Source organism: Leopardus geoffroyi, chromosome A1 (assembly GCF_018350155.1).
Source record: "Leopardus geoffroyi isolate Oge1 chromosome A1, O.geoffroyi_Oge1_pat1.0, whole genome shotgun sequence".
Taxonomy (NCBI): domain Eukaryota; kingdom Metazoa; phylum Chordata; class Mammalia; order Carnivora; family Felidae; genus Leopardus; species Leopardus geoffroyi.
In genome coordinates, this window is record NC_059326.1 from 195,359,888 (window position 1) to 195,594,868 (window position 234,981).

At 47.3% G+C, this 234,981-nt stretch overlaps 2 protein-coding genes across 3 annotated transcripts; one reads left to right on the forward strand and one right to left on the reverse strand.

Annotated features, from left to right (window-relative positions):
• Window positions 1-41,102: 41,102 nt before the first annotated feature.
• Window positions 41,103-123,972, forward strand: FAT2 (FAT atypical cadherin 2). The gene is made up of 24 exons (XM_045436789.1): window positions 41,103-41,273; window positions 63,238-66,520; window positions 68,767-69,081; window positions 72,385-72,443; window positions 73,816-74,127; window positions 75,131-75,341; window positions 77,159-77,298; window positions 77,895-78,176; window positions 79,734-79,944; window positions 83,990-88,048; window positions 89,269-89,465; window positions 92,077-92,230; window positions 94,270-94,503; window positions 96,979-97,362; window positions 99,191-99,405; window positions 100,400-100,537; window positions 101,142-101,285; window positions 103,437-103,634; window positions 107,111-107,921; window positions 112,258-112,403; window positions 116,377-116,818; window positions 118,706-118,859; window positions 120,505-120,962; window positions 122,053-123,972. The coding sequence occupies exons 2-24, from the start codon at window positions 63,259-63,261 to the stop codon at window positions 122,583-122,585; spliced, it is 13,059 nt and encodes a 4,352-aa protein (XP_045292745.1). The 5' UTR covers window positions 41,103-41,273; window positions 63,238-63,258; the 3' UTR covers window positions 122,586-123,972.
• On the reverse strand, window positions 116,595-178,939 carry SLC36A1 (solute carrier family 36 member 1). Of its 2 annotated transcripts, XM_045436813.1 has the most exons (11): window positions 178,835-178,939; window positions 168,885-169,032; window positions 161,430-161,520; window positions 160,465-160,553; window positions 159,919-160,014; window positions 157,820-157,904; window positions 157,181-157,399; window positions 152,110-152,208; window positions 149,729-149,895; window positions 146,232-146,401; window positions 132,350-136,768 (listed from the first exon to the last, which is right to left on the reverse strand). In XM_045436813.1, the coding sequence occupies exons 2-11, from the start codon at window positions 169,025-169,027 to the stop codon at window positions 136,497-136,499; spliced, it is 1,431 nt and encodes a 476-aa protein (XP_045292769.1). In that variant the 5' UTR covers window positions 169,028-169,032; window positions 178,835-178,939; the 3' UTR covers window positions 132,350-136,496. The 2 variants fall into 2 exon arrangements, with proteins under 2 accessions (XP_045292758.1, XP_045292769.1); XM_045436802.1 differs by lacking the exons at window positions 132,350-136,768; window positions 178,835-178,939 and adding an exon at window positions 116,595-118,351.
• Window positions 178,940-234,981: the final 56,042 nt, after the last annotated feature.

A 234,981-nucleotide genomic window follows, 5' to 3' on the forward strand; every position in this document is an offset into this window, starting at 1 on the left:
ATTAAAAAATATACAAACATAAGTATTCCCCTAAATGGGACCATTCTCACACACTATTCCAAACCTGTTTATTCCATTTAACAAAGTATCACAAACACCTTCCCATGTTAGGAAATATGGTCACAGTATCAAATTCATTCCTATACGCAACAGTTTATTTGGTGTCTACGCAGTGGTGGTTTGCACCTACTCCAGGGGGGTTGACACGACTAGAAGCTATCCCTTCCTCTAGGAGCTTTCTCCATTTCTCCACAGTGCTGTGTTTCACCTTGTTGATTTTTGATCACACACACACACACACACACACACGCACGCGTGTGCACAAGATTTATTTAAAACAATTTTTTTTTAAGTTTATTTTGAGAGAGACGGAGACAGCGCAAGTTGGAGAGGGGCAGAGAGAGAGGGAGAGAGAGAATCCCAAGCAGGCTCCGTGCTACCAGCACAGAGCCCGACGCGGGGCTCGAACCCATGAAACTGTGAGATCATGACCTGGGCAGAGATCAAGAGTCGGATGCTTCACTGATTGAGCCTCCCAGGCGCCCTGAGATGTGACTATTTATTGAAACAGACACAGAGTGGGGAGTCAACACGACATGAGCACAGCATGGCAAACTTCTCCATACGTGTGCATCCCTGTAACCACCACTCACACACAGAACATTTCCGGGGCCCAGAAAGTTCCTTCTTGCTCTTTGCCCAGTCACAGACCTCTCTTACCTGAAACACACTTTGGAGTGAGCGGACTTTTCGTGGGAGTGGGGTGTGTTTCTAGAACTGGATAGAAGTTGAGCTGCTCAGCACAGCCCGTGTGCCGTGCCTACCTTGGCCCTCGGGACAGGGTGGACCGGTGAGCATTACGGAGCAAGACTGAGGACTGGGGTGTGCTCCATGGGACCCTGCACCCAACTCTCCCAGCTGGGCAGGCTGGAGGCCGAGGCACAAGTGTCTGTGCTCCCAGGTCAGAGGAGGAGAGCTTAAGGGCTCAGGGCAGCACCTCCCGTCCTGTCTGGCCTGGGCAAGCCCGAGCCGAGAGGGCAATGGAAGGGGCATTAAGCGGGAGCTGGGTGGGGGGGTGGGTGGGAGAGAAAGGATAAAAGGTCTTATTCATGTGGCCTGGGGCGGTAGGGAGGGGTGCCTGGGCACGGGGTAATGAGTAAAAATAATAACCAGTTCTGAGCGGGGGGGGGGGGGGGGGGGGGGGGATGGGGTTGAGGGGGGAACAAGTAGGAAAATCTAAATATGGACTGTGGATTAAATAAATAATGGTATTGTATCAAAGTTAAATTTCCTGATTCTGATCCTTACGCTGCGGTTCTGTAAGGGGATGTTCTCCGTGCACAGGGCAGTGCTGAGGTGTGCTGTCTTTGACTTACTCTGAAGCGGTTCAGATAAAAATAGACGTGTGTGTAGATATATGCAGAGAAGACAATGGTAGAGAAAAGGGGGCAAGATGTAAACATACGACGAATCTGGGTAAAGGGCTCATTCGAGTGTCTTGTATTATTCTTTCAACTGTTTGGGGCAAGTTGGAAAGTATAACAAGATGCAAAGTGACAGAACAGAATGGTGTCTGCGACCTGCCTGGGTTCTGGATGTGTTCACTCTGACACTGGTGAGCAGTGTAACCGTGGGCGGCTGCCTGTCTCTCTCTGGTCCTAAGGCTCCGCCGTGCAGGTGAGGAGACTGGACACCAGATGACCTTTTCCATTGTAATTGCATTCTAGTTATCATAGGAATAGGTAATCCATACCAAAGCCATGTGAACAATCCCCTCCTAGACCTGTTCCCTATCACCTCCAGGGCATATCTATGTTGTCAAGTCTTTACTCCCAGAGACTCATGTTTGTGTGTGTGTGTGTGTGTGTGTGTGTGTGTGTGTGTGTATAAACAAATTGGTTTACAAATTCTGTCCTTTACACAAATGGTAGTGCTCTCTCGCTCTCTCTCTCTCTCTCTCTCTCTCTCTATATATATATATATAGCTGTGCATTTACCTTTTTACTACTTAATACTGTAATATGGAGGTCATCCCATAGTGTATATAAAATCCTTTCCCATTCAATTTCTATAAAAAGCTGTACAGCGTTCCATCACGTGGATGCCCAGTAGCTGATTTAATCAGCCAGGCACGGGTGGACATTTAGGCTGTTCCCAATCTTTCCCAGTTAGAAACAGAGCCCCAGGGAATACATTGTCCTTTTGAAATTCCTTTCAGCCTCTCTCAGCCATGATGTCCCACACGGAAAGGACATGGGCAAGGCAGGACACAGGCAGCGAGCCTCAGAGCAGCCGGGAGAGGGTCTGACTCCTGGTTGGACCACTTGTCCTGTCCCACCTTGGACCCCTTGCTCATTCCATGTGAAGCAGAGGGGCCTGGGAATTTGCGTTTCTAACATGCTTCCTGGTGAGACTGGTGTGGGGACTGTACTTTGATAACCACTGTGCTAAGCGACTAAAATATGGACTCTGGTAATTCCCATCTCTTCAGGTGGGGATTAAGGTATGTAGCCCCGTAGCACCGTGCTGGTACCAGACTAAGAACTTAATACATCTTAGTGATTATTACTAGATCAGCCCTCTCACCACAGAGCGAAAAGTTAACCAGACGTAGGGATGATGCATAGCGATCCTCGGAGCCCTGATCTGTTCTCCAGGGGGTTTAGGGGTATGCTGGAGCTTCTCTCCAAAATCTCCTCTAAGACCTAAGTCTGGAATGGCTGGGGAACTCTGCCAAGCTGCCTGGCATCAGAAATTGTCATTTAGATGGTAGCTGGGGTGGAGAACTGGGGGGGTAGAAAGAAGCCCAACTTGGAGCCCCAGCGCTGACTGGGTGATGGATGCTTCTGTGGGCACCGTCCTGTGCCAGCTTGCTCCCTGGTGAAAGGGTGTGCAAGAGAAGACAGAGAAGGGGCTCGTCACATGCCAGCTCCTACCCCAGCCATCAAAGGGCCCCCTCTATCTTTAGAGCCCTTGTAATCTGCTCTCATTAACAGTGCTTTGGTGGGGGGGACATCAGTGGTGGAGAACCCCAGGCAGCCACTGCAGGCCTGGTCATGCCCCCACTGCTCTCTCCTTGGGCCCTGGGAGGGGAAGCCTGGAGTGAAGGCCATGCTTTGCTCCTTCCCACGCCACCTCTCTGCAGGGAGGCAGGGACTCAGGAGAGCTGGCGGAAGCGTGTGAGTTTCAGTCAGAAGAGGGGCACTTAGCACAGCGCCAAAATCCCGGGGGTGGAAGAAGTGACTGGGCTAGGCTCTACCCTGCTTTGTGACCTTGGGTAAGGCCTTTTCCCTCTCTGAGCCTCCGTGTTCCCTCTTGTAAAATGAGATGTGCGCAGGATCTGCACCTGGTGCCCTGAGTCAGTGTCGAGTCCCAGAATTAAGAAGTCAGTAGCATTTGGGGCACCTGGGTGGCTCGGTCGGTTGAGCGTCCAACTTCAGCTCAGGTCATGATCTCGCGGCTCACAAGTTCGAGCCCTATCTCGGGCTCTGTGCTGACCGCTCAGAGCCTGGAGCCTGTTTCAGATTCTGTGTCTCCCTCTCTCTCTGCCCCTCCCCCGCTCATGCTCACTCTGTCTCTCAAAAATAAATAAAAACACTTAGAAAAAAAAGAAAAGAAGTCAGCAGCCTTTTCCTTTGGCTCACCTGTGTGCAGCCCCAGGGACATTGAACTTCTAGCACCTGCATTTGGCCCTCCTCTGCTGCCCAGTGCCCCAAACTGCTGCCCTCTCTCCCCAGCCTCCTTCTCCCCGCTCCAGTCGGCATTCTACTCCCTAGGCCTTGAGAGCCACACCACTGTGATGCTCTGCCACTCACTGGCTGTGGGATGTCAGAGAGCCATTCAAGCACTCAGCTTCCCCGTGTGTAAAGTGGAAATAACATCATTATCTGCAGACAGAGCTGCTGTGAGCGGGACCATACGTGCAGAGGGCTTAGCATGGTTCAGGCACACAGCAGGCTCTCCATACCTGCGAGCCATTCTTGCAATTATTGTCGTTGTTTCTTTTTTTTTTTTTTTTTTTAATTTTTTTTTTTCAACGTTTATTTATTTTTGGGACAGAGAGAGACAGAGCATGAACGGGGGAGGGGCAGAGAGAGAGGGAGACACAGAATCGGAAACAGGCTCCAGGCTCTGAGCCATCAATTCAGAGCCTGACGCGGGGCTCGAACTCACGGACCGTGAGATCGTGACCTGGCTGAAGTCGGACGCTTAACCGACTGCGCCACCCAGGCGCCCCTGTCGTTGTTTCTTTAAAAGCTAAGAAGAGCCAGACTCTGGGCAGAAAACACCTAACTCTTGAGACTCTATGTCTTTAATTTTGTGTTTTTTTTTAAATGTTTATTTATTTTTTAAAGCTTTTAAAAAAAATTTTTATTTATTTTTATTTTTTTAAATTTACATCCAGATTAGTTAGCATATAGTGCGACAATGATTTTTGGAGTAGATTCCTTCGTGCCCCTTATCCATTTAGCCCATCCCTCCTCCCACGCCCCCTCCAGTAACCCTCTGTTGGTTCTCCATACTTATGAGTCTCTTCTGTTTTGTAGCCCTCCTTGTTTTTATATTATTTTTGCTTCCCTTCCCTTATGTTCATCTGTTTTGTTTCTTAAAGTCCTCATATGAGTGAAGTCATATGATTTTTGTCTTTCTCTGACTAATTTCACTTGGCATAATACCCTCCAGTTCCATCCACGTAGTTGCAAATGACAAGGTTTCGTCCTTTTTGATTGCCGAGTAATACTCCATTGTATACATGTATATACCACATCTTCCTTATCCATTCATCCATCAGTGGACATTTGGGCTCTTTCCATACTTTGGCTATTGTTGGTCGTGCTGCTATAAACACGGGGGTGCATGTGTCCCTTTGAAACAGCACACCTGTATCCCGTGGATAAATGCCTCGTAGTGCAATTGCTGGGTCGTAGGGTAGTTCTCTTTTTAGTTTTTTGAGGAACCTCCATACTGTTTTCCAGAGTGCCTGCACCAGTTTGCATTCCCAAAAAATGTTTATTTATTTATTTTTGAGAGAGAGAGAAGAGTGGGGGAGGCAGAAAGAGAGGGAGAGTGAATCTCAAGCAGATTCCGCACTGTCAGCACAGAGCCCGATGCAGGGCTCGAACTCATGAAGTGTGAGATCACGACCTGAGTGCAAGATCAAGAGTTGGACGCTTAACTGACTGAGCCACCCAGGTGCCCCTAATGTTTATTTATTTTGAGAGAGACACAGAAAGAGAGGAGAGAATCCCAAGCAGGCTCCACACTGTCAGCACAGAGCCCGACATGGGGCTGGAACTCACTAACTGAGAGATCATGACCCGAGCCGAAATCAAGTTGGATGCTTACCCGACTGAGCCCCCTCAGGTGCCCTGAGGCACGGGGAGGTTAAATGCCTCCCCCAAAGTCCCACCAGTCTGGCTCCAACCACTACACCAGAGGCTCTCATGGAGTGGTCTAAGGACCCCTGGGATCCCAGAGACACTTGGACATGACCCACAAGGTCGAAATAAATTTCATTATTACTAAGAACTTGCTTGCCTTTTTTCCTCTCATTTTCTCATGAGTACACAGTTGAAATTTCCAGAAGCTACATGACTTGTGATATCATAGCAAGTAGAGAGGAGAATCCAGGTGTCTCTTGCAGCCATTCAAAAAAAATGTACAGCAATGCCACTCTTCTCTCTATTTTTTAATTTTGGAAATATTTTCTGAAGGATACTTCTATGATAATGTGATGAGTTTATTGTGACTTTTTTTTTTTTTTTTTAATTTTTTTTTTCAACGTTTATTTATTTTTGGGACAGAGAGAGACAGAGCATGAACGGGGGAGGGGCAGAGAGAGAGGGAGACACAGAATCGGAAACAGGCTCCAGGCTCTGAGCCATCAGCCCAGAGCCCGACGCGGGGCTCGAACTCACGGACCGCGAGATCGTGACCTGGCTGAAGTCGGACGCTTAACCGACTGCGCCACCCAGGCGCCCCTATTGTGACTTTTTTTAAATAAATAGCCCTGTAGGGGCGCCTGGGGGGCTCAGTCGGTTAGGCGTCTGACTTTGGTTCAGGGTCATGGTCTCACGGTCCATGAGTTCGAGCCCCGCGTCAGGTTCTGGGCTGACAGCTCAGAGCCTGGAGCCTGCTTTGAATCCTGTGTCTGCCCCTACCCCACTGCACTCTGTCTCTGTCCCTCTGTCTCAAAAATAAATGAACATTAAAATAAATAAATAAATAAATAAATCGCCAGGTAAATGCTTAGAATGTTCTTCTCGGTTTTAACAAGGTAAGCGTGTAAAGCAGTCAGACACCACAAAGCTTGAAAGTCACTGTTCAACACTAAACAGCAATGCTCCCCAGTCATTGTAACGTGTCTTGATCAGCAACCCTGGTAGTGTCTAAGATGACTCCCCTGCTCTTTGAGATGCATCCCATCTGAGCCCTGCAAAAAAAAATTTGTTTCCTACACAGCCTTTATTTTATACAAGATGCTTATAAACACTCCTGCCAAATTTTGTGACAGCCCATCTAGTTATTTTCACTTGATATGGTGACAAATAGAAACTGAATAATGAAAATGACAGTAACAGTCATATTAGAAATTCAGTAAACATCGATGGCACAGAGGCAAATGACAAATAATGGCAAATCTAGAGAAAATTTTGTGGAAATGTTCATGAAATCTGTGTGTCTGTCTCTTGCAGGGGAATCTGGTCTTCTGGGTGGCAATCTTAATTTAATCTTTCATATCACTTTTTAGATTGCTCTCTTTATCTGGAACTCTGCAAGAAGCTTCTTGGAGAGATTCCAAAGGACAAATATGCTTGAGAAGAATTTCATTCCAGAAATATTGTTAAGATCTGACATGAGCATGATTCTAACTTTCAGTGTTTCTTTTTTCTTTCTTTTTAATTTTAATGCTTCTTTTTTTCAACTGTATTTATTTATTTTGAGAGAGAGAGAGTGTGTGTGTGTGCACAGGCGGGGAAGGGGCAGAGAGGGAGAGGGGGAGACAGAGAGAATCCCAAGCAGGCTCCACACTGTCAGTGCAGAGCCCGATGCAGGGCTCGAACTCACAAACTACGAGATCATGACCTGAGCCGAAGTCCGACACTTAATCCTTTACCAACTGAGCCACCCGGGGGGGCCCCTAACTTTCAGTGTTTCTATAAAGGTTCCTTCAAAAGACAAGAGCTACGTTTTTCAGCCGTGTTGGGTAGATGACTACGGCCTTATGGGATGTGTTAATACTCTATATAGAAGCCCCACGGAGCCTTCTGTATCTTGCTTGGCAGCCTGGTTCACCTCACTCTGCTTTGAACTTTGTAACCCAATCAGAGGCTTGCCTGAGAGCCAGCTCACAATGGCACCGTGTCAAAAGGAACGAGCTGCAGATCTGACCCGAAAGGTAGGGATCCTGGCTGAACGGGTAGACATTCTAGAGCTTCAGGTCTTCAGCTGTGAAATGGAAAATGAAATCTACCCCTCTTAGCCCTACGGTTGTGTTCTAGGGATCAAACAAGGTAAGTCCTTTGAAAAACAGAAGGCATTTGTCTCCCGAGCGATTCCCACGTGCAGTTCTGCCTACCTGGAACCCACTCTGCCCGCACCCTCCCCCCCCATAGCTGTGTAACCCCAAATGGTCCTACAACGTGGCTTCTCTTGCTGCAGCCATGCTGGCCTCCGGGTGCAGGCGTGTCTCAGCGTCTTTGTTACTGTCACACCCTTCACGCGGAATGCTCTTCCCTTGGGTGACGACATGGCCGAGCCCTGATTTCCTTCCCATCTCTGTCCACATGTCACCTTATCAGAAGGCCTTCTCTGAGCACACTGTATGAGTTAACATCCAACCCCCAGCAGCTCTCCTATTTCTCTTACACCACATCGGTGTTCTTTGTAGCACGTATGCATTCCCTAGTTATTTGTGTGCCTGTCGATGGTCTGACTACAGTGGCGGTTCCACAAGGGTGGGCGCTTTGCTGTGTTCTGTTGTGATCCCAGTGCTTGGGACCTAGCATGGGACCCTCTTCCACCAGAATAAAAAAAAAATGAAGAGACAAGAAAATCGCAGACTGCCATATCAGAGTGTGAGACGGGGTGGGCTGGGGGCAAGAAATTTCAGTGGGGCGGACCATACAGAACAAAGGAGAGGAGACCCCCTGTTTCCCTCCGGCTCCCCTCCCACCTCTCGGCTTCGATGTATTACGGCAAAGCCTGGGTGTAATTATGGGCATTTAGATTGTTTACTCCTTGTTAACCACCCTCTTTGCTCACTTAATTGGTCCAAAGCCTGTGGTATGAGTAACCAGCCATGCGGCAATTTGGCACATGGGGCATAGTAGTGGTGATGGGGTTGAGCAGGGATCGCTGCCTTCACACTAGCTGAGTTCTGGGTGCAGCCTTGAGCCGAAGTGGAGCTCAGATGGGCGGCGCCCTGCAAACACACCAGGGGGACTTGCCCAGCCCCGGGATCTTCACTCTGGGCTTCTCGGGGGTGCCTGATTGGTCTCCCAAATTCCATGCTTTGTCAGCACCCTACCCAAGTGGGTGGAATAACTCCCCCTCTCCCGCTTCAGGGGGACTAAAACCCAAGCTGCATCTACATGGCCTGGCTTTTGACTGCCTGGCCACCTCACCTTACAGGTCTCTCCTCCTCGCTCATCTCCTACCTGCTTTCCTATACCGGTACTGCCTCAGGACATTGGCACTCACTGTTCCTCTCATATCCTCATGGCTGCCTCCTCTTATGCATGTATTAGTTTATATGAATGACTGAATGGATCGTATGACTTTGGGCAAATCCTGGTCTCTCTCTGTATTGCCATTTCCCCAACTGATAAATAGGTAGATGGGTTTAAGTTCCACGTTCCTTTCCAAAACGTATGTCTGAGAATCACACAAGTCATTTAATGAGGTCACAACATTTTTTGCAGACCCTACTGGGCCCTGGGTTCTAGAGGCTATGTAAATAGTGATGAAAAAAATAAAGGTAGAAATCCTGCCCTGAAGGGGCAGACTTTCTAGTGGGTGGAGATTGACAGACAATAAACATAGAAACAAATAAGATAATTTCAGTGACTTGGTAAGTACGGTAACAATAAAAATAAGGGAACGTGATGGAGAGTGAGCCATGGCAGGGGTTTTGGGTAGAGTAGTCAAGGGGAGCCTCTTTGAGGAGGTGACTTTTCAGTGGAGACCTGAGTGACGGTGAGCTGAGACAAAGATTCCAGGGAGGAACAGCAAGGGTAGGAGCCCAGAGAAAGAAACGAGTGTGTTATCTTCAAAGAGGAGAAAGAAGGCCTGTGCAGAGGGGGAGGGGGTCTGGTGGGCAGGATGTAGGGGATGAAGGTCTTGTCCGGGGCCATGCTACAGAGTGTGGATTTCATGTTTGGGGCGATGGGCTGTTCATGGAGGGTTTGGGGAGGAGAGTGACTTAACATCTTAGAAAAAAGTCATTCTGGCTGCTTCTTAGACTGAAGGGAGACAAGAGAGGAGGCAGGAAACAGCCGTCCACGGGAGAGAAGATGGCATCTGGGTCAAGGGCAGAGGGGCTGGTGGAATTCCGGGTGTACGTTTTGGAGGTAGAGCCGAGAGCGCTCACTGCTGGATTGGATGTGCTCGTGAGACAGGGATGCAGCTAATATGTGTCTGGTGAATAAGAGACATGGCTCAGCGATCCCCGTGGGAGGCTGGTTTGCCAAAGAGCTCAGCATTGGGGTTTGGGCACAACTGAAATGACCTTTGTATTTCCTACTTGTCATTGTCCTTGAGGACAGGCACCGTGTGGCTTTTGTTACTTTACCCCTGATGCCTAGCACGATGCCAGGCACAGAGCTTGTATCTCTCCCAAGGACCTCCCAGGGAGGCTGGGCCAGGAAGGCAGCCCAGGGCTCACAAGCCACCTGCTCTCTATGGTCCTATCAGCCCCATGTGTCACCAGTCTGAGCAGGTAAGGCAGCTAGGCTGCATCGCCCCTTGCCGTCTTCAGGTCACCCAGAGCCCCCTCCTGTCTGCACCCCCTCACTGGTGCTAGGAGCCCAGGAGCCCAATTTCGATGCAGTCTGGCTGCTTTCCCAGCTCAAAAATATGCCCCCTGCTTACAATTCACCAATAGTCTGGGCCCCCATCCACTTCTTCCCCTGTGGGTCACACACAGGCTTTGGGGAGACCCAGGAGTCAGCCTCACATTAAGGGTGAAATGTCAGTTGTACGGAGATGTTAGGGGCAGGGGTTTGGGGAGGGGGTGTGATCTGTATTAATCCATACTTTTCTCAGCTGGGGAGCTCCCCACTCGGCCTGTGATTAAAGGCTGATACAGAAAAGATATTCCTTTTTCAGGAAGGTCTTCTCCGGGATGCCTCCAGCGGGGAAGAATGCTCCCCCAGAGGGGAAGAGTGCTCCCCCAGAGAGCTTCTCAGGGAAGGGACTCTTTGCATTCTTGGCTCAGCCTGACTGATTATGCAGGCTTCGCCCTGTTCCAGGGCTAATAAGAAAGCACAGCCCCAAGGCACTGGGGCTTTGTATTAAATTTTTAATAGCCACGGTGGGTTTGATCCCACACTCATGGGTGAATTAGTCACTGCAGGTTCAAGTGAGGAATTTATGGACAGGCCTCAACAATCTGCTTCTAATTTGGGGATGGAAACTTTGATTTAAGAATTCTAAAAGGCAATATGGTATATAGTCAAGGAGGCCTAAGTCCCTGCCATTCAACGAATCTTATTAATCTACATGTTTGGCACTGTGCTGGTCTGGGCTCCTCTCTGTGAGTCGAGCAAGTTACTCCTGTCTTTGGGCCTCAGCCTCTTGACTTGCAAATGAAGGAGTGGGGGCTCCTCCCAGCTCTTTCCAGCTGGGTCTATGAAGGACAAAAGTTATCTCCAGCAGCTGCTGCTCCTTGGAGGCCTCCCTTAGGGAAAGTTGGCTTTGGGGCAGAGCGCTTGCTAGAAGCCCAAGCATGCCCTGCCCTGAAGCCCCGCCCTGAATCTCTGCTCCCCTTCCTGTTGCTGGGGGAGAGTGGAAAGGGTTAACGTTGGCTCAGCGAGGCAGGAATAGACTCACTGGATCCCCTCCCTCTTCAGGTCCTCTCCCCGTTTTGTTCTCAGGGATTTGCTCAGCTTGCTGAGGTTAGGTAAACCTCCTTGCTGGGCTGGGAGCCATGCCTCTCTGCCTCTCTGCTGCTAGAGAGCTGAATTGTAGCAACTTGCCTGGGTTCTTCCCCCAGGCAAGAAATCTGAAGCTGTGGCAAGGGGTGGAGAAATCTTGGAACCTGAGACAATGATTCTGGCTGGAGCCAGAAGTGACTTTGGAGATGACGGAGTCCAATTAGCTCTTTTTGCAGGTGGGGAAACTGAGACTCAGAGAGGGGGCTTTCCTTAGGTTCGCCCAGTGAGTTAGGGATAGACTCAAATGCAGGTTCCGAGGTTCCCAGGCCAAATCCTTTCTCCTGGGTTGATCCCAGGAGTTTGGGGGACAGTCTTTTGGGCTGAAGCTGTCATGAATAGATAATGTGGTGGGGGGTGGACACAGAAGGAAAGTAGAGGGGGCATGATTCTAGGGGTCATGAAGAAGGAAAAAAAGGACTCACTCTTTGTTGATGCTTTTTTGGGGCTGCCTTCCTGACACTCATCCTGCCTTTGCCAGGCTGTCCAGGCACCCCAAATGTCTACCACTTTGCTTTTCAGCTCACAGTAGGCAGGTCTGCTTTTGCTAAGTACCCAGCTTGAATGGAGGCTCATTCATTTAGTTGTAAACAGACTTGCTTCAAGCCCCAGTCTCATTTCTTCCTTCCTTCCTTCCTTCCTTCCTTCCTTCCTTCCTTCCTTCCTTCCTTTTAATGTTTATTTATTTTTGAAAGAGAGAGACAGAGCGCAAGAGGGAAGGGGGCAGAGAGAGAGGGAGACACAGATCCGAAGCAGGCTCTGAGCTGTAAGCACAGAGCCTGACGCGGGTATTGAACCCATGAACCTGAGATCATGACCTGAGCTGAAGCCAGACGCTCAACCGACTGAGCCACCCATGTGCCCCTAGCCTCTCTTCTTATTAGCTGTGTGATCTTGGGCAAGTTGCTTAACTTTTCCGAGCCTGAGCTACCTGTCAATGCCAACAGTAACTTCTTCACAGTGTTGTGAAGAGATGCCTGAGATAATGCAGGGCCAGGCACAACGTAAGTGCTAGAAAAATGATAGAGCTTACCAGCACTCCTCCGTCTTGGTGTCCCCTCCTTGTCTTGTCTTCTCCTTCAGTAGAACGGACCTGTCTCTGGGCCTGCCCTCCTCAAAGGGTAGTGTGAAGCTGATAAGACAATGGAGGTAAAGGAGCTTCAAAAAAGACTATGTGGAACCAGCAATCTCTCTTGGTGGTCTCTCTGACTCGTTTGTCCCACGCCCCGTGGCTCCTGAACAATCCCTGGGTTGACCAGTTGTTGGTCAGCTCAGGATTTGGATTGGGGAAACACCGGGAGCCCAGATGCACCAGGATCCATCCTAACCACCCATGAACTAAATGGCTCTGGGCATGTCATGTTGCCTTTCTAGGACAGTTTTTCCCATTGCAAAAAGGGGCCAGAAACCCTGGTTTTCCTAATTTATAGGTCTGTGTTGGAAACTGCAAAGCTCTCTGGCTGCTCCTGTGTCCACCCCCACCCCCCACCCCCCTTCCTCTGGTTCCATACCTGATTTCCATGAGACATCCAGCCCATTCTGACTTTCAGTTTTGACCAGTGGTCTGGGGCAGCTGGCCCAACCTCTGCTCCAGTGTTGGGTCTGAGACCCGCCTTGCCCATCAGAGCCCTGAATTCCCTATGGTCACTGTGATTGGCTCAGGGACGGGCCTGTGACCCGATCACAGCCAACTAACATTTAGCCTGGAACTTTGGCTTATAGTGACAGGGAGAAGTGACTCACTCTTTTTTCTGCTGGACAAGAGCCTGGGAGAATGAGAATTTGGAGCTCCCAGACACTATCAGGTGTGAGGAGAATCTACCTGATCCTTAAGCAAATACAAAGCAAAACAGACAGAAAGCAGAGAGGGGCAATCTTCTGCCAGAGTTGTTTGCACATTTGGTCCTAGACTTAGCTAAAGTCAAACTATTCCTGGACTTCTCAGAAATATGAGTCAATTTATTTATATGTAATAATATAAAATATATATAATAATATTTAATAATAAAACATGATTTCCTTTCCTTCTTTCTTTCCTTTTTCTATTAATTCCTCTCCTTATCTGATTATTTATCTTTGCTTAAGTCAGTCTTATTTGACTTTCTGTCACTTGCAATCAAAAATTCCTAATCAAGACAATGAAAGAATTATTATTATTTTTAATGGAAAATAATTATGATGGTTACTGGAATAAACAATGTTAGCTGTTGACCCAATTTCCATTTCCCTTTCTTCCTCATTAATAGAACCCTGGATGGGGGATGGTAGCAGGTAAGTCCCAGGAGAGATGAGATGTTTGGCCTAACCTAATCATGACACCCCTGTTTCTTGTTTTTCAGAGCCCTTGCATTAACAGTGGCCATGTGACCCAATTATAGACTATAAGACTAGGAGAAATCTGCTGGGGAAAGTAGGTGTCTGGAAAAGTAGACAGCCAGCATCACCCTGTTTCCTTCTTCCTGCCTTGGAAAAGGATGTGATGACTGGAATTGCAGCAGCAACATTGTGACCATGAAGCAGAGGCCAAAAGAATTGCAAAGGTACCTGTCCTCACAACATTAAGCCAGTACACTAATGCCAACAGCTGTCTGCCTGTATGCTTCTTGTGATAGAATAAAAACAAACACCTATTTGTTTAAGCCAGTGTTAGTTGGATTTTCTATTATTTGCAGCTCAAAGCATTCTTTAGGAATGAATCATTTCACTCATGTAGAACTCAAGTAGCTATCTAGCAATGTCATTGACCCAAAACCTGGACAAAGATACTAGTTAAGAATAAAACAACTCCGCCTGTTTTCTCTCCCTAGGGGCAAAAAAAGAATAAAACAAAATAACATTTTTGGAGTAGTTACTCTTGCCAGGAAGCGTGTTAAGTGCCTTAGCTGCAACAACCTTATGGGCAGTTACTATTATTAGATCAGAAAACTGAGCCACAGAAAGATATTTTTGGGGGCCACTTGGCTAACAAATCCTGGAGACAAAAAGGCTTCTGGGTAGCTACAATGGATTCTACCAGGTACTTCATTCATAAAAAAAGCCCCTTGCCCAGAGATCATATACTCATTTTCTATACAGTGCAGGCATGGAGTTCTCTAACGTATTTACTGTTGTAAAAAAAAAATAGAGACAGAAGCGCCCCCGAAATAAGTGACAGCTGACACTCTGTCAATGAGCAATTATAAAATACGAAAAAAGAAAAGCCTGACTCTTTCAGTGTAGGCGAAAATAGCCTAGCATACCTTCAACGCCCCGAGGACACCACTGTATTAAAACTCAATTCCATCATTAATGTTTTATAATGGCCCTGAGTCATCAAGTAAAGCTGAAATTACGCTTTTTGCCTCTTGTTTGAGAAAGCAGGGAGCAGGTAGTACATCTGGGAAGGTTCCTACTTGAAATACTTCAAACAAAAGAAAATTCTAGCGTCTTAATCCGCAGTACTTCCTGCTTCTCCCCACCCCACCCCAACTTTCTGGAAAAATCAGCTCACAGAATGCTTCCTCCTCTAGAGGCCCAGAGGCCAAGGTGTTAGAGGACTGCATTTTCCATCACCATTTCCCCAAGATGTTCCCTTCTCAAGCCTGTATGTCAATAAGTGTGTTTCTAGCAAAGGTGATCTTAATTTACAATGCCTGGGGGTTGCCCCGGGGCAGTCATGGCAGAGAACCCAGAAACAGCGTGAAGACTTGAAGAGCAGCACTCGTTAGCACCCCCACCTGCTGCCTGAGCTGGGACCCGGAGGCTGTACAATGAGCAGAAGGCTCAGAGGCAATTCAATGGTTCCAGTGTCTAGATGGGCAGGGGCCTCTGGACAAAGGGCCGGAAGGTGAAACCTACACCATGCTGAGAGACTGGAGGTGGCCGTTGACGTCTGTAATCCAACCTGCCCTGTTAATAGATAAGGAAACCGAGGTCCAGAGATGGGAAGGGACTTACTCAAGTTCCCACAACAAGGTTATCGCAGAGCTCAGAGCCCTGTTTCCTGACTTTTGACCAGGGCACAGGGGAACACCAAATCAAAGTCCCAGGGCCGGAGAGGTCCTCTGAGACTTGTGTCCTGAGCGAGGACTGGGAACAGCCTGGCTGAAGCTCCTCTCCCACCCCGGGCCTCCTCCTTGGGACTTCCGGGGCTTCCCAGGCAGCTGAACCAGGTGGGGGCCTCTCTGCTCTCAATTCAACAAATATGTATTTGGTATCCAATAGGTCCTCATAATAGTGAGAGAGATCATACGTGGTGGCTGTCCTAGTGGCTGAGATGATAGGTTCTGGTGTCGTTCGCCAGGCACCAAGTTTGGGGGGCCCCTTGCTTGCTGCACTTAGACACAACCTAAGTTACACCAGCCACACAGACAGAGCCACACAGGCATAGGTAGAGTGGTCCACACGTTCACCCACAGGCACAAACATATAGCTGTATGCATAGCCATGTGCCCACATCAGAGACACACACACACATAACACACACAGACACACACACACACACACACACACATATATATATATATATATATATATATATATATACATATACTCACAAAGGCACACACATGTGCACACACACAGAGCCCCCCTTCACCCCCCCCAACCTTAAACAAATTGCAGTTTTAGCAACATTGGAGATGACAGCTACATACTTCTCTGGTAAAATACTTCCTCAACAGTGCCTGACCCCAAACCAGGTGTGCCCGGGTCCCTCCCCCACACCCCTTGCTGCTACAGGTATTTGCTGAGTTGAGGCCGGAACCCAGATCTGAACCCTGCCTGATTCACTTCTCTCTCTGGGCCTCAGAGCTTCCTCTTCTCTGCTCAGAGCAGCCTCCCAGGGCTCAGCACCTTGAGTTCTGCCCCTGACTCATCCTGCCTTAGCACAGTATGAGGACTGTGGTTGGCACAAGCTGGGGCATGATCCAAGGTGGGGATGGGGTGATTTCGGTGCGGGGCAGGGGTCACTGTTAGGTAAGGGCCCAGGAAGCAGGATGGGTATGGGCTGTGTGTCTTGTAGGGGCACAAGGAATATGTACCATTCAGTCCTGCTGGGAAGTTGCCTTATGGGAGCAAAGGGGGGACCCAGGAGTAACCCCAGGATTGTCTGTAGTTCGGATTCCCCTCACCCCAGAGCTCCTGGGCCCTGCCCTGCCCCTCCCACAGCTGCATTCTCCCCATGGGGACAGAGTATATAGAGCCAGTGGGCTGGTTCACCCCAAGCTTAGGATTTCCACTTTCGGATCACATTCTGGGCACCCAGGATCTGGTTGTCCTGTTCAGAAACCCCCAACTAGTTTCCTAGGCCTGTACAGCGGGCCTCTGCTGGGCACCTGCCACCTAAGGCAGGCTGCGCACCCCTGAAGGGTGGGAGGGGGGCCAAATTGGTGCTGTTTCCTGGCCAGGAGTAAGGGTGGTGAGTGGGTGGAGCTTGGGCTGGCAGGTGTAAGCACCTTCTTTGTGGAAAGGGAAGGAGGAAGGGAAGGCTGAAGCCACGGGGCTCTCCATGTGCACTCTTGCTTAGTACCCTGCAAAATTAGGGGTGGACCCGCCTGAAGTCAGTCAGTCCTGGTGCAGGGATGTGGAGGCCTCCCGTGGCAAAAGCATGAGGCTGAATGTCAGAGAATCTGGGCTCTGGCCAGCTCCCACCAAAGAGTCCCATTGGATAGGAGCACAGGCTCTGGGGTCAGCTACCTGGGTTTCAGGGTTCTGGGAATGTCTAGCTGTGTGATGTCAGACAAGATGTCCTCTCTGAACCTCAGTTTCCTCATTGGTCAAATGACACCACTAATTGTCTCTACCTCGTGTTGAATAGTAAAGGGCTTAGCACAATGGCCGGTACCTAGTTAGTGATTGATTAGCATGATGACCTCTAATCTTGGTAAGACCCCTGCTTTTTCTGAGTCTCAATTCCCTTTCAGGAAAGGGAGGGATGATGCTATATTCAATGATCTTTAAAGTTTCTTTGGACACTCGGTCTAGGATTAGGTCCGAGGGAGATGCCTCTCAGTGCCTGGAAATTCCCAAGGACAGAGTGAAGCACTGGGTATTCTCTGGGTACCGAGAGCAGCCCTCTGCTCTCACTGACAATTTGGACCTGCATATCTTCATCGAAGCGCTTGGAGAGAGAAATGGGGCCCAGAGAATGACACTCCCTCAACCTCAGGGCTGTTGCACATGCCAGGCCCACTGCCGGGAACACTTTCACTGTCTTTCCCTTCTCACCCGTTTAACTGCCATGCATGTCTCACATCTTACGTCAAGTGTCACTTCCTCAGGAAAGCTCAGATCCGCTGTTACCGGGTTTCATTGCTCTTTGTGTCTAATTCCATCTATAATTAGATCTACGTAGGTGATCACTGGATGCCACTTCCTCCAAGGGGGCCTTCCTTTCAGCCCTGCCGAAGCTTTGTGCCCTCCAGATGTACCCCCACGGCACCCTGCGCTTTATATTTCACATACATCTGTGACATCTTTGTTTTTCATCTCTGAGGGGCAGACGAAATGTCGCCTCATCTTGGGGGCGCTGGATCAAGATGGGATCCCCTGCTGCGTGTTCCCATCCTGCTCTTTACGCTCCTTTCATAAAATGCACTGAACTTGTTAAACTTGTCATGGCTTATTCAATATCTGTCTTCTTTCACCAGAACAGGAACTTCCCGAGGCAGGAACATACTTGCCTCATCCACAGTTGTATCCCTCGCATGTAGAACAGTGCTTAACCCATTGAAAGAATTAATAGCTACGTGTTTATCCTTTTCCCTCCGCAAACACACACACCCACCCACGCACACGCACACACGCACAAACCTACTTTTGCTCTCAGTGCCTAGGACAGTGGCTGGCACAAAGCAAACTCTCAGTTAGCACTTGTTAAATGGAGGAATGAATACATGAGACTCCTCTACGGCAGTTGAAGCTCGGGAGGCCAGGGATCACGTCTTCAATGCTGTTGTTTTCCGTTTTTTTGTCAACGTGGGATCAAGTGAGGTCCCCCCGAGAACGTCCCCATCATAGGACCAGATGTCCAGAACTCCACTCTAGGCATTCACAGCAGGGTCCCCAGAGCCCCCCTTCTCCGCTGTTCACAACCTGCCCCACTCTCCCACTCGGCCCCACCCTTTCTTTCCAATTTTAATTTCCACAACTTCCTCTCAACCTTGGGGTCTCAGCCACGGACACCCTCCCGGAACACAGAGGTAAAACCGCCTGGTTTTCTCCATTGTCCAATAGCTGCCGTGGAGAGCCTGATGGAGTAAGGGCAGGAGGTGATACAGTAACTAGTTCAGTGGGACAGAGGAAGCTTCATCAAAGCCATGACATTTGAGCCTGACCTTGAATGTAGGTGCTAGGTAGCCAGGCAGAGACCGCGAGGGCTGGAGTAGTAAAGAGCAAGGCAGGAAAGGCATTTCAGGCAGAGGAAATAATCAGCAAAAGCTCAAAGCAGAACCGGCTAAGATTTCTGGTGTTGTGGCTACTCCCTGAAGAACAGTGGGGTGCAGAAACACGGGGGGAGCAGAAGGACTGCCAGGGGCTGGAAGAGAACCGGGAAATGGTATCATTAGAGAGAAAGGAAGTAATGGTACCATAGCAAGAGCAAAAGTAAGATGTGGCCTTTCCTTTTTTTTTTTTTTAATGTTTATTTATTATTTTGAGAGAGAGAGAGAGAGAGACAGTGTGAGTGGGTGAGGGGTAGGGAGAGAGGGAGACACTGAATCCGAAGCAGGCTCCAGGCTCCGAGCTGTCAGCACCGAGCCCGATGTGGGGCTCGAACCCACGAACTGCGAGATCATGACCTGAGCAGAAGCCGGACGCTCAACCGACTGAGCCACCCAGGCGCTGCTGGCCTTTCTTTTCTTTTCTTTTCTTCTTTTTTTTTTTTTTTTTAACGTTTATTTATTTTTGAGACAGAGAGAGACAGAGCATGAACGGGGGAGGGGCAGAGAGAAGGAGACACAGAATCGGAAGCAGGCTCCAGTCTCTGGGCCATCAGCCCAGAGCCCGACGCGGGGCTCGAACCCACGGACCGTGAGATCGTGACCTGGCTGAAGTCGGACGCTCAACCGACTGAGCCACCCAGGCGCCGCTGGCCTTTCCTTTTAAAGAGACCATTGGGTAACCGTGCATGGGACTCTGCCTTTCCCGGGCCTACAGAATAAATGTTTGCATGAGCTGATGTCTCCAAGTCTTTCCAGCTCTGAAGTCCTGTGACTGAAACTAAAGTCTCCCTGGGCTTCTCATTCCAGTTTTGGCTCAGCACCAGGACTTGTGACCAGCGATGAGGTCAGTCTTGTAGATTTCAGGACAAACGAGGGCTCTGTCTATGCAGCTGGTGCGCATTTCCTGTGCCCAGAGCTCTGCCCTTGTGTGTGGTGCGGCCGGCTGTCACCATGTTCATGGCGTCACCTGCCCCTGCCAGCCTTTCATCCTCTGGGCTCCCGGAGCATCCCTAGAGCTTGGCCGGGACAAAGGAGGCACAGCAGGTTGGGGAGGGTGGGTGGATGACAGGGGGCCTATGGCAGGTTGGCAGGGCACTAAGGACACCCTGATGATCCTTGGCTCAATGGCCTAGGCTTCCGCTTTCCTTTCCTATGTCCGCATATGTTTCTTGCAGCCAATAGATTTTGGAATGAGTCAGACCTGGCTGTGAATTCCCTCCTTGCCACTTACTTGTGGCAGGGCATTTGGCCTAGTTTGCTTGGTTTTTACTCATTATTTCATTTGCTCACTAGCTCAATTTGCTTACTGATCCATCCACTTATGTATTATTTGATAAATGTTTAAGAATGCCTACTGTGTGCCCACACAATGCAAGGGACACGGTGTTCCACAAGCTGACTTTGTCACTGCCTTCATGATCCACAACACTGCTAGCCTGTGGGTTCAATGGCAGAGCCACTAACACTCGGCTATGGAGCATTTGAAATCTGGCTGGTGTGACCAAGGAAAAATTTCAATTTTATTTAATTTTTATTAACTTAAATTTAAAAACAGATACTTGAGAGCACCAGGGTGGCTCAGTGGGTTGAGCGTCCGACTTCGGCTCAGGTCATGATCTTGCAGCTTGTGAGTTCAAGCCCCACGTCGGGTTCTGTGCCGACAGCTCAGAGCCCGGAGCCTGCTTTGGATTCCGTGTCTCCCTCTCTCTCTGCCCCTCCCCTGCTCACACTCTGTCTCTCCTTCAAAAATAAATAAACATTAAAAAAATTAAAAATAAATAAATAAAAGCAGATACCCAGTTCTCTTTTAAGTATGCTTGAAATAACGGGAATGTGAAGCCGCTTTTCAACTGTAAATTTTGTGAAAACTAAATACAGATCAAATATTTTGCATCTAAGTTATGATGCGTTGGACATGTATAAAAACACATTGGATTTCAGAATGTTAGTAAGAAGTAGGAATGAAAAAGATTCCTCTAATAAATGTTTCAATATTGATGACCTGTTGGAAATAACCATTTTGGATATACATAGGGTTCAATAAAAATAATGACCAGGGGCGCCTGGGTGGCGCAGTCGGTTAAGCGTCCGACTTCAGCCAGGTCACGATCTCGCGGTCCGTGAGTTTGAGCCCCGCGTCGGGCTCTGGGCTGATGGCTCAGAGCCTGGAGCCTGTTTCTGATTCTGTGTCTCCCTCTCTCTCTGCCCCTCCCCCGTTCATGCTCTGTCTCTCTATGTCTCAAAAATGAATAAAACATTAAAAAAAAAATTTAAAAATAATGACCAAAATGAATTTCATCTATTTCTTTCTCCTTTCTTTTTTTTTTAAATTATTTTTTTTATTAACGTTCATTTTTGAGACAGAGAGGGACAGAGCATGAACGGGGGAGGGGCAGAGAGAGAGGGAGACACAGAATCCGAAACAGGCTCCAGGCTCTGGGCTGTCAGCACGGAGCCCGATGCGGGGCTCGAACCCACAGACTGTGAGATCATGACCTGAGCCGAAGTCGGACGCTCAACCGACTGAGCCACCCAGGCGCCCCTCTTTCTCCTTTCTAAACGTGGCCCCTGGAAACTTAAAATCACATATGTGCTTCACATGGTCTCTCTGTTCGACAGGGCTGTGTCAGGCAATTAAATGAGCAACTACGATGTAAACTCACAGGATTGTGGCCAGCGTTAAATGAGATGCTGCGTATAAAGTGTGTAGTTCAGAGGCAGCACGCAGTCTGTGTTAGCCATGCCTGAACTTCAGACATCAGGCGGTACGCCATATCACTGCGTTCCCTCACCTGGACAAGCGGTGCCGGTCTTAGGGCCAACTTCAGGTTCCCTTTGCTGACAGTGACTTTTTCCCCAGGAGTCTCGTGGGACTTTTATGCAAACAGGGCCTTCCATGTCCCACCTCTTGTCCTTAGGACACTGCCAGATCTATGTTACAACAGGGGCCCAGGGACCCCTCTGGGCCCCGCTGGATGTCATCTCTGTTTTCCTTCTTCTTCCTCCTCCTCCTCATCAGTACACACTCTGCCCTACTTCAAACTCTGACCCATACTCTAGGACTTTCTAAGTCACTTCTGGATTCCACAGATTGGTAAAATTCCCCCACAATTTTGAGGACCTAACACAGGATTGTTTTCTCTATTTGTTCGCTTGCTTTTGAAAATAATAGGGTCACTAAATTTTTTTAAACATTTTTTTTAAGTTTATTTATTTTATTTTGAGAGAGAGAGCACAAGCAGGGGAGGAGAAGAGTGCGGGGCGGGGTGGGGGTGGGGGGAAGATAATCGCAAGCAGGCTCCACACCACCAGCACAGAGCCCGATGCGGGGCTTGAACTCACAAACCGTTGAGATCATGACCTGAGCCAAAACCAAGATTCAGGTGCCCAACCTACTGAGCCACCCAGGGGTCCCTAAAATTACAAAAAAAAAAAAAATTACTATCTCCTATCACCATATTTCATAAGAGAAAGAACACTTTTAAAGGTGGGGACTTTTTTTTTTTTTTTTTTTTGGCAGGGTTTGATAAGCTAATTCTAAAATTCATATAGAAATGCAAGGATCCCAGAAAACAATCTTAAAAAAGGAGAGCAAAGGTAAAGAACTCACACTTTCCGATTTTAAAACTTACTACAAAGCTATAGTAATCAAGGCAGTGTGGTATTGGCTAAGAACAGGCAGGTGGGTCAATGGAAGAAAATCGAGGGTTGAGAAATAAACCCTTACATCTATCGTCAATTGATTCAGACAAGGATATCAAGACAATTCCATGTGGAAAGAATAGACTTTTCAACACATGGTGCCGGGGCAATTGGATTTGCCAATATAAAAGAATGAATTTGGATGCCTATATCTTATAAACACAAACCGTAGTTCAATATGAACAGTTGACCTAAATTAAGGAGCCATAAGCTCTTAGAAAATATAGTGGTAAATCTTTGTGATTGTAATGAATTCCTAGATATGACCCCTAAAGCATAAGCAATAAAAGGAAAAAAATGGATAAAATGAGCATCATCAAAATGAAAACTTTTGTGTTGTAAACGACACAGTTGAGAAGAGATAAAGACAAGCCACAGGATGGGGAAAATATTTGCAAACTGTATATCTGATGAGGGACTTGTGTCCAAAATAAAGAACTCTTCTAGCTCAACGACATCATGATAAAAAAAACCTAACTAAAAAGTGGGCAAAGGATTTGAATAGACATATCTCCAGAGAAGATACACCAAAGGTCAATAAGCATAAGAAAAGATGCTCAATGTCTTTAGTCACTGGGGAAATGCAGATCCAAACCGCAGTGAGATCCCATTTGACATGTACTAGCATGGCAATGATCAAGAAGGCTGGTATTAACAAGTGTTGACGTGGACGTAGAGGAATTGGACCCTGATATCCTGCTGGCGGGAGTGAAAATGGCTGCTTTGAGAAACAGCGTGGCAGTTCTTAAAAATGCTAAGGATAGCATTACCATATGACCTAGCCATTCTATTCTTACATATCTACCCAAGAGAAATGAAAACACCTGTCCACGAAAAGAAACCATTAACAACCTCCCCCCACCCCCGCAAAAACAAAAAAACACACAAAAAAACCTCATACACAAATGTTCATGGCAGCATGGCTCCTAACAGCTAAAAAGCAGAAAAAGTCCCGCTGTCCATCAACTGATGAGTGGATGAACAAAGTGGGCTATACCCACGCAAAGGAGTTTTATTATGCCATAGAAGGAAACGAAGTAATGATACATGGTACCACGTGGATGAGCCACAGGGGTGCATCAAAAACGTGCTCAGTGAAATAAGCCAGGAACAAAAGAACACCTACAGTATGATTCCATTTATTCGCAACGTCCATCTGTAGGCAAATCTACAGAGACAGAAAGTAGATTCGTGGTTGGCAGGGGCTGGAGATGAGATTTCCTTTTGGGGTGATGAAAATGTGCAAACATTAGATGGTGGTGATTGTTGCATAACTCGATAAATAATTGAGAGCCTTTGACTTGCACCCTCCTAACCAGGTCAATCTGATGGCATATAAATTGTATCTCAGGACAGCTGTTCAACATGAAAGCAGGCCCCAGGGTGGACAGCATATTAGGGAAGAGAACAGAGCTGTGCTGTTCCAAGGGCTTCAGTGTGAGTCTCCACTCTGCTGCTTTTCGGCTGTGGGACCTTGGGCAAATTAGTGACTTTGCTAAACCTCCGTTTCCTCAACGACGTGGAGGATCTTGGGAGTATCAAGCAAGAGCCTCTGTGGAAGGCGACACAGTGAGTCCTCAAAAAGCACCAGACATGGGCACCCAAGTGGCTCAGTGGGTTAAGTGTCCAACTTCAGCTCAGGTCATGGTCTCACGGTTCGTGAGTTCGAGCCCCACATTGGGCTCTGCACTGACAGCATGGAACCTGCTTGGGATTCTCTGTCTCCCTCTTGCCCTGTGCCTCCCCCAGTCTCTCTCTCTCAAAATAAATACATAAACTTAAAAAGAGTTCCTTAAAAAAAAATCACCAGATATTTTTGTTGTTAGATGGGCCTTCACCTCCGATTCAAAGACAGTCCTTTCCATAAAACAAAGTGAACTTTATGAAAATCTCACTGGCTCATCCTTTGTTTTTCTTATTTTGTAAAAACCAGTGAAAGCTTCTTTACTGGCCAGCACCTTCTCCCCCGCCCCCACCCCTCGGGGCAGCGGGGCACTGCCCACCCACGGCATCATCCCCCCCTCTGAGAAGGAGACTGCCAGGACTGGAAGAGCTTTAGGGATCATTTACTCCAGACCTTTCCAAGCACATTTTAGGAATGGGAATCAGTCTCCACATGAAATTAAAATACTAATAATCATAATAACAGCTAATGATTCCTGAGCCTTCCCCATAAGCCAAGTATGATGTTAAGCATCTCACGTGTATCATCTCCTTCAGGAACCTTCCAGGTACTCAAGGCCACAGCGTTAGTAACTGGCAGAACCCTCAAGAGCTTATCAGCCTTATACGAAACGTCTGTACTCTTTTTTTTTTTTTAATTTTTTTTTTTAACGTTTATTTATTTTTGAGACAGAGAGAGACAGAGCATGAATGGGGGATGGTCAGAGAGAGGGAGACACAGAATCCGAAACAGGTTCCAGGCTCCGAGCTGTCAGCACAGAGCCCGACGCGGGGCTCGAACTCACGGACCGCGAGATCATGACCTGAGCCGAAGTTGGCCGCCCAACCAACTGAGCCACCCAGGCGCCCCAAAAAAATGTCTGTACTCTTGATCAAGGGGCAGTTCAAAGGGGCCTGCTTCCAAGTGTTTGCATCCTAGCTGAGCTCCTGGACAGTAGGATATTGAACGGCCTCAGTTTCCTGGAAATGAGCATCCTCATGATACAAATGCTGTGCAGGATTACTGCGCTAAGCACTTTGCACACATTTTTGCACGACATGCAGCCAACAAGGTGTGAGGGCTCAATGTTTGCTTTCTTTTTAAACGTCTTTTAATTTTTTAGTATTTTTTTTTTCAGAGAGAGAGAGCGCGTGATGGTGGGTGGGGGGAGGGAGGGACAGAGGGAGAGAGAAAGGGAGGAAGAGTCTTAAGGAGGCTCCACACTCAGCATGGAGCCTGATGAGGGGCTCGATTCCATGGCCCCGGAATCATGACCTGAGCCAAAATCAAGAGTCAGACACTCACCCAACTGGGCCACCCAGGAACCCCAATGTTTGCTTTCATTACCACTGCATATATCACCTCCTTATGAAGAAACCCACCATGAGAAACAGATTACAGTAGGGTTGTTCCGCTTGAAAGGAGTGGGGTGGGGGGGTCCCACTTCTATGTGTCCTATCTTCTGCTCCTCCCTGCAAGGCGACCCCTAGAACCCTTCTTTGGGACTCTAGGACTTCTTGAAGCATAGTCTGAAGCCACTCTTCTCACCCCAACCTTATTCATTGCGTAGATGAGAGAACTGAGGCCCAGAAAGGGGAGGATACCCGCCCAAGGTCACACCGTCAGTCAGGGGCAGAGCTAGACCCAGGGCTCCCTGATCCCAACCCAGTTGTTTGCTGCCCCCGTTGGGGGCCCCCGGGCCTCAGAGAGGTTGTGCTGCTGCCAGAACTCCCAGGTTGCCCCCCCCACTCCCCCCACCCTGTCTCAGGGATAATCCTTTAATGAACTAAGTGGGGCAATTATGGGAGGGGAGAAGGAGGCTTTGTTACTTTTTGGTAACCAACTGGCACCCTACAGAGCCTCACTTACCATCAGTGGAGGAGCACTCAGACATAAACCCACTGACTTTCCACCTCAACACCCCCCATTGGGCCCTGGGGACAAAGTGGTGATCGAGCAACTCCTTCTGTGCGGCTTCCATCTAGTACGAGCAGTCGGACCCCAAACAAGCAAAAAACTGGAGCCAAACCCCCAAAAGATCAATCACCTCAAGACATCCTCCAGTTTTCGGTTCTTTGTTCAAAGCAGAGTAAGGGGTTGGATCCTGCAGGTTGCACAAGACAAGGCCTGGCTGGTGCTGCTCCTTCTGCCGGCACTGGCACCTGTCTTGTCTGTGCGGCTGGCTCCTGGTGGCCCCGGGGCCCCTCCCAGGTCACCTGGCCAGAGCGGCCTTCCCTGGCCATGGTACCGGAGCAGCCCCGAGCTGCCCTAGCCCTGCCTCTGCTTTATTCTCTTCAGAGCGCACAGCTCGCGACTATCATCCGACTGATCTATTTGCTGATGCGCTTGTTTTCTGTCTCCAGCCCCCTATGGAAGCGCTGGCGGGCAGGAAGTGTGTCTGTCTTGCTCACTACCGCATGCCCAGCACCCAGCGTGGCGCTTGGCATTTGGGAGGGACGGCGCAATATTTGTTGCCTGAGCGAGCGAAAGAAGAAGTGAAGAAGTCAGGTGCCAACAAGCGGACGTGGGGAAAGGACTCTCATTCCAGGTCTGTCACTAACTTGCAGTGAGACATTGGGCAAGCTTCTTGCCTTCTCTGGTTAAGCTCATGTTCTTCAATTGCAGAGGTAAAGAGTTAGAGTTAGCATCTCTTTTGGCTGTGTGCTCACATCTCCCTTGAAGGATTTTCACACAGAAATATGACTGACTTGGCCTTGAGACATCTGTCTCACCCACGAAGCTCTGTGTTCCTTGGAGGCGGAAACCAAGTTTTACCTACAGTCTAAGCCAGCACAATACCGGACATACAGCAGTAACTAATAGTGTTGGGTGAGTGAATGAATGAATGAATGAACAACTGGATGGATGGATGGATGGGTGGATGGATGGATACATGGAAGGCGCTCTGAAGTTCCTTCCAGGGCTAGTGACTTGGAGTTCCAGGGTTCCTGTAAGCAGCGACAATGAAAGAGGAAGTAGGTATTCGAGTGTGTGTCTCCTTTGACATTTTAGGTTGGACATCCTCCTCAGACTCTTTCCAAATCCACTACAGGGGTTCAGGCTGTTCCGGCTCTCCCAAGCCCTAAGGCAGAGAACAATCTGCTCCACCACAGTTAAGACCATGGAGGGAGTGGTACAAAGGAGGCATATGACACAACCTCATTAAAGAATATAAGACAGAAAATTATCTCATTATCCGCACAGCAAAGTGTGTTAAGGTGATAGAGCAACAATCCCGTGGAAGGCTAGAGCCGCAGCAGAGGTCGGCACACTTTTTCTGTAAAAAGCCAGATGGCAAGTGTTTTACGCTTTTTGGGCCACACTGTCTCTGTTGCGACTACTTACCTCTGCCAGTGTGCCATGAAAGCAGTCACAGGCAATACGTAATGAACAATCGTGCTTGGTTTCCAATAAAACTATGTATGGACCCAGAGAGTTCAACTTCACGCGTTACAAAATATTACACTGGATTTGATGTTTTCCATCGTTTAAAAATGTGGCACCATTCTCAGGTGATAGGCGGTGCAAAAGCAGGTGGTGGGGGACTGGCCCCCGGGCTGTAGTTTACGGGCCCCTCAACTAGAAGGGAGAGCACGGTGTTGGGTGGCCTATCTGGGAAGCTTCCTGAAGGAGGGACATGGAAGCCAGGGAAGGACTTGGATGGGGGAGCAGCGGAGGTTTGAGACAGAGGTGAGAGAGTAAGCACACACACGGAAACGCTAGCAGAGGCCAGGGAAGCCACGAGAATGAGCGAGGCAGGCCTGGTGGGGCTGGGGTCAATGCACTCGTGTCCCATCCATAACCCGCAGCATCTGGGCTCCAGCGCTTTGCGGCCAACAAGCCCCCCTTTTTAAATCATCCGGAGTTTCAAGACGAGCCCGCCTTTTTCTGTAAAAATTCCCAATTTTTAGAAGTTGGCAAGGAAGTAAAGCTGGGGTTTTTTGTTTTGTTTTGTTTTGTTTTGTTTTTGAAATTAAGAATTAAGAAAACAAAGCGTGAGTCAAATAGAACGTGAGGAGGGGTGACTGTGGCTCACAGCCGCTACTTTGTGACTCTTGGCTCTGGAGGTTTATGGAGATGATGCAAATTGGAGTGGGGGTGGGGCGGGGGGTGGAGGGGAGCTTCTTAACTTGGGAGTGTGCCTGCAAGGGCAGGTGGGCCCTGGGAAGGGGCCACTGAAATACACCCAAAACACAAGGCCTATGTTCCAGGAGACGTTTCAGGGGAAATCGCTGTTAAAGTAAGTGCAAACATATTTGGGTAGATTGCAAAAATCACATATTTTTCCTTTTTTTTAATTAAAAAAAATTTTTTTAAATGTTTATTTATTTTGAGGGAAAGAGGGACAGAGTGCAAGCAGGGGAGGGGCAGAGAGAGAAGGAGCCACAGAATCCAAAGCAGGCTCCAGGCTCCAAGAGGTCAGCACAGAGACGGACGCGGGGCTCGAACCCAAGGACCGTGAGATCATGACCTGAGCCAAAGTCCGGACGCTCAACCGACTGAGCCACCCAGGTGCCCCTAAATTTAAAAAAAATTTTTTTTTTAGTCGGCATTACATACAACGAAGCTCACTGATTTTTGTAGTATAGCTCAGAGAATTAGTTTTGCCTGTTCCTGAACTCCGCATGTTATAGAGCCTGTGCTGTTTGGGCTCTGGCTTCCTTCCCTCCACATACGGTCTGAGATTCATCTATGTCATTTGCACACACCGGTTCCCTGTTTTCCACGGTCGTGCGTACTGCTCCGTTTACCTATTTTGCGACCAACGGACATTTGGCTTGTGTCCAGTTTTTGGATCTTCTGAGTGACATCGCCATGACCATTCCTGCGTGCATCTCTTTTGTGGACACAGACCCTGGCTTCCTGGGGTACAGGCCCCCAGTGGACCTGCCGGTGGTGTGGCTGATGTGCGTCTCAGAGAAGGTAGTACTTGCTGTGAGTGATTTCAGACTCTATCCCCAGACCACCAGGGACCCAAGACCACTCTCCCTTGCAGTTAGGTGACCTCACTGGAAAATTTGAGAACATTGTTGGTACAGGGGTAAGGACATGAAGAGGCAGAAGATGGAGGTCACCCAATGGTACCATTGCTAGCATCATTTTGCAGATAACCACATCGAAACTCTGAGAGCAAGCCGATTTGACTGATATCGGGTAAATATTAAGGGAAGGCCCTGGATTTAAATCCAGCATCCGCCAACTCCAGAGTCATGTTTTTGACTGCTCTGCTCCAAAGCCTGGGCACGAGCACGGGTATTTTCACCTGCCCAGCATCTATTTCCCTCCTCTCACTAACAGTATCCAGATGTCCTTTGGGGAGGCATCCAGTACGTATTTGATGTGGTCTCAGTGGGCAGTCACTCCGAGGGCCCTCTAAGCACAGGCCTGGCCTAGCGCTAGGGTGACGGGCACCAAAGGTCTAAGGCACCTAGGGGGCAAAATTTAAGGATGTGCTCACTCTCAGGGGCAGACAAGCACAGGGTCAGCCTCCCCTCATCCCAGCCCTGCAAGGGACCCAAGTTCAGCCAACCCCACCCCCGTAAGCAATCTGGATCTTGAGAGGAGGGGCGTCCTTCTGGGGGGAGGGGGAGACAGCCTGAGTGGCCTGTCCCCTCATTCCTGGTTCTTCTCTCTGGGGGCGGTCTGACAGTCACCCCTGCCTTCTTAGTCTCTGGGCTCGTACCCGTGCATTAAATTCCCCTTCTGCACCAGGTAGGCGGGGTTGGTTTCCCCACCTTTTAAGGAGCCCACTATGTGCTCTGGGACATGTTGCCCAAGGTTCCTGAGTCTCCTTTTCCCCATCTGGAAAATGCGGATTCAATGCTTAGCACTCCAGCTGGAAAGCACAGCAAATCCCTGGAGAGGGGATGCCGCTGAGCCCTGCTTCCTAATCCTGGCTCCACACTGGCACCACCTAGGGAGTCTGAAGAGTCCGATGCCCAGGCTTGCACCTCGTCCCAATGAATTCAGAATCTCTGGGGTGGGCCCAGGGAGCAATATTTTGTAAAGCTGCGCCCCCCCACCCCCTCCCCCGGGTGATCGCAATGAACAGCTAGGGCCAAGAACAACTGTGGGAAACAACCTTGGTGTTTCTACAAGTACTTCTCCTGCAAGGCCCCATGGCTCCATGCCTGGGACTTTACTAGAAGCATCAGAGTGGCCTTCATCTGGGTGGCAGCCAGATGGGAGGAGGAACAAGAACCACTTATCTCCCTTAGGCCTCCCTTATCCCTGGGTTTTCAAGGATCCCAGCAGCAGCCTGGAGAAAGCCAGTGGGCTTAGCTTGAAATCCGCAGCCTGGGTCAGACAGTTGTTGAGGGGTCTGAAATCTTAGAGCCGAGGGCCATCGAGAGGCCATTTGGGCCATTTCCTTGCCTCGGGTGGTGGTGGGGGGGGGGGAGGGAGGCACTGGCAGGGGCCCCGGAATAGGCAACGGGAGAGCTGTGTTCAAGCCTCAACCCCACCACACTCGAACCAATGAATCTGGACGAGCAAAGCAGCTGCAAAATGAAGAGGTTATTTATCGACCAGTCGCTGTGTGCAAGGCGCCCAGCCGGCTCTCCTCAACCTGGGCACATCAAAGTCCTCTGATTCAGGGGACAGGGGAGGGGACCCACAAGCCACGCTTGTCAGTAGGCACCCAGGTGATTCTGCTCTTGCTGGGCTCTGGACGCTGAGCCCTGGAGGCTGGATTATCAGGGTGATTCTGAAGAGGGAAGCCGAGCTGAGCATCACAGTAGAGGGGCTGTGTCAGGAAGGATGGCATGCTTTGGATGGCGTGGCAGAAGCGTGTGGCCCAGACACAGGCCTCAGGCTGCCCCGACACACCAGGCCCTCGGTTTACTCAACTGCCACTCGGAGGAGTAGGATCTACAGTGTGTCATATAAATTCCGGGTCCTACATCGATTCCTCTATCAGTCACTCTTTTTTTTTTTTTTTTTAATTTTTAAAATCTGAGTATGGCTGACACACAATCTCACATTAGTTCCAAGGGGTACAACATAGTGATTCAACTTCTCTACGCATCATTCCATGCTTACCACTGGTATAGCTACCATCTGCCACTGTTGGACAATGTTACAGTATCGTTGGCTCTATTCCCTATGCAGAAGGCAGTCCTTGCCTGCACAGGGAGGAACAGAGAGAGAGGGAGACACAGAACCCGAAGCAGGCTCCAGGCTCCGAGCTGGCAGCACAGAGCCCGACGCGGGGCTCGAACTCCCGGACCGCAAGATTATGACCTGAGCCGAAGTCGGACGCTTAACCGGCTGAGCCACCCAGGCGCCCCTGCATGCGGTTTTAGGCAAGGCTTTGTCTCAGCTAGTCTTTCAGGCAGTTCTCATAATTTCCTGGGGAAGGTGGCACACTGGACTGATGATCTCTGTTTTTAGTACAACCCCTTCATTGGTTTCATGGCCAGTAGGAGTCAATAAACAGAGGGGCCCAAATCTAAACATAGACATGTGATCCAAAATCCAATAATCCCGGACCAAGATTATCTACCTCTCTTCTTGCCCATCCATTCATCCATCATCCAACCACTCATCCATCCATCCATCCATCTACCCATCCATCTCTGTGTCCGTCATCCATGCTTTGCTAACTTACTTTCATCTGCTTATTTCCCTCATATTTAATAAACTCATCTATTTCTATGTATCCATTTATCATGAGTTGGTCTCTGTAACAATCTCTCTATTCAGTTTAGCAAACATTTATTCAGTGTCTGTTACACACTCTCCGTATTGTATCTGTTGCTTCCACTCTCCGTAGACTTCATCTTCCCACTGAATGCTTTTCTCCTCTGACCTTTCTGCAGGATCCATACTCTGTGTGACCACAATCTCCACTTGCCTCTCTCCTGACCCCCATGCTTGTGAGTGGACCCCTTGTCCTTTCTTCTTTTTTTTAAGTTTATTTATTTATTTTGAGAGAGAGAGAGAGCACGAGCAGGGGAGAGGCAGAGAGAGAGGGAGAGAGAAGATCCCAAGCAGGCTCTGCGCGGCAAGCACGGAACCTGACACGGGGCTCGAACTCATGAACCATGAGATCATGAGCCGAAACCAAGAGTTGGATGCTTAACCAGCTGAGCCACCCAGGTACCCCCCCTTCTTGACCTTTCTTGACTGCTTTCACCTGGTTCTTCCATTCCTGTCCTATGCTAGACTCTAGGGAAATATTGATTGACTGGATGACTGGACTCCTAGCTAAGATGTTTGCATCAATTCTTTTCCAGGGTTCCATTTCTGTTCCCAGTCTAGAGCTACGCACCCGGTAAGAATTTTATTCATAATGGTGGCCCTAAATTCATAGTCCTTGGGAGTTGGAAAGGACTTTTCAACTTGTATTCATTCAACAAAACTCACATAGCTTTGCTTGAAAGATGTGCTTGTCAGGCATAGAGATTACTGATTATTTTACAGTTGGGGAGGGGGAAGCTCTGAGGACAAGGGCTTGCTCAAGGTCCCACAGCTATGGCAGAGCCTTGAGGACAGTGAAGAGATTGCCACTACTCTAGACCCAGACAGCTCCTGAATTCCCCACAGAGCCAGATGGTGTGTGCTTGAAGTTCCCCAGAGCAGAGGTACTGGGAAAGCACGATCTACCTTACCAGGTCAAACCAGTCTGGCTTCATCACGAGCCACAGGGAGCTGCCTTCTGGGGGGTAGAAGAGCCTGAGTCAGTCCCTGCCTGCACAGATGACATCAGGGTGACCGGGGGCTGGCAAGGGAAGGGGGGCGTGGCCCGAAGGTACAGGCCCTGGAAGGGAAGTGGAGGGGACCTAGAAGGAAGGGAAGGGAAAGTGGGAGGCCCTACCTGAGCAGTGGAGTCCAGCCCCAAGACTCTCCAGTCAGGCTACACTTCCCCTCATCCCTGGGAAATATCCTGCTAACCCTGCCCCTTCTCTACGTTACAATCAGACTCATAAGGTATGATGTCAGTGTTTATCGAGCTCAGTGGTTCTCAAACTCGAGTGAGCCCCAGAATGACCTGGAGAGCTCCAAGCGTGGGTGGATCTGTGTGAACTCCACGAAAAGACCCCACGACAAACTGCTGAGTAAGTCGTGGAATGACACACAAGATGCGATTTTCACAACCACTCTCCTTCCCCAGACAAATAAAAGGCCCCAAATGCTATATATTTCCTTCTGGAATATCTATGTATGGATATAAATATCTACAAAGGTCACACACCTAGATGATTATACTGGTCGCCTTTGCAGTAGGTATTTGTGGTAGTAACAAAGAGGGCTTTAACCTTCCATGTAATGTTTTATTATTTCACAAGGAAAATTACCATGTATTACTTATGTAAATGCAAAATTTAAATAAGATGTCTCCAAATTCGTTTGCCCATTTTATCTGGTTGGAAGTGCGAGGATCTGCATTTCAGCAAAGTTTCTGGGGGCTTCTGCGGAGCTGATCCATGAATTACATTTTGAGGAAAGCTAGTCTAGCCCACCATTGTACAAATGAGTAACTTGGGAGTCAGAGAGGGTAAGGAACTTGCCTAACTCCACACAGCATGGCAGCGACTGAGTTGATATCTGACCCTGGGATGTTTTACTCCAAGGCGGTGCTCTCTCTTATACACAGTGACCAGAAAAGGAAAACCACTGGGGAACTGGATATGGAGGCAGCGTGAATGTATTTCCAGAGCAAAGTGGAGGGGGCTGGGGATCTGTGCACCTCTGAGTTAGGCCAGTTGGCAGCCTCTGTCGGGGAGGGGACACAAAGGACAGTGGTGGGGCCAGAAGGGCAAACATTGCCCATCTTTCTAACTTTTCTTTGAGATTCACTGTTCCAGCCTTTCACCCCTCTGCATTCCCTTGTCCCCGTGTGGTTTGGATTTGCATCTGAGCCCTGCCTATTTCCAGAAGGAGCAGTGGCTCCTGTGAGGACAGCCTTGGTGCTGGTAAGTGTAGGCAATCCCTTCTGTCTCCTGACCTCAGCTTCCTCATCTATCACCTATGTAGTGGACTGAATCAGTGGCTCTTAAACCTGGCTGTGCACCCTCCTGGAGGCTCATTTAAGAAGCAGAATCCTGGGCCCCTCCGTAATGGGGGATGGGGCCTGAGATGTGCTTTTTTTTTTTTTTTTTTTAAGTTTACTTATTTATTTTTGAGAGAGAGAGGCTGAGAGAGAGGGAGAGAGAATACAAGCAGGCTCTGCACCATCAGCACAGAGCCCAATGTGGGGCTTGAACTCACAAACTGTGGGATCATGACCTGAGCTCAAGTTGGCTTAACCGCTTAACTGATTAACCAACTGAGCCACCCAGGTGCCCCCTGGAATGTGCATTTTGAACACCCCACCCCCACTCAGGCCAGATGATTCCAACAAATCTGAAGTTAGAAAACCACTGGGTTACTAGTCTCTTTTCCCTGAGCAAACTTCTCTGCATCTTGAGCCTCAGGCGGGCCTAAGGCCTGGCCTGTAAGAAGGGCCTGGGGTGCTGAGGAACCCAGAGTGGCCAGCAATCCCCACTCCCAGGTGACCCTGGCCTCTCTCCCTGCCGCCTGTCTAGGCCCCTCGGCCTCTGTTCCGGGGTTCCCTCCCTCCGGCCGGCCTTTTCCTTACCTGGCTGGAATGTCTGGAATGTGGCTGGCGGGGGAGGGGGGAGACAGGGCTGGTCGGCTGCCAGCCCTGCCTCTGGAATTCAGGAGGGCCTCTGCCCTGCTGGCCTTGAAGTGACCTGGCAGGACGCATACACTGACAGTGGAGTGAGGGAGGGCTGTGAGGCCCGGAGCCGGCCAGCAAGTCTCATCAGGCCTCAGTTTCTTCATCTGTAAAACCACATCCTACTTCTCTACGTGCAGGGCTTCGCGGCCCTTCCAAAGGAGTTGGCATCTATTCATCCTCCGCACCTATCACGTTTCATTAGCGCCGTGCGAAGAGCTATGGGAAACTCACAGATGAATTAGACACCAAACCGATCCAGAAAACTACCATTTTTTTTGCCTCCGGCACGCTGCATAGTGTTTTACCGATTCATCCCTAACTGAGTCCCGACAACCCTTATAAGATAAGAACCATTACCACCTCCAGATGACCGATGAGGAGATTGCTACCCAGAGAGGTGAAGTAACTTGTCCAGGGCCACACAGCTGCACACATGCGATGGCAGAGCTGGGTTGGAATCTATCTAATTTCAAATCCAAACCTCATCGTGTGCTCCACTCCCCCCCGACAAATACAGCAGAGGTGGGGGCGGGGTGGGGTGAGGACCACACGATATCCTGCCCTGACCTCACGGTGAGACCAGAACAGGACAGCCTGCTCCACAGGGGCCCGGAGTCCCTTTAGCAGTTTGTGGGGAGGCCCGCTGGGGGAGATGAAGAGATGTCCCTGAGCAGGCAGCCTTGTGATGGACCAGTAGATGCGTGATGGATGGCAGTCTGGACAGAGGCCAGGCAAGAGCAAACAGAGGGTGCGGGGCTGGGGCTGGGGAAGAGTGGGCTGGCTGACGCATTCCCTACAGGGCCTAGGGCAAAAGGATGCTGAGCAGAACCTCATTCCAAACTATCGAGGTTTCCAAGGCAGAGACAGCCGGAGCACTGAATCGAGTCCTTCCTAAATGCGGGTGGCAAACCCAGGGATGCAAATCCCGTGATTTGGTTGGAGCATAACCTCAGGGTGGAGGCTAGAAGCACTAGATTAACTTAGTTCAAATCCCCCCTCAGCCCTTTAAGGGCAGGACGACCGTGGACAAGTCACTTTAAACTCTCTGAGTCTCTTGGGGCGCCTGGGTGGCGCAGTCGGTTAGGCGTCCGACTTCAGCCAGGTCACGATCTCGCGGTCCGTGATTTCGAGCCCCGCGTCGGGCTCTGGGCTGATGGCTCAGAGCCTGGAGCCTGTTTCCGATTCTGTGTCTCTCTCTCTCTCTGCCCCTCCCCCGTTCATGCTCTGTCTCTCTCTGTCCCAAAAATAAATAAACGTTAAGAAACAAAACAAAAAAAAAAAACCTCTCTGAGTCTCAGTTCCTTCCTCTGCAAAATGAGAATGGAAATAATAGTATCGCATCAGGAAGATTTATTTGAGGAGCAAAGGAGATGATGCTTGGCCGAGCACTTAATAAATTATAACACACGCCAGTTATTATTATCGCAGTTATGATTATTGCTGTTGTCACTACACAAGAGGGAGAAATGGGGGATGAGGCTGGAAATGTGGTTCATGGTTGTGGAAAGGGGGACATGGGAGCTGTACTGGTTCCCTGGTCGGGGCCACATCCGGGCCCCAAGTCTGGGGGCAGGTGAGGTTGGGGATAACATCAGAGGTTGTGTTTCAAGACCTCAGAGTGACTCCCCCCGCCCCGTCCCAGCTTCCTGTTGGGGTGACCTAAACAAGGCCACGGAACCAGCCAGCCTGGCTCCAGTAGCTCTCAGCGTCAGAGCCCCACCTGCCAGCGCCAGCCTGGGGCGGGCCGACCGCGGGCTGCATGAGCAGCAGGTGAGCTGCTCATGCTCACCGGCCTGGCCAACAAGGCCGGACGCTTCTCCTGGCAGGAGCCTGTCAGAACTGCCAGCTGGGGGTCAGGATGAGCTGGAGAACCCGGTGGTGCCCAGATGCCCGTGGCCAGCAGGTCTGCTGAGTGTTTGATTACATTCCCGAGCACCCCAGGCAACACCAGGGCTGGCTGTTCCAACTCCTGCTGGGTCCCGTCTGTCCACTACAGAGCTGACATCCCAGGCTCAGCCCCCACGGCCCACCTGCCTTCCACCTTCTGCTTCTCCCTCTTGGCTGCAGGCTGCAGCCCTCACAGAGCCAGGTGGCCTGGGCCCCCGATGACTTCATCCTCCTTAAAGGCATCGTGTCCCTTTGATAGCCAGGCCTCCGGAGCCTTTCCTGTCCACAGGTCCATAGGCCAGACTTCACGATCTCCATTCTGTACCTGTCTCCCTGCCTCATTCCCATCCTGCTGTGCGACCTTCTCCAGAGAGAAGGCAGTGTGATGGAAGGGCCCCCAGCCGTGGAAATGCCAGTTTGCATTTCAAGTTCATCGACGTGTTGTCTTAAAGGAGCCAGTCCCCCGTGAGCTGAATCTTCTCTCAAGAAGACTGGTCTTCCAAGGTGGACCCCACTCACTAGGGACCTGCTCTGGGTATGCGACACCTGTGGGTGACATGGTGACTCCACGGTTCCCTCCACTGGGTGACCACTATTCCTGTTTCCCCAGGACTGTCCTGGTCATAGCACCGAAAGTCCTAGTCCCTGGGAACCCCTCGGCCCTGGGCCAACCCACATGTTGGTCAGCTGACCCTGCACACACATCTGTGATGTGCTGTCTGTCTCGGATGATTTGCATCTATGGTTTGTGCTGAAGAAACCTGAGACTTTAGGACACCCCAAAAGGAACCAAAAGGGTTTGTTCCGTCTGTTAAACATGAAGATAATATGATCTGTGCTCTCAGACTTTATAGGTGCCCTGGAGTTTGCCACCTAGTCACAGATTTTATTACTGCTCAGGTACCCCACTTATACTCTCTGCCCCACAGCGAATGTGGACGGATTGCTCCAGAAAGGAAAACCTAGGAGGGAGGAGAAAGAGCTCACCCAGTCCACAAAGGCAATACAGCTTTCCTCGGGCAGGTAAAGGCAGTGGACAGAGACTATTTGCTAGGTGTCTCTTTGGAAGCCTACAGTATCCTCGTAAAGAATATTAGAAATTTAAGGGCGCCTGAGTGGCTCAGTCGGTTAAGCGTCAGACTTCGGCTCAGGTCATGATCTTGCAGTTCGTGAGTTCAAGCCCCGCATCGGGCTCTGTGCCGACAGCTCAGAGCCTGGAGCTTGCTTCGGATTCTGTGTTTCCCTCTCTCTCTGCCCCTCCTCCACTCACACTCTGTTTGTCAAAAACGAACAAAAACGTTTAAAAACATTAAAAAAAAAAAAAAAAGAACATTAGAATTTTAGAACGTCAGAGGTAGAAGTTAAAGATCAGAGTTCAACACCTGCTTTGTTGAGATAGAGAAACTGAGGTCCCTAAAGAGGGTTCAGAATCAGATGTGATTCCTTTTGTTTATTTTTTTAAGGATTTTTTTTAAAGCTTATTTATTTTATTTATTTTGAGAGAGACAAAGACAGCGCAAGTGGGGAAGGGGCAGAGAGAGAGAGAGAGGAAGAGAGAGAATTCCAAGCAGGCTCCCGGTTGCCAGAGGGGAGCTGGATGTGGAACTCAAACTCACGAAACCGTGAGATTATGACCTGAATCGAAACCAAGAGTCGGGTGCATAACCGACTGAGCCACCCAAGTGCCCCAGACATAATTCCTTTTAATTCTACAACATGCCTGGTACTGTGTAGGAAACATGGGTGCCCTGGGTCCAGCCCCAGAGAGTAGAATGTGCTTGATCTGGGATGGGGCCTGGGCATCAGGATCGGCAAAAGCTTCCCAGATGATGCCAATGTGCAGCCTTGGCTGAGAACCGTCGAGTCAGACAGAGATCTGTCCCCGAGGAGATTTAAAATGGAGTGGGCCAGGGGCTGAAGTGAAGAGAGGTACACACGGAGGCAGAACACAAAGCAGAGGGTCACACGGGAGTTTCAGCCAGAGGACTACAGGGAGGAGGGACAGACGCAGGGCAGTGCAGCCCAGTGGTTAAGGAGTTCAGACAGATGGGAGCTTGAAACTTAGCTTAGTCTAGGCCTGTGACCTTGGGCAAGTAATTAAGGCTTTTCTGAGCTTCAGTTTCTTCATCTGAAAAATAGAGTATGATAAAAGGGCCTAATCCATCAGGGTGGTGTACAGAGAAATGAGATAATCCCTGCTGAGCTGAGTGCTGACATAAAGATTAGCCATTGTTGTTATTATTATTACTTCTTGCTCAGGTCAGGGGCATGGTCGGGGAGTTCACGGAGGGAAGGTAGCATATGGGCTGTACCAAGACGGATAGGAACAGTCTTTGATGTCCAGGAAGCTGTAAGCAGGAGCTCAGGAACGAGAAGTTTCCAAGCATGCTTGGGGGGACACTGAGGAGTCCGGTTTCCATGGTGCATGGGGCAGTGGAGGCCAGCAGGTCCCCTGGTTGGGTCCTGGGGCCAGAAGGAAGAAGGACCTGAGCCTGGGTCAGGAGTGGCGGGGGAAGTGCGGAGGGGAAGAATGGCAGCGTCATGATGCGGTTCAGCAGTCCATCCCAATCCCCGTCCCTTCCTCCCTTCCCCCCACCCCGGGGCTGCAGGCTGTCGCTGCACTGGACACGCTGGAGGCCAGCCTTGGCCCAGAGAGGAGCCCGAGGGAAGACAGCCGCCTGCCGCTCCACACATGACTAGTCAAAGGGCTCAGGGGCCACCCCACCACCCTCCTTCTGGTTAATGCCTCATCAGCCCAGACTCCGAGACCTGGGCAGCAATCAGTCAAGTGGATAACCGCCCAGGTTAGTCTGCCCACTGGAGCTCCCCTCACGCTGCACACCCCCCAGGCGTCTCCTCCAGGGCTGAGGCAACTGGTGGGAGAGAGGCCTGGGAGACTCCCCTCCCCGGCCGGGGAGCTCCTCTGGAGGTCTTGGGCAACATACCACAGCAGCCTGCTTGGCACTGTGGTCATCCATAATGCTGGTGACAGGTCCCCAAGGGTGTGGCTCACAGTGGCTGCAGCAGCTCCATGAATGAATACCTTCCGAGAGCTGGGAAGGAGCCAAGAGCCTCATTACTCCCTCATAAGCACCAAGACCAGAACCTTAATGATTCCACTTATCCTTAGGGTCCAGCCAGAACTTCTAAGAAAAGCACGTCCTAGCCACAGAACTAGGCCTCGGTTGTGGTCACATGGCAGAGAAAATAGCTCTGTTCTGAGCAGCCCCAGGAGTTGTCAGCCCAATTAACACATGAGGAAACAGAGACTTGGCGCATTTAAGTCGTCCGCCTTGGGTCACAGAGCTTAGAACAACAGCAATAACAATATGTAGCATTCTTGCTTATTAACCAGGTTCAAGGGTCGAGGCTCAGCGGAGCATCAGGCAGAGACACTAAGAGTCAGAACTGACTGCAGAGGGAGGTAATGAGCTCCCTGTAATTAGAGGTGTGCAAGCAAAGACTCACTTCTTCGCCAGGGAAGCTGCAGAGGGGATGCACGTCCCTGGGTGGGGAGGGTTGGGTCAGAGGGTTGCAGAGCCGTTTTGAGCTCTGGGGGCGGGGGCAGGAACTATTTCATTTACCCCTCTGTCCTCGGCACCAGGTGCAGCCCCCGGAAACGTGTTAAGTATGGGGCCTCACACAAAACAAGCAAATGATTACATTCTGTAACTAAAAAGCACGGTGGCGGCAGCGAGAGAGGGTGGAGGGAGAGGGGATTCCTGTCTGGCTTTTTTCTTCCCTTCCCTTAAAACACTGGTTCTCAACCCAGGGAGCACATTCGAGACACCTGGGGAGCCAGGGCAGAGACATCTGGGGAGCCAGGGCAGAGAGGCGCCCCATAAATCGTACAGAGGCTAAGCTGTCTTGCCTCCCAGCGAGAGGCAGACACTGGGCTTGGCACTTTCCATGCATGATCTGTCCCGTGAATCTGCACGACCTTATGAAGCCCATGTTTATTCTTACCCCCATTTCACAGATGGAGCAACCAGAGCTTGGGGAGGTTAAGTCGCTTCTGGAAAAACTCACAGCTAATCACAGTGAGAAGAAGAATTACCTTTTATGGGAGACTTTCCTGCTAAGTGACATCCATTTAACCTTTATCTTTTTTTTGATCCTCATAACAAGCCCGTGAGGTAGGAGTTATTATTATCCCCATCTTTTCAAAAAAGGAAACTGAGGCTCAGACTCAGTAACTCACCCAAGGTTACTGAGCTCGTGGGTGGCAGTGCTAGCATTTTGAACCAGGCCTGGGAGGCTGGGGGGATCTCAGGGCTGCGTGTCAGGGAGGACAGTGGGGAACACTGGCTGAGAGCTTCCCCAGGCCCCTCATGGTCTCTGTGTGTCCTTGCGTGACTACTACCTGCCTAGGGCCTCAGTTTATCCTTCTGGAAGCCCGAGGAGGGAGGTGGAAATGGGCCTGATTTCTCAGCAACTTTCCAGCCCTCATTTTCCATGACTCGATTCCCCACTGTGCGTTCTGGGCCACAAACCAGTTGGCTTCCTCCCTCCCTCTCCGTGAGACAGGGAGCTGGCAGGAGGGGATGATCCGCCTCAATTCTCCCACCTCCTTTTTCCTCCTCCTCCTCCTGGGCTGGGACACACCTACTCCAACTTTCTCAGCAGCCTCTTTGGGAGTGCGTGCGGGCTTTCCTGCTCGGAGTCTCTGCACCTCCCTCCGAAGCCTGTCAGCTTGGTGCTTGGGGAAAGGGCTCCAGCCCAGCAGCCCAGCCCGGGCACCCTCCCCTGCCTGAAGGGCATAGGTAAGGCCTGCTGGAGGGTGGGAGGCTGGGGGAGGGGGTTGCGAAGCGAATGCATTCTTGTGCCCTGTCCCAGAGCAGGGGGCGGGGGGCACGGTTGGGGGCTCTTTGAAGGTGAGATGGGACCAGGAGATGGCTGGGGCAGGCAGGGTGGGGGTAGGACAGGGGCACCTAGGTACACTGAATGAATCCAAGCCAGAGATGTAGCCAGCCCGAGCCTTGGGGCTGGGGATTGGGGCCGGGGAACGGGCAAGCCTAGGACTTTGATCTCATGGAGGAGCAAGGTCACATTTGCAGGCTTAGAAAGTTGGACTCATGTCCTTGGGAAGAATGGGAAGTCTGTGCTTGGGCTTTCAGGGGATGAGCCTTCAGGGGGCATGTGGGGACATTTTCCTCTGTGGTTTTAGGGGGAAGTGCTGGGGTCAGGGGGCCAAGAGGTGCTGGCTTCTTGTGTGTGTCCAGGGAGGCAAGGGGTCCTATTATGGACAAAGCCACCTGGTGTGGAGGAGGGAGGGGGGATCTAAGGGACAGTCAGATAACCTGGCCAGCCCTGGCCTTTGTGTGACTCTTGAGGCACTCTGACTAGACCTCAGCTCTCCTGGCTGTAAAATGAGGGCGCTCACCATCTCCAGGGGCTGCGAAAGGCTGTGGGTCTAAGAGGCACCAGAGGCAGCACGGGGGTGGGGTGGGGTGAGTGGGGGCAGCTCTGTTCCCCTGTCTTGGGGGAAGCAGGAATCCGATGCCTATCTTTGGAGGCAGGACAGCTGGAGTGGAACGCTGAACAGAGATGCCAGGCCAGGGTTCAGCCCTCCACAGGAGAGAGGGTGTGCTGTATGCCCAGATGCGGGGAACAGCAGAGTATTCTGGGGTTTGCCAAGGGCTCAGGAGGGCTGCCTCTGTCGCCAGCCACGCTCTGGAGCTGGCCGCCTGGGCTCAGGAGACAGGAGGGAGGTCGAGAAGCAGGCACAGGGCTCCTTTTACAGATGGGGAGCTGAGCCTGGGCAGAATAACAGTGCCCTGCACGCGGAACACTACTCTCAGTCATTGTTACTGTTGATGTTTGCTAGGTGCTTCCTGCGTTCAGGGACTGGGCTGAGTGTGCATGGTCATTTGAAAATTGTGGGTTTTTGAAGCAGGGAAGATGGAAAGAGAATTTCACTATTCGAATTTCTGTAACTCAGCAGGCTGTGTGGCCTGAGGCAGTTCCATACCTCTCTGGGCCCATTTCCCTCCATATAAAATAAAGGTGGCTAGATTAGTGTATGACCCATTCTTAACTGATTCACCCCAGGAAGCGTGTTGGTCATGCAGAGCAGGAAGGACTGGCTATTTTGCAGGTGGGGAAGCGGGGGCAAGCTCAGGTTTCCCCCAGGGCTCTCCACGGAGCACGGGTTACACTGTGGCAGGGACATGCTATGTGCATGACGCTGGCTAGCCTGATAGAGTGCAACAGTGACACCCCCCTCTGCCAGGGGCTCCCCAGGCTTCAGTTTCCTCATCTGTAAAATGGAAGAGGAGCTAGAGAGAGTCAAGTTCTCCCTGGAACCCCCCTCTGATTCTATGACGCTTGGTGGTCTCCTTAAGGACTCAGGGGACCAGACCCAGAAGGACACGGACATTCTCCAACCCCTACATGTCAGCTGTGGCTATACTTTCTCTGGGGAGGGGTTGGCGGGCTCCTTCTACACCGGTCCTCTGGGAGTTGGGCCGCTGTACTCTGCTCCCTGCACCTTCTTCTCTGGGTACAAATGAACTCACCCCGGTCTACAAGTTCTCCTTCCAGCTGCCCCATGATAGGCTGTGGTGCTGGCATTGCTGGTGGCCAGGTGGGGCCAGGTAGGTAGGAGAGAATGCGGGGCAAGGGCCGAGTCTTAAAGGAAACCGGGCAGGGGCACCTGGGTGGCTCGGTCGGATGCGCGGCCGACTTCGGCTCAGTTCATGATCTCTCGCGGTCTGTGAGTTCAAGCCCCACATGGGGGTCTGTGCTGACAGCTTAGAGCCTGGAGCCTGCTTCACATTCTGTGTCTCCCTCTCTCTGTCTCTGCTCCTCCCCCACTCATGCTTTGTCTCTGTCTCAGAAATAAATAAACATTAAAAAATTAAAAAAAAAAAAAAGAAAACCAGGCAATGGTGTTGGCACAATTAGGGACCTTTGTACCCCCTGGATGGGCCCTGCCCTTTGGGCTTCTTCCAAATTGGATAGGACAGAGCCTCTGGAAGTTTCCCATGCTTCCTGGGTCCCCAGCACCTGCTGAGCTGGCCCACAATCTCAATGCTACTGTTTCTATGGCTAATGGTCCTAATGCTTGTGTTGATAATGGGGGTCTCTAGACAGGCTTACAAAGAAAAGCCTGGGTCCAAATCCTGGGTATTTTTAGTTGTGTGACCTGGGGCCTCAGCTCCTCTAAACCTCAGTCTCCTTATTTGAAAAATAGGGCAAATGATAGTCCTTTTCTCAGTGATTGAGGTGACATTTGAATGAGGTCACGCATGTAGTGCACAGGGCCTTATTAGTTACGTTCGTGGTCATCAATTAGCTCCCTGTGCTTCCCTTGGGCAGACGCCACCTCACAGGACCCTGAAGTATTCCTTCGTAAGACAAGTCACTGTTGCGGTTATTAGTTATTTGTGTTTCTGTCTCCTGCTCCTGGCTCCTACTAAGGGTTGCTCACTGCTCTGGCATCCGCGTCTAGCACGGTGCCTGGCCAATCCGAGAAGCTCACCACATATCTGCTGAGAGAGCTAATGAATCTTCATTTCTAATTCATAGAGGAGAACGGTCACTTAGAGGGACGGAGGATTAGCCGGACCCAGCCACAGATAACTAAGAGTAAGGAGCGGAAAGATCCCTAGAGAGGATCGAATCAGACAGATGGAGCCCCTGCAGCCTCACCAGAGAAGGCTGAGAACTTGGCTGACGTCACACAGCAAGCGAGCGGGGAAGGCAGGACTACGACACAGGCCTTTTCACTCTCCTCTGCCTCTCTGCCGAGTCCGGTTCAGAAGGTATTGCTTCCCATACGGGTCGTCAGTCTAGGAGGCCGGTGAATCATCCCCACGTCCCCAGAAGGCAATTTGGGATCAACAACCAGGTTGACCGCTAGACTGCGAGTTGCCTTTCAGGGGACAGGGGACATAAACCTCATCAGTCAGACCTCTTTCCCGTCACCCACCAGCACACACACCCCCACACGCACATGCGCACGTTCCTGCCCGCACACCGCTCTGTCACTATCGCCAACGAGCTGGCAGGTGCCTGTGACTGTACAACTAGAAGGGTCCTGAGGACTTCCCTGAAGTCTCCAAGAATCAGTGGTCCCATTTTACAGAGGGAACCATTGATTCTGAATATTCACCTAAAGTCACCAGTCTGTAATGGTGTCCTGGGTCATTGGGCAGCAGAAACGGATCCCTTTCGTTCTTTCTTTCTTTCTTTCTTTCTTTATGTTTTATTTATTTTTTTTTTAACTTTTTTTTTTTTTTTTTTTTTTTTTTGAGACAGAGAGAGACACAGCATGAACGGGGGAGGGGCAGAGAGAGGGAGACACAGAATCGGAAGCAGGCTCCAGGCTCCGAGCCATCAGCCCAGAGCCCGACGCGGGGCTCGAACTCGCGGACCGCGAGATCGTGACCTGAGCTGAAGTCGGACGCTCAACCGACTGAGCCACCCAGGCGCCCCTCCAATGTTTTATTTTTGAGGCGGGGAGGGGCAGAGAGAGAGGGGGAGACAGAGGATACAAAGTGGGCTCCACGCTGACAGCAGAGAACCCGATGAGGGGCTCGAACTCATGACCTGAACCGAAGTCGGAGGCTCAACTGACTGAGCCGCCCAGGCGCCCCAACGGGGAGTCATTTCTGAGCATGGGGTTTAAGCATGGAGAAGAGAGCTCTCGTTGACCGACCCCTCCACGCGCCTGTCGCCAGGTTGTCACGTGCACCCTCTAGTCTGCTGCGCTTCCCTTGTTGCTAGTGTCGTGTTCTGGGTGTGGAGACAAGAGACACTCAGGAAAGCTAAGCCACTTCCTTTCAGTCACACGGCTCCTTTTCCCTCCCCACTTAGTTCAGTACACTTAATGGGCACTTACGATGTGCTAGGTCCCCAGAGATTCACCGTTGGTGGCAGCAGGCCCATAAATGGACGGTTTAATACCTTGAGGTGGGTAGCAAAATAGAGGCAAACTCAGACTGGAATGAGGGCCCAGAGGAGCGATAGTCAGCCTAGTTACAGAGCCAATGAAGGAAGTCTTCTTGGAGGATGTGGCACTGCACATCAGTCTGAATGAGGCTTAAATAAGGAACCAAAAGTAGGAAAGGCAATTCAGAAAGAGAAAGCATGTGTCAAGGTGCGGCCGGGGTGTGCAGGAAACCAGGAAACCGTCAGCTGGGTGGAGAACATTTGGAGACCTGCAGTGAGAGGTAGGATGGGGCCAGGTCATCAAAGGCCTTATGTGACAGGCCAAGGAGTATGGCTTTTTTTTTCAATGTAGTTTATACATGATTTTTAAAACATTTTTTTCAACGTTTATTTTTGAGACAGAGAGTGAGTGGGGGAGGGGCAGAGAGAGAGGGAGACAGAAGCCGAAGCAGGCTCCGGGCTCTGAGCTGTCAGCACAGAGCCCAATGTGGGACTCAAACCCACGGACTGCGAGATCATGACCTGAGCCGAAATCAGCCGCTTAACTGACTGAGCCACCCAGGTGCCCCTATACATGATTTTTTTTTTAAATGAGGAATTAGAAACATACAAAAGAAGATTAAAAAAAAACTGGGGCTCCTGGGTGGCTCAGGAGGTTGGGCGTCTGACTCCGGCTCAGGTCATGATCTCACAGTCCGTGAGTTCGAGCCCCACATCAGGCTCTGCGCTGACAGCTCAAAGCCTGGAGCCTGCTTTGGATTCTGTGTCTCCCTCTGTCTCTGCCCCTCCCCCACTTGTTCTCTCTCTCTCTCTCTCTCTCTCTCTCTCAATCTCTCTCTCTCTCAAAAATAAACATTTTAAAAAATTAAAAAAAAAAAAAAAAACATCGCCCAGCTTCAAGAATTGTGTTTCCTCCACCAACTCTTCCCCCATCAGATTATTTTGAAGCAGATCCCAGATATATAATTGCGTCTGAAAATATTTTCGTATGTTTGTTTAAAACAGAAGGACTTCAGAAAATCATCAGAGCAGCATGGCTTTTATTTTGTAAATATTGGAGGACTGTGTTGAGGGAGGTTAAGTTGAAGGGTGCCTTGGCTGTGGGGAAAAGCAGGAATTTGAGGAAGGGGATTGGAGTATTTTGTTGTCTCCCCCTCGGGCAAGCACATGCCTGATATTCCCGCTGATTAACAAAGCATCTCCTAAAACTCATCTCCTTCTGGAAGAGGTGATGCCTTAAACCTGTTCCAGTTTAGAGCCTGGGGAAGAGAGAAATCCCTCCCCTTCTCCCACTCCTGAGTCCTGTTCCATCCCAGAGACTGGAGTGGCCCCTGTGAGGCACCTGTCCGTCCCCTGGCTGGGAAAATTGGGAGCCCACAATGGAGAACTCTCCATTTGCCAGATCCGGCGCCCACAGCAGTTGGTCTGGGTGCAAGCTGAGCAGGACTGTGCATGCCAGCAGTGGGGCAACGTTCGTGTGCGTGTGCTCACGTGTCCCAGGTCAGAGCTGCTGTCTGTACCTGCGGCACCCTTCTCTCTCTGGGTCCTCTCAGCAAACGCAAGACTACGTGGCACAAAATGCATCGTTTTAGATGCCCAGGAGCTTAGCCTGGGGAAGAGGCAGAGCTTGGTATCAGCACTGCACCATGGTTGGGTGCATGAGCTCTGGAGCCAGGGTGCTCTCGCTCCAGTTCAGCCTGTACCGCTGTCTATGCCTCTGATCTTGGGCACGTAACGTCACCTCTTGGAGGGTGCAGGGGTGTATAATGCCATCTACCTCGTAGGGCTGCTGCCTCTTCTTAGCATAGTAGCCAGGACATATGAAAAGCTCACTAAACATTAGCTACTATTACAGATTTGAGGTCTCCTGAAGTCTGGAGAATCGATTCAGCAGCATCATAGCATTTTGGAAAATTCAAATCCTAGAATCTCAAACTCTTGGAAGCATATAATTAGAAGAACCCTATTAGATCCCTAGCATAAGTCTCTACTCTGTGAAGATTCCCTACACAGTGTCTCTGTACTCTTTTTTTTTTTTTCTTTTTGTAAACATTCAAGAGCAAGGTGCATCAACCATTGTAAGTTACAACTTGACAAATTTTACAAAGTGCTCACAGCAGTGATAACCAGCAACCAGAGCAAAAGCAGACACGACCAGTGCACCCCACCCCCGCCGTCCCCCAGAGCCCTCCTGATGCTCCTCACCAGTCCCTACACCCACCCCCTCACACACACAAACGTAGTGATTATCCAGCCAGCTGGGCTGTTGTCAAATACCTTCTTGTGGAGTGTGTATCATCATTAGGCGAACCCTAATTATTAGAGAGGCTCGGTGAGTTCATTTGGAAGTTGTCGATTAAACTTTACCTTTAAGTTGTTTTGTTTTTACTGTTATACTTCAGTCGCAGCCTAGTTTAGGGCTGAGCTCCCAAAATGCCTAGGCCTGCTTTTAAAAACACAGATTCTGCAGCCCCATCCTGAGTCTACAGCACCAGAATGTGGGATCTGGTGTGGGACCAGGGAATCTGTGTTTTTACAAGCTCTCGGTGAGGTCCAGCTGGCTTTGGGAACCACTAAACTAGTGTTTCAGAGCTCGGACTCAACTTGGAGAGGCTATTTTTCCAATCCATATTCCATCTTACTGGCCATTGACCTTGGACAAGGCTCTCGGACCTTCTGACCCTCAGGTTTTTCACTTATCAGATGGAAACGCAATGATAGGACTTCTACTGTTGGGTTGTTGACGGGCTCTGACAGGCACATGTTCACTAAGTGAAGACATAGGCAGCAGGGCTATTACTGGGAAGAGCCCCTCTGTGGTGTAGCCAAAGGAATATTGGATTTGGTATCTGAAGCCTTGTGTTTGCGTCCTGACTGGGCCACTTGCTGGCAGTATGACCTTGGCCAAATCTTTTGACTCCCCCTCTCTGGGTCTCGACTTCCCTCATAGGGTCTTTGAGGGGATCAAACAAGAGAAGGGACCGGAAAACTGCGCTGAGGACAGAAAAATGCTGAGTGAAGTAAACTCCAATGAATGGGGACTCAGCTGAGCCTGGGAACCCAGTGGAAAGCGGTCTTGCCTTGCCCTTGCGGTTAGCGGAGGGCGGGCCAGGTGGGGGTGGGAGAGGGAGCTGCTGAGACCTTGGTGTTCCACAGTCCTGGTATGCCCTGGCACAGCTCCCGTGCTTCTTGGTTTCTGACAACTGTCTCCTTCCTGGCTTCTGGGGCAGGAAGAACCCAAGATCCCATAGCGATGAAATCCCGTGCAATGTGCCATAGCCAGAATGCTTTTATTATTTCAATGTCTTCCCTTTTATTAAAAGCTCTTTGAAGCCCTTTACTGGCATTTTTAGAACACTGTTTAATGAAGTGTCATAGGCATACGAGAAATGCACAAATCCTAAGCGTACGGCCCAATGAATTTTCCAGAAACTAACCGGTTCCCAGATGAAGAAACAGAACATTACCACCATTCCAGAAACCTCTTTTGTGCCCCTCCCAGTCACTAACCCCCTCACAGGGGAACTTTATCTTACTCTAATCCACAGATAAGTTTGCCTGTTTTTAAACGTTATATAGTTGGAAAAGTACAGTATGGACTCTTTTGCATATGGCTGCTTTCGGTCCACAGTATGTGAGTGGGATTCATCTGTATTGTTGCCCAGAACAATACTTCATTTCCCCTGATACATAGTATTCCCTTATATGACCATTCTATAGTTTACTTATCCATTCTGCTCTTGATGGATATTCAGGTTATTTCTAATGTAGGGCTATTATAATGGTGCTTCTCGGAGCAATCTGCCTGAGTCTTTTGGTGAATATACTTCCGTTGTGTCCCCTAAGAGGATTGCTGGGTCATGAGGTATATGTATGTGGATCGAACCCTGTTATTTATTTTTTAGTTTTTTTAATGTTTATTTATTTTTGAGAGAGAGAGACAGAGCACAAATGGGGGGGGGGCAGAGAGAGAGAGAGAGAGACACAGAATCCGAAGCAGGCTCTAGGCTCTGAGATGTCAGCACAGAGCCCGATACGGGACTCGAACCCACGAACCGTGAGATCATGACCTGAGCCGAAGTCGGTGGCTTAACCGACTGAGCCACCCGGGGGCCCCTCAAACCCTTTTATTTTGAAGCTTAGCTCAATTTACTGCAAGTAGAACATGGTTCATGGGGTTGAGGGATAGAGTCTCTACTCAAGAGATGGATAGACCTGACCACAGGATAATAAATATTTGCCTCCAGGGTCTGAGGTGCTGGGGGCACAGACGGGTTTGCAGATTCAGAGGCTCTCAGGTGAAAGTCAGACGCGGGAATCAGACCTGTTGCTTTCCCTTCCCGGTCTGCTCTTGTATTTGACTCTAGAGATGGCTTTGTGTCTGCTTTGCCTGAGGGCCAGTCTTCCCTCCAGTGTGGTCAGCAGACCACCTACAGGGGAAAGCGTGTACCCCCAGCCCACCTCAGCCCTACTAAATCAGACTCCTTGAGATGTGGCTGTGATTTTTCACACACTGGCATTTGCGAAGCACTTCTTATGAGCTTGTGGTCTTTTCCTCTCTTCCCCACCCCTCTCCACTGGGGCCTAGGAGAGGGCCACCTATGGGCTATATCCACTTTGAAAGGAGGCGTGGTAAAACATAAGATCCTAAAAGAAGAGGTGACCTTGTTCAGCAGATCTCAAACACCAGTCTCACCAAAATCACCCCGGGAACTCGTTAAACATCTATTCCTGGGCCCCACCCCTAATGATTTTGTTTAGTAGATCTGGGGTGGGGCTGGGAATACGTAACCCCCACCTCCACCCCCTTAGGGAATTTCCAATGGTGGGAACCACTGGTTCAATTCAATGGCCAGTCCTGTCCTGTGAGAAGACAGTGGGCCCGGTGACTCTGTTCCGTGTCTGCCATGGCTGAGTGGAGCGCGAGTCACAGGGAAGAGGGGAAAGTGGAATCGGTGTGGACGGAGCCCAGGGGGCTGGAGTGGGGAACTCCAAAGCTTGGCCAGGAGCCTGCCAGCAGAGGCTGCTTAGCATCTCAGCATGCACCTTGATGCTCACACATATCCCTAACCCTTTGGTGCCCCTACCCCCCCCCCCCCCACCACAGTCAGGTTCAGCCAGCTCCACTGTACTGACAGGGGCGGGGGTGGGGGGGGGGCCTCGGACAGCGGAACTGCCTGTCGTGTCCCACTGCTAGAGTGCCGCTCCCTGCCTGCTGAGGCCTGCCCGCCTGCCGGCTTTGTTCTAGGCAGTTCTGCTCAGCGGGATTTGGACTGGGCTGAACAGACAGCATGGCTAGGCGAGGACAGGCCCGAGGGAATGGGATGGAGAGAGAAGGCTGGAGACAGAGCCTTTGCCGAGAATCTGTGTTGGCTAGGCTGAGAGGATCCGTGGTTATATGATCCCTCCCTTCTCGCAAGTGCTATTTCCAATCGCAAGTGGTATTTCCAACCCCCCACCCGGGGAATGGGGAGGCAGGCCAGGAAACTGTTAGACACACAGGTGATCTGAGTTTTAATCCTGCCTCGGCCACAGTCTCGCTGTGTGAATTGAGTAACCTCTCTGAGTCTCATTTACCTCGTGTACAAAATGAGGATAATTCTAGGGCTACTGTGAGCGAGTTTAAAAGTGATAACGCATGCCAAGTGCTTAGGGCAGGGCCTCACCACAGAGTAAATGTTCAGTAAACATCAGCTGGGACCGATGTCTGTGCCTCTGTAAACATTTCCTACGCCCCACACGTCATCACCCAAGGGGGATCGTTTGACAGTGGCTCAGTGGAGGGTTAGCTGCTAAGGCAGGAGAGCAGGGACCAGTCCCCATTCCCAGATGGACGAGTGGAGGTCCCATAAATGAGGGCATTTTCTCAGGGGCTCCACTGGGACCCATGCTTGGCCCTCTGACAGGTTACCAAAGACTCTTGACACCGAGGAGCGGGGACTCATCTTCCCCACAGGGTCTGCAGGTGAGGGCCCATGAGCGGGGTGCCCTGTGGGTTGTCTCAGGCACCAAAGGTCCTTCTTCTTAACTGAGCCTCCTCTACAGCCTGGTGATCACCTTCTCCAATTTCTACGTGAAGACACTGAAACTCAGTCAGGTTCAGTAGTTTACTCTAGGTCACACAGCCAGCAATGGGCCCAGGCAGGACTCAAAAGCGGGCTGCCTTAGGCCAGAGCCTGAGCCCGTGACCGCCAGGTTATGTGGCCCTGACAACAGCCTCCCCACCCCTGGGGTCCTGAGTTAGAGGTAGACCTGGCTGGGAGCGGCCACAGGTGGCTGACAGTAACACGCACAAGGCACCACGAGAAGCTTCTATCCCAGCAGCATCTCAGAACCAGCTAAGGGGAACGGGACTCACGTCGCCGGCGGCTACAGGGCCTGCTATTTCCTGGGAAGGTAGCTCGTTGTGTCCTGGACAGAGAGGGGGGCAATGCCGCATGGCCTCCCTACCCAGATCACATAGGATGGGGCCCAGAGAAGCCACCCCCGCATGTCAGCGGCAGAACAAAAAAGGTCGAAGTTCACGTTGTTGTGGTGTGTCCACCGCATTCTCTACTTCCTGTCTTCACTGCCATCTCACACCCACCCTACTGCCCCCCTCAGCCTCTGAATGACATCGCATCTGTTAGCTCTCTGCACCTGTTACGGGGGAAAAAAGGTGACAGGAATAGAAGTTAATTCTTACTATTTTGACGCTGTTTAAGCTGCTGTTGGAGCTTTGCGACGGACCATTGTGAGGAGAGAAGGGATGTCACAAAAACCCACAAGGGTGTGTGTGTGTGTGTGTGTGTGTTTCCGTGTGAAGTGTGCTTTGGCAAGGAGCTCCTGAGACACAGGCAGGGATCAGTACACATACAGAGAATAACTCCTTCGTTCCGCACGTAGCTTTTTGAACACCTAATGTAATGGTAAAATCATTACTGTACTTTTACAATGGTAATAATTAGTAATAGTAATCACATTAGCTATTTTCTGGGTGCCTGGCACTGTGCTATATGTTTTCCATGGGGAAGCCCATTAAATCCTCCATGAGGTTAGCACTGCTATATCTCCATGTCACAAGTGGGGAAACTGAGGCTCAGACGGACAAAGCCACGCCCCTCGATGCAAGCCGAGGCAGGATTGAGGCCGGGTCTGACCCCAAGGCCTGGCTCCTTCCCCCTGTGGCCTCCTCCTGGCTGGTGAGTAGGAGGACGGTGACTTTGTGGGTTCCCAAGGAGCCTCCAAGCTGGGAGGAAAGCTGGGTTGAGGGGAGCAACTTGGGCAGGGACGCTGGGTTCTAGTTCCAGGTGCAAAACCACCGTCACACGTGATTTAATACAATGCGTTCCCCGTTCTGGTCACAGTTGTCCCATCTTTATAAATAGATGAGACTCCTCATAGGTTTCAGGCGGTGCCCTGAGGCGGCTTGGGAATTTCACAGACATGCCTGAGAAGGTAGAGGCGGCAACAAATGGGAGACGGGGCCCTATACCCCCCACTCACAGATATCACAGCGCCAGCTCTCTTTAATCCATTTCACATAATAATAATGATGGTTTGTTTTGTTTTTTTTTAATTTTTTTTTCAACGTTTATTTATTTTTGGGACAGAGAGAGACAGAGCATGAACGGGGGAGGGGCAGAGAGAGAGGGAGACACAGAATCGGAAACAGGCTCCAGGCTCTGAGCCATCAGCCCAGAGCCTGACGCGGGGCTCGAACTCCCGGACCGCGAGATCGTGACCTGGCTGAAGTCGGACGCTTAACCGACTGCGCCACCCAGGCGCCCCAATAATGATGGTTTTAAAATAACAACAGCTAGGGGTCCCTGGGTGGCCCAGTCGGTTAAGTGTCTGACTTTGGCCCAGGTCATGATCTCACAGTTCGTGGGTTCAAGCCCCGGGTCAGGTTCTGTGCCGACAGCTCAGAGCCCGGAGCCTGCTTCAGATTCTGTGTCTCCCTCTCTCTCTGCCCCTCCCCTGCTCGTGCCCTGTCTCTCAAAAATGAATAAACATTAAAGAAAATGTTTTTTAAATACAAAACATAAAATAACGACAGCTAGCATTTATTTAGTGGTTGCCGGGTGCCATGCACTGTGTTAAACGTTTAATAGGAACGATGTAGTTAGTCAAACCTTCAGAACAACCATCTGAGGTAGGTTCACTTAGTATCTGTCTTTTGAAGATGAGGAAAAACAGAGTCACAGAGGTTAAGTTAGTTCTCCAAAGGTCACCCAATTTGGAACTTGGTGTCTCTATGTCCGAAAACTCACCCTTTTGCAAAGGATCCCTTTGGATCAGAGTGGCAGGAAGCACCCGCTAGACAAGGCTACGTAGCAGGGATATTCTGGTCTCTGCAATTTGTTCTACTCTCTGAAAGAAGTTTTTCAGTCCTCTAGGAGAGTATCTCCTGACTTCAGAATACAACCTTCCTCGCTCCCAGAGAGCCACCCTGAACCCAGACCTTCAGGACAGCCCTTCTCCCCTGCTTCTCCCATACAGGGGCCTCCTAGTACCTTCCCGCCCAGGAGGAAGAATCAAAGGTTCCCAGTGGCCTTCCCACAAGGCTGAGTTCACACTTGTGTCCTGATCTGTCCCAAGGCACAGATGTAGAACCCAGAGGGGATGCTCTGTTCCCCTGCTTGTCTCCCAAGCTTCTAATTGATAAATATCATTCCATGCCCTACTGAACTGGAGCGGGTTTTCACCTTACAAACCACTCTGGCTAGAGGGCCCCGCAAGAAGTGGGGCAGGGCACCTTCCCTCCTTTCTCTACCCCCAAGCCCACTGATCCTGGGGACGCTCGGGCTTAAGGAGATTTCAGCCCCACATGGAAAGCCTACAGATCCTTGTAGGCAACTCCAAGACGAAGAGGCCTCTTGCGCCCTCTGGGCCTCACCGAGTGTCGGGGTCTGCAAGCTAGAATGCCTGCAGCCAGCAGGGAACAGCACCGAGGGGTGAAGCAGGGCCCTCCTGGACTCCCTTGTCCTCACTGTTTAGATGAAGATGTGGGCACGAATGGGTTTCTCTCCCATTAGGAAGCTGACCTTGGTGATGAACTGTGGCTGAAACAGCCTCCGTGTCCGGGAGGCTGGGGGTGGCGGGGGTGGGGTGATAACTCTAGAGAGGGCTTGTGCCCTCTAGTCAGCCTGCATGACCACCTTGCTCCTGCCTTGGGGCCTTTGCACTGCCTGTGTTTTCTGCCTGAAGCTCCTTTTCAAGAAGGCTTTGTGGCCCTCCCCCTGCTCAAATGTCACCTTGTCATGGACGGCTCCCCTGACCACCCGAACCTGTCATCTCTTTCTCTCTGCTACTAGAATAGAACCCCCACAAGACCAAGGACCTCCTCTGTCTTGTCTTGAATGCCCTCATAGGGCAGGACCTCTGTAAATAAGCACTGAATGAGTGGCTTGGGCAGAAGAGACCCAATAACAAAACACTTTCTCATCCTTCCCCACTCTGTCCTTTTTCCTCCTTAAAACCCAGGTGCCTGGAAGCCCTTTGTTTCCTTCAAATATCCATCTCCCCTGGGTCACCTTAACGACTTTCAAGGGTCTTAGGCATTAAATTAGAAATTGTATCTTATGGCAATATTTGTATAAAGATAAATATGTTTTTAGAAATGGTAACATTTTCTTCAGCCTAAAAGTTTGCTTGCTTTCTTCTGGATTTAATAGAGATTAAAACATTTTCATGGGTCCCTAAAAGTACCATGGGCCCTGGGTGTGCCCACTGTGCCTACCAGATAGGGAGGCCCTGCCTCCTCCTCTGAGCCCCACGCACCCTCGGTTCCTGGCTCCCGCACCATGCTCTCTGGAGCTAAGCCGGCCAATACGGGAGCTCCTGGGCACATGTGGCTATTTAAATTTAAACTAAATAAAATTACAAACTCAGTTCCTCAGTTGTACCAGCCACATGTCAAAGGCTTGATAGCCACACGGGCCTAGTGGCTCCCATACTGGACATCTCAGATACAGAACATTCCCATCCTTGTAGAACGTTCCGCTGGAGAGTGTTGCTCTAGAGAATTAGCTGCAGCTACATCAGCCCTCTCCGAGTCTCTCTTTTTAGAATGTGGATTCCAATCCTTGTCTGGCACTAAAGTCCACCACCTGTTAGGTGGATGAACTTGGGCGGAGCTTTCCCATTATCTGGCCCTCAGTTTCTCATTTAGAAAACAAGGGTCATAATAACTGTCAGAAGAGTGGTGATCTCCGTACAATGATTAACTCATACTGAGTGGATTCCAGAGCTGGGCATCTGCCATATGTTGACTCATTCAGCCTTCTCAACAACTCCACAAGATAGGTACTTATCCCATATCCCTTGTACTGGGACCAGAGAGGCGATGTAACTGCCCAAGGCCACACAGCTGGTGAGTAGCAGAGCCGGGATTTGAAACCGGGTCTATCTGACTCCAGAGCCTACTTTCTTAACTGTGAATTCCATCCAGTACCGCACCCCTTCCCTCAAAACCATGTGAGATAACGCATGCAGGTTTTTTTTTTTTAAGCTTATGGATTACACATAGACATGAGTATTGGTCATCAATAATAATATCAGAATAGTAATAAAGAAGGGGCACCCCCGTCCCGGCTCCCTTCCATCCATGTCGTAGGTGAGGACTTCCTTTTTCAGTCCTCTTTGCCTTCTAATTTCAGGCTTGGGCAGGCCTGGCCTTTTACAGCTCTCCTAAAAGCCGCTTGGTCCACTGGTGGTTTGGGCTGCCCTTTACCAAGCCATTATGGGTCCTAATAAGGTGTTACTCTGCGTCCTTCCTCCCTGTGCTTTCACCTCTCATATTATCTGTCTCCCCTGCAGCCCTGGGAAGTAGGTAGGAGTAGCTATTATTACCTGCATTTTACAGACAGATAAATTGAGGCTCAGAAGAGGTTCTGTGGCCTTCCCAAGGTCACACAACCCATCAAGGGCCCAAGACACCGGCTCCTTTCCTGCTGGCGTTCCAGTTCTTTGACTTGTTCTGTTACACGAGAACCCGGCAGTGGCTGACTACAAACTAGCAAATGACTCAAGGGTTCATCCAAGTTTCTGAGAAACAAATCAAGCTTCTCTACCCACAGGGAGTTCCAGTTGGCTCACCCTAACGGAGCCAGTGTTCAAGCCCAGTCCACACCAGAGTGGGAGTCTTGAACGGAAAAATCTCCCTTTTGATCTGATATGAGATTACTCTTCTCAGAATGTAGTTCTCTTCTGGTCCTGCCTCTTCTCAAAAGCCTTCGATGGCTCCCTCCTACTAAGAGAAAAAATAACTTCAGCAGCTAAAGACTTCATGACTAGCAGGCATCTGGAATATCCATATTCTTTCACTTATGATTTTAATTCTGATTCAAAGGCACAATCCCTCTGTCCCTCCCCACATTTAAGCTATTGTCACAAATAGAATGTACTTGGAGAGTTCTTTCTTAAGAGCCACAAGGGCCAGTCCTAACACTGATGCCTGAGGCAGACACAGTGGAGGGGAGGGGAATGGGGTCAGAAAATACTTCCCAAGGGCACCCAAATCCACGGTAATTTTACATTTGGATTCTGGAGGGAGTGTGGACATTCTCCAATCCAGAGGAATGAATCCACTGACTCTTTCTTTCAAGAAAGGCTCTCCGGGGCGCCTGGGTGGCTCAGTTGGTTGAGCGACCGACTTTAGCTCAGGTCATGATCTCACAGTTTGTGAGTTCGAGCCCCACGTCAGGCTCTGTACTGACAAGCTCAGAGCCTGGAGCCTGTTTCAGGTTCTGTGTCTCCCTCTCTCTCTGCCCCTCCCCTGCTCATGCTCTGTCTCTCTCTGTCTCAGAAATAAATAAACATTTAAAAAAATATATATATTTAAAATATATATATATATATATATATATATATATATATATATATATATAAAAGAAAGGCTCTCCAAACTTTAAACAACATCTTATCTCCTTGCTTCTTCCTGGAGCCTAGGAAATTCTGAGTAGTCAGGTTTAGGAAGTCTGGCTGTCTATTTTCAGTTCAGCCACCACCTTTCTGGGTGGCCTTGGGTGTGCTGTGCAAATCTCAGTTTCCTGTATCTGAGAAGCGGGAGTGAAAGGGTAGATGTGTTTCTTAGGAGTGTTATGTGGGCCACTGGTGAACATCTGGGACATGTCTAAGAGAAGAGAAGGTGTTGGGCCATGAGGGAGGATGTCATCACTGGTCCATTGTCAGAAACAAAGCCTGACAGTTTGAAGAAATTTGGTAAAAGCTTCTTTAGTGAGTGGTTTGGCTATGAATTCCTCCGAGTACATCTGCTTCCCCAAAGAGGGGACAGAATTAGTCACAGAGTCATAGGCTTCTAGAACTAAAGACTAGAGTCACTGCACATCGACCATTACAAATATAGATCATAGTGCATCAGAGTCAGCACAACCAGGGGTGCCTGGGTGGCTCAGTCGGTGAAGCATCCGACTTTAGCTCAGGTCATTATCTCACGGTTCGTGGGTTCGAGCCCCGCATCGGGCTCTGTGCTGACAGCTCAGATCCTGGAGCCTGCTTCAGATTCTGTGTCTCCCTCTCTCTCTGCCCCTCCCCCTGTTTGCACTTTTCTTTCTCTCTCAAAAATAAGTGAACATTAAAAAAACTTTTTTAAAAAACAATTAAAAAAAAGAATCATAGCACATCCAGCTATGTGTCTTAGGACATTTTATGACAGGACAATAGCAGAGTCCAGCTTGTCAGATCTGGAGGGGCTCCTAGAGGCCATCTATCCAGTTTTTCAAGCCCGTGCTCCCCAGGGGGGTGAGGGACAAACCTGTGGGCAGGTTCTAGCCCTCCATCCCCACTCTTAACAGTGCAGCTCTGCTTTTCTCTGTTTACAGGTAGGTTTCCAGGTACAATTTCATTAGGAAAAAGGAGATTCCACCCCTGAAAGCCATAGAGGGGGTTGAAATCATGGATCCATTCCAGCCCTTCAGCCAACACACAGCACATCATTTACAGAGGAAGAAAGAGGTCCACAGGGCTCAGGTGACTGACTTGACCAAGGACACACAGGGAAGAAATGACTTTAGATCCAGGTCTCCCAAGAACCAGGTTGACTTGCTACACGGACCACTGAGCAAGCATCGGCGAGGGTGCAAGCCTCAGCCACAGCCAGAGGAAATCCCTTCACTGCCTTTGCGGGCTCATTTAGGGTCTAATAGAGACCACAGGCCTGCCCAGGCCAAAGAATCATACCTGTAAGAGTTGGAAGGGACTTTCGAGCTTTTCTCGTCTCCCCTGAGGGCATACGTCCCTCTAGCATAGCACATCTTTCACACGTGGCCACCCAGGCTCTGCCTGGACTCCCCAGTGACAGGGAGCTCTGTATTCTGAGACGACTCATTCCAGAATTGCACTCGAGGTCACTAACCAAACAATTGAGGAAAGATCTCAGAGCACTGTTCCTCCCATTTGTGCTTAGACTTTCACCAGTGATTTGGATAAAGACGCGGATGTCACAACCACCAAGTTTCTGAATGTTAGAATCCAGATTCTCAGAAGGCGGAGCAGTGAGCTAAAGCACAGGGTGAAATGCATCGTAGTCTCATTACAACCCTACAGCATTTAGTTGGAGAAAGCCAGCCTGTGCAAGAACAGATTGGGGATGGTGTGATAATGCATCTGAGAGTTTTCATTACCTATAAACTCAGCCGTCAATAGTATGAGCTGGCTGCTAAAAGTCATAGTACTGGGTAATATTTGTTGAAACTGCCACATACTGTATTCAGTATTTATGCACATTAACTAAGTCCATTCTCAACGTGATATTACGAAGTAGAGAAATGAAAATCAGAGAAGGTAAGCCACCTGCCCAAGGTCACACAGCCAGAAACTGTGTGTTGGAAACCACTTTCTGCCGCTTTCCCCACCTATGAAATGGGGCTGGGAGTTACAAGGAGGAAGATTTGATTCAGACACATATCCTAAAAGGGTCCATTCGTGAACCCCACACCTGCATTTGTTCACACCTGCGCACACACAAGCCCCTAGCTACCAATTTATTTGCTCCTATCATATTCATTCTGTCAAGCAGGCACATACAATCAATGTACCCATACAGCTATTCAAAAAGTGCCTCCTAAGTATGTATGCGTGTTCTCTTGCAAATGTGCACATTCACCCACATGCAGATTTTTCTCTGAGTCTGGGGAGCCAAGAACGAGAGGCCCCACCCCAGACAAGCGCCTGCTCGCAGCTTACCAGAATAGCCTGTGGCTGGGCCAGCAAGCTTAGACTCGACCAGAGACCCGTGGCTTCCTGCTCCGTTGGGGCACAGGCTGGACCTTCTCCAGAGGATTCAGTGGACCCCACCCTCACCCCAACCTCAGGCTTTGATTCTGCCTTGGCTTTGAAAACTAGTAATAACTAATATTTATTGAGTGCTTTTCTATGGGCCAGGCACTGTGCTAAATACAACAACGTGCATGGTCTTATTTCTTTAGTCTTTATAAAAACCCCAGGAAAGCAGTTCTCTTAACAGCCCCATCTTCTAGATGAGAAAACAGAGGTTTGGGGAGGTTAGCTTACCCAGGGTTATGTAGTTAGCATGCAGTGGAGCTTGAATTTGAACCCAAACTGTCAGATTCACAGGTAGCCATGGTTCCTCTTTCTGGCAAGGTGGTTGAGAGGAAAGAACCTGACTCTGGTCCTTACCCTGTGACTTTGGGCAAGTCCCTTTCTTTTGGGGGGACTTCACTTTACAGCTTCAGAAAGGAAGAGATCATCACTAAAGGTGCTTTCAGCTGTCATTCTGTCATTGCTTTTCCTAAGTCCAGATCCTACCATTTTTCAACTATTGAGTAGGGTTACGTACCTGGCAGTTATGTACCAGGCACTGAGAATTCATGCATGAATAAGATACACAAAGCCCCTGTCTTCATGGAGCCCGGTGGCTAGTGTAGGAGACAGTCATTAAACAAATTAGCAAGAACATATTGCGTAGTGATAAGTGCCATGAAGAAAATGGGGTGGTGTGATAAAGAAGGGTGCTAAGAAGGAGGCTACATCAAACTGGGACTTAGGATGAGGGATGGGTTGGGCTGAGCCAAGAAGGAAGATAACAAGAAGAAGCCAGCCATGTGAGAATCTTCAGTAAAGGGGAATAGCAAGTGCAAAGGCCCTGAGGCAGACTCTAGTTTGGTATGTTTGTGGAGGAGAAAGGAGGCCCATGTGGTTGCAGCTTGGTGAAAAATGAGTGCGGGGAGGTATCACTGGAAAAGCAGGCAGGGTCCACATGGTGTGGGGCCTTGTAGGTCATAGCAAGGAGTTTAGATTTTAATCTGAATGCTATGGGAAGCCACCAGAAAATTTTAAGAAGGGAAGTGATATGAATTGACTTATGTTTTCACAAGATATTTCGAAATAGTGGTCCTAGGTGCTGTGGGCTGGGAGGGCAGCCCAGGGAGCCCAACATGCCTGTGCACCCCGCAAGCCCGTTCACTTGCCCAGGAATAGTGCCAGGAAGCAAATGTCCAGACACATTTGTTGAGGTCCTTCCTCAGCAAACCGCACACCAGGTCTGTGGGTCCTATAACTTGAACACAGCCCTGGGCCCCCCCACCCCCCACCCAAGGGTGCATGTTCTTTGTGCCTTATCTCTTCCAGGAAGACCCTGCCCCTGCTCCCTTCCCTAAGCTCATCTCTGCAAGACGCCTGCAGAGCTGCTGAGCAGCGTGTCTTGTTGGGGCCTGCCCTCCACGGGTGCTGACCTGGTGAACAGGAAGCGTTCCGCAAAACAGGGCAGGCCGAGCCGGGAGGCTGGGTGCACCCTGGGCTCGCTGGGCTGCAGAGGGAGCGGACCTGGGACTGGGGTAAGGACTCCCTTTCCCTTGGGGCTCCAAAGCAACGCCACCCTGGGGGCTTGGGGCCCACATGACTCAGGGGTCCCTCTCCTCTTGCTGTGTCAGGGATGCGTGAGTGGAATGGGGTGAATATGGCTTTTGCCCCGGGCCAGCTCTACTGTGGGTGCAGGGGATGCCAGCGGGAAGAGTAGAGGGGCAGGAAGGATGGGAATAGACACCCCAAGTGTATAAATCTGCCTCCATTCCTGCCCCTCTCCTCTGAGGAGCTGGGCCTGGGGTGCCACCAACAGGATTTCAGGGGAAGGATGGTGGGTGGTAGGGAGGCTGCAAGGACGGGGCATATTCAAATTCTTTTCTGTCACAGGCTTGCGGATCCCAAGTTAGGCAGACTTTTCCACCCTCCCTCCCACGTTGGGATGCTACCTGCCAGGGCTTAAAGAAGCTCCATTCAGCTCCCTCAGGACTCTGGAAAGGCATGGAGGCAAGCCTCTCCTTTCCCCTCTTGCCCCCCCCCCCCCCCCCCCCGAGTTTAACTCTTCCTTGTCTTTGAAGAGCAAGGCAACTGGAAAAACGAGTCTTGCCTGTTTCCTTCAGGAATGCTCTGCACATCTGGCTGGCAGCCAAGAAGCTCCTGGGAGTCAAGACTCTCACGGGCAGGCAGGCCCGGCACCAGCCTGCTGTGTCCAGCCTCGCACTTTGCTTCTGGAAGGCACTTTGGCAACGAACCTCTGCCTTCCCCTACTCCCCTTCCCCCTTCTCCCTCTCCTTAATCCTGATGAGTCTCCACTTTGAACTCAGGCTGGAGTTCAGGGACAAGCCGTGTGGGAAACACGTGTGGGCACAGGACACAATGGGAAACACGGCAGGTCTTAGAGGGGCGAAGCACTCGTTCGTGGCCAGTTCAACAATTATCAGGGACTAGTTCTTTCCAGGCCCCCCACTATGTGAAAGGGGGCAAGACACATTCCCCCTCCGGGGTTCTGCTTCCCCATCTATGCACGAGGAGTGGGGTCAGAACTCTGTGTCTCAAAGCCCCATTATAGCTCTGACATTCCAGGGGTTTGGGAGTTACAAGATGAGTCAGAATCGGGCTCTGTCCAAAGGGACTAGCAGTGGGACAGGGGCAGGTGAGTCTGGGGTGGAAGAAGCAGTCCTGGCCTTTAATGCAAGGAGCCCCAGGTCAAATTCTTGCTTTGCCTCTATCTAGTCATAAGGCCCTGGGTGGCTCCCTTCCCTTGATGAAACTGAGTTGCCTATTACCGATAATAGCCAATATTATGTTATAATTTCTATGTCCCAGGCACCCCCGCTGGGTCATTTACCTTTGTTGTTTCACTTAATTTTCACGCCAATCCAATGAGGTAGATAATATCCTTACCCCCATTCTACGGAAGAGGAAACCGAGGCTCACAGAGGTCAAATAACCTGAGCAGAAAATCACCCAGCTGGTAAGCAGTGGAACCAGGGCTGATGGCCAACCAACCGGAGGCCAGGCTTGTGATCTCGGTCACTTTGTTTTTTTCTGCAGCCCCTGCACATGCAGACGCAACTCACTTTGGCTGGAGCTCCACCTTGATGGATGGGGTCTTGTAGGAAGTACTTAGAGACAGATTGCTAAACTTGGGTACCTGGTTGAAATTATCCCACTATCACTGGGGAGCCGTTGAAGGTTCTTTGGGAAAAGGAGTCAAGTGGTCAGGACTACGTTGTATCTGCTAGTTACCCCTGAGAAAGCATTTAAATTAGTCTGTTAGTGTTTAGATACAGGGTTTCTCAACCTCAGCACTATTGACATTTGCGGCTGGATCATTAGTTGTTGTTGGGGGGCTGTCCTGTGTGTTTCAGGGTGTTTAGAAGCACCCCAGCCTCGATCCACAGATGCCAGTAGCATCCTCCCCAACAAGCTGGGATGGCTGACGGTGTCTTCAGACATTGCCAAGTGTCCCCTGTGGGGCAAAATCATCCCAGCTAAGAACCATCGCAGTAGGAACCATTTCTTTCCTAACTCATACTTGTTGTTTTTTTTTTGTGTGTGTGTGCGTAGGGCTTCAGGAGTTCTTCCATCATGATTATTGCCTTCTTGGGCTTTGTCATTTTCTTGCTCCGCTGTACAACCTGTGAGAAGCCCCGAGAAGGGATCCCCTCCTCCTCCGCCTGGCGCTTTACACACTCTCTTTATAATGCGACCATCTACGAAAACTCTGCCCCCAAGACCTACGTGGAGAGCTCCGTGAAAATGGGCATTTACCTCGCCGAGCCCCAGTGGGCAGTGAGGTACCGGATCATCTCCGGGGACATGGCCAATGTGTTTAAAACAGAGGAGTACGTGGTGGGTGACTTCTGCTTTCTGAGAATAAGAACAAAGAGCAGTAACACGGCCCTTCTGAACAGGGAGGTGCGAGACAGCTACACCCTCATCATCCAAGCCACGGAGAAGACCTTGGAGTTAGAAGCGTTGACCCGGGTGGTGGTCCACATCCTGGACCAGAATGACCTAAAGCCCCTCTTCTCCCCGCCTTCATACCGAGTCACCATCTCTGAGGACATGCCCCTCAAGAGCCCCATCTGCAAGGTGACCGCCACAGATGCGGATCTGGGCCAGAATGCCAAGTTCTACTATGCCTTCAACACAAGGTCGGAGACGTTCGCCATCCATCCCACCAGCGGCGTGGTCACCTTGGCTGGGAAGCTCAACGTCACCTGGCGAGGGAGGTACGAGCTCCAGGTGCTGGCTGTGGACCGCATGCGGAAAATCTCAGAGGGCAACGGGTTTGGCAATCTGGCTGCCCTGGTCATCCACGTGGAGCCTGCCCTCAGGAAGCCCCCGGCCATCACCTCGGTGGTGGTGGCTCCGCCAGACAGCAAGGACGGTGCCACCTACGCCACCGTCATGGTAGACGCAAATAGCTCCGGCGCCGAAGTGGACTCGCTAGAGATAGTTGGGGGTGACCCCGGAAAGTACTTCAAAGCCATCAAGTCTTACGCCCGCAGCAGTGAGTTCAGTTTGGTGTCTGTCAAAGACATCAACTGGCTGGAGCACCTTCATGGATTCAACCTCAGCCTGCAGGCCAGGAGTGGGAGCGGGCCTTCTTCTCATTCCCAGATCAGGGGCTTTCACCTACCCCCTTCCAAACTGGCCTCCCTCAGATTTGAGAGGGCTGTTTACAGAGTGCGGCTCAGTGAGTTTTCCCCGCCTGGCAGCCGCGTGGTGATGGTGAAAGTAACCCGAGCCTTCCCCAACCTGCAGTATGTTCTAAAGCCGTCCTCAGAGAGTGCAGGGTTTAAACTTAATGCTCGCACTGGGCTCATCACCACCACGAAGCTCAGGGACTTCCATGACCGAGCCCACTACCAGCTACACATCAGAACCTCACCGGGGCTGGCCTCCACCACCGTGGTCATTGACATAGTGGACTGTAACAACCATGCCCCCATCTTCAACAGGTCCTCCTATGATGGCACCTTTGATGAGAACATCCCTCCAGGCACCAGCATTCTGACAGTTACTGCCACAGACCGGGATCATGGGGAGAATGGATACGTCACCTATTCCATCACTCGTCCGAAAGCTGTGCCCTTCTCTATTGACCCTTACCTGGGGATTATCTCCACCTCCAAACCCATGGACTATGAGCTCATGAAAAGAATTTATACCTTCCGGGTGCGGGCATCAGACTGGGGCTCCCCATTTCGCCAGGAAAAGGAAGTGTCTATTTCTCTTAGGCTCAAGAACTTGAACGACAACAAGCCTATGTTTGAGCAAGTCAACTGCACTGGGTCTATCCACGAAGACTGGCCGGTAGGAAAATCACTAATGACTGTGTCCGCTATAGATGTGGACGAGCTGCAGAACCTAAAATACGAGTTTGTGTCAGGCAATGAACTAGGGTATTTTGATCTAAACCATTTCTCTGGAGTGATATCCCTCAAGCGCTCTTTTATGAATCATACTACTACTGGTCAACCCATCAACTACTCCCTGAAAATTACAGCCTCAGATGGGAAACACTATGCCTCACCCACAACTTTGAATGTTACTGTAGTGAAAGATCCTCATTTTGAGGTCCCTGTAACATGTGATAAAACAGGAGTATTGACACATTTCACAAAGGCCATCCTCCATTCTGTTGGGTTTCAGAACCAGGACTCCAGTGATGAGGACTTCATTTCCTTAAGTGCATATCAGATCAATCATCACACGCCCCAGTTTGAGGACCACTTCCCACAGTCCATTGACATCCTTGAACGTGTTCCTGTCAACACCTCCCTGGCCCGCCTGGCAGCCACTGACCCTGATACTGGATTTAATGGCAAACTGGTCTATGTGATTGCAGACGGCAACGACGAGGGCTGCTTTGACATTGAGCTGGAGACAGGGCTGCTCACGGTAGCTGCCCCTTTGGACTATGAAGCCACCCGTTTCTACATCCTCAATGTAACAGTGTATGACTTGGGCACTCCCCAGAAGTCATCCTGGAAGCTGCTGACAGTGAATGTGAAAGACTGGAATGACAATGCCCCCAGATTTCCTCCTGGTGGGTACCAGATAACCGTCTCGGAGAACACAGAAGTTGGAACCATAATTGCTGAGTTGAAAGCAAAAGACACCGATTCCGATGACAATGGGAGGGTTCGCTACACTCTGCTAAGCCCCACAGAGAAGTTCTCCCTCCATCCCCTCACTGGGGAGCTGGCTGTCACAGGACACCTGGACCGGGAATCAGAGCCACAATATATACTGAAGGTGGAAGCCAGGGATCAGCCCAGGAAGGGCCACCAGCTCTTCTCCGTCACTGACCTGAAAATCACATTGGAAGATGCCAATGACAACTCTCCTCAGTGTATCACGGAACTCAGCAGCCTGAAAGTCCCAGAGGATCTGCCCCCCGGGACTGTTCTAACGTTTCTGGATGCCTCCGATCCTGACTCGGGCCCTGCGGGAGAAGTGCGTTATGTCCTGTTGGATGATGCCCACGGGACCTTCCAGGTGGACCCGATGACTGGCGCGCTCAGTCTGGAGAGAGAGCTGGACTTTGAGAGGCGGGCTGGATACAATCTGAGCCTGTGGGCCAGTGACAGTGGGCGGCCCCTGGCCCGCAGGACCCTCTGCCACGTGGAAGTGATAGTCTTGGATGTGAATGAGAATCTCCACCCTCCCCGCTTTGCCTCCTTTGTGCACCAGGGCCAGGTGCAGGAGAACAATCCCTCGGGAACGCAGGTGATGGTAGTGGCCGCCCACGATGATGATGGTGGCTTGGATGGGGAGCTCCAGTACTTCCTGAGGGCTGGCACCAGTCTTGCAGCCTTTAGCATCAACAAAGACACAGGTACTGGGAGTGGGGTGGACGGGAGTGCCAGGTGCTTGGAGAGGATGGGCCTAAGGGGATCAGGGGCTGTCCTGAAAGAAGACAGGCTCCAGGCTAAAAAGAAAAGGCAATAAATAGGGACTTTCCTTCTTGTCCTTTTTATTTGATTTTAAATTAATCTTTATCATACTGGAGATATATATATATATGTGTATATATGTGCGAACGCGTGCGTGTGTGTGTGTGTGTGTGTGTATCCATTGAAGTCAAATCAACCATCTCACTAGCATTTGTGTATATACTTATACACACACATAAACATACAGTATATGCATATGCTTATAAAAGTAATGCATCATGGCTATAAATTTTTATATATAATTTAAAAATGAATGTTTAAAAAAAATTTTTTTTAGAGAGAGAGAGAGAGAGTGGGGGAGAGGGGCAAAGGGGGAGGGAGAGAAAATCTCAATCTGTCTCCAGGCTCAGTGCAGAGCCCAATGCAGGGCTCGATTCCACAAGCCTGGGATCATGACCTGAGCTGAAATCAAGAGCTGGGCGTTCAACTGAGTGAACCATCCAGATGCCCCTAAATATGAATGTTTTTGTGTGTGTGTGTCCCATCTCCCTAGATATAATTTTTATTAACAATTTGGTCTATAATCTTGTAAATTTTTCTTCTTTGTGTCTGACATTTTATCACTGTTCATTTTATTATATGAGAAAATCATACAAAAGACACTACTTCTGCAACACTTTTTTTTTCACATAACACCAGGAATGTGTTTTTTTTTTTTTAATGGCTTCTTTTCTTTTTTAATGGCTGCATTTTATTCTATCATCTAGCTGTAACATCCTTGATCATATCCTTTTACTCATATGCATGAGTCTCTATAGGGGAAACTCTTAAAAATGCAGTTGCTGGGTCAAAGGATAATGCATATTTTCAATGTTAATACATAATTTCCATATTACCCTCCAAAAAGTTGGCACCAGCTTATTTACTCCCTTTTTTAAAGTTTATTTATTTATTTAGAAAAAATTTTTTAATGTTTATTTCTTTTTGAGAGACAGAGAGAGAACAAGCAGGGGAGGAGCAAAGAGTGACGGGGACGCAGAATCCGAAATAGACTTCAGGCTCTGAGCTGTCAGCACAGAGCCCGACTCGGGGCTCAAACTCATGAACCATGAGATCATGACCTGAGCTGAAGTCAGACCTTTACCAAATGAGCCAACCAGGCACCCCAAGTTTATTTATTTATTTTGGGAGAGAGAGAGAGAGAGAGAAAATGAATCCCAAGCAGGCTCCACACTGTAAGTACAGAGCCCAACCCAAGGCTCAAACTCATGAACCGAGAGATCATGACCCAAGCTGAAATCAAGAATTGGACGCTTAACTGACCGAACTTCCCTATTTATTCTTTTTAAAGCTTCATAGAAAATAAGTGCAATTCACCAAACACTCACAAGCACCTTCTGCTTGTGAGATTCTGAGAGTGACACCTTGGGGGAGGTCCCAGGTGAATAAAGGTAGGTCACTGTCCTCAAAGAGCTTACAATCTGATGGGTGATTTATTTCCAGGGTGAAGGGCAGGGTGATGTGGTAGAAAGAGCATTAGACTGAGAGTCAGTTAAAAGAGACTCTGCTCTTCAGGCCCACTTGCTACACGATCTTGATCAAATCACGTTCTCTCTCTGGGCCTTTGTCCTTCCAGCTGACAAAACAGTGAGATTCCTTCCGCTCTGCCCCAGGACAGCTGTGAGCCTGGGCGTTGTCCTCTGGCACAAGTCCTTCCGGCTGAGCGTGACCCATGAGAACTTAGGGTGCACCCCTCTTGTGCTCACTGTCGGACTCTCGACTTCTAGAACAGTGCTGGCCCATAGTAAGCAATCTGTGGAGCGAGTAAACTGAGGCATGAAGTGAGGTCTCTAGAATCATAAGGATGCTGGGAAGGGGAGCAGCAATTTAGTCATCAGATCCCTAATCTTTAAATGGGTATCTATACTATTTGAAACTTGAAGGAACCGGTTTAAGGACAACTGTCACGGGCTTATCTTAGCAGAGAACGGTTCTGAGAGGCTCTACAGCAAGGCTACGACTTGCGTGTGTTTAACTCAGCAGCTCCCACACCACATCGACAGCAGGTCCCTTTTCCTGTGGAACACTCCTGTTTCCACAGTATCGCCCGGGGACCGTTAGGTAAAGTGATTCCAAAAGCTACTGTGAGCTCTAAAAGATTTGGGGTTTGGTGCTCGACTGTCCCTAGGTATGATCCAGACTCTGGCACCCCTGGACCGAGAATCTGTGTCCTGCTACTGGCTGACGGTACTGGCAGTGGACAGAGGTTCCATACCTCTCTCTTCCGTAACCGAAGTCTACATTGAGGTTACAGATGTCAACGACAACCCACCCCAGATGTCCAGGCCGGTGTTCTACCCCTCCGTCCGGGAGGATGCCCCCCTGCACACCTCTGTGCTTCAGCTGGATGCCTGGGACCCGGACTCCAGCTCCAAAGGGAAGCTGACCTTCAACATCACCGGTGGGAACAATATGGGATTCTTTGTTCTTCACCCGCTCACAGGTAAGGACCTCAGGAATCTGGCTGAATAGGAGTCTCTACCACAGTGCTTTTCACAGTTTGGTCTTGGACCAGCATCCTCAGCATCACCTGCCCACGTGTTAGCAATTCAAATTCTCAGGCCCCACCTTACCACAGGCCGGGGCCCAGAAACCCATCTTTTATTTAACAAAATATCCGGGGGATTCTCAGGGGTGCTAAGTTTGGGAACCACTGCTGTGTGGAGTCTATCTCTGGGAAAACAAGAATATATTGGCTTTCTTTCCTTGGGGCCTAGGAAAGCTAAGCAGGATGCCTGGGTGGCCATGCTGGGACTATTTCAGATCTCTGAGTGCTCCCAAACTGACCCCTCCCCCGAGTCACAGCCACAGATCCAATCTCTTAACCCTAGTTCTAAACCGATCTCAAGCCTGCCCACAGAGCGGTGGCAGTGGAGATCCACTCCAGTAGAGTCAACCATCTCATAAACATCTATCCTTGGCCCAAGGCCATCTGGGGCAAGACGGTGGGTGGTTCATAGACCACAAAGGCGTTTTGTTTGGCTTGTGCAAGTCTTAAACAATGATTTTTCAAGTTGTTGCCAGCGTTTAAAAATTAGAACATTCCACAAAACACTCCAGATTTCCAGTGGATCGTAAAGAACTAGGAGATCTGGCCACACTGAGCTCACATTTGCACAGGGCCTCAACTACCTGAAGCCAACAGCAGCTCTCCATGCAGACCAGGTGCCTGTCCTCTGGTCCCCATGGGCCCCTCCTCCCTCTTGTGCTACCCTCAGCCTGCTTCTCGAACTGAGGCTACCTGCCTGGGTCCTGTCGCTGTTGGAATTTGAGAGCCAGCTCCCGCTGCTGTGGATATGTCTCCAAAGCCACATCTTTCTCTTAGAGGATGGACAGCGATATGATAGCAGAGAGGGCAGACGCTCTCTCCTCCGAACCCAAGATCCTATTCTCTGGCTCCAATAATTCATTCTTGGAAGGACAGAACCCTGGCGAGATTGGAGGAGGTGGAAAGGGAGAAACTAGCTCCCCATCCTTAAGACAGAAGGAAATGAGGAGGAGCAAGAGGCTGGAAGTCCTGGGACAGACGGTGGGCGGAGGACGCAAGTATCTATTTGCACAGGGACATTTGTTTGGAGCCTTTCCTGTTAACCTTTGATCTCAAGGAATGGATTAGTCCTTTAAGAAGGATCCTTTCACCCTGGAAAACAGGCCTAAGCTGGCTCTCACTGGGCCCATCCTGTCCCCCCCCCCCCCCCCCCCCCCCCCCCCCCCCCCCCCCCGCCACCTTGCAGAAGAGAGAAGAGGTCTCTCACCTAAGGCATTGGCTTCCCAATGTCTTCCAAATCCCCATCCTGTTTACTGTCAACACTTCCCTGACACAGGGTCTGGCAAAATGCCCCAGAGAACAGAGATGTCCTCAGTCTTCCTGCAGTTGAGGAGAAGACATTTTAACCAGCACGAACATTTAAAAATAAAATAATAAGTCAGGAGTGGAGGCCCCAGCCCCCCTTTCTTATCACCACCATTACATCGTCCCATTTCCCTGCCTGGATACTTTGAATGGTTCCCCCACATCCTTAAGATAAAGCCAGATCCTGCCATGTCTCCCACACTGCGTCTGACACGGTCTCTGTGGACCTTTCGGGCTTCATCCTGCCTTTCTTATCCTACCACTCTGGTTCCGACGACATGGCCCGTTTCAGTCCGCGCCCTCTCCTGACACATGGCCTTTGCATACACTGTTCTTTCTTCCAGAAGTTCCTTTTCCTTTCCTTTAGTCTGGCTAACTCCCACTCCTCTTTCAGATCCCAGCCCAGCCATTCTTTCTTTACGGTTTTTCCTGACACTATAATACATCTCCCAGCTCAGTCTACCTTTTAAAAAAAAACATTTTTTTAATGTTTATTTGTATTAGAGAGAGAGAGAGAGTGAGTGAGCAGAGGAGGGGCAGATAAAGACAGAGACAGAATCTGAGGCAGGCTCCAGGCTCTGAGTTGTCAGCACAGGGCCTGACACGGGGCTTGAACTAGGGAAAGCCAGGACTGAGCCAGAAGGAAGGTTTACTAGCTGAGGCCCTTTCGTCCCTGCACTCCTCCTGGGGGGCCCGGGATCCTAGGCCCTTCCCCGTCAGGCCCCTCAGGTTGGGGATGAGCTGAGTGAGGTGACCTGGGACAATATTCACTCTGGCCCAGAGAAGTGTGTCTTTCTTCCCTGACTGGAAGGGCCTTTAGCTGTGGGGCTTTCCAGGAACCTTCTCTGCTCCACCCCCCCACCCCCACCCCTGCCCTCAGTCAGCGAAGAAAAAGTCAGGGTGACTTGGTTCTACCTCACAAGGCAGTAACACTTCTCTAACAGAGGCCACTCCTCACACATGCTCCCATTTCCAGCACCGGGAGTCTCCACCCAGTACCAGATCCCCTCTCCCCTCACTGAGCCCCCTTCCTCACACTCCATTCCATGACTCCATCATTTAATTGCCTAAACAAGATTAAAAAAACTTGCTGAAAGTTTCAGATGACCCACTGACCCCTGCCTGCTCTGCTTTCATTCAAGAGACCTTTCCTACCCAGTGCTGATGCATCACCTCTAGCATCACCTCCATCTTGACTTTCCTGATGGTGGTAGACAGCTGGCACTTTCTCTCCTCTCTGACCTCAGATGCCTGCAGTTTGTAGCCATACTGCCACAGGAAATCAAAACTAGACTCACAGACACCCAAAGTCACCTTCCTCAACTTACAGGCAAGCTGAGAGGAGCCAGGGGACACAAGCTGCCTCCCCGCCCCCAAGCCCCCAATAATACATTGCGCACAGATCCCTCCCCCCCCTTTTTTTTTTTACTATTTCTTTTTTTAAGTTTATTTATTTATTTTGAGAGAGAGACAGAGAGAGCGAGTGGGGCAGGGGCAGAGAGACAGAGAGACAGAATCCCAAGCAGGCTCTGCACTGTCAGCGAAGAGCCCAATGTGGGGTTCGAACTCACAAACCATGAGATCATGACCTGAGCCAAAATCAAGAGTCAGATGCTTAACCAATTGAGCCACCCAGGTGCCCCCACAGCATCCTTTCTAATGGTGAAAGCTGGACGTAGGTGGGAACACCCGCGGATCCCATGGTCTCTGCTGTACTCTCCTTCCTCACTTCCCCTTCTCCTCCTTCAGGGCCCCATTTCCCCTTAATGCCTTTGCTCTCCAAAGACCAGAAAAATTCTGCCCTAGGATTTAAATGTATCCATGAACACACTCTCAATCAAGTGGCCCTGAGAGCCCTTCGCTCAGGTGTCCCTCCTTCCGCCTCTCCCCCAGGTCTCCTATCCACAGCCCGGCAGCTGGACAGAGAGAACAAGGATGAACACATCCTGGAGGTGAGTAATGGTGGTGAACTCATTCACTGGATTCAAAAACCTCCTGAAGGAGGCCAAGCAGAAGCTGAGCCAGGCCTTGGGGCCACATGCGCATCTCCAAGTAATGTGACTGAGGCTCAGTGCGGAGGAGTTTCTTAAGCTGGGTCTTGCTGTGGTTGGTGGTGAAGACTCTCAGGGTCTTTTCTGGCTCTCCAGCACTGGGAAGGGAAGGAATCTGAAACTGTGTCTGGGCTGGGCAGGAAGTGCTGATTGATTAGTAATGTCTGTGGTGAGTGCAGGAATAGGGAGTGGTACACATATGCTGTGTACTTGTTGAGTCTGGTTTCCAGCCCATCCCTATACCCAAGGTCAAGCACTAGGTCAGTACAGACCCAGATGAAAGCCCAGACCTTTGTTCTCTAGATCTGTGGGCTCTAGGATGTTTGTAAAATCACGTAAACATCCCTGGTGCCCGTTCCAACAAGAGGAATCAGTCTTGACCCAGAATGGAGTAAATCAGAAGGAATCTACTTATGCCCCCTCTGGAGCTATCCATAACTGATGAACGGGCATCTCTTCCAGTCTTAAAGACATCAGGTGGGAGGGACACACATTCCTTCAGCAGAATTGAAATAAACTGGCCTTCTGTGCTCTCAGGCTCTGCACCTCCCCTTTGAAAGAGACAGGTATTATTAGTAAGCAGTTGCTAAACGGCCTTCTAGGGACCAAGCATTCTCCCTAGCTCAGCAGAGGTATTTCTCTTCAAACACCAAAATATTTTAAAAATTCAGAACCACTTAGAGTGGAAATGTCCTATCTTGTATGATGCCCTCGGGGCCCTTGATGCATGGGACGATTTGCCCCTACATGAAATAGCCCTTGATTCTGAAGTTGTTTTAGTAGTTAGTGCCTTTTCTCTTGCCCTGGATTTTATTTCATGCATCGGTCGGCATGTCTGACTCAAAAGGTACCACCCACTCCTTCATAAACATCTTCCCATTTGTTTTTTTCTAACCTCCAGTAGCTTAAGGAAACCAGAGAACAAAGCTTATGAGAATTACAAGCAAATAAAAAGTAAATGGTCTCCGAGAAATGGCCCATGGGCCTCCTGAGTAAAGAACATGAGCTTTTCTCTAGAGCCTCTGTGGCTTTGTTTTCTTCCAATTCTTTCCGGCTTCTCTGTTCTTGCTGGCTTTCCCATGAGCGAGGTCACCAGAGAGCTGGGTTCCAAGTAGGTGAAGTTATGATCATGAAAATCACAAGTATATACCAAAACACAGCCTGGCTAATGTTTCCAGGCTGTGCAAAGCAGGGATAGCAGAAGGGTTGCAGTGGGTAGTGATGCATATTCACTGCTTTGCACTTGGCAATTCATACTCCATTCTGTACCCAGGTGACTGTGCTGGACAATGGGGAGCCCACCTTAAAGTCCACCTCCAGGGTGGTGGTCCGCATCTTAGATGTCAACGACAACCCCCCTGTGTTCTCCCACAAACTCTTCAATGTCCGCCTTCCAGAGAGGCTGAGCCCGGCAACCCCTGGGCCTGTGTACAGGCTGGTGGCTTCAGACCCTGATGAGGGTCTCAATGGCAGGGTCACCTACAGTATCGAGGAGAGTGATGAGGGGAGCTTCAGCATCGACCCAGCCACAGGCATGGTGTCATCCAGCAACACCTTCACAGCTGGAGAGTACAACATCCTAACAGTGAGTGGTGTGTGGTGGGGGGGCGGGGGGTGGAGGCCGCAGAGGGGGGAGTGTCATAACCGGTTAGGGATTTTCTTTGAGGATACAAGAGAAGGGAGACAGCCCTCAGGCATGGTGGAGGTGCTATTCCCTTCCCTGGCTTTCTCCCAGAGAAATGGGAGCCCCAGCGTCAGCCAAAGGATCAGAATTCTGGGCCTTTCTTTTTGAAGGCAATAGGGTCCTTGCCTGGGAAACCTGATCTGTTCTTAGAGATAAGGATTTTGGTGAGAGTAGCACAGGCTTTGGAATCAAAGTAAGCCTAGGTTCCAATTCTAGCTCTGCCATTTTACACCTGTCCAAAGCCAAGCCACTTAACCTCTCTGAGCCTTTGTTTTAGCATCTATAAAATGCGGATAAGAACAGTTTCCTTGTAGGGAGCCAATATAGCAAGCGGTTGGGATATGGACTCTCCTGTCCGACAGCCTGACTCCAAACCCCAGCAACCTCATTGCTGGTGAGGCAGACGATCCCAGGCAGCCGAGTTCCCCGTGCTGAGCCCATTTGCTCCTGCAAAGGGAGATATAACGGGACCTCTCTCAGGGCTGTCATGAGAATTAAATCAGATATTGCACTCAGAGCAGGGCCTGATCCTAGTGAGAGCTCCGTAAAGTCTCGTCTAATTTATGGTTTTGGTTGTTAAGAAGGGCCCGTGTGTGCCAAGCCCAGCTCTAGAACCAGCACACAGTAAGCCTTCCGTTAAGAGTGGCTTTGATTAATTTTTCACTTCGCGTGAAGTTCTCGAGCAGGTCACCTGTTTCGTGCACCACTGCACCCGCAGCAACCAGCGTGGTGCCTGTTGACATCAGGGCTTCCTGCTGTGTGTGTGGAATGAATGGACGAGTGGACGGGAGGCCGGCTCCAGCAGTCACAGGATGCTCTGCCTCTCACCTGGCCACCTGGGTCTTCTTAGTTCTTGCCCAGCCCTGCAGACAAAGCCTCAATTTCAGTTTTGGCTTCTTTTCAGATCAAAGCAACAGACAGTGGACAGCCACCACTCTCAGCCAGTGTCCGGCTGCACATCGAGTGGATCCCCCAGCCCCGGCCCTCCTCCATACCACTGGCCTTTGACGAGGCCCACTACAGCTTTACAGTCATGGAGACGGACCCCGTGAACCACATGGTGGGGGTCATCAGTGTGGAGGGCCGACCCGGTCTCTTCTGGTTCAACATCTCCGGTGAGGACCCTAGGAGGGTCAGCCCCTTCCATCCTTATAGCCCAGGCCCGGTCTTCACAGCACGGTCCTTCCGAGCGTGCTCACTCAGGTCACGCTCCCTGGAAGCCCCTCCTTTGGCTGTGAGTGGTGACTGTCTCTGCCCTTGTTCTCTGGGGCAGCTGGTGAGGAGAAGCACCACTCCTGCCAATCTTTCCTTCCGCACCAGCTGTGATCTCAGGTCGAGCCCCCATGCCTCACTGGTACCCCAGCCAGAGTGGGACAGTCCCCCAGTTACTCCAAGTGCCTAGGAGATTCAGAGGAGAAAGCACAAGTTTTGTGTTTCCTCTTCTGCCTCAGTGTGAGATCCCTGCAGAGCTGATATCGTTGACCATGGCTTGAGGACCGCTGTCCCTGGGGCCATGCTTCATGTTCTAATCCCAGGTTCCGTCCCCACGATCAGGGGAAAGGGTCCATTCTCTTTGTAGGAGACACTTGGGTCCAAGCTCTCATGGTCTTCTCTGAAATTTCTTTTGTCTCTAAACCAAGATTTTGTTAAAATATCCAGGGGGAGGGGAGCATAGACCCCTCTGAGAATCTGATGAATCCTGTGGGAATCTAATGAATGCTTAGGCTCTCTTCCCAGAAAGGTGTGCACATGTGCACGTGCGTGCACACACACACACACACACACACACACACACGAGAATACAAATATAGGGATTTATAGATCCCTTCAAACGCAGCCAGGGATTCCAGGTTAAGAATATCTAAGAGTTTCAGTACCACATGAACTTTGGAGTCCAATTAGAGAGATTCTCAGTCTAGTTCAGAGATTGGATGTACACCTGTCCCAAGATTTTTGACTTCCTGGATTGACTTTCAATTCTGACTAACTGTTCCTCTTGTTTGGCTTTTCTTTTTCTTTGGCACAAATTAACACATGTACTCTGTAGAACATTTAGAGGACACAAATAAATGCAGAGAAGATGATAAAATCACCAAAACCCCCACCAATCAGAAGATAATCCACTGTTAAAATGTTGCTGTCTTTCCTTTTAGTGGTTTTTCTTTACACACACACACACACACACACACACACACACAGGGTTATATTAAAATGTTGTTTTATAACCTTTTAAAATATAACATGAACATATTTCCATGCCACTAAACAGATTTCTGTTGAGTAAACAATTAAATAGCTGCATGCTAATTCTACATTTTAGATTTTTACAGTTTATTGCATCAATTTCCTCTTGAACAGAGTTATTTTCTTTTTTTTTAATTTTTTAATGTTTATTTATTTTTGAGAGAGAGAGAGAGAGAGACAGAGTGTGAGCAGGGGAGGGGAAGAGAGCGAGAGGGAGACACAGAATCTGAAGCAGGCTCCAGGCTCTGAGCTGTCAGCACAGAGCCCGACCCAGGGCTCTAACCTATGAACCGTGAGATCATGACCTGAGCCAAAGTCGGGTGCTTAACCGACTGAGCCACCCAGGCACCCCGAACAGAGTTATTTTCATTTTTCTCCTGCACATAGGCACCTGTAGGCTATGCAAACTGTCCTACGGGCCATGGGGTAGAGCTCCATTACTCCTGTGTCTACCACCCGGGTAGCAGAACACGTTCTATGGCAAACGTTGGTCTTCCTCTGCCACTCTTCAGTCCTTATAAGTTTACCTTTTTCTGTATCATCGCTCAGATCTTGATAATAATTTGACAAGAACTTGACAGGATCTACGACCCCTTACTCTAAACGTGCCAGACAGATCCCGTTGCTCTCCTACTGTCTCCATCACTGAGGCTGTGTGTGCTCCTCCCCCTCCCCACCCCCACTCCAGGTGGTGACCAGGACATGGACTTTGACATTGAGAAGACCACAGGAAGCATTGTCATTGCTAAGCCTCTCGACACAAGGAGGAGGTCGAGCTATAACTTGACCGTGGAGGTGACCGATGGGTCCCACACCATTGCCACTCAGGTTAGAGGCTTGACTGGGGGCCCCCTAAGCTGAGAGGGGACGGGAGGCTTCCTTCATTGGGAAGAAGCTACACAAGGCTTTCAGTGGATGTGGTGTACTTCAGAAGATGCCGAATTTGGAATTAAGGTTCTGCCTTCCAGTCTTATCTGATAGATTTTCTACTTCTGTGCTCTTGGGAGAATTCTTGTTCCCACTGTGTAACGAAGGGCTTTGTCTCAATGAACAGTTTTCCATTAAGGATAGAGTTCCATAGAGGCTGCCAGGGGTATGAGGCATGCTGGTCAGTAGGGGCTCTAGATTTCTACGGTGGTTTCAGCCAGAGATTTACCTGCTTCATATATTGGAATTTCATTAAAAAATTCACTTGAAGAAAAGGTCCTTTTAACTGAAATTTTGTTTTTGAAAACCACTGGACTGCACATTATTTCAAAGCCTTGTGATTTTGAAATCGTATCGTTCATTCAACAAATATTTATTGAGTGGCTGCTGTGTGCCAGGCACTGTTCTAGGCACCGATGGTATGGCGAAGAACCAGACAGACAAGGTCACTGACCCCCTAGAGCTTACAGGCTACCTTTCCCTCTCATTCTCCCTAGGTCTACATCTTCATGATTGCCAATGTCAACCACCATCGGCCCCAGTTCCTGGAGGCTCATTATGAGGTCAGAGTTCCCCAGGACACACTGCCTGGGGTGGAGCTCCTCCGAGTTCAGGCCACGGATCCAGACAAGGGCAAAGGCCTCATCTACACCATACATGGCAGCCAAGACCCAGCAAGTGCCAGCCTCTTCCAGCTGGACCCAAGCAGTGGTGTCCTGGTAACCGTGGGGAAGTTGGACCTTGGCTTGGGCCCCTCCCAGCACACGCTGACAGTTATGGTGAGTAAGCCGAAAAAGCAGGGAAAGATGCACTTGCGTGTGGATATGTGGGGGTGGGCGCTCTTGGAGGCACGCTGAAGGTCCCCTCTTCCCTGATTAGACAGGTACGCTGATGCTCATGACGATGCATGACATGAGATGTGACACTTCCCAGCCTGCCAGAGGCACCTTCCGTAAGGGGTGCCTGAGAGTAAAGAAAGAGATTACAGAGCTGCCAAGGAAACTCCTACAACCTGGGCTTTCTCTGGGCTCAGTCCACACACCCCTCAACAGCTCTCTCCCTGCTCCATGACTGCATGGCCACAATGCAGACTGACACGGTGTCAGAGCTGGGGAGGACCCAGAGACCCTCCCGCCTAGAGCAAGCACTAGGGTGAGCAAGAGAGGCGTTGGCAGGACACAAAAAACTAAGAAGGACTCACTTTCAGAGTTCTGTGCCCGCACCTTATGACCCTGAGAGTGAGCCTCCTTAAATCTACACCCTACGTGCCTCAAGTGCCACACTCTAGTCCCAGCCCGGATCCTACCCATTTCTCTCCTCTTACGCCACAGGCCCACAGGGGCTTACTCACCATCATACAGTTCTTTATGATGGAACCAGAATCAAATCCAGCCTTCCTGACTCAAGGAGCAGGATTTTATATGCTAGGTTATCATCCTCTGGGCACATTAATATATATTAAAGGCTCTGCAAAGTCCTGCAGCAAAGAAAACTTTAACATCATTTAACTGATTTTTTTTTTTCAATGTTTATTTATTTTTGGGACAGTGAGAGACAGAGCATGAACGGGGGAGGGGCAGAGAGAGAGGGAGACACAGAATCGGAAACAGGCTCCAGGCTCCGAGCCATCAGCCCAGAGCCCGACGCGGGGCTCGAACTCACGGACCGCGAGATCGTGACCTGGCTGAAGTCGGACGCTTAACCGACTGCGCCACCCAGGCGCCCCAACTTTAACATCATTTAATTCAGCGCCCCCTAAATTTAGTTGACCATAGAATTTTTTCCCCTGCGTAACATGTTGACATCTTGAGGAAATATCCTCTGAGACCTCAGTTGGAAAATACGGTTTCTGTACTTCTTTCTGTCTTTCTCCTAAAATGGGATAGTCCATGAATACAGCTAAGCCTAATAATCACTAATTTATAAGTTAATTTAAAAAGAAAAAAGAGCGGGGGCGCCTGGGTGGCTCAGTCAGTTAAGCGTCCGACTTCAGCTCAGGTCATGATTTCATAGTTGGTGGTTCAAGCCCCGTGTCAGGCTCTGTGCTGACTGCTCCGAGCCTGGAGCCTGCTTCCGATTCTGTCTCCCTCTCTCTCTGCCCCTCCCCCACTCACGTTCTGTCTCTCTGTGTCTGTCTCTCTCTCTCAAAAATAAAAATAAGCATTAAAATAATTTTTTTTGAAGAAAAAAGAGCATAAAAGAGAGCAAAATTTAAAGCAACACAGAGTTACAGTTGGGTGTATCTTTCACTGGCATTGTATTTCATTGACCTTCATGTAACCCTGCCGCCTCCCATTCCGTTTGCTGCTCACGGCATTCTCCCCTTGGGCCCGTAGGTCCGAGACCAGGAGATGCCCATCAAGAGGAACTTTGTGTGGGTGTCTATTCACGTGGAGGCTGGAAACCTCCACCCACCCCACTTCACCCAGCTCTACTATGAGGCGAGTGTTCCTGACACCACGGCCCCTGGCACAGAGCTGCTCCAGGTCCGAGCCATGGATGGTGACCGGGGAGCCAATGCTGAGGTCCGCTACTCCTTCCTGAAAGGTGAGAGGCTGGCCGTGAGTCCAGAGCACGAGGGAAGAGTCTTTGGCAATAAGAAAAACCACCGGAGGCATGAATTTGCAAGTGAATCAGACGCCAGGCTCTCTAAGCTTTGGCAAATACCATTTCTAGAGCATTCTCTGGGATTATAATAACCTAAATGAATCCACTTCCAGAGATGGTAAGAATAATAACAAAGGGCCTACTTAAATTACGGGAGAATTTATAGACATATTATATAAATTCAGCAACACTGTATATATAAAGGATGCTTATGGAGTCTGTGTAACATCTTTGTAATATCTTTGTGCCTTTACAATAGAAGTGACCTATAAATACTTTGTAATATGTATGGCACAGTTTTAGGAGTTACATTTAGGAGTAACATTTTCTGTTAAGGCCGTATCATTGTTTCATATGTATGATATGGTTTTCTTCCTCTCAAAATTGGGAATGATGTCCCCTGTACCAGAAAGTCTTTGTAAAGAGAAAAAGAGAAAATGTGCATTAATACATATTGTAAACTGTCACATATTATACAAATGCCAGGGGTTATTGCTATCATTGATACATGTTAATTATAAATAATTAAAGAAACAAAAATGATAATATCTAGTATCCAAATATAATCATTAATGATAATTTTTAATGTTTGATAATTCTTAATGATCTTTAATAAAAGTAAAACTCAGTGAGCTAGATGTTGCAAAGGGACTCATAGAGCATAATGTTCATTTACTGCCTATATACTTTCCAGAAATCAGAGCTTTTACATTTTTTTTTTTTAAGAAACAGAAACTCTTATACCTTGCCAGGTGGCAGAAGTCTATATATACATCACTGAAGAATGATAATACAAATTCTAACCCATTAATTGCTTACTTTTTGTGATTTATGAAGCATAATCACATCTTTTATCTCATTTTATCTTTTTCACAACCCCATTGATGGAGGTACTAATTTTATTTTATAGATAAATTAAGACTTGTTCTAAAATATCCTTCTGATTATAGAAGTCACACATGCTCATTTTTTAAAACATGGGAGAAGCAGGAATAAAGAACAAAATAGCACTCAGCCATAGTTTTCACCAGACAAAATAATTTTGTGTATTTCCCTCTTATCTTTTCCTATGCATATTTTTGCAGTAATAAGATTGGGTGTGGGGGGGGGTACCTTGGATGGCTCAGTCAGATAAGTGTCTGACTTTTGATTTTGGCTCAGGTCATGATCTCATGGTTTGTGAGTTCGAGCCCCATTTCTGCCTCTGTGCTGACAGTGCGGAGCCTGCTTGAGATTCTCTGTCTTCCTCTCTCTCCCCCTTCCCTGCGTGTGTGCATGCATGTGGACTCTCTCTCTCTCTTTCTCAAAAATAAACATTTAAAAGCAAAGATTGAAGTGAATATACAATTTTGTGCCCCAGTTTTTTCTCTCAGCAGCATAACATAAAAAAGTATAATTATGCCCAGGTAGTTTACTTGGCTACTTTTAATAGAACTACTTTTCAACTGCAGTCTGCTTATCAAAACTGTTTTTGGGGGCGCCTGGGTGGCGCAGTCGGTTAAGCGTCCGACTTCAGCCAGGTCACGATCTCGTGGTCCGTGAGTTCGAGCCCCGCGTCAGGCTCTGGGTTGATGGCTCAGAGCCTGGAGCCTGTTTCCAATTCTGTGTCTCCCTCTCTCTCTGACCCTCCCCTGTTCATGCTCTGTCTCTCTCTGTCCCAAAAATAAATAAACATTGAAAAAAAAAAAAATTAAAAAAAAAAACTGTTTTTGATGAAACAGGGTCTGTATCACAGGGCAAACTGGGAAATCACCTCACTAGTCAGCTGGAGAATAGCTTCCATGAGTGGGAGAATCAGATGGAATGTTTTGTGATGAAGCCTGGCTATTTGGTTACTATTGAAATAATAAAATATGCACCTGTGTGATAAACAGAACAAGAATAGTAAAGTATAGGTCTTCCCTGAGTGAAGACCTATACCCCTGGAGGTGAGCAAAATTATTCAGGTGTTACTCAGTGATGGCATTAAATAGGCAATCTTCTCATCACAAGAAAAAAATTGTGACTGTGTGAGATGATAGATGTTAGCTAAACTTATTCTGGCAATCCTTTTGCAATATAAAGGTACATCAAATCATTATGTTGTATACCTTAAATCAGTACAACATTATATGTCGATTACATCTCAATAAAACTAGGGAGAGGGAAGTATCCATTATGCAAGTTGAAATTCTGGAGATCTGCTATGTGACATTGTGCTTTTAGTTGACAATACTGTGCTATATACCCTTAAACATTTGCTAAGAGGTAGATCTCATGTTATCTGTTCTTACCATAAACGAAAGAAAAAAAGAAAGAAAGAAAGAAAGAAAGAAAGAAAGAAAGAAAGAAAGAGCAAGCAAGCAGGAGGGAGGGAGGAAGGGGTTGTTGTCTAAATAAAGTCAGATTTTAAAAACTGCAATAACTTTGAGACACTATTTTGGGGGGAAATATAATTATATTTTCAACATTATTTTTTGGGAATCATAATGTTGTATAATCAGAACTTTCCTCAAAACTTAAATTTGAAATGTTATTATGCATTTATCAAAATAAATATTAAATTTTATTGTTTTTTACAATTTTTTTAATGTTTATTTTTGAGAGAGAGGAAGAGAGACAGAGCACAAGTGGGGGAGGTGCAGAGAGAGAGGGAGACACAGGATCTGAAGCAGGCTCCAGGCTCTGAGCTGTCAGCACAGAGCCCAAAGTGGGGCTCAAACTCATGAACCGTGAGATCATGACCTGAGCCGAAGTCAGATGCTTAATTGAGCCACCCAGAAGCCCCTACATATTAAATTTTAAAAGGCCTATAAAAGATAGGCAATCAGATATGGAGAAAATACTTCCCCTTGATTTTCACGGGGGCTTCCTGGTTAGTCAAGGACAAAGGCTTCACTGGGTACTCGAATCTCTCATTCTTCTCTAACACTTGCTACTCTTAGTTTTGCAAAAGAAAGAGGATAGAACTCAGGCTCACATCCTTTAGCAAGCAATAGGTTTTATCCAGATTTTACCCAGGTATTTTATCCAAATGTTTTTTTCCACTGACTTGTTTTTGTGGTAGCCTCTGATGTATGGCAAGCAATAAGGATTTTCTTTTTCAAAGTAGTGATATAAAAGTTGCCTATTAAGTTATTTTAAATTTAGGGGCACCTGGGCGGCTTAGTCAGTTAAGCATCTGACTTTGGCTCAGGTCAGGACCTCATGGTTCATGAGTTCGGGCCTCACATCAGGCTCTGTTCTGACAGCTCAGAGCCTGGAGCTTGCTTCAGATTCTGTGTGTGTGTGTCTCTCTCTCTTTCTGCCCTTCCCCTGCTTGTACTCTGTCTCTCTCCGTCTCTCCCCAAAATAATTAAAAAAATTATTTTTCAGATATTTTAAATTAAAAAAACAAATCCGTTTAAAAGAAAATATGCACTCAATAAGGGTATAAAATTGCGAAGGTGGTGGCTGGATATTGAAAAAACTATAAAGGCAATGTGAGAATGTTTGACATTTAGAAAATCCAGGTGTGGTGGAAAGGGTATTTGATCAGGAGCCTCAAGGTCTGGGTTCAGTCTCTCCCCACCCAACCTCCAAGCCCAACAAGGACCTTCCCACCACAGACTATGTGGGGAGCAGATAGGGTGGTTTTTAAAAGTCTCACCTATAAAAGTCGCCACCGAAATACAGAGTGGAGTGTTCTTTTCCTACAAAGCGTAAGCTTGTTTCTTCGCTTTCAAGACCTTCTACAGCTTTGGTTTGTAGCTTAAGTTGTGACCCAAAGACTGAGTGATCATTGAAGCTGCCATTTATGGAGTAGCTACTATGTGCCTTGTGTAAGGTATTTTATAAAATAGGTGTCTTCCCTATATGCCATTTCATAACTAAATCCAGGATAGCACAGGATGTGGATTTTGTCCTGTCCACGTTTTGTGTGATAGCCTCTTTACTGATCTAGAAAGCCTACTTGGTATCTCTTGAACATGGGCTAAATTTCAGTTTGCCTTGTTTTTTGTTTCAGGGAACAGCGAGGGTTTCTTCAACATAAATGCCCTGCTAGGCATCATCACTCTGGCCCAGAAACTCGATCAGGCAAATCATGCCCGGTATAGCCTGACAGTCAAGGCACAAGATCAAGGCTCCCCACAGTGGCATGACCTGGCTACAGCGATCATTAATGTTTACCCATCAGATAGCAGTGCCCCTATCTTTTCCAAAGCCGAGTACTTTGTCGAGATCCCTGAATCAATCCCTGTTGGTTCCCCAGTCCTCCTAGTGTCAGCTACAAGCTCCTCGGAAGTTACCTATGAGTTAAGAGAGGGAAACAAGGATGGTGTGTTCTCCATGAATTCATATTCTGGCCTCATTTCCACCCAGAAGAACCTGGACCATGAGAAAATTTCATCTTACCAGCTGAAAATCCGAGGCATCAATATGGCAGGAGCATTTACTGATGTCATGGCTCTTGTGTACATCATTGACGAAAATGACAATGCTCCCATGTTCTTCAAGTCCGTGTTTGTGGGCCAAATTAGTGAAGCAGCTCCATTGTACAGCATGATCGTGGACGAAAACAACAACCCCCTTGTGATTCGTGCCTCTGACAGTGATGAAGAAGCTAATTCCTTATTGGTCTATGAAATTCTGGAGCCAGAGGCTTTGAAGTTTTTCAAAATTGATCCCAGCATGGGAACCCTGATCATCATATCAGAGATGGATTACGAGAGCATGCCCTCTTTCCAATTCAGCGTCTACGTCCATGACCAAGGAAACCCCATCTTATTTGCTCCCAGGCCTGTCCAGGTCACCATCAATGTCAAAGATGTAAATGACTCCCCTCCCAGGTTCTCAGATCAGGTATATGAAGTAGCAGTAGTGAAGCCTATCCATCGGGGTATGGAGCTCCTAATCGTGCAGGCCAACGACGATGACTCGGAAGTCACTTACGGCATCAAAACTGGCAATGCTGACGAAGCTGTTGCCATCCATCCCATCACAGGCCGTATATCTGTGTTGAACCCTGCTTTCCTGGGAGTCTCTCGGGAGCTCACCGTCAGGGCTTCTGATGGCCTATATCAAGATACTGCGCTGGTAAAAATTTCTTTGGCACAGGCTCTTAACACAAGCTTGCAGTTTGATCAGGTCGTCTATAAGGCAACAGTGAAGGAGAATTTACTGGATAGAAAGGCACTGGTGATTCTTGGTGCCCAGGGCAATCATTTGAATGACACGCTTTCCTACTTCCTACTGAATGGCACAGATATGTTTCGGATGGTCAGGTCAGCAGGTGTGTTGCAGACAAGAGGTGTGGCATTTGACCGAGAACAGCAGGACACTTATGCGGTAGCGGTGGAATTGAGGGACAACAGGACCCCTCAGCGGGTGGCTCAGGCTCTGGTCAGGGTCTCTGTTGAGGATGTCAATGACAATCACCCTGAATTTAAGCATGCACCTTATTACACAGTTATCCAAGATGGCACAGAACCAGGGGACGTTCTCTGTCAGGTATCTGCCACTGATCAGGACTTGGGGGTAAATGGTGCTGTCACATATGCATTTGCAGAAGATTATGCATATTTTCGAATTGACCCCTATCTTGGGGACATATCACTGAAGAAACCCTTTGATTATCAAGCTTTAAATAAGTATCACCTCAAAGTCATTGCTCGGGATGGAGGCACCCCAACCCTCCAGACTGAGGAAGAGGTACTTGTCACCGTGAGAAATAAATCCAACCCGCTGTTTCAGACTCCTTACTACAAAGTGAGAGTGCCTGAAAATATCACACTCTATACCCCAATTCTCCACACCCAGGCCCGAAGTCCAGAGGGACTCCGACTCATCTACAACATCGTGGAGGAAGAGCCCTTGATGCTGTTCACCACTGACTTCAAGACTGGTGTTCTAACAGTAACAGGCCCTTTGGACTATGAGTCTAAGACCAAACACGTGTTCACAGTTAGAGCCACAGACACAGCTCTGGGGTCATTTTCTGAAGCCACAGTGGAAGTCCTGGTGGAGGACGTCAATGATAACCCTCCCACTTTCTCTCAATTGGTCTACACGACTTCAGTATCGGAAGGCTTGCCTGCCCAGACCCCTGTGATCCAACTGTTGGCTTCTGACCAGGATTCAGGGCAGAACCGTGATGTCTCCTATCAGATTGTAGAGGATGGCTCAGATATTTCCAAATTCTTCCAGATCAATGGGAGCACAGGGGAGATGTCCACCGTTCAAGAGTTGGATTATGAAACTCAACAACACTTTCATGTGAAGGTCAGGGCCATGGATAGAGGAGATCCCCCACTCACTGGTGAAACCCTTGTGGTGGTTAATGTATCGGACATCAATGATAACCCCCCAGAGTTCAGGCAACCTCAGTACGAAGCCAATGTCAGTGAGCTGGCAACATGTGGACACCTGGTTCTTAAAGTGCAAGCTCTTGACCCTGACAGCAGGGATACCTCCCGCCTGGAGTACCTGATTCTTTCTGGCAATCAGGACAGGCACTTCTCCATCAACAGCTCATCAGGAATAATTTCTATGTTCAACCTTTGCAAAAAGCACCTGGACTCTTCTTACAATTTGAGGGTAGGTGCTTCTGATGGGGTCTTCCGAGCAACTGTGCCTGTGTATATCAACACTACAAATGCCAACAAGTACAGCCCAGAGTTCCAGCAGCATGTTTATGAGGCAGAATTGGCAGAAAATGCAAAGGTGGGAACCAAGGTGATTGAGTTGCTAGCCATAGACAAAGATAGTGGTCCCTACGGCACTGTAGATTATACCATCATCAATAAACTAGCAGGTGAGAAGTTCTCCATAAACCCCAATGGCCAGATCACCACTCTGCAGAAACTGGATCGGGAAAATTCAACAGAAAGAGTTATTGCTATTAAAGTCATGGCGCAGGATGGAGGAGGAAGAGTGGCCTTCTGCACCGTGAAGATCATCCTCACGGATGAAAATGACAACCCTCCACAATTTAAAGCATCTGAGTACACAGTGTCCATTCAATCCAATGTCAGTAAAGACTCCCCAGTTATCCAGGTGTTGGCCTATGATGCAGATGAGGGTCGGAATGCAGATGTCACCTACTCAGTGGACTCAGTGGAGGACTTGGATGAAGAGGTCATTGAAGTCAACCCAACTACTGGTGTTGTCAAGGTGAAGGAGAGCCTGGTGGGATTGGAAAACCGAGCCTTTGACTTAAAAATCAAAGCCCAGGACGGGGGGCCTCCTCACTGGAACTCTCTGGTGCTGTTACGACTTCAGGTGGTCCCTAATGAAGTATCCTTGCCCAAATTTTCTGAACCTTTGTATACTTTCTCTGCATCTGAAGATCTTCCAGAAGGGTCTGAAATTGGTTCTGTTAAAGCAGTGGCAGCTCAAGATCCAGTCATCTATAGTCTAGTGCAGGGCACCACACCAGAGAGCAACAAGGATGGTGTCTTCTCCTTGGACCGAAACACAGGAGTTCTAAAGGTGAGAAAGGCCATGGACTATGAGTCCACCAAATGGTACCAGATTGATTTGATGGCACATTGTCCCCATAATGACACTCCCTTGGTCTCCTTGGTCTCTGTCAATATCCAAGTGAAGGATGTCAATGACAATAGGCCTATCTTTGAGGCTGATCCCTATAAGGCTGTCCTCACCGAGAATATGCCAGTGGGGACCTCAGTCATTCAGGTGACTGCCAATGACCAGGACACTGGGAATGATGGCCAGGTGAGCTACAGGCTGCCAGTGGATCCCGGTAGCAATATCCATGAGCTCTTTGCCATTGACAGTGAGACTGGCTGGATCACCACACTCCAGGAGCTTGACTGTGAGACACGCCAGACCTACCGCTTTTATGTGGTGGCCCATGACCATGGAAGGACCATCCAGCTCTCCTCTCAGGTCCTGGTTGAAGTCTCCATTACAGATGAGAATGACAATGCTCCCCGATTTGCTTCTGAAGACTATAGAGGATCTGTGGTTGAGAACAGTGAACCTGGTGAACTTGTGGCCACTCTTAAAACCTTGGATGCTGATGTCTCTGAGCAGAACAGACAGGTCACCTGCTACATTACAGGTAAGAATACTTGTCTTGGAATGGCGGCACTGGGGTACATTGAAAAAAGTCTAGTAAGAGGTGCCCTAAGACACGGGTTTAAGTCCTGGCTCTGTGGCTTATTAGATTCCATTTATAGACTTGGCATGCCTATTCTCATTCACTTCACAAGGATGCTGGTAAGATCTAATTTGAGAAAGCTCAGACAGCCCCCTGTAAATTGGAAAGTGTTTTGCAGAGAAGATCTCTTATTACTTTAGGTGAAGTAGAAAGAATAGAAAGGAGATACTTGTAACTCTTCTCAGCTTCTAGAGGATGGAGAAGGCATCAGTAGTCTTATGATCCCTGAACACTCTGTCAGATGACTGTCCTTGTGGAGTGTATTCTGCCTAGAGCAAGTTGTGGATACCAGAAAGACTCCTTAAGTCAATCATAGGACCTAAGTGTTGGAGTGAAAACACTCATAGATATGATTCCAGCTCAGTCCCCTCATTTCACACACAAGAAAACCAAAGCCCAGATAGGGGCAGAAACTCAACCAAGGTTGCACTCCAAGCCTGAGTCAGATCTGGCATTAAAACCACACTCTATGAGCTGCTTTCCCTAGCAATAGATACCTATTGCAGACTTAAATTACCCCAATCCCTGTCCAGTGACTGAACCAGGTAGCCAGTGGCCATAAAGGAGCTTTTGTTTTTAATTTTTTAATGTTCATTTATTTTTTAGAGAAAGAGAGAGACAGAGCTGAGTGGGGAGGGGAAGAGAGAGAGGAGACACAGAACCCGAAGCAGGCTCCAGGCTCTGAGCTGTCAGCACAGAGCTGACACGGGGTTCAAACTCACGGAGTGTGAGATCATGACCTGAGCTGAAGTCAGATGCTTAACCAACTAAGCCACCCAGGTGCCCCAAAATGGAGTTTCTTTATTTCTTGTATAGATTTGAAATTTACTTCCCTTTAACTTCCCCACAATGCCTTCCAAAGCACAAAAAATAGGAAATTTGCCCCTCAGCCACATATTTTAGAGTGGTGCTTCTCACGGTGATAATTCCACTTCATAGGAGGCCTTTGAAGCCAGAACCAAATAACTGACTCAATAGAAATATGGGTCCCTTATCCAGGGAGGAAAATTTTGTCTTTCCTAGAAATCCTGGAAAAAGTGTCACATGGGCAGCCACCTATGGCACAAAGCCTGGTTTATTCCTTTTCCTCAGCTCCTGGAAGCTCTGTTCCATCTTTTTAGAGGGAGACCCCCTGGGCCAGTTTGGCATCAGCCAAGTTGGAGATGAGTGGAGGATTTTCTCGAGGAAGACCCTGGACCGTGAGCACACGGCCAAGTACTTGCTCAGAATCACAGCTTCCGATGGCAAGTTCCAGGCTTCGGTCCTCGTGGAGATCTTTGTTCTGGACATCAATGATAACAGCCCGCAGTGCTCACAGGTAAGGGCCGGGTAAGGGTGAGGTGGCAGTGGAGGCAGAAGAGGAAGGAGAAGGACTCGGGGGACTATCTCTGAGGCTGGCATCACTGACCAGCTCTTACTTCTCCCCAGCTGGCCTCAGACTAGTGCCCTAGGCGGGGTTCATTCTAGGCAATTCCCTCCCTCGACTCCTGCCATAGGGATGTCACCAAGTTCTTTAGAACCCCTGGTCCATACCTTTCCCCCTATACTCCCTACAAAGGTCTACCTCCCTGCAAAATACATCCAGAAGTAAAGTAACTTCTTTATTCTCCAAGCACAATCTGCTGTGCCCAGGGGGGAAACCCCTCTTCCACTCAGCTTGTTAGCTTGGCTCATTACATCCAAAGAGACCTGCCCCCGGGGCGCCTGGGTGGCGCAGTCGGTTAAGCGTCCGACTTCAGCCAGGTCACGATCTCGCGGTCCGTGAGTTCGAGCCCCGCGTCAGGCTCTGGGCTGATGGCTCAGAGCCTGGAGCCTGTTTCCGATTCTGTGTCTCCCTCTCTCTCTGACCCTCCCCCGTTCATGCTCTGTCTCTCTCTGTCCCAAAAATAAATAAACGTTGAAAAAAACAAATTTAAAAAAAACAAAGACACCTGCCCCCAGAGACACCCCGCACTGCTTTCATGCTCATATATACATATCCCCACACCTACATGGATAATACAGACCTTAGATGCCCTCCGCAAGGTTGTAAGTATACACAAACATGCAGGCAGGGCAGTTGCATTTTTGCTGAGGACTTCACTTAATTCAACCCTAAATTACTCTTGAAAACAAACGTTGAATCATGGTGGTGGTGGTGGTGGTGTGTGTGTGTGTGCACGTGTGTGTATGTTGGGAAGAGAACTGTGTTCTTAGAGGACCTAAGCGAATAATCATTGCCACGTAGCTTTGTGTTGAAACATATTTTTTACATTTCTTTATTTTTGGGAGACAGAATGAGACAAAGCACAAGAGGGGGAGGGGCAGAGAGAGAGAGAGGGAGACACAGAATCCGAAGCAGGCTCCAGGCTCCGGGCTGTCAGCACAGAGCCCGACGCGGGGCTCGAACCCACGGACCGGGAGATCATGACCTGAGCCGGAGTTGGACGCTCAACCAACTGAGCCACCCAAGTGCCCCTAAACATATTTTTTAAAATACAGTAAATAATTCTTAACTTTGGTGATTTGCATTGCCTCAAAGTTTTCAGATAGAACATTTTGCTGTTATAACATTTCAAGTTACAGTAATTCAAATTTACATAAAATCCAGCCATTCAGTATATATACATAAATACAAACTTACACATACTCACTCATGTACACACACACAAAGGATTGTCTACAACTCTACATATACATGCAAATACCCATACATATATGCACACAGATACATAAGCATATACCTGCATACACACAACATTCATCCATCCATATACCCATCCAGACGTGGAAATACACATATATAACTCACACAAACATACTTACATGTGCATTGCATATACATATGCACTTCACTTATTTGCACACATTGATGCAACACATACCTTATAACACAAAAAAATACATATATCCCATCACCTTTTCTTCCTCTGTCTTCTACACACCAACTACAGAAAATCGTAGTAGAAAAAGAGAACCTATATTATCAGGTGCATGGAAAATGCCTTCGTGGGATCCAAGATGACCACCTTTTGGGTCTCAGAAGGGCAGCCTTTCTTGGGGAGGATGGTGGCCATACTTTCTTCCTCTTTCCCCTTAACTATCCTTGCAACCAGCCTGCATCCTCCCCATGCTGGGAGAGGCCAGGACCAAGCTCGCCCTGGCCTTCCCAGAGGTGGTCAACTGCATCACTAGAGTCAGAGAAAAGAGGTCTGGGTGGCCATCTCTACACAGCCCACCCAGGCCCAAAGCCTCCACCCACAGCAGGGTCTCACGCTCACCCACACCCTGCAGTGGGGGAAACCAGTTTGCTTGGAACCTGTGCCCAGAGCCAGCAGGTAGAGGAACATTGGGCTCCTGGGGAGCTCCAGCCTCTCCCCTGTGCCATATCCCCTGCTATGAAGGTACCTGCAGTGAAGGGAGGATGGGGGCAGGCCCTGGGGGCTCTCAGGGTCCAGACCTGACTCAAACAGCCAAGGGTCTGTCTTGGGGTGTAGGCAGGTGAGCCTGACAGCATGGCCTCACCACAGAGACCAGGATGCCTGGCCTGGAGGGAGTGGCTTGACCTGACACCTTCCAGAATGCCTCACATCAGGCTCATCTCACCAACCTCCTCCAGAAGCCTCAAAGGACATGTGTGGAGTAGGTGGAAGCAGGTCCTTCTAGCTCTGAGTGTGGGCTTTTGATGGTGGATCTTCTCTCTCGTTCCCCATTCATTCTCTTTCTTTTCTGACTAGTCCTCTTGCCATCGTGCTCCTTGTTTGCAATCTCCGTTTTCCTTGCAGTTTCACCTTATTCTGTTTTAACCACGCCCTGCTTCCCTCTCTTCCCCTCTCCCCATCTTGCTCTCTGACCTCTCTCTCTTTGCTTCTCTCTCCCTCTCTGTCATTCTGCCTCTCTCTCAGTCAGGTGTATCTCCCACAATCTTCCTCTTTGTGTTCCATCTCCAGCTTCTCTATACTGGCAAAGTCAGTGAAGATATATCTCCAGGACACTTCATTTTGAAAGTCTCTGCAACAGACTTGGACTCCGAAACCAACGCTCAGATCACATATTCTCTGCATGGTCCTGGAGCAGATGAATTTAAGCTGGATCCTCATACAGGTGGGTTTCCTGAGCTGCGGGATCCAGCCAAGAACTTGCTTAGTGAATACCAGTGACAAGTGCCATGCTAGGCTCCTTGGAGAAGAAGCGAGAATTCACTTGTCCATCCATCCATTCACTCAGCAAACATATTGGTACTATGTGCCAAGTATTGCACTAGATGGCGGGACATAATCAATAGACGGACAGGCTTTGGGTCTTATGGGAAAAGCAGTCATCAGATCAGTGGTTTGAACGTGCTGAGTTAAGAAAAGACGCAAGATGCTAAGGGAAGGTTTGACAGGAGCAGGGAGAGAGCCCTGGGGGCAGAGTTAAGGGAGTAGTAGGGACGGACACTCAAGGAGAATTTATACAAGGACCTTGTTTTAGGAGAGAGCACATTCATCTGAGGTCCTGATGCAAGGCCAGAAACTAGTGCACAGAGGGGAGGAGATAGGCCAAGGGTAGGGGTGGGGGTGGGGGGCACAAACTCTACCTTTAGAGCCATCAGAGGATTTAGGCAGGTGAGCTTCATGGTCAAGGACATGATCTCAAGACGTGTATGTTGCAGACCTCAAAATATTATTGTAGAAAATCCCAAGAGAGAAAGTCTATAGAAGTCTAGCCCAGGTCAGGCACGTAGTACGAGTTCAGTGGATGCAGTTGGCATTGTCATTATTATTAGAGGACAAAGCCCAGAGCTGGAAGCAGAGAGCCCTGCAGGGTAGACCACCAATGCCTGGGAGAGGATGGGCTGTGAGAGTCTGATGGAGAAGACAGGATGGGGTCTGCTTCCTTTGGAAAAACAGCCGCACAGTGGGATCCCCGTCCAGCTGCGATAGGGGAAGGTGTGGGCATGGGCAGCACAGAAGGCCCAGGCCACAGACGGCCAGCTGCTGACACTTGGCTTGGAACCAAGAGCTCAAAGGATGGCTTGGAGATTCCTGAGCAGGGAGGTGGCAGGTGAGAGTGGTGTCCCAGGAAGCTGTCTGGATAAATAGGAGATAACCTTGTCCTTTCTCATTCCAGCATGGGCGTGCTGAGTCACCCCAGGCAGGTTACCTAATCTCTCTCTGGGGCTGTTTGTTCAGCTGCAGGATGATTGGTGGGGTCTTAAAAAAACGGGGTGGTTTTTTCTAAATATGGAAATAATACATGCTCATTGTACAAAAATCCAAACACCGTGGGCGTGTATTATGCAGAAACTGGAAAGTCTGTATAATAATCAGCCCCTCCCCAAAGAGAAGCACTCTAGAATACTATTTTGTGACTTGCTTTTTTTCACATAGCAACATCTTGGAGGTATTAACAAGGCATTACATAAAACTCTATCATAATTCCTTTTGGGTCACACAGTATTTTACTGTATGGCTAATTCGTAATATATCTAACCATCCCTTTTTGAAAGACATACAGGATATTTTCAGTATGTTGCTATTATAAACAGTGCTACAGAGAATATCTTTATACATACATTTTTATCCTTGGGTTGATTATTCCATAGGATATATTCTTAGATGTGAAATCGTGGGCCAAAGGATACATTTTTTTTTAATGTTTATTTTATTTTTGAGAGACAGAAACAGCACGAGCAGGGAAAGGGGCAGAGAGAGGGGGAGACACAGAATCTGAAGCAGGCTCCAGGCTCTGAGCTGTCAGCACCAAGGGGGCTTGAACTCACCATCTGTGAGATCCGTGAGATCATGACCTGAGCCGAAGTCGGACACTTTACTGGCTGAGCCACCCAGGCGCGCCAAAGGATAAACACATTTTATGTGTTGTTAGAAGTTGTCTAGTCGCCTTTTAAAAATGTTGTGCCTCTTTGTAGCTCATTGGTGAGAATCTGAAATTGGTGATGTGTTTGGGAGAATTAGGGAAGCAGGCAGGTGTGGGGCTGAGCTTCTTTCCTAACTGTATATACTCCCTTTTCTCTGACCCCTTTTTGTCACAGAGTGACAAAATTCTATGTCCCTGTGGTTGCCTTGCGTAGATACCTAGAAGGCATGTGCTGGAGGCACGTCCCCCAGAGAAAGCTCACTGGCTGTCGTTTCTCTGGCCAGGGGAGCTGACCACCCTTACAGCCCTAGACCGAGAGAAGAAGGATACGTACAGCCTTGTTGCCAAGGCGACGGATGGAGGCGGCCAGTCGTGCCAGGCAGATGTGACCCTTTACGTGGAGGATGTGAATGACAATGCCCCCCGTTTCTTCCCCAGCCACTGTGCTGTGGCTGTCTTCGACAACACCACGGTGAAGACCCCCGTGGCTGTGGTATTGGCCCGGGATCCCGACCAAGGTGAGGAGGAGAACGATTGGAGGCCCTTTGCTCATGGGGTCACCTGGGATGGGATGAGGGTTTGGCTCTCTGTGTGTTGCTCTGGGGCTTAGCAAGGACTCTGCCTCCTTGCTGAGTCTGCAAACACTTACAAGAGGAAAATGTCCACAACACCGCAAACCTAAGTGCTATGTGACAAAAGATTTGGGCAATGTTTTGAGGCCAGTACAGGGCATTTCGGCCTCATTGTTTGTCACTGGCACTTAGACCTGAGCCCTTTCAATGCTGCCATTTAACCTCAAGGACACTTTAAATACAAACATCTAATCTGAAATACACGAATCGGAATTATTCAACTCCAATGAATTTGCCACAAGAAAGGAATTTGGGGCATAAACTCTATTAAGCCTATTAAATTCTTTGATCAATTTTCTATATGATAAAGTGAAATCATTTTCAATATTTTACATCTTAACTTTAATGACATTATTTGCATTAAGGTTAATTCTTTTTTTTTTTTTTTAATTTACAAGGCAAGTTTGATTCATGCATGAGTATTTGTTCCATATTGTACCAATTATAACTTCTGCCATCATGAGGTAGTGTGTGTGCATGTGTGTGTATGTATATATGTATATGTACACATACATATATATATGTATATATATATATGTATACACACAGTGCATATGCCCAATTTTCTTAAGTTTTAGACAGGCACTGAAGGAGATGGAAGATTTTAAGGGGATCTAGGAGTTCAAGAGAAGGCAAATAGAGCAAAGTCATCTAATGGCTACCAGGCCCTACATAGTGTTCAATTACCTAGTACTTGGACACTTCCCGGGACAGGAAGCTCCCTACTTCCTAGGCAACTACTCGCCTGCCTTTCAAGGTACCTCCCTACTTCCTAGCAGCTACCTACTGACCTTCCACGGTACCTCAGATAATTATCAAGTGCTACCTATTTTGAGTTGACACCTGTCATTCCTGGTCCTGCCCTCTGTAGCCACACAGATCTCCTAGACCCTCGCCCACGACAGCCTTTCTGAGGCCGGGAGGTGGTGATTACCTGCTCCAGCCCCAAGCTTTCCTTCCTGGGTGAAGGAGACCTAGTTCCTTCAATTACATGCTTCCGATCATGCCTTCTTTCTAGGACACATCCCGTGGCGTTATACCAGTTTACCATTAACCCTTCAAAACTGTTATTATTCTAATCCAAATATTCCACCCAGATATTCCAAATGTGGCCTGACCAGAAGCTCCCTCTCTCTAGAAAAATGTATATGTGGGGGAGTTCCATGGCACGCACATTTAATTTATGTAAATCCAACTCTTCTAATAGGCAGTTTCTGCCGTCATTCAACCGAAAGGGCGTGTGTCCCCATATGTGTGTGAGATGTGAGACCCTCAGGCTCAGGGATGCACTCCTGCCATTGGGTGAGGATCTTGTAGCTGAGCCTTCTCTCTTCTTCCTGCACGTCAGCCCCTACACAAGCCAACTGCTTCAGCTAGTACACAACCAAAGAAAATAACAGAATCTGAGCCAAAGCTGGAGAAACATTGTGTGTTTTGATTTACTAAGACCTTTCCATACCCATGGAGATGCGTGTCTCCTTAGTGTTTTATTTTGACATAATTATAGACACCTAGGAAGCTGCAAAAATAGTACTGGGAGGTCCCTGCACGGTTCCCCCAACTTCCCCCAGTGGTGGCATTTTAGCTGTAGCAGGAAATTGGGGCTGGGACATTACTGGTAGCTGGACTTTACTCCTTATTCAGATTTTACCAGTTTCTATATGCACTCATTTGAATGTGTGCATGTGAGCACACGTTTTTGTGTGTATGGTTCTATTCCATATTATTCCACATATAGTTTCATGTAACCACCACCATAACCAAGATACGGAATTGTTCTATCACAACCGAGCAACTCAACATAGATGGTTTTGACCTTGTACAATTTTCACTTTATGAGCTGATGTTAGACTCTAACCCCACATAAATATTTTCAGATAATTTTATGGGTTTGCAGATGTCCTACCCTCCAGAACCTTTCTATGAGGACTTGAAGCCCCTGGTGAAGAATCCCCTACAGAGAGGTTCTCACTCTTTTTTTTTTTTTTTTTTAATTTTTTAAAATGTTTCTATTTATTTTTGAGAGAGAGACAGAGACAGAGAGACAGAGCATGAGTGGGGGAGGGACATAGAGAATGAGGGAGACACAGAATCCAAAGCAGGCCCCAGGCTCTGAGCTGTCAGCACACAGCCCCGATGCAGGGCTCGAATTCGTGAACCACGAGATCATGACCCGAGCTGAAGTCAGACGTCTGCTTAACCAACTGAGCCACCCAGGTGCCCCAATAGAGAGGTTCTCACTCTTAACACAGCCTGAGCATGTTAGCCCTTATGGGGACCCTCCTCCCCAGGCCCTCCTGTGGCTAGAAATTTCACTGCAAGCAGGGCCAGAAGGAACCATGCCCTTGGTCTCCCCAACAGGTGCCAACGCCCAAGTGGTTTACTCTCTGACGGACTCTGCCGAAGGCCATTTTTCCATCGAGGCCACCACGGGTGTGATTCGGCTGGAGAAGCCGCTACGGGTCAAGCCACAGGAAGCACTGGAGCTCACCGTCCGTGCCTCTGACCTGGGCTCCCCGAGCCCGCTGTCCACACTGGGCACGGTCACCGTGTCAGTGGTAGGCCTCGATGATTACCTGCCTGTGTTCCTGAGCACTGAGCACAGCGTGCAGGTGCCCGAGGACGCCCAGCTTGGCACGGAGGTGCTGCAGCTGGCCACCCTCACTCGCCCCGGCGCCGAGAAGACCGGCTACCGTGTGGTCAGTGGGAACGAGCAGGGGAGGTTCCGCCTGGATGCCCGCACAGGTGAGCCAGCACCTGAGGCAGCCTCATCCCCTACGTGCACTTACACACACAGGGTCTTGGGGAGCACTGGCTTCACATATGGGGGGTGTCCCCTGCAGACCCTCCCAGGGCAGAACTCCTTCGGCTCTGTGCATCTCTCCAGGTCCCATGTTCCTTCCTTTACCCTGGGGCCAGCCTATCTGGGGACCCCCGTTATTCCTCCGCATCCCCACCCAGGACCCTTGGCGACCCAGTCTTCTCTCACAGTTCGTAGCTTCATGCTCCCAGCTCCGGGCCACCTTCTGGAGGCTGAGGCCACTCTCTGTCCTCGGCTGCAGAGGCATGAAGCACTTGCTGGAATCTGGGGCATAAACAGCCCAGGGCAGGGCCACCTGCTTCCCACCTCTAGCCCTCCCCAAATATCCCAGCACTACCCCCTCTCCCCTTATTCTTATGAAGAGAGAACTGGGGAATAGTCTCTTCTTTCCTCCTGTCCACAGAAAAGTCTAAGTCAGACGCACAGAACCTCGTGGAGGGGCCTCAGAGGCTGCCCAGGTCAGATCCCTTTCCACAGCACCCCCGCAATGATACTCTCTACCTCCTAAAGCAGCTGCCTTGTCGTTGAGCAGTATTTTTTTAATGGCTGTACTATATAAAAAAATAGAACAGCGTAATGAACCCCATGTTCCCATCACCTAGCTTCAGTAATTGTCAACATAGGCCAGTCTGATTTCATCTTTACCCTTCACCACCACCCCCATGCACACATATTGCATTTGGTTAGTTATTTTAATCTCTAACATTTTTCTCTCCTTCTTTATTTGCCGTGTGGTCTAACTAATGAAACGTGGGTCAGTGTCAGGCAGAACTTTTCTATTTTGGATTGACTAGTAGCTGTATCTTTATGATGTCATATATCTCTCTAGCCCTCATATTCCTTATAAATCACATTTGAATGAAAGACCTTGATCAGTTTCAAGCTCAGTTTTGTGGCAACAGTGCTTCAGAGATGAGGCTGTGCTATACTTTGCACTATGGTGGGAGGCATATGATGACTGATGGGTTTTTTCTGAGGTTAAGACTGACAATGAGCTTGCATGTTGTGAACCTGACCCATCCATTATAGATGGATCCTTCTAATGGTTTTAGCAAACGTTGATGATTATTTCCTAGATACATGATTTCATTAGGGGCAGAAAAGGGGCAGCCTTCTAATCTTCTCATTCCTCATTCATTTACTAACTAGAATTCTTTACAAAGAAGATTTTTCTACCATTAAATATTTGGTTATCCAGGAACAGCCGGATACATCCTTCTTCTTTTCCAACTGTCAGAGAAATAAATCTACATCCTAGCAGTTCGTTGAGCAACTTGGAGTATTATAAAAGTCTTTGAAAACTAAGTTCTGTCATTTATTAGCCGGGCGAACTTGGGCAGCTCATTTACCTCGAGGGCATCAGTTGGCTCACCTAGAAAATGGGAACCGCAAGTTCTTCCTGCTCTACAGAGTTATTACAGATCTACATGAGAGAGATTCAGTATTACAGATTTAAGTGAAATTTCAGTGAAGTATTACAAAAATAAATGAGGGAAACAGTGCTGTTGAGAATGACAGTAAGGGAAGTGAGAGGAGATGAAAGGGAAGAGGAAAGGAGGGTAATGGGGAAATAGAAAACAAAGATGGTGACGTAAGAGAGGAAGGAAGAGATGATGGAGCACAGGAAGGAGGAGATCTGTTTCTCCCAACCCTGTTGAGCTGCCTCTCGTGGGGCTCAGCTCAAGACCCCTCAGCCCTCTGCCTTTGTGGTCCCAAATGCTTCATTGCTCCCATTATCTCTTGTTTCTTCAGGGATCCTGTATGTCAACAGGAGCCTGGACTTTGAGACAAGCCCCAAGTTCTTCCTATCCGTAGAGTGCAGCCGGAAAGGCTCTTCCTCCCTCAGTGACATGACTACAATCGTGGTCAACATCACTGATGTCAACGAACACCGGCCCAGATTCCCGCAGGATCTGTACACCACAAGGGTCTTGGAGAACGCTGCCGTGGGTGATGTCGTGCTCACAGTAAGGATCTGCAACTTTGCCCTTTGGGAGGCATGGACTTGGGTGGGTTCTTATCTCCTCCTCCCCCAGATGTCTGTGAGCATGGGTTAGTTAATCAGTTTGTATACTATAGACTTGATTCTGACTTGCAGCCACTTGGCCAAACTGTTTCTCATGACAGAGGGTCTCAGGGCCATGTTCGATAAGGTCTAGATCACGTATTGATAGAGCGGGGCACGGGAGAGGCCTTAGAGAGGGTCTCTGTCCAGAGGCGCCAAGGTCTGGGAAGGACCTGGTCACAGTGTGTGATGTGGAGACTCAGTGTGGGGGAAGGGGCACCAAATAACACTTCTTTGCATTCAAACATGTAATTGCTCCCTACTATATAGAGTGAAAACAAACTGTATGTCCATATTCAAAGTTGACCATGACCTCTCCTTATTCTGCCTTCTCGTCTTATCTCCTTCTACTCTCTGACATGTATCCTATGCTCCAACCACCGAGGAAGATGTGCCTTTCCCCAAACAGCCTCTGCACTTTCATACATTCTGGGCTCATGTCTGGAATGCTGGCTCCACTCCCAGAAGCCCTTCTTATCCTTCTGGGACTCATGAATGCTTTGCTAATCTCCCCAGGTAGAATTTACCACTGTGTTCTCTGTGCTCTCATAAAGCTGATCACACTTTTCCTCAAATCAGAATGACCCATAACATTAGACATTAAACTTCCCGGTGGGCATATTCATTTTGGCATGCCCCTCACCTCCTAGTTCCGGACCTAGCATCCTGTCGGTATGAGTGAATGAGTACATGAATGAACCATGGCATGCTGAAATCTATACTACGATATAAAATGAAGAGATTCCTTTGGTAGGGATGACTGTGGCCCATGGGACTGCCACTCCGATGGCAATCATTGGAGGGGACACTCATCTGTTCCCTTTACACTCCCAGGAGCCAATATTCCCTCAGGTCCCTCTTGACCTCCATTCACAACTACCCTCCCACTGCTGCAGGTGTCAGCAACTGATGAAGACGGACCTGTAAATAGTGCCATCACGTACAGCCTGGTAGGAGGGAACCAGCTCGGGCACTTCACCATCCACCCCAAGAAGGGGGAGCTGCAGGTGGCCAAGGCCCTGGACTGGGAACAGGTGAGTCATGTGGGAGGGGCCCGACCCGAGCTCATCAGAGCAGAGGTATGGTCCCGGTGCAGGTCCAGAGAACAGTGGTCAGCACCCCATGCTGACTTCTCCAGACCTGCCCTCACTTGTTTTCTCTGTGTGGTCTCTGTGGCCTATGAGGCCAGAGGCAGGAGAGGGACTAAGTGACCCTTAACCTCCCTTAGAGGAGCTCAGGCTAGCTTCTTACTATTGACAAGGAGCCATTAGATAATAAATCAATAGTAATAAATCAATAATAAATTCTTGTTTACTGAGCACCTGCTCTGTGCCAGGAACTTTGCTAAGTGCTTTACATACATTTGGTCCTTAAAATAATCCCAGGGCGTGGGTCCCAATAATCTCACAGATGTTCAGTCACCTTCTCCATGTCTCACAGCTAGGAAATGGTTCAAGTGGAAATCAAACCTATTTCTTCCTGACTCCAAAACCTGGACCCTAAAATAGTATGTACGGGCAATGGAGGCAGGCATAGCGGAGCATCTCCATCTTATTTTGGGGAAAACATTAGTGATGAGTCATGGGGCAGAACTGAGGGGTCTTGTTGCTAACTCTCTACTGGCATCTTGCTATACAGACTTCTAGCTATTCCCTGAGGCTCCGAGCCACAGACAGCGGGCGGCCCCCACTGCATGGGGACACAGACATCGCTATCCAAGTGGTTGATGTCAATGATAACCCGCCGAGGTTCTTCCAGCTCAACTACAGCACCTCTGTCCAGGTACGCTTGAGCTTCCAAAGACATCTTGAAGCCTTCCTGCCTTCATCTCCCTCCTTCCTAGTGGAGGGTGCTCACCACTGATATCAGTTCACCCAAACATGGGCTGTGACCTTGCCAACTGATATCCCTAATGGCAACACAGCCTGCAAAAGGGGACTATGAATTACAGCATTAACAAATAATCGGGCAATGTGCTAGGCACTTGCACATTCATTATCTCATTTGGGACCTGCATAGCTGCATGAAACAGGTAGTACGGTAACCACTGCCCCCCGCCCCCTTATTCGTGGTTTCGCTCTCTGTGGTTTCAGCCAGGCTGACCCCTAGTCAGTCACGGTCCAGAAGCTGGTGATCCCCTTCTGACATATCATCAGAAGGTCAGTAGTAGCTTAATGTACACCACACAGGCTGTGTGCTTATGTCGTTCATCTTACGTCATTTTATCATGTAGGCATCTTACTATCCTCACATGGTCACAAGAAGAAGGGTGAACACAGATACTTAGAGAGAGAGAGAGACCACACTCACATAACTTTTATTAGAGTATATTGTTATAATTTTCTATTTTATCGTTAGTTATTGTTGTTAATCTCTTATTGTGCCTCATTTATAAATGAAACTTTATCATAGGTATGTATATATAGAAAAAAATCCCAGTATATACAAGGTGTGGTTACTATCCATGGTTTTTGGCATCCACTGGGGATGTTAGAACATATCACCAAGGATAAGGAGGCCTACTCTGTCCACTTTACAGGTTTTTAAAATGGAGGTGCAGAAATGTGCCATTGTTAGAATGTGGCAAATCTGGGATTTAAACGCAGAAGATTTTCCAGATCTCATGCTATTTTCATCATACTGATGGTTTACAAATGGGATTTGAAGAGGGCTTAGGGATTCACTGGGGAATTGTGACCATAAGAGGTGAGGGAGGTGAGGACGAGGATAAGATGGCAGAATCATGGGTCCTGCTATGTATCAGCCAGAGTCATTCACTTGTTTGTGTATTATGAGTATTAGGTAGGATGCTTTGACTGCCAATAACAGATTATCTAAAACCTTGTTAAATAATAAAGATTTATTTCATGTAACAAAAGGTATGATGGTGGGAAGTTCTACTCCAGAATTGGTTATTTCATCAGAAAAACAGTATCACAGCTTTGAGCTAGCTTGTTTGAAATTCCCTCACCTTCTTTCTCATGGTTACAAAATGGCTGCTGCAGCTCCAGCATCACATCCTTGTCTAACCATCTTCAAAGGCAAACAGAAGGGGACTTCCCCCCACTCTGTTTTTAGCAAAGAAGAAAACTTCTTAAAACCTCATCTGGTTGACTTCTCCAATGATCAGAATCAGATTACATGATCAACATTAAACCAAAAACTGGCACTTGAAATCAGATTTTATAACTGACTTAGACCAATCATAGTCCATCTCTTCTTAATAAGGACACAGCTTTTCCGAGATACGGCCACCCCACACCTGAACAAAAGTCAGGTTTTGTAAGAAAGGAAGGAAGGAATGTCTACTGGATAGGCAACCATTAGTTTCTGTCCATCGGATTTCTGTTCATAGATAGGATTTTGTTGCAAAAAGACAGTGAACCACCACTGTGTTTTAGATACTGACTTCCCATGTTATGGAGCAAAGACTGGAACAGTACCCAGGAAATCTGTTTTTTAGTTGAATTCCTACGCGTTTTTAAATGTTCTCATTGAGTGGCTGTTCCATTGGTCTTCTAAACAGGAAACCATTTATAAGTGTTCAGTTGACCCTACGAATCCCAAAATTTCCACGTAGATCCCAGGTGCTTACTAATTTATATACATGAATCGCCAGCTGTGTGAACTTGCACAAGTCACCTTCTGTAGGATAAGGGGACTCTAGGGACCCTTCTGGCCTCCAAGGGCTTTGTTTCTAAGACCCAGAACCGCCCTCAGGAAGCTCTTGGTCAAGATTGGCGGAGCCAACAACTAATTCAGAGGCTGGCAGAATGAATGAATGAATGAATGAATGACAGCTCGAGGTCCAGGCATGGCCTGAGAGCAGCCAGAGTGCTGAGGACTCAGCCCAGAGGAGGGGACCCAGAAAGATGCAAAAGGAAGGACTGGAATTCATTTTGCTCTTTTATTTCCTGTCATTCTCTGTCTCAGGAGAACTCACCCATTGGCAGCAAAGTCCTGCAGTTGATCCTGAGTGACCCAGACTCCCCCGAGAACGGCCCCCCCTACTCATTCCGAATCACCAAGGGGAATGATGGCTCTGCCTTCCGAGTGACCCCTGATGGATGGCTGGTGACCACCATGGGCCTGAGAAAGAGAGTCCAGGAGTGGTATCAGCTTCAGATCAAGGTGAGAGCTGTGTTGGGCCACTGGTGGTGACCATGGGGACAGTAATGTGCTGGCAAAAGCACTGTCAGTGCTCCTATTATTAGGGGGAAGTGTACAGAGCTCTCACTAGGTGCTGGGCCCTGGGTTAAGTTCTCCACGGGTCTCATTGCATTAAATCCTCGCAATGGGCTTTAGGGCAGGTACAATTACCACCCCCGCTTTACAGATGTAGCAACTGAGGCACAGGGAGCTTGAGCGCCTGGCTTAAAGCAATACTGCTAATAAGTGGCAGAGATGGGTTGCTCCAGACCAAACACTCTGACCCTAGAGCCTAAGCTCTTAATTCCTACACTGCCTCCAGGCAGAACTATACCCTCACTCTGGCTCTAACTCCCTGAGCCAGAACAGCTCTCTGAACCTCACAGAAATTGGTGCGGGGTCCAAACTGGAGAACATATATACGTGTGAAGGGGATTACGGTGATGTTGCAAAGGGCAGCCCGAGAACAGCCAAAGTAAAGTTGTCAAGATGGTGGCTAAACGTTTCTTCTTCATTTAATTCCCTCAAAACCCCTTTCTTAAATCTCAAGTCACAGTGGATGCTATTGTGCTGTGAACTTCTTCTCTGGGATCAGGATGATGGATCCATCCATTCATCCAGCCAGCCAGTCAGTCATTCACTGAGTCTTTGAACAACTATTGAGCACCCATCACGTGTCAGCCCCTATGCTTGCTGCTAATAATGTAGCAGGCAGAAAGAAGGGGATGGTCCTCATGGGCTTTTGATTCCAATCACAGAGATAAACAATAAACAGATGAAGAAAGAAAGTGATGAGAGGCTCATAGGGCACAGGGGAGACATGTTCAGAGGATGGCTGCCCTCACGAGGAAGGGACCTTTGAGCTGGGACCTGAGAAGTGAGCAGTGTGAAAATGGGCAGGAAAGCGTCACAGGCAGGAACGACATGAGGCAGTGTCTCAAGCCAAGAGTTCAAGCTCTGGAACAAGCACTTGAAGTGGCCTCAGATGGAGCTAATGTGGTTGGCGTGGTGATCTATAATGGGAATAAGCTGAAGACATGGGGTGGCTGGATCATGGAGGTCTCATAGCTTGGGTGACCATATACGTGAGGTCCAAACTGCGACGCTCTTGAGAGGGAGAGAGGCGCTAAAAACATTCATTGGCGATCATTGAGCCACAACAGGATCAATTAGTGAAAATCAAGACTGACCCGGGCAAACCAGAAAGTACAGCCAATCCTAACTATAAGCCTTGGTATTACTTTTATTACTACTTCCAATCCCAGCTAGAGCCAATGGTGCTGAAACCTTGAGCTGATAATGAAGACGCAGGGAGAGGATAGATTAGGGACAAGCTCTGCATGGAAATAAACAGGAGTTGGTGATAGATTGGAAACGGGGGGGGGGGGGGGGGGGGGAGAGAAGAATCAGGGGTGACTCCCAGGTTCCTGGCTCCATTTCTTGACCCAGTCAATCGCTCGGTAACTATCGGCATCACCATCTCCTGCATTTGTCCTGTATTTCCACTTTCATTCACTGGGAGGTACTAGAGGCCAGCAAAAAAAACGGGCTATGGACCCTAGGAGTTCAGATTCTGCTCGGGACTTAACCTGCTGTGTGACCTTCGGTGAGTTACTTGACCTCTCTGAGCCTCAGTTATACCTGCTGTAAAATGGGAGATTTCGTGGCATCTATCTCGTAAGAAAGGCGAGGGTTTGGGTTAGTGCTGATATGCTATCTCATATATGCATCGGAAGCATTTAAAAGTGACTGGCACAGGGGCGCCTGGGTGGCGCAGTCGGTTAAGCGTCCGACTTCAGCCAGGTCACGATCTCGCGGTCCTTGAGTTCGAGCCCCGCGTCAGGCTCTGGGCTGATGGCTCAGAGCCTGGAACCTGTTTCTGATTCTGTGTCTCCCTCTCTCTCTGCCCCTCCCCCGTTCATGCTCTGTCTCTCTCTGTCCCAAAAATAAATAAACGTTGAAAAAAAAAATTAAAAAATAAATAAATAAATAAATAAATAAATAAAAGTGGCACACGGTTTTGCTCACAGTGATGCCAGCTAGCTGTATGTTATACTTAGCAGTAGTCTTAACTACTCTCATTGCTATTGATGACCTCATCTGTGTTACGCACAAATCCCAGTAGTAGGTGTCATTTCACAACCTTCTCCCCCCGTTCAAAGCACGGGAATAAGATACGACTCTAGAGAAAGTCATGGAGGCCCTGGGCTGACAGCTGTGAAAATGATAACGTCCCTGAGGAGAGGAAGGATACTTCGTTCTTGCTAATCTGGACACAAAGTTGCAGGGATGCTTGGCAAAACGTGAAAGGAAAAAGGCATTTTTTATTTACATTCTCTTCCTTGCTTAACTGAGGTCACGGCATGGCCTTGTTAAAACCTTCGTGGCTTTTCACGACTCTGACATAAAACCTGACCTTGTGCTCCTCAGCCCATAAGTGACTGGGCGGCCTCCCTCGAGCCCTCCTCTGCCCTCAGCCCTGCCCACTCGCTCCAGCAGCCGGGGCCCCTTTCTGCTTGGTCGAGCTCATCATGCTCTTTCCCCCCGAGGGCTTGACGCTTGCGGTTCCCTGTGTCACCTGCTATTCTCACCTCTCCAAACTCCTCAGGACTCAGCTCCTCAGAGATGCCTCCCCTCCCACCTGATCTGGGTTAGGTCCCTTTCACTCCTCACATCTCTGCCCCATGCTCCGGTGATTTCCTTCACGGTACTTCCTCCGAGTCTGACATTCCCTTGTGTATTTAGTGATGTATCTATTGTCTCTGGCCCGGGGAAAGGACTCAGCGAGTATCTGTTAGCTGAGGGACAAAGGCCCACTCCAACCCCAATCACATAGTAAAGGGGTGTCCAAGGAGAACCTCCTTAGGCTGACAGGGACCACGAAGGATGCACATAGGAATCACGAAGAGACATGTGATGCGTCGCTTAAGGAAGGAGACAGCGGCACCTGGGTGGCTCAGGCGGTTGAGCATCCGACTTCGACTCAGGTCATGATCTCGCGGTTCGTGAGTTCGAGCCCCGCATTGGGCTCTGTGCTGACAGCTCGGAGCCTGGAGCCTACTTCCGATTCTGTCTCCCTCTTCCTCTGCCCTTCCCTGCTGGCGCTCTGTCTCTCAATAATAAATAAACGTTAAAAAATTAAAAAAAAAGGAAGGAGACAGAACGAGGGACGTTGGAGGGGAAGGAGGCTCGCGTTCGAGTGGCCAGAGAGATTTAGGAAGAGGCTCGGAGAGATGTCAAATGAGGAAAGGGAGCTCAGCTTTACCACGTGGTAGGGGATGGAACTCCCTCCACAGAACCTCCGGTGCGTTTGGAGTCTTTGTTTTCTTTTTCATCTCTGACAGCGCGTTGAGCCTGCCCCCTGAGCGGAGAGACCAGGCTGCCCAAGGAGGCCCGGCCTGGTCTGGGCCACCGACAGCTGCAGCCCATGGTGACGGCAGTGCCTGTTCTGTCCACAGGTGTCAGACAGCGGCATCCCTCCCCTCTCGTCCTCGACGTCCGTCAGAGTCCACATCACAGAGCAGAGCCACTACCCACCCTCGGCCCTGCCACTGGAGATCTTCATCACCGTCGGGGAGGAGGAGTTCCAGGGGGGCATGGTGGGCAAAATCCACGCCACGGACCGAGACCCTCAGGACACACTGACCTACAGCTTGGCAGGAGAGGAGACCCTGGGCAGGCACTTCTCAGTGGGCGCAACTGATGGCAAGATTATCGCCACCCAGGGCCTGTCTCGCGGCCGCTATGCTTTCAACGTCACCGTCGATGACGGGACCTTCGCCACCACTGCCGGGGTCCACGTCCACGTGTGGCACGTGGGGCGGGAGGCTCTGCAGCAGGCCCTGTGGATGGGCTTCCACCAGCTCACCCCGGAGGAGCTGGTAAGTGACCACTGGAGGAACCTGCAGAGGTTCCTCAGCAACAAACTGGACATCAGACGAGCTAACATCCACCTGGCCAGCCTTCAGCCTGCAGACACCACGGCTGGGGTGGACGTGCTCTTGGTCTTTGAGGGGCATTCCGGAACCTTCTACAAGCTCCAGGAGCTGGCATCCATCATCACTCGCTCGGCCGAGGAGATGGAGCAGTCGGTGGGAATTCAGATGAGGTCAGCCATGCCCGTGGTGCCCTGCCAGGGCCCGCGCTGCCAGGGTCAAAGGTGCCGAGAGATGGTGCACCTGGAGCCCAGGGTGGGACCCACCTACAGCACAGCCAGGCTCAGCATCCTGACCCCGCGGCACCGCCTGGAGAGGAGCTGCTCTTGCAATGGTGAGTGACGGGCTTCTCCAAGACACCCAGCACTGCGGGGCTCATCCAGACTGGCTCTGGGGGTGGAGATCCCAGGGAGGCCCCGGGGGGTAGTGAGAGGGGGGATTTTAACAGGGCTAAAGGCCACAGTCCACAGGCCACCGCGAGACAGGTGGCAGCCTCCCCAAATCTGGTCATGGAACAGCACCCCATTCCCGGCCACTTTTTGGAGTTTTGAAAATAACAGTCAGGAATCAAGAGGCAAGTAAGTAGCATGATGGCTAAGAGCAGACGCTGACATCAGACTGCCTGGGTTTGAATCCCAGCTCTGCCCCTTGCTCGCCAACTAACCTTAGGAAAATGATCTAGCCTCTCCGCGCCTTTGGGCGGTTAGAGGAATTAAATGAGTGTTAAATGTCAAGGACTTGCTAAAAAAAAAAAAAAATAGAAATGAAAAAATAAAATAAAATAAAAATAACAAATAAGGGGCACCTGGGTGGCTTGGTCGGTTAAGCATCCGACTTTGGCTCGGGTCATGATCTCACGGTCTGTGAGTTTGAGCCCCACGTCGGGCTCTGTGCTGACCGCTCAGAGCCTGGAGCCTGTTTCAGATTCTGTGTCTCCCTCTCTCTCTGCCCCTCCCCTGTTCATGCTCTGTCTCTCTCTGTCTCAAAAATAAATAAATGTTAAAAAATAAAATAAAAATAACAAATAAGTATCAAGGGCTTGCTTAGAAAAGTGCCTGATAGGGGCACCTGGGTGGCTCAGTTGGTTAAGCCTCCGACTTTGGCTCAGGTCGTGACCTCACGGTTTGTGGGTTCGAGCCCCACGTCGGGCTCTGTGCTGACAGCTCAGAGCCTGGAGCCTGTTTCAGATTCTGTGTCTCCCTCTCTCTCTGCCCCTCCCCTGCTCATGCTCTGTCTCTCTCTCTCTCAAAAATAAACATTAAAAAAAAAAAGTGCCTGACATACAGACAGTGGTCAGTAAACACGAGTTACTGCTACTTCTTTTCCTGTTATTACTGCTACAGCGTGGTGCTTATAATCTCAAGATTTAGACTAGACAGCTCAGGTTCAAACCCCAGCTCCACCTCTTGCTAGCTGTGTGACCTTAGGTGGGTTGCCAAATCCTCTGAACTGTAGTTTCTCAACTCTAAGGTAACGAAAATATTACCATCTGCCTTCTGGAGTAGGTTTGGGGAGTAAATTATTTAATGGATATAAAAGCACTTAGCCTTTGTTGGGCCCATCATAAGCACCCCGTCAGTGATGGTTGCCACTCACACGGTGGCGGTGGTTGCTAGAAGGACTCTGCTATGCGCCAGGCACTGTGTCTACGTTACCTGAACTGACTGTCACCAACACCCTGAGAAGCAGGGTCACCAGATCCAACTACAGTGGAAACTGAGGGATGGGGATTGTGTTGGTTTGCTCGACACTGCACAGCCTCCAACGAAGGGCTGGTTACTTAAATAGCCCTGTGTCCTCTAAAGCTTGAGCTCTTTACCACAACCCACAGGAAGTTAGTTTTCTGATTAGACTCAACTCCAGCACCCCTGGCGTCAAGAATCAGTGCTCTGGACCCGCTTAGGGATGTTGGCAAAGGGAAAACGGCATCGCCTCCCCTTCACCATCGCCCCCTGCCTGGCCTGGCCTACCTTTATGGGTCTCCCCAGTTTGCATTAGGGAAATTCTTTCTCCAAAGATTTGTGGGCTTTTTCTAGGTCCCACTGTATTCAGGCTGGGTGAGCTACTCTGGGTGGGTGCGGGAGGGAAGGGTTTCCTTTCTATGTCTCTTGCCCCAGGGTTGCCTGCAGGGAATGCTGTGCTGGCCGAAGGTTCTCTTGCGGTCACCTGGCACCAGACAGCGGAGGTTCTAAAATTCATGCTTATTCAGAATCATCTGGGGAGTGTGTTTTTAAAGAGAACTGCTCCTGCGTATCACCTCCACAGTCTGTTATTCAGAAAGTCTTGGGTGAGGCCTAGAATTGGCATTTTTTAAATAAAGTTTTCAGGGGCGCCTGGGTGACTCAGTCGGTTAAGCGTCCGACTTCGGCTCAGGTCACGATCTCGCGGTCCGTGGGTTCAAGCCCCGCGTCGGGCTCTGTGCTGACAGCTCAGAGCCTGGAGCCTGTTTCAGATTCTGTGTCTCCCTCTTTCTCTGACCCTCCCCCGTTCATGCTCTGTCTCTCTCTGTCTCAAAAATAAATAAATGTTAAGCTGAGGGTTGATGGGGGGTGGGAGGGTGGGTTAAGCTGAGGGTTGATGGTGGGTGATGGGTATTGAGGAGGGCACCTTTTGGGATGAGCACTGGGTGTTGTATGGAAACCAATTGGACAATAAGTTTCATATATTAAAAATAAATAAATAAATAAATAAATGTTAAAAATAAATAAATAAATAAATAAATAAAGTTTTTATTTTAATTCCAGTACAGTTGACATACTGTGTTACATTAGTTTCGGGTGTACAATAGACTGATTCAATAATTCTATACATTACTCAGTGCTCGTCATGATAAATGTATTCTTAATGCCATCCCCCTATTTCTCCCATCCCTCCCTCCACCTCCCCCCTGGTAAATTTCAGTTTGTTCGCTACAGTATAAAGTCTGTTTCTTGGTTTGTCTGTCGGCCTCTCTCATCCTCTCTCTCTCTCTCTTTTTCCTTGGAATTGGCAGTTTTAAACAGCACCTCAGGTAGTTCTGAAGCAGGTGGTCCAAGGTCTACACTTGGAGAAATATTAGAGAGGCTGGCTCACCAATCACCAGAAGCAATTAGGGTTGTGTTGTTATTTCTTAAATTATTTTGGTGAAATGCGGCACACAGAAGGATCCATGGACCCCTTGTACAGCCCGACTAGTTTTCACAAACCAAACACATCCGTGTAACTAGCACCTGTATCAAGGATCTCTTCTTGGGAACCTCCCTTGTCTCCCTTCCAGTCGCTACACGCATCGTGGGGAGGTTTTTTTAAATGCAGACTCTCGGGGCGCCTGGGTGGCCCAGTCCGTTAAACGTCCAACTGTTGGTTTCGGCTCAGGTCACGATCTTGCAGTTTTGTGAGATCAAGCCCTGCTTCGGGCTCTGCGCTGACAGTGTGGAGCCTGCTTGGAATTCTCTCTTTCCCTCTCTTTCTGCCCCTTTCCCCCCTCACTCTGCCTCTGTCTCAATCAAAATAAAAAAATAAACTTTATAAATAAATAAACAAAATGCAGATTCTCACGTTCCTCCAGACCTACTGAGTCATACTCTCTGAGGGTAGAGTGTGGCATTCTGTATTTTAAAACTCTCTCCAGCTGGTCCTGATATTCAGCCAGGTCTGAGAATTCCTGATCTCCATCATCTTCAATATCCCATCGAGTAATGACCTACTACAATGGAATTGCCAGCATCAGAGAGTCTTAGACTTAGAGTACAACAGACTCTTAGGATCTTGAAATGCCATGTGCCTCAGGCTTTCTGGTTCTTCCTTCTCCTCTTGGCTTTTATTCTCTCTCTTCAACAATCTGGGAGATCTGGGGCCTATACAGCTGCCCCCCTTGCTGGACAACTGATAAGCTTATCCACACTGAGGTTTTAGGGATTCAACAACTGAACTCACTTCTGGGGAAGGTAGTAATCTGTATAATGTAGCATTTCCCAAGGCAGGCCCACACAACGCTATTTCCAAGGGCTTTGAATAGGTGGTCCACATACGAGGGTCCCCTGGTCAAACAAGCAGGGGTTGTTCACTCAAGTTTAAGTGAAGACTCCTTACTCTATAACTGTGTGTTACCAATTGCTACAGGGCGACGTGCGTGCAGGGCTTTACAGAAGTTTGGGCCCCTTCCTTTATCGAAGGGTCCTCTCCACCTCTCACAGTGCTTCATACGGTTAAGAGCTTACTCAAATGGTTACCTTCCTAATGGTGAAGGAGAGATCCTGAGGCAAATGACCTTTGTGGTATTCCTGAAATCACATATAAATGCAGAATTCTCTCCAATTCTATCTCCTTCTTCCCCCAGTGATGTCAAAAATAACACAGAAACTACGTAGGGTAGAAATTTTCATGTCCACACATTTCAGTGGTTACATTTCCAGCTTGATTCTTGCTTTCTTCCTGGTTTGGGCTCACAGTTCCTCCCTCAAGCTGGGACCCAAGGCAAGAGTTTCTGGGGCCAAAAGAAGGCGTGCAAGGTGATGGCCCGTGTCTAGCTGCATGGCCCTGGACAAGTAACCCCCCACCCCCAAGAAGCCTCATTCTTTCATCTATAAAATGTGAGCAATGTCACCCAAGGGTTGAATGAGACAAAGTCAGCTCGGGGACTCCAAGGGGACCTCTTCATAAGGAGTTGACATCTCTGGTTGCTTCTCCAGGTACTGCCACAAGGTTCAGCGGTCAAAGCTTTGGACGGTACCGTCTTCCAGAGGCTCAGAACTGGCACATCCGGTTCCGTCTGAAAACACTCCAATCACAGGCTGTTCTCCTGTTCAGCAATGAGACAGTGTGTATCTCCCTGAAGGTAAGGCACTACAGCCTGAGGGATTTCACGTGGGTGTGCCAGGCTGTTGGGGGGCAGCAGGGGGAAGAGCCAAGAAGCCCAATATCTGGCAAAGAAAATCCTGCATGGTTTTCAGGGATGATAGTGTGACTACTGAGTTAAGATGCAAGGCCTTCCACTTGTGAAGGCCAAAACCCCCAACCTGGAGATCTACATCCAAGGACAACCAGAGGTCAGACTGCTCTGTGGGAGGAGAGAGAGCCTCTGAAGATAGAGGGAGAAATGGATGAGGCCACCTGGCCAGGGTGGTTTTTTGTTTGTTTGTTTGTTTTTGTCACTTTTGCTGAGTAACAGACAAGTGTTTCCCAAGATGGGTGGGAGGCTGGCTACACCAAGGTGCTCAAGGCTACAAACCCAGCATTAAGTTACATGGACTCACATGGAAGAAAAGTGAATTTTTTCAGTCCCTCTGATTACATCTCATAGGACATCTCAGTTTGCCTGCCTCCAACACTCAAGCCAATCTCCCAGGTCGACAAAGAAAAAGACTTTGGCAGCTAGTTAGACATTATTATGCCATAAACATTTAGTGACCATCTACCTAGTGACAGGCACTGTTCTAGATGCTTGGGTCTCATTGGTGAATAAGACAAAAATCTCTCTCAGAGTTTTCACCCTACAGGGGGAAGACGGACAATAAATATAAATATAATGGCTCAGAAAAGTATAGTTTGTCCAAATGTGATAAGTGCATTGACTTACAAAAAAAAAAAAAAAGGATAAGGGGGATCAGGAGGGTGGGGGGGTTGCAGTTTTAAGTAAGGTGATCAGGGAAGGCTTCACTGAGTTGATAAGGGAACCATAATGTGAAGGGGGTGAGGGTAGACTTCTGGAGGAACAGCATTCTAGGGAGAGGGAATAGCAATGCAAAAACCTTTTGGTAGGAGAATGCTTAGCATGTTTAAGGAACAGCCCAGAGATTAGTAGTAGGAGTCGAAGTCAGATATATAATGGGATGAGGGAATACCTATAAAGTTCTCATAGGCCACTTTAAGGGCTTCGGCTTTTATTCCAAGCAAAATAGAGGGCATAAGAAGGTTTGAGCAGAGAATTGACATGAAGTGACATATTCAAAAGGGTCGCCATGGCTCTGGTTGATAAGCAACTTTAGAGAAACAAGGATAAAAGCAGAGGGAACCAGCCAAGAGCCTATTGCAATAATTCAGGTGAGAGATGGTGGTGGTCTAGATCAGGGTAATGACAGTGCAATGGGAGGAAGGGTTCAGAATCGGGTAGATTTTTGAAGGTAAAGCCAACAGGATTTCCTGACGAATTGAATGAGGCCTGGGAGAGAAAGCAAGGAGTAAGTTTCAAACTGAGTAACTAGAAGCAATGGAGTGGCTGCCAACAGACCCTGGGAAGGCTATGGGTAGAACAGGTTTGGGGAAGATTGATAGCTCAGATTTGGAGGTGTAAGTCTGAGATGCCTATTGAACTTCTAAGTGGAGCTGGATAAACAAGTATAGTGTCTGTGAGAAAGGTCTGGGGTAGAGATGAAGATCTGGGAGCATTCGGCATATACTCAGTATCAAAAGCCATGAAACTGAGTGAGATCACCAAGGAGTGTAGATTGGAAAAAAGATTAGACCAAGGATTCATCCTTGTGACACTTCAACATCGAGAGGCCTGGGGGAAGAGGAGGATCCAACAAAGGAGACTGAAAAGGTGCAGCCAGTGATGTGGGGGGGAAACCAAGAGTATCGTATCCAATAAGCTGAATGAAGAACACGTATCATGAAGGAAGGAGGCACCAGCTGGTAATGTGCTGCTCTGAGAGGTTAAATGAGATGGGAAGTGATATTAATCATTGGATTTGACAACACAGAGGTCACTGAATACCCTGAAACCAGTGGTTTCTGTATCATGGTGGATGGTGGGTGGAATTTTGCTACAAAGAGGGAGCAAAGAAAGTGATATCTGATGGGAGAAGTGGGTTCAAGACATTTTTTTTAAAGATTAGAGCAATAACAGCATTTTTGTGATGACTGGAATGGTACAGTAGAGAATGAACAATTTGTGATGTAGAAAAAAAGAAAGAGTTGATGGAAACTCACCCTTGAGGAGGTAAGGGGGTTGTGATCTAGTGCATGAATGGAGAGACTGGCCTCCACCAAGGTGGGGAGATGTGATGGTAAGAGTGCCAATAAGTCCCGACCTGGTTGCTAAGAGCAAGGATGGGGAGGGGGAATCAGGAGTCTCAGGAGGGAGAAGTTGTGAGAATAGTCATCTGGGAGAGTAAACCGACTATGGAAGATAGCACCATAATTAGGCACCATGAAGGGCTCATTTGAGACTCACGGTCATGAAATTAAAGAGAGGTCAATAAGCAAGCCTGAATGTTTTTCTCCAGCCATGTTTACCTCCATGATGCTCACATACAGTTGGGGGACGGTTGGACTTTACCAGATTTGTGGGTTTGCCAAGTGACTTCTACCAAGAAAGAGAGGACAGGAATTTGACTATGGAATTTAAACTGGATAAGGAGACAAGTGAGGACCTTACAGAGGTCGAGAGACAATGGAAAGATGATGGGACCAGTAGATTTGTGGTCCTAACCAAGTGAAAGGAGTGATTTAAGGACAATGTTTTGAGTCTACATTCTGTAGTAATAGTAAGTTTCCTTTTTAAGTATATAACGGTATAGGTAGTATTCAAGCAGGGCAAAAATTGGGAAAGTGGGGTACAAACAAGCAGCTACTTTCTATAAAACACTGGATTGGATTTTCAAATTTCACCCAGAAAAAGCTCTACACAGCCGAGTAAGCAGAAGTTCTATCTCTTGGCCACAGTAGTCCTATTTCTTGGGCTGAGGTAAACTAAAATGATTTAACCTAGTGTTTTCTCAGATTTCTTAATTTCAGGACTTTTCACACTCTTAAAAATAATTGAAGATCCTAGGGAAGTTTTGTTTATGTGGGTTATAGCTATCACTATTTTCAGTATTAGAAATTAAAACTGAGAAATATTAAAATCTTTATTTATTAATTCATTTAAAAAGAGGGGCACCTGGGTGGCTTAGTCAGTTAAGCGTCTGACTCTCAGTTTCAGCTCAGGTCATGATCTCACTGTTCATGAGTTCAAGCCTCACATCAGGCTCTGTGCTAACACTGTGGAGCCTGCTTGGGATTCTCTGTCTCCCTCTCTCTCTGCCCCTCCCCTGCCCTCTCTCTGAAAAATAAATAAACTTAAAAAAAAATAAAAATAACAAGAAACTTATTACATGTTAACACAAATACCATATTTTTGTGAATAATAATTACATTTCCAAAATTAAGAAAAAAGAAGAGAGTGGCATTGTTTTACATTTTGCATATCTCTCTTACACATGTATGGCTCAACAGTAGGCAGCTGGATTTTTAGATGTACCTCTGTGTTCATCAGTTGTGGTAGCACATGTCTGGAAGTCTCCACCGTATATTCATGAGAGAATGAGAGGAGAAAAGGCAAATAATGTCTTAGGATTATTATAAAAATGGTCTCCCTCTGTGGATCCTCTTGAAAGGTCTTAGAGACCTACTTTGATTACAGTGGAACTGTTGAAGAAGAGAGGGGGGGTGAGGGAGGTTTTTGGTGTCCCTGAAGGCCAATGTTGAGGAATGTGCTACAAAGGCCTGCAAAGAAGAATCCAAAAGACACGGTCTCAGTCAGCAAGGTATCTCTGGGCCTCAGTTTCCTCATCTGTGAAAGGAGATGCCATCCCTACCCAGATCATCCATGGAGTGTGGTAAGGGCCAAATGAGACCATAGACAGAAAAGTACTTTGAGGGCTTTTATACTCCACAAAGACAATGTCTAAAACAGCCTTAAAAGTCACCAAACGCTACCTCCCTGACCCATGAAGACACAACCGACATTCTTTGCCCGGGCAGCTTGTTAGCAGTGCTCTTCCAAGGACTTCTTGGCTTTGCTGATGGCATCTGGGCTTTCTTTGCAGCTGGTCGATGGAGTGCTCCAGCTGGAATACCGTTGCCCAGGTGGTTTCTATGGAAATCTTTCCTCCTGGCTCCATGTGAATGACCAAGAGTGGCACTCCGTTGTGGTGGAGGAGACAGACACTTCCCTTCGCCTCTTGGTTGACAGATCCAGCGACACCTCCCTCATGCTCCCAAAGAACTGCCAGGGTCTCAGGCCTGAAGGGGACCTCTTTCTGGGTGGCCTTGTTCTCTTGAGTTCTTCCCCAAATGTGTCCCAGGGCTTCGAAGGCTGCCTGGATGCAGTTGTGGTCAACGGAGAGGCACTGGAGCTGCTGGGCCATGGCAAGAAGGCATCAGGCCTGCTGGAAAGGCAGGCCCTCACCCAGTGCTGCGTGCACAGTGATGACTGCAGCCAAAACCCATGTCTCAATGGCGGAAGGTGCTCACAGACCCGTGGGGCAGGTAAGGGCTGGAAATGACTCCAAGGCTTATCCCAGGAGGCTCTTCAGAAGACCCTAGCCTGTTGACCTAGCAATCATATATCACTGAAGAGTTTACAAAGTATGTTCCTTCAGCACAGCGCCATGAGGGAGAGAGGGCGTTGGAACAAAGTCACCAATGGCTCCACTTTACAGCACAGGAAACTGCTGGGTTGTGTAAGGGATACCCAGATTGGTGAAAGGCGCATGGCTGTCAGGTGAGAGAGGCATGTTTGGGGTGTAGATCCCAGTGGAGCACTCCTGCCCTCTGATTCCAAATGTCTCTCTCCTCCCCTTACTATCTCTTGAGTAACGGGTTGGGATCTGCTAGGTTTACACCACGGGGAGGCAGGAGTCTTTGTTCTTCCTCAACAAGGACTGACTTGTTTGGATGAGACAGGCACGAACAGGGACCTCTGGTGCCACAGGTTGAGTTCATCATACACCGTAGGGTTAACGTTGGTCGGTGCCAAGTTTCTCTTTTTTATTGCCTTTTAATCTATACTCAGCTGCCTTTCCCCTTCCCCAAGCCCATAGGCAAGGATTTGAAGTTTTTAAATGAGTTCTTGCAAACTGTACATTATTGGTTTTGCACATGCTTGAATTTCTGATTGTGTAAGCGATACGTAACCTTTTACACTGGTCCATCCACGCTGCCACAGTTCGTATCCATTGCCACAGTACCCCAGCGTGCCCACACGCCCTCATTCTCTCCCTCTCCACTCAGCTAGTGGCGAGCACCCTGGTGGCTTCAACATCCCATCTCCATCAACAATGCTGCATGAATATCCTCACACGTATCTTCTTGGGAACCTGCAGGAGAACTTCCTCCAACACGCGCACACACATCACGCCCAGGGATGGGATTCGCATGCCCAGAGAATGCAGATCATCATTTTGACTCAATAGGGCCAAATCGCCCTTCAGCGTGGCCACACAGCCCGCACTTTCGCCAGCAGGGCATGAGGCTCCTATATCTCTGTCAACACTCGGCATCCTCCCGTTTTCTCATGTTTGCCCGGGTGATAGGACTGTCGTTTCCATCTGCGAAATATCGAAGGAGGCCAGCCCTCCTGTCTGGCCGCACTACCAGGCAGCCGTTATCTTTCACCCTTGTGCCAGCTGCTTCCCTGCTCTCTCATTTCTCTGCCCCCACCTGCGTTTTCCAGCAGGGCTCCAGAGGAATCTTTATACAGAGCAGGTCTGAGTGCACCCGTTTCCTGCTTGGAACCTTGCAGTGGCTTCCCCTTGCTGTTAAGATGGAGTCCTAACTCCTAATTCCTGCATCAGGCTCTTGGCGGTGCTCTGGCCCCTCCCACCTCCCTGGCCCTGCAGCTCCCACTGTCCCTTGGCTCCCTAAGCTCTGTTGTTCAATGGTGATGACTAATACACCGATATTCTACACAACTGGTTCAATAGGTCGGAGTCCCAAATTTGCCATTTACCTCCTGTGTGAGCGCAAACAAGCGTCATATGTTCTCTGTGCCTCATTTCCTCACCCGCCATCAACCTGTACCTGTTGAGGATGACATAACCAGCTTCAGAGTTGTTATGAGGCTCAAATGGGCTGACACTTGAAGATTCTTAGAACCGTGACCAGCACTGAATAAGCGTTGTCTGGGACGATGAGAAGGATATCCACCACTATTCTTCAGATGCCGGTCCTCCGGAGACTATAAGTTGTGTGAGGGCAGGGAATCACGTCTTCTTGCCCAGCAGGGCAGCACACGGTGCTCGTCACAGAAGGAGGCATTCAATAACTAAACGTGAACACGTGGGTCTGCAAACATGCCGAGGCCTCCCCTCTGTCCCGGAGGGCCTCTCAGCCTGCAGCTGCCTGACTGTCCCCCCTCTCCTCCCTCCCTCCCAGGGTATGTCTGCAGGTGTCCCCCACAGTTCTCTGGGAGGCACTGTGAACAAAGAAGGGAAAACTGCACTGTGACACCGTGCCTGGAAGGTGGCACTTGTATCCCCTCCCCTGAAGGAGCCTCCTGTAACTGCCCTCACCCTTACATGGGAGACAGGTAAGCATAGGGGAGGCCACCTGCCATTGGCTCCTCACCCTGGGTTTGGCCCCATGAGGGAATGAATGACGTCTGCACTCTGACCTCCGGAGAAGCCAATGGGAGACCAGGAGTGGAGTGTTCCAGCGACCTGGCTTCTTGGTCTTTTCCATGGGTGAGGCTTCTCCCTCCAACCACCTGCATCAGAGCACTCAGAGGAGAGTTCTAATTAAGATTTCTCAAGCCTTATTCTGAACCCACTGCATCAGACTCACTAGGTGGGGGTTCACGAATCTGCACTTCTAATCAGCTCCTCAGGCTTTTCTAATCTTTGCCGAAGTCTGAACATGGCTAAAGTTCTTACTCTCTTGCTCTGGACCACGACTTCTCAGAAAGTGGCCCGGGGACAATGACTCCTCTAGACAAATGACTCCACATTGTCCACTAGGACAATGACGCACTGTTGTGGGTCTCGAACCCCACTGTAAGCTACCTGTGCTTTGTATTATGTTGGCCTGGGGGAGTCCAAGAATCCTCAGATCCCTAGAATCCTAGAGGTAAAGAGGCCTGGCAATTATCTAGGTTTATGGCTCCCCAGCTTGGGAGCCTTTAAAAAATCATCAGGGATACTTGTGGAAAATACAGATTTCTGGACCTACTATATCAGAATATCCAAGGAGTGAGGCCTGGGATTCTAATTAGAACAAACTTCCAAGGGATCCCCTTGCTGTCAGTGTGTGCCTAAGATAGCCACTGATGTAGTTCACCCACTCACTTTACAGATGGGAACCTGAGGCCCAGAGAAGGAAAGGGCCGGTCCAAATCCCTCCACGTGTTTATGACCCCAGTCCTTTCTCTCAGCACCTGGCATTTCTGGCCTCACAGCACACCTCTCTGCAGTACATGTGCCACAGGGTACTTCCTGCCTGAAAGTGGGGTCTGCATTTTACAAGAGGAACTGGGGAGGACAATGTCTAACCCCAAAGGACAAACTGTTGGTGGTGGAGTTTTAGACACTGGGACTCAAGCAGGATGGAGGAAGCCTTTCCCAATATCCCTCAAAAGTGGACAAAACTGGCCACAGAAGCCTCCCTCCTATGAGCCTTGCTCCATGAAATGCCAAGCTGACGGTGATCAGAGACGTCATACAATTCCAAGTACTCTCTCTGAACAAGTTGTCCAATGTAAGGTCTGTGCAGGGTCACGTTGGGTTTCTGTGACCTCCTGAAGAACAGTGGGTAACACTGGCACCCTGTTGCCATGGCTGGGTGACTGCTGACTTGTAGCTGGGACTCTGACATCATTGCTGAGGACAGCTGGGTATGTTGGTTGCCTCGACCACAGTATACGATTAGAAGTCTCACCTTAATGATGGAGAGTATATCCAAAACCTAGATCTCATGAGTGGGAAATAATGGATGGGCCTAGAGCCTAGATTCCAAATCTAGGTCATGAATGAACATGTAACTGACTCCCACACCCTACTGGTGGAGGGTGGAAAGTTCTAAACTTGATACGTGTGATCATTACCAACCCTTTTCTTTTTTTTTGGTTGAAAATCGGAGAAGGTGGGCTTGAGTGTAGGAGTCCATAAATCTCTGTGAGAGGGGACACGGAAAGGGAAGTGTAGTGACTCAACCCCCCGACTACTTCTCTGTCTCTGCAGGTGTGAAATGGAAGCAAGGGGCTGCTCCGAAGGTCACTGCCTAGTCACCCCTGAGATCACAAGGGGGGACTGGGGACAGCAGGAGATTCTAATCGTCATAGCGGCCCTACTGTTCATCGTTTTAAGCACAGTTGGGCTCCTCTTCTACTGCCGCCGTTGCAAGTCCCACAAGCCCGTGGCCATGGAGGACCCAGACCTCCTGGCCAGGAGTGTTGGTGTAGACACCCAAACTATGCCTGCCATCGAGCTCAACCCCCTGAGCGCCAGCTCCTGCAACAACCTGAACCAACTGGAGCCCAGCAAGACCTCAGGTCCAAATGAACTTGTCACTTTTGGACCCAGCTCTAAGCAACGGCCAGTGGTCTGCAGTGTGCCTCCCAGACTCCCACCAGCTGCAGTCCCTTCCCACTCTGACAATGAGTCCATCATAAAGAGGACATGGTCAGGCGAGGAGATGGGTCAGTATAGCCAGAGGCCCTTAGCCTCTGGTATTGATGGAATACGGTTGTAGACTTGAACACTCCATTACGTGAAGCCGCCATCCAGTCTATCCCTTTGGGATGGGATATGAAGGGATGTGTTCAAGGTCACAGTGCACTAGTGGGCTGGACCAGATGCCAGGTCTCTGGCCTCAGACTCTGTGGCTCATTCCATTGCACCATGATCCCCTCATCCACATTTCAACTCATTCCAGAGGACTGATATCTACGGCAGAAGCCTGTAGACCCTGGATAGGGGTGAATGGGATCCCCGGGGTGAAGGGGGGGGTGGGGCTTCTGTACCTTTAGGCTTTTCTTGAAAAAGGAAAGAGCAGTAGTCCCAACTTCTGGCCATCCAGTCTGGAGGTACAGCAGCCTTGGGCCAGACCTGGCTGACTTACAGGAGGGACCTCTCACTTTTGGCTCACTAGGAGGTGAATTCGTAAAGTGCTGTATATTTTCTGGTTTATTCACCATTAGTTGAAACAGGTATTTTCATAAACTTTTTGCTGATAGAGTAATTTGGGGCTCATAAAAACACAGTAACTTGTTCTAACTCACCCAACTATTTAGTAGCAAGGACAGAGCAAGGACCAAGGATGCCTGGTCTCCAATCTTCCAAGCCATATCTTATTTACTCATGCTCTGTGATAGATGCCATCACACCCCCCAAACCGTGTGTCTGTTTCCTTCAGTCAAGGAGACGTAAGTTACCGGTAGGAGCTGGGATGGAGTCGCTGGCCCCAGCAGCGGGGTGTGGGCTGTGTGGAGTTGTCCATATTCTTCCCTTATTCACTGACTCTTGGATCATCGGCACATATTTGCAAGAGGAGCTGGCTTTGGGTTAAACCTTTGGCCGTGAAGTTGGCCATATTGAATTCTAGATATCAACCTAAGCTGCCAGAGACAACACGACGTAGAAAGCCACATTACCCGCCCCGCGCCCCCCCCCCCCCAACTCTTTTGCCCATTTCTACCACATGCTGAATCAGGTGTAGTACCTATAAGGCCTGCGGAAACCTTTACCAGGGAAACTCAGAGCTCACCCTAACTTTCCATTTTCTTTCAGTGTGCCCAGCTGGAGCTACGGTCTGGCCCCCTACTTACTCCAGGAAGGAACGCTGGGAATACCCCCACTCTGAAGTGACCCCTGGCCCTCTGCCACCATCGCCTCACCGCCACCAGACCCCACCCGTGATGCCAGACCCCACTGGCCTCTATGGGGGCTTCCCCTTCCCACTGGAGCTGGAAAACAAGCGGGCGCCTCTCCCACCCCGTTACAGCAACCAGAACCTGGAAGATCTGATGCCCCCGCGGCCCCCCAGTCCCCGGGAACACCTGCTGGCCCCCTGTCTCAATGAGTACACGGCCATCAGCTACTACCACTCACAGTTCCGGCAGGGAGGGGGAGGGCCCTGCCTGGCAGAGGGGGGCTACAAAGGGGTAAGTATGCGCCTCAGCCGGGCTGGGCCCTCTTATGCCGACTGTGAGGTTGGGGGTGGGCATCCCACAGGGCGGGGCCAGCCCCAGGCTCCCCCCCACTATGAGGGCTCTGACATGGTGGAGAGTGATTATGGGAGCTGTGAGGAGGTCATGTTCTAGCTGTCCTCAGAGGGAGGCAGGTGGGAGGCCAAGGACTTGGCATCTTCCTTCCGTCTTGTACGAGTGAGATGAGCGTGGCTGGAAAAGGGGAGGGAAACCCCCAGTCCAGGCCGCCATGCCTTGAAACGTGCTCTCCCAGACCCCCGGCTAGCCCCTGAGGATGGAGGGAAGCTGAGGGAAGAGCTCCAGAAATAGCACCGGGGCCCCCCTGCAGCAAGGGGCTGCGCAGAGCAGTTGACCCGGGAGAACCAGACACACTGATTCCTGGGATGGACAAGAGGCAGTCTGTCTGGCTGCCTGCCACCTCTCAGTCCCCAGGGAGGCAGGGCCTGAACTACTGAGTCCGCTCTGCCAGGGTGCACCCTTACACCTACTCACAGCCCCATTCTGGAGGCAGAGGCAGGTCCGCGCCTGACAGGCCACAGAGACGGGGCCCAGGGTCATCTGACCCTGGAGGGCCACAACGCGTCCTCTAGGGGCTGAGAGGTAAGCAGTACGCAAGCAGGGATGAAGCCGGCTGTGCGCCCTGCCTCATTCGTACATTACTCCAGCATCTGCTCCGTGTCGGGTACTGTGCTAGGCCTGGGGCACGGTGTGAATGAGGGCGACAAGGGTTCCCGAGGAGCGTCGCTTGGCTCAGTCTCCTGGGGTCCCACTCGAATCCAGATTCCAAGGAACTTGCTCTGCCTCTGTCAAGTCCCATGACCTTCCTCCAGCCAGGGCCGGTCAGGATTCGTGCAGCCCTGCGCCTTCTCTGTTAAGGAATTCAGACCTCATGGAACTCTGGGTTCTTCACCCCAAGTTTCTCAAGCACTTTGGGCCAAAGGCAAGAAGGACATAATTCTTCGTTTTTAAAATTCTTAGGCACTTTTCAACCTTGCTGTCTGGATGAGTTGCCAAAGGGATTTTCCTTCCCTAGACACAAGGAACTCAGAACTCCCACTCAGGGCATCAGGGCAGGGGGGAGGCACGGAGCCGGATGCTCTGCCTTTCCCTGCCTCTCCCTGCCATCTCAGATGCCTGCCAATTGAAGTGTTACCTGCAGTGACTCAACCCTATGCATGGAGGGTCAGTGTGGGCACGTGTAGAGTGTATGTAGCCAGGAGCGGCAGTGACCGGGGTGGCCGTGCCACTCTCTCCCCTGCCAATCCCTTTCTCCGGTCCACTGCCTTTTCATGCGTGTTGTTTCTGGAGACAAAAGTCAAAAGGAAGAGCAATAGAGACTCTCACCCACCAAGTTGCTGCTGATAGAGAGAGGGAACTGTGTGGGTAAGGGTGTATTTGCGTGACTGGTTCATAGCTGTGCGTGATGGTGTGTGTGACGGGATGACTGGTTTACATTGGTCATTTGTTGTTTTTTAACAATAAAGTATCTTTTTTACTGTTATTTTTCTGTGTCACTTATCCTGTTTGGGGCTGGGTCAGGGGAAGGGCCAAGGGTCTACGGGCCCTTCTGAGCTGAGGTTCATGGAATTTGGGGGCTAGGAGGGACCCCAGAGGTCAAGACTGTGATTCCCAAACCTAGCGAAATGGCTAAAATGTAGATTTGTGAGCCCCCAACCCAGACAAACAAAATCAAAACCTCTGGCGGCGGGGCCCCGAACACTTGGGAAAAACGCCTCCAATTCCAACACAACTGCCTGCAGTGAGGGAACAAGTCCGCCAGTCAGCAGGTCGGGGAAAGGCCCAGGACGAGACTGGAGGGCTGCTGACCCCGGCCAACACTCTGTGCACCTCACAGCACTGGTCGGTGAGAGGGGACTTTATAGCACAGGCCTGGGGGAGCCAGCCCTCCCGGTGCCCAGAGCCAGTCTATGGCTGGGCTGCTTCTCCACGGCCCGCCCCGAGGCCCAGCTGGTCCCGGGCTACTGTGGTCCACGTAGGCCCTGCAGTGACACTGAGACTGGAAAGCCCAGTCCCTGCCGCCGCGGTCCCAGTGGGGTGGGCAGAGAAGTCACATCGTGGGAGGCACCACCGCACATTGTGGCTCTGCGGCCAGATAGGCTGGGCTCCAAACCCCTCTGCCACAGAGCAACGTGGCCCCGGGCAGGTATGAATTGGCGTTCCGATTTTTAGAAGCATAAACAATAAATGGTAACCTATGCTAGGAAGTAATACTAGATAGTATATAGATCGGATTAATTTATCAGAGCTGTGCAGGAAATCACAAACAGGCTAGTCCGGTGTTGCCCAGACTTCTGTTGTTTTGCTGACCACTTTTATGATTTTTGCCCTAATAGAATACCACCTGTGCCATTGTTTACTTAATAATTTTCTTTCAGTGCGTTCTGATTTGAAAAAGCATTTGTATTCACCCCAAAATGATATATGCATAAACTAAAGGATTTGAAAGTCGGTATTTGTTTTCTAGAATACACGAAAACACATAAACATTCAGATTTTTTAAATGACTGTCCAGGGTCCACTTTGGGAAGTGCAGATCCACTGTATCTTCATTCCTGATGTGCCTTATCCCCAGGCCCACAGAGGAGAAGGGTTTGAGGTCCCGCAGGTAGAACTTCACAGGCATGAGGCCCACAGTCAAGTCTGCACCCAGCCTGGGAATCTCCCTACAACACAACTTGCTCTCCCCCTGGATAGGGGAGCCTCTCTCCAGCCAGCCCCCCTTTCCAGAACAGGCCCCTCTTTCCCAGTCTTCCTGAGCCTGCACCTTCATGTACCAACCAGCAGAGGGCTCTCTGAGATCAAGATCAGCCTACTGAGCTGTGGAAGACCGGAAGGTTTTTAGGGCAATTCTCCCATCTCAAGTCACTGGGGCTCTGGTTCCAACCATCCGAGTCTTACACAGCACAACAGTGGCAGAGAAAGGCAGACAGGCAGGTTTCCTGACTACCAGGCTGGGCGTTTTTACAGTTCACCATAATCATCTTCATTCCCACCTCTTACTGGCACTTGCTATAGGACAGGTGCTGTGAAAGCACTTGGCATATCTTGTCCCATTGAATCCTCACAAAAACCTCATGAGGTAAGTACTGTCACCTCCAGTCACAGACGGAGGAACGGAGACACACATAAATTAAGTGGCTTGTAACTTACATTAGTGACTTAAAGTAAGGTCACCCAGTTCACAAGTGACAGGGCCGGGATTCAATATGGGGCTGCCTGACTCCCGATCTTGGCTTTACATTTGGGTTCATGAAACAAACTGCAGGGGGACATCAGGGGATTGAGGGACAGCAGCAAGGAGGACTGAGAGGCTTCAGTCTAATGAGTTCAAGGCCTAGAGTGTCACATTATTCTAAGTGGTATTAACAGGCGAGTGTCCAGATCCTGGGAGGTGGGGTCTGCTCAACCCTGGGGTTCAACCCCAAGCCACTCCTGTGATCCTGCGTCCAGTTCTGAGGCCGGATCTTAAGAGTGCCACAGCAACCTTGAGTGGGGGCTAGAGGGAAGCCAGGAGGGGTGGGGGTGAGGACTCACAGTCATGTCCACGGTAGAAAGGCAGCTGGAATTCAATTCACCAGACAACAGCAAAGGAGTTGTGAGCCTGCTCATTCAGAGGGCCGTGATGGGAGGCCGGGCTTGCACAACTGTACCATCACATGGGGTTGATGAAGGCCAATGTATCTTCCAGAAATTGCAGCACTGCTGGGGGTGGGGGTGGGGGAACACATGACATCCTGTGGGGAGGACTTATCTGGAGTGGAAGAAGGGTAGAGCCAAAGGCCTTGGGAGGAAAACCATTCTCATTTGGAAGGACGATTACAGATATTTGAAAAGATAGAAGGGGGAGAAAACAGGATATAAAGGTTTGAGATACGGAGTGCTTTGCCCAAGGCCCACAGCTAGTTCAGTGTGGAACATCAGGCCCATCTTCCTGGTACCCCACGGTGAAGTGGTGAATGCCGGCCTGTGGGGGCACCTGGCCCCAAGTGCTGGACAGCCACCCATGCTGCAGTGTCTAAGGACAGACTTTCAAAGACCTCAGGCAGCCTCTGCCAGCTCTGTCTTGAGGAGAGGCGCCAGAGGTCTCACTGAGTAAAAAGCAGGGACTTTCTCAAGGACCCCGTTGGGAAAAGACAGACATTTAGAATTTTCTCAAGATTCCTCAACAAATCTCCAGGGTCGGACCAAGGAAAGGGCTTGCTTAGATTGATGCAAAACTAAAAGTAAATATAGTGACATCAGCTCTTTGGAGGCCAGGCACTATTCCCTACTCAAGGAAACCACACAAACCAATTAGTCACCAGCTAATTCCAGATACATAATTAGCCCCGCACAGACAAGCACGGGGAGATCTAGCCTGATCTGATCCTTGCTCAGGAAGCTCATGATCTAGGGAGTCGCCAAGCAGTCACAACTGTCCAGCATAAGTAGACATGAAGCTACCCAGACAAGGGATGTTACCGCTCTGCTGAGGAGGGAACCATAAATTCTGACTGACGCGGCCAGGGAAACTTCTAAAGAGGAGCAGCCATCCAAACTGGGCCTTAAAATTGAGCTTCAGATTTAGCACAGAGAGAAGGGCCAGCCAGGCCTAGAGGTTTTAAGTATTTGGGCAATGGCGGGTAGTCCTGGTGGGTTGAAGTCGGAATACGGGAGACTAGGGCCTGGAAACGTCCTGTGTCCGCTGAGGGGTGTTGAGAGACAGAGTGAGTGGCAGGGAAGATCTCACGGGAAGTATAAGGTTTGGAGCCACACAGACCCGGCTCCACAACTTAGAAAGTGTGATCTTGGTTAAGTCGTTTAACCTCTCATGCCTCAGTCTGAAAAATGGAGACTTTACCAGCACCTCCCTTCACTGGATGGGAGTACTAGAAGTGATAATAATGATGCTTAGCGTAGTTAGCATAGTAAAGGTTCAAAAGACGTTAGCTATTTTATCACTAATATTAAAAAGTCAGATCTTTTCGTAGTATCCATAACCACACACTTACCTTTGTTCCATGGCCAGATTAAAAAAAAAAAAAAAAATCCATTCCCCCAGCTAGGGGTAAGACGGGGCTAAACGTATTAAGGTAGTAGTTCTCAATAGGTGAGGGGGATGATTTGAACCCCCCAGTCCCCACGCCTGCCCCCCCCCCTCCCAGAGTACCTCTGGCAATGTCCGGAGACACTTTGGATCACCACAACTGGCATTTAGTGGCTAGAGACCAGGGATATTGCTAAACATCCTATAATGAACAGGACATTCTCCACAGCAAAGAATTATTCACCACCAAACATACAGAATAGCGAAGTTGAGAAACTGTCCTAAGGAAACATATGCGGGCTTTATGTAGCATTACAGCAGCGGGAAACCTGGCCTGAGGCAAAAAAAAAAAAAAAAACCTTCTCATGCCAAGAACAGCAGTTATGGCAAAATGGTTTTGTTCATTTACAAAAAGGCACTATTCTTGGGGCGCCTGGGTGGCGCAGTCGGTTAAGCGTCCGACTTCAGCCAGGTCACGATCTCGCAGTCCGTGAGTTCTAGCCCCGCGTCGGGCTCTGGGCTGATGGCTCAGAGCCTGGAGCCTGTTTCCGATTCTGTGTCTCCCTCTCTCTCTGCCCCTCCCCCGTTCATGCTCTGTCTCTCTCTGTCCCAAAAATAAATAAACGTTGAAAAAAAAAAAAAAAAAAAGGCACTATTCTGGAGTCTACATTTGTCAGACTAAATATCAGGGTGAGTCCAAAATAACAGATAATCCGACAGTATCTAGCAAGAATGATGTACCATGACTAAGTAGGATTTACTCTAGGTAACCAAGGCTGGTTCAATATTGAAAAATCAATAAATTTAATCCACCATATCAATAGGTGAGAAAAGAAAAATTGTAAGATCATATCAAGTGATGGAGAAAAAAATTAACAAAATTCACCCATTCATGATTTTTAAAAATATATATATATCTCAGTACAGAAACAGAGGAGAACGTCTATAAATATCTAAAAGTTTAAATCATACTTCACGGTGAAAGACTGAATGAATGTTCTCTCTGTGCAATCAGAGACAAGCCTAGAATGTTTACTCTCACCACTCTTTTCTTTTAACATAGTGCAAGTTCTAGCCATTGCAGTAATAAGGGGGAAAAAAGTACACAGAACAGGAAAAAAGGAAATACACCTATCTCTACATGCAAAGAGCCTGACTGTCTACACAGAAAATCCCAAGAAATCTAGACAAAAACTCAAAGAACTATTAAGTGAGTCAAGACAGGTCGTAGGACACAAAATTAACAAATATCAATTGCATTTCTACAGAGTACCCATGAACACATGGAAATTGAAATTAAAAACATATTACCATTTCCATTGCTCCAAGAAAATTAAATACTTAGGTGTACGTCTAACAAAACATTTATAAGATCTGATGAATGGTTAAAATAAAAAATAATGATAACATCAAATGCTGACAAGGATGCAGAGAAAGTGGGACACTCACACATGGCTGATAGAAATGTAAAATGGTACAGCCACTCTGGAAAGTGGTTTGGAAGTTCCTTTTAAAAAATTTTTTTTTCAACGTTTATTTATTTTTGGGACAGAGAGAGACAGAGCATGAACGGGGGAGGGGCAGAGAGAGAGGGAGACACAGAATCGGAAACAGGCTCCAGGCTCTGAGCCATCAGCCCAGAGCCCGACGCGGGGCTCGAACTCACGGACCGCGAGATCGTGACCTGGCTGAAGTCGGACACTTAACCGACTGCGCCACCCAGGTGCCCCTGGAAGTTCCTTTTAAAACTAAAAATGGGCTTACATACAACTCAGCAATTGTACTCTTGGATTTCTATCCCATGGAAATGAAAACTTGTTTTCATGCAGAAACGTGTACATGAATGAATATTCACAGCAGCATTATCTGTAATAGCCAGACCTGGAAACAATGCAGATTTCCTTCCCTGGGTGAGTGGTTGAACAAAGTGTGGTACGTCCGTACCATGGAGTACAACGTAGCAATAAAAAAAGGCAAACTATTAAAATAGGTAACAACTTGAATGATCGTCAAAGAAATTTTACTGAGTGAAAGAAGCCAGTCTCAGAAGGGTGCATACTGTGTAATTCAATTTATGTAACATTTGTGAAATCACATAGTGATAGAGATGAAGAACAGATTAGCAGTTGCCCAGGGTGAGGGATGTGGGGGAGCGCAGGAGGCGAGTGTGGGTACATAGGGGCAGTGTGTTGGGAGTCTTGTCGTAATGGCATAGACAAGAATCTTCCACCCCCCCCCCCCACACACACACAAATGAGTGTGTATGTGACTGGAGAAATCTGAATGAGCTGTATGTTTTGTGCCAATGTCAATTTCCTGGTTTTGATCATGTACTACAGTGATACAAGATGTCAACACTGGGGGAGACCGGAAGAAGGGATCCCCCTGCACTGGATCCCCCCCATACATTTCTTCGCACCCGTGAATCCATAGTTAATTCAAAACAAAAAAACTTTAAAATTTTTAAGAAGACTAAATCCTTAAATACGTCACTAAAGAAGATAGATCAATGGCAACTAAGCAAGGAAAAGTGCAGGACGTCACTAGTCATTAGGCAAAGGCATACCAAAACCACAAAGAGGGTCTGCTACATCCCCATTAAGATGGCCAAAATTTAAAAGACCACAATATGAAGTATTGGAGCAACTGGAGCTTTTATAAATTGTTGGGAGGAATCCAAAATAGCAGAGTCACTCTGGAAAAACAATTTTCCAATTTCTTATACAGTTAATGTACACTTACCATCCAAACCCACAATTCCACTCCTAGGCATTTACCCAAGAGAAATGAAAACATGTGTCTACACAAAGGTTTGCACACAAATATTTGTAGCAGCTTTATTCATAATGGCCCAAAACTGGAAGCAACCCAAACATCCAACAATTGACAATAAACAAATTATGGTTCGTCCATACAATGAAATATTATTCAGCAATAAAGAGAAACAAACTACTGATACGTGGAATGATGTAGATGAATATAGAAAGCATTTTGCTAAGTGAAGGAAGCCAGACATAAAGGACTACATACTTAATGGTTCCATTTAGACAACATTCTAGAAAAGGCAAAACTAGAGACTGAGAAGTCAGGTCGGTTGTTGCCAAGGAGTCCGGTGGCATGGGGATGGGACTGACTGCAAGGGAACTTCTCAGGGTAAAGCAAACATTCCACATCTTGATTGAAATGGTAGTCAAATGATGGCATGCATTTGTCAAAACTCATCAAACTGTACACTTAAGAAACAGGTGAATTTTATTACACGTATATACTCCAATTTTTTCCCCCAAAATGGAGGGAGACCAATGACCAAGGGTCTAGTAAAGTGCACCAGTTAAGGATAGTTTCTTGCGTATGTCTGCAACAGGCAGAGTCTGAGGAAGCAAGCTTACTTAGCCAAGAGTCCCAAGTTTAGGGTCCAAATTCAGTCCACTGTCACTCAATTTATGCCTCTAGCAGTACAGTGGGCTTCCCTCGAGGGTCCTTATTATCTGGAAGGAGGGATTACAACCATTAAGTGTGAACGTGAGCAGGACCAAAAATGTGAAGAGGTGGAAAACCTAAAAAGTTTTGAATGTTCTCCACAACGTGAGCAAGACAGGACTAAAGAACGGGATGCAAACCCACAAAACAACTAAAACTGCTTCTGAGTCTTGCTTTGCTTCCATTCGACTGATATTTCAGAAAATGCTTCATAAGCTTCCATGCCAGGCAGTTTAGAACATTCTCTCTAATGCTCGCCATAATCCCTAAAGGTGGGCCTCCCTCCTGAGGCTGTAACAAAGAGGGGGAGGTAGCCAATGCCTTGGGGAAGCGCTTGGGTTCTGGAATCTCCGTGCTTGCATATGTGTCCTAATTCTGCCACTGGCTGATGGCTTGGAACAGTCACCGAATCCCTTTGACCTCCCAGTTCCAGAAATAATATTGATAACGGAAAGTAGTCAGAATCCATTCCCTGCCTTCCTCTCTCCGTAAAGTGCTATATACTTCAATACTGTGCCTCGGGGGCTCTGCTTTTGAATGAGTCTAACTCAGTAGCTGCCCAAGATTGGTTTTCTGATCCCCTAAAGAGGCAGCTCAGACGGTCTTGTCTGCCCTCCTAATGGCACAAAAGGGGAAAGGGAGTCCTCTCTTCCACTGTCCTGAAATCTGTCTCCCTGCTTTAAACATATACACCTACACGGAGGGGGTGGGATCTCAAGGAATTGGTTTATGTGACTGTGAGGGCTGGCAAGTCCAAAATTCCCAGGGCAAGCTGGCAGGCTGGCCGTCCTGACAGGAGCTGACGCTGCAGTCTTGCAGTGGAACTTCTTCCTCACTGAAACCTCGACTTTCCTCTTAAGGCCCTTCAACTGAGTGGAGGAGGCCCACCCACACTTTAAGGAAAAACTTGTATTCAAAGGCAACTGATTGTCAACATCAACCACGTCTACAAAATAGCTTCAGAGCAACAGTGAGGTTAGTGTTTGATGGAATAACTGGGTTACTCGACGTCATAGCCCAGCCGCGTTAACACGTGAAACTACCCATCATACCTGTCAAGTATGATCGTCCGATATACACAGAGAGGGTTGAGAGTTTCTACTCAAGTTTTCAATAAAAGCAGGAGCAGGCTAAGGAAGGGCAGGACTGTCTGACAGAAAAATACCTACCTGGCCCCTTTCTCGGGAACGCTCAATTCCACAGGTGGTCCTACTGTTTGCACTGCTCTCCCAGAGGAGCTCTGGGACAGCAACTAAAAACATTTCAACCTAGCAAGATCTAGTAAAGAGATCTGAGTGATACTACAAAAAACAACACAAAAGGCAAAAACAAAGATGCAGACTGCAACCTCTCAAAAATAAAAAATAAAATTCATTTATTGAGGAAGGAAAAGTTTAACACATGATCCAAGTGCAGAACCCAAAACAAATTCTTCTATGAGCTCCTGCATGATCTACCTCTCTTACACATACCCCGTGAGAAATGACACCCATGTAGGCACATACACGGTATAATATACACGGTACCGTCTGGTTACCAACACCTGTTGGATGGCAGTTTTTCATATTCGTCTTATTTGCACATTCATCGACATGGTTTACAAGAGAGTCACATAAATTCGTTGTTCGCTAAAAACAGCTTCCCCAGCATCGCCTTGATTTCAACAAAAGAACACGGCTTACAGCAGGCACCCTTAACCCTCGTTTCCCCGCCCCCCCGTTCTGGTGGCCACATATCAGCACCACTTACATACCCCGGCCAGATAATGACCCGGTGGTACAAAGAACAGGGAAGAAATACCACAAGCCAATGCTGTCGGAGCACACAGCCCTGCAACCAGCAGGACTAATTAAATTGTCTAAAAGTATTGACCATGATTTCAAAGACAAGCCACACCCTCTCCTTTCCCCTAACGGTCTTGGAGATTTGTAATGTACTTTGGAAAATTTAATTCTAAGGCAGACTCGGAGCCGACTCCCTAATCACGAGGTCACGCGACTTGTACCATGTGCCTCCGCTGTCAGGAAGTGGCGTCGGGTTCGGACCGGGGCCGATGCTGGGGGCTCGCCTTAACATCTGATCGGCTTCGAAATACAAGCCACTGATACAGACCCCTTTGCTGTGAGCAGTGAATAGAGAGAGCTGTAAACAGACACAAATTGAGATTTTGCACTTCCAAAAAACATGAGGTGAATATGTAGTGTTATACAGAGTAGATATTCTACAATTCAGGAAGGGAGACGTTTGGGAAGAAAAAAGTAAGCCAGGAGAATGGGGGCGGAGGAAAGATTTCCCCATGTTCCTTTCTGGGATCATCACTTGAAGACAAGTGAATAAACTGCAGCTTGTACCTTTCATGGGGGTAGAGTGAGCAGTGAGCACCAGCCAATGAATCCGGCCAGAGAGGTGAGTGGCAGAGAGGGAGGGCGGAAGCTGCAGGTTCTGAGCTAAGATACGCCACACATTCATACGCATCTGGCCCGGGTTTGTGCAGATGAAGGGCTCCTAGCAGCCAGACAGCAGCACAATATACAAATAATGACACTTGTGAATGGTGACAACTTCCAGAAAACTACACACAAGATGACAGATCATGCTCTTCCCAGCCATTTGAGGGGAGGTACGCTGCTGACAGAGAGTTGGAAACCTCCTAAGAGCAGCGTTTGCAAGCAAAAACAAAAACAAAACAAGGGGCTCTGAGAAGCCACCTCGGGGCTACTGGAAATCTGAGGCTGCACTTGGGGTGGCTGGGGGAGGGGCACAGAGCCTAACAGTATCGGCCCGAGAATCCCACGGTTTGCCTTTGGCCCGGCAGATGCAACCTCACACTCGAGAGCCTCGTTGCCCCTAATCAGACTTCTGTGTATGCTGGGCCTGCTTCACCAGGGGCCAGAGCAGGGCACGGAGAGAGGCTGGGCGGCTGGTTCCTGATGAGCCATGGACAGAAACCAGGGAAGGCCCCCTGACTGCAGAAGCCTCATGGGCAGAAGAGCAAGCTATCCTGAGCTGGCCCAGAGGGCCGCTTCCCCCTACCCTCCATCTTCTGGCTGACCCTTTACTTGACAACCTCACAACCGGAAAGGCCCACGGACAGGGCCCCCCTTGCCTGGCTCTTCTGAAGCAGCAGGAGCACAGGAAAAAGATCAAACGGGGACAAGGCTGTGCCAAATTAGCTTCCAGAAGCCCCAAAGCTAGTGGTGCCGTCTCTCCCACACACGTTTTCTAGGCCAGGGACCCTGAAACAGTAGTCTGCATTTTGCTAAGACCTGGGACCAGAGGACCACTGTTTTGTGCCACCCAGTCCTCAGGTCAGGTCTTGCTACCCACCGGACAGGATGGCCTCTAGCAGCTCCCTGAGTTACAGAGGCCTCCAGCACAGAGGCTGTGGGCAGGACACAGATCTGATTCCCTCCTTCTGGCATGTGCCTTCTCACTGAAAACAACTCTCAGGACTGCCATGGAAAGACGGCTGGAGCCCAGGGCTTGCAAACAGATGAGCGCAACTCTTGAACCCACTTTGGTACCTTCTGCGCCTGAGGTTTCACAGGGCAGGGCCGCTGCCCCCTTCAGCTAGAATCTGAGTCCCATAAGCACCTACTGGTGACCACAGAAAGGGTGGGTGAAAACCGTCATTCTCCTAATGGAGACCAAGTCACAAGTGATCCCATCTCCCTAAGTTCATAAATTATTAGTAGGCTGGGAGTCATTGCAATGAGAATTTGGCTTTGGAACAGAAGAGAGAGAAAAAGCCAGGCTGGGGGCGGGGACGGGGGCGGTCAGAGCCCTTACAAGCTTTGGGGAAACACAAACAAACAGGACCCTGATGAAGCTACACTGCTCTCCAACTTTCAGGGCGAACTGTGTCTCCAGGTCAGAAACGGCCTGGTGACAGGAGAGGAGGACAGCAGGACCCTATTGCACACACATGAACACACACACACACACACACACACACACACACACACACAGCTCAGGGGATGGAGACTTAATGAATGCCTTCTGAAATACTTCTCACACCAACAGGGGGGAGAAAAGGCAGCCAAAAGCAAGGCCACGAACCTTTCTCTGCTTTCTCTACAGTTTGTTCCCAAATCTGAAGGCTGGCCTTGAGGTGAGCCAACACCGAGGCTATTTTTGACACTCAGGGAGGCATGCAGGGGGAGGGACGGGGTCACGATTAGTGTTTAAAACATAGGGGACCGAAGTCCCTACCGAGTGGTTCCCTTTAGAAGAAGTCCAGGTCGTGGAGGCAGCCCGGGGTGGGGAGCTGCTTCCGGCCTGTCCCCCGTTGATTGTAAACAACCAAGCACCACGTGTAGTGTCAGACCAGCTGCTTCTTAATTCTGTGAACTGAACTTCACGCTCTGTGCTCACTGGCCCCGTCTTCTCATCCACGGCGAAGTGTGGGTGTCCTCCCGACGTGCTGGCAACTGAACGCTAGCGTGCCATGTGCCCGTCGGGGGCCTCAGCGCACGACGCGACCATTTTATAAGCCTCCTGTGGAAAGCAGCACATCCCACTCGGCCATCCTTCCTCGGCCCAGTGCACTGGCAAACATATCCTGAGTCCTGCGTGTCTTCTCAATATGAAACCAGGCTGGTCAGTGGGAGGCAAAGTCCATACCTCCCCACAGAGGTACACGTGAAAATGATCCTGATTAAAACCTCTGGGGTACTCAGACAAGGGTGCTGAGGACCTAAGCACACATTTCCTAGAGCAAGTTTCTTTTCAGCAGGAGAAACCTAGTAAAAGCTTACTGAGGAAGAAACAATCCACAATAACCCCAGATCTAGAGACAGAATCTAAAAACAGAAGCTAATTTTAAATAAAATATAAATATTTTCAATTTAGGCAGGACTTGATATCTTTCGGAAGCTAAAGCATCTAAGAATACAACACTGTGACCCACACGAGGAATTTGGAGGAGGTGTTGCCAAGGGTCACAGGCAGAGAGAGTAAAGATTAAAAGCTCCAGCTTTGGAAGGCTGGTTTTTAACTACTAGGTAGGTCCAGGCACCTCCTGGAGACTTGAACAGGTTGGAGGAAACTGAGGTAAAATATCTGGGAGAGGTATGAGAAAGAGAGAGGCCCAGCCCTCCCACTCATTTAATCCAGGCCTGGGCCTGGAAAGGAGAAAACAGGAGGTGGGGGATGCTAAGATTTTTACATAAAGTGAGCTGTGCAACAGGAATAATTGGATGAGGTGGGTCAGAAGGAGGGAGGCAGGTAAGGGAGGAGACAGGATGAGGGAAAAGAGTTGCAAAGGTCTGGGTTAATGTAAGTACAAATGAACAGGGGTGGCCCTGCCACTAAGAGGGGCCTCTGCATATCTGCTACCCACTCTCACCTGTGCCCTCAGCCCTACCTGGCCCAGGGCACCCAGATGCCGGGTAGAGGGGCTCCTGGACAGCAACCTCACCTTTCCCCAGAGCCCGGACCCTAGCTGAGGCTCTGGGGCCAGGGGCTGGGGAACACACAGGGGCGGGGTGGGCAGATCGCTATACAAAGGCACTGGTGGAGTTGATGAAGACAGGAGCACTGCTTGGCTGGATCAGCTCGTAGAGGGCCTCATACGTCCCCACCACAAAGCCCACGAAGCCCAGGATGCTGATCAGGGCGTCCTTGGCGATGGTGATGGGGCTCATGCCCTCCGAGTAGTAGGTGGTGATCTCCAGGAGGGGCGGGATGATGAGGGCCAGGGCACTGCTGCTCACGGACCCCACCAGGGAGATGACCAGGTCCAGGCGGGGGATGAGGATGGCCAAGACGCCTGCAGGAGAGAGAGGACACGCCTGCTCAGGACTGCCCAGAGCCGGGAGAGACCTCCTCACTGCTGAGCAAATTTAGCATGAGTCCTTCTTCCAGAATGGAGAGCTCCGCAGAAACTTAGACATTGTCCCATCCAGTGTCTCTTTGCACAGATAAGAAAACAAATGGCCACAGGGGAGGCACAACCTGGGTCTCACTGCAAGGCTGGGACTGGAACCCAGATCTCCTGGCTTTCAGCTTTTCCCGCTACAGCATACGACCTCCATCTTTCTGAAGCAAAGGAACCAAATTACACTCCTGGGCAGCCTGGTCCCTACCAGAGGAGGGAGGTGGACTGTTTCTGTGCGACTGGTCATTTTCTTCTGCCGAGGGTACCTCCCCCACAAATATCTCACTTAACTGACAAGAAACAAAATGGCGGGGGGGGGGGGGGAGCCATCCTTCTGGAATGCTATCAGAATAAACCCTGTCTCACAGAGCATTTTCCTACAGGGAAAGTAGATGTAGCTCAGCGTGCAGGCTCACCTGAGGGGCAAGGCCCACACGATGGCCTCGCGCCCGTCGCTCCCACACCAGGCGGAAGTGACGAAGAACCAACCGCAGGCCGCCTTAGGAAACCCCGTCAGCTTCCACCCGTGGCAATGACGGTGCTGCTGTCACACCAGGGATAGGAGGCCTCGCCGACCGCACTTACTCCAGCGCCCGCTGAGCCCGCCGTTCTCACCTGACTCAGCTTTCCGCCAGGGGCGAGGCGCGAAGGCCACTGCTCCACAAGTGCCCCGAGGACTGCGGGCTCTGGCATCGGTGACACGGGGGGGGGGGGGGGGGGGATGTTACCGCTCCTTTCTATTCCCCGGTTTTCTTGTTGGCAAATGAGGATACAAATGGCTCCTATGTCACAGAGATACCCTGATGGCCCAACGGGGTTGCACAGGCACCTCACAAAAGGCCTGGGGTACAAGAGGCTCATGCTAGAGTTCAGAGCATCATTCTACTATATATGCTGCTGCCCATGCAACTACATTACTGACTCATTACTGTCTTCCCCACGGCAGGCTCCAACCGGAGATCCCCAGCATGGAGACCGTGCTCCAGAGCACATACCTCACTGGCTCCTACGAGTCACATCTTACATGGGGTGGGGGGGGGGGGTTCAGTTCCCCCTTCATCTCACAAAGCAGTGTAGCCAAGTCGTTCTGAGGAAGGCATCACAGTGGTGAGACTGCCAGACAGACACCTCAGGCCGATGCACCCCATTTTACCCTCAGATCAATTTTACTCCTCAGATGGCACTGTCCGCATCGATTACTGTTTCTTTGGCTAAGCTACAGACAAATGGACTGGGTTGCATGTAGAAGCCAGGTTTTGCGAGACGCACTTGCTTTTAAGCTGGAATAGCACTCCCTGTAGTAAGAGAGGAGGCGACGTGCGATGGGGGCTTACCAGGAGAGGGACAGGTACACGTCTCCCGTCTCACACTTCCTCTGAAGGAATCCAGTTCCTCATTCACAGCGGCCATACTTCAAGGACTTAACAGTTGCCTGTGCCTAATGGCTACCGTCCTGGACAGCACGGACCCAGAATACTCCCTTTGCGGCAGAACATCTAGCGTCTGATAGGCAGCACTGCGAGGCAGCCACTCGTTGGCAGAATCTGCCTCGGGTCCATGGGTATGTAACTTCACAACATGGTTACTGTCCCCAGGCAGATTCAATGATAGGAAGGGACAGAATGCAGGCCCTCAAGCGTCTGGTCACGTCACACACCTGACGATTAAGAACATACAGAACGACACCCGCAGGAGGGAGAACAGGGGCGCTGGTTGATCACACAAAGAGCCTGTCTGTGAAGAACTGGGGGAGTCAGATGTCGGGCTAACTTTCCCAGGGACGCACTGCAATCATTTAGCAGAGAACCGGTATACAGTCAGCCCTGACCTCTCTCTGCTTTGCAAAGGAAGTAAGACAAGTGTTTTGAAGCCTGATAACAAAAGGGGGCACAAGGATACTGAGCCTCAGATCTGTTTCTAGCATCATTTTATAGCCCTGAGGCAATCCCTTCCTCTTTCCTTATTCTAGTGTTCAACCGTAATGGCAATTATCCATCAACACCCTCGCTGTTCTGAAGCCTTCAGGAAGCCCATAAAAAGTGTAGGCTTTTAACTTGCACTGCAAGTTAAAAACAGTATGTTTCAGCCCTTAGCTATTTCTATATAGAGTTGGTGATATCCCTCAAATCTTCAGGGTTGAATTTGGAGGAAGGATAAAACTAAATTGTAAACTAGGGTGCCTGGGTGGCTCAGTCAGTTAAGCGTCCGACTTTGGCTCAGGTCATGATCTCGCGGTTTGTGAGTTCGAGCCCCGCCTTGGGCACTGTGCTGACCGCTCAGAGCCCGGAGCCTGCTTCAGATTCTGTGTTTCCTTCTCTCTCTGCCCCTCCCCTGCTCATGCTCAGTCTCCCTCTGTCTCTTCATAAATAAACGTTAAAAAAAAAAAAAAAAAAGACTAAATTGTAAGCTGATGACAAAATGGCGTTCTCATTACGGACAACTTAGCGCTCAACGAGAATTGATCTGCCGTGTGGTCCGTGCTGTGTGTTCCCTTCCCCTCTCTGGGGTCTGGGTCTACATCTGCCTAATGTCAACCTCACAGTGACGGCTCCCACGGTTCCAATGTGGGTGAGGGGTGCGGTGGCAATAGCACTGGGGCAGCAATCAGATCTGAGCCCCGGGAGAGGCTGGTAAAGGAACGTGGTTGAGAGTGCACGCTCTGGACTCAGAACCTGGACTCCAATCCCAGCTCCACCACTAACCAGCCAGCTACTTAACCTACCACTAAATAGGAATGGTCACATGAGACCGTTCACATCGAGATCTCAGAGCACTCAGAACTTAAGTGCACAATAAATGAAATGTGAGTTAATACAATCACCGGTCCCAGCACCAACGGGTTCACCATTTGGAGCCTCAGCTCGTTCACCCACGAGGTTAGGTGACCATACGAGCCCTGGATGAGGACTGAAGTCTCACCCGCCTCTGACATCTTAAGGAACTGTACAAAGCAGGTGTAGTCACTTAGGAGTGTGTTGTGGGATCCTTCAACTCACCGTCAAGTGGGAAGCACCATGTCCTGCTCGACTGTGGCACAGCAGAGCAATGGGATTCCTCTCCTAGAACAGATGGGTATGCCCTAAACACAGCTTCCAGCTTGCCTGGTTTTGTGCCGTTAAAGGGAGTGTGAGTTATTCTTCCGGTGCCAGCCCCTGATCTCCATGGATGCTCCACCCCACTCAAGAGAAGGGTGTCCCTTATCAGAGACAATAAGCCCAAAGAGGAAAGAAGTCAGATGACCTGACTGCGCCCTCCCAGCTCTGAGTCTGACATCCCCTCTTCCTCTCTCACGTTAACCTGGGGGACATATGGTACGTCGTGATAGGACTTAAGTGAGGTCAGATGTGCTCTACTCTATGATAAGCATTGGGTGGAAACAGTGACACAAGCTCCTGCGATTAGAATCTTTTCTCAGATTAGACAGAGATGTTCCACTTCAGCATGACATTTTAAAAGCAATCTAAAAACTTGCCCTTGTGTTTGCTACAAAGGATATACACAATAAGCGTGCCTAACAAAAACATCTCTAAATAGAGATTTTTTAAAGTGGCAAAACTTTTCTCTTAAGGCCAGGATCACAGGGCTATCCTAGCTGGACCACATACCACAAGCGAACCCCAAATAAAGCCTGACATTGGAGAAAGATAATGAGGGGGGTGGGGAGAAGGCAAGAACAGTAAGCCTCACACCAATAATGCTGGGGGAAGGGGAAGACAAGAGGACCCAACCAAATTAGCACACATAGCCCCAAGGGCTCAACAGCAGGGGTGCCTGTTTTGCCATCATGCAAAATGCGGCCAGCTAGCTTCAGCTAATTCCAGACATGGGAATCACGTACTTAGGAAAGATGTGGGAGTAACCAAAACCTCTTCTAGCACTAAATGTCTTTACTCGGAATTAAAGCCCTCTGGAAAGAGAAACTCCAGAAGGTAGAGATCTCAAAGCAGCCAACCAGGAATATCCTCTCCCTACTCTCTCCCTGCTCCCCCACAAGCACACCCCATACAAAGAGGAACACTCCCACAGCACCCTCCCAAACAGCAAGGCAGCGCCCTCTGCAGCAGCTTGGCTGTGGCTTGTGCAGAAATGGGGGACTGAGGACAACTCAGCTAGTCCACGTGATTAGTCAAGAGGGCTCCAACGGTATTACAAAACATGTTCCCTTTGGGTTAAGAGACACTAAAAATGTGACCTTTTGACTGCTGAAGCACCAGGGGGCAAACGACCATGTTCAGAGATGGAACTGACTGGGATTCTGGAGCCTGTGGTTTTAGACCGGCAACCGAAAGAGCTGATGTGTGCACAAGAGAAGACAAAGCACTTTAGAGAACACACACTTACAGAACTATGCTGGACACCTACAGCCAGCCCTATGTCTGGAAGCTCTTCCTGCTGTTTCGTTGTGATCAATGCTGGTGCAGCCCACCTGTGTTACTCTGAATGTCTAGAAATGTACCTTTAAAATTAATACCAGCCTTGGACACAATATGTCATTTCATTTAGGGGGAGTATAAATTTAAAAAAATACGGAAGCAAGGAAAACAACTTACATGTCCAACGCCAAAGGAGTAGTTTAGTAAATAATGATCCACTAATATAATAGAATATTATATGGTCATGAAAATATTTATGAAGGATACGTATATTCATGACATAATATCAAATAAAAAGCAAAAGACGAAGTTTCCTGTGTATACTACGATTGCAACTATTTTTAAAAGCACCTACGAGGATGAACACAGAAAATAAAATGCAAAAAAAAATTATTTTGTTAAGTCAGTGGGATATTTGGAATTTCTTCTTCAATCTAGACATTCTTGAAATGTTTCTACATTAACTTTTTTTTTTTTTTTTTTTTTTTTTTTTGAGCAGTAGTTTGGTAGAAATTTCAAATCAGGCTCAAAGCACCTGTGCCAAATCACAGGAGTTTAGACTTGAAAGAAATCTTCGCAATCTGGTACCCTGCACATCTATCTTCTGGCTGAGGAAACTGAGGCCTCGGGAGGGTTCCCCAGGGACCCACAGTGCACAGCTAATTAACACCACTGCCCCTTGTCATTGTAGCTGCAAGATGGAGGGATGGGAGGGAGCACAAGCTGCTGAGAAGCCACTCTGTTCGGACCTGGCAGCTTCATGCTTGACAGGGTTTGGCTGCTTGGAATGTTCCACAGCTACGCATTCCAGTCCAAACAGGCCCTTTAATTGATAAGGCTTTATGTTATTACATCTTCAACAATAGGTTTCTGAAATTTTCATATGTAACCGAAGGAAGATGCTTCACGTGGGAAATGCCACAGAGAATTAGTTCAAAGCACTGAAGGACAGATTAATGCCTCATGGAACCCAAAGGAACTACTCTTTCTACACTTCTGAACTCCCTCTGGCACCAGCCTCTTCCAGCCTCTCCTCCTTGCACATAGGTGACCTGCGAAGTCTGCAATTGAAACACAGGGGCTGGAAAGAAATACTGTTTCATATGAAATCGCAACACAATGAACACCATTCTCTGATGCATGTATTTTCCCTTCCCCTCCTGTCCAAGAGTCTGAAATTAAGCACCAAAGAGTAGACACAGAGGTCTTTGCAAAAAGGGGGAGAGTGGCAAGAAAGTCAAATTCCCAATGCAAAAAAAAATTGAGCCTGGACCAAATTCCCCTGCTTCCCTTGGTGGGTGGAGGGTAAGGAGGAGGAGGAAAAAAGACAAGAAAACACTATAAATAGCAATAAAATAAGCTGCTATTAAAATGTATGGGTGTAAGAGAAAACAATCAGTTCCAGCAAAGTTCTAAAATCATACACCAAATAACCTTATGCAGCAAAGATCTGAAAGTACAGGAAAAAAAACAAAAACAAAATAAACTCACATAAATACATTTAAGTTGATGCTGCAGTGAAATGCCTCTCCTGAATCCCACAATCACTTCACAGTCTCCAGGGAAGGGAAAAGAAGCCCGGGTGTTCAGAGATGAAAAGGCTGCATCATTTAATAGGCTGACGATGCAATGCTAAGTCACAATAGATCACAGAAAGGGAAATAACTGAATGCACTTGCAGATCAAAAGCAGCTTGAGTCCTTTGAGCATCATGCTGTAGAAGGGAGACGAGACCCACAGACAGAGTCAGGAAAAGCAAAGCAAAATCCAGGAGACATCTAAGGATAGCATGAGGTCTATGAATCAGAGACTCCTGGCTCCTGCAGGGCGCGGTGGAAAGAAACCTGGCAGGAAGCAAGACATATGCTACCGGAGGCTAAGCCAGGTTTGAGGAGAAAATGGGGCCAGGACAGGAATCAGGCCCAGCATCACCGCCCCAGCTCTCCGGGCAAGGAGAAGCTGGTGTCTAGGCAGTTAGAGCACATTTTGCCTAGACAGACCTACCTTTTGTAGAGAAACCACTTTGAAAAAAGCCAATTATTTGAACCATCCCATCCTTGCTTCCAGCACCCTTTGGATTCCAGAATCAGAACACTGAGAGTTGACATTATACACTGTGCACATGAAGGCTGGACTTCAATCCTTAGAGGTAACCATCCACAGAGGAACACACGTATCTGTGTTGAAGAATGAGAGTTGCAGGCAGAAGATAGGAACAAAATCCAGAGCATCTTAGCGCACATTAAGGCAAATTGCTAGAAAAGCAAAGATACACTACAATGGTTTCCTTTTCAGTTGCTCTAGGGCAGCAGTGGCCTGTAGATCGCTCTGGGCACTGGATTAGCTGCTGAGTGGGCTTTTTCTATAGGCTGGACTACAGAGGGCCAGAAGGTCTGCCAAACAAAGGCTATAGGGACAAGTCAGATTCTTGGCTGCCATCAACTTGCTAGGGTTGGCAAATGCAAGCAGTCCACTCGTTGCCTGGCTCTTCCCCAGCCCCACCCTGCAATAAATCCTCAGACAGAATATGCCCAACATTAAGTCAGAAGGTTTGGTTCCTCAGCTCTAGTGACCTCCTTCCATACAAAGATTCAGGACGCTGAGCTTCACCCACATCCTTGAAATGAAATGAGAAAGAGAACTGCAGGTGGCTTGAAGAAATATGTTCCATGACAGGCATTAGTCTGTTCCCTTGAGACAGTTCACTCTGGGACAGGCACTAGTCTGTTCTTTGAAGAGACATTCTAGGACAGGAGCCAGTCTATTCCTTGAGCAGATGAGTCTGAGATAGGCACTGTTCAGTTCCCTTGAGGAAGTCCTAGCTGGTAGAGCCACCAGTCTATTTCCTTGAAAGGTCCATTCTGGGATGGGCACTAGTCTATTTTTTGGAGAAGGACCATTCTAGGATAGGTACTAGCCTGTTCCCTAGGAAGCCCATTCTGTGGTAAGCAATATCAGTTCTATTGAGAAGACCATTCTGGGGTTGGCACTTTCCTTAAAGAGGTCCTTTCTAGCACAGGCACTAGGCTGTCCCTTGAGGTCCCTTCTAGCACGGGCACCAGGCTGTCCCTTGAAGAAGTCCCTTCTGGGATAGGCACTAAGTCGTTCCCTTGAGGAGGCCCATCTGGGATAGGTACGCATCTGTTCCCTGGAAGAAGCCCATTCTAGAATAGGCATTAGTCCGTTCCTTTGAAGAGGGTTTATTCTGGGATAGGCACTAGGCTGTTACCTTGAAAAAGTTCATTCTGAAATAGGCACTAGTCTGTCTCCTTGAGACTGGTGTCTCAAGTCCTTTCTAGGGTAAGAACTATTAGTCTTGCTGAGGAGACCATTCTGGGATAGGCACTAAGCTGCTCTTTTTTTTTTTTTTTTTTTTTTTCAACGTTTATTTATTTTTGGGACAGAGAGAGACAGAGCATGAACGGGGGAGGGGCAGAGAGAGAGGGAGACACAGAATCGGAAACAGGCTCCAGGCTCTGAGCCATCAGCCCAGAGCCCGACGCGGGGCTCGAACTGACGGACCGCGAGATCATGACCTGGCTGAAGTCGGATGCTTAACCGACTGTGCCACCCAGGCGCCCGGCACTAAGCTGTTCTTATGTGGAGGCTGATCCAGGATGGGCAGTAGTCCGTTCCCTAGAAGAAGTCTGTTCTTGGATAGGCACTAGACTGTTCTTCTGAGGAAGTTTATTCAGAAATACACACCGGAATGTTTCCTCAAGTAAGTCCATTTTGAGATAAGCACTATCAGCTCTATTGAGGAGACCATTCTGGGATGGGAAGTAGTCTGTTCCCTTAAAGAGGTCCATTCTAGGTAGGCACGATACTATTCCCTGAGGAGGTCCATTCTGGAATAGGCACTAGTCTGTCCCCCATGTCTAACCTCTACTGCCCTTCTCTTGTCAACAGTTAACCCATAACATCATTTCTGATCTTCCACACTATGAGTAAATGCTAGATAACTTTCACACCATTTATCCCTAAAACACTCCATTCTGGTTCAATTTAAAAATCATACAGGCCTATTTGTATTCCAAAGATAGAGCCTTGGACTGGATAATTTAAGAAGTTCCCAGGGAAGTCTCAATATAATAAGTCAAGATAATTCTTTTCCCAAAATAACACAATTTTTAAAAATAAAATAAAAAGCCCAACATAGCCAAAAAGTAACATCTAGATTCAAGTACTGTGATCTGGAAAGAAGTTGCAAATCTCCTAGAAATTTACATTAGGTATTATAGACCAATTTATTCAGGGGTTCTCTATTCTATCAACTCACAGAACCTACCAAAAAAGAAAAAAAAAAAGGAAAAATTGATTTTTATTTTAAAATGTACGTCGGTTTCCACCAACAGCAAATAGAGTAATATCTTGTCTCTTAACTCACACTCCGGGGTGTGTGGTCAGGGAGGAGAAATAAAACACAAAGGTAAAAATCAAACACCTAGATTAATCAGTATACATTTTCTAAGAAACACATTTAGTAAACGTCTAGAAGAGTATCATATAGGCCCAACATGAAATCTAAGCAATAGATTGTCACACTGGAAAAGGATTATTTGAAAACATAAATAAACATGTAGTGGCTATCAAAGTAACCTATACTCACATGCATATGGTTTAAATGGCTCTCTTTTACACTGTTACCTTATTTTACCCCAAGGACATGGGAGAGTAATTCTACATCTTTACTATGAATTATGACCACCACTGTAGCATTTTACGCCATATCTACAAATAAACTTGTGTTCTCCTTCCCATGCCCTTTCGAGTACATACACAATCAATTCACTTCACCGTCTGGCCGGGCCTCAACTACACACCTGAGGCATCAGGCCATGTTCCCCGCTCGCACACTACAACTGTTTCAGTACACCAGGGCTCTCCCTCAAGAAAGCCCTGAGGACTGGGTGCCCTTTGGGGAGACAAAAAAAAAAAAAAAAAAAAAAAAAACCAAAGCAATTATCTCGTCTTCTACTCACATGTCAGGCAGACCAGCACCGTGCGCACGAACAGGTCTACCACCAGCTCGCAGTGCTCGGGCACGTGGGACACGAAGAAGGGGATGATGATCTCGGCCGGGACGTAGAACTGGAGGGCGTAGGTGAAGAAGATGCCAATGGAGTAGAGCAGCTTGACCGACTGGTACAGCCTGCAGAGAGAGAGCCGAGACCCATTCCAAAGCCTGCTCTGTGCCATGGCACTAGCAGTGAGGGGGCAAGACGGTCTCGCCGTGGCCATGTCTATCCAAGTCACGGACGCGCGTGTCCTTCAGACCCAGCAATTTCACGTCGAGGCATTTACCCTGCAGATATACTTGCACGTTGCGTAACATTTTTCCCTCCAAGTATGTCACTGTCGCGTTGTTTACGTATGGAAGGCTGAAAACAGTTGAAATGTTAGCCAGTGGGGAACTAGTTACATCATAGGGTCCCATACAGCTGTGAAAAAGTAGGAGGCAGAACTACAGGTGCTGATACGGAACGAGCGCCAGGATACGTAAGTGAAAAACGCGTGAAGCAGGACAGTGCCTACAGTGTGCTACAAATTGTCCAAAAAAAGGAAAAAGAAGGAAAAAACACTCCCTCCCCCCCCCCCCACATGCATATGACATTCTTACATACTCTAACCATCCCCAAAAGGAAACACAAGAAATCGGTAATGTGGTTGCCTCTGAAATGGTAAACTGTAAAACTGGGGACTTGGGGAAGCAAATGGAAACAAACATATTCTGTCTAGACTTTGAACAGCTGGAATCTTTACCATGGACATATAACCTTTCAAAAATTAAAACAATTAAAAATGCAATTAAAGCGTAACAGGCCTTTTTCTATCCTTCCCCTTCAATTCCCTGTTCCCTAGAATCAGAAGGGGACCACATGACCAAGACGCAAGAGCAAAACCCATCTTCCCACACCACTGTGGCTGTCTTCCTACCACTGCTTCGTGTGGCTCCTCAGGGAGACGGTTAACTCACCAACAGATAGCTCTGTCTCATCTCTTGCCTAGAACTGTGCAGAGTAGAAAACAAGCCTGATCCATAAGTACTCATGGATCTGAAATGATCAGTCCAGGGAAGGCTACCCTGCCCCTTAGCAAAAGCTCCCCTTCAAGCAAGACCTTCATGCCTTCAGCAGCAAGAAACACTGGCCTCCCCCACCTTGTTGGAAATCTATTTAAAAGTGGTGATTGCATTGTGTATATTGTGCATGGAGTTTCTCTGTGGTTGAACTTAATGCCTAGAAGATGTTCTGATGCTATAAACAGGAGAACATCCTGGGAGAGACTGAGTTTGACAAAAGGTCTTACTTGCTCCAAGAATAGATAATAAAAACGCTTTGGAAAAATCGGCTGGTGCCTCTATAATTAAACTTGGTACAACACCAAAGCCTTCTGGAGTGCTGGGAAGTCTGGAAGCAGGATCGTCACCTGCAGGGACGGCTAAATAAATCGCGCCTGAATGGAGGCAGAAAGATGAGAGTAGCTGGGTTTGGAGTGTCAAAGGGACGATGACAGGTGCTCATCCACGGCTTTAGATTATGTGGGCTGCTTCTGCTGTTCCTGATCCATTCATCTTCAGTTATGCCAACCTACCACCTGGCTCTTGAAAGGGCAGGAACATTTGGAAACTTAAAAGCAGGCATCAGAGCGAAAGGGAAAGACTTTCTGAAAACAACAGCCCATTGCAGGACTGCCACTTGGCTGGCCACACCACAACCCTTGTCCCCAGACCCCTGCTGATTAAGGGCACCCTGGGCTAAACACTGACGACACAACCGAATAAACACTCTTCTCAATTTTTTCAACCTGCCTTTGTACAATGCCTCGCTGATCAGAGCTCTCACAACATGCACAGGCAGGTCAACCAGGCCAGCCTGAAAGGTTCCCTGGTCCCCAGGGCACTCAACAAGCTTCTCAGTGTCTGCTCAGCTGCCCTCCACAATGAAATTCTCATCTTCAAAACAGAACTGTTGCTTCAGACACACCCTGCGACAGCTACCTTTTCAGGAAGCATTTCAGTATGTCTCAGTGTTTCCCTGCAAGGTAGTAACCAAGAGTTAAGCAAAGTGAGGTACAGAAGGGCTCCCCACAGCCCCAAGTCCACTGTGAGAGGCCTCCACCCACTCATCAAGCCGGTGACTGCCACAGGAGAGGCACAGCAGAAGCTGGGAACCCAGCCTATTCACCCTCTTTTCTCCCTGTCTGGAATGCTTGAGGTGAACCGATAGGATGCTTGGCCCTTCCAGGTTCAGATTTCTAGGGAGAAATGGCATACTACCTGATCAACCAATCCATGTGGCATACGCCTCCAGAGGAATCCCTCCTCTAAACAAAGAAGAAAGCTCAGGGCAGACTTCTCCTTCTGATCGCACCAGGAGAGTATGATGAAGCACTTTCTCACACATAGCATTTGGTCTTCCTGACAATCCTGGAAGAAATGACTACTCCTGGTTCCCCAAAGTGGAAGCTGAGGCAGTGAGCGGCTGTGACCTGTCCAAGGCCACAGAGGTGAACATGGCAGACGGCCCCTACCCTCTATGCCCCAGTTGTTCCCTGAAAACATCTCTTCACAACATGCCTCACAGTTCTAGCGTTTAGTCCTCCTTTTTGTTCAAAAGGCATCTACTGGGTGATGATCGTGTGCCAGGCGTCGTGCCGGGGGCTGGGGCAGAATGCAGAGCTTACGGTGGAGGGAGATCACAGTGCAGGTAAACAGAACATTATAGCACTTTGGAACAGGAAGTAGGCTAGGGTCCGAGTGGGATCCTGCAAGAACAGAGTGAAGGGGCATCTGACCTAGCCTGGAGGTTGTGGCGGGTGGAACAGCAGAGAAAGTTTCTCAGAAAGAGTGGCTCCTTGACTAAGTCTTCCTCACGGACTAGGAAGGAGGTGCAGGCAGGGCTAGAGCTGGAGTGGTCCTGACAGGGACGTTGCGGATTTTTGTCTCTGCTGGAGGAGCAAAGGGAGGCCCCTTGAGGGCTCTCGCCAAGGGAATGCACCCATGACTGGAGTCCTGGCTCATACAGGGAATGGGAGAACAGACCTGGAGAAGGATTAAGACTAGGACAGGCAGATGGGTCAAAGGGCTCAGTGGGGGGCCAAGGAGGGACGGTGCTGGCGGGGGCAGGGGCGGGGGTGAGTAGGGGGTGGCAGTGGTGGTATAAAGTGAAGTAAGCTGATTTAAGGGGTAAGTAGGAAGAAAATCCACGTTCTGACCCACGAATTAAAAAAAAACATCCAGGGGTATCCAGGTGGCTCAGTCAGTTAAGCATCCGACTCTTGATCTCGGCTCAGGTCATGGTCTCACGGTTCGTGAGATCGAGCCTCACATCAGGCTCCGCACTGACAGCGTGAAGCCTGCTTGGGATTCTCTCTCCCCCTCTCTTTCTCTCAAAATAGATAAGTAAACATTTTAAAAACTACAAACTAAATGAAACAAGCATCCAGGGCTCCCACGCTTCCATCCTTCCCCACGTACCAACAATTGGGCAGGTTGAGGGTTATGCTGCCTTGGATGTTAGCTCCAAACTGCAGGTACCCCAGGCACCCCAGACTGATGTACAGGGCGGTGATGATGGCCATTCCCACGTACAGGATGACCGGAAATTTCTGAGGATCCTTCATTTTGTTTTCAAGGGGCAGAACCTATAAGAGTAGTGAGAAAAAAGAGAAAACACAGGAAAAAGGAACATTAATGGTGAAAAACAAAACTGTAATGGGCTCAGAAATAACTGCTTTAGCCCCAGGAGACAGAAACAAATCCAAGCTATTTCCTCAGAGCTGGAGGAGAGGCAGAGCCCACTGTGTGAGCCGGGAAGTGCGGGGAGGCGAGCGTGGGCCGGACTGGGACCAGGACCCTTGCCCAGGCCAGTGCTCTGCCTCCGGCTCCAGGAGCCCCATGGGCAGGGGGGGGGGGGGTGATCTCTGCCCCTCAGCACAGCCGCATGGCCGCCGACAGCCCTCCCACCTCATGCCCACCCGGCACAATGGGGAACAGACCTCGCCTGAGACCACAGTTCTGCTAACCCGTCCGAAGAATGCAAAACACAGGTCAGGGAACACTGCCACTCTAGTTCCCGGAAACTTCACAACCTGCTACCACCTGCACCTGGCCGGGCTCACAAGGAAGAGTGACAGTGTCGAGCTGTCCCACAAACCATCTTTGATCTTGTCATGACACTCATTTTCCTTGAACGCTTGCGGTCACGAGGCAGAGTGGGTCTGTGCCAGACATACCCCGGCGGGCAGGGAGGGCCCGCTGCAGGCCCGGCGCCGTGAGGGAGCCACAGCCCTGCACTTCCAACCGGCCCTCAACACCACCCCCCCTCCCCCACCAGCGCAGGGGGCCTCCAGCTTCAGCTGATCCACATCCGGTTAGAAACAGTTGCTAAGCTTGCTTCTGGTTACCTTTCGTGGACAGTCTAGAGAGCCAGAGGGCAGGCAGCCCGTCTCCTCCATGTCTGCCAGGCCTGGGCCAGTGGCACAAACACAGAGCCTACCATGAACAAAGAGTGAGCAGGGGCCCTGCACCCACACACGCTCAACAGCCCTCAAAGCCAAACTAAGAGTCGAAACACAGAGAAATCTCAAGCAACAGATAATAATGATCACAGGATGACTCCACATCCAGGCCTTGGCTAATGAAAGGAAGCAAAGAACAACGTCTGCACTGTGCTGCCAGGGAAAACTGGTAAGTTCCGCACAATGCTCCCTCAGAACCAGGATCTCCAGGCAGCTTTCCACATTTACTCAATCTCTTCTTTTCAGTCCCAAGCACTTGAGAGCTCGTTTCTCACTGCTACAATACGGGGTTCTGTTTGTGTTTGTGAGTCAAGGTGAGACCATCTTCCTGGGCCGCGAGAAGCTCCAAGAAAGAGCAAAGAAAGGTGTAAAACCTCGGGACAACAACTTACACACTGATCCCTCAGAAAGTCTCCCCCGTGATGTTAGGGCCTTAACACATCGCACCAATCCCACCAGGGCAACTCCTTAGTATTTTGACGAAAGAATCAATCCAGCTTCTAGGTTTTCTTAAAAGTATATCAAGTGACAGGGAAACCAAATGGGGATAAAAAGATATTCCATGAAAGGAAAAGTATCTTCTTCCCTTTTCCTAAGCTGTTGGCCAACAGTACTACTAATTTTCTTCAAGGAAGAATTCTGGAACTTTATTATGAAAAAATATAAATAAAAATCAAATCAGGTGCAAATGAGTGGCAGATTCCTCTCTTTAGGAGAAGAATTTGGTGAAATCATAGCAATGGTGGGGGAAGCTAACTAGCAGTGAGAGCTAAGGCCATTTATCTACACACAAAAAATACAGCACACCAATGTTCCAGGGCAGAGACATTATTTGTGCAGCTACTGATTTAATTCTAAAATCAATAGTATTATTAATAAAAATTATTAAATACTTACTGTGTGTCAGGGGCTACGCAAAGTACTTTACACACATCTCATTGAATCACTGAATGATTAGTGAACTACTAATCATTAAGTTCACTTTTCAGAAGCGAACAACAAAGAAGTTAAGTCCTCACACAAGGTCACACGGCTGTTCTCTGGGAGAGCCAGGACTCACCCCCAGTCAGTCTGACTCTAGACCCTGCACTCCCAATTGCCATGTATTATTGCTTATTGCCCACATAGGTGATAAATATGCAACAGAGAGGGTTTGAAGGCAAACATTCTCAAATCACATACAATTTGTTTCCAAAACCCCAGTGGAATCCCTGCATTGCTGTTCAGGAGCTGGCCGATAAGTTTCAGAAGATAATTTCTAACAGCATTTCCTCAGCCTTCCAAAGAGCAGACCTCAAGGACACCAAGGGCGACACAGAATCACAGCGAAACTCTTACCATCCCAATGCCTTCAAACGCAAAAATGGCCGTGCCAAAGAACAGAGGGTAGGTCTTCCAGGGAGCCACCAAGGGGAGGCGGCTGGGGTCTGGGATATTCTGAAAGAGAAAATAAAACAAAGCAAAGGCTATACAGAGATTCGAGACTTCAACTCCAACATCAGACAGGTCATCACCTTTTCCTAGATTCAAGATCCTCTAAAAGGAGAAAGTCTGACACCTGACATGGTTCGGGGACATTTAGTCTTTGTATTTTTTTTCCCTTCAGGCTTAGAAAACCCCTATTTGCTTTGGGGAAAGACTATATCCCAGTGTACTATAAAAAACTCAAATGCTGGAGTTTGCATAAAAATAGTCACATTCTTTCATTAGGTAATCCCATCCCCAGAAATTGAATCCGAGTAGGGAAAAAAAATCAAAACATACACGCTTATTTATTTTTGAGAGAGAGACAGAGAGAGAGAGAGAGAGAGAGAGAACGTGAGCAGGGGAGGGGCAGAGAGAGAGGGAGACAGAGGATCTGAAGCAGGCTCCAGACTCCAAGCTGTCAGCACAGAGCCCGACGTGGGGCTCAAACCCACGAACCGTGAGACCATGACCTGAGCCGCAGTCGGACGCTTAAACAACTGAGCCACCCAGGCGACCTGATTATGCGCTATTTTTAAAGTAAAAATTGAGATAACTAAGAGCACATGAAAAACCGCTTACGAAATAATAGTGAGAACATTCACTTTTAAAATTTGCATATTCACTATAATGCCACTACGTAAACACTCCACATGGATAAAGCTGCTTTTCTCTTTCTTTTAATTCTTATAAAACAGTTTGAACACCTGAAAAATTTTATGGATACACACATGATAGGAGTATTGGAACATTAGGGATAAAATGGCAAAAAAAATAAAAAGCATTTAAAATTATAGGCAGATGAAAACCATAGCACTTGTTAACTGCAGGTACAATGTACAGGTGTTGAAGCATGGAGGTGCAGACACAGAATCCTACCTGGCTCACCACTGAACAACGGCCCCCAGCGATGGAGCATCAAAGGAACAGGACTCAACACGGACAGGAGCTGTCCTTTCAGAATGTGGCTTTTGAAACCACGTGAATACACGGCTTAAATATAAGAATTGCTTTTTAAGCTGCCTTTATAATGTTTTTCGTGGCGCCTGTGTGGCTCAATCGGTTGAGCATCCGACTTCGGTTCAGGTCATGATCTCGTGGTCTGTGAGTTCAAGCCCCACGTCAGGCTCTGGGCTGACAGCTCAGAGCCTGGAGCCTCCTTCGGATTCTGTGTCTCACTCTCTCTCTGCCCCTCCCCACTCACGCTCTGTCTCCGTGTCAAAAATAAATAAACATTAAAAAAAAATTTTAAGCTGCCTTTATACTGTTTTAAAATTGATTTAACTATAGAGGTATTTAGACAAATATGGGGCATGCTCTAACAGTGTGACAGAATAGTACCAGTGAACAAAAGGAGATCTAACGTTAATCTCTATAATAGGCTTCTCTTTGAAAGTTTTCAAAGCAATTACACTATAGTTTCCCTAAAATATAATTTTAAAAATGCATTTTTTTTCCTTCCTGAACTTCTACTAAGAAATTGCTTAGATCTCTTTATAAGAAGTATTTCAGTACCTGGAATGAAGACAGACTAATAAATATTTTTGCTCTAGGATGAGACAAAGAGTGAAATTACAGTGCCTTGAAATTACTCCTGAGTCACAGTGTAACTTCTGGAAGCTTCCTGGAAACAGGAGCAATCTGTTGGTTAGTGGCTGACTGTTATCCAGGCTCATACATCAGATCTGGCTGAAGTATCAGAGAGGGAATTTCAGAATCCGTGTCTGGGGATACTGGTGTGAATGAGACCAGCAGAAGGAATTTATAATTTTCCATACTTAATAATTGCTACTGACTTAAGAGACCAACCACTTAAGTGGAAAATGTTTAGGGGCACCTGGGTGGCTCAGTCAGTTGTATCTGACTCCTGACTTCAGCTCAGGTCATGATCTCGCGGTTCATGAGTTCAAGCCCCACATCAGGCTCCGCACTGCTAGTGCTTGGAATTTTCTCTCTCTTCCCCTCTGTCTGCCCCTCCCTTGCTTGTGCATGTTCTCTCTCTCTCTCTCTCTCTCTCTCAAAGTAAACAAATAAACTTTTAAAAAAATGGAAAAAGTTTAACGTGCAAAGAAACATACAAATTAAAATCAGCTCATTATCGACATATTACCTCCTCGGTTCTATGATATTATTAATTTCAGTGATAACAGCTTCCTGAGAAAATGCTGTTAAATGTACATAAGGATTGCAAGATCTACTCCAATTTTGGAAATATCCTAACTATGAAAAACACTGCATCTCAGAATTAAGGAAATGCAGCGATAAAAACATTTACTGGGAGCCCCCTCCGGGGGAGGCCCTCTGCTCAGAACCATGCCATCTGTCATTCCAGGTGGTGAAGATATGGGGAAGCCTGCACAGGTGGAGGATCTCGGTCGGCTTCCAAGACAGTGTTTGCACGAGGAGCAAGCGCACTGGTCACACACGTTCGGGACCGCGGAAGGGTTCGGAAACCCTGGACAGCAGAAGACGCCAAGACAAGACAGCAGCAACACAGCCACAAAAACGACCCAAAGGGAGCATCTTGACCTATGCACATCAAAATGATGCTGCTCGACTCACAGCCACAGCACCGTTCTCCCAAGCCGCCCCAGCGCTGAGAGCACTGTGTGACCACACACGCCTCCTGGCTAAGCCCAGAGGCAGGCTCACACTCACGCTCAAGAAATTGGCGGGGCTGCCTCATCTGCAAGGGCAAGTTTGCTCTACGCACAGACAACGCTCTAAACGGACCCTGCCTTCCACTGGGGCGGAGACACTGTTGGAAGCCACGTTCCCATCCCGGCCCTCTGATCACGGCAACCACCGCAGTCCAACGACTAAATGCAGTGTGTGTGCACGTCTATGTGAGGTGGCCTCGCTCGCTTTAATGTCCACTGCGGTGTGTCCTAGGCACTGATTCAGATCTCTAATTACAACGTTAAATCATGCATTTATTTACCCTTCCTTGTTTTAACTTAATTTGCCAGAGGTAGAGAAGAAAACTCTCTGGAAATGGTCAATCATGCGTTCATGGGTCCTCCTTCCATGCTCATCAAAAATGGGACATATCCAGACAGCAGTTTATTTTGTTTTTAAAAAATAGTTCTGTGGAAGAAAAGTCAGTATCGGCCACCTATCTGACTCACTAAGACAGAAAAAAAACAGTAAATGCTCACTGAGTACAATGTTAATCTAAATTCATTATGTCATTTCCTCAGTAGAGGAAAACCTGTTTTACAATGTGCTGCTTTCCTAGAAACCGTATCAGTGAGTGACCTGGTCACTGTTAAGTAGACCGTGTGAAAATGAGTTAATGTTCACCTGTCAGATTGACTAATATTAAAAAGATTGATATGTCTAGTGATGGCTACTTACATACTATGGAAGGGAGCCTATATGAAATTGGTCAAAAGCTTTTGGAAAAAGCGACTTGGCAAAATAAAAATTCAAAAGTGCACACTCTTCAACAGCTACACCTCTAGAAAAATACCTTGGGGGAGTATTTCTACATGGCCACAAAAAGAAAGGCCTCAGAAAACTCACTGCCAGAATACTAAAGTAACACTAAAAAATTATAAACGACCTGACGGTCCACTGACTGGGGACTGGTTAAATAAACTAGGGCACATCTATTCTCTGAGATACTATGCAGCAATTAAAAAGGATGAGGTAAAACTATGTGTAACAACAGGGAAAGCTCCCTGCCACGCTGGTGCTGTCCTGGAAACAAAAAAGCAAAGTAGAGGAACAGCACATCTAATAATTTTTAAAATTAGGTTAAACACAAAACAAAACATTCTTTTTTTTATATATTTCTCTACGTACTAGACACAATTCAAACCAGGATACTGTCTGTGTTATGTGTAGATGCATTCACAGGACCTAGACGGAGACAGACCAATCACACACAGTGAGTCTCTGAAAGAGCCTCGGGGTGGAGACATGGTTTTCGATGCTTGTGTTGTCTGCATCTTAATGAGTATGCACTGATGAGTCCTTTGAGTAATTACATCTAAATACCTTTTTTTAAAGTTACGCTTTTATTCACCTGCTTTCATTCTCCTCTTTTTCTGGAGTGTTGGCAAAACACATTGTCTTGTCCATAGAGGGCCACACTGTTTGAGGGCACATTTTTCTCGCCTCGTCTTCTACCCATTTACATACACCTTCTCTTGCACTGCCCCACAGACCTGCCCCTGTGGGCTAGGCAAGGGGAAGCAATACTGGATTTATAATTTTGACAAATAAATATATAACTGGAGTGGTAAGGAATTACTTTATCTGAATATCACGTTACAGGGGCCCCTGGGTGGCTCAGTCGGTAAAGCGTCCGACTCTTGATTTCGGCTCAGGTCGTGATCTCACAGTTCGTGGGAGGAAGCCCCATGTTAGGCTCTGCGCTGACAGCACGGAGCCTGCTGGGGATTCTCTTTCTCCTTCTCTCTCTCCCCCTCCCCCTGCTTGTGCTCTCTCTCTTCTCTCTCTCAAAACAAACACGTAAAAATAAATAAATAAATAAATAAATATCGAGTTAGAGAAGTTGATTTTTCTTTTCATCTTAATATTTGTCTATTTTCCCATTACACGATGATCCATATATTAACTATCCAGTTGAGGAAAAGTGTAAACCAGTGATCTCAATAGGGGTGACTTGGCACGCGCATACCCACCCTCAGCACACTTTGCAATGTCTGGGGATATTTTTGGCTGGCCTAACTTGGGGAGTGGCTGCTACTAGCACCCGGTGGGTAGAGGCCAGGGATGCTGCTAAAATCCCACGATGCACAGGACAGTCCCCACGACAAAAAGCTTATCTGGCCCAAAATGTCAACAGTGCCAAAGTTGAGAACCTCTAATCGAAATATACCACACGTAAGTAACATATCCCCATTTATGTTCCACTTCCTTGTTTTGTGTGCTGCTTTGATTATATAACAGGCGGAGGGAGAGCCTGGGCTCTTACCTGGACAATGAACTGGTAGAGCATAACCAGGCTAACCAGCATGGTGATGTTGGCCAACAGAGAGAAGATGGACAGGGCTCGGAGGTTCCTGACAAAAACCAGCAGCACCAGGAAGGGCAGGAAGGTGAGCATGTAGAGTCGGGAGTCCATGGTGGGCGTCAGAATCACAGTCTCATTGTTGTGGCAGTTGTTGGTGGTCCCATTGGCCGCTTCGATCACCTAGAATGAGGGGAAGGAAAGCAACAGAAAAGTCTCTCAAATGACAGAGGCCGGTGGACCTCCCACCCAAAAGCGTTCCCAACTGGGGGCTCAGGAGGAAAACAACGCCATACAGGAGTCTGTGGCTGGTGAACCATCTTCAGAGATCTTCATAACTGTCATCAGCAACCCAACTGTCTGAGCTGGGTTTGAGCACATCTTATCTAAAGACAGGAGGATAGATAAGGTACCTGGAAGTTTCTCAGTGTCATAGGTCTTTAGACAGAATTACACAAAAGACACCGTTCTATATAATGTGTTAAACTCTTAATTCTTTTGTTGACCAAAACTGGCTTAGAAGGAATCCTAAACTCAAAATCCACTTATCTCTTGCCATTCTCTCTCTCTCTGTCTTTTTTTTTTTTTAAACCAGGGCCCTACCTGTTTAAAGTTGTCAGCCAGAAAGACAAAGTAGACACAGCAGAACCCCAGCTGCGTGACAATCAGGAAGAAGTCCACCAGGTGCCTGTAGATGGGGAAGGAAAGAATACAAACATCATGAGAATGAAAAGCAAGAGAGTCCCGGAGACAGAGGTGTTCCAACAGTGCTTCCTCCCAGGCCGTCACAGCCCCTTCCCACCAGGTGACAAGGATGAGGGTGCCCTGACAAAAGGAGAAACCGTGTGAGGTGCCACCAGTCTGGAGCTTTGGAGGAGGGTGAAGACGATGCTGAGGTCCCCTTCCTCTGTCTTCTCTAGAATGCTGCGTGGGGTCGGGTGATCCCGAGATCAGAATGGCTAGAGTGGAGCACACACCCCAGGACCAATGACCAGCCCTTGGCCTCCCCCTCCCCGCGGCCTGCCTATCCTGTCTCACACTGTTTGTTCTAAAGCTACAGGGAGCCCTCAGCATAAAAGCCCAGGAGGTGTAGCCCTTTACGCTCGCTTTCTATAATATGGATCTAAGAAACAGCCTACTCTCACATAAGTACACAGAAACAGATGTACCAAAACAGACGACTGATGGAAGCCCTGAACAACAGCTGGCAACAACCTAAAAGATCATCAAAAGGAAAATGAGTAAATGCAAGACCATTCTTAAATGGAGAGGTATACAGCAGGGAAAAAGAGTATGTTAAATCTATATGTGCTGATAGAGATAGGTCCAGGACCTTTAACTGAAACAACAAACAAACAAACAAACAAACAAAGAAAAAAACAGCTTCCAAATAGTACTTATAGTACTGTCAATTTGTGTAAAAAATGTTAAGAACATGTGTATGTTTGTATACATACAGAAAATGCCAAAAGTCTACCCAAGCAAGTGTAACCAATAGATACTTTTATTTTTCACTTTATGAACGTGTATCTTGGTCAAAAAAAAAAAAAAATTTACCACGAACAGACATTAATTTCATTAAAGAAAGGAAGGGAGGAAATAAGGAAGGAGGGAGGAGAAATGGGGAGAGAGAGAGAAAGAGAAACAGAGAGGAGAGGAGAGAGAAGAAAGGAGGGAAAGGGGTGGGGAGAAACAATCAGTCAACTACCAGCCAACCAAATAACCAATGGTGGCCACTTGGCACGATGGCTTCTCCCAGTCACAGAAAATGAGTCTGCTAAAAGAATCGCAAAATAAACCTGTATCACAGGAGGAAGCTATGTGTGAAACTATAAAACCTCCCTATGAACACAAAAAGGGAGTTTTCCTGGAGAACATAGATTTAATGCAGTTCCATTTAAAACGAATTTAAAGGATTCAGCCTTTGATGTCAACTCTCTACTTCTAAATATACCATTTCCTCAAACAGGAAACAAAAATTAGAATATTTCTCTCCAGGCATCTGGAAACTTACCCTAAGGAGAAATTTCCAAACACTCCCCGCCCCCCTCCCCCCTTGAAATGTCTCTTTCCCCAACAAACCCATTTGTTCTAGCTCAGCTCATCTCTTCCTTAAAGCCTTCCTTCTCCTGCCCGGTGCCCTGCCCTTAAAGCACCTATCATGTGCACTTTGCATCTGGCACAGGTAACCGTCCTTAAATCTCCTCCCCGTCTGAGCCCCTAGGGTGCGCTTCTAGCTTCTGACACTTTTTCTACAGGTATAGACTATTCCTGATCTCTTGTCCTTGAGCCTTCCACATATCCTTCTCCTTACAGAGACTACAAGTCTGCAAAGGGCCAGGACCACACTATTCACCCCAGGGGGACCCCCTCCCTGTATCGAGAATTATTCTGCATGACTTATAAGAGAGTGTTTAAATATCTTTACTGAACAAATGAGTGAATAAAAAATAATCACTGGTCATAGACTGCCAAAGCTGGGAACAGCCAGGTTGGCCAATAAGGAAACTGAGGACCAGAGAAGAAAGGGGTCCCACAGCCAAGGTCACCAGATGACTGCAGGCAGAGTTGAGCTAGGAGCCAAATCCACTGACCCAAACAATGCTCTTTCCACTGCTTATACCGTGTGCCGCGTCCCACTCCCTGTCGGAGGGCCTCCACTCTGCGAGGCCACAGCTGCAATGAAGGAGGGAAGTGGTTACCTTCCCCAGTGCGCGTGGTTCCGGAGCCAGGAGCTGGGGCTGGATTCCAGTCCGTACATCACTGTGTCCCCATAGTCCACAAAGGGCTTGTTCAGTCTGGGAGGAGAGGGAGAGAGGAAGGGCAGAGTGTGTGGGTTCAACAAAGTGACAGAACACAGGTAGCTCCCTGAGACCTGGGCCAGTTCCCCACCTGTCACCCTGGAGAAACTACTGAGTCCTGCGTCTAATGCTTTCAAGGATCAGAAGTGTTAAATCAACAGGTCAGTTACTTCCATATAATTACCGACCATCTGGCAGAACCATTTCAGTGGGGTAAATACTACGAAGCACATAAAATGAGAATGCGGTCTCTGTCCACTGGACACAAGCAAATACAACAGATGACAACAAACTGAAGAAGAACACAAAAATAACCAGGGGAAGGGAGCTCTGCAATAATCAGCAGCCACCTGCAGCTAGCGCAGAGAATTTGGAGTGGCCTAAGTCCTCTCTTTCAGTGCGGCTAACAGAATCCCAAAGGACAACTTAGCATATCAGAGCGCTCACCTGCGGCAGAAGTGGTGAGCACATTTCACCAGGATACCCATGCAGTGCACAGCCACGATGCCTATCACCAGCAGGCTGAGGGGACCCATCTGGGGACAGGTGTTGCGGGCAAGAGAGAGAGAGAGACAAGCAGGTAGAATTAGGAGTGAACCCAATGGAGAGTGGATTTGCAAATGATCAAAACACTACTAAGGCACCTTCCAGTGACAGAACATCTGGCACAACGTTTGAGATAGGAATGTGATCGTGGGGGTTAGCTCGGGGAGAAGGGCATGATCTGAACCTTAGCATGCTTTCAAAAGAGTTAACCTCATGGAGAAGAATGACACAGCATAAGGCTGTTCCAAAACAGCTTCAATTCAGCCGAACAGAAGGCTCCTATGTTCTGGGAAGAAGAGACAGGGAAGGGGTGGAGGGAAGGGGAAAGGTCTCGTTAGGGCAACGCCAGATCAGGAAAAGATGCCCTTAGCTAAGGGCAATCCACATCTCTGAGCTAGCTCCAACTCTAAGAGAAACCAAATGGCTTTAGATTGCAGTCTGTAGGGGATGAATCATAACAGAAAAAGTAAAATTCTCAGCGTTGGCCTCCTAGGAGTGGGACGTGGAAGGACGGTGGAAGAAACCAACAGACTTCTGTTACAAATCCATTACTTAATATTATTGACAGAAACTCCCTGAGACATTTTAAGTACATCCTCCTCACCCCAGAGTACTACATGAGGGCAAGAATCTTTCTCTTTTTTATTCACTGATAACGCTCAGAACCCAGAACAATGTCAAGCACACACAAGGCCCTAAATAAATATGTTTAAGTGAACGAACACCTGAATTTTGCTCTTTCTCAGCTGAATTAAAGAGAAAAGCTTTTCATTTTTAAGTGTTTTAAATGAAGCAAATTTAAAAAAACACACACACCATCTCCTAAAATTTGTCATGATACTCCCCCTGCCAATGCAGATCCTTACCAAGATGCCTGCATTCTTCACTGCCAGAGGCAGCCCCAGGAGGCCAGTGCCAATGTTGCCTTTTAGCAAGTGGACCAAAGTCTGGAACCATCTGAAGGGGAAAGAAGGTAGACAAGGGCATGTTAACAATAATGACAGCTAACATTTACTAAACATGTAGCCCTGTGCTAAACACTTTCATGCATTATCTCATTCAATGTCTACAACAACCCTATGAGATAGATGTTAACTTTGTTTTATGGATGAGGAAGACACTTGCTCAAGGTCATATACCTAATAAAGAGTTCAGCCAGGATTCAAACCCAGGCAGTCTGACCCACAAGCCCTCCCCTTGCCTCTGTGCTATGAGCTCCATTCCCTGTGGGATCTCCAAGAACCCCATCTCTATGGCAAATTAGACCAGAGGGACACCACGGCTCTCTGTAGATGCTTTATCTTTTCCTAGTGGGTCTGGTCTGGGTTTCACCATAACTGCCCACTACAGAGACTCGTATCCAAAACCGCAATGGAGGATGACAAGTATTCAGTGTGAAGGACAAGACACTGGTGTAAGAGAAAAACGAGGGATATAAAAAACAGAAGCCCAGAACCCTTAAAAGAAAACTGTATGCAAAGTGAACAGAGCAAAAGGAATATGGTACCACAAACGGCCAGTCCCTGGAATACTTCGTATTTAAAATTAAAAGTCGATGGGAATGCAAGCTCTGGAAAACAGTATGGAGGTTCCTCAAAAAACTAAAAAGAGAACTACCCTACGACCCAGCAATTGCACTACTAGGCATTTATCCACAGGATACAGGTGTGCTGTTTCGAAGGGACACATGCACCCCTATGTTTATAGCAGCACTCTCAACAATAGCCAAAATATGGAAAGAGCCCAAATGCCCATCAATGGATGAATGGATAAAGAAGATGTGGTATATATATATACAATGGAATGTCACTTGGCAATCAAAAAGAATGAAATCTTATCATTTGCAACTACGTGGATGGAACTGGAGAGTATTATGCGAAGTGAAATTAGTCAGAGAAAGACAAATATCATATGACTTCACTCATATGAGGACTTTAAGAGACAAAACAGATGAACATAAGAGAAGGGAAACAGGGGCGCCTGGGTGGCGCAGTCGGTTAAGCGTCCGACTTCAGCCAGGTCACGATCTCGCGGTCCGTGAGTTCGAGCCCCGCGTCAGGCTCTGGGCTGATGGCTCAGAGCCTGGAGCCTGTTTCCGATTCTGTGTCTCCCTCTCTCTCTGCCCCTCCCCCGTTCATGCTCTGTCTCTCTCTGTCCCAAAAAAAAATAAACATTGAAAAAAAAAAATTAAAAAAAAAAAAAAAAAAAAGAGAAGGGAAACAAAAATAATATAAAAACAGGGAGGGGGACAAACATAAGAGACTCACATATATGGAGAACAAACTGAGGGGTACTGGAGGGGCTGTGGGAGGGGGGATGGGCTAAATGGGTTAAGGGGCACTAAGGAATCCACTCCTGCAATCATTGTTGCACTCTATGCTAGCTAATTGGGATGTAAATTATAAAAAAATTAAAATAAAATAAAAGAATTTGCATTTTGAAAAATAAATAAATAAATAAATAAATAAATAATAAAATTAAAAGTCGGATTGGAGAAGCCCTCTTCAAACGTCACCTAGTTCATCATTCTGCCTTGAGGACAGATTTCCCCCTCACCTATTATAGACTGTCCATCTCACGCTGTGATTATAAAGCCTATCCTGCACCCTCATTCATTTTTTCACCCAGCAAATACCTTCTGTTCTGTGTAAAACATTGTGCTCATACTGTGGTAGAAAGAAGTATGAATCAGATACGGACCTGGACCTCGGTCTCTAGAAATTAATAATGTTTCAATGAAAAAATAAGGCAGATACATTAATAACCACCCAGGCAGAGAGACGCCTTCTTTTTTTTTTTTTTTTTTTTTTTTTAAATTTTTTTTTTCAACGTTTATTTATTTTTGGGACAGAGAGAGACAGAGCATGAACGGGGGAGGGGCAGAGAGAGAGGGAGACACAGAATCGGAAACAGGCTCCAGGCTCTGAGCCATCAGCCCAGAGCCCGACGCGGGGCTCGAACTCCCAGACCGCGAGATCGTGACCTGGCTGAAGTCGGACGCTTAACCGACTGCGCCACCCAGGCGCCCCGAGAGACGCCTTCTTAAGATGTGCCCGGGAACAGTGTTCAGGGAGGGGGAGGCAGGTGAGGGTCCCAGAGTGGAGATCTGAGCTGAGTCCGGGAGGACAGGCAGAGCTTGCAAGGGTGCCCCTGGGGAAGAAAGGCCTGGAAATACAAAGCTAGAGAGAGACACGGGGCATCAGCACAGAGGAGTGTGTTTCCTCAAGGACTGACAGCAGAAGAATGTCCTCATCTGCCATATTTTCTATCCCGCTACCTCCACAAGGATACAAAACAGGTCAAATATAGCCATCGCTTTGCCCCCGATACATAGACCCACTCAGGATTTGGCCTCTGGCACCGTCTGGAAATTCTTCCGCACAAATACCCTAAATCCCTCCTAAATGATGTTTCCATATATTTCTTCAAACCAGCAATTCAGAAGAAACCAAAAGCAAATAACATATGTTCACTCGTAAAGACCATAATAAATATGACCTATCTCTACTCTCTGGAATGGAATTTTACTTTTGGTAACCTTTTTCCTTCTACCTCTAGGAAGAAGACCTCTCGACCTGCCTACTGTCCCCAAGTTTTTCAGGAAAGATCAAGAAAATGTCTTTGAATCTAAATGAGAAGAGGCTGAGCACTCTCCCGGACTATCCTGAGGAAACAGCCTAAGGACCACACGAGTACAGGGGTGACTGCTTAATTATCAGCAGCCAGGGACCAGAAGATTATAAGCAGGATGATAAGTGAAGCAAATGTCTACCTTAGCAAATGTTTAATCCACTCAAGGCAAAGGTAAGCATTGTAGCAGACCCACCTGCCTACCAGAGGCCTCCCCAAAATGCCTCTGAGCTGGGTTTTGTGGGAGACCAGGTCCCTATTAGCCCTGGTTCTGCCAGTAACTCTATACAATTCCCTTCCCTTGTCTGGACCTTAGTCTCAGCTGTAGAGTGAGGGGACTGGATAGGACAGCATCCTTTCCAAGGTCTCTTTAGCTCCGAAACACCAAGATTCTAAGCAACTGGCCAACATTACTCTCTTTAATCAATGGCCCCAAGCTGAGATTACCCAAAACCATGAGTATCACAAAATCAACTCCATGGACTGCAAAGTCTTAACTATGGGGAGTACAGGGAGGAAACCTTGCAAATCTCTGTAGTTCAGTTTATGTTCCAGATCAGTAGTTCTTAACACCTTTTGGTCTCAGGAACCCTATATATACTTAAAAAGTATTAAGGATACCAAATAGCTTTTGATTATATGGATTATGTCTGCTGATATATATTACAAATTAAAATTGGGAAATTTAAAAATATGTATTGATTAATTAATTAAAATAACATGTTAATAAAATAAGTAAATTCTATTTTAAATTAATTTACTTAAAATTAAGTTAATTTAAAAATAAAATTATATATTAATATAAATAACAGATTTTTAAATTTATTTTTTCTTTTCTTTTTTTATTTGAGGGAGAGAGAGAGAGTGTGTGCAAGCAGAAGGGCAGAGGTAGAGGGAGGGAGAGAATCAAGCAGGTTCTACGCTTAGCATGGAGCCCAACTGGAGGCTCCGTCCCATGACCATGAGATCATGACCTGAGCTGAAAGCAACTTAACCAACTAAGGCACCCAGGCGTCGCTATACATAACAGATTTTTTTTTAATGAAAAGTAATTCTATTTTCCAAAACGAAGACTGGTACTAATTTATGGGTTTTTTTGCAAACTTCTTTAATGTCTTGCTTGATAGCTTCACTATCTACTTCTGCATTAAATCTGTTGTGATATGTTGTTTTGGTTGAAGTACACGAAGAAAATCTGTCCTCACAAAGACATGCAGTTGGAATGTGTTTTAGTAATCTCTTTAGATGATTATGGTAGTTTTCCTTTGATACTTGACATGTAGTTGTTTCTTAGAAGTTAGTTACAACATGGAGTCTGGCCTTTTCAAGATCCTATCAGATCAAAATCTACTGGTGATCTTGCCCTTTGCATGAATCTTTCACCCACGCGCAGTTTTCTAATATCAGGCTGGCCATTTAGAAGATACTGGTTCCCTGAGTTATGCAGATCTTCCAAGCACTGGCACATTTCACTACACAGTATCAGAAAAACTCATATTTATTAATATCACTGAAGTTTTTTTTTTTTTAAGGGAGAGAGCGAGCACAAGTTGGGGAGAGGTGCAGAGGGGGAGAGAGAATCTTAAGCAGGCTCCATACTCAGGATGGAGCCTCACATGGTGGGGGGGGGGGGGGATCAATCATACGACCCTGGGATCATCAACTGAGCCGAAATCAAGAGTCCGATGCTCAACCAACTGAGCCACCCAGGCACCCTACTAGTCTTTAAGTAGAGGGAAGCTGTCAAGGTCAGTGTTGGATACCAGGTTTTTTTCTAGTTTTGCTTGAAAACTTAAATTTTATTATGGACCACAAATACCATTGTTTTTCATGAGGTTATGGTCTCATTATTTTCATTTTCAAGAAAATGTTTGCCAAGTCCTCAGGCCTGAATAACCTACAGCTTGTTAGTTCTTCCTAGCAAAAATAGTGTTCTACAAAAAAACAAAAAAAACAAAAAAACAAAACCCCAAGCAGCTAGTTCAGAGGTAGCTGAGTTCAGTAACTCAATCACTCAAGGTCTTGTCCTTGAGACAGGTGTCATACTTTGGTATGCAACAGAGGTATTTCACATGTACTTCCCATTTTGTCACGCAGATTATTAAACCTGCACTGAAGGATTAAGTAATAAAATGAGTAATTTGCCTGCTTCATCAAGGACCTGCTTACGTGAAACTGGCTTATTCTTTGTACACGTGTGGCACAGAAAAATACGATGACTGGCATAAGTTGGTAGTATTGCCTTGATTTATGCTAACGCACCAGCAATTTTACCCGCTACTGCTGCTGAACCATCAGTGTAAATGTCAACACAGTGAAAAGGCAAATAACATGTTAGCATTATTATGAAAATAGTTTCAGTCTCACAGACTTCTTGAAATGGTCTTGGGAACCCCAGAGAGTCACACTTTGCAAACAGCTGTTCTAGATAACCTAGAACAGTCAACTGGTTTCTCAGCCTGCCAGCCTGGGGGAAAAGGACCCAAGCTCAACCAACAGCTGGTATAATGTAACTCAACAGAGCAACAAGAAGAAAAATGCCCAACAGAGTAAAATGAGGCTGTTGTCAAAGCAGTCAACGGCTTGGCAACACCAAATGTTAGGAAATAATCTCACTAAACACACCATTATGGAAGTGTCTGGGGTTCCGATCTGCACCCCTGATTAGGGATTTTTCTTGAGCCCTTAACCCTTAGAAGAGCCAGGTATATGCAAGCATGTACTTTATTCCTTGCATTTTGTTCCTTGTACTTTGTTCCATGTTCTTTGCTCCTGGACAAAGCAAATAACAGGGTGGGGCAAGGCACAGTAGACAAGGACTCCAGCTCAAGGGCTTGTCTCTAACACCCTGATATGTGAGAGATCCACCTGAGCTAATGAGGTCTCCTGAATCAGCTTATATCTTAATGACACCTGGCATGCTTTCTACACCTAAATGCTCAGGTGGATCCAGCCTGAGTAACCAGCTGGTTACTCAACCAACCCTCTCAGTCCCAAGGGAGTACTTTTCCCTCTACCATTTGTGATACTGGACATCACTTGCAGATGGGCATTCCTGGTCACCTACCCTATAGCACAGTATCAGGGCAGGATAGGCCCTCACAACAAAGTATACCCAGGAAAACATCCCAGTACAAGCCCAAGGAAGGTATCTCCTGATTTTCTCAATTTCTAAAAAGCAAGGAGAAATAGTTTTGGGTTGATACTAGTTACAACGCAATGTGAAAAAAAAGATATTCAGAATAGCTAACGGGCACACATAACTTTCAATACATACAAAACTTGTGAGCTACCATCCTGAAGTTGCTAGTGGTTGGTTTGGAACTTCAGGGAGGTCCCTTTAAAAATGAAAATCTAGACCCCATATGACAAGCATTACACAGACAAGCTGATGCCTGATAACAAGAGCAAAAACTGGAAGAGAAACTATAGAGAGAGAAGCTTGGAAAAACAATTGCACAACGCGTATGACTTCTGAAGGGAAGCTATCACATGTCAATGGCTGCATTTGGAGCTCCTTCTGCCTGGGGGGAAGCCAGCTGGGAGGATAGGTTAGGGAAAAGAGGGCAAAGATGGTCCTCACTGCTGCCAGTTGTTCTCTGCACAATCTTTCCCATCAGCTAGCAGCACTGCAAGGAAATGGGAGAATCTACAAAAGCATGCCACATGAGACATAAGCTATAGAGACTGAATCTTTAGGAGCAGAAATCACCTAGTGGTAATGTGGACAGACCATATCTTCTGGTTCTATCCCAAGAGAAAATGCCCTGCCCCAGGAGAGCCTGCAGCCAAAGGGAGCTTCACCAGTAATGACCTCCAAGAGAAGCTTCAAGAGCCTCCTTGGGCAGTCACATGGGACAAGTCTAGCACATAAAGGATCCCTCAGTTAAGTCACACCCAACCCACAAAGGAACACAGAAAGGGTAACAGCTAAGCTTGAGGAATAAACAGAAGGGGTCAAAAAAGATGGAGAAAACATCAGGGGCATACTTGAGGTTCAGTACTGAGTATGAAAACTCAGTGGGGTAGAAAACCCTCTTCTGAACCTTCTAATTCAAGTGGGTAAGCACCAAACAGTCAGCATACCTTCACAGTGGGGTCCTCAACCTTCTCTTACATTTGGAGAAACTGAGGCCCAGAGAGGGCACTCAGATGAGCCTTGGGATTCAGTTTCCAGGAATAAAACTCAAGCCCTCCCTAGGCAATGCAAAGCAGACCTCCTTTTCCCAACCTCTTGAATTTTTTAAATGCAGGAGAAATTATTCCTTCCTCCCTCTTACCACTTCTTCAACCAAATGAACTGGTTGTTTCATGATGGGGACAGAAGTCTGGGCAAGACTCTGCAAAGGAAGCTTCCAATTGAGCCTAGAGGTATTTGAGGTTCTAAGACAGATGACCCGTGCTTCTGAATTAAGAGAACGTTCTCTCTAGAAGTTTCTCTTACATTCAGCACCAGCGTTCGGGGACCAACGCAGCTGAAAGGAGCAAAGAATATAAAACAGATGGGAAGGTGGCTGGCAAGGAACTCAAATCTCAGCACTGTTACTCACCCAGTCTCTTTATATCTTCCTTCCATCTGTAAAGTGGGGAACTGATAAAAATGGGGGAGCAAAAATACCTCTAAGGGAGACTACATTATGAATACAGAATGTAGAAACATGAATCCCACCCAGGAGGGTAAAGAAACTTACGTTGTGCTGTTGCTTTCCCCAAACCGCTGGTAAGAGCCAGGGGAAGAGAAGTTGTTTAGGCCTTCCGATGGGCTCTCCTCTGGGCTCACGTCCGTGGAGCTGTAGTCATTGTAATCCTCGTTCCGAAGTCTCTGCGTGGACATGGTAGCTGGAGGGACAGGGTCAGCGCTAAGACCTCCAGAGGCCGGGGCCTTTAGCTCCAAGCCTGTGGTGGGCTCTGGGGCAGGAGCAGCCATGGTCACAACAGCTCAGTGACAGCTGCACTATGAATTAAGTACAGTGACAGTGCCTGATACCAAGGGAAATGGAAAAAGTGCAAAGTACACATGGGCGGGCTGAGCTCACTCAGCTTCTGTCTCCCAACCTTTCCAGTTAGTGCCCCACTCATAAATTTCTAAATTTGCCACCGCATACCTGGACAGAGCAAAGGTGAGGCACTGCCCGGGATGGGTGGGTAAGATGCAGACAGGTGCTTCCAGGAAGCCTTCCCCGTTCCTTAGGTTGGGAGTAACTATCCCCTCCTTTGAGCTAATTTCTTTGAACCTTGAACAACAGTTATATCGTATCTCTGCCCATCTTCCCCAGGAGCAAGCTCTCAGAGGATGGGAAACTGAATATCCCTCACTGCATCTTATTTTTCTTCTGCGTGCATTAGAAAAAGGACTCTGTTGCGTTCAAGGAACCCCCTCCAAATCATCCAAGTCTGCTCAGATTCCCCACCAGGTTCCAGAGCCACAGCTGACTTCCTCTCCCTCTCCACCATGACCTCTGGCCCGGCCTGTACTTTTTGGAGGTCACCAGCGACCCCCATCCCCTTTTCTTGCAACCAGCCTGAGATGCAAGCAGCTCAGAGGAAGAGCAGGAGCATGAGAGGGCTCTCCATTGGCCCTCATCTCAAGACCTCCCCTCCACAACTCCCCTTGTTGTTATTGTTACGGATTTGCCAACGTTTTAAAGATGGTGAAAGAAAAAACCCTTTCTGTTGTGTGTTGGGGAAAGATGGCGAGGGTATCGTCCCCAGGGTGGATTTTCTCAGTAATGCTACTACAGAAAAGAGAAGAACAACGACTCCTCTGAGCTACACCAGAAGGATACATTTGGGCAGTGCCAGAAGCCTCCAGAATCCTAGGCGCTACACTAAAAGAGCCCTCAGAGGTCGCTCCACAAACTGAGCTTTTGACAGATGCAGAATCAATCCCAGAACGATGAAGGAAACTGTCTGCTACAGCCAGGTAGCAGCAAAGCAGGAAACGTATATTGTGCTGCCCTGCCCGAACCTGGAAACATCTACTGAATGCACTGCCACTGGCAATGAGGGAATATTACAATGAAAGGAAGCCAACTTCCTGCCCTCCAAGAATCTGCAATCGAGTGAGGAAAGGAAGGTACACGTACATTAAAGATTACAAATAAAAATCCTTCTGACACTGGCAGACTGGCATACCTGCCTCCCTGTGAGTGGGCTCTTCCCCAGCCTAAGCCCCGGAGCCTGACATGCTGTCTCAGATACCTGGTAAGGAGACAGGAATGACGGGCATCACGATACCATCTTGCCTAGCCCCCAACACTAGCTGCCAGAGGACAGCTCTGTGCTGAGTGTTCCCACAGGTCAAGTCCCAGGGGACTCTTCGGAAACTGGCCCTACTCTGGCACCTAAGAGATCCAGGGTGATCTCATTTTCTCCCAAGTGTAATGGAGAGAGGACCCACATAACCCCACAAGGAAAGCGCCTGGCAGAAAGCCAGTAAGGGCTGTGGAAGTCTCCCAGAGGATCCTGCCCAGCTTCACCACTAGGGCGACTTTGTTAAATACCTAAGAGGGCATCATTTACTCACATGCCAGAGGGATTCAAAGAAGTCTTCTAGTTCTAGGGCAATTAAACTCATAAGAGGATCAGGGGGAGAAAATCTATAAAATATCTTAACACGACAGTTGAAAGCTGCTATTTAGGCAAGAGCTAATAGGTCAGGTTCTATGTATGGCAGAAGGCCTGGGTTCTAAGCCTGCCTCTCTCGCCAGTTTCCTTACTAACTTGGAACAATTCTTTTATCCCAAATGTGCAGAAAGGGGTAGAGGGCAGTGAACTGAAAGATCTGTCAGCTTCTCTCTAGCTCCAGTATTCCAAAAATCAACTAATTATTTATGCAAACAGAAGAGAATTTCTTTTCCAACATACCAAGTGTCTGAGGAATAGAGCCATCCAGGTGACTCATGCATATTACTGAGGGAGAAGGGACAGAATACGGGGACTGACAAATCCCCCTACTCCTCCCCAACAACCAGGAAACTACTCTATTGATTACTTGGCACAGATGCTCAATTTATTTCAAATACTGCAAAGAGGTGTCTTTATGTTGTATATAAAAACTGAAGTTACCCACAGCACAATATTGGTAAGAAACTGCTCAAAAAAAGAAGCTGAAATCTATAGATCTGAAGTCTGAGAAACAACCACAGCTCATGGGAGATGTGGCCTGGCCACTGCATGCATGCTGAAAAGAAAAAATTAACACTATTTACGGGTTTTAGCTGATGATCAGCTCAACAGAAGTCAACGATTTAATAACAGATGCCAAATAAGCTAATTCTACGTTGCACTAGGATGAGAGAGAACCCCTGGTAGTCGACAGCACTGTTTTTGCCACGCACGATATTCTGTTCCAGGCAGTACACTATAAACAATGCTAAACTGTGGTATAGTGAGAGCTCACCACCAACAGGAGGAGGGAGTGGAAAACACCTAAATGAGGAACGACTAGAAGCAATGAGAAAGTTCAACCTGGAGAACTAGCAACTTGGGAGGTATAAAAACTGCTTCCAAAAGCTGTCCTATGGGTAACACTTGTCCTGTGGGACCTCAAAGATGAGTCAGAAAGAGGGTCAGGAGGTGGGAAGTAGAGGGAGGCAGGCCTGTGGCTAGACATAAGGAAGAGCCTTTATCAGAAGGAGTTGTCCAATGGAACAGACTGCTCTGGGAGACAATGTGTTCCCCACCCCTGGGAAAGTCCAAGCAGAAGACCTTTCTCAGAGTGGTGAAGGAGGGGTCCAAGCGCTCTAGAGGGTGCGGGCAATCACTCCTCGGAGTTCCTTCTATCACTCTTTCTGGCCATCAAGGCAGCCTCCTCTTGCTCTCTAGCTGTCCACACTGAGTGCTAGCCTCCAAGGCCACCCTGCCTCTGGGCTCCCTTTGATGAAACCTGGTTTCCAAGTCTATTGTGCAACTGAGATTTCTGCCCTGTGGGAGATTTTAATAGCACCTGTTAACTGTTTAAATGAGGGGCAAAATATGTGAGAATTCAAGACAAGCTTGTCCTTTATTTTAGGCTCTTGAGGACAAAGAAGAGAGTTTATACATTATGTGTGGCCCATCAACACAAACTCAAAATCTTCATCAGATACTTAGACCCAAAACGGTGAACACTACAAACTAAGAAAAGTCTACACGTGCGGTGGGAAAAAATTTTTTTCTTTAAATATACATTCAACCAAAATTGCAGTGAAATATCAACTATCTGTATAATCTTAATAAATTTTACTTTTTTTTCCTTACATAAACTATTTTTTAGTTAGCAATATTCTCATTATTTGAAGGTTTTCCCCCACTTATTTCATATCTACTATTCCCTGAATCCGTAAAGTACACACACTAATGATGTGTAGTTGCAATATAACAGTCCATCATTATATTGATATAATAATTTGCTCCGCTAGCTCCCAACTGTTGGATATGAAGCTTATGCTTTCTTTCTTTTTTAAATCTCTTCCATCACATCTAATAGGAATTCATACACATAGGTTTTTTTAATTTTGGAGATACGCTTTTGGGGTAAAACTAGGTGAATACACTCATTTTTATGGTCCTTGCCACACAAATGATTGAACTAACCTATAGTGTCACTAGGAATATGACTGTCTCTTCATAACTCTGCCAATGTTGGCTTTTATCATTTTTGTTCTTTTAAATGGATGGGTGGTCCCTTGTACTTGTTTTATTTTACATTTCTCTGATTTCCAGAAAAATAAAAACTGAGCATCTTTCATCCACCTATCGGCCTCATAGTAAGTCACTTTTGAAAATATGAAAATGTTCTCAAAATAACCAAATAAGAGTTTACTGGTTGGTTTCTATTCCAAATTCAGTACAATAAACAAGGCCAATTCCAACAAAGGAAGGAGAGTCCACCTATACATATCTATAGCTCTTCTTTGGGGCCTATGGGAAGGTAGGGGAGGGAACAAAAGGGAATGAAGGGATGGAGAGACAGTACTAAAGTGTTATTTATTTAGCTTCATTATCAAAAACTGAATAATACCTTTATGGGTGCCTTGTAAACACATAAAAATTATCCACTAAAAACTAGGACAATTAATAAGTTCAGCAAATTTGCACGATACAAGGTCAATATACAAAAACTAGTTGTATTTCTATGCAACTGTAAGGAACAATCTGAAAATTAAGTTGAGAAAACAGTTCCGTTTACAATAGCATCAAAAAGAATAAAATTCTTAGGAATGAATTTAAACCAAGTAGGTATAAGGGTTGTACATGAGAACTATAAAATATTGTTAAAAGAAGTTAAAGGCCTAAAAAATTGAAAAAACATCCCAATGTTTACGGTTTAGAAGATTCAATGTTGTTAATATGGCAATATTTCCTAAACCGATCTGCAGATTCAGTGAAGTCCCTATCAAAATCCTAGTTGCCTTTTTGCAGAAATTGACAAGCTGATTCTAAAATTCATATGGAAATCCAAAAGGCTCAGATTAGCCAAAACAATTTTGAAAAAGAAGAACAAAGTTGGAGGACTTCCCAATTTCAAAACTCAGTACAAAGCTACAGTAATCAAGACAATATGGTACTGGCATAGGATAGACATACAGATCAATGGAACAGAACTGAGAGTCCAGAAAGGAACCCTCACATCTATGGTCAATTGATTTTTGACAGGGTGCCAAGATAAGTCAATGGAGAAAGAATCATCTTTTCAACAAATCGTGCTGGGACTACTGGATATCCACACTGGAACTCTACCTCACACCATACGTACAAATTAACTCAAAATGGATCAAAGACCTAAACACAGGAGTGAATACTATAAAACTCTTAGAAGAAAACATAAGTGTAAATCTTCATGACCTCAGATGAGGTAGTGGTTTCTACATATGACAGCAAAATCACAAGCAAAAAATAATTGGTAAATTAGACATTATCAAAATTAAAAAACATTTGTGCCTCAAAGGACACCATCAAGAAAGTGAAAAACAAGCCACACGGTGGGAGAAAACTTCTGCAAATCATATTTCTGATCAGAGACTTAAATCCAGAAAATACAAACACTGTTACAACTCAATAATAAAAAGACAATACAATTAAAAAATAGGCGGGGCGCCTGGGTGGCGCAGTCGGTTAAGCGTCCGACTTCAGCCAGGTCACGATCTCGCGGTCCGTGAGTTCGAGCCCTGCGTCAGGCTCTGGGCTGATGGCTCAGAGCCTGGAGCCTGTTTCCGATTCTGTGTCTCCCTCTCTCTCTGACCCTCCCCCGTTCATGCTCTGTCTCTCTCTGTCCCAAAAATAAAATAATAAAAAATAAAAAAATAAAATAAAAAAAAAACGTTGAAAAAAAATAAAAAATAGGCAAAGCATCTGAATAACTATTTTGCCAAAGAGGTGGAAATGGCCAATACCACCTGAAAAGATACTCAATATCACTAGCCACCAGGTAAATGCAAATCAAAAACCACAATGAGATACTACTTCACACCCACCAAGATGGCTAAAATCAAAGACAGATAATAATAAATACTGGTGAAGCTGTGGAGAAACTGGAATCCTCTAACACAGTTGGTGGGAATGTGAGATGGTGTAGCTACTTTGGACAAAAGTCTCACGGTTCCTCAAAAGGCTAAATGACCCAGTAATTCTACTCCTAGGTAGAAATGAAATGAAAATGTACGTCCACAGAAAAACTCGTACACAAATGGTGATCCCAGTATTATTCCTAATAGCCAAATGTGAAAATAAACCGGAAGAATGGATAAATGAAATGTGCTGTATCCATACAATACTACTTAGCAATAAAAATAAATTAAATACTGACATAATACAAAATACGAAAATAAATTAAGTACTGACAAATACATGTGACAACATGGGTGAACCCTAAAAACATTCTAGTTGAAAAAAGTCAGTCACAGAGCACCATATATTATATGATTTTGTTCATATGAAAGTCATAGAACAGAAAATAGATTATTAGTTGCCTACGGTTTAGGGTAGGGAGTTAGAGAAATTAGCAGTGACACCTAAGGGACAGAGTTTCTTTTGGAGTGATGAAAATGCTCTAAAATTGATTTTATGCACATCTCTGTGAATATACTAAAAGCCAGTGAATTGTACACTTTAAATGGCTGAAGTATATCCCATGCCATTTGAATTATATCTCAATAAAACTCCTTTAAAAAACCAAACAGATTTCTGACCCCAGTCCGATTCAACATGAACAGTTTATTTTTAACCAGCTTCCTAGATGATCCTGATTACAGATGGATTCATACTAAGCACTAGAAAAATACATATGATCTTATTATGATAGGTGTACCCCAGGCCTCACCTCCTACCAGAGTTCATGGATTGGTGATATTTGCAGACTAAAATTGCCACCCATTATTCCTAAACAATTACATTGGGTTAGACTTTGGAACCCAGAGAAACAGCGAATTCTCTAGATGCGTTTTCTTTTCTCTGTTGCTGGGATTCCAAAGTCATGAACAAGGACACAGATTGTGTTGCTATCTGTGATCTACAAGGAGGAAAGTGAAAATCTCTAACTTCCACGTGATCTGCTGTTTTTAAAGGGCATCAGATAAAACTCCATCTAACCTACCACAGAAGTGCATTCCATAATTTGACTCCTGCCTAAATGAGCCTGGTGAGAGGGCTGCTGACCTCAGCAGTCTCTGCCCAGGAGGGGCTAAAGACGCAAACACGCTCACTTTTTACCCACAGTCATAAAAACCACTAAACGTCAGAACCAGGCGTGACTTACAGAAGATAAAGCCCCAGCTTCTCATTCAAAGGTGAGAAAACCAAGGCCCCAGCTAGTTAAAGACTTGGGATTAGAATATAACATTCCAGATTCTTAGTCAGTGTTTCTATCACACCATAAATTCTCTCTCCTCCCTGCCATCTTCCCTGGAACAAAACTGGGGCCAGGATTAGGTGTGCATGGGGAATTCTGCACAATAAAAGACACAACAAGTTCAGAGTTAGATGTGATTATCACCGCAGAGAAGTTCAAGAACAAGAAGTCAGAAAGGTCACTATGCACACCTATGGTTCTGCAGTTCTTTTCCATTCCATCACTCTTGGAATGAGTCCCCATTTTGGAAATGGTGATCTATGTGCCATGAGCATCCCAGTAACCCAGATAGATTTCTGACTTCACAGAATAGGGAGGCACAGTGGAGTATTTTCCCCTGGAGAGGGTCATTGAGAACTGGCCCTGGGTGTTAAGGCTTCCGGGAGAAATGTTTGGGAGAGAAGAGATGGCACCAAATGCAATATCATGTAGTTTCTATTCTGGTACATTTAGAATGTCCCATCCACTGGACCCCACACCCATAAAACAGCTAGCTTTGTGTACTTAGACCCAATAAGGCCTGGCTTAAGGAAGGAGCCTCAGGATTCCTCCACGGCCCCGGACGAGGCAAAAAGACTCAGTGTGAGTTTCCTCTACGGGACAAAGAGAAAAGCTATCCTAGGTGTTAGTGGTTGTCAGCCAGTCACACACTTCTGGAAAGGGTTATCAGAGCCAGGCCAGCAAAAGTAGAAACCAAAGTCCATTTACTCAGCCCAGTTCTAGGACCTTGCTTTCAGGTCATGGTAGAAAGAAATGTATCATTAACAGCACAATGACTCTTCAGAATCCGACCTTGGAAGAGATATCAAGCATTTAAAGAATTGAGACACTCCCTGGGGAGGGAGGAGGAGGAATAATAAAAAATAAAATAAAAATTAAAAAACCAGGAGGGGTACTTAACAGGAGATGAGACAAAGGGGAAAGTAACGCGTTCACAAAAGTGGCCATCTATCCTACCCACCCTACTTCACATTCTCCATGCTAACAAGTCCAGTCCTAGAATTTCACAGAACCCCTGAGTTGGAAGAAAACCTAACACTCTATCTAGCCCAAAGCTCTACCCAATACAATAATCTAACCCATGACATTCCCAAAAGTAATTGCCAAGGGACAATTATCTCCAGTGACAGGGCGCTCCGTGCTCTGTGTTGCCACATGAAAGAGCATTTATTCTTAGAAAGTTCTTCTGCTCACCCAAAAACCACTTCCCTTTCGGCACTTGCATCCACTGGTCCTAGTTATAACCTCTGGAATACCGCAGAAGAAATGGAATCTGCCTTTAGAATAGACAAAGACAGCTCCGAGCCCGTCACGCTGCCACAGAGGTGACGCCGAATGAACGGCTACACGGTTTAAAGGGAAAATAAGGACTCAACGGCAGGTGATTATAAATGGCACCATCAGCAAACAAAGGAAAAGAGACTTAATACCATCATCGCAGCAGCCTCTTCTTCATACAGCCTCCACCCCACAGTCTCAAACTCAGAGCAAAAGATCCAGTCTTTTGTGTCCCCTTTACTTCTTGACAACAAAAAAAGCTTTAAAGAAAACATACTCTAAGTGCACATGTGAACGACTATAGACTAGGCCCTTGACAAAGAGTCAAAGAGGGGGCTTGATCGTGTTTAAAGTGATTAAAGACCGTCAAAATGACTTTCAGCGGTCAGCATTTATCTTGGACATAATACAGAGATAAGAAGAAAGAGAAGGATTTCATGACAACCCAGAAATAACTGAAGTAGGGAACTGCGTCCTGGACAACTGGATTAATCTTTGTTGCACAGTGGTTGTACTACACACAGGGGAAAACCCTCTCTGATTAGAAAACAAACAGACCCCTATGCACCGAATGTCAGAGCAGACGAGGTCCTTAGAGATTCAACTTCATCACTGTACAGGCTGGGAAACCTACACCCACTCCAGGATGGGAGTCACCCAAGGTTGCAAAGCAAGTGTCAGAGCTAGAACACAGTCTCTCAATTCCCCAATCTCGGCTCTTTCCGTTACACCATGCCGCTATGTTATTTTAGCAAGCCTCAAACGACTGCATGCAAGTAACCAGTATTCCCCAAATGACACAAGCTACAGAAAACATAAAGCCAAGGCCTTTGCATTCTTCGAGTTAATGGCCAGGGCGTTCCACAGCCCCAGCTGCGAGCCACCTTCTGCAATTCTTATTTCATATCTCAGTATGATTTACACAAAATTGCAGGACGGTTAGAAGCAAAGCCTCCAGAATGATGAGTCTGCAGAAAAACCGTGAACACTGAAACAGGGAACCACACCCAGAGCCAAGCCAATCCGGGAGATGGAGACCGTAGAGCTAAAAAGGCAGAGCTAGAAGAGAAGAGGACAAGAAGAGGGTGCCTTTCCACATGTCAAGTTTTCCGCAGGAGGCAGTGTGAGGAAAGGCGAACAGCCGCCGGAGGTTGGGGCGCAGGTCTGCCACTAACTCACTGGGTGACCTTAGGCAAGCTCCGACCCCTTCCAGATCCTCCATTTCTCCAACTGTCCTAGAATGGGGTTGCACCAAGTGATTTCCCAGGATCCCAGTTCTGGTATTCTATGACCCAAAGACCCACTATTAGCAAGTCCCCGGCAGGGCTCCCACAGAGCCGGCCACTTGTCCCAGGCGACAGGACCCCCTTGGGAAGCGTGGAAGAAGTCCTGGCTGGTAGGTAGGGTGACCTTTCTCATCTGGGTACCTCAGTTTCCCCACTGTCAAACGGCAGGGGGAGGTCAAGGGATAGAGCGCGAGGGAAAAGGGATTCTTCAGTTGGCCTCTTCCTGGGAGGGGTGCCCGCATCTTACCGCGGCTGAGGCGGGGGAGCCGAGGAGATTCGGACTTGCACCCCAAGCCGATCGGTGCCTGACCCGGAGCATCCGCTGAGCCCCAGAGGAAGGCGAGGTGGGTCCTGCAGGAGGCGGTGACACGCCGTCAGTCCCGGCCCGTCAGCGCGCGGACGCACCGCTCGGGCTCCGGCTCAGGCTTGGTTCCGGCTCTGCCTCCCGCTTCAGCTCAGCCCACCCGTCCCCGCCTCAGCTCGGAGCCCCAGCCATCTCCCCCCTCCCACCTTTGCTGCCGGAGCAGCCGCTTCCGGGCCCCGTCACGTGATCCCGGCTCCCCAGCCGGAGACCCGGGTCACGTGTTCCAGCGCGTGGCAGCTCCCTTCCACCGGGGAAGCTCCGGAGCCCGGCTCCGCAGCACCACCTGGCGACCTGTTGCTGACACGGCAGGCAGGGCCCGGGGCCCGGCAGAACTGGGCGGGGCTTTGAGCTCGGAGCGTGGCTGGCGAGTCCCCAGAGCTCTGTCCCCTGAGCCGTGCGCTCATTTCTGCACATGGTGTGCTTTCCTTAACACGTTTCGGGGACCGTATGTTGCTTTTATAATTTAAAAAAATACATCTTTTTAAAAATCATCTTGTCCTATTTTTCGAAGCTTACACAAACTCATTTGTGGTTGCTCCTGGAAATGGGACTGTGAGGTAAGGCAACGTTATCTTTTTAACATATTTAAAATTTTAAGTAATATTCTTAAATGGATGGCAACATCTCAGTATGTTTGAGGTGTATGTGTTACCTAGCCTTCTCTTTCCTCCTTCTCCCTGAATTTTTCCTTTAAAAATTATGTAACTAACAAATTAATTAATTAATTTGAAATTATGTAACCATTCACGCGCGCGCGCGCGCGCACACACACACACACACACACACACACACACACAAAGGAATAAACTCTTGATAGAGCTACAAAATGGATAAATCTTAAAATAATTCTGCTGAGTAAAAGAAGTCAGAAAAAATATTCCATTTACCTAATGTTCTAGAAAATGTTAAATAGTCTCCAGTGACAGAAAACCTGTCAGTGGTTGCCTGGAGTGGGTGGGAAGGTTAGGACAGGAGAGATTATAAAGGGGCATAAGAAAACTTTCAAGGTGACAAATATGGATTTTAAGTTATCAAATTATACACATTCAATACATGCAGTTTAAAAATAAATTTTTAAAAATATGTGCAGTTTATTGTTATGTAAATTATACCTCCATAAAACTGTTAAGATAGTAGAAATTATATATTAATATATTGTTATTATTAGAAATATTAGACAATATATAGATATATAAACAGTGAAAATTTCCCTGCTCCCAAATTCACGCTTTTCCTCCAAAGACTTACAGTTGCCAGCATGTGAGTATTGTTCTCCATACACTATACTATGCGTTTATAGAAATATTTATACAGAGAGACATATACAGATTTGTGGCATTAAAATCTAGAATCATGAATAACAGTACTTACTGTTTTGCTTAAGACTCTTACTCTTAACTATCTATATATACTGTCTCAATTATTTCATAAACATATATTACTTTATATATATATTTAAAGCCTTTGTATGTTCTATGACCCATATATATATTTTTAATGTTTATTTATTTATTTTGAGAGAGAGAAAGAATGCACAAGCTAGGGAGGGGCAGAGAGAGAGGGAGAGAGAAAGAATCCCAAGAAGCCTTTGTGTTGACATGGGACTTGATCTCACAAACCAGGAGATCATGACCTGAGCCAAAAGCAAGAGTCAGTCACTTAACCAACTGAGCCACCCAGGCACCTCACCATATTTTATTTATTTATTTATTTATTTATTTATTTATTTATTTTTACATTTATTTATTTTTGAGAGACAGAAAGAGACAGAGCACAAGTGGGGAAGGGCCAGAGAGAGAGGGAGACACAGAATCTGAAGCAGGCTCCAGGATCTGAGCTGTCAGCACACAGCCAGACATGGGGCTTGAACTCACAAACCATGAGATCATGACCTGAGCTGAAGTTGGATGCTTAACCAACTAAGCCACCCAGGTGCCCCTCACCCCACCATATTTTTTAAAATATCTACCCCAGTTGGTTCATTTCACCAGGGAAAGAGAAAAGAATGCAGGTTCGTGCTCAATTCAAAATAGCAAGGTCAGTGAGTTCATCTCATCCCTGGAAGAACCCAGCAATGTATTGACTGATCAGTGCCAGAAACTGTGCTTGGAATGCTTCTGAGCCCAGGTTACCTCCAGGTCTTGAATTTCATTGATTCTATGGCTCCTTCTGATGTCATGGTCAAGAAAGCCCGATCTTAAGAGAACCAAAGAGCTCCCTGTTGGAATTACTGATGCAAGGGGGACTTTGCCTTCCCCAATTGGCTCCTGGGAGGCACTGACTATAATAAGGATTCTTTCTTATATCTGGCCACCACACTCTTATTAGAAAGACCTTTGCATCATTTTCAGATACTGTTAGGATTCTATCAAGCTTATCATTATGCAGTCATAATTAGAAATTAACACAGTTATGGGGTGCCTGGGTGGCTCAGTCGGTTAAGCGTCTGACTTAGCTCAGGTCATGATCTCATGGCTCATGAGTTCAAGCCCCACGTTGGGTTCTGTGCTGACAGCTCAGAGCCTGGAGCTGCTTTGGATTCTGTGTCTCCCTCTCTCTCTCTGCCCCTCCCCCACTTGCACTCTCTCTCTCTCTCTCTCTCTCTCTCTCTCAAAAATAAACATTAAAAAATTAAAAATTAAAAAGAAAAGAAATTAACACAATTACATCTCCTTGTCATTCCCAGAGAACTTTTCCCAACTATACAAATCCCCACCTCTGCTTCCACAGTTTACTCAGAAGTATAAATGAAGATTCACTGTTCAATATGGATGCATAAATAGGGGCACCTGGGTGGCTCAGTTGCTTAAGCATCCAATTCTGGCTCAGGTCATGATCTCCCAGTTTGTGGGTTTGAGCCCAGTGTCGGGCTCTGTGCTGACAGCTCAGAGACTGGAGCCTGTTTCAAATTCTGTGTCTCCCTCTCTCTGCCCCTCCCCTGCTTGTGCTCTCTCTCGCTCTCTCTCTCGGAAATAAATAAACACTTAAAAAATATTTTTAAAAATTTATTTTTAAAAATATTTTTAAAAAACTTTGACTCTTTTACTCCTCGAAAACTATGCAAAAGCAAAACGTAAAAACTCTGAAAACTCTATTTTCAGCAAAGGGAGAAGATAGAATCCACAGATCCCGAAATATGTGTAAGGGCTAACGAAAGCGCTGAGATCAGACAGAAGCTATAAAGGAAAATGGAAAAGAAATTCAAAGAGAAGCAAAGGGACCCAGTGGGGACAGACAGATCTCAGGAATGCAACAGTGAAAACGCTCTTCCTGAAGAGGAAGAGCTCACTTAGAGCTGCTCGGCTCTATTTGTTTTGTTTGCAACAATGGGTGTGGAAACAGTTCAGCAAGACTCAACAAAAGCTCTCCTGAATCTGGTTTGGATCCGGGAAGCCAGGAAGATAGAGATAACAGCAAGAAGCACAGGGATGAGCCATATTTGCAGGAAGCAATTGGTCTATGGCAATGAAATAGAAACGACTAGAAATAACACTTGTTGTTGAGGATGTAAAGCAACTGGAAGTTTCATCCGCTGCTGGGGGGAGTGGACAGTGATGCAACCGCTTCGGAAAGTTGTTTTGATGGTTTTTTATGAAGTTAAACACATGTCCTGTGATCCAGCAATTCCACTCCTAGGTATTGACCCAGGGAGAATAAAAGTGTTTATCCACACCAGGGCCTCGACTAGGGGGAGGCAAGCAAGGTGTCGCAGATGGGACATTTAAAGAGGCACTCGCTTTTAGGATTGTACAGGCGCAGGGTTGGCACTTACATGAACACAAGAGCGGATGCTTCCTTAAATCTTGTGACCTAGGCTTCCTGTCTTGCCTCACCCGGGTCCAGGCTGTGGTCCCCACAGACTTGTATTCAAATTTTCACAGCAGACACCTTAATAAAGCTAAATCAGTGACAACCCACACATTTATCAATAGGTGAATTGGTAAACAAATTGTGGCATATAGAGCAGAAAGGAGCTATTGATACATGCAAAAATGTTGATGAATCTCATTATGGCTAAGTGGAAGAAGCCATACACACAAAACTGCATACTATATGATTCAGTTTATATAAATGTAAAGAATGGGCAAAACCAAATCTAGTAACAGAAAGCTGAACAATGGTTTCTTGACATGTGTCAAAGAAACATGTGGGGATTGGCTGCAAAGGGACACAGAGAGCTTTCTGGAGTAATGCTAACATTCTATATATTGATTGGGATGCTGGTTATGTGGGTTTATTTTTTTACTTATTAAATTAAATACTTATTAAATGCAGGGCTCGATCTCACGAACTGTGAGATCATGACCTGGGCCAAAGTCAGACATTTAACCAACTGAGCCACATGGGCTGGGGGGGTGGGGGGGGGTGGGGAGGGAACCTAAAATACGTTAACCTAATTGTATATAAATTGTACTCCTAAAGGTTCATTTAAAAATTGTAAAGAGGGGCGCCTGGGTGGCGCAGTCGGTTAAGCGTCCGACTTCAGCCAGGTCACGATCTCGCGGTCCGTGAGTTCGAGCCCTGCGTCGGGCTCTGGGCTGATGGCTCAGAGCCTGGAGCCTGTTTCCGATTCTGTGTCTCCCTCTCTCTCTGCCCCTCCCCCGTTCATGCTCTGTCTCTCTCTGTCCCAAAAATAAATAAACGTTGAAAAAAAAAATTAAAAATTGTAAAGAGATTACGAGACATCTGGGAAAACCTCCAAGACAAAAGAATAACCAAATGCACAAACACATGAAGCCTTTTGGAGGAGACCATGCAAAAAAGAAACACGCAGACAAATATCCTCAGAGAGACAAGATGTCGCCATCATGACATAACAAAGATAGCAACAACAAAAATACTGCTTTTAAAAAATATTGTTAGGGGAAAAAAACAGCTCTTGGAAATTAAGAATGTAATAACAAAAATGAAGAATCAAATAGAAGAGTAAGAAGATGAAAATAAAGAAGAAATTGGTTCTTTTTCATTAATGAATATTTATTATATGTGCCAGGCACTGCGCCTAAAACAGTGAACACAATAGACAAAAATCCCCGCCCTTGTGAAACATTTTAGGGAGGGAAGAGAACAAAAATAAATAAGTAATATCCATGTCATTTCAGCGGGTGTACCTGCTGTGGAGGAAAAGCAGGAAAGTGGGAGAGGGAGTCTAGAGGCAGAGAGGAGGGATTGAAGCCTTTTTAAATAGTCAGGAATATACTATTGAGAGGTGATATCTCAACAAAGTCCTAAAATAGGGGAGGAAACAATCCCTGTGGACTTCTTTGAGAAGAGCATTCTGGGCAGAGGGAATAGCATGTTCTAGGGGCCCAGGAGGGAATGTGCCTAGCCTATTTGAAGAATTAAAAGGCAGTCAGTGTGTGCATGATACTGTATGTAGAAAACCCTAAAAACTCCATCAAAAAGCTGCTAGAACTGACAGGTGAATTCAGTAAGGCCTATTCATTCAGATAGGTGAATTCAGTAAGGATACAAAATCAATATGCAGAAACCTGTTACTAATAATGAAGTAGCAGAAAGAGAAGATAAGAAAGCAATCCCATTTACAATTGTGCCAAAAATAATAAAATAGCTGGGAATAAGCTTGACTGAGGAGGTAAAAGAACTCTGACAATTATAAAGCACTGATGAAAGAAATTGAAGATGGCAATAAACAAATGGAAAGATATTCCATGCTAATGGATTGGGAAAACAGATATTGCTAATATGTTTGTGCTACCCAAAGCAATCTACAGATTTAATGCAGTTCCTACCAAAATGCCAACAGCACTTTTCACAGAACTAGAACAGCATTTTTCACAGAAGTAATCCTAAAATGTGTATGGAATCACAAAAGACCCCTAATGGCCAAACAATCTTGAAAAAGGAGAACAAAACCTGAGGTAACACAATCCCGGATTTCAAGATTCATTACAAAGCTGTAGTCATCAAGACAGTATGGTAGTGACACAAAAACAGACACACAGACAAATGGAACAGAGTAAAGAGCCCAGAAATAAACCCATGATTATATGGTCAAATAGTCTATGACAAAGAGGCAAGAGTATGCAAGGGGAAAGAGGCAATCTCTTCAACAGATGGTGTTGGGAAAACTGGACAGCTACACGAAAAGAATGAAACTGAACCGTTTTCTTATACCATACACAAAAATAAACTCAAACTGGATTAAAGACCTAAATGTGAGACTTGAACCTATAAAAATCCTAAAAGAGAGCAGAGGCAGTAATTTTTCCAACATCAGCTATAGCAACATTTTTCTAGTTAGGTCTCCTGAGGCAAGGGAAACAAAAGCAAAAGTAAACTATTGGAACTACATCAAAATAAAAAGTTTCTGCACAGCAAAGGAAACAATCAACAAAACTAAAAGACAATCTAGTGAATGAGAGAAGCTATTTGCAAATGATATGTTCAATAAGGTATTAGTATTCAAAAATATAAAGAGCTTATCAACACAACACCGTAAAAAAATAATCCAATTTAAAAATGGGCAGAAAACATAAAACAGACATTTCTCCAAAGAAGACATACAGATGGCCCACAGACACATGAAAAGATGCTCAACATCACTCATCATCAGGAAAATGCAAATCAAAACCACAATGAGATATCACCTCACACCTATCAAAATGGCTAAAATCAAAAACACAACAAACAACAACTGTTGGCAAGGATGTGGAGAAAAAGCAACCCTTTCGCACTGTTGTTGGGAACGCAGACTGGTGCAGCCACTGTGAAAGGCTCCTCAAAAAATTAAAAATAGAATTATCATATGATCCAGTAATTCCACAACTGGGTATTTACCCAAAGAATACAAAAACGCTCATTCAAAAAGATATTTGCACCCCTGTGTTTATTGTAACATAATTTACAATAACCAAATTATGGAAGCAGCCTAAGTGTCCATTGACAGATGAATAGATAAAGAAGACGTGGTATGTATATGTAACAGAATATTACTGAGCCATGAAAAAGAATGAAATCTTGCCATTTGCAACAATATGGATGGACCCGGAGGATATAATGTTAAGTGAAATAAGTAAGACAAGTACCATATGATTTCACTCATATGTGCAATTTAAGAAACAAAAGAAATGAACAAAGAAAGAAAGAGACAAACCAAGAAACAGACTCCTAACTATAGCAAACAAACTGATGGTTACCAGAGGGGAGGTGGGGGGGGGGTGTGAAAAGGGGATTAAGAGCACACTTATCATGATGAGCACTGAGTAATGTATGGAAGTGTTGAATCGCTATACGGTACACCTGAGACTAATATACCACTGTACATTAACTATATTAGAATTAAATAAATACAAAGAGGTCAGTGTGGCTGTAGCAGAATGAGCTATGGCAAGAGAAGTAAATTAGGCCAGAGCAAGCACAAGTGGGCGAAAACTGTATAAAGCTCTGTGAGCCATTTTAAGGACTTTGGCTCTTACTCTGAGTGAGATGGGAAGATATTAGAGGAGTCTGAGCAGATGAATGCCATGATCTGACTTGGGTTTAAAAGGATGCTCTGGGGGCGCCTGGGTGGCTTAGTCAGTTGGGCATCCAACTTTGGCTCGGGTCATGATCTCACGGTTTGTGAGTTCAGGCCCTGCATCGGGCTCTGTACTGACAGCTCAGAGCCTGGAGCCTGCTTCGGATTCTGTATCTCCCCTTCTCTCTGCCCCTCCCATGCTTATGCTCTGTCTCTCTCTGTCAATAATAAATAAACGTTAAAAATTTTTTTTTTTTTTTTTTAAAAAAGGATGCTCTGCCTGTTGGGTTGATTTAGGAATGGGCAGAAAGGGGAGACCAGTCAGGAGGCAGTTTCTATAATCTGGAATAAGATTATGATGATTTGACAAGAATAAGCACAGTGAAGATGGTGAGAAGTGGTCAATTTCTGAAAAATAGTTTTACGGTAGATTGGAAATGTTAAGTGTCGATGGAAGGAAATGGAGTATGAGAGAGAGGAGATAAATACTTTGGCCTGAACCACAGGAAGAGTAGAGCTGCCTTCTACAAGACCAGGAAGACAATGGCAGGAGCAGGCCTCTAGGATCAGTGAGTCCAGCCCCCTATCCTTTGGTGGGGAAACCAAGGCCCAGAGAGGAGGAGCGATGCACCCAGAGTCTCACACAGGTCATGTGTTCCTTTGCTCTAGCAAAGAGCCCTTGCTTCGGAGCCCTTGGCCCCCACATCATACAAAGGTAACAAAATAACATATAGAGAATGATTACATTTTGTTAAAAAAAAAAAAAAAACAGGGTGTATATGCACACGACACAGTCTGTATGCACATGAGTTACGTGAATTTAAGGTAGTGTGATATAAAAATATTAGTAAAGATCCACTTTGTATGCAGAATTTACAGCCTTTAGAATCCCACCCAAATTCAAAATTTCACAAAGTATGTCATAATAGCCAGACTGATGCTCAGAAGGGCACAGTGAATTGTGCTACACTATAACTTCCATACGGCGGCCACTTTGGCTGGGACACAGGAGTGCCCACCTGGTCCTTCTGTGAGAATACAGAGAGAAATGCCCTGGTCACATGGCACTTGTGTGAGAGGTCTGAGTAGTTATTAGCTGTAGCGTGAGCATTCATCATTAGTATAATTTAAAACATTCTGTAAGCCATAACGATACAATTCAAGGATTCATTAAGCGGCACAAGTGCTGAAAAATGAATTTTAAAATCCTCAGTTTGGGCATGGGTATTGGAAGACATAATATTCCTATAACGAAGGCTGAACACCATCGTGACATCACATGCTGAGGACTAGGGAGAGTGCATCCTGCAAAATAAATTAGGAACAGAGTGGAAATGAAAAGCAGCAATTTAAAGCAAAGACCCTGCTAAGGAAGCAAATACCGGCTCAAGTACATAGGAAAAGTGCTGGTGCCAGATCGACCCATTATAATGTGCCTCTTGGCCAAGCTGTTGTGATTTTTATAATGATCGGAAAGGCAGTGATAATAAGATGTTTTACCACGAGTATTTCTGCGGTAAATGAAGTACGTTTAAAGAAAGAAGAGTATGTTACAAAGCTAAGACACTTAGGCGCTCTGGAGTCCCAGAGAAAAAAATGTACGAGTGCTTCAAAAGCCCCTCCTGTGAATCCAGGACGAGTGCTGTGCCACCAATATTGGCATTCTGATGCCTGGGGGAGTGTGTGAGGGACAGAAGATTCTGCAGACACAGAACTGGGAGGCGCAGGTGAAAAGATGGCAAGGGGTGCATCAGTCCGACAACCTGCACTAGCCCCCAGGATTACAATGACAGGAGCGTCAATGCACGTGTGTGAGACCCTTGGAACCAAAGGCTGCTCACACAGGAGGGCATCACAAGAGCACGCTTTAAACGTATTATACTGCTTTAATGGAAGGAAGACTTTCCCAGTGCTGTGCGATGGCCAATGGGGTATCACAAATGGGTTATGGGGTGCTGAGGTATTGATACTCTTGCCCCTTGAAGCAGCCAGGCAGGTCCCAAAGTGGCTAGAGCTCTTGAGACAGTTAGCTCTAACCATAAATAGGCTTTGTTCTTTCATCCTGAGGACCTAGAAAATGTTATTTTCTACATGTTATGATATAAAAAAGACTGGGAAACGCTGGATAAGTAGAGTATCAATATGATTTCAAATGGAGACACTTTTGAGAATGAAAGGGACCTTGTTAATATTTGCATCAGGACAATTGGCATAGAGTGGGACTGCTCCAGGTAAACTGGGATGTATGATGGAGTAGGCAGAGTAATGGTCTCCAGAGATGTCCACATCCTTATCCCCGCAACGCTTAGACAGCAAAAGGGACTTTGCAGATGTGATTAAAGTAAGGGTTTTGAGATGAGGAGATTATCCTGGATTATCTGGATGGACCCGGTGGATCGCAAGGGCTCTTACAGGAGGGAGGCTAGAAGGTCAGGGAAGAGGCAAGATGCTATTCTACTGGCTTTGGAGATGGAAGGAGGAGCTGCATGCCAAGGGAATGTGGGAGGCTCTAGAAGCTGGGAGGAAAAGGAAGCCGATACTCCCTAGAGCCTCCTGAAAGAACAATTTTGCTAACATCTTGATTTTAGGACTTCTGACTTCCAGAACTGTACGAGAATGTTTGTGTTCTTTTACTCCACTGTGCTTGTGGTAATTTGTTGCAACAGCAATAGAAAACCAGTACAAATATTTGTAATTGACAATAAATTTATCTCTATGCTTATATAATTTTAAGCTATAAAGGTAAATAACTAAAACAGGTATAAATTTGCATCTAACATTGTATTAATAAGTTGAAAATTCATATTGTATAGAGAGATGGAAAACTAGAGAACTGAAAAAACAGATGTTAAAAAAGCTTAGCCACAGAAAGAGGGACTTTTCATGGAGAAGGTTAGATGAGAAGACTCCAGTTTTTATTATAAATCCTCTGGTTAAAATATTAATAGTCTAAACCTGGGCGTGTATGTTTTATTTTGAGTATTAGTTTTTATTTTTTTTTATTTTTTTTTCAACGTTTATTTTTGGGACAGAGAGAGACAGAGCATGAACGGGGGAGGGGCAGAGAGAGAGGGAGACACAGAATCAGAAACAGGCTCCAGGCTCTGAGCCATCAGCCCAGAGCCCGACGCGGGGCTTGAACTCACGGACCGCGAGATCATGACCTGGCTGAAGTCGGACGCTCAACCGACTGCGCCACCCAGGCGCCCCTGAGTATTAGTTTTTAAAGTAAGGTTGTTTGGGGGGAAGTTTCCAAGAGCTTATTGGGCTCAGGTTCTCCAAAGCTATAGCCCCCTGAAACCTGCTTACAGATTCCCCCTCATCCACAGAACTTCTCCTAACCTTTTACTCAGCCAACAGCTTCCTTGGCACAAGATAAGGCCAACTGGTAGGTCCTCCTGAAATAAGGCAGGAAGAGGCACCATTGGACAAGGAATATTCCCAGGATTGGACCCAGGCAAGGGTCCAAGAGACCTGGAGCAAACCCCCAAAGCCCCATCTGTAGGGTGGGCAGACCTTGACTTTACCTCACAATGCTAACAAAGGGCCTGGGAGAGCTGAGAAGAGAGAAGGGCCTCCTGTTGCCACTGAAAAAGCACTGACATAGGAGCACGAAGGAAAGGGCTGAGGCCAGCTCTACCATTGACTTAGCAAATCCCTTTCAGGCTGGGCTTCCGCCCCTAGCTGCTGAAATGAATAGGGGAAGGAAGCTCACCTCCCAAATCTTCCTCCTTCCAAAGATGACTGGGCGGGCCCAAGGTCAGCCAGAGAATCATTATGTATCACACCTCAGAGTTTCTCTGAGATGGTCTGCTGCAACCCATTCATTTACACATGGGAAACAGCCTCTGTGAGACAAAGGTGTTCATTCAAGGTCATACTTGGTAACTTCCGATGACCTTCACTTAGACCCTAGGGTTCTATGGTTACCATTTGCATATGAAGACACAGAATGGTACCCATTTGATAAGCAAATAAGTTGTATCTGAGTCTTTAAAAAATCCAGTATAAGATGCCATTATGGAAAAAACATAGCAACGACCTCATATAAAAGATAAGCAGTTATATCAGCTTTCTATTGCTGTGTAATAAATTACCACAAGCTTAGTGGTTTAAAACAACACACTTTTATTGTCTCATGGTTTCTGTGGGTCAGGGGTGGCTTAACTGGGTCCTCTGCTTACAGGAACTCACAAGGCTGTAGTCAGGTGTTAGCTGGGTTGTGTTCTCATTTGGAAGCACAACTGCCAAAGAATCTTCCTCCAAGCTCACTTGGGTTGTTGGTACATTTACTTGCTATTGTAGGACTGAAATCCTCAGCTTCTCACTGGCAGTTGGCTTCTTGTTGGCCCTCAGCTCCTAGCCATGTGAGCCTTCCAACATGGCCACTTCTCCAAAGCCAGCTGAGCTCTGAGGACTCTAGAGAGAGTCTGCTGGTTATATAAATTCTTAGATGACATAATGTAATCATGAAAGTGACATCCCATCACCTTTGCCACATTCTGTTAGTCAGAAGCAAGCATGGGCCCCACCCACACTCAAGGGGAGGGGATATACAAGAGCACGAATACCGTGAATATCAACAGAGGTGGCACCTTACAGTCTATCCACCATTGTGGTGAAAACTGTAAGTGTAAAAAGACTGAAATCTCTACTCCAGCTAAGACAAGATGAGAACTCAGGTTTAGCCACTGGATTTTGGAATGCAAGGCATTGTTACCCTTGACAAGAATAGTTTCAATGAAGTAATAAGGATCAAAGTCTACTGGAATAGATTCAAAAGAATGGAAAGTGAGAAATTGGAGAGAGTGAGTAGAGACACCTCTTTCAAGGAGTTGTGCTATGAAAGAGAACAGAGAGATGAGAGAACAGTTACTCTATTATGTTTATATGTTCATTGGAACAATGCAGTAGGAAGGGGAATTTTGATGGTCCAAGAGAGAAGGAAGGATCATTGCAAGAGCAAAGCTCTTGGTTAAATAAAGGGGAGGGGAGGAGATCAGTGTGCAAGATAAAGGAACTTAACGACACGTGAGGACAGTTTACCTATTTTTGTGGGAGAAAAGCCTGGTATATGATTCAGACACAGGTCAGTGGGTAGATTTCATGGGTGGAGGATAAGGAAGTTCTCTTCTGATTGCTTCTATTTCCTCAATGAAATAAAAACAATGTCATCAGCTGAGAGTGAAAAGGGGAGAACACTGGAGATTTGAATCAAGAGAAGAGATAAGAAATAGTCCTCCTGAAGAATGGGAAAGCAAGAGAAACAAGATAGGTCATAGATCTGCCCAACAGTGCTGGGACCCACCTGAGGGTCATGTTCATAAATTTAAGATGCAACCAGTTGGCAAATCTGTGTATATTTCTCAACCCATATTCAACTGCTTGGGTGTAGTCTCAAAGTAGAGGTGAAGTTGCATCTACCCAGTATTATGGTTTTGAAAGTTGGACACAATACAAGGAAAGGGATAAGACGGATAAGAGTGAGTGGCCGGGGTGACTGCAATGACTGTCTGATAGCTGGGTTAAGATGGCAGTGAGGGTATGAGGGGACGAGCAGTAGATAGGGAGCAGAGTAGCACTGGTAGACTGGGGGCCCTGATGTCAAAGATCTGGTGCGGTCTGCAAACTCATGGATAGAAGATGGACCGATAGGAGTTGGTAAGCCATCTAGAGAATAGGATGTTTGCAGTAGAGATTTTGAAGGTGGTGTAGTCTCCGGTGATGACTAGGCTAGGCCTAGGCTATGATGGGGGGAGTGGGTGTCTAAGGTGGGGTGAAGGGCAAACTATCTGGAAGCAGTGACCTGCAGAGAAAATGGTGACCTCAGGGGAGCCACATTTTAATTAGAGCAAGGAGGTGAAAAGAACGTTGCCACGCAGAGGACTTCCCTCTTCCTCGGGAAAACCTTTGCTGACCTCGTTGCAAAAGCCAACTGCTTTTATTACACTCAAGTGTTCAGAGCACTTACTACAGTTGAAACTTTTACTTATTTATGAGAAACCCTGAGTAATATTCATGGTGTCCAACTAAGCTCCTGGAAAACACGCTGCCTGGGACCGGGGGATCCTCAGCACCCAGAAAAGTTCCTGGCACGTGGGCATTCAATCAGTACTGGTAGAAGGAAAAGAACAGACTCTTAGAGCAATGGTGAGAAGTCTCTGTGGGAGTGGAGGAAAAGCGCATTCATCCACTCATTCGTGCTTTTGGTCTTTTGTTCTTCCTGAGGATCAGAGCCTGCATCACTTCAGGCCAATGGGGTGGAGCTGTACTGAAGTTCCTGAGGCTTCTAAGGCTCAAGCAGCTGAGAGCTGGGCCTTGCAGCTCCTACATGCCAAGGCTGTTCTTGCTCAAGCTTTTGCCAAACGATGGAGGCTCTCCACCCCTCATACACAGTGTTTGGAGCTGAAGAGTGAGGCATCCACCTGCCTGGGGCTGGGGGCACCTCTGCCAGCAGCCAGTCCCTGAATGGTGCAGCCCAAGGAATGTCCCAGGGGCTCCCGGGCAGGGCTCAGCAACTCTCCCACCAGGGCTCCTGCTGTCTAAGGAGGCCAGTGGGATCTTGTAAATGTCCTTTCCTCCCCAACAGTAGCTCCTGCGTCTAGGATCTTGTACCTTGAGACTTTTGTGGGAATTCTTTCCTTCTTTTCAATAGCTCAAATAGCTAAATCTGGGCTCTTCTCCATTTTTGACAGGCAAAGAGAGGTGTAGAGATGGGCAACAATAATGTTCCTTGAAGATAATGCTTTTGACATGAGCATAACTTTTTAGGGATCCTTTCAACATTATTGAGGACCCAGTCATAATGGGGCTACAATAATGAACATGAGACACGATCCTCTAAGGCTCTCGCAACTCACAGAGGAAGATATGTACACACATAGCTGAAATCCCAGACAGAATGGCATGAGTGAAATCAAGGATTCAGAAGAGAAAGGTATTTTTTCCAGATGGTCAAAGCAGGGAAGGCTTGCATTAGAGGTAGCGTCTGAGCTACTCTTTGGAGAAATGGTGTTGCCAGTGAGGACACCTATAAAGCATTATCTGCCTCTACTGAAGAAGACAGGCCAAGTCTTTGCCAGCAGAATCAAAGAATCCCAGGTTTGACATTAACCTGGGTCAGTAGAACATTGTGGAAATGAGCACTGGTTTTGGCATCAGATGGAACTGACTTCAAATCCCAGCTCTGCCACTTACTAGCTATATAACCTGCAACAAGTTACTCAACCTGTCTTAGCCTCAATTTTCTCATCTGTCAAATGGGGATAATAATAGTTTCTACTTCAGATGATTGTTGTTAAGGACCAATTAAGTTGAGTCATGCAAAGCACTTAACATGGTGCCTGGCAAATAGCAATTATTTGCTGAAAAGGTTAGCTAATTCTAGCATGGATCAGACTCGCTGTTCAGACCTTGAGCAGTCTGCGGACAATGACCCGGCCTCATTTACCGCTGCGTCCTCCCAAGCCTATCACTGGGCACAAGGAGCCAGTATAGGTTTGCAAAATGAATGATCGGACAGAGGTGACATCCTCTTTATCAATCTCTTAAATTGCAGGTAAGGGAAGATTTTTAGGGGAATGAGTACTGTTGAATCCTAGAAGGAGTTTTAAAGAAGGTTGCGTTATGGACAGAGATTTTTTAGGAAGATAAATTATCATCTGTCCTTGAAGGTTTAAGGGGCCAGTCTGCTTGAGGTTTGCCTATAGAGGGGGACTGTAGTAGGACAATTGAAATATTGTATGTGAGGGAAGAGAATATTGAAACGAATGACTTTCTGAGGTTCCAGGACGTCCTGTGTAAGACCACAGGAAAATGCACTCACCCCCATCCCAGCTCTGCTATTCCCACCGTAGCTGTGTGACCTTGGGCCAACTGTCCCATCTCTGAGCCATAGGTAGCATTGTGAGAATAAATCCTATTGCTTTCTGAGGCGTTGAGAGGGTTGCATGAGGCACTTCTCCCTCAGAGCCTGTGCAGGGCAGGTCTGAGCCTGGTGCTGGCATCCCGTGGGTCTTCTGTCACAACCTGACCCATTTTATGAGAAGCTTTGTCCTCAAGAGATCACGAGAAAGGCAGAGGAAATGCTCTGTATCGCTTGTCCCCAGAACACCCCTAAGCTAAGGTCAGGCTTCCTGTCCTGGAACCCTGAGTACAATTAGATCTAGAGTTAGCAGCTGTGCCAAGGGAACAGGGATGAACGACGGATCCAGGAGGGTCACTGCAGCACACCGAACTCACTTCTGCTTGTGCCAGCCGGGGCCCGGAGACACAGCCTGGAGACTGAGGAGGGCGCTAGCCACCCCCTGTGCCCACTAGCATCACGTCGTCTGCCTCAGGAAACCAGAGGCGATGCCACGATGGAGACCAGGCAACTGAGTTCCCAAGTCAGGGTCTGTTCCATTGCCCCACAAGCCGGGGGACAGGGGGTGGGGGGAGGGGAGGGTTACAAATCACTCTCTCTCTCTCTCACACACACACACACACACGCACACGCTTTTTTTGATTAGCATAATTTTTTTTTAATTTTTTTTTCAACGTTTATTTATTTTTGGGACAGAGAGAGACAGAGCATGAACGGGGGAGGGGCAGAGAGAGAGAGGGAGACACAGAATTGGAAACAGGCTCCAGGCTCTGAGCCATCAGCCCAGAGCCTGACGCGGGGCTCGAACTCCTGGACCGCGAGATCGTGACCTGGCTGAAGTCGGACGCTTAACCGACTGCGCCACCCAGGCGCCCCTGATTAGCATAATTTTATCAGCAGCACAAATACATACCCCACCTAGTACGAGTCTCTAGTGTTCTGATAGAGCCCATGACAGGAGGGGTTAGGGCCACTCCTTTTTCTTGTCCCTCCTTTACTCATGGCCACTTACTTCTCTGGTCTGCTCTCTGTAGGGTCTTATTGTCTGTCCATGTGAGACTGACTAGTTATATACTTATATCAATAATATCAAACTGCAGAGTTCATGATCCCCCTGTCCACGTTTCTTAAATATTCAGGTGTTTTGTTTTGTTTTGTTTTGCTTTAATAGACTTTATTTTTTTCGAGCAGTCTTAGGTTCACAGCGGTATTGGGCAGAAAGTAAAGAGTTCCTGTATACCTCCTACCATAACACACTCACATCTCTCCACTATCAACATCCCCCACCAGAGTGGTACGTGCGTCACAATCAATGAATCCACACTGACACATCATCGTCACCCAAAATCCATAGTTTACGTTAGGGTTCGCTCGTGGTGGTGTGTGTTCTGTGGGCTTGAACAAATGTATGACAGGTATTCACCACTGTGTTATCATACAGAGTAGTATCACTGTCTTAGAAACCCACTGTGCTCTGCCTAACCCTCTCTCACCTCACCCCAGGCAAACACTGATCTTTTTATTGTCCCCATAGCCGTATAGTTGGAATCAGTCAGTAAGTAGCCTTTTCATACCAGCTTGATTTCACTTGGTAATATGCATTTAAGTTTCTCCCATGTCTTTTATGGTTTGATAGCTCATTTCTTACTAGTGCTGAATAATATTCCACTGTCCGCATGTCTCACAGTTTATCTAGTCACCTACTGAAGGACATCATGGTCGCTTCTAAGTTTTGGCCATTATGAGCAAAGCTGCTCTAAGTATTCATGTATAGATCTTTGTGTTGACATAAGTTTGCAACTCATTTGAGTAAATACCAAGGAACATTATTGCTGAATCATACGGTAAGAATGTTTTGTAAGCTTTGTAAGAAACGGCCAACCTGTCTTCCAAAGTGGCTGTGCTGTTTGGTGTTCCCACCAGCAGAGAGTGAGAGTTCCTGTTGCCCCACATCCTTGCCAGCATTTGATGTTGTCAGGGTGGTGGATTTTGACCATTCTAACAGGTGTGTAGTGTTTTAATTTGCAATTCCCTGATGATATATGATGTGGAGCATGTTTTCATATGCTTTTTCGCCCGCTGTGTGTCTTCCTTGGTGAGGTGTCTGTTCAAGTCTTTTGCCTTTTTAATTAGATTGCTTTTTTTATTGTTGAATGTTAATGTAGGTAACAGTCCTTCTTCAGTGATGTCTTTTGCAAATATTTTCTCCCAATCTATGGCTTGTCTTCCCATTCTCTTATCCAATCCATTTTTGTCCTGTATTTTCATCCTAACATACCTACTTAACTCTCTTCCTTCTGACCACATCCCCATCTCTGTCTGGGTCCTCTCAGTCTGCTGGTGATAAGCTCCGTGGCCATGCACTGTGTGGGTGTCCTGGTGAACTGTGCCCACCACTTCTTTTTATCTTATTTTATCTTATTCATTTTAGAGAGAGAGAGTGCATGCAAGCAGGGGGGAGGGGCAGAGGGAGAGGAGAGAGAAAATCTTAAGCAGATTCCATGCTCAGCGAGGAGCCCCAAGCAGGGCTGAAGCCCACAACCCTGGAATCATGACCTGAGACAAAATCAAGAGTCGGACACTCAACCTACTGAGCCCCCCAAGCGCCCCTGTGCCCACTACTTCTGCTACAGGGAGAGCCTTCAAGCCTCCTTGCAAACAAGGCTTGCTTTGCTTTAGTTCCACTGCCATGGTTTGCCCCGTTTCCTGCCACCTTTCTTGACGCACATCCCAGAACAAGGCCTCTCAGTCATGCCCCATCAGCCAAGAGCTTATTCAGTTTTTGTCTCTGCAGTTTCTATCACAAAAGCAGTGTCCACTTTTCACTTTACACACACAATTTAAAAAATACTATTATATATGCTTTGCCCCAGCTCTACCATACCCTTAAGGCAGAATGGCTTTAGCCAGTTTATTTAAGAGCTGTTTGGCAGAGCTGGACGATACTCACAACCCTGGGCTCAACACTGGAAGGAAGAAACCTGCTAAATCCACTGGGACATAGTGTAGGGCACAATGCAGTGGGAATCATTTGGAGGCAAAAGGGCTGGGCTTGAGATCTAGCTTTGTTTCTTGGGTGTTGTGGTTCACTGGGCAATTCCCTCAATTTCTATGAGCACCGGTTTTCTTGTAGAAAAACTATCGTAAGACATTCAGTTGAGTCTACCTCATAGGATAGCTTTGAGGATGAAGGAAAAAATCTGTATGATATTCATTTGTAAATTGTAAAGGACCTTATGGTGTGTTTTATTTATGTTAACTTGTGCCAGAATTTGGTCTGAAGGGTGGTGTGGTAGCCGAAGTTTTCCCAAGAATACCTCCATTTTCAGAAGAAATGAAGGTATATTTGAAATCTAAAAAAAATAAATATATTACACATATATGATTTTAAAACTCACTTTTAAGTGCCTGCTTATATATACAATGTTTATAAATTAGTGTACATAATGTTTACAAATGCATAGAAAAGGTCTGGACGTGAGCGCACCACACTGTGAAAAGTAGCTACTTTTGAGGAAAGAAGGAAGAGAATGAAATTGGAATGAGGCAGGGGAGGATATAAATAAGGATGTTCCTTTTTTCTGTATATACTTCTAGACCCTTTGACCTTTTTATAATAGGCATTCATCACCGCTGTATTTTTTTAATTAAATGGCAACGAAGTCACATTCCTTGTTATATTTCCCTGAAATTCTGATGAGCCCAGAGGAGCATGAGTCCCTATGCTCCTGGTAAAAATCGTTGCAACAAGGGGCAGCATGCATGATTATCTTCATTGCTACCGCAAAGACCAGCAAGTTATGCGGTCTCAGGGAAGCAGCAGCATAAAAGAGGAAAATCACTGTGGTGGGAGCCAGGAGACCAGAGGTCAGCTCGCTGTGTGACTTTGGACAAGTGCCCTGCCCCCTCTGGGCCTGAGTGTCTGTCACCATGCGTTCAGTGAGTACATGCGACTTGTTAATCTGCCTAGCAGACGGCTCCAGGAGGACGGGGCCCTGCCTCTCTTATTCAATAATATGTACCCTAGTGCCTTGCACAGCTGCAAACACTCAGTAGGCACTCACTAAATGTTTAGTGAGTTGTAGATGATTTTGGAGACCCTTCAGGGAAGTGAGGAGGCAGAGTGGGCACCAGTGGGCATTAGCACCTAGCATTTCTGCCATACATCTACCTTTCATCTTTCCATGCAGCCTTGTGCTAACGGCCTGCCTTGCTTTCATCCCACGATATGCTGCTAAACCCAACAAAGACCCATTTCCTGTGCCCTCTCCCTTAGACTTAATGGGCCCTTTATGAACCATGGGGATATGATGACGCAGCCCTGGCGGCCAGCCCCTATACCTGGCTCTGGGACCATGCCCCCTGGAGGGGTACCTTGTCCTCTCCTTGCCTGGAACAGAGTACGATGGTGAGTCCCACTGAGGTCTCAGACAGCCTCTAGTCCAATGTTGATATCTGTCCCTCAGAAACACATACCTAATTAATATCAACACTTTTGAGTGTCCTAAAGTAGTTCTCAAAGTTGGTCTCCAGTCCAGGTGCATCAGTGTCACCTGGGAACTTGTTAGAAATGCAAATTTTGGGGTCCCATCCCAGAGCAAGTGAATCAGAAACTCTGGGGATGGGCCCCAGCAATCTGTCTTTTAACAAGATATCTGGATGATTCTGATGCGTATGAAAGTTTGAGAAACAACCATACACTGTTGACTATAGAAGTGGCCTCTAGGAGCAAACAAATATATGTATAAAAAATTGACATTTCCTGTGCTTAACGGGAGGATTTTCTTTAATCCTGAAAGGAAGACAGCAACGGAACAATAACCAAGACTCAAGCCTTGCATATGGGCCAAGATGGACTCTCACAGGCTCAGAGTCAGGAGTTTCTAGAACCCAGCCCCCTAAAAGTGCAGATGGGGAAAGTGAACCTTCAAAACAGGGAACAACTCGTCCAAAGTCACACAGTGAATCATAACAGGCCAAAAACCACAACTCTGGGCAAACATGTGATCTAAATGCACTTAGCTCCTAGTTCTCCTGGAAAAGAACAACTGTTAGTTACTCTGAGTGTGGATTAGCTGATTCTGGGTGGCTAGAGTCTGGAGTCACCTCTCCCTGCAGTCAGGGGACATTCTGACAGCAGAGCTGTGGGGTGTGTGTGTGTGTGTGTGTGTGTGTGTGTGTGTTTTGGTTTTTGGTTTCTTTGTGTCAGCTCTTCTTCCTCTCTGTCCCCCCACTGCCCACTATTCCGTAGTCATTGGAATTCAAAAGATTAAATAATGAGGCTACTGGATACTGCTTTCACAGTGTGAAATAAATCACTCTTAATTCAATGGGGGTCATGCTGGGGTTGAACCTTTACCGGCAATCATTAATAAATACCTTTTGAGATCACATTTTGCTATAAGTGTGATTTGGGGTACTCTGTGAACATATCTATTTAACCCTATTGGTTCTGCTAATTGTGGACCTGTCTAAACAGAAAGAGCCTAGGTCCACCTTGCCTTGGACCAGGGGGTAGGAAATGGGCAGGAGAGACCCTCCAGTTCCAGTGGTTGAAGTGGCCAGGGCCAAGAAACCAGAAGGTGATATAAGCAAAAAGGGGTCAAGCTGAGGAGGCCCTGGGCCAGTCTGAGATGGCTCATGACCCTGAACATCAGGGAATGCCAGCCAGTATACAATGACTCAAAGTCACATGGACTGTGTGTACTTTCCAGAAGAGGAGTCCATTCTCCGAGAAACCAAGGATCCATTTGCTCACTAATTCACTCACCCACTCACTGAACAACTATCCACTGAGTACTCACTCTAGACCAGCCCCCATGCTAGGTGCTAGGGAGACAGGAGTAAATATAACAGGCATGACTCCTGCCTTGATGGAGTTTTATTACCTAGCAGTAGAGATGGAAAGTACATAAGGAAAATTATGAATTAATAAGAGCTATAGGGGGTTGGGGAAAACCTGTCTAAAGAGGTGAGGTTTAAACCAAGATCTGGAGCACAAGTAAGAGCAACCACTTGAAGAGGCAAAGGAGAACTTCCTTAGGAAATGGTATCGCCAGTGGCCATGAAGTGGGAAGAACTCAGAGCCCTTCAGAAGCTGGCGAAGCATTCTGAGGAGGAAGAGACTGTAGAAGGAAAAAGTGGAAAGGCAGGCAAGAGCCAATCATGCATCAGAATGTTAATTCAAGAGCAAAGTCCCCTCTTGAAGCAGAGGAAGGGCATGATATAATCAATGAGTTTTTAAAAGACCACTAGAGCTGCTGTGTGGAGCATAGCTTGGAAGGACAAGAGTGGAAACAGATTCATTCCACGGGGGAAAGGATGGCCAATTCCGAGCAAGTGTTCAGTGTCCAAGTCAAGCCAGTTGGAATTTGCAGGAGGACAGAGCCTTCCTTCTCCAAGCAGATGAGATTGGGCAGCAGGCAATGGGATAGGGAGGCCAAGGCAGGTCTTGACTCCATAACTACCTGGACACAAAGTTTCTGCCTAAAAACATACCTGGACATGGGGGTAATGAGCCTTCCAGGGTCATTCCTGTGCCTTCTGGAGCTGGAGGAGGTCTGAGGCTGCTGCAGGCCTTCATAGCTGTGGCTGTAGGTGGCAATGGCATCCAAGTAGGAGAGGTGAGGCAGGGGCTGATAACACAACACACGAGGTGGCCCCATATTCTCTCTGCCTTCCTCCTTTTTATAATAATCTCCTCCGAACACCCGGGTACATCGTGTTCTTCTTCCTGGTTGTGGATCACCTGGGCTTCTATGCGTTCCTTATGTTTCTGGCAGATAACTGTAAGCAGGCAGAGCCCTGGAGCAGAAACACAGATGGCCAAGAGATAGCCCAGCTTGAGCTTTGAGAAGCTTTCTCCAAATCAACCAAGTTAGTGAAAACTTAAATGATTCAGCCTTTGCTTTGGGACTTCCAGGTCCCTACCTCACAGCAGCAACAGAAAAAACCAAGCACGCCTTTCCACTTGAAAATAATCAAGGTCTTTCTGTTGGAGAGGATATTATTCTAAACACATTCATCTGGCTCACAAGACTCTGGGTGACCTGGCACCCACCTACCCTCCAGCTTGATCTTCCACTTCTCTTCTGTAAGTGTCCCGTGTCCCAACACAGCTGTGCTATCTACTGTTCCCAAATATATCCTGTCTTTTCCTACCACTGAGCCTCTACTTATGCTATTCTTCCCACGTGCAATGTCCTTCCTCCTCCAGTTATCTCTAAGTACTTAAATCGTGCCCATCCCCCTCTGGGTATCATTCCCTGATCCACACAGAATTGCTATCTTATATTTCCCTTTTTGGTTGATAGATCGATCGATCGATAGATAGATAGATTAGATAGATAGATGTAGCTTCCCTTGAATATAGTTATGTGTCCACATCCCTTCCTTCTAAACAGGCTGTGAGCTCACTGAGATTAGAATATTTCCTCTGGAATTATTAAAGCAACTGCTCATAGATATTTGTTAGTTCTTCAAACCCCAGTGCTGAAACAAACACAAGTGGTATAGGTCATCAAAAGGCTACAAGGTATGACGTACATTTAGGACTCACTGTTGTAAATACAAATGTCTGCATGTGTCTATATACAAAGTAAAAATATATATAGTATCTACTCTAAATTGTAACAACAGTTGGGGGCGCCTGGGTGACTCAGTCAGTTAAGCTTCCAACTCTTGATTCCGGCTCAGGCAGTGATCTCGTGGTTCATGAGATTGAGCCCCACATCCGGCTCTGTGCTGACAGCATGGAGCCTCTTTGGGTTCTCTCTCTCCCTCTCTCTCTTCCTCTGGCCCCCACCCCCCAACACATGAGCTCTTGCACTCTCTCTCTCAAAATAAATAAACATTCAAAATAAAACAGTAACAGTGGCTACCTCTCTGAGATGAACTTACAGGTGTATCTTTTATCTTCATTTTTAAATCATTAGGGTTAATTTTATCCCATCAGAACACGAAACCATCACAGCTCTTTCTTTAACAAAATCAAACAATAATATAAACATTATTGAATTAAAGATCCCTATAAATCTCTCCCCTATGAAAATATACCACTAAAAGTTATATGAATCATTTTTCACATTTTTTTCATGAATATTCAAATATCCTATGTACTAATCATTCTTTTCAAACTATGATATTGATCTGTTATTTACTTTTTTTTCTTGTATAATGATAGATCATAAGTTCATCACAGATGATTTATTTACCAAGTCCTTATTAACAGACATTTGGACTATTTCTCTTTTATTTTATGTTATAGCTGTTATAAGCAAGGTTGAGAGAATCTCCAGAGATAATTCTGCTTTGTTTTCTAAATCTTTAACCATAAATATTTTCCATCATCATAAAATAAAACCTTTATGGGGCACTTGGGTGGCTCAGTTGGTTAAGCGTCTGACTTCAGCTCAGGTCATGATCTCACAGCTCTTGAGTTTGAGCCCCGCATCCAGCTCTGTGCTGACTGCTCGGAGCCTGGAGCTTGCTTCGGATTCTGTGTCTCCCTCTCTCTCTGCCCCTCCCCTGCTCACTCTGTCTCTCTCTCTCTCTTAAAAATAAATAAACATTAAAATAAATAAATAATAAAACGAAACTTTTATTTAAAAAAAAAAAAAGAATTATCTGGGGCCACCTGGGTGCCCTCTGTTCAGAATTTCATTAAAAAGCTCTCTTTCAATTCAGCAAATAGGTGTTGACTATCAACCCGGTGCTGGTCACTTTGCTGGCGGTACAGTAGTGAACAAACTGGATACGTATACTCCGGTGGGGACGGTAAAGATTTAACCATAATCAAGCTAGTGTAAAGTCACAGTCTGTGATGAACCCTGTTGAGGAAATGGGCTAGGTGCTCTGATCTAGTTTAGCGGCGTGATCTGGTTTGCGGGGCATTGTACCTGCAGGCTGACCAGTCACTGAGAGAAGGTCGGGAGCGCGGGAAACTGTTCCACAAAGGAAACTTCCAGGGGCTTGGTGCTTCTGAGGGCTGAAAATCTGCAGCAAAGGTTGGAGGGCATGGAGGCGGGGCCTGGAGGGCATGGAGGCGGGGCCTGGAGGGCATGGGGCGGGGCCTGGAGGTCGTAGCGGAGGCTCCTTGTCTTCCTTCCTTAACCGCAGGTTATCGGACAGTCGACGGGACCACCGGCGATTGTGGGGCAGAGGGCTCGTTCCTGCCACGCCCACCCTGGGCATCCGCATCTGCGCAGTACTCCTCTTCCCGGCACCTCTGGTGTTCATCCAGAACCTTCCAGGCCTGTGGACTTGCTCCGTGCTCACCAACGTTCTCATGCTGGAATCCTGGCCCTCATCTTCCAGCACCTCTTCCAGGCAGGTTCCTCACCCCAGGCCACCCTCTTGATGGATGTGTGTGCGTGTGTGTGTGTGCACGCGTGATCACACACATGCACGTGCACACACACAGGTGCGTGTGAAACAAAAGTAGGGAAACGCACCCTCCAGACTGTTCATCATTTCTCCTGCAGAAGGAAATTTCGGGTTGGGATGTGGTTTTGACATATATACAGGATCCTCACTTAGAACATTTCTTCCACTGCTTTTTTTAATAGAATGTCTATTTTTTTAACGCCCAAACTACACAGAATGAACGCATCTGTGCCACTCCAACTTTTCTGTACTCTGTTTATGTAAGTAACATTTACATTTATGCCCCCAAAACTCAATATAACAGATTTAGCAAAACAAAACAATCTGTGAGAAATGTCTTGAGCCGTTTCTTACATTTTTCTGCTGCAGACACAATCAAATGTTAGAATCCCACACAGCTTGGAAAGCAGAACAACTAAATGTCCACAAAGAGGATGTGGAAGATGTTACTGTAGATAAAGCAACTTCTTGTAAGTGCCACATTAATTTGTGCTGAGTGTCCCATGGTAAGCATCTATAGCAAACATCAGAGTTTATTGCTTACATGTAGACATTTTATTGAGTTTTACTTACGTTTCAAAAATTGGTTGCGCGTTTGGGGTTGATGTGTCATGTGACGTAATGTTTCCCACTTAAAATAATAGGAACTTGATTATCAGCATGCTTACACGGATCATAAAATTTTAGCAGCAGATTACTGATACTAAGAAGGATTCCCCCCCCCCCCCACAACAAGTAGGTATTTTGTTAACAGGGACAAACTAATAAGGACTCTTATTCAACTCAACTAAAAGTAACTGGTGGGGGGGAAAGGAGAGTGTATGAGAAAGATCCAGGGCCCTTTTGTGGAAGAGCCAGGCCCCAAGAAGGATCCCAAGGCAGTCAGACTTTGCGAGCAGCACAAACCCAGAAGTCCCGCCACATCAGTGTTTCTGGTGCCTCTGCTCAGGTTGACTCTGTGTCTTGGCTTTATTTCTCTCAGTGTGAACCAGCTCTGTTCTCCGCTCTTGAGTTTTAGATTTTACCACTTTAGGCACCAGAAGGAAACAAATCTGAGTTCTAGCTGGTCCCAAAAAATCCAGAGAAGGAATTCATCGGTTCAGCTTGGGTCAGGTGCCACCCTTGAACCAATTAACTGTAGTGAGGGGCATGATCCATCCCTGGCCTTCAACTTGGCTCCCTCGCAAGGCACAAAACCTTCCCCCAGACATCACCGTGTGGGGTCAATCAAGGAAAGGGCTGAAATGTGGATTTGAGTCCTAGCTTTGCACAGGCCATATGACCCTGAGTAAGTCCTACGTTAGAATCGAGCTAGCAATTCTTACCTTGTTAGGCTGTTGTGGTGTAAAAGTGCTTGGTGCAAACCCAGGGGTTCTTAGGCAGCAGAGCAAGTGTGGTGGAGGCAAGTAGAGACTCTAGAGCAGCCGTTCTTAACCAGGGGCGATTTGCCCCTGGGGGACTTTTGGCAATTCATGGAGACATTTTTGGTTGTCACAACTAGGAGAGTTCTGTATACCAGCAACTAGTAGGTAGAAGCCAGGGATGCTGTTAACCATCCTGCAGTGCTCAGGACAGCCTGGATGTCAGGAGCACTGAGATCCCTGCTCTAGAGCCAAGTGACCTGAATTCTATTTATAGCCCCCCTTCCATTTCAAACTTTGGCAAGTTACTTCACTTTTTGTGCCTCGTTTTTTCCATCTGGGAAATGGGACTGATACTAGTACCCATCTCCAAAGGCTGTCCTGAAAGTCAGATAGATTAATAGATGCGAAGACCTTGGACCCCTGTCTGGAACTTGGTTAAATACCAGTAAATGGAAGCTCACACCTCCCCCAAACCTGGCTAAGCAGCAGAATCCCTTGAGATCTTGTTTTGTAACAGATTCCCAGGCCCTGCTTTAGTTGTACTGGATCAGAATCTTTGGAATTTGGAATCCAGGAACCTCTCTCTCTCTCTCTCTCTCTCTCTCTCTCTCTGTGTGTGTGTGTGTGTGTGTGTGGTTTAATTCCCCAACTGATTCTGATGATGGGCCAAGCACTGGGGTGATGGCTCTGAAGCATTGCTGTACCGGGCATGGTCTTGGGACCAGAGACATCAGCGGCACCTCAGCAGGACCACTCAAACCCCAATGTGCGTACAAACCACCTGGGGACCTTGTTACAATGCAGGTTCTGATCCAGGAGATCTGAGTGGGGCCTGAGAGTCTGCATCCCTGACAAGCTCTCAGGTGAGGCCAATGCTGCCAGTCCTCTGACCACACTTTGAGTCACCAAGCTTTAAGCGCTTTGTGTACGTACGTGCGTGCGTGTTGTGATGCCCCAGCCCTAGAGTAGGCTCAAAGCCTGTTGAATTCCAATCAGGACTGAGCTGAAATAGCTGTCACTATTGGCTATTTTGAATAGCCGAACGCAAGGTAAGGACAAGATACTGCACGTGAACTCCGGATGGCCTCTGTCTTCTGAGGGCCCCACCCCCACCCCGAGCCTGAGCCACAGTGGAAGCCCCCACTCACCTCTTCAGGTCATTCTGGCTGGAAAGGCTCTCTCTGTTCCCAGAAAGAATAAAGAAGCTTCAGAGACTCCTGGAGACCAGTTTGGTATAAATAACCTAGAGATCACCTTGTTTACAAGTGGATTTTTAAGGTGTTCCTTTATCATGGCTGGTGTCTCGTGAAGGACGTTGTTCTTAAGCTGTCAGGCCTCACCAGACTCCAGGATTCTGTGTTCTTACAGAGTCAGAGATAGGACAGGACCTGGAGTTCATTTAACTCAGTGGCTTTTCAAAGTGTTTTTCCATACCTCTGGTGACGTGTGGAATGAGTTTGGGGGCAGATGTTTAGGGAGTACTTCCTGTTTTCTTAGTTATGTATCCGTATTAATATGTTCTCTCCTACTCCTGGCAATTCAGAATTCCATTGCCATACTTCTTTTTAAATCCGATTTTGCTTTAAAACATTGACTTGAGAAACATAAATAGGTGGAACACACATACGGTAAATGGAGGAAGTTTCAGACATGCTGTTTTAGCTCAACGTCCTTGCTTTCTGGAAGGAGACACTGAAACCAAAGAGGCCCTGAGCCTGGATTTTTCTTATCCTTAAAATGAAGATAACACTCCCTGCCCTGTAGGGTCATAGTGAGGACTAAACCAGGCATTTAAAGAATTTAGCACACAGGGCGCCTGGGTGGCTCAGTCGGTTAAGCGGCTGACTTCGCTCAGGTCATGATCTCGCAGTTTGTGAGTTCGAGCCCCGCGATGGGCTCTGTGCTGACAGCTCAGGGTCTGTGTCTCCCTCTCTCTCTCTCTGCCCCTCCCCACCTCGTGCTCTGTCTCTCCCTCTCTCTCAGAGATAAATAAACATTAAGGCAAAAAAAAAAAAAAAAAAAAAAGAATTTAGCATGGTGGCTGGCCCATGCTGAGGACCTAAGAAATATTAGCTGCTCACATCTGTATCAAACAGGAACCATCTTAGTAGGATCGCTGTTAGGCTTGCAGAGCCTCGAGCTCCCCATCTGTAAAACCAAGGCATCAGATCAGAGGGCTTGGCATCTGTGCTGTTTAGACACCCTCGTTCTCTCACTGACCCCAGGTTATTGGCTCCAGAGAATGGCTGAGGGCAGAAGGCCAACTTCTACCCCCACCCCACCCAATTCCCCAGCGCACTCACTTTACACATGGAGAAACTGAGGTCCAGACACTTGCCCTAGAACTCAGCCCCTGCCACTCTCAGTTCTGTCCTCCTGCCTCTGTCCTCTTAAAGAAACAAAGTCCATCCACCACAGGTGCAGGTCGGCAGAAAGTGGGACATATTGTAGGACTCTGCTGGCTGGCCGGCTCTCTGTATGCTGGATTTCCATTGTGTTTTCTCAAGGTCAGTTTCATCATTACCGTTATCATCACCCTCCCCCACTCCCGCCCCTCCTGAATTTCTCCTTCAGGAAATCCCAGACCCCTAGTGGCAAACGGGAAGACCTACCCTTTGATTCTTCAGGACAGCCATCTTTGCTTTTGAAGGTATTGGGGTGGGAAGGTTTGAGATGGGGCAAGGATCCCCACCCCTGATGAGAGCGAGGAAGCGAGATAATCTAGGTGAAGGGCACTGGCTATGGAGCCGACAAACATCAGTTTGAGACCGGCTTCATGTTTTCAACCTGTGTGATCCTCGACAAGCTATTTAACACTTCTGTGAACCTCAGTTTCCTCATCTGTAAAATGGGTTTATAATGCCTACAAAGCAAGGGTGCTGTAAGGACTCAATGAGATAATGTAGGTAAAATAGCATGTTGCTGGCACAAAGTTAGTAACTGTCATTATTATAGCTTCACCAACCCTTCACCTAGTGTGGGTGAGAATACCAACATGCTAGAGAAAAATAACCGACAGAAAGCTGTGGATGTTGGGCAGATCTTTTCAATGAGCCTTACTTTACCCATCTGTAAAATAGGAGAACTGAAAACCTCTTTATGACAATCCCTGCCAAGCAGACAACCTGCTTAAACACTTAAACATGGCTTCATATTAAAAATTTACCATTTACATTGCTCTGCCCTTAATCAGCACTTTTGGGTGCTAGAGATATTTTAATGCAACAAGAGAAAAATTACTTAAAAAGCCAGCACAAAACGGAATTTAGCAACGCTTTTCAAATATTTTTTTACCCTCTGAACCCTTTGAATGAAATCACAAGAGGAACACAATATTTAATACAAACCAGTTACCTTCACATACCTCAGGAAAAAATACACACACACACACACACACACACACACACACACACATATATCTATGTGTGGGAACGTGTATATCCTGCACTCTTACATAGAGAGGAGATGGTGACATAGCAAATGTGCTAACCTTTGGGGGATCTGGTGAAGGATATATGGGAAGGGTATAAGGGTATATTTTTGCAACTTTTCCATAAGTCTGGAATACTTCCAAATAAATAAAGAGATCAGAATTTGATCCACAGCTTGAAGTGATGCTCACATCCATACACAGATAATGAAACCAGGGACTGGAAGCAATGAGGCTTGTCTAAGTGCATATCGCTGTTAAATTCCAAAGCCAAGGCTTAAGCCCTCACCTTCCAGCTTCCAGATCAATGCACTTATCCTCTCAGATGCTGCTTCCAACCATCCTCTTCTCTTTTCAGTTTCCCTGCTAGTTCTCCTTTTTTTTTTTTTTTTTTTTCAATGTTTATATGAGAGAGAGTCAGAATGTGAGCAGGGGAGGAAGAGAGAGAGAGGGAGACACAGAATCCAAAGCAAGCTCCAGGCTCCAAGCTGTCAGCACAGAGCCCAACACGGGACTCGAACTCACAAACCGTGAGATCATGACCTGAGCCAAAATTGGACACTTAACCGACTGAGCCACCCAGGCACCCCTTGTTTGACAGTGCTGTTACTGAGTCCCCCTGCCACTGACTTCTCCACTGTCCCCTCCCTACACACACACACACACACACACACACACAGGGAATCCTGAGCTGTTATTCAGAGCTGATGCCCCATGTTACCATGAGATATAGAATCACAGATGACAGACAGATGGAGCTGGAATAAAGCATGAATGTGTACAGATTTTTCTAGACACTCACACCATGCATAAGGAAACAGATTTCTCCAGTACAATCTATATTCTTTTCCATCCTTCAGTCAGGATCCATTGCATATTCTGGTGTATAAGATAGTCTCCCCTGTAAACTCGAAGCAAAAGGAATCCAAAATTATACTGTAGGCTACAAACCTGTTAGTGCTGGGAGGGGCCCCTTCCGGACCTGAAATTAGGGATGGTGCTCCCCCTAGTGGGCTGCATGCAGAAGCACAACTCCTACAAAGACACCTGCTTGTACATTCTGAGGTTTTCTGTAAGGGAAATCATCATCATCCATGGGCCACAAAGCTGCTCAGGGGTAGAGCCTTTCCTGAGCATGGAAGAGGATACTCAAGTATAGATTGCTGGGCTAGAATACCTTTAAGGTCTTTTCAGTAATTGGTCCTGTTATAATTCAGTAGTTCCTTGTACCTAGTGGGGCCATGTCTTTGGAGTTTTTCTCTCTCAAGCTTTATGATGGCTGAGATGAAGGAATTTAGAATAATACACAGTGAGTGAATGGGGTCTTTACATAAACGGGGGCCACTATATAATTATGGCTCCTCTGTTTACAGATTCTGCCTCTGGAAAACGAGATGCAGTACCCATGTTCAGTTTCCACTCATTCTACATGGAGGGCTGTTCAAGATCGCCACCCTGGACATAAGCCTAGGGGCCTTGGGCTACCTCAGGTTTGGGACCACCACCCAGGCAAGCATCACCCTCAACTTCTCCAACTTCTGGTGAGTGCGTTCAGGCTTCAGAGCCAGAAGGCTGATGTGCAGGGTGGGGCCAATAAGCGTCCCCTTATCAGAGGGGGTAGCACAAATGAGGATCAGGTCTATCAGGGTGGAGAAGAGATACTAGGAAACCGGACTGTGGGGAGAGGTGGACTAGATAAATCAAGAGATCTGGATTCTTGTCCAACATGGCCATTAATTCTCCTATGTTCTAGATAGGATATTTCCCCCCTCTTCCTATAGACTTCAGTTTCCCCATCTACCCAACAAAGGGATTAGACTAAATGATTTCTAAGTGCCCTCCCAACTTTGACTGATGTATTAACCAGATCCCTTTCATTTGCAAGTGACTAAAAACCAATCCAATCTGGCCTAAATTTAAAAAGAGAGAGGGGCGCCTGGGTGGCTCCGTCGGTTGGGCGGCCAACTACAGCTCAGGTCATGATCTCGCGGTCTGTGAGGAGCCCCGCATCGGGCTCTGTGCTGACAGTTCAGAGCCTGGAGCCTGCTTCTGATTCTGTGTCTCTCTCTCTCTCTCTCTCTGCCCCTTCCCTGCTTGCTCTCTCTCTCCCTCTCTCTCTCTCTCTCTCTCTCTCAAAAATAATAAATATTTTTAAAAATTTTAGCAAAAAAGAAAAAAGAAAAAGAGAGAGAAGTCCATGCATATATCTACCTTCAGGCACAGCTGGATCCAGCTGTTTAAGTGGTATCAGCAGGACTCTGTCTGTCTTCATCTGTCACGTTTGTTTTCCTCTGCATGGACTTTATCAAGCATACTCTTCCCACACAGCATACAGTGGCAGATAACTAACTACTAACAGCCTCTCAGTTACTCTCAGCCCTGTGTAAAGAGCTTTTATCTTTTCCAAAAGGTCCATTAAATCCCCGATTTGATTCTGATTCCCGCAGCTAGGGCCACATGTCCATTCTGAACCAGTCCTATGGCCGGGAAATGAAATAAGCTGATTGGCTGGCCTGGACCCTGTGCCTTGCTGGGGTGGGTCAGGAGTTCCTGGAACCTAGCTGAACTGAGAGCAGGGATGGGGTCATTCCTGCTAACTGATGGGGTGACAGTTGCTAGGTCAGTTAATCCAACCGAGGTCCATTAACACATATCATAATTGCAGTCAAATCTGAGGACCACAGATTATTTGGTAGACGTTCTTACAACTTCTTGGTAAGTCAGACAAGGTGGTAAATGGGATATCGCTATAGGGTGGCTGACAGCTTCTTTTCCGTTTTGCTCACCATCGTGACTTCCCAGAAGTGCTCAGGTTCTCAGGTACATAGACCCCCCCTCTTGTATTCTCCTCCCTGCTTTATGCCCTTACATTAACATCCTCGGAAATAGTCTATGTAAATTTAAATAGAGCTTAGCACGGTGACAGTCACATGGAAGTGACTCAATATTAATTTTCGCTATTATTATCTTCCCCTGAAAATACAATCTCATACATGGGATTCCCTTTCTTTAAAAAAGAAAAAAGAATCTAGACTGAGATACATTGTTTTCCTTGTGTGTGACTTCTAAATTGATTCTTGGCTACTGTAAGTTAATGGCCCTAAAGAACAGAAATTCAGATTCTTAATCTAATGTGTAAATAGTAAATATTTAGAAATATGTGGTAACTTAGATTTCATTTTGAATGACTGATTCAACTCATCGTTAATGTAATGGGGAAGAGGGGCATCTGGGTGGCTCAGTCAGTTAGGTGTCCAATTCTTGGTTTTGGCTTGGGTCATGATCTCGTGGCTCATGGGATCGAGCCCCGCATTGGGCTCTGTACTGATGACATGGAGCCTGCTTGGGATTCTCTCTCTCTCCCTCTCTCACTACCCCTCCCCCCAGTCATGTGTGTGAACGCACGGGCTTTCTCTCTCAAAATAAATAAATAAACATTAAAAAATATACGATAGAGAAGAGAGAATACAGATATTTACTGAGAACTTCCCAAATGGTTTACAGGCGTGGACTCATTAACTCCATCTGCCAAGGGAGACAACAGCACCAGGTCAAGGAGTCCTCACATGATTTGGCCACATTCCCTAGCCTCATGGAAAGGCAGACACACACACACACAACCAATTCCTGTTCTATGTGAGAGTCTCTGTAACCTGGACAAGTGTTACGGAAACTCAAAAGGACAGTTAATTCTGACCAGGGAACAGAGAGGCTCCACAGGGGCCTCTGAGACTTGAACAATGAGCAGGAATGTGACAGATTAGGAATGGAGGGAAAGGCATTCTTGGCAGAGGGAACAGCATGTGCAAAGGCACTGATGCCAAGAGTGTGTCTCAGGCTCAGGGGAGGGCTCTCATTGTCTGGTACTATTGCAGTGTTGAGCATGGGGTTGGGGGCAGAGGCAGGAACTGTTGTGAGATGAATCGGTGAAATTTCACTTGATACACAATGGGCTTTTAATCCCAGGCTCAGGTTTGACACTCTTTCGTGTAGGTGATGAGATACCATTAAAGGCTTTTTGAGCATTATAATAACATAATCTCACTCATCTTTTCTCTGTCTTATGTCCACTAAAAAGTAGTGTGGTTCTTTTTTCTATTCTTGATAAAAATGAGCCCCATGTATTTAACAGTTTATGACCAGAGACCGTCAGATACAGCCCCGCCTTTTGGTAGGCAGAGTATATCCCCATTTTACAGATGAGGCCAGTGAGGTTCAGGGAAGTAAAGTGACCTAGATAGTGTTTTGTTTTGTTTTGTTTTGTTTTGTTTTGTTTTGTTTTTAGAGAGAGTGTGCACAAGCAGGGGAGAGGGGCAGAAGGAGAAGAGAGAGAGAATCTTAAGCAGTCTCCACACGGAGCACAGAGCCCAATGCAGGGCTTGATCCCACGATCCTGGAATTATGACCTGAGCCGAAATCAAGAGTCAGATAGTCAGCTGACTGAGCCACCCTGCGCCCCTCTAGATAGTGAATGGTAGAGGATGAGTTAGGATTTAGACCTCCTGCAACACAATCTAGTTTTTCGAACGTACACATCATACACTTTGGCCTCACGTGAATTTGATTATGAAAGAGGGAGAGTGTGCCATTTTGAAAGGGCTGGCGGTTTCACCCATCACCCCACTGATTGAATGGATGTCCCTGAAGAAGGTGAGCTGGGAAGCATGGATCCGCCTCCTTTTCTGTGGGTCTCAGTCCCTTCAGGCCCTTCAGAGACTGAGGCTCTTGCCACCCTTTCTGGAGTAAGCCTTTGGTGGCTAGAAATCTGTGTATAATTTTTTGCACCGTATGGCCTCTAAACACATTGCTGTATTTTAGGGTGTCGAAGGGATGATTCAGGGCAGTTTGACAGTTCCCCATTTCTGCCCCTCACTGAGGCATCACCGGTCTCCCTGCTGTCCCTCAGCAGGTCCTCTAGAGGCTGCGGGTATCCACAGATGGATCTTTCCTGATCCCCTTTGCCTTCCAAAGGTTGTACCCGTCTGTCAAGCTCCTCTCCTTGGACAGTGTCTGCCTCACCTCCCCTGCAGTTCTGTGTCCCTCTGGAGATCATCCTGCCCGTCACTGAAGCGCTGGGCCTTCGTGGTACACCTGGGCACCCACACCACTGTGGTCCATCTGACACATGAGTAAAAGGCAGGGAGCCTTGCTTCTCCTGTCCCTCCCTCAGGACCCCAAAAGTTTCCAGAAGTCAGGCTACCAGAACCTCCCTAGGGCAGTGCAGAATTTCAGGCAGAGTACAGGTTTGTGGAATTAGGCTGGACCTAAGGGGAGCTTTGGTGCCAGGAAACAGCGTACAACTCTGGCCAACTCAAGCTGAAACAAAGGGATTTGGGGGCAGCTCAGAGTCAAAGGGAGAAGCTAAAGAAGTGAATCTTGAAAAAGACAGAAATCAGGGAGAACCTGAGATTGAAGTCAGAGGAATGAAGAGAAAGCCCCTGGGATAAATTTCCTTCAGTTCTTTTCTGTCTTTGTGCTCTCTGCTGAAGATGCACATTCTATGGAAATAGAGTTCAGTCACCCATGCCCATCCTTAAACAAGGGAAGTTGGGAAATTCCGACTGTGCCACCCAGACCCCCATACAGTGAGGGAGGGATGCTCCGTCACAGCAAAAGTAGGGTTCTAATTATCCTTACAACTTCCTCTTTGATGCATGGGTTATTTACAAGTGTGTCGTTCAACTTCCAAATATTTGGTGGTTTTTCAGATGGTCTTTCAGTTGATTTCTACTTTAATTCCATTTTTGTCAGAAAACATTCTTTCTGTATGATTCCAGTTTGTGGGTTTTGATTTATGGCCGAGAACAGTTTATCGTAGCCTGTGCCCCATGTGCACTTGAAAAGAACATGGTATTCTGCTGGTGTGAAATGGAACGTTCTATAAATGTTAAGTAGGTCAACTTGATTGATGGTGTTGTTTAGGGCTTTTATATCCTTGCTGATTTTCCACCTACTTTTTCTATTAATTACTGGGCGAGGAGTATGGAAGTCTCCAGATACACTTGTGGATTTGTCTGTTCTTTCAAGTCCGTCAGTTTTTGCTTCATCTATTTATTTGGTAGCTTTGTTGTTAGATATAATGCACATTTACATCATTTAGATTTGTCTCAATGACTTGACCCTTTTATCACCTGTAAAATGTCTCCCTTTATCTCTCACAGCATTCCTTGTCCAGAATCTGCTTTCTCTAATATTAATACGCCCATCCAGGATTTTTTTTTTAAATTAGTATTTGCGTGGAATATCTTTTTCCCCTCAATTTTAACACATTTATATCTTTATAGTTTAAGTGGGTTTTTTGCAGACAGCAGTTACTTGGATCTTGCTTGTGCATTCAATTTGGCCACCTCTTACAATTGGTGTGTTCAGAACATTTATGTTTAATTACTGATACGCTTACATTAAAATCCATCCTGCCATCTCTTGCTAATTTTTTTCTATTCCATCTGCTCTTTGTTTTTTCTTCTTTCTGCTTGCTTTTGGATTGAGTATTTTTAAAGGTTCCATCTTAGTATGTTTACCTCTTTCAACTTGTTTAGGAGCTGTCCTCAGTTTTAGACATCTTTAGTTAATCACAGGTTAATTTCTGTTTTCTTTCTTCTTTTTTCTTCTCTTTTCTTTTTTTTTTTTTTTTTTTTTTTACTTGAATCCAAATCAGTTAACATATAGTATAGTAATGATTTCAGGAACAGAATTCAGTGATCCATCACTTACAAATAACACCCAGTGCTCATCCCGACAAGGGCCCTTCATGCCCCTCGCCCCTTTAGCCCATCCCCCCAGCCAACACCCTACCAGCAGCCCTCAGTTTGTTCTCTGTATTTAAGAGTCTCTAATGGTTTGTCTCCCTCTCTGTTTTTATCTTATTTTTGCTTCCCTTCTCCTATGTTCAATCAAGATTATTGTCAAATAACAATTTACCGTTTCATGTGTAGTATAAGAACCTAACAATAGCGTACTACCAAGTCTTTCCTCCCATTTCTGTGCTATTTTTCTCATGTATTTATTTTTAATATATGCTATAAACCCATAATATGTGTTTATATGTTATAATATGTGTAATAGTGGCTGCTGTTTTTGCTCTGAACTGGAGATAGTCAGACTTTTTCTTCAACGGCCTGATGGTCAAATTTTAGGCTTTCAGTCCGTATAACCGGTATTTCACCTATTTAACTGTGTCATTATAGCTCAGGGCTGACCTAGACAATACATCAACTGATGGGCATGTCTGTGTTTCAATAAAACTTTGCTCATGAAAATAGCCCACAGGCCATAGTTTGCTGATCCCTGCTTTAGATATTTAGATAATCCAATCTCTTTAAAAATAAAGGAAAAGTATCTTCTGTATTTACCTTTCCTTTAACTATTTCCAAAGGTCTTCATTTTTTTTTGTAGATCCATAACTGTCATCATATTCCTCCTTCCTGAAGAACGTCCTTTAACCCATCTTATAGCACAGATCTGCTGGTAATGGATTATCTCAGTTTTTGCTGGTTTAAAAAAGTCTTTATTGCTCCTTAAACCTTTGAAAAATATTTTCTCTGAGTTGAAAGTGTTTATGTGTTAGCACTTTCAAGATGCCATTCATTTTCTGCTGGTTCGTATGATTTCCGATGAGGATGCTACATTTCTTATATTCCTTTCTCGGTATATACGTGTCTTTTTTCCCTGACTGCATTTAGACTCCTGGATAGAGTCTAAAAATGGAGGCTAAATAAGGTTTTCTCTTTATTTTTGGTTTTTATTCATTTGAATATGATGTGTCTAGATGAGCGTGTGTGTATGCACACACATTGTATTTATCCTATTCTGTTTTGGTTATTTTCTCTGAATTTCTTGATCTGTAGTTTTATGTGTTTATGAAAACTGTTGGTTGGCCATTATTTCTTCAAATATTTCTTTTGCCACATTCTTCTCCCTCTGGGATTCCAATTACTAATATGTTAGACTGTTTTATATTGTCTCACAGCCCTTTGATGTTCCAGGTTTTTGTTCACTCTTTTTTCCTTTTTTGTATTTCAATTTGAACTTATCCTCAAGTTCACAGACTCTTTCCTTAGTTTCCTCAAAAACCCTTCATAGTATTTTTTTATCACCAGCATTTCCATTGGACTATTTTTATAGTTTCCATCTCCCCACTGAATTCTCCATTTGTTCACACATTTTGTCCAAATCAACTTCAGAAATGCCATGAAGTACTCATAAATAGTCATGTTCTCAATTCTTTTTGCCTTCTGGGGTGGTGGAGAGCAGTGCTGGAGCTGAATCAGTCTGTGAGAACAGCCTCTTTAAGAAGAGGACAACCAGGGTAACAGCCGAGAGATTCCCTGCTAGAGTCACAGAATCTCAGAATTCTAGAAGCTTGTCATCTGGGAATCTTGGAAGCTAGGGTTGAAAACAATTTCGTAGGATTTTAGAGTTGAACTTTAGAGCTTGAACACCTCCAGGGAAGGGAGTTCACCAGCTCACAGGGCAGCAAATTTCAAAGGGAAGATGCTGTCTTCCTTCAGGCAGGAGGATGATGTTAAGGCACCACTAGAGGGAGGCCAGTCCCCGCTCCCTGTCACAGTCACAATAAAAGTAGGATGTACCCTGTCCTGGACCTTCACCTCCATATACACCAGGAATGACATAGCCACTGATCAGAAGAAAATCTAAGGAAGAGCAGTACACAGCTTGTCTTCTCTAAAGTGTTATGTAATGTTATGGGATATGGGGTCTTAGTTCCTCCTCAAAAGGAATGGATAAGAAAACAAGACTATGCCCTAACCTTCTTGAGCATCTTTTTTCTTAAATTTGCTTTTCCAAATCTTTGTTGATTGTTGGATCTGATAATAAGGCAGATTATTATTATTAACTAGAGATTATTTTAACCTCCACTAAACCTCAATTATCTCATCTCTAAAGTGGAATCAGTTTCTGTTCTGTTTCCCTTTCGCCTTTACTTCCCCCCCGTTTATGCTTTAAAATGCCATAATTTTACATTAAAAGGTGCTAATGATATATTAACTGAGAAAGACGTGTAGTAAGATGATGCATATCATCCACTGCCATTTGTAAAAATTGAGTGTGTGTGTGTGTGTGTGTGTGTGTGTGTGTAGATCAGTGAGTGTGTGTTTTGTGTGTGTCCAGAGGGGCGGTGGGGGTGGGGATAACAGTTGATCTCTAGGTGGTGGAATTGTGTATATATTCACTCTCTATGTATATTTTCCAGTTTTTCTACATTGAATATATTTTTTAGAAAACCAGATTATATAAAAACTCTGGGGGCGCCTGGGTGGCGCGGTCGGTTAAGCGTCCGACTTCAGCCAGGTCACGATCTCGCGGTCCGGGAGTTCGAGCCCCGCGTCAGGCTCTGGGCTGATGGCTCAGAGCCTGGAGCCTGTTTCCGATTCTGTGTCTCCCTCTCTCTCTGCCCCTCCCCCGTTCATGCTCTGTCTCTCTCTGTCCCAAAAAATAAATAAACGTTGAAAAAAAAAATTAAAAAAAAAAAAAAAACAACTCTGAAGTTCTATACAAATATAAGGAATGATTGTCGTGGTTCATGCAGAGTTCCTCCCTGAATTTATTTATTTATCTTCCCTCTTTACTTACACCAGTGGTTCTCAACCGGAGGTGACCCCTGCTCCCTTCCCCAGGGGACATGTGGCAATATCTGGAGACATCTTTCGATGTTCACAACTAGGGGTATGGAGCTACTGGTATGTAGTGGGCAGAGAGGCTAGGGATTCTGCCAAACATCCTACACCACACCTCATAGGAGCAATTTAAACCAGATACTGGCCTCACGGAAGTTGATACTGAGTGAGGAAATAAAGATTTTCTATTACAATTTATGTAACCAACCTTGTATTACAAAACATTCAACTCGTTTCCAATATTCTGTGACAAACAGTGCTACAAAGAATATTATAGTGTGTGCATTCTTAGGAAATGTGAGTCTTCTTCAAGATAGACCCCAAGGAGTGGCGTCCCCGGGCCAATGGACACAACCACTTTTAGTTGTAACAATGATTGTAAACCCAGGAACACGGATGGAGTCTAAAAACAGAAGCTAAAGCAAAACAGCAGAAAGCAGAATGAGATTTTAACATAATACCATTTACATGAAGCATACAGAGCAACAAAGCAATAATACACACCTTAGAAGAGAAAATACAAGACAGTACAGGCCAGACATATCAGAACTGTTGCCTAGGGCGGGGAAAGGAATGGTATAAATCGGCATTTCTGTACTTCAGCACTGCTGACATTTTGGGCTGTCTAATCCTTTGTCGTGGACTGTCCTGTGCATTGGAGAATGTTTAGCACTGTCCCTGGTCTCAACCCACTAGATGCTCATGGCAGTTGTGTGGAGCAAAAATGTCTCTAGACATTGCCAAACGTTCCCCATGGAGGCGAGGTCGGAAAATAGCCTCCAGTTGACGTAAATAAAGGAGAAAGGTAAATGAGCCAACCAAGATAGGAGTCTTGCATGGGCCTGTGATGACAGAAGAGCAGTTTCCAGAAAATATGATGAACTCAACCTTTAGCACCCACATTTTGAGTAGCTGAAAAGAAGTTACTACTAAATTATCTTTCAGAGAAGATTCCTAACAGAACACGGAAGGACTTCTGTTCCTACACCTTTGTCAACCAACACCTGCTATTATTAAACCTCTTTTATGTTTTCCTTTTTTATTTTACCAATCTGAGTGGTTAGAAAAGAAAACTTATTTCATTGTGTGTGTGAAATTCAGCATCTCTTTGTATGTTTATTGACTATTTGGATTCCCTCTTCTGTACCTGATTTGCACTTACATATGCCAGTTATATGCTTGTGAGGTTTGACATCCAAGGGGAGGAGGCAAAGCCTTCCAGAACTTTTCTTCATGACTGTAGAAAACCTCATTGCTTCCTTCATTTAAGCAGCAGACATTTGCTAAGGGCTAGGTACTATGGTTACCCACACATTTGCTGCGTAAGCAGTTTGAAAGGCACGGCAGCTCAGGTCCCTTCCAGTCTTAAATTCTAGAAGACAGAGTATTGACGTGAGTGGGGAGAAGGGTTGAATGAAATGACGAGAGTCTTAGAGTCAAAGAACAGCTGGGTAGAATCTTCAGAGGCTTCTCAGAGTTCTGAGCTCCTGTAACAAGAGGTCTCTACAATCATTCACCACCTGCTTATTGGGTGACTGACCCTGTTCTGAATCCTGATCAGCCCCTGAAAAGGATGATTCTCTCCTCTTAGAAACACAGAAGGCAAAAGTCAACTGTTCAGTCTTTAGGCTTAAAAGTTCTCTCTACTGACAAAAATACTCTCTTTTATCAAGCTTTCTCCTGGGCACCTAATAGCATTTCAAGGGCATTTAAGCATTTTTGTCTCTCCTCAAAGGGAGGAGGCTATAGCCATTCAGGAGATAAAGAAAAAGAAGAAGAGATGGTCCAAGGACACAAAAATAACGAAAAGGAGAGATCAGTTTGCTAAAATCCAGTCTCCAATCTCCAGGTTTGGGGAAAAGTCTTGTTCTTGAGATTTAGGAATATTACTTGATCTTTGAGCCTCAGTTTCTTTCCCACCCAGCCTACCTCAGGGGGTTTGAAGAGATCTAGGAGTTAACTAATGGATATATATATGTGTGTGTGTATATATATACATATTGTAGCTAATATATATATATTATTATGTGTATTATACACACATATATATGTTTTGTTGACAGCTAAGCAATAAACAAATGCAAAGTATTGTAAAGATTATATTGGGCCACAGGATATCAGAACTGGGAGAATTTGCTAACAATAGAACCCAAACTGCCCTTGAGTCACCTTTACCCTACTCTGCCATTTTATGGACAAGCAAAAGGAGTCTCCAAGATGGCAGGTGACTTGTCCAAGAGTCATCAAGAAAATATGAAAGCCACTGTGGAAAACAGTATGAAGGTTACTCAAAAAATGAAAACCAGAACTACCATATGGTCCAGCAATTCCACTACTGGGTGTCTGTCGGAAGGAAATGAAAACACTATGTCAAAGAGATATGTGTGCCCCCATATCCATATAGGAGCATTATCTACAATAGCTACGACATGGACAGTCTAAGTGTCCCATCAAGAGATGAATGGAGGGGCGCCTGGGTGGCTCAGTCAGTTAAGCGTCCAACTTCAGCTCAGGTCGTGATCTCACAGTTTGTGGGTTCAAGCCCCGCATCGGGCTCTGTGCTGACAGCTCAGAGCCTGGAGCCTGCTTCAGATTCTGTGTCTCCCTCTCTCTCTGCCCCTCCCCCATTCATGCTCTGTCTCTCTCTCTCAAAAAAAATAAAAATAAACATTATGGAAAAAGAGATTTTATATATATATATACATGGTGTGTGTGTGTGTGGTGTATACAAATACAATAGAATATATTCAGCCATGAAAATGGAGGAAGTCCTGCCGTTTGTGATTATGTGGATGGACCTTGAGGACATTATGCCAAGTGAAATAAGTCAGACAGAAAAAGAAAATACTCTGGCAATCTCACCTTATATGTGGAATCTGAACAACAACAAACGAGCTTATAGAAAAAGCGATCAGATTTGTGGTTACCAGAAGCAAGGGGTGGGGGTTGAATGAAGGCAGTCCAAAGGTACAGACATCCGGTTTTAGATATGTAGGGCCACCTGGATGGCTCAGTCAAGCATCTGGCTCTTGATTTCGGCTCAGGTGGTGACCTCACAATTCGTGAGATTGAGCCCACATGGGGCTCTGTGCTGACAGTTCAGAGCCTGCTTGGGAATCTCTCTCTCCCTCTCTCTCTGCCCACCCCACCCCCCACTTATGCCCTCCTCTCAAAATAAATAAACATTAAAAAATAATAAAATAGATATATAAGTGCTGGGGGTGTGATATACAGCATGGTGACCATAGCTAACACTGCTGTGTGGTATAAGTGAAGGCTGTTAAGAGAATAAATCCTAAAAGTTCTCATTACAAGGAAAAAAATACTTTTTTCTCTTTCTTTCTTTCTTTCTTTCTTTCTTTCTTTCTTTCTTTCTTTCTTTCTTTCTTATATCTATATGAGAAGATGAATGTTAACTTACTGTTGTGGTCATTTCGTGATATATGTAAGTGAAGTCATTATGCTCTTTACCTTAAACTTATATAGTGCTATATGTCAATTGTATTTCAGTAAGACAAAACAAAACACCAGAAAGCAAATATTCTGTAGTCACTTTGACTCAGAGGACATTTTGTTATGAATACATCAAAATCCACAGACTCCAGCTTATCTTTCCATGTGATGGTTAAAGAGGCTTGTTTCTTTCCTCATTCCTGAGTTTGTCTCACTCGCAGGTATACCCCAGGGTTGCAAATGAGATAAAGCTGAAGAAAGGGTGAGAAATATTTCCACCCTCCTTGATACTTTTACAAAAGACCAGAAGCTTACTGATTTGTTTTTCGGGCTTTATCAAATCATAGCCTCAATATAGCCACATTGAAGTTGCCCCACCAAAACAGCCTATCCCTATAAAGCATTATTAGCAGGGCCGCGAAATCTTCTCTGTGGCCCAGTGAAATGTTTTCTAACGCTCTGCCATGCTGGGATTCTGCTACCGTAGGAATGTTCCCTCTAGGTCAGTTGGAAACCAGGTGTCTTCTTCACCTGCAGATTCCATGGTCATCCTGACCCCCAAACTGGACCTAGTCACGTCCATGAACAGCAATGCCCTGGTCCTCCTCATTCCGCCCCTCCTGGAGATCAGCAGCTACTACTCAGAGAGGGTGGGCCCCCTCATCACCACCCAGGACACCCCGATCATCGTCCTAGGCTTTGTGAGCTTTGTGGTGGGGACCTGCCAAGCCCTGGACAAACCAAGCCAGCCGGGAGACCCTGTCACCTCCCCCAGCTCCTCTGGCATCTTGGAACAGTTACCAGTTTTCAACTTGACCCTTCTCCGTCCACTCCCTGAACTGAAATTCTAGCCTTGTTTGAGCAAAGAGCCTTCTTTCATTGTCCATGCCTGTATTTTTATGGGACCTCCATGGCGCTGGGCAGAAATGGAGTCAGAAGATCTGAGTTTTAATCCTGAGCTCTGTCATTTACTCCTACCTGATCTGGGCCAGGCCACATACCCTCAGGCACCTCAGTTTTACAAATGTGGTTAAACAGTCCAGCATCACCCACCTCAGAATGTTGTGGAAAACAAATGAAGATATGTGGACAAGCATTCTTTGAAAAGATACATTTTCTACAGATGTCAGTGATTCTCATTACTTTGCTCTTTCCTCCTCTAAGGGCCAGAGAGGTATGAGGAGAACCTGCCTTTATTCAAGCCAGGCTAACCCATCTCTTGTCCTAATAGCTTGGGAGCTGAGAAGACACCGATCTGTGATCCAGGAGACCTGGTTCCAGCAACCCCGGGAACAGGCACCCTTGATCCAGGCTTGCCGTGGGCCAGGAAATTTACAAAATGCACCCCCTACATTATGTCCTTAAGTCATCCTCAGAACCCTATAAGGTAAATGGTATCTCCTCCATTTTACGAGACAAGACACTAGGGCTCCTAGAGATTAGGTTACAGTCTAAGTCAGACTTTCAGTAAGTGGCAGAGACAGGATTTAAGCACGGGCCTACTGGGCAATGAAGCCCATGTTCATAACCATTACACCATGAAACTACTTCAACTACGTGACTTAAGTGACATCTCTTTGGGACTCAGTTTCCCGATCTGTAAAATGGGAGGGTTGGCTAGATCTCTGAGGGCCCAATCTAAGCCATCTTTGCTCTACACACTTCAAAGCCTTCTTAACAAGAGGCTGACCTCTCTTTTGCAACCGATTGTTGGGGCCAGTCGTGACCTTGCCTTCAGCCTTCTGCAGCCCCGGAAATAATTGCTTTCCCTGAGCCTATCAACTAGAGAGGAATGATGACGGGTTTGCAATCAGTGGTCACCTCAACCAGATGAAGATACGGCACTAGCCTAGCGTCTATATAACATGAGCAGCATCTTGACTTGGGGGAATAGCACTGAACAGAGGGGTTCATATAGAACTGACTTTTAGTCCCAGGGCTATTTTCAGCTAGCTGGGGAGTGGACATGTAGAAGGTCCACTTTCCCAGTGTCCTTTCCCTCATTCTAGAAACAGTGCCCTGATTTTGCCTTAAGGAACCACCCTTTCTCCACTCCCAGTCCATGTAATTTCAGAAGGGCAGACTCCACCTTAACTCCAGGAGTGGGCACATGACACGTCCCTGCCCATAGTTTTTTGTTCGGAGGTGGTCATGTGACCCAAGGGCTTTGATCAATGATATCAGGAAAGGGGGATCTTTGTGCTGGGATTACTCAACCCGGACAGATTAACCTGGAGCTGTAGTAAACAGATTCTCAGACTGCACTGCAGAAGCACGTCTCCAGCAGGAGAAAATGAAGCCAAGAGATGGAGACGAGGCCTGTCGATATCATTGGAGTTCCTTCCTCCACAGGTGCCTGATGCAGGTGCCACCTTGTACTTCCCATTCCCTGGGCCAGTTTTCTTTTTGTTTGAGTCACATTGGGTGAGGTTTCTGACATTTACAACTAAAGAACCCTGACTAAATCTGTCAGTGACCTTGAGCAAGGTCACCTTCTTTCAAGGTTGCCTCATCTAAAATGAGAGAATTGAGGCTCTAAGAGCCTTAATAGCATCAACATTCTTTAATTCTCTATTGTAATTAAAATGGAATCTCACTACACATCCATCAGAATGACTGTAATCAAAAAGATGGCCATACAAAGTGCTGACAAGGACGAGGGGAAACTGAAATTCTTGCAAACCGCTGATGGGAATGTAAAACAGTCACACGTTGAAAAACAGTGCAGTAGTTTCAAGTGAAACCTATACTTATCACATAGACTAGAAATTCTACATCCAAGCACTTATCCAAGAAAAATGGAAACAAAGCCGATGTCTACACAAAGATGTATTTGCAAATGTTCACAACAGCATTACTCATAATAGACCCAAAGCTGGATACAATCCAGATGTCCATCAACTGGTAAGTGGATAAAGTAAATGTGGCATATCCGTAGAATGGGATATCATTCAACAATTAAAAGGAACAGACTATTGATACATGCTACACTATGGATTAACCTCGAAAGTATTATTCTAAGTGAAAGAAGCCAAATGCAAAAGACTACATATTGTGTGAATCCATTTATGTGAAAAGTCTAGAAAAGGCAAATTTACAGAGACAAAGAGCAGATAAATTATTGGTTAGGGCTGGGGGGTAGAACCAGGGATCAACTATAAATGGGCAGGAGGAGACTTTTTGGTGTGATGGAAATCTTCCAGACTGGCTTGTGGTGAAGATTGTACAACTATAGATTTACTAAAATCATTTAATTGTATGCTTGCAGTGGGTGAATTTTATGGTATGTAAATTATAACAATAAAGCTATTTAAAGATGGAATCTCTTCCTCTGCCCTCTCATTTACTGGCTGAGAGTCTTTTAGGAACATTAGAATAGAAGAGAAAGATGCCTCCTTCAACCATTGCCTCTTAAAAATCTCCTTTCAAGTTTACGTTTTTCCGGCAACTCTTTTTTCGCATCAGGAAAAAATGCATTAGAGATGTACGTCCAGTGGGATGGCCAGGAGAGATCTAAAACATTCATGGATGTTGTGCCAAAGTTAGCCAACTTAGGAAGGTGTGGAAACGTTAGCAGCTGAAGGCATGGTGGTTTAAACAGGTGTCATTGCTCTGGAGAGAGGAAATCCTTAGTCTGACATGTTTTAAAGCTCTAGGACTAAGTAATTTCACATACATGGTTTCTGATGCGACTGCTTTCGAATCACTGAAGCACTTGCAAAAATGTAGATTCCTGAATCAACAGTTTGCTGTGGGCCCCAGGAATCAGCATGTTAACCAGCTTCCCCGGTGGTTGTCCTGCCCCCTGAAGTTTGAGGACCACTGCTCCAGCCAGTAATGGTTACTCATTGGGTGGGAGTGGAAGAATTTCACAGGGAACATGTCAAACGAGTCACAAAATTCAAGTTCTAATCCTGTAAAATAGCAGTGGGTTTCTGCAATTGGAAGACTAAGAAGGCACGGAGTTCACGTTCAGAAAAGATTGATTGGCTTCTGTCAGAGGTTGACAAACATCTTCTATGAAGGACCAGATAGTAAATATTTTAACCTTTGTGGGCCAGTCTCTGTCATAACTAAGCAACTCTGCTGTTGTAGTGTGAAAGCAGCCATGGACAATGCACAAATGGAAGACCTGGCTGTGTTCCAATAAAACTTTATTTACAAAGATAGGCATCAGGATAGATTTGGCCAAAACAATGTCATAGTTTACCAATCCCTGCTTTCGGATGTCACAAAAGAGAGAAATCAAACAAGATCAGTATCAATTCTTGGCATCCCACTCATCTTGTAAGAAAGTACAAGTCAATAAAGTCCCTTACTCTACAAAATCAGCAATGGAAACTCCATCTCTCCCATGTCAGAAGATGCACCCCACCCGGCTGGTGCTAGAATGACTCCTTTTAGTACAAAAGAGAGTGATGGCTTTTGTCATGCTGCTATTGACTGCCAACAATCTTCCTGCTGCCTACTACTGCCTGTTACACATAGTGACAAATTCCTTAGCTATGTGGCTAAAGCTGGGAGGGAGGGAATTTAGCCTGTGGCTAAAGCTGGGAGGGAGGTTAAGGCTGACCTAGGAACAGACCTGTGGCTTTCTGAATAGAAGACTGAAACTTTGGGAATGAGGATTTCCTGGTTGTCCACCAGCACATGTGGACGTGTCATTAAACCTCTCTGGCCTCAAGTATCTCATCAGTAGCTAGGGGACTATAACCCCTCCCCTTCTTCCTCCCAGGTTGGTTGTTAACATCAATGGAATTCCGGATGGGTTAAGTCCTGGGGAACCGTAGTCCTGTACCCACAAGAGCACCCTGCCTGGGTAAATATTAGCTGCCGGATCTCTCTCCTTGGCCCCAGTTACTTTCTTCTTTTTTTCTTCCTTAATGATCCTCACCTTTGAACAAGGAATCATAAGCAGGTAGAGGGGGAAAGACACCTCTGAAGTTAAATTTGAGATAGAAAATTATCGCCAGTTCTGTAGCATGTGTTTTGTTGAATTTATGGCAGAGAGCTACAGCCAAGAAGACAGATTGACCACAACCTAAAAACCCAGCAGTTAGCCTCAGTATGGGAGGATTTTGTTGAACTGCTTCCTGCCTTGTCTTTGTATGAGTGGATGGGAGGGTGGCTCAAAGCTAGACTTCAGTGTGTGCATTTCTCCTTGCAAAAGTGCAGGGGGAGAGCCAGTCCTGAGAGGGGAATTGCAGGGAGGAGACAGCAGAGGCATGTGCTATGTGTGGCTCACAGCACTAAGAATGAAAAGGAATACACACCCCCTCTCCTCCTGGTGTTGATTGTCTCCTGCTGAGGGGGGACCTGGGTACTCCATATACTTGTCACTCCTCTGTTTTTCTTCTAGCACCTTATCAGACTCCCCACCCCATCCCCACCATACGCTTAACATACCCTTTGAAAATTTTGATTTTTGTTGCAAAAATGACATATATATCTTTAAAAATTAAAGCATTGAAATTAAAACGTGAAATTCTCACCCCTGCTTCCACCCCTGTGTCTCCACTTACGCAGCTACAGTGTAGGAAGGACTATTATAAAGTCGTCCAGATCTTTGCATGCACGTACAAACATGGGTGTGATCTGTGTGTGTCTTAGTCCATTCACTCTGCTGTAGAAAAAAAGACTAGGTGATTCTAAACAACAGAACTTCAGTTTTCACAGTTCTGGAGGCTGGAAGTCCAAGATCAGGGTAGCAGCATGGTCAGGTGAGGCCCTTCTTCTAGGCTGCAGAATCCTCATTGTATCCTCATGCGGTAGAAGAGAAAAGGGAGTTCTCTGGGGCCTCCTTTATAAGGGTGCTAATCTCACTCAGGAGGGCTCTACCCTCATGATCGAATCATCTCCCAAGGGCTCCACTTCTTAATACCACCACATTGGGCATTAGGATTTCAACATATGAATTTTAGGGGGACGCAAACACTCAGACCATAGCAGTGTTTCTATATGCATGTGTATTTACGTATGGGTGGGTGTTTATGGTGGTATGTGTGGATGGCTTCTTATTTTTAGAAAAAAAAAAAGGGGGGGGATTATATTATACTTAGTGTGGTGGGCATTTCGTATTTCACAATAACATGCCCTGAACATCCCTCCACATTAGTAGGTACAGATGTACTTGAATCTTTTCAACAGCTGCAGCGACATTTTCCTCAATAGAATTACAATAGTTTATTTCATCGGGATCCCCTTGATGTACGTGCAGGTGGTCTCCAACCTGTTGCTGGTACAGATAATGCTGTGGTAAACACCCTGGTGCCTAGCCGTGCAAGCATCTCCGTAGGAGAGATTTCTAGAAAGTGCATTGCTGAGTTAAAGGGAATGTGCTTTCTAAAATTTCGATAGATCTCACCAAGTTAACTTCCAGCGCTATGTCAGTGTTATTTTAAAGTGCCTGTCTCTGGGGCGCCTGGGTGGCTCAGTCGGTTGAGCGTCCGACTTTAGCTCAGGTCACGATCTCGCGGTCCGTGAGTTCGAGCCCCGCGTCGGGCTCTGGGCTGATGGCTCGGAGCCTGGAGCCTGCTTCCGATTCTGTGTCTCCTTCTCTCTCTGCCCCTCCCCCATTCATGCTCTGTCTCTCTCTTTTTGTCTCAAAAATAAATAAACGTAAAAAATAAATAAATAAATAAATAAATAAATAAAGTGCCTGTCTCTGATCAGTGGAGAGGTCTCACCATGCTGTCCCTTGCATTCCAGCACCCAGTGTTCAAGTTTTATTTCTCCTATGTGATGAGCATCTCTGTCTGCCGCCCAGGACCCATCCTCCCTTCCTCTGGTAATTGTTCCCTGATTACCCTTTGGAAAACCACTTCTGCCACCCGCCGTGTACATCGTTCTGAGGCCAACTCTGTCCTCCCCTCCAGGGATGAATGTATAACCCAATCCTGGACCACCAGACTCACAGTGGCTGCTTCAGGCATGTGTGTGTGTCCCAATCTGCCTAATAGCAGCTAGTGCCAGGACTATTTCTAGAACTACTGAGAAAGAGGGAGAGTAGCCCCGAGTCACCCCTCCTTCTTGTCCTCCTACGGAAGCAGAGCTCAATCCTTTAACCCCCAATGCCAGCTAAAGGAGGGGGGCCTAGGTGCAGGGCAGAGTCAGTTTCCCTGGGCCTGCTTCTTCATATATAAAATGGGAGATTGGACTCTGTGTTCTCCAAGGTCATTTTGGCTCGTGTGATTATGCCCAGAGAAGCACAGGGACTCATCCAAAGTACAGATATTTTTCGAGGCAAGAGATCATTCCCTCCAGAATAGCTGTTCTATAAACCAGACTTCATAAAATGAAGACATCAGTATTTACCCAATGAGTTGAAAGCTTATGTCCACATAAAAACATCCACACAGATGTCTATAGCAGGTGTGTTCACAAATGCCAAAGCTTGGAAGCAATCAAAATGCCCTTCAGGGGGCGCCTGGGTGGCTCAGTCGGTTAAGCGTCGGACTTCGGCTCAGGTCATGATCTCGCGGTCCATGAGTTCAAGCCCCGCGTCGGGCTCTGTGCTGACAGCTCAGAGCCTGGAGCCTGTTTCAGATTCTGTGTCTCCCTCTCTCTGATCTTCCCCCGTTCATGCTCTCTCTCTGTCTCAAAAATAAATAAACGTTTAAAAAAATGCCCTTCAGTAGGCGAATGGATAAATAAATTGTGGTACACCCAGATAGTATAATACTATTCAACACTAAAAAGAAATGGGTAAGGTGCCTGGGTGGCTCCCCTGCTCAACTCTATCTATCTCTCTCTCAAAAAATGAATAAACATTTAAAAAAAAAAGAGGGCTATCAAGCCATGAAAAGACATAGAGGAACCTTAAATGGATATTACTTAGGGAAAGAAGTCAATGTGAAAAGGTTACATACTGAATGATTTCTATTACATACATATTGGGAAAGGCCAAACTATGGAGACAGTTAAAAGATCAGTGGTTGCCAGGGGCTGGGGGGAGGGAAGGGTTGAATAGACAGAGGATTTTAGGACAGAAAAACTCTTCTGTATGATTATATAACGGTGGATACATGTCATTGTACATCTGTCCAGACCCACAGAATGTACAACACCAAAGGTTGACTCTAACGTGAACTCTGGATTTGGAGTGATAATGATGTGTCAGTGTAGATTCATTGATTGTAACACATGTCCCCCCCCTGGTGGGGGATGTTGATAGTGGGGGAGGCTAGAGGCTGTGAGCGTTTGGGGTCGGGAGGTATAATGAGAACAATCTACTTTTCTGCTCAGTTTTACTGTGAACCTAAAACTGCTCTACTAATAATAAAACAACCTTTAAGACAACATCAGGTTTCGGTAGATAGTCCCTAAACTGAGAACCGTATTTTAGGTTTTTTTCCTGGCTCTGTCCCAAACACAGTGTGTCTTTGTACATGATCATTTCCCCTCTTTGAGCCTCGGTTTCACGACCTACAGAATGAAGAAACTACTCCATGCTTCAGGTTCTATGAGCCTCTGACATTCTAAGAATAAAAAGGGAGGAAGGAAAGAAGGAGAGAGACAGACAAGCAGAAGGTGAAGCGGGAGGTGGCAAAAGGAGGGGAAGGGGAAGGAAAATGGGACAAAACAATCACAAAGTCATCAAGTGGTAGATAAGGAACTAAGGAAGAAGTCAAATTGAACCAGAGCCATCAGCAGTATCTGTATTGGGTAGATATGACAAGGAAAATGGGTTGTCCCAGAAGCTGTGTCTGCGGCTTTAGTTGGAATGAGACAAGCTCTAATGCCCCAAGGGAGACAGTTACATTTATTTGATGAGTACCGAGTGAGAGGGAATTGTGTGCACACCCATGTGCTAGGTACACTAACCCAGCCAGGGAAAAGAAATGTCTATATACAAACACTATGTGCTTAACGGTCTACAGTTTGCTTCTAAAGTCAGACAGATCTGGGTTTGCTGACTGGCTGTGTAAGGTAATCAGGTGAAAGATGGCCCCAAAGATATCCACATCCCAATCCCAGAAGCTGTGATTGTCACTTTATATGGCACTTTGCAGATATGGTTAAATCAAGACTCTCAAGATGAGGAGATGATCCTGATTATCTAGGTGGGCCCTAAATTAATCACAAGTAGCCTTCTGAGAGGGAGGCAGAGGGAGATGTGATGACAGACAAAAGAAAACTACGTGACAGACACAGAGTCAGAAAGAGAAGTCACTACATGAAAATGCAGGAAGGGCCAGGAGCCAAGGGAGGCAAGGAACGCAGCTCTAGAAGCCGGAACAGACGAGGAAACGGACTCCCCCTGGAGCCTCGGGAGGGGCTGGGGCCCTGCCAACACCCAACGTTAGCCCATTGAAACTGATTTTAGGCTGGCATCCAAAGCTCCAAGGGCATAAGTTTGCGATGTTTCCAGCCACCAAGTTGGTGGCACTGTCTTAAGGCAGCCAAAGGAAACTGATATAAGCAGGGCAAGGACTTTACCTCTCTGAGCCGTATTCCCATCTGTTAAATGCAAACACATTCATTCATCAAATGTTTTTTGAGAACCTATCGTGGGCCGGCCCTAGGCACTGGGGATTCCAGGTGCCCGAGGCCTTCCTATTTTCATGGAGGTTAAATTCTAGTGTGAGGAAGCAAGACCATAAGCAAGACCATTACATACAGTGCGAAGCAACATGAGAGTAAACGGTGGGTATGGGACACAGTTACTGGGTGGCCGAGGGCCCTTGCTTTGGACACGGTGGTCAGGGGAGGGCCTCGGAGGAGAAGAAACTCGAGCTAAGACCAAGGGGCCAAATGCACAGGGTAAACGATGAAGGCACTGGGAGCAGAAGATGCTTATCTCCAAGGAGAAAAGGACAGAGTTCATTGGAGCACAAAAAGGCAGCTGGCGTGGCTGGGTGTCCTGTTGTAGAGAGAGGGGCAACAAGGCGAGGTTGGCAGGACGGCAGGGCCCAGAGCGTGCAGGGCCTTGCGAGCCACAGCGAGGAGTCTGGATTGTATTCTCGGGGCAGTTCAGGGCAGGGGGAGGTTGTAGGCAGGGGAGGGGCATCACCACTGGCCACTGTGAGGACAGATTTTAGGTGGGGAAGAGCAAGGCAAGGAAACTGCCCAAGGAGCTCCCACTGCCTTTCAGGGGGGAGGTGGTACTGGCTCGGAGGAGGGTGAGGGCAGTGAGGATGAAGGGTGCCGGGAGTGTGAAGTAACATGATGAGTGTGGAGTACCTGGCACGTAGGAAAGGCCCATTAATGGAAGCCTTCCTTACGGTATTATTATCATCAGCACCATCATCGCTATTCGCGTCTACTGAAAGCAAAGGGAACACGACTCACTCCGTATAGTATGAGCGGAGATAGCCCCGCAGCAGCTGGAAGAGGCCCCATGGTGTCCTTCCTCGTTCCTGTCCTCCAGGAGAAGCCACTTCTGAAGCCACTTTCTCCCCCTCCCTGACCCATCTACCTCTCCCCACAGCCCCCCCCCCCACAAGCCCATAATCCTAGAAATGGGTCAGAGCCCACGGCCGCTTACACAAACACATTCTTAGGCCATCTAGGAGCTCTGAGGGATAGTTTTTAATATTAAAAATGGCAGGGTAAGCCTGGTGGACCTTTGGAGATTAGATCTGATACAGTTTTTTCATCTGTAATTAGATCTGTGTGCTCCTCGAAGTATCATTGTTTGGGCCTTTGTCTGCCTGGCTGTCTCGGTCATACACACACACCTCCATCACCACCAGCACCCCGACAGCCCAAGCCCCCATCGTCTCTCACGTGGTCCGCAGTCACCTCCTCGGTGTCCCCCGGCCTCTGTCTTGCTCTTCACTCACCTCTTCTCCACACAGATCTTCCAGAGCATACTTCGAATAACATCCGGACCGTCTGCCAGGACCTGCACCCCCGCCCCCTGCCTGCCTGTGCCTTTGTCTGGCCTCTGTCCCCTGCACTGCCACAACTCCCCTCCCTGGCCCCCTTCCACACTCTGCTGTGCCCTCCCCTGGGCCCCCCCTCCCTTCCCAGCTCTGCCTGGAACACACTGCCAGCCGTCTCTCTGCCCCGTCCCCAGTTTTCCCACAGCTGGCCTCTTCTTTTTGGTTCTTGGCTCCAGGGCCACCTTCTCAAAGTCCTTCTCTGACAAATTTACCTAGATTGCCTCTCACTTCCCACCACCCTTATCTTCCTTCAAGGCGCTGACCACAGTTTACCACTATCTGTTTCTCCTTTGTTGTCTGGCTCCCACACTAGGCAGGTTGTCACTGACAGAACGTTTGTATCTCCCAACATTCAGATGTTGAAGCCCTAACCGCCACCCCAGGATGGCTGTGTTCTGAGTTGCCTCTAAGGCAGTAATTAAGGTTAAATGAGGTCACAAGGGTGGGTCTCTGATCCAATAAGATTAGTATTCTTCTTCTTACTAGTTTTTTTTAACCATTTATTCTGTTTTCGAGAGACAGAGAGAGACAGTGTGAGAGGGGCAAGGACAGAGAGAGAGAGGGAGACACAGAATCCGAAGCAGGCTCCAGGCTCTGAGCCATCAGCACAGAGCCCGACGCGGGGCTCGAACCCACAAACCGCGAGATCACGACCTGAGCCGAAGTCAGACACTTAACCAACTGAGCCACCCAGGTGCCCCAAGATTGGTGTTTCTATAAGAAGAGACACCGGAGAGGGACCTCACTCTGTCCACACACTACACCAAGGAGAACCATGGGAGACCATGAGGAGAAGGCGGCTGGCTGGCTACAGACCAGGAGGAGAGCTTGCACCAAGCACTGACCCTGCCAGACCTCGATCTAAGACTGCCAGCCTCCAGAACTGTGAGGGAGTAAATGTCTGTGCTGTATCTGCCCAGCCTGTGTCTTCTGTCCTGTGGCTCCAGCTAAGACACAGATGCTTGTTTGCCTATGAGGGACATAGCAGTTGGCACGTGGCAGGGACTTGGTAAATATCAGTTAAATGAATGAGCGAAACTTCTCCTCTGTGCTGCATTTCAAGGTGTCTGGGAAATGGTGAAAGCATCAGGGATTGGAAATCAACGGACCTGGACTGGGTCATAGTCTTGGCCCTGCCATGGCACCACCGTGAACTCATTGTGTCCCTTCCCTCTCTGAGTCCCAGTCCCCTGATCGGTAAGGTAGTACAACTCAACAAGATGACCTTTTGAGTTCCTTCTAGTGATAAAATGACATAAGAAAAAGAGCTCCCCTCTCTGGGATGCTGACGGTGAGCGGGGCACTCATTGTACTTGTCCCTTTTCTCTGCTGCTCCTCCCTCCTGCCTAGAGAGGGAGAGACACCCTGTCGTCAGCATGTCACAGGTGAGAAACCCCAGAGCAGTCCCCACCAGAAAGGGAAGGAGTGCTCTTAACATCAAAAGACATTGTCCTTTATCCTGAGATTATGTCCTTCAAGCTTTTAGAGATCGAAATATTCTTTCTTTTAGGAAATGGCGACCTTTTTAAGGTACTTAGAGAGAAAAATGAGAATTTGGCCATCTATGCCAGTCCCTAGAATTCATTTGGAAATTTGATACCTGTATGAAATCCCGAAGTCTTGAGCCACATAAATTATGTATATGGAAAGGTGTTTTTTTTAAGTTTATTTATGCTGAGAAAGAGAGAGAGAGTGAGCACAAGCAGGGGAGGTCCAGAGAGAAGGAGAGACAGAATCCCAAGCAGGCTCCGCACCATCAGCTCAGAGCCCGACGTGGGGCTCGAGCTCATGAACTGTGAGATCACGACCTGAGCCGAGATCAAGAGTTGGACGCTTAACTGACTGTGCCACACAGGCACCCCTGGAGGGGTTTTTTCTAATTATTATTATTTTGGAGTTTCTGCTATGCATTAAGCATAATCAGGGCACACAGGGATAAATTACAGCTTCAGAGGCACATTCCAAGAGGCCTGGATTCATATCAGAGCTCAGCCTGTAGTACCTTAGGCAAGTGAAGTAACCTCCTTGAACCTCGATTTCCTCATCTGTAAAGTGGGGGTGATAATAGTGCCTTCCTTATGTAATCTAGACACTTAGTCTAGATTTAGGCACAGAGAATAGACTTCATCCACGAGAATTACGATTATCACCATTGTCATGCAGTCAGTGAGAAAGTCACAGTGGTCAGCCAGTGGCTGTGAAGGGCTCCCCGGGGAACAAGGCCGGGCAAGAATTCCCATCTGGGTAGGAGTTTCAGTGTTGTTTCTGGAGTCTCCAACTCCCCCCGCCCGAAAGGACTACTTTGTGTTCATTTCCACCAAGTTGCACGACTCCACGCAAGGCCCTTCCCAGCCCTCTGCCTCGGTTCTCTAATCTGTTAAAGGGGCACAATTACTTTTACTCCATCGCACAGTGGAACTCAAACTCCGGCCGGTAGCAGAACCACCCGGGGAAGTGGGTCTAAATGCAAAGGCCCAGATTCTCCCGACTTCAATGAGTCAGAGTCTCTCTGTGCTTTAGCACCTCCCCGA

Bases quoted from the DNA above. Each gene is read 5' to 3' on its own strand.
- FAT2 (XM_045436789.1), top strand. From the start codon at position 63,259: ATGATTATTGCCTTCTTGGGCTTTGTCATTTTCTTGCTCCGCTGTACA. The intron at 69,082-72,384 runs GTAAGGACCTCA...CCTCTCCCCCAG, and splicing joins TGTTCTTCACCCGCTCACAG to GTCTCCTATCCACAGCCCGG. The intron at 116,819-118,705 runs GTAAGGGCTGGA...CCTCCCTCCCAG, and splicing joins CTCACAGACCCGTGGGGCAG to GGTATGTCTGCAGGTGTCCC.
- SLC36A1 (XM_045436813.1), bottom strand. From the start codon at position 169,027: ATGTCCACGCAGAGACTTCGGAACGAGGATTACAATGACTACAGCTCC. The intron at 157,400-157,819 runs GTAGGGCCCTGG...CCCTCATTCTAG, and splicing joins TGGCTGACAACTTTAAACAG to GTGATCGAAGCGGCCAATGG. The intron at 149,896-152,109 runs GTAAGAGTTTCG...CTACTCTTATAG, and splicing joins CGTTTGAAGGCATTGGGATG to GTTCTGCCCCTTGAAAACAA.